The sequence below is a fragment of the Ptychodera flava genome, chromosome 21 (assembly GCF_041260155.1).
Source record: "Ptychodera flava strain L36383 chromosome 21, AS_Pfla_20210202, whole genome shotgun sequence".
NCBI classification, from domain to species: domain Eukaryota; kingdom Metazoa; phylum Hemichordata; class Enteropneusta; family Ptychoderidae; genus Ptychodera; species Ptychodera flava.
This window is the reverse complement of record NC_091948.1, coordinates 1,970,410-2,239,145: the sequence shown is the minus strand read 5'-3', so window position 1 is coordinate 2,239,145 and position 268,736 is coordinate 1,970,410. Positions and strand designations below refer to the sequence as shown.

The window sequence follows — 268,736 nt, the reverse complement described above, 5'->3', positions numbered from 1 at the left end:
ACATTAGAAAATGCAACATATGATGATACTGAAAGTTGCAGAACACGATGGCCAAGATATATATATCTAACTTGCTGTAAGCAATAGAAAAGAAATGCCACGGTTCTTCATCTTATTATATCAATAATTTTATTATTGCAAATTATTTACCGTTCACGATATATAGATGGTCTTCTTTCAAAGATGCAGCAAAACGGTTTTATTGAATGGTAGATTCTTTATACCTCCATCATGGTTAAATATGGCTATGACATGTAAACTTCAGATTGTAAACTGAATAGTTGGCAGAGTAATCGGTATTCTTGTGTGTTGGTGACAGTCTGTGCTTCAATGTCTCTCCAATAAGGTAAGGTTTTCCTAAATTATTGAATGGAAGAAAACTGGAAAACGACGGCCAGTTTAACCTACGCAGAGAAGCCTTTCGCTCCTTCTGTTGAGGTTACGCCGTCCAAATATGACCAAATCAAACACAAGAGGGCGCTCTCCAAATGTGGCACTTCCGTACTAGCATTTTTTGCATTCCAGATCCCAGTTTTCGTGCCTTCATCCTTCATTGCCACAAAGTTTTGCAAATATTTCATGTAAATATCGTCGTTACCAAACTGATGTTTTTCTCTGAGAGTTTATCTGTACTAGACCAGGAATGTCAAAACAGATCAGCAATTATTCCTGTAAAAATATGTTTGAAAAAAGATATTTTGATTGCAAAGAACATTAAACTGATATGTTGACTATCGAAGAATTTCTTATTGAATGCAGTTTGATAGTCACCCTAGTAAATTTCGACCTCATGAGGAACTGTTTGTGATATTTAGCTGAAACCATTTTTTTAATTCATGGAATATATAGCTATGAAAAATAACACTGCTACTGTGGGAACTCGCATCCAAATAAATCTGCGATTTACCTAGAGTCAACAAATGTGAAAAAAACATATGAACATGTTTCCCATGTTACCGTACAATGAAAAGTTTTCTCAAAAATGCTCTGAGCCATCATCCTTCTACAAATACATGCACCACTGTTTACTTAAAATTTTGTCATTTCTTTGTAATTTCCAGAGTTATATGTATTGGTGTTCAGCCTCGCCATGCAGAATCTGATGATCAAACCATAGGCATTTTGGTGCTTAAAATAATGCACTGAAATTGACTTAAAATGTTCAAAGTCCATTGCTTGGGGATTCCAGTACACTGTACTCAAAACTGAAGTCATACTGAAAAAAGAAAAGAATAGAAAAGAAAAATTAATTTGGTATTACACTTACAAAGTGACTGAAATGAATTATTCAACAAATAATTTCCAGTAAGTGAATACTTCCCCACATCTAATAATATGATGTTTGTGAAATATATTTGTGGTCTTCAAAATCCTGAGACTGAGATGCTTTGCAGAGCTTGAAATTAGCGGTAGTCCGGCGTCCACAGACTACCAGCTTTTCCCTTGGGCTACCAAAGTCCATGAAATGGTAGCCCACACGGACTACCAAAGCCTGGGACATGAAATGCTTGGCGTGCGATGTCCGTCACTTTGGGACGAGCTAAATGCAGTCAACATGCAGTTTCATTTGTTTGAAGCAATTATCCTTTTATCTGTGAAGAGTTTTTTCTGGTGACTATTACAATTTTCATTGTAATGTTGTTGTTTTCACAAGATGCAGAGCGTTTGATACTAGAATGTTGAGTTGCTTTCCCGTGTGCAGTCTTTGCATGCCAGTTCACACTATGCTGTTTGTTGGCAGCATACAAGACGTACTTGTGTCTAGTTTTGGGGTTTTGATGCTGAAATTTCACAAAACTGTCACTTCTGTATCAAGTGATCGTGTAATCTGTTTGATTTGAAATAGTAATAATAAAACACTGTGTCAGTTACGCTTGGCTGAGTTTCGCTGTCTTTTATTTATGGTTGTCGATCAGTATCAATGTATTACGTTCTGTATTGAGAGACTTGGGCGTAACAAGGCATACCAATTCATAAAGATCATGAGAATATTTTTTTCTGTATTTCTTTACTCAAGTAACAATTTCTTTGGATGTATAAGCCGATTTTGAAAGTGATAAAAAGTGTTAAAATGCACATAAATTAGCATAAATTAAGCATTCATGACACATAACATGGGGTTTCTCGAGTGGAAGCCCCTAGTTTTACTGCCACTTTGTGTTGCTGAACCGGGGGGCTTATACTGGGATGAGTACAGTATCACTAAACTAAAATATTCATGGACTACCAGCCATTGTCACTGGGCTACCAACTTCAGAAAATGGTAGCCCAAGTGGACTACCAGGGTAAAAAGTTAATTTCGAGCCCTGCTTTGTCACTACGAGGAAATACTAGAAGTTGTTGCATACGTAAAAAGTTGACAACATTTTACATTTGTAGTGATGAGGGCATAGCTCCCATAATTACACACCTGCATTTATCTACAGAATGTGGTGATTGATAGAGGATATAACTTCATATAAATTGACAAAATGTTAAAAACATCTTGTCTCCAACATAAAAACAAACAAACTGAGGCAAATATTTTAAATCTTTTTTCTGAGAGAATAAATACATCGAAGAAGGTGACACTGTAATAATATCAATGGAAATACAACTTATTAATCATTGGCACAAACAGCTGTTTTAGTTTGACAACAATGCATGTTGGGATATGTTCTGTCAGCAATGCATCACAACACACTGACTGTACTTACATGGTATCGACTCATGTCTGCTTGCATTGTACTTGGCATACTGACCGGAGCCATCACCTGAAAATGGATGAATAACAGCTCAACTTTGATACTGAAATCTTGTGAAAATGATTGTCATCTCAGAGAAAATGGACATTCCAAACGATATGATAGTAGAATTTAACATAAGTTATAGTGGATGGATGTGTATGTCGATCCCTGACTCAGTGTGTAGAGAAATGTGCATGATTAGCTAGTCACACAGGAAGATAATAATACCAAACATTATTGAGTAAAAATGCATTTTTGATTGTTTGATTTCAGATGACAAACAGCCCCTGTGTTTGGTAAAAGGAATCACAACAACAATACCACATCTAGTGAGATAAAAAAGCAAAGTACCGCTATTCTACCTTGGGAGTTAGTAATGCTTCTGATATTTTCATTTCCACACCATCTAAAGCAGAAAACAAATCCATTGATGAGGAAGGCTTTATCATGTGAGGTTCAGCAAAATACCCTGGTCCTGAAATTGACAATGGACTTATTACTTTCAGTACTCTAAATAAGTGACTAAGGTAGAAGTACACTACCCTATGGCAGACTATTTCTAGGCCCTAAGGTGGTGTTACAATTTGATAAATAATAAACAGTATGGTACGTCCGAACCTCACTTCTGTCTGAAGATTGCAGGATACATGAAACTTGAGTAACAGATATTATTACTTTGTACTTCAAGTACGTTGTGTTATTATATATATTATTTCAAGTACGTTGTGTTATTTTATATATATATATATATATATATATATATATATATATATATATATATATAATCACACATATTTATATTATGTATAGATGCATACATAAATACACACATACAAACACACGTATGTAGTTGCATTGTCAACGTTTATCAGTGCCACTTGTAAAAATTAATAAGTGATTATGTGATGTTATTGTTTGCAAGTTGAAGTATTATCTGGAAACACACGGCAGAAATATGTCGATTCAAAGTCTTTCCCCTCTTTGTAGATATAGTAACTATGATTCATCCTTGTCTTTTTGATTGCACAAAGATAGTCAACTTCAAGCGCTTGTAATATATTTGGTCAATTGCAATATTTATGCTCAACAACTACAAACCTGGTGAACTTGTTCCGTGTCCAGCATAGGTATGGTACGGTTTATTCATATCGCAGAAAATAAATTGCCCCTATATATATAAAGATGACATATCGACTGTATCTGTCCACCCTTTGACCTGCTGTCGATCTGTATCTGAACCCGGAAGTAGCATCATGACGAAACGCGGGTATGAGAATTATTCTCCTAACTGAGATTACAAAATTAGTCAGACACACAAATTAAACCGAAGTCAATGCAAAAATCTTTGACGCAGAAGTATGTCATATGTAAGACAATAATTTTGAAGCCGCCAAACAATTCTGAGCTCGCAGAAACAGGTGTCACAAGGTACGTAAATTATTGCGGTGTCCGATAAGGGAGTCGTCATTATTTACGGTCGGGGGAATGAAGAAATGTGGAGGTTTGGGGTGGGATGGGGTCACTCAAAAAATTGAAAACTTAAAGGGGCGGGGCGGAGTTGCTAAAAATGTGGACAGAAAGAAGAAGGTCCTCAATTTTTTGAGTGAAATAAATTGAAAAACCTCTCAGATTGCACCATTGCACGCATAAATTTCTCAAAAATTTTCGATGCAGGGGGGGGGGGGGCCTTCTCGTGCTCTCCCTCTTTGAGTGTTATAACAGTTTTCCTATAGATAAATTAATAAAGAAGGCAGTTCAACCAGTACTCCTTGTCTTCTAATGATCTTTATTTAAAAATACCGACGTTTCGACTGGTAAAAAGTAAACTGAGAGTAAAAACGAAATAAAATGAGAATTACAATACTTATGAAAACTGGAATTACAGTGAGTGAAAAACCACAACTGTAGTTGTAAGGAACGAAATTCAAAACCAGTAGTGATAAAAAAACAGTGAAAAGCGCATTGACTAAAAATTAAAGATCAATAAGCCTTTTGAAACAAGAAGGGTGGTTGAAACAAAGGTACGATGGAATGAAACTGACCTGGGTGCGGAAAGTGGAACTATACCAGCTGAAGTGGAGGGTCGGAATGAGCAAATTCATGGTGAAGGGACTCCTAAGACAGTAGTTAAAATACTAGTTAAAGAACAAACTGAAAACACCTCTCAGATTGCACCAGACTGTACCTTTGCACACATCAATTTCTCAAATTTTGCATAGGATCTCGGACAAAACTGAACCGCACCGTATTTAGGCTTTTCATTAGAAGTTGGCAGTGGGAGAATGGACACAAGAACAGCACAGATTTTCCATTCCTGCATATTCTTTGGTGTTCAATCTCTGGCAAACTGAGATTTTTTTTTTGTTTTGGGGGTTTTTTTAATACAAAATGTATTGTCATTGTTTGGTTGTTGAATATTGTGACTAAAACACTGATCATGCAAAAAATGTAACACAAATATCAGTGTTCAATGTCATTTTCAAACGATTTTACTGAGTACAAAAATAAGACAATTTTACTCTCAGCCTCTCACATGCTCTCCCGATGTACTTTCAAATTCTGCCCTGTCAGATATCTTATTGAAACCCCTGTCATGATACCCATCCAAATTAAACAATACTATATGGTAGGATACTTTTTATAGAGTGAGATTGTATATATGTATTATGTTGTCACTTTGAATTTCATTTTATTGGTTTCACCTTTCTCAACCGTCATGAGATAACCGATGATAATCTAGTAGCCTGGTACATCAGGATTTGAAAGGTCTTTCCTAGTGCTGTATTTTTGTAAATTTTACAAATACATGTATTGGTATTTAGCTTTCTAAGTGGGGAGGTCAGTCAAAATTTCTGAGTTAGAGAAGGAGTTACTCAAATTCATTATGGTTGGCAGGGGAGAGGGGATTACTCGAAATTTCGGAGTTTCCTATGAAATTCATTCGACCCCCAGGCCGTAAATAATGATGGCTCCCTAATATAAAGGTCACTTTACGTTTTGAGAAGTGCGCCACCTATGTTATGAGAACAGTTGTAAAGGACACGGTGATTACTGATCTGATCAGCGGAGATACGCTATCCCGCGCTATTAGCTTGATGCATCATTAAAAAACTGTCAGATCCCTAAACCTTTTATTGAGAATCCTCACGCGTTCTTTTATTCTCTTAAACTCGTCAAAGAAAGTTTTCAGCCTAACAAATTTTAGGTCCGGTTCAGTATGACGTCATCGTGTTAAATATAATATGCAGACTTGATACAAAATGGCTGCCAGTGAGGATGGCCATAGACGTATCTGTGAGAAATCTTGTATCGCTGCAGTCGTAATACTTATATAATTCTGACAGGACATTGGTTATTTTGAAAGGTAAGAAAACCAAATCGTTGAATTGTTTTGCTGGAAATGCGTAGCGAACCCTATGTAAAGAAAGACGATTGTTTGTACCGCGAGATGTCGTTCAGCCTCAGTGTTCAACGTAGTGGTAGCAAGCCGAGACGAGAGATATACAATATACACAGGGGCATTGCAACTTGTTTCGGATACATGTGGGGAAACGTGTCCACATTCCTGATCGATCTTAATTCAGAGCATGATTATGTGTAATTAATACGTTTAAGCTGATTATATTTAGAGGATGGAATGTGAATTTTGGTAACAAAATATGAAAATAAAATTTTGTCGTAGTGACGTAAGTGAACGTCTCACGTCACACACACAATTGTGGGCATGACACACATTCACGAGACTTGTCAAGTCATACATTCTTTGATCTCAATGCCCCAGATGTTCAATCTTTTCGGAGTTTGCGATAGGTTAATATTTTTGTGTAAGCGTATGCAGTTTGTTACATGTTAGCTGCTCATACAACTTCAACGCAGCTTGTAGGGAAAACGATGCGTCGGATGCGATGACAATGTTGGACATTTACAATTGCATGGGGGTAGGAGGAGAGTCGAACCATGCAGGGAGATAAAAAAGGGGTAAGACTGATGGGTAAGGGGATACAGGAATTTTGTTGGAATTTTTAGTAACCTGGCTTGGAGCCCATGCATACCATCACTTATTTTGTAGAGCCCCTAAGAAAAAGTTTTAGTTCACAACCAAAGTTGTGTCCACAAATCTTTAGTCGTCTCAAAAAAAGGGGGTCCAGACACTTCTAACCAAAACCAGTTCGCCCCACACAACTTCGTACCAAAGCCATTTCGCACCAAAACCATCTCGTCCCAAGTACTACCTCGTCCAACGCCACTTCGCCCCAAGTACCACTATACATGTAGTACCGTCAACTCGTCCTAAAACAACTATGCCACGACATATCATAACGTTCTTACCTGCAGGATATTTTTGCCACCACGAACCATTTATTGTTGCATGAAACCATAAACGGTAGAGTTAGAAAAAAAAGAAACATGCAAACTACTCAGTGCTACAGCTCGAGTGATGTGTGCGGAATTGCACGATGTCATTTACTCGAAATGTGTACAATTTCAAAATTTCAGTCCTGGGGTGATAGAAAGGTGATGAAAACTCCGATAGTATATTGGTTGGTTATTTTCAGCTTTACCAGTTGGCGACAAGTTTGGGGCAAAGTGGTTTGGGGCGACGTGACTTTTGGGGCGAAGTGGTTTTGGTACGAGGTTGTTTTGGTGCGAAGTGGTTTTGGTGCGAAATAGTGTGGAAGGAGATGGTATGATGCGAAGTGGTTTTGGTGCGAAGTGTCTGGGAACCAAAAAAAGACCCCCATGTCAAACCATAGGGTCTATGGTCAAACCATGAACATGATTTATCACTACCTTCGTGATCAAACAATGGTCATTTATTGTGCACATTAACTTCTGGTGTCTGACATGACCCCATTCTTAAGTCACTTATTTTGTAGAGCCCCTAAGAAAAAGTTTAAGTTCACAACCAAAGTTGTGTCCACAAATCTTTAGTCGTCTCAAAAAAAGACCCCCATGTCAAACCATAGGGTCTATGGTCAAACCATGAACATGATTTATCACTACCTTCGTGATCAAACAATGGTCATTCATTGTGCACATTAACTTCTGGTGTCTGACATGACCCCATTCTTAAGTCAATTCGACAGCATGATACTTGATAGTGTCCTTGGGTCATGTTCCATATTAAATATGTATTCAATCTCAGGGAATGTTCCCCATCCCATCATGCCATCAAAGCTTATGCAGGCAGAAAAAAGGCAGTATAAATCTATCACTGATTATTCTGCTTTTACACAATCTGTAGTGACCGCTACATACTACTTGTAATTGGCTAATTCAGTATTTGTTTTCAGACCTAAATGAACTTTGTGAGTTTGGCTAATTGTGTGAACATGGTTTCACCAACAATATCGGTGTAATTGAGTGCTTCTTCTTGTAGTACATAATAGTTGTAGTCTTTACAAGGCTAAATTGTGAATTTATAGATACAAGCTGTTTCTGAAATTTCTTATTCAGTGATATTCAAGGGACAAAGTCTGCCATTTTTAATGAATTGTGTTTGATACAGGATACTACTTATATTGTTTGACATGTTGAAAAGTTACTGAATGAATGGGTGACCATGCATATATTTGACCCCGGTTTTAGACACGATACATGAAACCAATGCGAAAAAGAAAAAATCTTCATGACCATTAATTCATTTTCGCGATGGTTTCATTTAATTTGTCTAAAACCAGGGTCAAATATATGCATGGTCACCCATTCATTCAGTATCTTTCAACATGTCAAACAATGTAAGTAGTATCTCGTATCAAACAAACTTCATGAAAAATGGCCGACTTTGTCCCTTTAAAGTTGTCTGTGTCAGGTGGATACATATAAGAGGCTTCAATGTGTTGATACTGGTTCCTGTTCATCAATTTAAATGTGAGGTAGGAAATATTAGGAAGACAAGAGACGTATTGAAGGTTGCAAGAACTTTAGAAAGAAGAGGCTCATGAACAGCTGAATTTGCTTTGTTTATTGTACCACACAATAGAATTGAACTAAATGATTAGTCCTTGTAAAATTTGCAAAATTAAAATTTTTCAAAACACCAATTGGATGACAGGTGCATTGATTCCAGGTTGAATGTGGCTGAAAGTGATACAGTGGAATTTGATCGAGTGTCCGGTTTGCCTTGCAGAGCTCGACGAGTCTACATGTTGCTTATCATTATAAAAGTTAACCTTTGCAACAAATTGAGTCTTCGTCTTTGGTTGGTGTTAGATTACAGCGCGAGGCAAACGTTTCCCATACACTGTCTCGTCACGATCACTGCAGTCGTTTCAGCATGTCACTCACAACAAGCATAACACTGCACTACATGCACATCACCAGTTTTCTTTTAGGTGTTTACTTTTAAATTGGGAACTTTATGAAGAAACAAGTAAATTCTTTTTACAAAAAAAAAAAACCACTTTTCTTCTCCTCTCGATGTCAGCAATCACGACAACAGTTCCTTCAGCATGCAGTCTGTAGCACTGCCAGTGCAGTCTACTCTATCAACAAGTTTGACAGGATACAAGTGACACTGAATATTGTCAACCAGAAAATGCTAAACACTTCTGCATGAAACTTTAATCCCGCTTTCTCTTTTGTCTCAGCTAAATGAAACTCTCTCACTTCTCTGAGCTACAAAATAGACTTGAAGAAAAGTGTTGATTTTGCACATGCAAGTGCAATTTAATCAACATGTTACATTTTGTGCCATTGAATAACACACCCAGTGTTTCTGAAATAATTCACTGTATTTTTGCACTTAATTTCCCGGACGGCATCATACACGGCAACGGGTTAGCATGGAAGGGACGGTGATATCTCTCTGCCTTCAAAATATTCCTTACCTTGCTGAAGAAATACAATGTTCTACTCAGTCCGGTTGATGTTGGGGACTTTCCTCGAGATATAGATCCGACACTCCAAAAATATGCCAGTGAGTTTTGTCTGGGTTGTATTTCCCAAATCAAAGTACACAAATGGCTGAAAGAAAACTTTGATGATATGCTATAGCTATAGTGCGGTGTCAAGCTTGTTGTGCATGAGTGGCATGCTGAAATGACTGTCATGATTGTAGACTAGACAGTGTATGGGAAACGTTCGCCGCGCGCGCTGTATAATCTAACATCAAAGACTCACTTTGTTGCAAATGTTTACTTTTCTAATGATAAGCAACATGTAGACTTGTCGAGCTCTGCAAGGCAAAACGGACACTCGATCAAATTCCACTGTATCAATATTCAAAAGAATGTGCCAGTCACAGTATCTCCTAGAAAGTCTTTGATTGGACAGATCATCCAAGTAGTGTCCATCAGTCATCTGAATACGGATGTTACGTTAAAATTATTTAAAGTGTACTGAACATTATGAGCTGTTTTTGAACTTGAATGTGTGAAAGTAAAGTTCTGGAGGTTTCTTGCCTGAAAACAGGTGGTCAGCTATCCTACTTGACTTTTCTACGCATGAGGACCACATGTAATTTTAATGAAACTTACATATTCAATGGGTTTATTTGGCATGAAAATTAATAACCTTGCGATATGCATGCTTAATCATTCTTTTTATTTATCTTTCCACAGTGATTATCTCAGTTCACATTGGACTCTCAGATATTGCCATAAACAGTGAACATTGTCTGATATGCAATGCCATAAGTAAGACATGGCGTATCCAAGGAAAGAGCTAGTAGAACGAAGCGTCAGTGGTGAGTGTAAAAAAAAATTGCATCTACAGAAATGTTTTCATACATATTCTAGGCAAGTCATGGAAATAACATTTCAGTTTAAAGCCGGGAGGGGGGAGGGGGGGGGGGGGGGGGTTCCAAACAATATCAACCAGTACCAGTTGTTGTTATACCATAAGCATGCCAGATATTAGATTTCTCACTCTTAGATACTCAGCTCACTGAAATGAAAGTTTTGTGATGTAGCAGTATGTTCCTATATTAAAACTTTACTGGAACAAGTGGGTATGTGTGTAGTAGGTGAGGAATTTGCTAGTATACAATTCTCAGATTAAGTGTGCTTGTCGTTGATCAGTTAGGTAGTTTGTCTATGCATCATGGTTCCCTTACACAAATTATATGAAGATCTGGTACGATATGGAATTGATATTAACTTTGGTACAATATAGACTCAGGATTAACCATTTACAAGAACCAATACTTTGACTTTAAAGGCCTGTGTTGTTGCCAGATGCTCTCATCAGAAAATTTACTAACTAGATTACAATATCAATGGAAAACAAAAGGCTATCATACCTCCATAATCTCCTTACACACTAGAGCAAAGGTGATCCCAGGGATTACCAAAAGTGCCTTTAACAAAAACACAAGCAGAAAAAACTGTGAAAAAAAACAAAGTCATGTTTGTCTAACTTCTGTAAGATGTAAGTCATGGAATTAATTTCGAATCATGTAACATGTTGCAAATACACTGACATTAGTCTTCAAATATGTCATATTTCTTTGTCATGGTCAGATCATATTACTATGAAATTATTATTAAAGGTAGTTAGCTGTAAATTTTGGTGAGTTTTTCTCTATTTTTGTTTTTAATGTTAACGACAATTCCTTTTTCTACTCCCGAAAGCAGGTTGAGATACACTAGTTGAGCTTGTCAACTCAGTCTGTACATGTACAGACTGTATTCTTATTGTTAAGATGGAAGGTTTGGATAAAAACGCAAATGTAAACACTGTATTTTATAGTATGAACAGTGTTAACAAGCTTACTAGTTGGTGCTACAACATGCCTGTTGAGTAGAACAAGAACTTGCCATCAAAACAAAACTAGTGAAAAAATCATGGAAAGTCACTGCTACTTGCCCTTGAAATGTGATTTTATTCTCATGAAAGAGAATGCTTGTGATTGATCCAAAGTGATTATTTAGAGTTTTTGTTCTTATTACTCTATACATTTATTATTTGAATTGATGGATTGATGAAATCCTTAGTGTACATATCATTTTTATCTTCAGTGCCGTACATAAATTACTTGGATGGTGTTGAATTCAAAGTAGGAGACAGGTTTAGGATGCCAACAAGAGTGTCACTGCCAGTCAACTATCACCAGAAAGATCCGTCTGACATCCTCAGTCGGGAGGTAAGGCTTGACTTGGAAATTCCTCTGTGCTCTCGCTGTCGCTGGTAATGTTCGTAAATTACGAACAAAAATGAAAATTTACGAAAAAAAATACATGCCCGATCGGCCATTTACGAACAATTTTGTTATTTTTGAAGCCTGATTTTCGGTCAAGATTATGAATTCCGGGGAAATACTGTCATATCTCGTCTTTCAAAAACTACTCTGCCCCTATCATCGGCGCATCGACAATGGTAATAGCTTTGGACTTTGACCTGTGCTAACATGAGCATGCGCGAAAAGGTTTCAAGATCCCCGGGTCGTGTACTCAGATACTGGTGTGTCATGCATTACGGTAGTTTCGAGATACCCAAACACTCACATGCTGTCATTACTTTCCGAATGGACGCGGGTGAAGCAGATCGAGGGAAGCGGGCAGTTACAAATGCTTCAGATAGATAGCATCCTCAGTTTGGAAAGAAAGTTGGGCATAAAAATGCCACCTGATATGAAAAAATTGGAAACAATGAAACCGCCGAGAAGAGATCAAGACAGTCAGCCAGAAAGACAGTCGAACTGCAGTCAGGACCGCGCATGTACTGCAAAGTGTTTGTCTGTGCATGGAGGTGGAAACGAGCCGGAAATCTTAGCCGGAAATCTTAGTTGTCATAGATTTGTCATTTGACGATCTGCAGATTGAATTTTTTCAGTGAACTTGCCAATTTTAATAGGTTTCCTTCAAAATATTTTACAAGAAACTGTCTCAGCAAATGTTATGAATACTGATAGTTTTCTTTGATGATCCAAAGACAATGCTGTGCACAGTCCCAAGACGAAAACGTTCATCCAGACAAAAAATAAATGACGATCATCTGCAGCGTTTTAAAAGTATAACTGTCTCTAAGAAAACATTAGCAGGATCACCAGTCTCAGTTTGCGTACTTAAATTTGCTGTTATAATGAGACAAAATTTGTGCGAAACCACAGACTGCCAAATGTTCTGATCAGTGGTTGTTTTAAAAGAATTTTAGAGATGAACATGGCATAATGACTGCAGCTACCAAGAGGCACCACCTAACATCTATGGATGACATGCATACTTTCAAAGTAACAGAGCTTTCCAAATATGAAAAACAGGGGAGAGATTTTCTAGCATCTAAAACTTGTGCAAACACTGATAATATTAATGACCACTTCATATATTAATATATATAATCATCAAGCACTGACTACACACACAAAGGGAGTTACGATTTGTGTCACAATATACTTGAAAATGTTATGTTGTGTAATAAAGATCGATTAATTGAATAACATTCATGGGCCGGTTGACCAAAATGACACACTTTATTGAAACAAGGAAGAAATTTCAATGTTACAAGCACTCATGACCCATGATGTACTGTGTTATTTAATGGATCTTTTGAAAATGTGTATCAAAATATGAGTGTTCATTGTCAAAAAAAACTAAAAAGGAATTTTTCACTATCCTTTGTCTAAAATGAAATCATACATCATTTCTATACCCTTAACATCATTTGTTGAGTACCAGAAGTGCTTGTTGAAAATAAGCGGGCTCAGCATTACATAATTTGTGCTTACTGATTTATTTTGAACCAAATTCGTAAATTTACTAACAATTTTGAAAGGCCAGGGAGAGCACAGTTCCTACACGTATGCAAGTCAGTGGAGTGATTCTTGAACTAGGTTCCTGTTCTTGTGTGAGCACTCTGTGACCAGGTGTTTGGATCACTGGTCCACTTTCCATCAGCCATGGAAACAAAGTTACCATTGTTGTATCGGTGTGTGTGTGTGTCATGTGTTTATGAAGACACCCACACATACAACTCTGCTTGAACAGTATCTAACATGGAAACTCCAAGCTGCAGTGAGCTTTACATTTTCCTATCCTTCAAAGCAGGTCCAACCTTACAGTAGAAAGCAAAGTACTTATCCAGAGTCAGATGGGTCAAAGTTGAAAGCTGTCCTTGGTCCTTTCACCTTTGATTTGAATGATTCATTGTGTAACTCACAAAACAGACCATTTCCATGCTTTTTTTAAGTAGTTTGTAATCCCACAAAAACCTGTGTAGCTGAAGTATACTATTGCCCTTTCTTGTCCTATGATATTTACTGACAGTAAAACATTTTGAATGTTGTACAACCTGTCTGATGATTTATATTTTATATCAGCCATTGGATGATTTATCACACAAATCTTAATACTGTTGCCATGTTTGTAAGTTGAGACAAAAGTTCACTTTGAAGTGGTCAGTTTTATGAAACTCATACTTGTAAGGTGTATGTGTACTGTATAGTACATGTATGGATCCACAATTTCAATTGGTAGTGACCTGTTGTCCTTGAAGTTATCCTATTGATTCATATGACTGTACATTCTCATTGCTAAGCTCAGGCTAAAGTTTCATAATTCACTTTGGGATTTCTCTCTCATCTGACATGTTCAGAAAAACAACGGACACCGCATATGCAGTTTGTGAGGCAGAGCAGTCAATTTAATTAAGTAATAGTTGTACAACTTTTATTTGTTAACAGTTACACTTTTGACGTGACAGTTTAATTGAACAATACATGGTGTCTGTTTGTGAATGATTATACAGTCACTGTAATGATGCTGAGCACATCCCAGATTTGCTGGTTTACTTTGTGACTACTGTCACTACATATGTAACACATACCAGCAACTTCTGAAGACATGCTGGTTTGGTTAGACTGCCAAATAGCTTAGTGCTTAAAATGACAGGTTACCAAAATGCCGTCTGGTTTGCTAATTGTTTGTCTGGTTTGCTAATTGTTTCTCGACATATAATTCATTCTTGAATGAGAGATTTTTCAAGCTTTCCCACCTGCTGTGTTAACAAAACTTGTCTTCGTTCTGAATTAATTAAGATTTTTGTCTTTCCTTTCCTTTATCAGAAAATTGTAGTGAAGATTATTTTGTAATCAGTCAATATTCACTACTTCATTTAAGATTACTGTATGGTAACTAACTTTAAAAGTTTCAAATGATCACAACTGAAAAGTAGGTAATATGTTTTCATCAGAAAATGAAAATACAGCATAAATTTTCATGTTATTGGTAGCTTCCAGTTGGCTGTTATCAACTTTTCAGCTTTTGCATGAGTGTGTTGCAATAAAACAATTTTAGTATAGTCAATATCTGAAGAGTCAATAATGTAGCACGTAGTCTGGAATCGTTTCAGTATCATGTACTCTCCTGAACAACGTATGGTGGGATAGCAGGAAAACATTAATTAAATACCATTGAACCTGTAAACATAACTACAGTATAAGAAACACTCTTTGATTCCTTTCACAAGGTGACATTTTTTGAACCCGATTGAAACCACCGTATTTGCTAAAACTGTTCCATTTTGTAGCGCTTGAAACAACGCATTTGTTTACAGTGGATAGCTTGGAAATAGTATAGGGGAAAATACATGTACATTCAGGCATTCATCTCCAGGTTCTTTGTAACTTCCGTCACAAAACTATTTACAGCAGGTACATTTTCAAGCCATTACTAAAAGGGAAAGTATTTACCAACGTACCCAAAAAAACATTCTGAGCTTAATGCAGGAAAATGTGCCCTCTTGTAACCCTGTGCCTGAAGAGATGTTGAACCATACCATTAATGCTGACAATACAGTGGGCCAACACGGGATGATTCAAAGATTAAACTGTCTGAACCCTTTGTTTCCATTGTCCAAGGAGCAAATGCAGCCACGCTTTTGAAACAGTGATGTTAGTCAAAAGACAGACACTAAAACTTAGGAAGTCAAAATATTCAAGCACACATGGTATATACAGTAATGTGTTGTGAATTTCCTTGCCTATAATAACGAGAAGCTTAACCTTTCAGGGATTTTTGTTTTCCTCTTGCAGTATGACTTTTCAGTAGAGAATGAAGTAATCAGATGGGCAGAGGAGCGTAGACGAGCAGAATCTGCCAGAGAAGCTGAGAAACAAGCCAGGCGGGAAGCACAGGCACACGTAGCATCACTAGGAGTCGCAAATTCTGCCGTTCAGGGTGATCTAGATGTTCTTGCAAGTGCAAATGATAGTCGTGTTCTGAGACCTCAGATTGCTCCGGTTGTTGCTAACATGAGCACAGAAGTCCTCCAACCAGTCCCAACAAGCCAAGCCAGTCAGGCACAGAACTATCCAAACGTCAGCAGGCCAAACACTATAGACATTACTGACTTTGAAGTGGTAGCCTCCGATCCGTTTGAGGCGACGGAACTGAAAAGCCTCAACGAGATGGAGGAATTGAGTCGTGTGCTGCAGAGTAGCTATCCCAATTCTGTTCAGACTGTGGTGAATGGAGTACAGACAAACCAGAATTCCAGTGCAGGAATGAACCATGGTGAACGGGCAGGACAGAATTCTGCAGCAGGAATGAGCCATGGTGTCCAGGCCAGCCAGAATTCCACAGTAGGAATGAACCACGATCATGTCACAGATAGTGCTGAATCTACAGTTTCAATCCAAGCATCCACTGGGCGAGTGTCCTTCACTCCGGATCGGATAAACAGCAATCCAGAAAATAACATTTCTCTCCCACATCCTGTTCCCAATGGACCTGTACCTAACTCTTCACCAATGAATACCAGAGTCAATGGACCGTCATCATCCTGTGATTATAATGTCGTCTCTAGACCAATGAGTCGCAATACCCCACTTCCTCCGATTCCCTCTGCAAGACCAGCATCAGTGAACTACGATGACTATAATTCTGTAAATGACTCTAGCCGGAGCACGTCCATGCCTAATATTGTGAGACAGGTAAACTTTTCCAGTGAACCTAATTATGCAAGCTTTCCAGACTCATTCCATACAGCCAATGATTTCACGGCAGTTCCAGCACGTGCAGCAACACCCCCACCTCCCTATCAGGAATCAACTGATTCGGTAAGACGATGCCCCTTGCAGTCAACCTACTTGTGGGATTTCTTCCTACAAGTAGGATGTTTGCAGGTTGAATTTGATAACCACCTAGGTTGCCATCATATCTACTTCCCTTCTCATTTGCAGTGCCAAACTCTTCTTGCTTTGTTGATACTGGTATCTCAACATTCTCTGAGTGTCATGAGATTAACACTGACTGTCTGAAGTGACATCATTTGTGTGTGAAAGATACTTCAAAATTTACCCATTATGTGTTATCTCTAATGCGTGAAATTAACATTATGCACATTTGTATTTATTTTTCTTGCAATCAACACATCTTTCTCACATCCCAAGAGTGTAATTAACAGTCTTTGGTGTGATAACTGAAAACCTTGTATAAAACCAAATCTTGTTCACTCTTGGCTGTTGGTATCGTTTGCCTGTTCACAAGCCAATATCAAAGAATTTGATAAATTCATCTGAAATCAGAAAAGGTAAATTTAAAATAAAAAAATTATTTCCCAGTTTAAAAATACCAGTATCCTCTGCCCTTGAAAACAGATTGGTACACCAATGTGAACTTGGGTGATGTGAGTCAGCCAGTCTTGTTGTGTGCCATTTTGTACTCTATGCCACTTTGCTCCATTGTGTTTCAATAGAGATTTCAGATCTGCACCATATGACATTTGCATAGAAAAATGTAGCCAACTTCCAAATGGTTGTTTACTCTGTGCACTCTGTCATGAATAAGCTTGCTAAATACTTTCTCGCCATCATTCAATTTTGGTTAAACGCGCAAGACATTGCAACCGTGTTTGTAATGTGATCTAGGACATCAAATTGATCCACGATTTCCAGAAATCTGTTGGAACGCTTAATTTTTGAACTATTTTATGCAATGGATATAAATCAATTTACAAAATGCTCTACCGTGATTTTGCAATATCTTTTCTTTTCTGTACATTACTTATGACTGTTGTTTTGCAGTGCACTTTCTACCTTTGAGTTTTGAGTTTCTATCTTTGCTGTTGTTCTGAATATCAAACTATCACTTATCACTGATGATATTTCTCTCAAATCGGAACATGTGATGGCAACTGCTTGAACACAGTTTCAAAACATTCCTCTTGCCCCCTCCCTCCCCAAGAAGTGCACAAAACTACCATGCACTAATCTATCTTAATTAAAGCAAAATAGGCATAGAATAACAAATGTTGTGAGTGTAGGAACAAAAGTTAAGAATGGCTGCAATTCAAGATTTACTGATACCTTGAGATGGAAAGCTGTTTGTGAAAATGTCACTGTATGCCTATCTGAAATCAGTTTGAAGTTGCAATGGGACTCTGTACTAGGAGAAAAATATTTTTTATGAAACTGAGGAATGGGAGTGGAATGATAAATAAGTAATTGTGTTTTTAGATATTTCATAACAAAATAGTATGTATATCGATATGTTGTACCGGTACATCTGATTAAATTACGAAGGGTAAGTTTGCACAACATGATTGTCAGTATCTCTTTTCAACTATGTAGTGACTTTAGTTGGTTTATTGGGAAAGAGAGACAGGAGTAAGGGAGGGATGAAAATGAGACATATATTAATTTTGAGAAAATGGGTCCTAGATCATTGCTGCTTTTTACCAACTCAGTAGGTTGGTGTAGGGTACATGTAGGTGGGAAAGGGTTTTCTTTTATGTGTAAATCGACCAGAGCTTGACCACCATCCCACAGTGTTTATGCTAAAATTTTTGAAGATATGTAAATGATGTTGGAACTCTGGTACCATTTCTGTTGTCCTCTATAACTGTATTGCTATTCTCAGGGGAAGCTTGGTAACATGACTTGGGAACCCTGGGAAATTTACCAAGGTACTGTGGGTACCAGCATTAACGGAAAACACTGTGTCATCACTTCATCTCCATGGTTGCCATGGCCACATTCATTTAAACATGTACATGTAATAACAGTTGTCACATTATACCTCAGTTGTATCTTACTTTCCTGGTCTAGTGTTTGTCACAACCTTACAAAACACACCAAGCATTGCGTGTATACAATCAGAAACAGTCCATCAGTATCTTGTGCATGTATATAGTGATTCTTTGCCCTTTCAATAGTTTGTTTGAGAGGAAGATTATCCTCTACTTGTAAGAAATTTTGAAACACCTAAGAATGATGAAGTACAGTTGATTACTTCCATTACTATATTGCTAAACTGAAATATTGTCAAGAGAAATCACCATCTGCATTGCCATTAGGCTGTTATTGGTTCATAAATTTCCAAGATTTTTTGTAGACACATTGGACATTATATGATTGTAGTCATGAAGGTAACATCTAATATGTAATGATTACTTAACTCTACCAGGGCCACAACTTTATCAATTCTCATGTTCTCTGACATGAAAACTTTGCATAATGTATTTTTCCAATACGTCAATTTCCCAGTACAGTTGAAAAGAAATGTTTATATAATCTTGACACAGATGAATGAGAGCAAAACCCAACGCTTGAATCCGCAATGCTATTCAAATGTAGAACTTGACTAGAAGTGAAAGCTATCAGAGTTTAATTTCTTAATTATTGACACAAATAGCACTTCCTGACCAAATTTTTATTATACGAATAATTTGTCAATTATATTACCATGTCTATGTGAATATGGTGACATTGAGAAGGAAGTTAAACCAAATTCATTTTAAATAACATACATTTGAATTATAATAGTCTCTCAATAGATTCACACCTTTACCACCATCACCGAATCAAAACTACCTCCGCCCTATTGGAGATCCACCAGCCTACACAGAGACAGACAGTAGATTACCCAATCCGTACAATGTGATGCCCCTCAAGGAAAAACAGTTTATTGATGGAATCACTGGTATGGGTTTCCCCCAAGACAGAACAGCCAGAGCTGTTCAAAGACTTGGTGAAGACGATAAACAGGTAAGGAGAGTGTTCTTATCAACTCTTTATATAACATTTTTTAATGCGCATATTAATGTCCAGGTGTATTGCCCATGTTAATTTGCATGTTAATGTCCAGGTGTATTCCACATGTTAATTTGCATGTTAATGTTCAGGTATACCGCACTGGTAAATCACTTGCATAGTTTCTTTGGGTGAAGACAGGATCAATATTTATTTTGGGGATGTTCTGGGACCTTAACAATGTAGACTTTTTGGATTTTGAAGTGTGTATTGCCAATTTGACAAAGTAACCCTCCTTATTTTACATTTGTATTCTTCATGATGTCTTCAACAGATTCACTTTGTAAGGTCAGTTTTTGATTGGAGATTTAATCAGCCTTTCTTGTCTTGCATTTCCTTGTTAATGACTCACATTTCAACCAAAACAAAGTTCAACGTCAAAGCAATGAAGAAAATACGGTTGAAATGCTCTCTTTAGAGCGTTTCTGTGAAATTGTTAAAACTGACAAGGAACAAACTCTCTTTATGACACTCTTCTCATATATGTCCAACATATTTGGGCATTCTCTCTTTCTATATGGCGTCAAACTGATAATATAAGGTCTTGACTTCACACATTTCCTACAGGTCATTGACACACTTTGTGCAATAGAAAAACTTGTAGGACAAGGCTATAGAGAGGAGCGAGTTGAAATGGCGTTGAATTACTCCGATGATGAACAACAGGTAACTGTCTACAAAACAGTTTTATTTCATTCAAGTGTTATTTCAGAAAGATAACATAGTAAAGTAAGCAGTTTTCAGAACATACATGATGTCGTGTATTCATGTTTCTCAGCACAATCTTTGACAAGTGACTGTTCTGTACATTGTCCAAAGTTACACTGTGTTATACAGTATTTGTGTACCAGACAACCAAACATGAGAATCAACCACACGGTTTCCTTTCAAGATAATATGAACAGGTTAATTTAAGATGAGTTCTTGCCACAGCGTGCATTTCCAACCTTTAGTTCATCATGATTTTGGCATAAGGTACTGTTTACGTATTCCAACACAAAAAAATTAATTCTCTGTTCCAAGCATGTGTTTGACTTTGTGGTATATCTTCACCACCTATGAAAGTATATTTGCTGCACAGACAGTAGACCATTACAAGTTACTCCTGACCAGTGTCAGTGTATCAAAATTACAATGAAAAAGATCAACAGAAGTATACTTTACTGATGCAAGTTTTCATCCATTTAAGGTAGAATGCGCCTCTGGGACAGATATTCTGACTCTTGAATTTATACATTTGTTTTCTCATCAACCAATTGTTTGGCCTCATTTTGTAGCACTTGGAGAAAGAAAAACTTTCACCGTATGATCAGTTTTTCCAAAATCGAAAATTTAATTTTCTGGGATGGAGGCCAGTTTGAATTTCAAATATTGCAAAACGTTGGGTGATTTGTTTTGCTAGTTCCAAACTTTGCACTGTGACCTCTGGCTTTTATCGTTGATCTGGTAAGAGAATGGTTGAAAGTGTTATTTAGGAGAGTTTTAGCTAAAGTTTAAGTCTTTGACTTGTACTCTGTGTTTTTTCTTTCACCTTGCAGGCTGTTGAATTCTTAAAGCTGATGAGACAATTTGAGGAGCTTGGCTTTAAACAAGATGACATCACTAGACAACTAATTTTACATGGAAATAATCAAGAGAAAGTGCTAGACGGTTTGACAGCATAACCTTCATGAGAGACTCAAAATAGAGAATCTTATCTTGTAATATAATGTAAATTATACTTTCAAGCTAAAAATTTACTACAGACTCAGTTTTTACAAACATTACCTAATATATACAGCTGTAAATTTTTTCAGAGGCTGTAGGGTCAAAGAGATAGTCTCTGAAAAAAAATTGTTGGTGTCTCTTTGTGTTTTTTAATGGTAACAATACCAACTATTGTAACATTTGATGGGATTATTGTAATGTCACCCAGTGTCACAGATATGGAAGTTATGAGCTACTGCTGTCTGTTTGATGACAGGTAATTATTCGGGAGGGTTTGGTTCACAGAAGGTGCTTTCATATCCTCACATAGCCAATTTGATAACAGACCACTGTACTCTCAGCTGTCTCCAGATTGTGTGTTGAGTCAGGTTTTGTTTTGCTTAATTTGTCATGTTTTCTCAAAAAATACAGATTCACCATTCATTTTTGTTGTAAAAGAAATACTGTTGAATGGCAAGGTTTTTCAAAGTTTTGTTTAAAAGGGGCTTGACAGTCCAATTCTGTAGATTGCAATATCAAAGTAGCCAAGATGATATTGTCAACAAAATTCGTACAAGAACCTACATATTAAATCAATAGTGATACCATACTTTCAGTGGATAAACCTTATTGCTTTTGGATTTACCATTGCATAAATCCTTTTGAGGGAAAAAATAAACAAATATCACTGTGGTTACTGTGTTGCATGGCCAATCCATGTTGAAATTTGGATTTGCTCATCCCCACATCCATCATGAAATGTACCACAGAGAAAGAGAAATGTACTGCCTAGTAAATATTCAGATTGAAAACTTTTACCGTTTTAAAAAGTAGTCCGGTAACATTATGTTATTGGTAGTTATCCATGTGTACTTATTTTCGTTAAAAGGATTTTTGTTTGGCACAGGTGGATATGAAAATTCAGTAAGTACATGTATATCTTCATGTTTGTAAAAGAAGCATTAAACATTTGTTTGTAAGTATGGTAATGGGTAGCAGAACAGAAGAGTTTCTTTTACACCTAACGGTGAGTCCATTCACACAAGAAATATTTACAGTATTGCTATTTTCCCTTCACAATTTTTAAAAATATATTGCAGACATTTGCGTAGTTTTTTTTAAATAACACAGATGCTTATGCTTCTACAGGTTTTCACTGCATCATAGGCATCTTGCATGATCAACAATATGGAAGATGATCTTGTGAAGATAGGGCATAGCGCCCTCAAACCTGCTCGAGGCAAAATCTTTTGTCTTCAGGAAATGTACTATGACAGGAATATACAGTACAAATGTGTATTTTCTTTTGTCCAGAAGACTCATCTAGATGATGTTATTTAGAATTAAGTATTAATTGTTTAGTGTGATTGTACTGGATATTTGTTCTTAAAACATCTGATTTGTATACATCCTTACGTTTTTGTTTACAGAGTTCAAGGAACAGGCACCCAATACGTTAAGATTTACAAACTTATGATTTGACAGTATTTCTACCTGCTTTTGTATTGTCCACAGCAGTCTATCCAAGCAGAGCTCTCTCCAGTTGCCATGATATAAATCAGTTTGATAAATTCTAGGTTATCATGATCAGTCACACAAAAGCAGGTTTGTACAGGGTTAGTCATTTCTTGTTTCAGAAATACTGACAACAGACGCTATAGGTTTTTAGCCAGCTGTGCTCAGTCAGCTGCCAATTCTTGAAGGCATTGTAAGCCAAGAGATCAGGAACAAAATAGAACACAACAATTTGCAAAGGTAGTCAACCAGTACCATGGAATTTACAAGCCCACAATGTAGTTATCATATTTGCCAATCGTGGCAGCCCTTATAGCCTATAGTTTGGAACTGTACTCTGTCGCTAGCAAAGGTCATCTCACAGCCTGCCACTCTTAAGGTAAAGGGCGACGAATTCGGACGCGCACACGCTTTAGAACGTTTCTGCGCAGATTTAACTCCAGCCTGTCGCAAATGGGTTACTTCGTAGCGCATGTATTTAACATCACCTGTCATTGTTGAAATTGCGCTTTTACCTAATTTTTTGACCCAGTCTCTTAGAAATACATGTGATCTATAAACTTGTCATATTTTGACCCCCTAGGAAGCTGGTTTTTATTCAATATGAGCGAAAAATTAACATTTCTCTCCCATTTACATGGCGCATATTACCCATTCACCTGGAGATATTGTAAAAAATAGCGTGGTGACACCCTTTTATTAAAAGTGTAAACTAAATGGTATTATGTCAGGATTTTATTCGCCAAGTTTGGTCAAAATGACACCATTCAAAGCGACAGGAAGAAAGTTGGAAAATTATGTAGTGATATAATTCGATATCGTCATTTTGTAATCGATACTTATGTAAAAATTTCTTTATAAACATCATGAAAACTATACATTCGATAGATATGGATCTTAAGTCTTGGAATTTATTAAAATTAACTCATTTGCTAAGCTTTTTATAATTGCTTTCTTTAGTTTAAGTGAATTATATCATTTTTATTTATTTCTAACGACGCCATTTTAACGTCCGTTTCCATGGAAACGAGCGTGGTGACCCCCATTTTTTATTGTATTTTTGCACTTGCACAACTTCCAAGAATATTTGTGCAAAGTTTCAAGAAAATGACACCACAACTTAATTTTGACGTAATTCGTAGTACTTCACCTTAAGGTGAAGTACTACGAATTACGTCAAAATTAAGCTGTGGTGTCATTTTCTTGAAACTTTGCACAAATATTCTAGGAAGTTGTGCAAGTGCAAAAATGAAATAAAAAATGGGGGTCACCACGCTTGTTTCCATGGAAACGGACGTTAAAATGGCGTCGTTATAAATAAATAAAAATGATATAATTCACTTAAACTAAACTAAGCAATTATAAAACGCTTAGCAAATGAGTTAATTTTAATAAAAACCAAGACTTAAGATCCATGTCTATCGAATGTATACTTTTCATGATGTATGTGAAGAAATTTTAACATAAATATCGATTACAAAATGACGATATCGAAATTATATCACTACATAATTTTCGAACTTTCTTCCTGTCGCTTTGAATGGTGTCATTCTGACCAAACTTGGCGAATAAACTCCTGACATAATACCATTTAGTTTACACTTTTAATAAAAGGGTGTCACCACGCTACTTTTTACAATATCTCCAGGTGAATGGGTAATTTGCGCCATATAAATGGGAGAGAAATGTTAATTTTTCGCTCATATTGAATAAAAACCAGCTTCCTAGGGGGTCAAAATATGACAAGGTTATAGGTCACGTGTATTTCTAAGACACTGGGTCAAAAAATTAGGTAAAAGCGCAATTTCAACAATGACAGGTGATGTTAAATACATGCGCTACAAAATAACTCATTTGCGGCAGGCTGGAGTTAAATCTGCGCAGAAACGTTCTAAAGCGTGTGCGCGTCCGAATTCGTCGCCCTTTACCTTAAGAAGCCAACATTTGTAAAGGAGATACGCAAGAAGTCATAGAATTGAAATCTCTCACTGGTAAAATTTCATACAAAGAAATCTTCACTTGGCACATTTTATGTGAAGAAATCTGACACATTTGAAAAATGTGGATTTGACAGCAAGATGGACTTTGATGCCAAATCAGCACCACTAGGAAATGACTGTTAAAAGTGGGTACATCACGTGAAATAAGACTTCTTGATTTGATAATAACATTCCAAACTTTGGAATTTAGACTAAATGCATGGAGTTTCCAGGATGTCGGATCTTGAATGTATCATGAAAGTAAAACTTATGACCTCCCATACAAATTTTCTTTTTATTGAAAAATAGTCAGCAGCAATCACAAAGGATTGCATATTATCGCTTTGTCTGGAAACGCTTTAAATTGGTCAGTTTCTCCCTGTATTGGTAGAGAATTGACAACTGACAAAAAATGTGTGTAAAATGAGGGATATTTTGACCAGTCCCAGTAATTCACTAATGCCTGATTTCTGTATATTTATAAAATGTGGCATTAAAGTATGCATATAAAAAAATTACCAGTGTCTTGTCATATAGGTGCTCCAAACAACATAACTTCATTCTCCTGAGCTGGAGTTTTTTTCCTGCTCAACAAACATACACAGCTGTTGTCATATAGAGGCCTATCATTTAAGGTAGAATGCACCTCGGGGGACAGACATTCAGACTCTCAAATTTCTACAAATCTTTTCTGATCCACCACTTGTGGGGGCTCATTTTAAAACTCTTGGAAAAAGAAAAACTTTTACCGGCTTATTTTTCCGAAAATCTAAAATTTTATTTTTACCCCATAGAGTTCACACAGGGATGGTGGCCATTTTGAATTTCAAATACCGCAAAATGTTAATTTGTAACGCTAGTTCCAAACTTTGCATGGTGACCCCAGATTTTTATTGTCCATTTGGTAAGAGAATGGTTGAAAGTGAGGAAAGTTTGAGCAAAAGTTTAAGTCTTTCACTTTCGAGGCGCATACTACTGTAAAGTGATACAGAATTTGAGAACCGTTGTTCAACAATGATCAGGTTGCTTTCCAAAAGTACTACTGGAGTGTACCAATGAATGCTTGTTTTAGTGACTCCTTTGGTTTTGACAAGTTCTGATATGTGGATGCAGACTTTCCCTGTGTAAACATGAAACTAGACATGATTACACAACAAATACAGATGATGTGTCATTGCATTGCATCTAGCAGTACAACGGGTTGAACAACCTCATTGTGCGGCACACAGTCCATGTAGCCGACAATGAGATGCAAATGATATGCGATTAAGGTCTCCTCGACTAACTTTCAGCTGGTTGCTCACTTTCTACTATTTTTATAGTATTTTATACAAAGGCACAGACTTATTCTACCTTCAACTTAAAACTGATAGTGATTTTGTAGCTCATTCTTTACTATTTTTCATAGTTTTTGGTACCCGCTAACAGACACTTCATGTTCGTGCCGGCTACATGGACGATCTGCCCATTGTGCTTGGGCTTGCATCTAGCAGTACAACGGGTTGAACAACCAAGTCCTCTTTAATGAATGAAACACAGATGGCACTGGCAAACCAACCAAGGTTTGTGTACCTGTACAAGTTGTGAAAAAATGAAAAAACTACAGGTTTACAACTGGAAAATCACATTTTATTATTAATATTACTTTATCATTATTTCCATCAATGTTTCAACATTTTCTCAGGTCCTTCATGACATTCAATTCATAAATAAAATTATTAATTTCTTCACAGACTGTCAACAGAAAAAAGCACATGAAAACTATAAAAAGTCACCTTTTTAGTCAATATTTATAAACCCTTATTTAATAGCAGATAGGAAAATATAACATTATAAATTAAAGTGTATTTACAAAGAGTGTGGGCATGTTAGTTGAAGAAAGACAAGACCATACAGACAGACATTTTCACAACACAATCTTAATGGCTACTCTTTGTGACAGTAAACAGTGCAATCCCAGAGTAAAGTAAGGCCTGTGTGGCTATTGGTTGTATGGCCATTAAAGTTCTGAGAAAGATTGCTGAGATGAGGTGTATGCACTCCACACACTATGTAGACCTATTCTGATACAACTGAAATCAAAATGCGCTGCATATGTCTGTGGTCTCCTTTCAATTATAGGAAATGAACACATAACACCAAGGACTGTCATATTTCATGGTAATAGGAAAAAGTCTTTCAGTTTATACCCTGACTATGAAGATGACTATTCACATGGAAAGTTATTCTGAGAAATTTGCAATAGACTTGCTCTACACATCGCACTGATTTCCTTTCATACAGAGCCAAGTGTGATTTCTGACAATATCTGCCAATACATTTCATGAACAACAGCTACCAATGTATTTCATAGACATCATAACACAGTTCGAATACCGAAAATATACTCAATAATTCGTTATGCACTATCGTCATAAATCTGTCACTGAATTTGACAATTCTACAAACCAACGCTCACTTCAAGTAAATTACCTTAAAACTCGTTCATAACTACCTATTACACAGACTTGGTTCTATTGCAAACTTGACACGTGGAAACTGAAATTTATTTTCCAGAAGTGCTGTTTTTTCTGTCATCAAGTAATTGTGTAAATTGTAGACCAGTGGAGTAATTAGTTGAGGTGGGGACTGAAGTTGTTGGACGTTTTGCCACTTTCATGGTGATATTTTGATAATCTGATTATCAAATACATTTGCAACACACATAAAATAGCCACTGAAGTCTCTGTACAACCAATTGAACTGTGTGCCATGCAACATAGCCAATACAGCCACAGTGAGGTAATCACACAGCGAAATAGCCAACATGGCTTTAGTGAGATAATCACACAGGAAAAACCCATACAACAAAAAAAACTTTTGAAAACTTTCACCCAGTTTTCTGAGCTGCATACAGCTCTTGCAGACAAAAGTATTTGATTTAATTCTGTGTTTAAGTGAAGTGAACAGTGGACAGATAGATTTGACAAACTAACAAACTCAATCACCATCCGATATATACACAAAAATCGCAGCATATCAGTCCGAGTGTTTCACATCACTCAGTAAGTCCAATGGTGCTTATGAAATTAATCCTGTGCACACACTTGCTTTACATTCCTAGTAATGTTTAATATTTACATAGAAAACATGACGTATTCTGGGAATACCATGTACCATTCCAGACTGTGTTGTGAAAACATCCGTACATCTACACCCATTAATTACACAGTACATTAAATAATAAATTTCATGAATAATTACAATATTTATAGACTTTTACAAGGAGCCTATTTACATAGTGATTGTACAAATTAACATTTTTCTCCTTTCAGAAATGGAAAAAATAAAAGTTGATTGTGAGGGAAGCCTTGATCATTGTCATTGGAAATTTAACAATGTCACAGAAATTCTACATTTATTCTTGTCCCACTTTTATAAAAAGTGCTCTTATCTATGATCTCAAGTCTCTTGATAAACTATATCTGGATGTTTGGTAGAATTGATAGGGCAAACAGATGCCAAAATAAAAGCTCTTTGGCCATTAGGGTGCCTATACATACCCATTCACCACCATAACATGGTACGGTCCTATTGTTTACAATGGTGTGGTTGAATCTATACATATTCAAATGGTATGAAAGGGTGAACTGCCAGGGTCAGAAGGTCAGATTTCATACAATGCTTGGTTCTTCATGAGTCTATCGAAGTAAAAGATATCACATAGAAAATCTTCAATTTTACAAAAAGCTTTGATCAGAAAAATATACTAAGACATTACTAAGCCTTCTGTCCCTAGATATTTATTTGTCCAAGTTCAACCATGTCATTTTGGGAATAGGATCAGACACATGAATGGTGATGATAGGATTTCACTATTCATGGATGGACTTAGTTTCTCTGACAAAATCAGTTGATCACCAGTACATGTACATTCAAATGCACTATACAGCATCTACTTCTATGCAGCCCTGTAAGTTGTGATATGTAGTCTACTGTATGAGAGGTCAAAGTTCAAGACTTCAGAAGGGTTCTTCAAGATGCACACCTTGGAGGAAGGCAAATATAAAAGAATTCTACAGAGACAAGTTTTAGATATTTCATGCCTTTGTGTGAATGTAAACCTGTCTAGAAAAGTAAGATTTGTACAAACTATAGCCACACATTATTTGTGTGAATTCAGTGTGGTTAACAAGAATGGACATTAAATAAAGAAAAGTCTCTATTGAGTGACACCGTGATCTAAATAAAACTATAACCTCTAAAAATAGTCATGGGTGAAGACAACAAAAATAATACAGATAACAATATGATACTTGAGCTGTTTTACTTGGTACAAGACCTGAAACCAGACAGGTGTGTTGCCAAAATAAATCTTCAGAAAGTCCAAACACTTCTAATACACATCATCATTATTAACACTTTACACTGGTAACACTCAATTGTAAAACGTTAATCTCATCACCTTGATGGATGCAGTACACTTCATTAGTTTCAAATCAGAATTGTGAAAAAAAACGTTGTTTTTTTTAAATTTACCTCAGTTGGCTTTTGCCATGTATCTTGGAATGTTCAGTAACTGCAAAAAATGTCCTTTCAAAAATAAAGAGAGTTTATAGAAGTAACAGGGTCTACAGTTACTACAGTGGATTTGCAATAAATAGCTCAATATAAATAGCAAGGATTTACAAAATATTTAACTTTTGAGTTAAATTATTATAAAACAAAAAAATGATTTTGAAAATTACACCACTGACTTACAGGAATTCATTCTTTAATGGTATGTACAATATGTAAATAAATGAAATGAATGATGATTTCGATTTAATTACAAACTAAGATTCATAAACACCTGCTGAATTTCATTTGAGATCTCAATTCCATGTCAAAGGTCAGAACTAACCAATGAAAACAAGGGACATGTTTATACATTCTGAATGATGGAATGAGGCCTACAGTCTCAGAAAAGGCCATACAATTACTTTACAGGTACAGGAATTTGAAAACAACTAATTATTGAAAATTACTCTGAAAACTTTTTGGGGCTTTCTCCAGAAAGCAATGACTTATACATCCATCTCAGAAAAAAAAAAAACCTTCAAATTCATAAATTAGAGATAATTTATATTTGGCACATTGCCAGGTACTTGAGAGTAAATTTGATCACAAAGTCTTATTTTTAAAAGACTGATATTACACATTATTTTCTTAGAAAAATATGAGTAGGCAAAGGAAATTAGCTGCCTCTAGCTTCAAAAGACAAATATTATATATGTTAATGTTGGAGATAGTAGTAGCTTACAGGATGGAAAGTTTACCTAAATAAAAAGATATTTCAGCCAAAACAGAAAATGTTAGTATTAAGCTCTCTAATGTTTGCTGCAAGCATGGTATGGTGTTTTATTTAATCAACTTCTTCTATAGAGTTAGTCATGGTAGCAAAACAGATGTTAAATTTTAATTAAAACTTGTCTTGAAAAATTATCTTTGGCGGACATAAATGATGAGATTATTAAAGGCGAAAAAGGAAGAGGACATTGGCATAGCTCTGTGCTCTGTGTTCCTATTAAGGAGTGTGGACACCTGGTATAGGAAGCATTGCCAATTGGAATGTACCAACGAGTCTGCTGTTATAGGGGTGTGCAGCTCACACACGGAATGTTCAGCTCTTTCTTGGAGTTGTACTTTGAGAGAAGGATTCCAGTTGAGATCTCAAGGTTTCTATGCATCGAATCTTGCTGTAGAGTAAATCATCAAGTTTCTCAACAAAGTAGGTGAAATCCTGCAACAACAGAAAAGGTACACGTTTTCTAGCAAAATTTCAAGACACTGGGGAAGTTTTGTTCAAATACTGACTGGCATTTACATAGACAAAAGAGCTACCAGTAGATGTGGTAAATTCATATTCATAGGAAAAACATACTGTTACTATTACTTGCTGTGAAAAATTATCTGACATATAATGCCTTCAAAGATGACATGCTAATGAACTTATCTGTGATTGAGAGAGTGATGTGGAACATACTTAATTTTGTATTACACAGTGGAGATAATTGGTTCAGAATGGGTGAAGTGAGGTTCATAATGGACAGTTTCTCTGGGAACAGAACAGGTGTAGGTTTTAAGTCTGTTTAATGTGAACTTGCTACATTGGACCAGACTAATACTAACTTTGTACAGGACAAAAGGGGTTTCAGGTGTGACATAAAATTCAATCAGGCTAAAATCACAAGTGTGGCAGCCTAGGACATCAGTGTGTAGTCCTAGTTGGGGCAAGGGCTCTCTCTTATTTTCCTATACAAATCATGGTGGGCAGAAGTCAAAAGCAGTTACCATGGTAATTGTGTCAACCCTAGGCAATATTCTGAAATCAAATGATGAGTTGTGGACATGGATCAAGAGGATTTATTGTGGCTTGGCCAGGTCCTTGAGGAAGCTTATGTGTTTGAACAAGACTTACCCTGTCTCCATCTTTGACCTCCTGTATCAGCTTGTACTCTTTCTCACTCAGTTGACCCATCTCTATGATCTGTTCTTCATGAGCTGATAACATCAGATCTCTGTGGGGTCAAAGGTGAACAAAAATGAAATTGATATTTTAGAAAAGAAAAAGTTTCTTCTTAACATTCACAGAACTTCAATTTGCAGATCCCATCCTTGTAATACCAGATAAAAGTATCAGACACAAAGGGGAGTACTTGAAGGATGGTGAGATTATATTTTGTAAATTGTCAATTTTCTGAAACTATTTTTGAACTGACCGGGGTCGTCATGTACAAACTTTAAACTTTAATCTGATCTGTGAAGCAAAACTGTTACTGCTTTGATTTGAAGAGACTGTCACGGTGAAACGTATGGGAACGTTAAATCTGGACACTCGCCAAATATGGACAGTTTTGCAAGTTAAGATGTCTGAAATTGAATGGAACCTCAATGAATGTATTCAGAATTAACACAGACACTTGGAGTATTCCTAATGGTGCAAACAATAGATAGGTTTAACTCTTCATTTCTGCAATTTGTCATGAAAGAGCATCCGACCAATATTCAGAATTTTAAAATAATATACATCACATGTATAGTACGAGGAGTGAAGATTAGACATTTTGTAGAAAAGAATTATCAAGCATACAAGAAACATGAATCATTCCCAGTCCACTGGTATTCTTTTAGTGAACACATCATTCAGTAACTTACTTTGCCCTCTCTAATGCAGAATTCTTCTTGGACATGAACACTGGTCTGTTGCTTGATGTTTGCTCTGTCTCTCTATAAGGAGATTCTATCTCTACAGAGTTCATCAGAGACTGTGAGGTGTCCAGCCCCATGATGAAAGCCTCATTCTGTGGCCTTATTGATGATGTGGCCAGTGCTTGGCTTATTTCTTTCCTGAGCTCATCCTGTGGAAAGCTGCATGCCAGTGTGTATTCCTTCCTGACCGGTGCAAAGTAGGCGTTCTTCTCACCTTGCACTGTGCTGCTACCATTCACTGCATTGGAAGACTTTAAGGGCAATGTTACAACGGGCCTTGTCTTTGGAACTTTATCAGCTGAATTTTGTACAGCAGGTACCTTGGGTCTAGGCTGTACCAAAGTGAAAGCTGACTTCCTTGAAGGCGTCAAGATATCACTGCCTGCAGGTGATACGTCCTTCTCCTCATTAAGGCATCTGGGATTTGATGTCTGGCTGCCTGAAGTACACGACTCTGCATCATCGACCTCCACACCAACAGCTCCCTCTTCAGGCTTCTTGGCAGTCTCACTCAAATGAGACTGTGTCTCATCAGATCTTGGAGATTCCTGCGGGGGATTGTCCTTTCTCGGACTCAGTTTTATAATGTTAGTCTTGGAAGACTACTATTCAGGGGAGGGGACACGTCGGAAGCAGTGATCGCCTGTGGCTGGTAGCTCTCATCCGTGTCAGGTTTCCGAGGTGAAGCAAAAGTTGAAGTGGAGACTGTTGTGGTGATGGTTGTAATGGTGGTGGTTGTGACTGGCATTGACATGTTCACTGCCATGGGCACTTGATGAGGTACAGCCACGGCCAGATTGAGAGGAACTCTGTCAACGGTGTTGTTTGAATTCACAATTGGCTGAGTGGCAAGAACTTCAACTGGTCTGTCAGAAGTGGCATTCTCCAGCTGCCTGTCCGTGTAACTGGCAGCAGATATTGTGGAATTTTCATCAGACTTTGGCATGTCATGATGTACTCGAGGTGAAATGTATTCTGAAGTGGAACTGACAGGATTAACAACACTGGAATATCAGCAACAGGACTAGTGCTGACTGAGGTTTGAGTCCCTGCAACAGTTTCAGAATCTGGTTCAGGAGTGTACTTCAGCTGGGTCGGCATAAAGCATTCTTGGAAATCTGTAGGTACAATGACACCACTTGGAGAAGTTTTCTTACTAGGCGTCCCCTGCTTCTGTTTCTCTGCTGATTTGGTCTGAGAAAGACTTTTCAAGAAATCTCTGGGTGAGGGCAAGCCTTCAATCTCTCTTGCCATACTGTTACCAATAGTGGCATCAGCCACCCATCTTTTTCTGGACTTCTTGGAGACTTTCACTTTGCCCACATCATTTGAATGATAACCGTTCATATTAGCAGCTGCTGTTTCTCTGAGAGAGTACCCATTTACTTCATGAACACCATTCTCTTCAACATCTGGTTTTTCAGGGGCTCTTAAATCACATACAGGCCTTGTGCTGGTGGCTGCCATGTTGTCACTGTCTTCTTGAGGCCTCAGTGTAATGCTTTGATCAGTCTGGAAAATTCTTTGATCAGTCAATGGATCAATCTGCAATTCATCTGGATGTTCTGCTTGCTGGTATGAATTGTCCCCACTACTACCACTCTTGATCCAGGACTGATCCAAAATCCTGTCAAGTTCCTTGATAATCTCACTGGTGTTATCCGTGCTGGTGCTGTCCGAATCCGTCTCGGAAATCTCCCCTTCGTCAGCTTCCTCCGGAGAAGAGTCCATCAGCAGATTCCTGACACTACTGGAATCATTGCGTACAACCCAGAACTCTTTGGACTTCCTGAGAGCACCATCCGATTTCAAGTTATCTACACTCAATCTAACGCTAGCTTCACTCTTTGCTGGACTGCCAGGACTGGTCTGGGCTGTGGTCCCTGATCTCCTAGGGCTAGAGACAAATCTCGGATTGTCAAATTCCCAGTTCGTCTCAGAGAAATTTCTTGTCGATACGGGAGTACTGAAATAATCACTGGACGGCTTGCTTGGAGAGTATTTCACAACCTTTATATCTCCACTGTCTCCTCCAACAACTCTAACTTCACCTCTCTCAATACTTATTCTAGAACTCCCTATATTTCCTCTTGGGCTTCCAACACCGTTATAGATACTTCTGGGACTTCCCACACTGTTATGGATACCTCTTGGACTTCCCACAGTGTTATGGATATGTAAGTTTCTATTATCCTCCTCAGGACTTGAATATTTCCTGTTTGTTTTCCTACTGTCCCTGGAGGCTCTAAGCTTTGGCACAGAATATGGCTTGTAGTTGCAGCCTCTGATCTGACTGACTTCCCAGCTTGTAGATTCTCTGCTCAGAGGTGAAGGTTTTGGTTTTCTCTTTGGAGTGGATGTGTTTGAAGGACTGAAGATGCTGGGTGCTCTAGGTAAATGAGTAGCACTATTTGGACTACCACTGGATGACGACACTGAATCTTTCTTCAATTCTTTGACTCTGAAACAAATAATAAACCAAACATTTATTTCTTGATCAGTGACTGTAAAGTCTGCAGTATTCAAAATTGCATGGCTCTGCAATGGTATGCAGAAACAAACAATAGTGACATTTCTAAATGTCACTCACAATTGTTGAAGTGACAAATGTTGCACTTTACATGAGCACAGACCGTCACCACTCCCAATAAAATACTGACATATTATCCTCAAGATCCTTGTTTCAAATAAATAACTGTTAACTGTTTTCTTATTCACTAACTAGTAATAATTGATACATTTAACTCAATAACTGATAAATTACATAAACTTTACTTTATGCTGAAGAATAAATATTTGCCTCTGCTGTCAAATCATAGCACTTATTACTATATGTACTCGGAATTCAGTTTCATAAATATTTTTTACCTAAGTATCAAAGTGATCAAGGTAGAATGTGCCTTGAGGACTGATATTCAAACTCTCAAAAGTTTTACAATACTTTTTCGGTCTACCACTTGTTTGGGCTCATTTTGTAGCTCATGGAGTGACTAAACTTTTCACCAGCTTATTTTGTGAAAATTGAAATTTTATTTTCCCAATAGATTGAAAACGGGGATGGCAGCCATTTTGAATTTCTATTGTCAAGAAATATAAGGCAATTTGTTTCTCTTGTACTAAACTTTGCAGAGTTACCCCTGATTTTATTCTTGATTTTGAAAATGAATATTAAAGTTTCCCAATGGAAAGCTTGAACCAAAGTTTAAGTCTTTCAATATTGAGGCATGAATTCCATCGAGCACATAAATATCTAAAGCAATGCAAACATGAATAGATGAGTCAGAGCCAAATTTTCTTCAGCTTTCACTCTAAGCAATGACATATTCAAACGCTAATGTTGCATATGGTGTGTGCGATGGGTTTAGTCTAAATTAGCACTCTAAGTCATATAAACAACATATGTATTTCAAGTGACAACAGAAAGTACTGCATGTCAACAATGAAATATGATCATTTCATCCCACCCAGGGTGTGGTTGGTCAAATCCCATTGTTTTCCATCATAGGATTGGGCCTTCATATTGAAAAATAGGGGTGGAAGAGTTCGAGTGTAAACAACATATGTATTTCAAGTGACAACAGAAAGTACTGCATGTCAACAATGAAATATGATGATTTCATCCCACCCAGGGTGTGGTTGATCAAATCCCATTGTTTTCCACCATAGGATTGGGCCTTCATATTGGAAAATAGGGGTGGAAGAGTTCGAGTGTACTGTTGCTTACCTGTTTGCATATCTGAGTGTGTTCAAGGTGTGTTCACTTGCATTGGAGTTTGGTGAGATGTTGGCAATCATACAGGTACGGGAGTTGCCTAGGAAGGATTCTTTCAAGATGTGTGTTAGTTTACTCTGCCTGAACGGTGTATGTCTCTGTTCTTGGTCAATGGCTCGGATACATTCCTTCAGCTGAAATCAAGTGGAAAAAACACACATAAGTTCTATAATGAGTCTGTACGCCCACAGTCCTTGGTTGACATGTGATATCTTCTAGAAAACAGACAGTGGCACTGATGCTTGGTGGGTTTGATTACACAGTGTGTGCAGGTAACTTGTAAGAAGTGACATTTAAGTGGCCATAATCTTTTCTCAGTTGTAATAAGAAACTCTACACCATACCAGTAAACTCAAATTTCTAATTTGAAAGCAATGTACTGAAATTGAGCTGTAGATTCATTTCTCTACAAGGATCTGGTAAATATATATATTGAAAAATAATTTTATATTACATATATATTATATTTTATTCAGAAAAATTTAAACCTCGGCAAAGGTGTTCAAACTAATCCTGACTGTATCAATAAAGAATTTAGTGGATTAAATATGAATGTACTTCCTGATGGAGGGTTTTGTAAGGTAAAATTCCAGATGTTTGAACTGTTTGGGTACACCTTGATTAGCTTGCCTATATCCTGTATATCCAGGTCACTGCACCTCAAAGCTGATTGTGATCATTGACAATGTTATTAGTTTACTTAAGCAAATGAAGCCACATTACATTGTTTTAAAATAGTCCACTAAACGTCAGAGACTATCACTTGGTTGACGTACATTTACAGTTACTTTTAGTTGTTGATCCAGACTTTTAGAATCACTTAGCCAAAACAACAACTTTTTTTTTTGTACAGTGATACAATCATGGAATAACTATAGTAATTACTTGGCTACGGAATTACAAATGACCACTGGTGGCCATAATTGGACAAGGCTGAAGTCTGATAAATTCTTGTTGATCACAGATCAGCATTACAGACATAACACTGACCCTGCTCTGGCCATACACATAGAGAAAACCATACAGTGTAAGAACATACCTGATGTAAATCTAGCTTGGAAGGAACTTACAAGTCTTGGCAATGATGGTTATAGTGAAGAGTTAGGTTTTCCACGGTCAGAGTAACCATGGGTTTTCAAAGGATGTACTCAGGACAAGCTTAGAAATAACTGACCACATGTAACTGATAGCCTTGCTGGATTTGTCCATTTATAGGGAGGGGTGATATCATCGGGAGGGACAGCACCGTTATTGTACTGTGGCTATACGTATGTAAGGGAACTCAACAAGACTCAACAACACCAGTTGTTTCTAGATGTAAAATAAAAATATTTCAGATGGGCTATATATCTTGTGAGGGATCACACTTGAAACAATCCAAAGCATCTGTACCAAGGAAGTGGTTTAGCCTAGAATCCTTGTGAGCTATTGGGAGGGGATGAAAAGAAATGAATGACTTCACCTGACTGATGAATAGAGTAAACACTGTGCATGTAGGGCTTCATTGTCTGGATGTACTGGCAGTTCAAAGGGGATTACAGATCAGACTGATTACTGTAATTTCAAGTGAATGACAGCATTCAGTCTGAGATACTACTCAAGACACGAATGAAACGGATCAATAAATTGTATCAAAAACCAAGACTGTTTTGCACTTTATAATAAGCTTGAGATAATTCTGAGGGTTTTATAGAATTTTTTAAGCACTTGAGCACTGCATCGTACCGAGACAAGGCATGGTTTTCCTTGAACCATATCATTGAGTTTGTTGTTTCAATGTCAAACACCATTGAAAGATCACTGTCAGAAAAACATCAAGGGCTAGTTTGAGAAAGTTAGCTGGAAAGATCATGACCTTGTATAAAGTGACTGCCTTTTAGGCAAGAGGACTCAGAGTAGTTTTTTCCATTGATGTAAGGACAATCATTTTCTTTAGTTGAGGGTTTGAATGCTACAGTTATCAAGTCAGTGACACTGTCATATGGCAGTATCCTGCATTTACCATTCAACATGACAAGATACCAACTACATCCTTTCATTTACACAGATAGTTCACTGTTGTTTCACAATTATCAAATGGTCCCTATCAACTCAAAAGTAAAGAAATTTTTATCACACCTATGGATGTAATGCTTGACTATTTCAACCTGGCTATTATCTGTACAAAGTCTATACCTGCATCATTTTTGGTTTCTGATGATAATATAACAGTAGATATGGAATGAAATCTGGTAATTACGTTTCCAATAGGAAATTATACATGTTTCCGACATGCCATATTGAAAATGAGGAAGACACATCATATGTGCAAATATGGTACCTTTTTTGACCTTTCACCTCCATGGTAATGGCCCAAACAAAATGTTGTCAATGGTAGGAGAGTGTACCCGCATTTACATGGAACTGGAGGTGAACAGGCCAAGAGATCAAGGTTATGAGCAACAGGTCTGATTTCATGGTATCTATTGAACAGAAGGTTTGAATTACTTACAGCTAGGAGACTTGTGTTGATTTCAGCTCCTTCAATTCTGGTAATTCTATCTGGGTCATTGGTGTCTGCGGCTCTTTCACTGCCAGCCAGGTCAATGAATGAAAACCTACAGATGAGAAAACAGAAAACACAACAATAGTTACCATGTGTATCACTGTCAGAATGTCACTCACTTCAAAGTTTTGAACTGTTGTACTTGTCCTGAAACCAAAAAATAACGCCGTATCTTGGGAGTGCAGTGGGAATCACAAACAAAAATGACATCACATTTTGACGTATGAGAACACATGGTATTCATTCTTTGATACAAAATCATTAAAGGATTACTGAATCTGGCCTCAAACATCTGCTGTGCTGAAATGTAGAATGAAACACATGTGGGCAAGTTACTAAACCATTATAACTAAGTTGTGGTCACTGTTACCAGAACACTGGATCACTAAATAATCCTTCTGCTTGATATGATTTTTTTATGATTTTCTCCTTCCTTCCGCCAGTCTTGAAATGAAGGTGGTACATGCTTTGAAAGTGAAAGACTTAGCTTTTGCCCAAACTTTCTTCAACGAAACTTTCAACAATTGTCTTAACAAATCAAGAATAAAAATAAGGGGTCACCATGCACATTTTGGTCTCTAGAGAAACAAAGAACATTTACTGATATTTGAAATTCAAAATGGCCACCATCCATATGTTAACTCTATGGGGAAAAATAAATTTTTTGATATTCAAAATATTAAGATGGTAAAATTTTTTCTTACTCTAAGAGTTTTAAAATGAGTCCCTAGAAAAGAATTGTAAACATTTGAGAGTCTGAATATTTGTCCCTAATGCATATTCTACCTTAAATATAGAAATGTCTCAAACTCATTGTTGTCTACATCTTCAGCCCTACAGCTGTGACACAACACTCAGGACATATGTAAACTGATTACTATGGTTGCTACAACTACAACTAGTTAAAGTTCTTTCACTCAAATTCTCTCACAAACACAGAAAATTCTGCCTTTACCTGTATTTCCTATACTACCTGCCATCAACACTTACACCATGAAGCCACCACTGATAAGTATGGTGGCATGGCTGACAGAAGAAACACTATCCAGTATCTCAACTATTTCCAGTGGTTGAAATTACATGTTCAATTACCCAAGTCAACAAACCAGTGGTTTATATTATGTTTTCCTCTCTCCTTTCAACAAAACTGGTAAACCAGGCTCATGAATACAATGTGTTCAGTGAAATGTAAAAAGCTAATGATTGGACAACAGATGTCTTGAAAGAAACCTAACAAGTTATTGTTTACAGTCACTACAAAAGCTGTGATACATTATATCAGAAATGCCAAAGTGTGTTGCCAGTCTCATGTTAAGGTATAGAACAAACGATTCATCAAAAAAGCAACGTAAAAATTTCAATGTTACCTTTAACACTCAGTATCAAAGCCACCAAAAAACATCTGAGAAGAATTTGAGAGATAGCACACTTCCAAATTTCGGAAAACATTTTTAAATCAAGAATGAAATAAAAGAAACTTTATAAAGAACCAACCTTAACATGTTCTGCCAAAAGCTAACTGGCTGACTTACAATGGAGTGACCAAAACAAATGTTTGGTCGTCATAAATAAGGTTTGTCCTTAAATGACCCGATTGTGGGTATTACAGAAGAGTAGCTAAACATTAGTGCTGAGTGTACCTGGAGACACAGCTATTGAAGGATGTGATGGGATGTACTATGACTGAGTCAGTGTGTGTAATCAATCAAAGATTAGAGGCTTGAATGCCATGATGTGGGTGTGTACCAAATGTGAGAATTACCCTATAGTTTAAGTCAACATTAATAAAGAAATAATAGGTAATGATAGATTTACTAGCTTTTTACAGAAAGATAGATGCATTTTTCAAGTTTTGTTTTGTAATGATGAGGGCGCGTGAGTGTTTTCACTCTAAGCTAACTTGACATGTCGATGACTCAAAAATTATTCCATATACCATATTACTGTTATTTTTGTAAGGCTGACACAAAGAAATTTCTTGAAATTCCTTAATGTCTCATAACAGAGTGCTGGAAAAGGGTATCATATGGACATATACGACACCAAGATAAGTGGGATAAGTATCTTAGAATAGCCTCAAGTTCAACATCTTGATTGGGAAAAGAGGGGTACTGTTGTTATGTATACTGTCAAGCATTCATTCTGTTACAAAATTACACTATTTAATATGAAACATGAATGAAACACTTCAAAAGTTTACTGATCAAACTTTGAACAAGGGGAAAGTTGTTGCTCTCTTTTGTCATAAACAGACAATTTGAAGAACGTTCAAGATCATCGATTATCTTATGTATTATTATTATTTCCATAGAGTAGCATACCGATTGTTACACTCTTAAATAAATCTCATCTGTTACATGTGTGGAAAAAGTAACTTACAGTTTGTCTTAATCTATCTACGGAAAAGTTCAATCAATATCTTTCTATTCCATTAAAGGTAAGTTCATGTTTTGATAAATATAATTCATAACTATCTGTGTATGGATTAGATGCATTACTTTAACATTGGTAATTGGAGCTCTCTATACATGTAGCTCTAGTATTAAATATTTATATTGCATGTTTTGATAGCTATTTTGACCCAGTCTTTGAAAGCTGTTCATGTTGCTGGTAAGGAAGAAACAAAGTGTTTGTCAGCTGGGTATGTAGAATCAGGTATACATGCACCCTAAATGTACTGGTAAAGCGCTTAAGTAGCCCCTCCCTATTAATGTGCACACAGATGATAAAGATATCTGTGTTGCTACCTAAGTCATTTCAGACTCACAGGTGTTTCTGTAACAGACTGACAAACTATACTGCATTGCTCCAATTTTAAATAACCTTAAATTGACACAAGGTTTGTAGGAGGACATGAGTGCATGCACAGTGGCATTGACATGAGAAGTGCTGGTACTTATTTAATGAGACTGGACCAGCATGCCTACATTCTGAGGCAATGCTGACAGAAAACCTTGATAGAAATCATGGTAGTTATAAACGCATTCTACTTGTAACTACTGTAGATTAAAGGACAGCTACACATTGTCCACAGGGAATTCCAGATTTCAAAACTTTACATGCATGGAAACAAGAATAGCCTCTGTAGGACATAGCGGACATATGCTGAATAATTCTAACGATAAGACAGATTGACTTAATACTGCCCTCTATGGATCTATCCATCATGTGTGGAGATGAAACAAAGAGTAAGCCATGCAACCATTGGCTGACAAGCTGCCTGGCATATAAAGTAAACACTTGTACAGAGGATGCGGACAATAATGCAAGAGTGATAAAAGAACAAATGTGATAGGCATAAATGATGGTGAAATTGAGACTGCTTTCGTGTGGTTTTGTCAGACTAAGAGCCTATAAAGAATGTCAAGCTGGTAGACTGACTCGGTATCTCTGAAATAAAATTTCTTACAGACATTTTATACCTAGAAGTTGCCATTCGCTACTCATTACCAGTACCAAAAATACCTCAGAAAATATAATCACATTTATGACTGAAGTTTGACAATGCAATATTGTAGTATACAGTAGCTGGGCCTGTCTCTCATGGAGAAAAAATTTTAAATTTCATCACTTTATTAACATTATTATATACTAGTATATTAAGCATTATCCTATGCCATCAAAAAGTCACATGTATCGGTAGTTTGTCGTTGCATCATTGAGAATAAGGATGTGAAATGTTATTAACTTTATTAAGTCTAAAGACAATCCATGGGGCCCCCAGATGTGGAAAGCAAATTTCAGTATAGTTGGTAAACGTGGCAGTCTATACGACCAAAACAACACCATCAAAGTGACCATCTGTTGGCTTTCTACGCAACCTGTGCCACTATAGGGGTTCAAAAATAGTATCAAAGACTACAGCTGTGAACTGGTCATTCAAAACAAATGACAAAAAAATAGCTTTCCAAAGATACTTGAAAAGGAGAGCGTTTTCAGAAAATGTCACAGGGACTTTCAAACTGGCATACACAGTGCCATTTGGTTATTCTGTCGATACAGAAATTGTATAGTTCTTTGAATAAAGAAATTTTACAATGACTATAGATGGATGAACAATATTGCATTGGAGACCTACCAGTATTTGAGCATTACATTTCAAACCTACAACTCTTCCCTAAGGAGGAAACAGTACGACTGGAAAATTAGTTATGTTGCTGATGTAACATGAACGACACCACATTTTGTCCTAACTTGGTATCTCACCTTCCAACTTTCCTCTTGGAGTTTTCTTTGAGTTGTACTTGCAATATGGCATGAGATCTTGAAGAATCTGCATTGACACCAGAGCTGCCTGTACTTCTAACCTGGTTACCAAACTCAATGGCCTAGCAGAAAAAAAAAAGAAATAAAAGTCAAATTAAAGTAAATTAAGTTCATGACATATCCATACATGTATGTGATGTACATTTGCAAATCAACCATTTACAGTCAATGAGGTTTAATAAGCCCAAACACACATTTACTCCTCAACATACAGAATCACTAATTCAATCAATTAGCTTGCATAAACTGCATATTATCATCTGTATTTCAGGTAAATATAACCCACCAAACTTTTTACCGACAAGACTGTATAAATGACATGATACATTATCAGCCGTCAGAGCCATATTACATAGTATCTGAGTGTAATTAATCAAAATATTGTGACACTTATCAGTGACTTATGGGAATGCATTTCTCTGTCTTTCTGTATCTCCACGCAATCTGTGGAGTTATCTGAAGTCTGGATCTTTGAATGACCTGAGCCAGGCCACTATTCCGTTATTCAAAGTTACAACGATATGATATCTCGATCATCCATGAGAATGTTACAGGAAAGTTTGCAGAAGTTAATGATAACATTCTGGGCATAGCAAACAGATCGTTGGTGTACTTTGGATTGTCCATTAACTGACTATGTTATTGACATTATCAGAATGAGTCCGTTGTTGACAAGGCACAGGCCATGAGGTAAAAGGTATAAACAGGTTTTGCAGGTTTGAATCATTCATTTCATGAAGCAACACTACAAAATATACCACACTATAGCTCAATAATCCCGGAAGTCACACCACTTTAAAAGTCATTAAGCGTGGGCCGGTATAAAAAGAAAAAAAACAACTAAAAAAGTTTACTGACTGACAAAATATCTTCTGATGCCAGGGCGCAGCTCATATGCATGACATCCAACTATTGGGTTCTTTTGACACGGACAGAATTCCAGTCTGTCCAACACAGGGCCACATAGCCTAGCCACTGACAAAAAAATCATACCCCCTTGAGGTAACAGTCTATAGAAAGATGAAAATGGTGCTTTGAATACCTGTTCATACTGTAGAGATCTGTATTCAGAAGACATGAAGCTGGACATTTTGTAGAGTATGGTATCCCCTAATGTAAACATTACTATTTGCATGTCCAGTCTTGTCTACAACGGCCAACTCTGTGAGATACACACCATATGCATCTCACTGTGGCTGCCTTTGGAAATCATGCCAGGGTCTCTTATTAATGGGTATGCCATCAAATATATTGTTTAAAATCTCGGATTCTTTAACAATGTTGATAATTTATTCATTATGAATTTCAAGTGCATAGTTAGTTAATTTCTATGGTACATTTCCTGATTCAGCTGTTATGAGAGAAATTTCCATCTGACAATTCTGGTCAATCGTGTGAGGTTTTTTGTATGAGAAATCTAAAATAAAACCAAAAAGTTGACAAAAAATTTAATTCTTCTCTCTTCTGAAAGAAATTTGAAATTCTTCTGAAAGAAGAAATCAAGTAGAACAGATGTATTTGTCTGAGTTTAGTGTATTCTCTTGGTTTGGAAATTCCAATGTGTGATACACAGTGTTGGCTTTGTTGAGCCAACTGGACAAGTTTCCACATTATCAGAGTTGTTCATGTCAATCAAGTTATCAAGTTGTATATATACTTTTGGAGGCAATTATACTCAATGTGTCCAGACAGGCTCTTCTGGTAGCTTGGTTACAAACGGGACGCTAAGTTTTAAATATAACTCTGCCTACAGAGTGAGACTGGCTGGTCATTTCAGATAGACATGTTGTTCTATTCTAGTTCATTTATTTATGCTAATGGAAGGGCATATATGTGTTAATCTACCTAACATGGGTTATATTTTCACAGCATTACACAGTTTCATTGTAAAAGGCAAGACACAAGTATCTTTTATAAACTGGCAGACCAAACATATTACTGATGAATAGACTCTTAATAAAGCAAAATGATTTTATAAATGTGATCTGAATATTAGATTTTGCTTTTATCACAATCAACTCCGTAATTTAATTAGGATGGGAAACACTTTTAATTCTCCTTTTCAAAGACTGTGTTGATGACAGTGTGAAAATTACTAGGATCTTAGCAAAGAGAGGAATCTAGACTAAAAAGGAACTTGTCACCAAAACAAATTTCCTGGGACCTTTTCATCGGCATCACATGAACATTAATTGTCACAATGGTGCAGAGCATTAATTTCTACTCTACAATATTGCTCAATTGCCGACAACTTTTTCAGTAACCATGAAACATTATCTCAAATAATTTAATGGGATGCTTAATGTTTCTATAAAAAGAAAGTCCTTAACCATATGAAAAGCTGATAATTAACGATTAGTTGCTTTTGTGTTATGTTAAAATTTATCCTTGCAACAAATGTGTTGAAGATTGAGTCAAATTTATTGATTAGCACATCCTTGAAATAAAGTGTGAATTTTGTTTCCTATTGTCATGGTATATGACTTTGACCGTGAAGACTATGGTCAAATTTGCCTTACCAAGAAGATGTCTCTGAGATCAATTAAGTTATTGATTAAAAGTTCTGAAAAGAAACCTTGGAAACTGATGTGAACTTTTGTCAACATATTTGATGTGTTAGCAAAACACACTACACAATGTATACAAACACATAAACAGACATAAACATACACATATACCCAATCTATGACATACATACATGTGTACACACACACACACACAAACACACACAAAAACATATATACATTACATACATACATAGATACATACAATACTGGTACATACATACATACATACACCTAATCTATGACATACAAACATACATACAAACACACACATACGGTACATACATCATGAAGTAAGTAATTTTTTAAGAAATCTTGGATTTAACTCACTTCCATGAGTGCGGCCACATTACCAATTTGAAACTCTTTAATACCAGCTATACAGACATTATTCTTGCCATCCTCCCGGGCATGTAACCTGATAAAATAAAGAGAGACAGTGGGCAAGGTCAGTGTATTAGTGTTTTACTCCACTCTGTTTTATACCAAAACATGAAACACTGTTATGAAGCTTGCACACAATGGAAAAAATCCCCTGGGTTCTCAAGAGAAGCATTATTGGAAAACAATAGGTGAAATGCAAAACCTGGCAACTTTCTATTTCTGAATCTTGTGAAGTTTGTTGGTAGAGAGGGATTATCAGATCCATGGTAAAAGCATATATACAACCACCTGTTGGATTCTAACAACCACTTCTCTGGCTTGATCTATGCAAAAACTGTTATTGTGTCTAACTACAGGGGAAAATTAGTAAAACTTGGAAACAGAAAATATTAAATTTGGTAAAAAATGGTCTAACCAAGGCTAGCATAGCCCATGCCACAACTGCTATTGGTTACTACTATGCCACAACTGCTATTAGTTACTACTATATGTGGGTATGTCAAGTTGAACAGATGGGTTTTGTTTTGTACCACTTTGAAAATGTGCCACTTGAAGTAAATCATCCAGTACATTATGAAGAGGAACTTGGGCAATGAAGATGATATATTGACTGGCAATGAAGATGATATATTGACTGGCAATGAAGATGATATATTGACTGTGTCTGAATCACACATACCTTGTGGAACGGTAAGTCTACATATTTATGCAAGTGTTTGAGGTAAACATGACTGCCCGTGTCATCTTGGTGGCTATGTCAAGATGGAAATGTGATTTGTTGTGCCAACACAAAATTTACATCACTTACTATTAGATATGGTCTCTTATCAGCAAGGTAAATTTGAAGTGCCTTGGAGTCAAACAAGACATCGATATACCAGTTGAAAAAATAAACTTCTGTTTTTGCACAAAGTTTGGTTTGTTATACTAGAATACAGTAAAAATTCACTTGAACTATTTACACAAAATACTAAAGTGGCTGTCAGGTTTAGAAAATAAGACAGAAGTATGTATTTTTACTATAGTTTACATCATCAGTATGGACTTAAAACTTGAATGACAATGAATTGATTTGGAATGACAGACCGATGTGTAACTTTGGTTGTGACTCGCTGAGCGGTGCAATAGGAGGTCATTCTAATCAATTGACCTTCTCAATGGAAGATTGACCTTTGATAGAAGTGCCAATATCTTGGCATTGAAACAAAGCCAAATTTTTCACTCCTATCAATGACAAGTCTATGTACAAATCCATTATATTTTTGGATATTTGAGCTGGCAAATATTTTATTTAAATTGAATTGGTAATACCCTTGTACATAGATAATGCCATGCAAAACAATCTATCTGTTGTCTATTGTTTAATTTAATAAATAAACAGCGAGACAAATGATACTACAAACTTAATTTTTAAATATAGCAATTCTTTTCTTTTATTCATTACTAAACAAGTTTGACAAAGTTTTGTTTTCTGGTGTTGAAGTCTCATTCCCAGCTCCCAGCATGTGACTTAGCGCTTAGCATACAGGTATTCTTACTAGAAAATATGGACTCATGCCAAAAATGTGGTCACTTTAGTAAAATGATTGAAAGTTTAATACATTTCTACATTTCAGCTTATTTTTTGGTCCTAACATCATCAAGACTAGGCTGGCAAATGTTATGAGTGACATTCAAAATATTCAAAAATGACCTCCACTGGAGAACTTTCAATTCATTCTTGTTAGAGGAAATAAAAACCTACCCGTCACAAGGGAAAAGCTTCATGACCACGAAATTGATTTTAATGACTGTTCAATGTCAAGACCGAATATAGAAATGACATTGCTGAAAATTAACACGTTGACAAAGTAGGTATGGTAATTTCCAGAGAAAGACCTCCCATCCTTTTTGGTAAAATTTCATTTGTTTTAATTGAAAGAAGAAATAGACAAGAGCAATGGAAAAGTTGATCATATTACAGAAACCTACTCAGCAATAGAGATGAGATACATTTTATCAAAACAGATTATGAAAGGATCAATTAGGACTAATCTCCAAATCATAGACAAACTGTCAGCAAACATGACAACAGCTAACAGGATCACCACAACTAGCATTTTGGCCTGCTGGACAACGGACACAAACAAATGTCACTGAGAGGTTGAACAACTGCCAAAAAAAGGTATGACTCACTGCTACATAAAATCATGATGGGAGGTCCTGGACTGAATAAAAATAAGTTCACAGAAGCAAACTTTTTAATTTGCAGACACTGCAAAAATAAGAAAATTCGGGCATATTGCAACATTAAAGGATTCTGAGTAAATAGATATGAATTAAGCCAAGTAAAATGTGAACTATCAGATTATAGATAAAGTCAGAGATATCAATTTAGTGTTTTGTTTGCAATTCTTTATTGTTAGGAAGATTATATCTGGCTCTTGAATGTGTTCTTTTCATAAACTAGCTGGCATGGTGCCTAAGCGGTGTGTTTACACGTACACCACAAAGAAACAAGCCTTTACATTTTACAGTCATTATTTGAAAATGCCTTACCATGACTTTTGAACTGCATTAACTTGACTACTGAATTAAATATAAAAAAAAATGTTGAAAATTATGCTATTCCTAAAGACTTTGTAAGCAATCACATAAATCTTGTATGAAAAAAACAAAGGGCTGACTTAAGTTGTAGAAATGTAACAATTTGCTTCATGGTACAAATTTTCCAATTATCACATTAAACCCTATTGAGGCAGACAGCATATTAATAAGCTCACAGCAGGAGACCTGTGGCACTGTAGCCTCAGGGGGCTCTCATATATAAGATTAACTTAAACTTTAGGAAATAAATCTCATCATTAAATTTTGATTCTCAAAGCTAGGACATGAGAATCATAAAACAATGTACTAACGGTAGGATATATTTTGTGATTGATTGTGCAAACAAAGATCAGTTTTCTTCTTTGCGATATTAAGGATGAAAGCTCAGTATTATATGGATGCTCACATCATCCATCAAAATACATTCACACAGCAATTAATGTCCACATAACAAATGCATAGAGCTTTCAAAGCAATATGCGACACATATTAGACAGTATATTTTGGCTAGTTATGTGGCCCAGTGGGAAAACAGCAGCTCTAGTGAGAGTCATATCTCAAATATGATTAGTTGATGGATCTCATAGTATCATATTCAGCAGATACGTGATATAAATAAAGAGAGTGTTTTCATTGACAAATGGTCATTATCACTATTGAGTGCAACAGGTGTTGGTTTTTAGACAAATACATATTTCACATATATGGATGAGTATAGCGGCACATGATCTGAGGGTCTTTTCATGGCTGAATGCACACATGTGCATGGTTGATATACTGGCAATGCATTAATAAAAGCTGTTAGCAGCATCCTCCCACACCATCCCCACTATCCATTGCAGTTACAATGTCTTTCCTTGAGAATCTGAAGGTCCTTTGGAAAATGTTGCCATTGGTTCCCACAATGCCACTGTTGCAATGCCCCACATTACGGTAGATGGAAAAGAGAAAATATACTGTGCAATAGGACTAGAATATTTCAAAATAAGTGAAAAAGTCTTGCACAAGATGTTTCTTCAATGTATTTAAACAAAACTGTAACTACCTACGGTACATTTAGGCACTGACTCTCACAAAACTAAGATATCCATGAATGGACCCTTAAAATCTCCAAAGAAGTTTTTTCCCATGCAGATAAATTAATTATATATGTACAGGAGATGACTTGATAATGTTTCAGATGCTTACATTTAGATGGACTTTATCAGACTCACCTTTTCCTTCCATTCAACAAATCAAACAACTGTCCGCAGTAAATCTCAAAATAGCTGATCCACACTGACAGGTTGCGTCCATGATAGCCAGAGTGAAGGATGGAAAAGATATCTTTTGCGGCCAGAAGGTAGAGTCCCTGGACTTTGTCATTGCCAAGCATGGTGTGAGTCTTGCCAGCACCGGTCTGGCCATATGCAAAGCAGGTAGCTTTGCCTCTGTTAGTTGAGAAATGCCAGTAAAAACTCATTAGTGAATTTTCATTTCAAAAGAAATCAATTCATATTGCAATACACGTTTATATCAAATTCAAGTGAAAATTAACATTTTTGCCAGTGTACAATTTTTTCTGTGACAAATGATTTAATCATACAAAGGAGACAGAAATTACAGCACAGAATATTACAGAGTAAGGATCAAGATGAGTACATGCTTGTAGACACTTTAATTGAATTAATCTGTTGATAATAAATATCACATTAGACTTCTTAAATACATTATTTTGCAAACTCAGCACCAAATTAAAATTGACAAAATGTAACAATGACATTAACAATTCTGATTTGTGTGTATTTCTACACAGTACCAATATCATGCTAACTTCTGTAAGCAACTTTCATTACAAATTTTTTGCACAGATCAAACATGGAACAATTAAAGCTGCTTAATGGATGTTTTGCTTAGCAACGTTGTCATCATTATGTTCTGTGGTCTGTCAAAATGGCAAATACTAAAATGTTTATGATCATTCAGTTAGATTTCACATCAAAGTCGATTGGTTTGATGGAATTGTCAATTCTATCAAACTTATCTGCTTGCATCTGAAGCCGCTTCCTCATACTTGTTAAAATTTAATGCACTTATCGGATCGTCGGAGTAGGTCTTTTGTTCCGCAATAATTGACGGTAAATGAAATTTGAACGTGTGTACTTTTATGTCTGCTAGATTTCACACTGTAGCTGAGATGCTGTATGGTTAAAACTTAAGGTCAATATTATTCAGCATTTAAAAAGGAAATTTTACAACAATCCCTCTGTACTCTTATTCACGCACAACACATTTTCATGTTCTGTGAAGGAGACTTAATTATGCACATCACAAATTTGTTTGCTACGACTGAAGTGGAGAACGAGTAACCACAGTACTGCTTCAAGGCTGGTTAGCATTTGCCCAGGGAGTTGACAAAGTGCCAGAAATTGACAATGACAGTACAACCGACAAACAAGTTTGAATTTCATCATCACCAAAATTACGATTATTTATTACAATATACCCCTACAAAGAAAAACGACGACCGCCACAACTGTCGGTCAAGATATAGGAAGCTTGCAAAGGTTTTATGTTGTCCGTCCCTTTCTCTCTGTCACCTGTAATGACATGCAATAGATAGCTAATTGTCTTTGGGGGGACATTTTAAGTTTAGTATGTAGTGTGTTTGATATCAAAAGATTAGGCAAGGTTTGGAAATGGTCCAAAACTCTATCATCGGAAAACCTCAGCTTTCCACAGAAGGAGAGTTAAACTTACAGCAGAATTGTAGGGTGATTTTTCCTGATGGATAACTTTCTTAGGGTAGTTGGGATTTGACAATTGTTACAGGGTTTTTGACTGGTGCAGACAATGAAGTCATGACAATAGAGGGTATTGAATGAGTACAAACACAGTTGGGACACATTCTACTACTTCTGATGTGAATAAAGTGGGACTTACAATAGTTGCAGTACTTGAAGGCTGCCAAAAGTGAGCAAAGATAATTTTCAAATGAGACAATTTCACAAAATCTATCAACAGCAAAGTTACTTTTTATGGATTTACAAGATCAATATTAGTCTCTTGTGAGGTGTGTATTTTTCTTTCAATCATGGCAGTGAAAGCTAAACTTTGCTCCCTTTAATTAATTTCAAAATATTACTTGTGGTATTTAGTGTCAACATTTTTGAATAACCATATCACTGCAATCAAGCATATATATTTTCAAGGGCTTATAAAGCAGATGAGGTTTTATTATGCTTACCCTTTGAAAACACTGTTGACCAATGGTTTGGCTGTTCTCTCATAGATTTGCTCATTGCTTTGGTTTTCATCAAAAACCTCGTCAAAATAGAACTCATGCTGAAATGATAGTAGAATAGAAAAGCATTGAATCCATGGATGGACTTTGATCTCACATATGGAATAAAGGTGTACATAGATATCTTCTCAAAACAACATACCCTCATATTGTGAAAAAGTTTCTCAAAATAACAACTCTCCAATGTACATGTATGTATATAAAAATTCAGCTTCTATGTAACTTGAACAGGCTGGGTGACACGTCATTGTAAAAACACATTATTTTGCCCAAAAATTAATTTTCCTTAAAAAAATGCTGCATGTAAAATTAACATTATCATCAAATTTTAAAAAATACAAGTTCAGTGATATGTCGACCAGATATCATGCAGTACTCACCTGTTGTATAAATCGTGTTAAATCCACTGAAGTTTTTTGTTCATTCAAGACAATTTTCCTGGGATGTTCGACATCTATGACATCTGCCTCTTTATTTCGCTTTTCCTTTTTGTTCATTGGTCGTTTTCTAACACACACTTGGATTCTGTCTACTGGCATTGCACTTGTATTCAGCAAGTTAACATGAGTTGCATAGCTGCTTGCAGCAGGAGCTGTTCTCGGAGCTGCACTTGGCACTCCGTAGTTGTACTCCAGTCCGGCATAATTGATTACTTCAGCTGTCCGATCTCTCAGTTTTGGTCGGTGGTTGTCCTGGTTAGGCTCCATGGTTTCCGAGTCTGATAGTGAGCGACGGAGGGTATGCCTCCGTGTTTGTGATCTGCTTTTCTGGAGGCTGGGTCCCTGAGTTTCAACAAAGACTATTTCAGGCTTATTGTCTACTTTGTCCGGCATTCTGGAGCTCATAACATTGTTGTTATTTGTTTTGATATATTTCCTGGTGATGACGCTATTGTTCAGGGAATCATTCTGGTTGGCACTTGTGGTGTACGCTTGATGTAAATCATCCACAGAGGACTCGGATTCTGGTGAGCTTCTGTTTGACAATCTGGGTGTCCCTTCATCTTGGCAACTTTCACAGTTACGCCGACACTTCTTACCGTTGTTTTGCACACTCTTTATAATTTGTATGAGTTGGAAAAGTCTCTTTCTATCATACATATCATCAATACCATAATTTGAATACTCTTGCATTGTCAGTGATGTAAGGCCCTCAGATCTAGTAATACCGTTGGCCTCAAAATTTTGATAGTACTGTTCCAACTTCGCTTCCCGCAGGCATTCATACAAACAATTGGCCATTTTAATTTTTTTTCACTATACAAAATAAATTAAACACTGGGTTAGGGATGCTTTACAAAACAATAAAAAAAGCCTGCCAACAACGGTGAGTGATGATTTTTTGACGGCTTCCAAGTTTACTGAGGTTGAAAGAGAAAGTTGTCCCAACTGTCATTGGATGACAAGTCCATACATGACACCCATTCATGTGTATTGTCATGGGTTCCGTTTTTCACATCTGCAATTAAAATAATCGAAATCAAACAATGTGCACTTCTCATCAAACAAATAACAAAGGCAAAAAGGATGTATTGATCAAAACAATGTAGATATTTAATCCCTATCAAGTTTTCTGAGAACGCCAACAAACTGATTTGATGCAACTCTGCATAATATGCATGAAGATATTGCATTGACTATTCAACATAAATTCAATAGATGCATATTGACTGATTGCTGATCAAAAGGAGAAAAATAAAACCATTTCAGTGTAATTTATAGAATACTTACAATACAACAAATAATTGAGTGCTTGGACAATGTAGCATTTCTGTAAAATCTGCATATATTGACTGCATTACAAATAGGGATATTTATCCTCACACTTGGTCACCATGCATGCTGACACACTATATAATGTACATTGAAATACTAAATGAACGAATAACGATTCCAAACAAGACATGATTGCTGTGAAAAATACTGCTTCTATATACTGTATGATGCTTTTCAGCTGATTATTGCTATATTTCTCAAGCAGATGTCAATAACTCATTCAGTCAAGATCATGTCACAAAATACTGCATGACCTTTCCACTTTGCGTATAACACTATTCGCTAATATACAGAATAACGTCACAGACAAATAAAATTGATAAGCTTGTCCACTGCAGTAGCACCTATTTATGACATAAAATTTGTTTTGAAACATATCAATAAAATTTCAATGACATAGTAATTACATACAGCAATAGTAAACTGGAATGACCTACCTCGACGTAATTTTCACTGCATCTATGTCAAATTTACAGAGATATTTTTGAACAGAAAATAATATGCAGCAAAATTTAAGCTAAACGTGCTCAGAAATAGCCTAAGTAAACACATTTTAAAGTGCCAACTGAAATGTCAAATTAAAATGCGTGTAATTGCCAGTCATATTTAGATTATACTACATACACTGCACATGGCAGTTGTAGTAAGTGAGCTGCGTGACCCCCTTTGTCTGATTAAATATCCATGTGATCATTGATATTAAAATTATATGCACCACTGATGGTATAGTGTTGGGCCAGGCTGCCTCATTTGAATATCTATTGTTATCAGGCCCTGTCATTCAAAACGTGCCACTACCAGGCAATATCTTTGTATGGATAAAAAATGACACACAGTTCATTACTGTGTAATTAGCATAACAATAGTAAACCAAGGTGGAGTGCAATTTGAATATTGATTTATGGACAAATTTATAAATACAGTATGTACTTTTACTAAAATGGATATTTGAAACCAGTTTGAGGTATCTACTTATTGTCATATTCAAAATTTAAAGACAAAACCAGACATTTGTCACAGTTAGAGCAACTTTCCACCTTTCAAGGGAAAGCATGGTCAACTCTTGTCACTGCTGTTTCTATGGACTGAAATTGCCTTGCTGCTAGGTCTGTTTTTCAAATATTTAAAATATTTTCTAATCATAAAGTATTGGTATCATGGTATAATTAATTACTAAGTTAGTATTTTAATCCAGAATAATCATGTCTAAACATTAACTTGCTTTACATAGACATGATAGCTGTAAATTGACTACAATTTGTAGTTCAATACTTCGGAAAGGTTTGTTTTAAAAGAAACAATTTATCATTCAAAATAGATATTAACAAACATTTATTCAAATTTAACATGTCAGTCATCACTTCAGTATGCATCATAAATAATAACAAAATTCCAATTAAATATTCGAAACCCTGACGTCATGAAATAACCCCTGCTATACATTGTATGGCCAGGCTAATGTGCAGCGTCTCGTAAGCTGTTATCCAATTGGTTGGCTGAATCTTATCATTATAATTGAATGCTACAAATAGACTCCCTAAGTTGCTGTGAATAGTGACAATCTACCAATAACTTTCAAAGCACGCTGCACATTAGCAGCTTGGCCATGGCCAGAAGAAAAAATATCTTCACATGTATTTGCTACTTATTCCAAACAATTATATTAAAACCTATACATTAGACATAATCTTAATATCAGAAAAATACTATGAGCAGGAAAAAGACTGTGCAACTTGCATTGAAAAGCTATTAAATGTAACAATCAAGCTATATGGACTAGCTATGCTATTAAGGGAGCCTTCACTAATTACAGGAGAGGTGGGCCAGGGGAATTGGGGGGAGGGTCACTTTTTAGAAAACAGTTCAAGGGGGAGGGTCACTTTTTATAAACCTATCTTAGGGGGAGGGTCACTTTGGACAGAAGCTGATTTTATGGCTAAAACTTTGATTGTCTGTGTGATATTTCCTGAATAGGAAATCACCAACATACGTACCGGTACACACTATAGACCGCCATGCATAGTGAATTGACATTTCGGTGAAATTCCAAAATCAAATTTCTTACACAACCATTGACTTGTAACCACTCTAGTCTAATCAAGAACAATAATCTTAATAATCAAGCATACATAAATGCACAGATTTATCTAATTTTGTACTAAAGAAAATTATTCATAGTTTCATCATAGACCCCAATGCAAAGTGAATCGACATTTTGGTGAAATTCCAAAATCAAATTTCTTGCACAACCATGGACTTGTAACCACGCTAGTCTAATCAAGAACAATAATGTGAATAATCAAGCATACATAAATGCACAGATTTATCTGAAAAAAAATTATTCATAGTTTCATCATAGACCTCTATGCATAGTGAGTCAACATTTCAGTGAAATTCCAAAATCAAATTTCTTGCACAATCATGGACTTGTAACCACTCTAGTCTAATCAAGAAAATTAATATCAATAATCAAGAGTAAACAAATGCAAAGATTTACCTATTTTTGTATTGGAAAAAAGTATTCATAATTTCATCATAGACACCATGGATAGTGAACCAACTTTTTAGATGAAATTCAGAAATCAATTTCTTGTACACAAATGCACATTTTACTTCCCTATTCAAGCAAAGTACATTTAAATACATTATCAAACATATATAATATACAGATATAACATGTTTTGTGGGGGTAAATTGTCAATAATTTGCCTGATAGACTCTATGTATTATGATTTGATATTTTTGGATGAAGCACTAAATCAGACACATCTAGCCTTCTTATAGTTGCACAAAATATGTTGACCCTCCCTCAAATGTATGAAATACCATACGTCTTCAAAAATTCTTGCGTGATAAATTGCGACTGTCCCTCCAAAAAACACCAGCCCTCCCCTCTGTAATTTGTCCCTAACATAACAATTGAACCAATTGTTATGTAAATTAGCTGATACTGTTTTAGTTATTCCTGGGGAGAATACCGCAGTGGTTGGGGGGAGGGTCAAGCTTTAGAATGTTGGACAAGGGGGAGGGTCACATTTTAGACAGGAGGATAGGGGGGAGGGTCACATTTTACAGTACAGGTGTGCGCGAAATTCCCCCGGCCCAACCCCCTGTAATTACTGAAGGCTCCCTAACCAAACCTTTTTGAAAATGTATTTTAATATCCTATGCATATCCATGGAACGTACTTTAAAATTGCTTCATGTTTGAAATGTCCTTCTCCATTAGGTATGATTGATTTGTGTGGCTGGTATTTTATGTCTAATTTATTTACACGTAGCTCTCATCTCCAACAATATTTCAAGTGTAATTCTAATTTACAAAAACCCATAGAAGTTAGATTTATAAAAGGACCTAAAAATATTTTGCATGAATTGCGAATGTAAACAACAAAAAGTTAAATGGTAGACTCATTTTACTTTTCTCTTCACACAATGACTACGGCTGTGTTAAACAACTTTAAAGCAATGCATTAAGTGTATGTCGAAAAAAAATTGTGTTTCTGTTAAAAGACCCTTGGGAAATAGGATAGGTCAGTTGGAAAAACAAATTTAATTTCGAACTTTATTTCAGTGTGACTGATCAAAAAACAACAAAATTTGGCAAATTTATCATGATTTTGAAAATGAGAAAAAAATTAAGGTTGGAGGGTTTTAAATAGCATTGGCTGGGTTAAAGGAAATGTTCACATATGTTTTTATTTGGCTTTATAGCAGACACAAGTGATAGAAGGATTCCATGTGTAATAAATTACTACTTCATAATAAATGAGGTGTTTGGTCAGCCTGTCCGGGCCCCAAACCAAATATCAGACACCTGGATGGAATTCCATTGGTCTTCACAAACTGGATACTATACCAAACTATACAACAATTGATTTGTGACGATGATTAGTCCCACTTTAAAAGGTACAACACACATATTATTTGTAAGTGAAATATTAGAACACAAAATACACGTTTTCAGCAACATTACACCATTTCGATGTAAATTGAGATCACGTTCCTAGCATAAAATAAGTTGTAACTCACATGTAAGACTCTCTCTCTGGTCCTAAAATCGTAAAAATATATGAAGGTGATAAACTAACAAAGGAAATGTCCTTTTCATTTTGTTTTAATTTTACAGAGAGGGAACTTTTGGAACCGACAATTGGAGTGATATATATTTCATTGATCTGTCGGTAAATAGTAGGCTTTGGGACGATTTAAAAATCTTTTGTGACCATAATCTCATCGACATTTGACTAGCAGCTGGAAGATTTGTGAAATTAAATGCAGCATGTTTACGGTATTTAATTTTAGTGGGCATGACGGACTACGGGAACAGGAACAGCTAACAGCTGTCAAAATGCAAAATATTTAGCACTCCGTTTTGAATAAAATAGACCTACCTAAACCGGTATGGTCACTTTGCATACCCTGGTCGTTGAGATTGTGCCAACGGTCGGCAAAAGCGTCCGCTTAATACTTTTCTCTGCCCTCACGACCGCAACATATCGCCATGCATGCACTTGCCGTGTTTTCATCGGATGGGATCTCATAAAAGTGTTTATATGTTTTCCCACAGAACTAGCGGTCGTTTCTCCTGTGAAACGACCTCCCATCGGTTGAGTCTCCGCTTACTTCGATGCCGTTTTAGATTCAACAATACACACCCAGACAATGCACTACAACTGTTTTCTACAGTGAAGCATGTCATAACACGCTGGTTTGTAAACAGCGCTGGAGTAGACCGATGTTGCCTCAACAACGACCCGACATGCACCGCAGAAAATTAAATGTTCTAATACTCGTTTTACCAATGGTACCTTTACCTTAAATCTGCTTCCCTTCGAACGTATTAAATATTTCCGTCTGAAGTCTGACTAAGCGCTTGCCATTCATATTTCCACTACATGCATGACAACAATCTACAACCAAAACATGCATTTCATGAGCATGCCAAAGTTTCCACGCGAGCTTGGTAGACCAAAATCGCTCTGACACTTAAATATTATTCTCTACGTTTCTTTGGGGTAAACTACGCTGGTAAGGCTCTCAGTGTTCAGATATAAAATACTCACTTCACTTCCAACTAATAAAGAGCTGAAATGACTACTCACCACCTTCTCCTCAAATATTATCCCCGTCACAGTAAAGTGATACCTTTTCACACCTCAGCCATTTTAAAACTCGCGCCTGGCAACATGTATCGTATCCAGATACACTTGTAAGGTTTCATTTGATTGGATAAGTATTTCTTTGACCTTTAACCTCCGTCGAGCTATAGTTTCGGTCTCTCGGCGAATGAGAGCGGAGCAGGAGGGAAGAATGACTCCAAGGTTACATTCATGTCTTCTATCGTTCAAGCCTGTACAGGTACACCTTGCGTGTTTTGATAAATTTGAAAACTTTAAATGCCACTAGTGTGATTACTAATTGTGACCGGTAGCTAGGAAGAGACAAATGACGGGCTGTGTGAGAGACACAGTTTCAGAGTGCTTAAGGCTGCATTCACCAACACATCGGGGAGGGGATTGGCAGAGGGGTGGGGGAGGTTTGAAATTATCGAGGATATATTGGGGGCATTTGAAGGGATTTTGGGACTTAAAGGGGGCTCGAAACGAAACTCTCCCTGGTTGATACGAAGTATGTGTTTGGTTGTCTCTTAAATTAAATGTCACAAAAAAAGTTGTATGGGGAAAATACATACTCTGTTGTGTATTTATTGTTTAGAATACAGGTACTTTCTTTCTCACACCATTAGCATTAACCCAGATCACATGGAACTGCTTCAGCGTCTATGTGTCACCGGAAACTTTCATTAAAATTGAATTAAAGTCAGGACTAGAATTTATTTGTCATCAAAAACAATCATTACGGTCTTCATACATATTTTGCCGAAGAGAATATTTGTTATAGGCCTTAGGGAGCCGTCATTATTTACGGCCTGGGAGTCGGAGGAATGTAAAGGAGGGGTCACTCAAAAAATTGAAAACTTCAAAGGGGTTGCTCAAAATGTGGAGAGAAAGAAGGCTGGTTGCTCAATTTTTGGTGCGAAATAAGTTGAAACACCTCTCACATTGCACCATTGCACACATCAATTTCTCAAAATTTTCGATGCGGGAGGGGGCACCCCTCTCTTGCTTTCTCCCTTTGGGTGTTCTTACAGTTTTACAAGGAAGAGAAAAATTGAAAACACCTCTCAGATTGCACCAGACTGCACCACTGTACACATCAATTTCTCAAAATTTTCGATACAAAAGAGGGGGGACTCGGGAGTAGAAGAACAAGAAATTGCAGTTGATACACATAACAAAACGTACAAATTTCATCAGTTGAAAAGTGTTTACTTTTCTTGTACCTCTTCTTTGTACTAATTTAAGATGTTATTTCTTAAAATCAACTGAATTTTGTGTTCCATTACTGCATTATAACCCCAAGCTGTCGTTAGGAACACCCTTGAGCTATGTATGTACAATATCTTTTGATGCAAACATGTTCAAAATCTTTTTATAGGCGAGTTATCAAAAAGATTTTAATGCATGTCTTATTAAATCTGAGAAGAAAACTTTTTTACTTTACAGAAGCCAATAAAGTATTGAACATTAATCATACATTATCATTATCATGTGTCATGTTTGTTGTCTGATTATGGGTCTCGGTGGATATTAGGACTGTAATTCCTCACTTCCGAAGTTTATGTGCAGACATTTTCTCTTTTCTAAAGGCAATGTGAAACTCATTTTTTTGTACAGAGTTCACAAATCTTTTGTATGATATAAAAGCTGGGTAGTTTCTTTTTACAACGACGTATTTCAACAAAATCGCAAATGAAACAGATCTAATGTTAATGTGTCAAAATTACAGTGCAACTTTTCGGAAAAAAAACAAAATCGGTCATTTATATTAAAAGATCATCATAAAAGGCATTCAGGATGCATTCTTCTCCTTCAAGTCTTACAAGGCTTGAAAACTTTGTGATAAATCCCCAGCTTTGTTCATCTTCGTATAAGTGAAATATAATGTATTCATCCATGAGGAAAGATAACATTTTAATCGCATAACATAGGACTGAAGGGAAACTTTAATCCCATCAAGAGTAACTGAATTTCGAATATTCCAAACTGTGTATTTTACAAAGGAAGTAATACAGTAAATAATGTCAGATGTTGCGTTATTATCATTTTCGATTCCTGCAATTGCTTATCTTTTGATATTGATATTGTTATCAAAGTTGTGTTATCTGACAAAGAAAGATATACATTTCAGATTTCTTTTACATATTTACGATCAAATATGATGTGTTCTAGTGTTTCTTCTTGGCCACAAATATGGCATTTCCCATCACTTAAATTAAAAGTTTTTGCGGAGCTTCCTGTGACTAGGCCTCTATGGAAAATCCTGAATTGCTAACAATTCCTGTTGAATTAAGACGACTGAATAACGTAGCTTTGTAATATAAATTTTTACTATTACCCAAACGGGATACGAACCCACACACTCACGGCAACATCGCCTAGCTGCTAGGCCTCACACAAAACCAGTCGGCCACTGCTTCCAACCCAAAAGAGTTGGTCAGTGTGAGTGATAGATTCTCAGCCCATTTTTGACCGATGTGACCTTCAACTGCATGCCATTTCTTATCGACCAATAAAGTGACTTGGTTTTGACATCACGTTTTTTAGACCATAATTCTCTAAGTCTAATGTATCATAGTTTTCTTCATTTTGGATGTTTGAAATGATGATTTGTTTCCAGGAATCTGGAATAGAATCGAGGAGTGTTTCATGCTCTGTCTTAATTTCCTCTTGCACATGTCTATTTGTACCTCATCTAATTTTTGTAATTATTTCCCATTGTTCAAGCCAGTCATTTCTGTTATCATTTCAGATGACTTTAAGCCTTAAAATTCCACTTTTTGACCATTTTTCATAAAAGAGGATACTTCCTTCATTCTTTATATCGTCATTGTACCACAGAACTAACCTAAAAAGATTGTGTTTCGATGTTTGTAAATTAACACTTGTAAGTCTAAGTGACTTCCAGGTATACAACATATTCCCATATACCATTGGAATTCCGTTGTTATTGACTTTGAAATTTAGATGAAGATAGTGATAATCTCTATTCAGTTTATTGTCAAAATTCGCAATGAAATACTTTGATATGCTGACCCATTTAGGGGTCCCTTTATCTGGATTTTTCTCAAACAACTTCGTAAGCATTCATTTTTTCTTCAATGTCGACAACTTTTTTTGACACAGTCATCATATCTTTGAATGAAAATTCCCCCTTTCATAACTTCTCGTTTGCCTCTCCAAATAAAAGTTCCATAATTTACTATTTGCTTCATTAATTCTTTCCTTAGGTATGTGATGAAGTGATGCCAGGTACCATAATTTGATGTAGCCAGCATATTCTTTATCTACTATTGCCCTACCTTTAAAGGACAGATTTCTAGTATTCCAAATCTTAAGACAGTTCGTAATTAAATTTCTCTATCACTGTTTTCCAGTTTTACTGTTTCCAAACCCAACTCCCAAGATCTGTAAAACCTTCAAGTTGTTTAAAAAAATCGACCCCTTCCACTGAATCGGTGCGGTTTTTAAAACTCCCAGCTCATAAACCTTTGGATTTCATCTTGTTCAGCTTCGCACTTGTTGCTTTCTCATATTTGTTAAACACTTTCAACGACTGTGTAATGCTTTCTACGTATCATCTGTATAACTCTTAATTTTTTCTTCTTGTTTGTCTGGCAGTATGAAACCTGTTATTTTGTCATCTTTACGAATATTTTCGGCTAGCACTTCTGCTGCCATAATATACAGTAGGCACCCTTGTCTCACACCCTTATGAAGTTTAATACTACAGGAAAGAAAGCCACTTAGCCGTAAGACGACTTTCGTAAGACGGGGAGCGTAGAGAGCGCCTTCGAGCGACGGATCTTCCAGGCTAGTTGCCTCCATGCATCTTCAAAGTTTACAGCTTGGTGGCGGCTTAGTGTTATGACGAAGGCATTCCGCCACTTGCGCCTATGGAGGCGCCCTACACTGAGAATCCTTCATGCGAGAGGTAATCATGGCAGCTGAATTACGAGCCGCCGGTCTGATCATTTTCCGAAGATTTAGTGGACATATAGAATATTTATTGATGCAGACATCGTACGGTGAGCACCACTGGACGCCGCCTAAAGGTTGGTCTCATTACAGTATTGTGAAACTATCCGACGGTCCGGGTAGTCGTCATTCTGGTCATGAAAGTCCGTCCACACGTCCATAGTTTACAGTGACACTCAGAGGTACATGCAGTACAGTAGGTTGAGATTCACGTAGGTACTGTAGCCCCGAGCACAGGTGCCTGGAATTGCCCGTCGCGTCACCCGTGTGGTGTACAAAGAGTATATACCACACTGGCAGTGCCCGGCACCCTGACTCAAGCATCTGAAGCATATTCGATCACAGCGTTCAATCACAAAACGTGAGCACAGGGCCCGCGATCTCTGGTGATGATGATTAAATTATTTACAAAATGAAGAAAAATAAAAATATATTTTGACTCAGTAAATTTGTTGTTGTTGTTGTTATTATTGTTATTATTATGATTATTGTTGTTGTTGATGATAGTGTTTGCAGAAAAGAACAAAGTATGCACATGTGCTGCCAAATTCAAATAGGCTGTATTGAATTTTGCAGTTCATGTGTATAATTAGGCTGTATTGAATTTTGCAGTTCATGAGTATAATTAAAATTAGGCTGTATTGAATTTTGCAGCGCATACTTAGTTCTTTTCTGTGAATACTATCAACAACAACAATAAGAATAAAACAACAAGACAACGATAGATTTACTGAGTCCAAACCTATTTTTAATTTTTCTTAATTTTCTAAATATTCAATCATCATCATCATCATCCGGGTCCTGTGAATGTGAGTGCATGTCTCAATGCATGTATGGCCAAAGCATGTAAGATGCGTCATTGCAAAATGCCAAATGTGCAGTGTAACTGTATGAAGAAAGATACAGGATAGGGTCAAAGTTAGTCTGGCAGAGACCCTGCGATTCGCGTTCTTCCCAGTGTCAGTCAGTTGGAACACGCGCGCGCCCTTCAGAGACGCGACGCGAATCCCAGGGTCTGGACGTTCTTGCAAGCGACCGGTCGGATTTCTGCCTGATCCGGGTACTTTATAGAACCCCCACACATCTGTTAATCAAAACAACAACGACACGTACCATAGCCAAATAAAATTAAAAATGAAAAATAAAACCATACCGCGTATATAGGTTTACTAGCTACTAGTACAAATTCTCTCCGCCCAGTTAGATAGGTGTTTCTTTTGAAGTCACAACCCTTATGAATATTCATATACTTGCAAGAACCGTCAGTCGCTGTGTCTGGCAGCGCGTGCTCACAGCTGCACAGCGTCGCCTTCGAATGCAGGCCCAACTTTGGCGCGCACAAAACAAGGCACAGCGACTGTGGAGAGTCTAGGTCAAAGTCACAGTCGCTTATGGTTCGATCACAGGGTATTGCAATATTACAAGATTTTATAGGGGGGCCTCATTGGCCTTATAATTTGTTAGGAGCTCATAAGGTAAGAGACAGAACATTGGTGATCAGTAGAACAAATTTAATGAAGTGGATTAGGGAGGGTAATCAACATATATAGATTGTTTTCTCTGAAATACTACACAGAGATAGAGAGGGTAATAGGTACAGACATGACACGGGTAAAGGCTTGTATGATAAAAAAGTTTAATTCATGACGTTTATGCTCATAAATCCCAGACAAATATTACCTGCAATTCCCTATGGTTTGATACAGGGTGATAGCCGCTGTGGTATGCATCAGAAATGTAAACCTATATTTCTAATGCATACCACAGCGGGCATCACCACGATCACTGTGTATCGAATCACAATCAAGCGGTGACATTTGCCAATGCCAAATACAGGACACCTGTATCCTGTGCTTCCTAATTTGTGAAGTGATCATTACGGTATATAGCTTTACTGGGGAAGAACCATTGTTTTTGATGAGGGGTGTCTTCTCCTGCGGAAGGGTGTCTCCTCCTGCCGAAGAGAATGTAAAGTACAGATATCTAAAATACTTCCTCTAAAGTAAGCTGAAGAACAGAGATTGACAAGAGAAGCACTGTCAAATCACCAGAATGACAGTCTCCAGTCTGGGCAAACCATTTGGTCATTCATTGACCTCAGACCAATAAAATTGCTCACTTTTGCCTGACTGATCACACCCTTTGCTCATGTTCTTCAGGTCATGTTGATCCAGGGGAGTCTGACCGAGAAACAGCTTTGAGAGAAACGCAGGAAGAAGCGGGCCTGACTGAAAACAATTTCAAACTGATGGAATCCTTCCAGAAAATTTTGAATTACAAGGTCAAGGGTCAACCAAAGACAGTGATCTACTGGTTGGCTGAGTTGATTGACAGGGACTCACAGGTTAAAATGAGTGATGAACACCAGGATTACAAATGGTTGTCTTTGGACGAAGCATGTGTACTTGCTAAATACCAGGACCTACAGACTGCTCTGAAAGATGCACACAGCTATATAAACAGTCAGCTTTAGTACTTGCCCATTGTTTACTGAAGTACTACCAGTTGTGCATATGTCCACTTGTTTTGAAATGAATAAAGTTCAAAACTCTTACCTGCTAAGTTTATCTGTAAATATCAGGTCAAGTTGGTTAAAACATGGACTCCGAGGTAGAAAGTGAGAAATCAGTGCGGCATTACATCTTATGTTGCATTTTAACGAAAACTTGAACATTTGACAGCCTCTTAAAACAGAGACACTGTGAACATGATTTTTAGCTACTATAGACTATAGTCTATAGAAGCTATTGGGATGGGTATCCGTCCGGCATCCGTCGTCAGTCTGTATGTATGTATGTATGTATGTATGTATGTATGTATGTCCGTTTGTGAGGCGTCCGTCCACTCAAATATCTTGAGAACCGCAGTACTTACTGATTTGATATTTGTTGTGTAGATGAAAAATATGATTTTGAGAAACTTTTTTTCAATTTTTTGATATTGTTGAAAATAGGCAAATTAATGCCAAAAAAGGCATTTTTGGTAAAAAATCTTCTTCTTCATAACCGCTGGTCAGACAGCTTTGTTATTTGGTATACAGGTCCCTAGGGATAACCCAACTGAGATTTGTTCAAATTGTGATGAAATATGCAAATGTGTATTTTTAAGGAATTTTTTTATCATTTTTGGTCAAAATTTGACTTACATTGTATGTAATTCTTGTACTGTATAAACCCTATCAATTCACCCAGAAAAAAATAATTAATATGATTTTAAATAATTGAATTAATTAGGAAATCATCAAAGCCAAAATAATTTTACTGTAGAATTATCAGAAAGCTAAACTTTTTTTGACAGTTCATAGTGAAATGCTTACCATCTTGGAGGATTAAAACATGTAAAGGCAACTTTCCTGAATCCCAACTTTGACATATTCTGAACCGTCATTTATTGTGCCCTGTATGTTATCTAAAAGAAATTGCTCATAATAGTTTGTCATGATAGGGTGGTCAAATAAATAGAGACAGAGAAAGTTCTAATTTCCATTTATGGTTGACTTGGTAAGGATAAAACAAAATTACCTTTTGAGGAAAAAAATAGAGTGGTCAATTAAGAGAGTGGTCAAAGTGATAGGGTTTTTATGGTAAAGCTGGGCTGTAAGATTCCTCATGTGCTATTTATAGCAATTATGCAATCTGTGTAAACAGTGCAATGAAAGTGTAACATGATTCCTTATAATGCTTTCGATGACCTTGAACTTCTTAAGTTTCAAACATTTGTCTCTTCAGTGTGCTTTCTCTGAGTACGTAGTCTCAACTTATTCAACAGAACTTACTTACAATGTTGATTTGAAAGTTAAAATGTGCTTGGTTAATAGGATGAAAATACTGATAAATGATAACCAGTTTAAGATTCTTTATATCCACCTTCTTCATCAATACATGTGTCACAAAAGGTTATTCTCTACATAACACAGCAGAGCTCTGTCAACTGTTGAGTCGCTTGTTTTTTCAAAACTGCTGGTCAGACAGCTTTAATATTTGGTTTACAAGTCCCTAGGATGACATTAGTGAGATAATTTCATACAGTCAGGAAATACTTAATTTTATTTCCTATAGTAGCTTCAGGGACTTTGGCCTTATGTTTATTAATTAAACCTGCTATAAACAAACAAAGCCATTAAGTCTGTGAGAATATGGATTGGTTGTGGCTAAATACCACTTTCTATTGACTTGGTAGATAAAAAAGTTATAGAAGTGGCAGGATAAGGTTCTAAAAATAATTAGAAGTGTATTTGTAGTGGAAAGCTATGGCATCACATTGGCACAATAAATAAATACACTCTTTTCCAGTACTTGATGTTTCATATCTAGATAAACCATGGTGCAGTAATGCAGATCCTCAATGCATGTGCATCATTGAATATTGATTGATCACCATAGTAAACACCTATTGCCTGGTCATGAGGGCTATAGCGCCCGTCTATTACCCTGAGAGGCCGTGTGTTACAAGAAACACATCGCTTTTACCCGAAGCCGTAGGCCGAGGGGTATAGCGATGTGTTTCTGGTAACACACGGCCACGAGGGGTAATGAACAGGCACTATAGCCCGAATAAAGACCAGGTTATAGGTGTTTTATAACACACCATTTGACATATGTTATAGTTTTTGGCTACTATAGACTATAGTCTATAGAAGCTATTGGGATGGGTATCCGTCCGGCGTCAGTCTGTATGTATGTATGTATGTATGTATGTATGTATGTATGTATGTATGTATGTCCGTTTGTGAGGCGTCCGTCCACTCATATATCTTGAGAACCGCAGTACTTACTGATTTGATATTTGTTGTGAGGATGAAAAATATGATTTTGAGAAAGTTTTTTTTAATTTTTTAGCTCCCATAGCCATATGTATATATGGCAATGGAAGCTATTCTTATAGGCTAGGGAAATGTCTGTATGTATGTATGTCTGTATGTCTGTGTGTCTGTATGTCTGTATGTCTGTATGTCTGTATGTCTGTCCGTCAACATCAAAAACTCCAAAACCGCTGCACATTTCATCTTGATATTTGGTGTGTACATGGATGATGGGCTGTAGATGAGATTTTGTTCAAATGAAGTTGTCATTGCCAAAAATATGCAAATTAGTGCCAAAAAAAGGCGTTTTTGGTAAAAAATCTTCTTCTTCATAACCGCTGGTCAGACAGCTTTGATATTTGGTATACAGATCCCTAGGGATAACCCAACTTGGATTTGTTCAAATTGTGATGAAATATGCAAATCTGTATTTTTAAGGAATTTTTTGTCATTTTTGGTCAAAAATTTATTTCATCAAATCGCTCGTCTGACAGCTTTGATATTTGGTAAACAGGTTCCTACAGATAAACTTATATGATATATAGAATATATGATGAAATCTGCAATTTTGTATTTTTGGTGCAATTTTGCCGTTTTTGGTCAAAAATGTGTTTCTCAAAAACTACTTGTCTGATGCCTTTGATATTTGGTATACAGGTTCCTAGGGGTTCTCTTAGTGTGATATAGTGAAATTTGATGAAATCTTCAATTTTTGTATTTTTGAGTCGATTTTTGCCGTTTTTGGTCAAAATAATTGTTTTTCAAAAGTTAGTCATGTGATAGCTTTGATATTTGGTATACATTTTATACATAATTATGATGAAATCATCAATTTTGTATTTTTGCAGCTAATTTTGCCATTTTAGGTCAGGCCATCCTGCAATGAGCTATCAAAGATCTCAACCTTCTTCATCAATACATGTCACGAAAAGTTGCTCTCTACATAACACAGCAGAGCTCTGTCGACTATTGGGTCGCTTGTTTTTTTCAAAACCGCTGGTCAGACAGCTTTAATATTTGGCTAACAGGTCCCTAGGATGACCTTAGTGAGATGATTTCATACAGTCAGGAAATACTTAATTTTGTATCCATGTCTATAGTAGCTTCAGGGACATTGGCCCTATGTTCAAGATAATGCGGTGATTCAGTAAGCATTTGAAATGGTAAACTGTATTTGGTGTTGAAATGCTGTAAAAATAATGAGAAAACATAGCTGAGGTGATTTCAGCAGGTTTGGTTTCCAACAAATATATTCAAAGTTTTTTTCAATGTTAAAGAGTGATGGAGGGGGGGGGGGGGGCTTGGCAGATTTTGAAAAAAATCCAAACAAATGTCAATAAAAAAATCAGCCACAGAAGGTTTGTCAAAAAGAAAAGGTGGAATAGTGGGAAAAAAGAATGTACAATGTATCGGATAAAAAAGATTGTTCCTCATCAATCTTCCAGACAACCCCCTTTTATCAAATGGTACACCCCTGATGTATTTTTGTGTGCAATTAACCATGCAGTGTATTTTAGTTTAAGATGTCAATCAAGTTAGGTAAGGATTTGAAAGGAATAGTCAAGTTCACCACAGTTAAATTTCTTAACTTTATCTCTTGTGTCATCATCCTTGTGTAATTGGTTAAGTTTGTATGTTGCTCCAGATGTGGATGTACCAGCTGTTCTGGAAGAAAACAATGTTTACTTTTCCCTGTAGGGTTTCTGAGTTGATGATTATATGTTGAAATCTCTCCATGTATCTGGTGCATGGGCAAAATGTAAATACTGGTTGCATGTTATGTATTTCAGTCTATGTCAAATATTGTAAATGAAAAATCATGAACAGTTGCTGTGTGCTTGTAAAAGATAACATGTTTGTCAATACATATTAAAACTGCCTTGCAGTTTGATTGTCTTAAAATTATCACAGAAGTAGAAAACGAAAAGAACTAATCAAATTGCTGTAACATATTCACCCCCAGTGTCTGTAGGCCTATACTTAACTATTTTATCATTACATTCAGCTTTTTGTTATATCTTTATCACTCTTCATGGGCCAAGGCACACTTGGGGTCAATGTCATCACTCTGTGCCAGTCTGTGAATGTCAGTCTGTCTGTATGTGTATGTCCATGTTTCATACAATTGTTGGTTTGTTTTGATAACTGTATGGGAGCGAACAGTGATTATTGTCACTTTTTTTTAATTTTTTGATATTGTTGAAAATAGGCAAATTAATGCCAAAAAAGGTGTTTTTGGTAAAAAATCTTCTTCATAACCGCTGGTCAGACAGCTTTGTTATTTGGTATACAGGTCCCTAGGGATAACCCAACTTAGATTTGTTCAAATTGTGATGAAATATGCAAATGTGTATTTTTAAGGATTTTTTTGTCATTTTTGGTCAAAATTTGACTTACATTGTATGGAATTCTTGTACTGTATAAACCCTATCAATTCACCCAGAAAAAAATAATTAATATGATTTTAAATAATTGAATTAATTAGGAAATCATCAAAGCCAAAATAATTTTAGTGTGGAATTATCAGAAAGTTCAACTTTTTTTGACAGTTCATAGTGAAATGCTTACCATCTTTGAGGATGAAAACATGTAAAGGCAACTTTCCTGAATCCCAACTTTGATATATTCTGAACCACCATTTATGTTATCTAAAAGAAATTGCTCATAATAGTTTGTCATGATAGGGTGGTCAAATAAATAGAGATAGAGAAAGTTCTAATTTCCATTTATGGTTGACTTGGTAAGGATAAAATAAGATTACTTTTTGAGGAAAAAAACAGAGTGGTCAAAGTGATGGGGTTTTTATGGTAAAGCTTGGCTGTAAGATTCCTCATGTGCTATAATATGCAATCTGTGTAAACAGTGCAATGAAAGTGTAACATGATTCCTTATAATGCTTTTGATGACCTTGAACTTCTTAAGTTTCAAACATTTGTCTCTTCAGTGTGCTCTCTCTGAGTACGTACAGTCTCAACTTATTCAACAGAACTTACTTACAATGTTAATTTGGAAGTTAAAATGTGCTTGGTTAATAGGATGAAAATAATATATTAAAAGATAACCAGCTCAAGATTCTTTATAACCTGACAGATATGCTGTTTTTTATGACGTAAATCTTGATTTAAGCAAGTCTTGTTTACTTTAATTAGAATGTAATTAACTCTCGTTTATTTGCTATTATAGACTAATATAGTCTGATGAAATATGCAAATCTGTATTTTTACGGAATTTTTTCCATTTTTGGTCAGGCCATCCTGAAATGAGCTATCAAAGATATCCACCTTCTTCATCAATACATGTGTCACAAAAGGTTATTCTCTACATAACACAGCAGAGCTCTGTCAACTGTTGAGTCGCTTGTTTTTTCAAAACTGCTGGTCAGACAGCTTTAATATTTGGTTTACATGTCCCTAGGATGACCTTAGTGAGATAATTTCATACAGTCAGGAAATACTTAATTTTGTATCCATGTCTATAGTAGCTTCAGGGACTTTGGCCCTATGTTTAATGTGTTTTGATATTTTGCACCGCAACAATCCATTGTGACAAGTTTACTGTGCGATGTTTCCACAGCGCTTACAGTTATATGTGGTACCACTTTCTTTCAAAAAAATATTCTAAGCATACCTAGCAACAATCCTTGGTTGCACTTGAATCTCTTTTGACGATGAGCTGTTTGAGTCCTACGCTGTTGGAATGTTCGAAAATGTTGGAAAATCTGTTTAAGAAAGAAGCTCGTCGCTCCTCCCAGATGCACATCACGTTCTATATAGTCACCTGACATTGTTGCAAAGTTTCAGACGACACTACGGTCATTTGACCGGGCACTTTTTCAAATTTGGTCTGAACTATTTCCCTAGGGAAATAGCTTTTAAAAAAATACCCTCTAACATCACTTTCATCGATTTAATAGGGACTAGACGTATCTATTTTCTTGTCACGTGACGTATTCTGGGGAATCGCGACACGGAACGAGCATAGGGTGTGTTATAACATGTCCTAATGTTTGCCCTTACAATGTTTGAATATTAGGAAAACATATCAGCATTTCCTTAACATTATATTCCATATATCTGTAACTGGAAAAAATAAACGATGTTCCAGAACAAGGAATGTCACATGTTACAATAATAGCAACTCATTATATTGCAACTTGTTAAAGGGCCAATAGTTTTGTCCAATTTATTGCTGGAGGTTAGTCCATACTGACAGACCATTAGGGGAAGGCTGCATTAACTTGCATGGTACCTGAAACCCGAGTTCTTGCCTGACCAACTCGGGTGACAAACAGAAGACTTTTAATCCCCAAGGTGTGAATGTTCCATTGTTATGTTTATCTAATCCAGCTGGTGCCATTGTAGTGCCATTGTAGGAAAGGCAGGTCTGTGAAATTGATCCTCTAGGGAAGTCGGGTATTCCTAAGTTAATGGAGCTTTCCCGTAATGATATCAGACTGTTTATGAATGTGCACGTTGTGTGAGGGAAAAGTGACCTAACATATATGTAGCTTAAAGGTAAATAATTGAAATCACAAACATTGAATAACTCTGCCTTCTAAACCACACACTGGGTGATATGGATTGGTAGCGCTATCATTTAGTTTGCATTTGAAAGTTGCAGTGTCTGTGTTTCAAAAACACAAAATAGTGTATTTCACATTTATGAACAAAAAACAAGACTGCCAAACTGCCCAGTATTGTATTAACTTAATCTGTCTGGTTGAAGATTTTCCACAGTATAAATACATCTTTGTTTTCTGAATTAGGGAATATGATTGGTGCGCATTGGAGGGATGCTGTCTTTTCATTGGTTGTTGGTATTCTAATCAATCATGCAGGGCTTGAGAGTATAGAAAATACAGCAATTGCTGGCTTCATAAATAGAAATTGAAGCTTACCATAGTTTGAAACCCCCCAAAAGCTGGAACCACTGTTTTGTGGTAAGACAAGATAATGAACAATGTTTCGTTTAAAATTATGCCAAAGAAAAACAATTTGAATTGACAATGACTCACAAAATATTGTCAAAATTTAATGTCTTGCTTTACTTGGTTTAAACAGACTGTTTTCGTACAGTTTACAAATAATAAAGTGGCTGCTACAGAAACTCACGTAGAGATACAACAATACAGTTTCATACAATGTTTAATATAAATAAACCTTTGTATACAAACTTGGATAAGCAGTGTGTCAAGCATAAAGTAAATATTTACAAGTCAACATACATTGTTCTCTGTACACATTGATATAATTTACAGAACGCATACTTGGATGTCTCCTCTTTTACTATTGGTTTGTAAGTCCGCTGCTTTTCTACTGATTGGTGTATGGTATGTTTAACTGTATATTGACAGAACTTACAGTTATGGGGTAGGTCAAAAGCATAAAAAGTTGTTAAAAGATAATAATTTCCACAAGTCCACATATCTTTGATGCAAAAACCAAGTATTTCAAATTTACAGACAGTAACTGATGATTGCTTTTGATATCTGGTAAAAGTTTCCGGTGTATCACAATAATTATTTCCCATGAGTATATGGTATAACTTGGTGTTAGGCCGGCATACTACCCTTCCCCAATACAATTCCCACAATGGTAAAACTTTCCAGTAAATGCGTGAATTAAAGAATGACACTTAAGGTAGTATGTATCCATTGACAGATATTCACTCTCAAATTTTTTCCAATACTTTTCTGATCTACCAAGGCTCATTTTCAAGTTCTGCAATAGGAGTTCATACTGTTGGGCAGGTGATATGCAAATGATACAGAATTGATGAATTTCATTCCATAGGTAGATGATGTCAAAACTTGCAAACTCTTGGGTCCTCCTCTCAAAGGATACACTGAAATCAGAAAGGAATAACAAAATATGATTACATCAAAATCTTTGCTCTGGGAGAAAGTCACAGGATCAGCAATCAAATCACAATTTCTTGGTTTCTTTTTCAGTCATTAAAAATACTTGGGAAACTACATGTGATTTCATAAAATTATTTTCAAAAACGTTAACAAAATGTGCAGCAAAGTTACAGTACAGTTTTCTAAGGATTTTGCTTCACATCGATTTCATTCAAGTATGGCTTTGTGCAACAAGTACAAGACACCACAACACCACAAAATCGTTTCTGGTTATAAAAGTTGATGCAATCTCAACATTCAGACACATGACTCTAACACAGTTTGCTAGAGCATTCATGAAATAAAGTATTTTTGAGGATAGTGTGTAAAAGTCACCGGTTCCTACCTTTTTCTTCTTCGTACAATAACAGCATGCCCTGAAAAAAGACAGATGAAGTTTTATCTTTGTACAATGCAAACTAACATTGGATGCAGAGTTTAGTAGATTTGCATACAGTAGCATATTCTTCTGTAGACATGTTGCAGATTTTAATGCCATACAACAAGATAATTAAGTATCCCTTGCAAAAGCAGTGGATTAGCTTGGCTGGATGTTGCATTGCAAGATTCTAAATATTTACTTCAAATTCAACACTAGGAAATGACTGAGATACATATGGCTGTGGCCAGCTTACCATGTTGGATGGTGATTCATAATGTAGGGAACAGTTTTGTGTTCCTTATGACAGCTCTCCATGCAAGATTTGCACACCCCTGTGGATAAAAAGGACATCAAATTATCTAGTGATAAACTTTGAACACCCATATATGGGTAAGTCATACCATTGCAAACAGCAGGGTTTAATTAGCAATTATGATGATAAGACCATATATAGTAACCATGGGAGTATAAACAAACATGTTCATATCCCTGAGTTGCACATAACAGGTTGGAATAGTATTATCAACAGCTGATAGTCACCTTTTTCCCTAGTTATGGGTATTAAACTGAATTTGCAAAAGAAGATCAAAGAATTTCCTACAGGATAAATATCATGAGAAACTTGTTTTCTTACGATAAATATCCATAAAATTCAATACATATATCTACAACCCAGCACAACAAAAGTGGGCTTTGCAATTTGTAAACTTCTGTTCAAAACCCTCCAACTTACAATTAAATTTACAGTCATGACAAGTGAAGTAGTCAACAATTTGTTCAGTACCAGCTTCAAACACTCTTGCAAAACACTGCTTTGGCAGATCACTGAAAGATGAAAAACAATGAATTGTCACTGGCTTTACCATGATAAAGACATGTACAAAGCCTTCATAGCAGACATACAACCAGTATATAATATTACTATTTAATCTTTTCAGCTGTATTTGTATTGCTGTAGGATTGATTATGCATCATGGTAATTTGACTGGCAGAAATACCAATATTTGGTTGAGATAGCTGTTGCAACCTTTGAGAACATAGCCTTTCCGATGACAGATGTTACTGTACACAGAGTACACCAGACTGATACAGATGCGTACCTTTTACATTTGACCTGTCCAATGATGACAATTTCACTGCCAGGTTTTGCACCAAACTCCAGTACTGGTTTACTGTCTCTGAGTAGCAATACAACATCAGTATGCACTGCATTGTGGTGGACGACATCCTTGGCAAGCTGATGGGTTTCATAAAGACTCCGTTTTGCAAAGGGACTGTGAAGCAAAACAAGGAATAAATGAACCTATAATTTATTATTTTTAAAATATAATATAACCACAGTCCTAATTTAACATACGCAGGTCTTTAAATGTGATTTTGTGTACTGCAAGAATCTTACCTCCCTTTTTAAGTCAGAAATTTCTTATTGGAGAGTATGTGTGTTACAGTGTATGACATACAAAAGAGTATCCAGCTTGACATAATTTTGTATGTGTATGCAAAACACACAATGAATTTATCTGTAGGTTCCATTCTAACAGTGCTCTAGCATTGATGAAAGGATGAAATAACAGTAGAAACTGCATTGGCAAGTATCCTTATTTCATGCAAAAAATGCAACAAGTCACCAAAGAAACCTCAGATTGAGCAATTTAAGAACAAGATTGCACTTTGAACTGTTCACAGCCACAGTCGCTATCCTTTGTTTTTTAACCCTTTCACCACCATGGATTCATCCAAACCCATTGTTATGAATGGTCATAGTGGACCTCAATACAGGAAATTAGGGGGTGTCATCCCTATCGGGGATAAACAGGTTAAGTTTCAATTTCTTTTGCAGCTTTGGTCAGAATTCATTTTTACATTGTACTTTCTGTTCATGTTGTTGTCAGGCTTCTTTGGCTTATTTTCTCCAGAATAGAGTAACTCACCCAACCAACATAAACTGAACATCCTCTGCAAAGTCTACAATAGGGTCTTCTTTTGCTTCCATGAGGCATTTCAACATTTCTTGGATTTCTACGGTGCTGAAAAGAAAATACCAAAGAGCACCATACAATGGAACATAACTAACAGAGCTACATTCGTACACTTAATAAAATCTGATCATAAAATCAATTCCCTGCTTATTCCTCAAAATAGAGACAGATTAAATAAACAAGATACATAAGAACTGCCTCTGTACAACCAAGTACAACTTTACCTGAAAAATTATACATTGCCTGTGGCTGTATGTACTACAGGTATGCTGTTGTGTCAAGAATGTTGAAAATAGCCAGCAGCTGGCCAAAAACTTTCTGTCGGCCAACTTTACCAGCTGTCACGGAAAATACACTTTAATAAATAATCAGGGACATTTTGCACAAATTTGATGTGCCCACATACTACTTGAAACCGCCTATACTTTATTTGTGCCAACTGTAATCAAAATTGTGTACATTCCTGTTATGTGATTATAAACCAGGTGCGTGAACAACACATGCATTCATTGCTGAGACATCAAATGTTAACACGGGAATCTGTGTACAATAGGATCTGATATGGTGTCATACTGATTTGCTTACCTGTCATTGGGTTTCAGTTTGACATCTGGTAAACTTATTTCTTTATCAAGGAGGACTAGAGTCACGTTGACTGGTAAAATGGCTGGTGTTGGAAGCATCTCACTTAGATACCTGTCATATGCATCTGATACCATATTGGAACATTTCTGAAACTCACCAAGTAAGGTGTCTTTCTGTTCTTCAAACTTGGCTTTTAATGCTGTAAGTTGTTGTTCTAGCTCTGAGGGGATAATTTTGTGAACAGTAATTTCTTTGTACCTGGAATCTTTTAAACTACCTCGAATTTCCTCACATACCGTTCAACATATATTTGCTTTTGGATAGTTTCCGCAGCAAGATTTGTAGACATTTGCTCCAATTCATCAGATTATTTGAACTATCATTTGCATATTTCAAAATAAGGGAACACATATAAAAAACTTTCGCATGTGAAGTGAGAGTACTTACTGTGATGAGATGAGAATATTCAAAATTGAAATAAGAAAATCATAATAGTTTATCGTGCAGGACCTTAAAATATCTGCTTAGAAAAGTGTATACTGCTGTTTCAACAGATCAGACAAGACATTCACCTTTGTGATTCTAAAACACATGCAAGACAATTGAAACTAGACTGCAGGCCACTGGAGTATGCGGAGACTGAATTGTGGCCTGAGAAATAATGAATTTGCTTACTTCTGTTAAACCACATAGTGGATGGCAGAGTTACACCTTACTTTACACATAACATGGTAGGAAGGAAGGCAACAGCAAGGAACTATCATTACAAACCTGTGCCAGCTGATCCATTCCTCTGTAACTCATCAACTTTATTTTTCATGTCACTTTCAATGCATTGTAATTGCTGTCTACACTGTCTTTTCATCTGTTGATAGTAGTTTTCATGAGCTGCTAACCCTTCCTTGAGATGCTCTGAAGACATACACAAATATTATTAAAAATACCGCAATTATACGGTGTCGCTCAAATTTGATCAGAATTGGTATATACCAGTATGGGTTACCAATGATCAACAATAAATGTTGTTTCTATCTGTTCAGTGGAGGAAAATTCTATTTTGATGTTATGACAATGATTTCTGCACAGTACAACCAGAAAAACAACAAGAAATATTTAACCCTTTCACCACAATGGTTTGTCCCAAATCCATTGTTTTCTCTGGTAAAGTTGGACCTGTATACAGGGAACTGGGGGTGAAAGGGTTAAACCAGAAAAACAAGAATGACAAAAGTAATTAAGGTCTGAAACTTTAGGTACTGCAGGTCAACTTTAGCAACATGCATAGCAGAAACAAGCCCCTCTTAGTTTGAGTATAGACGGTCCCCCCCCCCCTCTACTGTCTATGGTTTCATCAGGTCTGTTAATATGTAACAGTTCATAAACAATGACAGGAAATGATTCAAGATCAGTGGAGTTGGCCTGTTTCTTACTGGCCTGCACATTTGCAGGATTTCACTTTTTCTTACCTCATTTGCACATTTTTGACACTGATGTGTTCATTTGAACAAATTCACATCTCAACCCCTGCATCTACCTGTACGCCAAATACTGAGATGGTAGCTTTGGCAGTATGGGAGCCTTTGTGTGTGACGGACATACATCCGCACATACATACCCACAAATATACAGACATACAGACGCCACCGACTCATCATATAAGCTATTTTTGGTATTTATATACAAGACCAAATATGAGCTAAAAACTGATACTGAACTCTGAATTTTAAAAATACCGCAATTATACGGTGTCGCTCAAATTTGATCAGAATTGGTATATACCAGTATGGGTACCAAAGATCAACAATAAATGTTGTTTCCATCTGTTCAGTGCAGGAAAATTCTATGTTGATGTTATGACAATGATTTCTGCACAGTAAAACCAGAAAAACAACAAGAAATATTTAAACCAGAAAAACAAGAATGACAAAAGTAATTAAGGTCTGAAACTTTAGGTACTGGAGGTCAACTTTAGCAACATGCATAGCAGAAAGGCAGCTAGCCCCTCTTAGTTTGACCATAGACGGTCTTCCTCCCCTCTACTGTCTATGGTTATAGCAGGTCTGTTAATATGTAACAGTTCATAAACAATGACAGGAAATGACTAAAGTCAGTGGAGTTAGCCTGTTTTAAGTCACTGGCATGCCATCACTCCTGCACATTTGCAGGATTTCCCTTTTTCTAACCTCATTTGCACATTTTTGACACTGACGTGTTCATTTGAACAAATTCACATCTCAACCCATGCATCTACCTGTACACCAAATACTGAGATTGTAGCTTTGGCGGTATGGGAGCCTTTGCGTGTGACAGACATACATCCGCACATACATACCCACAAATATACAGACATACAGACGCCACCGACTCATCATATAAGCTCTTTTTGGTATTTATATACAAGACCAAATATGAGCTAATAAAACCACAAATCATGCAGACAAAAGTTTACAAAATTGTGTGGATATCAGAAATTTTAAGACTGATGTTATCATCTTTGGTTCTGATTGATTTATTTTTCATACGAAGATCATATTTGTTCATTACAAATGATGTATTATGACCACATATGAAGCCAATAAAAAGAATACTCTTCCAGTGAGTGTTTTCACAGTAACACATTTTTCAAAAAAGTTAGAAACAATAACAGTTAAAAGATCATATATGAACAAGAACACCAAACAAAACATTTTAAAAATTACATTTGATCAGACATAAGTAATAATCTGGCGAATACCATTTTCCTGTCGTTGATAACAAAGATTAATTGGACAAATGATTTCAGTGATACATGCTTCTATCTGAAAACATTCTGTCTGTCTGTCTGTCTGTCTGTCTCTCTCTCTCTCTCTCTCTCTCTCTCTCTCAGCATTCAACATAACACTTGACAAGTGCTCGGGGGCCTTATTACAGACCAAGTCAACTTGGTAGTACTTACTTTTCAATACTTCCTCCACAGGAGAATGAGTTGAACTTCCTTGATCTGAAGTGACTGTACTTACAGCTGAAGATGAATTCAAATATTAATGAGTGCCCTAGAATATTTTAATAATATTCTGTCCACGAAGAAAAACATCTACAATGTTCAAGATTCTTTAAAACTAATTGATAAGCCAAAAGCAGAATGCTGAGTCATAGTAACATGTTTTGCCACAATAGTTCAGTTATACCTCTGCCCTTTCCTACCATGACACGGTATCTATAAGATTACAAGTATGTACTGTATGAAGTAAACTGGATGCTTACCTGCATTTATAAGTGTCTGAAAATAATTCTCTTCTGCCATGCTTTTCTCATTCTTGATGATTTGAATAAGCAGATTAAACTGATGATCATGGACAAGTTCTTTGACTGACGCAATGTCAGCATTACAACAGGGGCATTTATGCCTGGACATAGAGGAGAAATAGAGTCAATGTGGTTTTGGTAATGCATTATAAGGCACTTGATAATGAGTATTGGAAGCCTCTGAGTAATCTGAAATAGAAGACACTGTCGGAGGAAAAATTAAAAGTTACAACAAGTCTTTACATAATTTTCACTACCTGCTTTGATACAAGATATATCAGCTGATAGCTACAGACAGTTGACAGCTGCGTGTGCTATTTTGGCCTTTAAATTTGGTCTGCTAGAAGCAAGAATTCAAAACAAACAAAAGTTCAAGTTACAGGACCGTGGGCGCACTATAAAGGGATTACTGATAACACAGCCATTTACATACTCTGGGTGGGAGTTTTTGAATTCTCATAGCATCACTTTGACCGTATGAGAAATTTGAATAATCATGATCAGTACTTACGTGACATATGCAAAGTGGGGGTCAAATGGTCGTACAGGGAACACATTTTGAAACATATGCGTTCTCCAACAAAGAGCGGAACATTTTTTCAGTTTATTTTCAACTCAAGTTTAGTCGCTATATATTCACAGACATCATATGCAAGATTCAATTACAATGAATCCCTGAAACATGTCAAAATTATGGAATTCTGGGACCAAACACGGCACGTCTGATCTGTAGCGTGGCTTTTTTACATTTGCATAGATTTACGATAATCTAGCTTTTATTAGGGGAAGTTCCTGTTTAAGCATTCTGCTGTTGGAATTAATATCGATGATGCACTGAAACTGTACATAACTGCATCCACTATACCATGTTCATGTACTTGCTAATGCTTGCTAAATGCACAAACCAACCAGTATCCAATTATCAGTATTAAAGATACAACAACTTTCCACACAGTGCATTTCCAATTTAATATCCATGATAAAATGCTACATTGTATAGCATTCTGTCATTCATTATCACTACGCACATTTGAACTCAAATTTTGGGAAAGGTCTTTGATTCAATCCACTTAGTGTTTGCTAAAATGACAACTGAATATGAGATTGTAATCTGTAAACAATGTCATTGTTCTTTGATATTTTTGTTGTCAACATACTATGATGTCATTCATCACTACCTAATATGGCAATGTGAGATAGTCTGGTTAATATTTTCATTGTTTAAGAGACCATGCATTACCACCATAATAATACCACATCTCTGAGGTATCAGCATTATTATATCTTCAGAATTTTGTTGATCAAGCCCCTAACATCTGTTTTTCATCTGTATCAATGCTTACCTTCTATTGACACATTCTTTGATACACTCTTTGCAGTATCTGTGTCCGCATCGAGTCATGTAGGTGTCATTTAGCACTGACATACATATCGGACAGGTCAAGTTCTCTAACAAGGCCTTTACCTAAAAAGATTAGGAACATGTACAAAAGTATAAAATAAATGTAAATGCCAACCATATACCATACAGGTAAATATAACAACATAAAAATTACTTACAGTATATAAACTCTGCGAATGTACTGTATAAACACCTTGCTATAAATATTGCGGAGTTGACGACACATCATTGAAATGCCTCCCGTTGGCTGTTATGCCTGAGCACAGTCCCTCTATCCACATAGAGGGACTGTGGTCTGAGCATAGAGGTAGAAAGAAATTCTTTCTACCTCCATGGTCTGAGGGGGTCTCTCAGACCTGAACAAGGTCTTTCAATGCTATAAAATGTAGCACCATCATCATCAGTACAACCATGTTTTCCACACATGGGTAATGTGATGGGCTGCGACTATCAGGGGAAGCAAGTCAGGCTATTCATGAATAAAACTCTTCACTATTTCTTTTGCTTTTATCAACAATCTGGGAACAGGTAGGTAGGCAGTTTTTTCATGGCTGATGGGGAAATTTCATTCTTATGGTCACTTGAAGACAGGCGTGTGATTTAAATGTGTTCTGGAGTTTGCCAGAAAGGAGGGAAATTTAAAGTATGTGGCAAAGAGATGGCGATTGGAACTTCTATAAAAGGAGAGGGCAGTGCAGTTGGGAGTTTTTTTACTGGATATGGGAAGAGGGCAGGTTTCTATGGGATGCCGTGGGGGAGTGGAAAACTACATAGAGCTGGGAATTTTTAAAATTGTACTGGGAAAGCAGTTGTAAACAGTTATTATTTTCCCTGCAAATCTGATGTTGTTCAAACTATGGTAGAATAACATATTTATGTGTCAAAACCTCTAGTTATATTTTTTTTCCATTAATTATCAGTCGGTTTGCTGCATGCCCCTAGTCTAGACTGTGGTTGAATCATACATCTAAAACAGCTCTACAGAGATTGATGAATTTTCTGGCATATGCAGCCAAATTGCACGCAGGTGAGAGCATTTTTCATTGTAAGTCTAAGCGCCACTATGCATTGGCTTTTTGGTGCCGAACTAATTTGATAGATAGATAGATAGATAGATAGATAGATAGATAGAGAGAGAGAGAGAGAGAGATTGATAGATAGATGCATATCCGCATTAGGTATTATGTTGAGAGTACAGAAACAGACCTTGCATCCTGGTAATTTTTACAAATGTGAACTGAAGCAACGTTCAACCTAGTTGCATCCTGTTCCTTGGGGTGGCACATCGTTTCTGTTTTTGCTCGATCCACTGTGCCCCGAAACAGATCCAAAAACATTCAGTCGATGGTTTATCATAAATTTGACAAGTGGTGTCACATTGAAACTTTCTGTCGAGCTTTCATTTTTCCTTGTCCTCAATTTTGAAACACAGTAATGGGCGGGAAAGGCAATGTGCACACAAAACTTGTGGAGCTGCTGCGGATAAAACTGTTGGCAGTCCAAGAGGCCCAAATCAAGTACTTCTCTACTACCGCCATGATACAACTCTCTGAGACACCTCAGACCTCCATGCTTAAAAACGACGGGAGACATTTCGATGATGTGTCGTCAACTCCGCAATATTTACACACAGTGATTTTATACTGATTTACGACCTTTACAACGTACCGGAATCTTTAGAGGGAGTTCTTCGCTTTCCATTCCGTAGAAATGTGCGCTGTTATGCTTAGAGAGTTACATGTATGTTATGGGCATACGATCTCTCAAACATGATCATGTCCAGACGACAGACGACCGTCTCGACCATCCTGTGTTTATAACTTGTGCTATTTTTAGATTTCGCGTCATAATACTAGCGCCCTCTACATGTATACATACATATCAACCAACACGCAGGTTTCAAGTTTGGAAGTCTTGGTCGGATACAACATCAGTCGTGACACAGGTTATCGTAACGTTGCTTGGATAGTCGTTCGAGACGCGGGCGGCCGCAGGTCGCCGTTTACTTGGAAAAACGGCGACCTGCGGCCGCCCGCCTCGAACGACTATCCAAGCAATATTACCTGTGGTCATGACAACAGAAAAATGCAGAGGTACACAAAAATGGACATACAGAAAAATTCCCACAAAACTCAGCTGACAAATTACAAAAACACGAAAAACGACATCACAACGATCACTGATCAGAAGAGCGCATCGCCAACATCGATATCAAAAAGGAAAATGCATACAGGGCCTACTTTCACAGTTTTCTTTGTAAGGGAGCGTTCAGTTTTTACAGCCTGGGGGGGGCGGCAAAATCTTGTCGCCGGTGTTTAAAACAATATAGACCCCCCTGCATTTTTCGTGAAAAAAGATGACCCCCCCTTTGTCAGACGAAAAAAATGATGACCCCCCCCCCCCCCCCCCCCCCGCTGGAAAAATAACCAAAACCCATATGTCAAATTTACCCGCATGGTTTGGATTTGAACTACGGTACGCGGCGCGCTTTATTCGTGTAGCTGAGATGCCAGTGCACAAACTTCTCAGCCACATCCATTGACACGTCTGTTAATTAGGACGACTGTAAGGCAATTTTTAACTTCATTTCCATAGACAACTTGTGTCCATGGACATTGTATAGAGTAAACTTTATTGGAGTGGTTCGCCAAAGGCAGCCCTCCGGTTAAAGGTCTGATGAAATGGTCCCATTCGTGTGACTGAATATCTTCCAGCGGGTCAATACTATTACACTCGCAACAGAATTGCAACCTAAAAGTACGCGCAAGTGTTAATTTTTTTGATATTTCTATGCGCGGCTTTCATGGGGTCATTTTGCGACACTCAGGTCACGCCCATAGCGGGGATAATGGTTGGCCGTCTGTGACGTCACTGGTGTGTTCATTTACATCGAATAGCGGTCCAACGCCGCCTTATCTCTGCCCGGTATCCGCTAACAAAACACTGTTCGCGCTGCCCATTTGCCACGTTCGCCAATGCGAATCGAAATCCGAAGTGGCCAAAAAAAAATCGATCCTAATTCGCCACAGCGGCGAAACTGAATTTTGTTTAAAAAATATGGTAAATAAAGAAAAAACGTGGGTTTTTTAGTCTTTTGTTTAATCTGCGCTTCTCTCTCGGCGATTCGCAAAACTGTGTCTACTTCCGTATTATTGTGTTCTTTCCGTCGTACGTATTTGCAATCGTGCCAAGTCTCGCGAGAGATTTGACGTCATTTAGTCTAGTGTACAGCATGCATAAATGGCTCTCGCGAGAATTGAAACTAAGACACACGCAATCGAGCCCTCGACATAAATTTGACGTCATTTTGTCTAGTGTACAGCGGGCATAGGAACGCTCGCCTCGCGAGAATTGAAACTTTTGCTATACATAGCAGACATACGCATTTTAATCGAGGCAACAAGGTTCGGTGTTGCAGTTGATTTACATTGCGGTCTAGATGTTCTGTGTTGTGGATTTTCATCACGGTCTTCAACATTCCATGTTGCGGTCGATTTGCATCGCGGTCCTCGTGGTCCGGTATTCCCCGTTGTTCTTCAATTTAATTGCCGTCCCAACGACGCGTTCCATGTTGCTGTCGATTTGTATCAAGGAGGACTCTACCTCCATGATTGGTATCGCGATCTCTACGTTCCGTGTTGTTGTTCGTTTTAATGGTAGTCTCAACATTCAGTGTTGCTGTTCATGCAGCTAATTTGCATCGTGGTCTCAACCTTCCGTGTTGTGGTTGTACTTGTAGTGCATTTTAATCACGGTCCCATTTACATTTAAGTTACTGTCGATTTGCATTGCGGTCTCGACGTTCCGTGTTGTAGACAAGTGCATTTTAATGGCAGTCACAACGTTCAGTGTTGGTGTTCATGCTGTTGATTTGCATCGCGGTCCCAACCTTCTGTGTAGCGAGTAGCGAGGCAGGCTCAGCCGAGGGACCGTGGCCGATCGTACAAACCAGCAGAGACAAGCACATCCTATGGTTCAAACACTCAACACTTGACGGGAACTTAAAATAATTTACAGTTGAGCCGTTCATGTTCTTGCCGCTGTCACAGCCACCAAAAGAACAACGTTCTCCCATAGTGAATGAGGACACTATCCTGATCATGTAAGCGGAAACCCTAGAAGTTACCCCCCGTAGGGAGCTTACGGAGGTGTGAAATACTTTAATTCCCGTTATGAGATACGGCGTCGGGCAAACTTCGGAAAGCCGAAAAAAGTCGACTGGAGAGGCTCGGGGGACACGCCCACATTGCATTTTTCTTTTGCCATATTTCATAATCCCGCGCGATAAACGAAAAAAGAAATGAACGTAACTGTTTTATAGACCATCAACTGTATTTCTGTGATTTTGCAACATGGGCATTTCACCAGACCTTTAAGAGGGTCTTTGGCCATTACATAAAGTCAACTTTATTCTAGTGGGCCACCAAATGTGGCCAGCCTGTAAAGAGGGTGATCATGGCTATTGCATAAAGTAAACTTTACTGGACAGGGCTGCTGAAGGCATGCAGCCGTTAAGATTGCCATGGGGTATTACATTAAGTCAATTTATTGTAGTGGGCTGCCGCAGGCGACCCACCGGTAAAGAGGGTCGATCATGGCCATCGCATGAAGTAAACCTAATTGGAGTGGGCCGCCAAAGGCGTCTGCCCGTTAAAAGGGTCATGGGTAATACATAATGTATAATTATTGTAGTGGGCCGCCAAAGGCAGCCCGCCGGTAAAGAGGGTCGATCATGGCCATGGCATAAAGTGAACTTTATTGTTGGTATTATGTTTTTGAAAATGTGGTGACCCCCTCCCCCTTTCCTACCAGTGAAAAAGCTATGACCCCCCCCTTCGCGGATTCCAAAATTAAGATACCCCCCCCCCCCCCGGATTTTGCCGGGGCCCCCCCGGCCATAAAAACTGAACGGTCCCTAAATTGTAAAGTTGGTTCGGGAGTCATTTTTATCAGCAAGATATCTCACAAAATGGTTATCCCGCCTGAAATATAAAGCAACTTGACTACATTTGCATATTCCCAAAAACGCAACTAACCGTTTTACAAAATTAGCTTTGAGACCATGATATGACATGATTAAGCCGTTTATGAGTGTTATGTATTTTGTTTCGAATTTACAGAAATAGTTGAGGACTTTGGAAATTTCTCTCAATTCCTTTCCACGGTAATCTGTAACTAGTTGTTTAAAATGGAAAAGAAAAACCGATCAAATAAGTTAAATTTTGTTCTCTGGCATCTCAACCGTGTAATGTGTCTGTGGTCATAGGTAATGGGTGGAGCTCATAAGCTTATAAATATGGATACAAATCATATTAAAACTTCTACACATTTTTTTCTCAATTTTCTCAATTTGACAACTCCAGTAGCCGTACGAAAGCCGACTAGCGACTGAAGAGACGGTTTATTGCACGACGGCAGAATAATGCATATCCTACAGGTGCTTGGAGTTGCCAGTGTAGTGTACATAGCTATGTTTACTACACTGGTGTAGTGTACATAGCTATGTTTACTACACTGACAGCTCCAGGCACCTGTGCGCCGGCCAAAGCTTCGCGTGCCGAAACACTGAAAAGGTCATAAATAGAGTGTACTTTTGCAGAGAGTTGTAATGAGTCAAGTAATGACAGTGCCCTTGTAGCGTTTCTTATGACATTACGTTTGAAACATTAACAACTACAACACAACAGTTATTTTCGTTGAATTTTATTGGTCAACAACAACAACAACAACAACAACAACATGACTAATAAACATGAATACAAACAACAACCAGATTTCTGGGTTGCCTGTGATTCAACATGTGCTGGCCCGTAATGTAGTAACCTTACCATATTGTCTACAAAATTAATGTACAGAATTTTGATTAATCAATTTATAATGTCACAATTTTACGGGGTGCGATTTTGAAAAATACCGGCCCTCCCTCCCTTTAATTTCTCTCAAGTTCCTTTCTGCATATGCCCCTTGTTGTAGAATTCGTCAACACACATTCGCTGGTCACCAGTTCATGCATTTAGAAGGCGCTGTTGAAGCCCGAATGTTGATTTATCCACGAAAATGAATAGGTGAATTAAATTGGAGTGAAAATTCACCTATTTCTTGCTTAACCTGCTGATCGTGAATCGTGAAATTTGGCACGCGGCCCGCGGTGCTTGAATTAGGATTACCCCCTTTCGTGCAACCCGCGAACTTTTCTTAAACAGTAGTGGCCTATTACATGTAATACTAATAAGCTTTTCGTTGGTTTCAATTATTTGACCATTGTTTGATAATTTCTCCGCGATATGTGATGTCCAAATCCTCTTATCATTATATCGTTTTGTGAATCCATTATTTCAACATTTTAGTCTTTAATTTAGTACTTCACAGACAGACTTTTTTGTGGCATAATCTTTGAACAAACTGCAAAAAAAGCGGTCAAGTGTTGGCGTGGGTGAATAATGTATCTAAATTCTAGAATTGTGAATAAAGACGTAATTGGAGATAACCCACAACCGCCGGACCGCCCGACCTATTGGGAGATGCAGTCGCATTTCAAGGCTATATCTATTCGGAAAACTTTGTGCGTGGTTTTAGACATACACTGCAGGGTGCCATTTACAGAACAAAGCGTGTATAATCGAGCAAATTGATTTACGAGAGGCGATTTCAGCGTAAAGTGAAAGGATTGTTTACAAGAAGGCGAAGTTCGGCCGACACTGTTGGTGAAAGTGATCCAACTGCCATTTTTTCCAGCAGCAGCTATACATACTTTACGCACTTGCCTTCATATTCTAATAGGTTCTTGCTGAACAGTAATTTCAAAGTCCATTTCCGGGTTTTATGCATAAGTACGTCAGCTTTACATATGATATATCAGGCCTGTTAAATGTAAATCCCCGGGTGTGAGTCTAGGTATACTAGATTGCATAAAGTATTCTTAAAGTCGAGGTTGGTATGACGTTGGCTTGCCCAACGACTTACAACTTGTCAATGCAACGCAAATGAACATTTCAATTTTTCATCCTGGTATTTCAATAATGTTATCTGTTATTTCTGTTAGTAAGCTTACTGCAAGCAGTTGATGTATAGGAAATGACGTGGAACGAAATATTGGAAAATTATTGAGTTGATTTCCCTAGATTTCACTTTAAAAGACACGTTCATAACGAGACTACGGTAGCCAAAACGCTAGCACACTCCAGACCAGGTCCTCTCGCACTCAAAAACGCACGCATGCAGGCTGAAGCGGGAAGTGGCACCTCCACGATGTTGATTGACTGGTTCTTAGACAATCTGATTGGTTCTACGGTCATATTATGACCCGAGTTGACCTTTAGAGTCATACGAAACCACGAACAAACGAAATAGATCACTTCCGCTTCCGAGTTATACGAGTGCTTTCGAGGTTTCAAATGCGAGTGACATGACAAACAACTATCGTTGATGGAAAGCCGTAGAAGAATGTTTTTCGTTCACCAAATATGTCGGAAAACTTCGTGATAAGGATTGTCAACCCTCAAGGAGAAGACGTCGATTGGACGGTGCAGAATTTTGATTTATCTTTCCAGAATGTTTTGGTGAGTGCCCGTGTGAAGTTGCAGACGATGTGTATTTTTTGCAACTTTTTATGAGAGAACCCGTCACGCGGTTAATTCATGCCGCTGCCAGCCTGATTCGACGCATTTTTTTTCTCAGTGAATTCGATGTAGCGTTAATGATAGCACAAATAATTTGTAACAAAATGTCAACGGGCCACCATGGTGCAATACCATTCCACTTTATTGTTGCATTTCGACTTTAAACAAGCTTGTACAAACTTGTGGATCATGTTTCTGTCCGTTGTAAACAAAATTGTCACAAAATCGTATGACCAGGTCATAAAGATTGCAACACCAGAGACTGCACCGCCCAGTGAGTAATGCTACAAGTCCATACAGCTGCAGCTTGGAGAACTGCTGCAATACAATTAAGGCATAGAGCCCTTTATGAGTAAGAGGGAAATGCCATACACCCTATGACCATCATCGAAAAGTAATCAGCAGGTGGAATGGGAGGGGGAGTGGGCGTGTCCTATCTCAGTAACATCAGTGGCCTTTCCCCCTTTCCAAGATGACGTCCAAGTGGTGTGTCCACACTAGAAGTCCTTCACACCTTCCAGGCCATTTGTTTTCTGTACTTTGTATACAGATGTAGTACTCTCCTTTTGTTTGGTCCACACAGCCCCTGTGCTCTCGCTGTCGCTCGTAACTTTCGTAAATTACGAACAAAAATGAAAATTTACGAAAAAAAATGAATGCCCGATCGGCCATTTACGAACGATTTTGTTATTTTTGAAGCCTGATTTTCGGTCAAGATTGTGAATTCCGGGGAAATACTGGCATATCTCGTCTTTCAAAACCTACGCTGCCCCTATCATCAGCGCATCGACACATGGCGAGAGCTGGCTTTGGACTTTGACCTGTAATAACATGAGCATGCGCGAAAAGGTTTCAAGATCCCCGGGTCTTGTAATCTCATAGTGGTGTGTCATGCATTACCACCCCATTACGGTAGTTTCGAGACACCCAAACACTCACATGCTGTCAACTCTCCGAGTGGACTGTTGAAGCGGATCGAGGGAAGCGGGCAGTTACAAATACTTTGGATTGATAGTATCCAGTTGGGAAAGAAAGTTGGGCATAAAAACGGCAACTGATATGAAAAAATACGAAACAATGAAACCGCCGAGCTAGAAGAGATCAAGAACAGTCAGCCTGAAAGACAGTCGAACTACAGCAGAACTGCAGTCCGGGCCGCGCATGGTTGAACATGTACTGCACAGTGTTTTTCTGTGCATGGAGGCGGAAGCGAGCCGGAAATCTTAGATGTCATAGATTTGTCATTTGACGATCTGCAAATTGAATTTTTCAGTCAGCTTGCCAATTTTAATAGGTTTCCTTCAAAATATTTTACAAGAAACTGTCCCAGCAAATGTTATGAATACTGATGGTTTTCTATGATCCAGAGAAAATGCTGTGCACAGTCCCATGACCAAAAAGTTTATCCAGACAAAAAAATAAATGACGATCATCTGCAGCGTTTTAAAAGTATAAGTGTCTCTAAGAAAACATTAGCAGGATCACCAGTCTCAGTTTGCGTACTTAAATTTGATTGAGATGAGACAAAATTTGTGCGAAACCACAGACTGCCAAATGTTCTGATCAGTGGTTGTTTAAAAAGAATTTTAGAGATGAACATGGCATAATGACTGCAGCTATAGAGGCACCACCTAGTACCTATGGGATGACATGCATACTTTAAAAGTAACAGAGCTTTCCAAATATGAAAAACAGGGGACAGATTTTCTAGCATCTAAAACTTGTGCAAACACTGATAATTTGATAATATTAATGACCGCTTCATAAATTAATATATATAATCATCAACCACTGACTACACACACAAAGGGAGTTATGATTTGTGTCACAATATACTTGAACATGTTATGTTGTGTACTAAAGATAGAGTAATTGAATAACATTCATTGGCCGTTGACCAAAATTACACACTTTATTGAGACAAGGAAGAAATTTCAATGTTACAAGCATTCATGACCCATGATGTATTGTGTTATTCAATAATCTTTTGAAAATGCGTATCAAAATATGAGTTTTCATTGTCAAAAAAACTAAAAAGGGATTTTTCATTTTCTTTTGTCTTTAATGAAATCATTCATCATTTCTATCCCCTTAAAATCATCTATTGAGTACCGGAAGTGCTTGTTGAAAGTTGGTGGGTTCAGAATAACATAATTTGTGCTTACTAATATTTTTTGAACCCAATTCGTAAATTTACTAACAATTTCGAAAGGCCAGGGAGAGCACAGAGCCCCCTCCCCTCCTCCCCCCTGTGTCCAGTCCAGATAAGGCTCTGCCATGCAGTGTTATGTTAATGTAAAGTAGGGTTATACAGTACATACAAGGTAAATGGCTTGAAGACAAGCTGTATAATATCAAAATGCAGCCCAAGCAAGCAGTATATTAGCTGCAGTACTGCTGTCTGGCCCACAAACCCAGGCAAAACCTCAAGCTACAAGCATTATATATAAATTAGAAATATTTTACAATTGCGCTCACTTCCTTATGACATTACAGTAAGAAGTGTAAAGGGTTACAGATAAGGATTTTACATAGGCTGTTTTTGTCTAACTATACTTTATGTTTATGAATCCCTGTGCAATCCGCACCAAGTGTCTTCCATTCTTTGGAAAAGGAAACATAAAGAATGTTTTTAGAACATAATAGTAGAAGATAACTTGATTTTTGGCTGACTGATAACTGTTGTAATGTAGGAGTGGTTTTCTTTAAAGAGCTGTCATGTTTTCTGACAAACTCAAATATTGATGTAACTCTGTTGGTTTACAATAGAGTCTTTAGCAGGTGTGATGTTACCTGCAGGGTATAGGTGTCTTATCTGAAGTTTTGATGACTAACCATGCTCACACCCATCAGAAGAAAGAATCTACTGTCAGCAATTTCTCTATTCCGGTTTCTCAAAGGGCCAGTAATTCTTACTTTGGATGATTTTTTTCACTGTTTTTGTTTTTAATATCAACCATAATTTCTTGTTCTACTCCCCAAAGCATGGTGAGATGCAGGATATTAAGCTTGTCAACTCACCCTATGTGTGTCTAAACTGCATTGTTATTGTTGACAAATGAATTCTGGTCAGGACTAGAATTCAAATGTAAAGAATAACAGTTCATTTTACATATATAGACACTGTTATGAGAACCAAAATAGTATGTATTTCAACATTCTTGTGGGAGTAGAATAAGAACTTGCTATTAATATACAAAACAAAACTAGTGAAAAATCACCAAAAGTTTGCATTACTGGTAGTCCATGGGCTGGAGGGGCCCGCACCGTGCCCCCCCCCATAAACCTACTACATGGGTATTTTTTTGTTCTTTGGGATCTGCTGAACTAGAAAAAAGATGTTAACATTGGATATTTTGGGATGCACTACCTGTCTGCACTGGTTTTTGATTTGTATGTACCGCAAAAAATGGCGAAAAATGGGTAGGGGTAAGGGGTACTATATCCTCCCCTAAATTGAGTAAACTAGCATGAAATAGCACAAACTTACATTTTTGGAAAGCTCAGATACTGCTCTTTCTGAGGAATACCAACTTTAGCAAAATTAATTTGTGTACATAGAATAGGACGACTTTAAAATGAATTTTTTTGACAATTTTGAAATTTTTTACCCAAAATACCATGTAACAATTGTGATCTACTTTTTATTAAGCAAAATTTTCACAACTTTTTGTGTTTAAATTATTCATTCCGACATATTAAACAAGAAAAAAAGTGTTAACATCAGATATTTAACTATACACTACTTCTCTGGCGTCAATTTTGAATTGCGTGTATCTGTATGGGGTGTGCAAAAGCTAGGGGTAGGGGTACAACATTCTTTCCTTGATGAAGTAAACTGGCATGAAATGCCATATACCTTATAGTTTTAGAAAGCTTAGATACTGGCCTTTCTAAAATGCATAAGTTTTTAGTAAAAAAATATGACGTCATAGAATTGGATAACTTTAAATCGATTTTTTCTGGTAATTCAGCAATTTTAACCGGAGAAAATACGATAACTATTGTTTCCTCCCAATGAAGCAAATCAAACAGATTTATGGATGTTATTTACTAATTGCAATGTGCTGAAGAAGAAAATAAATGTCAAAATTGGGTATTTACAATCCATTATTGTCCCTGCTCACTCAAATTGCAAGTTTTGCTACATTGGTATATCGTGAATGGGCATTTTATTGTTATGCAATGAACTAATGCACAGCCTTAAAAAGAAGATTTTAAAACGCACACACATAGTCATATTGCCATTTTCTCCTTAAAGTAAATAGATTGTTGATGACTGTCTATTTTTATAATTTACTTTTTAAATATTTTCTATGAAATAATTTTGATAAGACGTATTTGGAAAATTGTGTATGCCTCCTTGTCTTACTTATACAGCAAGCATTACTAACAATCTATTAGGCCGTGGGCTAGAGGGGGCGTCTACGTGCACCTCCCCCCCCCAACCGCACAGGATAACAAACCTGTATTTTTCAGAAGCCTTGGGATCCCTAGAATAAGAAATAGGATTTTAACAGACAAAATATAGGGACTCAATAGCTGTTACGGTCATGTTTTGAAGGGTGCCGCAAAATCACGATTTTGTGACCCACATGGATTTTTGTCAAACCTGTCTTCATGTACGTCATCTGCTGAGCTTACTGTTTAACATGACCTGGCTTATGGGTATCATTAGAAAGGTGATGTATTCTTCTTGATAATGTTATATAGCAATATGCAATATCTTCTATAGTTTTTATGAAATAGGGCCATAATTTACCCCATACCCCAAAGTTTATGTCGCAAATTACTGTCGAAACTAATCTAAATTCTACCAATTATTTACCTAGACATAATACAAAGGGTAATGCTGTGTATTAACTTTGTGTATTTGCTACAGGTACATGTTAGAAACCTGAAATAAACTTTTGACAGAAAAAATATTGGGATCCTGTAGCTGTAACAGTCATATTTTGAAGGTTCCGCAAATCACAGTATTACTGAATCACATTCGTTTTTGTTAAACCTGTCTTCTTGTAAGTCTTCTGCTGAGCTTATTTTGAACATAAAGAGGCATATGCGATATCATTTGAAAGTTAATTACTTTTCTTCAAAATGATATATTGCAATATGCAATATCTTCTATAGTTTTCATGAAATGAGACCAAAACTTACCCCATACCCCAAAGTTTTATGTCACAAGTTACAGTCAAAACTAATGTCAAATTCTACCAATTATTTTCCTAGACACTTTACAAAAGGCAATGCTTTGTGTAAAATATATTTTATTTGGTACAAGGACATGTCAAAATATGAGTTAGACTTTTAACAGACAAAATATTGGGGTTGAATGACTGTTACTTGCATGTTTTGAAGGGTACCGTGAAGGCAGAGTATTACCGATTCGCATATGTTTTTGTAAATGTGTCGTCTTGTAAGTCATCTGCTGAGCTTACTTCTTACCATAACCTAACTTATGGGCTGCAATTAGAAAGACAATTTATTGGCTTTAAAATGACATATTGCAATATACAATATCTTCTATAGTTTTCATGAATGAGACCAAAACTTACCCCATACCTCAAAGTTTTATGTCGTAAATTACTGTCAAAACTAATCTTAAATTCTACCAATTATTTACCTAGACATTATACAAAAGGCAATGCTTTGTATCAATTGTTTTATTTGATACAGGTACATGTTAGAAACTTGAAATAAACTTTTAACACAAAAATATCCGGATGCTGTAGCTGTAACAGTTATATTTTGAATGGTACTGCAAAATCACAGTATTGCCAACTCGCATACATTTTCGTTAAACCTGTCTTCTTTAAGTCGTCTACTGAGCTTATTTTTATTATAACGTGGCAAGTTGGGCATCATTAGAAAGTTAATTTACTCTTCTTTAAAATGATATATTGCAATATGCAATATCTTGTACAGTTTTCATGAAATAGCACCACAACTTACCCACACCCCAAAGTTTTATGTTCCAAATTACAGTCAAAACTCATCTCAATTCTGCCAACTATTTACCGGGACATAATACAAAGGGCAATAATTGTATTAAATTTAGTTTATTTGCTACAGGTTCATGTTAGAAACTTGAAACGAACTTTTAACAGAAAAAATATTGTGATGCTGTAGCTGTAACAGTAATATTTTGAAGGGTACCACAAAATCATGGTATTGCCAACTCGCATACATTTTTGTTTAACCTGTCTTATTGTAAGTCATCTGCTGAGCTTTTTTTTAAACATAAGTTGGCTATTGGGATATCATTAAAAAGGTTTTTTTCCTTTGATATAACATATTGTTATATACAATATCTTCTTTAGTGTTCAGGAAATAAGACCAAAACTTACCTCATACCCCTAAGTTTATATTGCAAATTACTGTCACTACTGATTTCAAATTCTACCAAGCTTTTACCTAGACATATTACAAAAGACAGTGATTTGTATGAAATTTGTTTTATTTGCTACATAGACATGTCACAAATATGAGATAGACTTTTAACAGACAAAATACTGGGATTGAATGGTTGCTGCTGTCATGTTTTGAAGGGTACCGTAAAGTCACAGTCTTGCCCTCTCGTATGTGTTTTTGTTAAATGTGTTATCTTGTAAGTCATCTGATGAGCTTACTTTTTACTCTAACCTATCTTATGGGCTATCATTGGAAAGACAATTTTTGCCAGAAAGCGACCGACATATTGTAATATGCAATATCTTCAATAGTTTTCATGAAATAGGACCAACACTTACCCATATCCCAAATTCGCAAACTGCAAAGTTTAGAACAGATGTAGTTTGCAAATCAAACTAAGGGCTGGGGTGATGAATGTTTGCTATTTCATTACAACTTAAGATGGTATTACAATATTACAATGCATATTACAATATGTCAGTCGCTTTCTGGCAAAAAATTATATCAAAGGAAAAAAAACTTTTAATGATACCCGAATAGCCAACTTATGTTAAAAAATAAGCTCAGCAGATGACTTACAATAAGACAGGTTAAACAAAAATGTATGCGAGTTGGCAATACCATGATTTTGTGGTACCCTTCAAAATTTACTGTTACAGCTACAGCATCACAATATTTTTTCTGTTAAAAGTTCGTTTCAAGTTTCTAACATGAACCTGTACCAAATAAACTAAATTTAATACAAATTATTGCCCTTTGTATTATGTTCCGGTAAATAGTTGGCAGAATTTGAGATGAGTTTTGACTGTAATTTGGAACATAAAACTTTAGGGTGTGGGGTAAGTTGTGGTGCTATTTCATGAAAACTGTAAAAGATATTGCATATTGCAATATATCATTTTAAAGAAGAGTAAATTAACTTTCTAATGATGCCCAACTTGCCACGTTATAATAAAAAATAAGCTCAGTAGACGACTTAAAGAAGACAGGTTTAACGAAAATGTATGCGAGTTGACAATACTGTGATTATGCAGTACCATTCAAAATATGACTGTTACAGCTACAGCATCCCGATATTTTTTGTGTTAAAAGTTTATTTCAAGTTTCTAACATGTACCTGTAGCAAATAACACAAAGTTAATACACAGCATTACCCTTTGTATTATGTCTAGGTAAATAATTGGTAGAATTTAGATTAGTTTTGACAGTAATTTGCAACATAAACTTTGGGGTATGGGGTAAATTATGGCCCTATTTCATAAAAACTATAGAAGATATTGCATATTGCTATATAACATTATCAAGAAGAATACATCACCTTTCTAATGATACCCATAAGCCAGGTCATGTTAAACAGTAAGCTCAGCAGATGACGTACATGAAGACAGGTTTGACAAAAATCCATGTGGGTCACAAAATCGTGATTTTGCGGTACCCTTCAAAACATGACCGTAACAGCTATTGAGTCCCTATATTTTGTCTGTTAAAATCCTATTTCTTATTCTAGGGATCCCAAGGCTTCTGAAAAATACAGGTTTGTTATCCTGTGCGGTTGGGGGGGGGGGAGGTGCACGTAGACGCCCCCTCTAGCCCACGGCCTAATAGATTGTTAGTAATGCTTGCTGTATAAGTAAGACAAGGAGGCATACACAATTTTCCAAATACGTCTTATCAAAATTATTTCATAGAAAATATTTAAAAGTAAATTATAAAAATAGACAGTCATCAACAATCTATTTACTTTAAGGAGAAAATGGCAATATGACTATGTGTGTGCGTTTTAAAATCTTCTTTTTAAGGCTGTGCATTAGTTCATTGCATAACAATAAAATGCCCATTCACGATATACCAATGTAGCAAAACTTGCAATTTGAGTGAGCAGGGACAATAATGGATTGTAAATACCCAATTTTGACATTTATTTTCTTCTTCAGCACATTGCAATTAGTAAATAACATCCATAAATCTGTTTGATTTGCTTCATTGGGAGGAAACAATAGTTATCGTATTTTCTTCCGGTTAAAATTGCTGAATTACCAGAAAAAATCGATTTAAAGTTATCCAATTCTATGACGTCATATTTTTTTACTAAAAACTTATGCATTTTAGAAAGGCCAGTATCTAAGCTTTCTAAAACTATAAGGTATATGGCATTTCATGCCAGTTTACTTCATCAAGGAAAGAATGTTGTACCCCTACCCCTAGCTTTTGCACACCCCATACAGATACACGCAATTCAAAATTGACGCCAGAGAAGTAGTGTATAGTTAAATATCTGATGTTAACACTTTTTTTCTTGTTTAATATGTCGGAATGAATAATTTAAAACAAAAAGTTGTGAAAATTTTGCTTAATAAAAAGTAGATCACAATTGTTACATGGTATTTTGGGTAAAAAATTTCAAAATTGTCAAAAAAATTCATTTTAAAGTCGTCCTATTCTATGTACACAAATTAATTTTGCTAAAGTTGGTATTCCTCAGAAAGAGCAGTATCTGAGCTTTCCAAAAATGTAAAGTTTGTGCTATTTCATGCTAGTTTACTCAATTTAGGGGAGGATATAGTACCCCTTACCCCTACCCATTTTTCGCCATTTTTTGCGGTACATACAAATCAAAAACCAGTGCAGACAGGTAGTGCATCCCAAAATATCCAATGTTAACATCTTTTTTCTAGTTCAGCAGATCCCAAAGAACAAAAAAATACCCATGTAGTAGGTTATGGGGGGGGTGCACGGTGGGCCCCTCCAGCCCACGGACTATGGCCCTTTACCATTTGTTCTTCTTGAATAAAATCTAATGAATTGCCAAAACTCATCCAAATGTTTTGATTCACCAATCTTCAACTTTTACCTGTGTTTGTTAGCAGAAACTAGGGCTGTTGGATAACAGTGAGATCAATCAGACTGAGACCAAAACAGTTGGAATTCTGATTCATTGAATTGTTGAGTCACTTTGTAAGAAATAGACATGACGTAACCTTGAAATCAGGCTACAACAGTACAACATAGCAACTATTGCAATACTCTCCATAGCTGTAGAAGGTGATCATTTCAACACAATTTGCCATATTAGAATAAACTTGAATTCCAAATTGAAAAATGTAAGGTGTGGTTGAGAAGTTTGTAACTTTGTTCATTTTCATGTCCACAGGAAGTGATGTCACAAGTTTTTCCTGATGCTACAATCACAGCATTTGACTGTAAGTATGTAGATGATTTTATAGGCTGTAATTTTTATAGTCCCATAATTATAAATTGAAGTAAGGAGCCAAGAGAAAACATGTTATTCAAACCTCAAAGGACCTAAAGTATTTGTAATGTCAGTCTTTACGGTAATGGTCATGTTTACTTGTTTGTGTGCCAAAAATATTGACAAGGTATAGGTATTTGTGTAATGGTTAAGCTTTGAGTGTTTCAGTTTATGTATTAACCAATGTCATGTGAACAGGCAGGAAAGTTAATAGAAACAGCATCATTACCTCCACTATAGAAATCTTGATAGAAATCATTTGTCACATCATTTTATGTTCCTTATCCCTATCATCTAAACCAAAGAACTTTTTAGTATACAGGTATGTGTCCACATACCCTGCATTGTGTTTGATTCTTTCAAGTTTTGTATGATTAGGTTGAAGTCATATGAAATTTTTGCAAGATATCTTTGAACAACTTTTGCTGCATCAACCACCTGTTGCAAAAACAAAGTCATTTAATTTTAATACTATAGTAAACGTTCCTCAATATCAAAGATCATTGCTTGTACCATTTTTTTTAAGCGTACTATATGATTTCACAAATATTGGATGAATGGAAAGCTGAGAATTAAACTTCTGTGGGCATTGCTTGTTCCAACTTCTGTGGAGCATTGCTTGTTCCAACTTTGTGTTTCAGCAACTTTGATTTTGAGTCTTGTTGTTCATATCGTTGTGTTCAAAAGTGTTACATTTCTTGGACAATGTAAACATAGCAATCATTTATTGTATCATTGTCCAAAGCATAGGCTGCCACATGTAAGGTTTCTGTTGGTGTATCTAACGTTAGGATTACATTGATGTAACTTTGAACTTGAATTATAGCGCTTGATGTCAACAAAGCAGCTCATAATTCGTCCAGGTTTGTACCATTTCCGGAAGAGTAATTGTTGATTACTGTCATTTTTCATCCTTTTCTCAAATGCCTCCAATTCGATTATTGAATATTCAATTTCCAGATGAGGATGAAGATGGCGACTTCATCACAGTCAGAAGTGATGAAGAAATGGGAACAATGTTTTCTCATGTAAGTTTTGATAGTTTGTTTATTGTCATTTGTCTCCTTCTCAATGTTTGTATGTTGAAACTGAAAATGCACTTGTTGATATGATAGCTTAAAAACACTTTTTAATGTACCTATTCCTTGATACTGTGTCACCATATCTGAAAATTTCAAGCACTTGTGATCATTTTTTCAGGATATAATACTAGGATCTAAATTTTAATGTATTATTAAGTTAGGACATGCCTCTAAACTTAATAAATTATCAAATTTTCCTTTAGGAATCTTTCAATCAAACTCTGGAAAATCAAGAATAAAAATCGAGGGTCACCATGCTCATGATGCAAATTTTTGTGCCAGAGAAACAAATTACCCAACATTCACTGATATTTGAAATTCAAAATGGCTGCCATCCCCATGTTAAGTCTGGGGAAAATTAATCAAATTTTTGATTTTCACAAAACTAGAATAAAGAAAACTTTCTTTACTCAAAGACCTTGTAGCAATTGTCTGAATATTTGTCCCTGAGGCACATTCTGCCTCAATAAAAGAGAACAGCTACATGCAGCAGTACAATGTTAATGCTCATAAACATTCCCATGAATCAATACTAGCACCATTAATTCACTCTGAACATGAATCTGCAGTCGGTTGCAATGAACAGGATGTATTTTCCAGTATCCAAAGTATGATTTTTTAACTGATTAACCATGAAGTTGTTTTAATGAAAATGAAACTAAATCTTTGTTTGTTTGTCTATTTGTTTGTTCACCTCTTTGTTTCACATTTTGAAACAAGTACTTTGATCTGATAGCTGAGTATGGAAACAGTGGCATGGCAATCCAGCCATTGTGTGTCTATCCTAAAGTACCCAAGCCAGCTGGCAAAAGGAATATACACGGATTAACTGTAAGTATTTTATAAATACAATGACGTTACTAGTCAATCTTAAATACAGAATATAAAGTAAGGGATTGTTGATGAAATACTTAGGCCGATTTAGGAAGTAAAATGTGTTTGGATGGTTGCTGGGGATGAATTCACATTTCTGTATTAGCTAAGAAAAGTTGAAAGACTACTGAATATTTTTTTCTGAATAGAGTATACTTCCTAATCAATTATCAAGGACATTTTCCAGGGACCCCACAGTGGTGATCATAACTGAAAAGATATGGTTTTGCATGATATGTAGTTAGCATCAGCATCATTTGGATGATTCAGTTTGAATTCAACACAGACTGGTTGTACTTACTGCAACACATTTTACCGTTTCAAGCTATATAGAATATGTTTTTCAAATTGATAGTTGTGCAACTCTTCACATTTGTCCTGTCATCTGTCAAGTTTTCCATGTAAACTTTAAGGAATTTCAACAACTTTTATTTGTCTCTCATATTGTTTCTTTTATATTTCAGGTGAAAACTAAAGCCAGCTCTGCCCCTGCTCCACAACCCATGCAAGCCCAAGCTGTGTGAGTTTAAGTCACCTCTTTAGTCAATTCTTCACGTCTTCCACATTTATTTGGATTAATCATACTCTATCAAATATTCTGATTTAAGTAAAATGAATGTCTCTGGTCTTTGTAGATGTTGAGATCATTCCATTCCACAGAGCAGGGTTTTAAAAACTTTAAGGTACTGCCAGGTTCAACTCTCATTAAGTACATACTGCTTCATAAAATTGATTTAACATCATCACCAATATGAGATGATCATGTGTTTGTCATGTGTTTGTCATGTGTTTGTCATTTCTCTTCACCAGAAATAGACAAGAAACAGACATCAAAGATATTTTAGGAAGTGGACAGGTAAGAGACAAATTACAGAGTTCTTTAAATGGTATGAGTTTTAATGATACTGATCATGTTACTTTGAATGGAAAATCTGTTCAAGGTCTTGTTTCATTCCTTAGTCAGTGACAGTTTTCTATCCCTATCTCTGTTTACAATGGTTTGATCTTATTGTCTTGACTTGTTTGATTCAGGTTACTTACTGGGAAATGGGGAAAGGATTACTTAATAATCCAGTGTGAAAGTTGTACAGACTGGATGATGTAGGAGAACATCTTTGAAATCGCATAAGAAGGATTGTCTTTCTTGTATCATTTGTGATGAAATACGATGTTTTCCTTTGAGAAGAATAAATTCCTGATTCTTATAAGTAAACCGATCAGCATGGTTGTTTTTCACTTGTCTAAGTGTTAGGTAATCTTGATGCAAGTTTGAAATTACAGTTTGAAAGCAAGTAGTTAAAAAGCTTTTCATCCTGCAGGGGTGTGATACATCTCATCTGGCCTCAGAAAACAGTGAAAGCTATGTGCAATACAATGCAGTAATAGTTGAAATTAATTGTGTGAATTGTGCATACATTAAAGTAGTAGAATGGACTGATCATATTTGTACATGATATTTCATTTTAAGTTTGAAATTTCCATTGTTTTGTCCTCAGATCTCTCCGTCCGATATCCAATATTTAGAAGTACTTGGCAATGGCCATAGTGGAACAGTGTACAAGTAAGTAGACTGCCATCACACAATATCTGTTACATGTATTGCATGCAATAGTTCTGCCTTGCTGGTCAATGTATGAATTGAGAACACACCTGTAGCTCCGATTTTAGGATTTCAGGGTAACCTTTGTGTTCCTTTTTCACAGACATGGATCCAACCATACCATTGCATATAATGGGTTTGTTACATTTCTGTTCACTTATGTTGGCCAGCAATTTTGGAATGAAAATTTTCTTCAAAGACAGGGGTATGCTCTCTATAAATTCTTCCCATTGCCGGAGTGCCTACAAATTAAAATTGTTATATTAATTTGAAAAAAATTCTGAACAATCTACCATAGTACACTAGAGTTTTTTATGATCTTTGTTTCATGTAAAGGTTTTCTGAAACCTTTCATAACCAAGTGCGGCACTTTGCTGTATTCAGTCTTAGGAGTATCTGCTGCTATTTCAATGATATACGCCCTCATAAGTTGGCTTTGGAAATTGTTTTGTTTTACCATGACTCCTGATTTCTTTCTGGTTCATTCTAAAAAATCTCATTAGTGTCCATAGAATTAAATCATGCAAAATTAACTTGTTTGTTCAGCAAATAACAAGAATGCTTTCTTTTTTATAGTGGTGATACACGGGGGAAAAAAGATATATTTTGACGTTATTGCACTTTAGTTCTTGTGATACATTTTTAGCTCCCATAGCCATATGTATATATGGCAATGGAATCTATTCTTATAGGCTAGGGAAATGTCTGTATGTCTGTATGTCTGTATGTCTGTCCGTCAACATCAAAAACTCCAAAACCGCTGTACATTTCATCTTGATATTTGGTGTGTACATGGATGATGGGCTGTAGATGAGATTTTGTTCAAATGAAGTTGTCATTGCCAAAAATATGCAAATTAAGTGAAAAAATGTAAAAACAGTCAAAATTGAAAAACTCAATAACCACTGAGCAGATTACATGAAAAATTAGCATGTAAGTACTTTGGGCTGACATGAAATGATTGTGCACATCTTGGGTCAGTATCTTGGACTTGCTATTTTTCATGAATTTTTTTGTAATTTTCTCCCATTTTTGGTCAAAAAATCTCCTGCTCTGAAACCACAAGTCCGATTGATTTGAAACTTGGTATGGAAGTGCATAGGAGTGACCTTTCCCAAATTTGGGCAAATCGTGGTGAAATTTGCATATTTTTAGTTTACACGTCCATAGACTCCCATGTATAAGGCAGATCTCCATAGACTCCCATGTATAAGGCCACGAAAAATAAAAATTTAGTTTCTCATCGTATTCATATTGCGAAAAGGATGCAGTGACACAATTTTTAGTCCCCACGGATGAAGTCCAGTGAGCTTATAGATTGGGTCATGTCCGTCTGTTCAGTCCATCCGTGAGTCCATCCGTTCACGCAGATATCTCGGATATTTTGACAAAATGTCATGTGACCTTGATGACCTTTGATCTAAAATATACATATTTGTCCATAACTCAGTAACCACAAGTGCTACCACCCTTCATATATGGTATGATGGGACAGCTTATGACGCCACATATTGTACCTCATTAATTATGCACATATCTAATTTTGAGCGAGCCAATAGAGCTAGAGGTCTGATTTTCGGTAGGGATAACTTAGCAAAACAATTTTTTGACAAAATGTCACGTGACCTCGGTGACCTTTGACCTCAAATATACATATTTTTCCATAACTCGGTAACCACAAGTGCTACACCCTTCATGTTTGGTATGATTGGACACCTTATGACGCCACATACTGTACCTCAATAATTATGGACGCCACATACTGTACCTCAATAATTATGCGCATATCTCATTCTGAGCGAGCCAATAGAGCTGGATGTCTGATTTTTGGTATATAGGGATAACTATAGGAGAGAAATTTTTTGACCAATGTCATGTGACCTCGATGACCTTTTACCTAAATATATGTTTATGTCAATAAATAAGTAACCACAAGTGCTATGTCCTTTGTATTAAGTAGGATGGGAGACCTTATGACAACACACGCTTTACCTCATTAATTATGTACACATCTAATTCTGGGCAAGCGAATAGAGCTAGAGATCTGATTTTTTGGCATATAGGGATTAATTAGCAATATAATTTTTTTTCCAAAATGTCATGTGACCTCGATGACCTTTGACCTTGATTATACATATATATGCATATTTCAGTAACCACAAGTTCTATACCCTCCAATTTTGATAGGATATTAGACCTTAAGATGTCACATCTTGTACCTCATTTATAATGCGCATATGTATTTCTTGGCTGGCCAATACTGCTAGAGGTCTGATCTTTTTTTCCCGATTTAGAACCATAACTTAGACATGCCTCATGTGTTTCAAATTGGGAACAACAACATAGACCTATGTGCCCATAGATCTCAACATATACACTCCAGTGATACTTCTTAATGACCACATTTTCCTGCCCCATCAAGACTAATACTCCTATTACAAGTGGGGACTATGTCATTGTAAATGACTTGTTGAGTTAATGGTTGTATCACAGTATTCGATATATCTAATTCTGTATTTTTTCCATTTTATATTCTGAATAATTACATTAAACATATTTCACTGTCTCCAGTACATTTCATTTAAGTATTTTCACTTCATGCACTTTATCCCTTTCACACATGTTCAAATATCTGACCAGAGAACAAGACTAAATAGTCCAGGATGGGAGCTACAGTGTCATTGACGCATTTTTAATGTTTCCTAAATGATTGCAAACTGATGAGCCAATCACTGTCAGAGCTCTCCTCAAACCTGTTTTGACACAAAACAAATAACTACATGAGATGATCAGGTTTTTGTTAATGCAAGAAATGACAACATCAAAGTGTTTTCATTCAGTACCTGAATGCATTAGATGAATATATCTGAGAAGTCAGCTGACAAATGGTGGTAACTTCTAAAAAAATATGAAAGTAAAAAAAAAATATGACAACATATTACAAGGTTATTCTCTTTCAATTTATTCAAGTGTACATTTACATGCTTGTTTACCCATGTATAGAATTCTAACGATACTGGATGACACTGTACAACATTTGTCATGATATTCATCAGTTGTTCATTTCTCACTCTCTCTCTCTCAGGACTCTCCATTCACCGACCAATAAAATCATGGCAGTCAAAGTAAGTCAAACTCTGTCATTTTCTTTAAAAAAACAACCATTTGAAGCAGTTCATCGATTATTTGTTGCAGATTAATATACAAATGTTTGTACACCACAGCACAAAGTAAGATGTGTATTATATCATATGATTGCATCGTCTACAGTGAACAACACACCAGAGTATCATTCATTTTCTTCAAGGGACAAATTTATTGTCACGGTTTTGTCTTTGTTGTAAATAACCTTTTCAAATTCTACCCTTAATTTTAACAAGAATGCACCTTTGGGATCGATGTAACAAACTCTCAAATTTTTACAATACTTTACAAGTCTACTGCTTGTTGGAGCTCATTTATAAGCTCTTCTAGTGAATCAAGTTTTCACCAACTTATTTTTGTTAAAATTGAACATTTTATTTTTCCCCATTGAGTTATCTGAGGGATGACATCGTTTGACTTTCAAATATTGGTAAATTTAAGGTATTTTGTTTCCAAAATTTACACTGTCATCAACAATTTTTATTTTTGATTTTGAAAGAGAAGTGTTGAAAGTTTCCTTGAGGAAAATTTGAGCAAAAGTGTAAGACTTTCAATTTTGAGGTGCATGCATATTACGTTTACCTTTAACGACATTGATTATGCATAACACGAATGACAAATTCAACTTCATTATACAGTGTATGTGAAGGTTTGTAGTTTTGCCGAGCATCCATAAGTCAATGAACATAAATTTCTGTTGGCTACTAGCAATTACATTATCCCTGTATTCACCTATTCAGTCTGTAAGCTAAGCTGAAGCTGTGTTTTATCAAGCACTGTCAATATATTTCAAAGTTGTGACCAATATAACTGAATTCTGAAATAAATTGTCCAAACAAGTGACTTGAAACGAGCATTCGTATTTCTGACTATAAAATGAAATGTACAGATTTCAAGCCAGTGAGTCTTTATAACTGTTTGGAGAATATTGTTTGTTTTTCAAGTCCTGATTGATCCACTTTGAAGTCCCCCTTTTCCATGTTCTCTATCCATGGCATAGATTTCCAATGAGTGCATGATATTAATTCAAACTCAATATCATAAGACTCGCCTTCATCACATTTGCTTTTTTAACATTTCAAAAATAATCAATAAATTTCCATCCCTGGAAGGAATTACAATTTTGGCCAGTAGGATTTTCACTGCCAATTTAGAACCTGTCACTTTCAGTTTTGCAGTTGGTTTGTGTGCGGTAGACCCAGCATATGTAAAATAGGTTTTGGACGGTAATTTCTTTGAACCAGAGTAACTGAGCTAATATGTCATGTCTGTGCATGAAAATCAAAAGCACTCTCTGAGACCATTGGTAAATTATGGTATTTTCTGATTAATTCAAAGACATTTCCCACAAGGCTCATATCTTGATACTGACAGTCTTGTGTTAACGATAACTCATAAACGTATGTATTTATGACATCAGGGAAACTTCTTTATGATTTGAAGGCTCTGTCTTTCCCTGTTATAAAGTTTAAAATGCAAAAATACTGCAGAACAGGGAATTTGATTAAAACAAAGTGCCAAGTCATCCAAACTTCCTGGTTGGCTATTAGCATTGATAATTTAATTATGTCAGCAAAATTAGATCATTGGAATTCGGCAACAATTGCACAAACAGTAACCTTGATTAGCAAATACTTTGTCGCTAATGATAAACTCACGGGACAGGATAAAGATGCCATTCATTTAGTCTCAGTTTCAGAAATCATTCCACTCAACTTGACACCAATAATTGCCAAGAGTATTAAGAGCAATTAAAACATCACACACAACAGAGTGTTAAACTTCACAACAATCTTATCTGAGAATTAAGTGCAATTAAAACATCACACACAACAGAGTGTTAAACTTCACAACAATCTTATCTGAGATCAAATGTCTCATTGACAGGTCATTCCACTTGACATCACTCCAGAAATACAGAAGAGGATTTTGTCAGAACTGCAGATTCTCTATAAGGTAAAAACTCATGACTTTTTAGTATCAAATTTATCATATATGGTTTTTCCCTAAATTTTCCACTTTGTTGTTGTTGGTTTTAAAATATATTCTCTACAACAAACTGTAAAGTAAATGTTTTTATAGAAACAAAGATATTCACAAGATTAGCGTTAAACAGAAGCAGGCTAATTTCAGTGATTGTTGGAACAAAAAGTTAATTAAGCATATTATCTCAGGTAGATAATCCTCTTTGAGTGGGATATCAAAGGCAGTGTTAAAGCAGGCATAATGAATAGGTGCATTGTTTCTTCAGCATGTCAATAGAGAATAAACAGAGGAAGTTGTTTTCCAGGCAAATGTTCATTGAAAATAAATTCATTTGAGTCAATTTCATCCTGTTTTCATGCCACTATGTGCTTCAAAAGAGAATTCTAAAAAGAGAAAAAATATACAACAAAAGAACACATCTTTCAAAAGAAATGTGCGACAGTAGGACATCAAATGAAAAAAACAAAACAGAATCACAGCAGGTATGGAAAGAATCATTCTATGACATGAAAACAATTGAATGATTTTTGTCTTGTTGAAATATTGTGCTTTCCAAGGGATGATCATGTCGAGTTGAAATGTTTTCATGACAACACAATACAGAAATTACTGCAAATCGCAGTGGCTAGGATGTGTTAAAGTTTCCCTGATTGTAACAAATATCAGACTCACTTCCAGCTTGGAGCAGCCATCAAATAAAAATTCACAACCTGGCTGATATACACTGTATGTGAATTGTACACTGGCACTCACACATGATATCAACACGCATTAAACATGACCTGCAACTCATAAACCACAATTAGCGTGCAGTGAAGGTAGTGAAAGGGCGATTTTTCTGATAGCTGCCACTCTCAGCCAAGTTCAATGTGACTGATAATTATGGCAATTTTGAATACACTTGAAAATATCCTGATTTGTTGTAATTTCTGTAGTGTAACAGTAAATTCTTGAATTTGTATATCTTGTTGTGTATATTAACAGAAAACAATATACCAATTTGGGAAAAGTTCAAACATCAATCAAGAGTTTATTCAACATAAGCTTAATTATATAACAAGTTCACAAAGTCCACTAAATTGACAACAGTACTCTCAGCAAAGAATCAAAGTACAGAATAGATCATAAAATGAACACTTATTCTCAACTGGTTTCAAGAACATCACAAGAACCTTTATAGTGGAAATCCTTTACTTCTGACAACTTTGATGAGTGTAAACCATCTTGTTTTCCACAATATTCTTTCAAAGTGTCCAACTGCCAAGAAGTTTATACAAAGCGTCTTTTCGGCTGCTTACTTTTTATGCAAATATTTCTATGTGAAACAGCGCCGAGTTGAAAGATTGTGCGTTACAAATAGCACTGACAATACAATGACAGGTAGTGTCACACCTATAGCTATACACATATTACAGTTTATACAAGTTGAAAAGATGACAAGGAGTCAAATCTGGCTTTTCACAAATGAACATTCACCTCTATGTCTGTCTGAATAATTTAAAGTACTGGAAACTCACCAATGTGTGCTGCAAGCATTGTATGAGGATGATTGGACAATATGGATGCAGAATGAAAATTGACTATCAGTGCAGCCCTGTAAATACAATGCACACAGGTCCCTGTTCTGAATCAGCGATTTAATAAACAAGTAATTTCATATCAAGGTAAAGCCAGTTCTCAGGCTCAGCTCCCAGAGTTTTGCTTTTCAAATGTGAATTTGTGTAACAACCTGTCTCCTCAGAGAAAAGGTTTAGTGGCCAGATCTATTCAACTTTCTGTTAAACACCTGTGATTGGTTTAGCCCTTTGTCGCTTTTAGGTTGTAGTTGAAAACTGTGAACATGGAACAGGATGATGCAAGTAGCCTCTCAGTACTGTGTACCATTTCATACATCACCAATCCAGACAATTTCTGACCTACCTACATTTTGCATATTAAATGTAAACCAGGTTGTAAGACAATGGATACTGGCATAGAAAAGATCCCACAACACATAAGAAGCTGCACCAGATATTTCAAAATACCAGACTCTGTGTGTTTTTCTTCATTAATGGTTTCCTTCAATGTTAGACAGTGATTTTGTGCTTTGAACATGGAAGTGGGGAACCCTGACTGAGCCAAATGATGAGGTAAAGTTGTTTTCACTGGCAGTGATAAAAAAGTACATCAAAAGTGATTTTTTTGCTTTCATGTTTTTTCCATCAGCGTGTCAGAAATTGTCCATCGTCGGTTGTCAAAGGCAACAAAAATTCATGTACAGTACAAAACTCACGACTCTTAGAAAGGAAAAATGGTACAAACACAGACATGTAGAGAGCATAAAAGTACATGTTCACATCTATATTTACATGTTATTGCTAGAATTACACACAATGTTGTAAAAAGTTGACATTTACATATATACTGAAGTAACATATTGAAACAGTCATGAGTAAAATGTCACAAAAAAGGCAAAATTGCTATCAGACAAATTTTTGTTCTGTTTTTCTGGTTCTGTAAATGTCCAAACTGCTGTCCTCATCATTACTTATCAGTGTCTTACTGTAAAATGTGCCTTGATGCTTCCATGGCAATCAGGACATTTGCTTACCCAGGATTGATGTAAAAAGATTTCCCATTTAGAGCATCCTATACCCTAAAACAATTTGCTCATTAGCAATATGCGTACTGTAAGGGTTTTGTCCCCTGTCACCAATTACGGATAGGCAGGCCCAACTGCAGTATTAAGAGAAATGGATCAAGCCAAATTAACTTGCAGCAAAGCAATTAGGAATACAGACTTTGTTAAGATGTTACAAAGTGTGGAGTGTACAGAGACTGTGATAAGCATTGGAAACTCATTCTTCTTTTTCTTCTGCATGAAAATAATTAGATATGTTTTTCTTTTTTTGTTGGACTATAGAATATTACACAGATTTGTGTTTCTCAATGACATGAAGGACCAGTGGTTCCACAAATACACTGCCTATATGGATAACTGATTTCCCGTACGAACACAAAGATATTCCCTCGACACAAAGCACCATCCCTTCAAAAAATTGTCTCTCCCCGGCTGCATTTTGGTTCTCTCCCGGAAGAAGGCTACTCCCACGTAGCCATGCCTCAAAGATAATTGCTCCAATATATAACAGTTGCCAACTCAAAGATGGCTGTTCCCAGAAGAGACAGCTATGCCAGAATTAACAAGTTAACCTTTACTGTTGCCTCCAAAGAATTACCCCTTTGAAACTCTATATTCTGCCTCCTGTTACAGCTACAGGTACATCAGTGTGTTATAATAGCTGTTTTGCATAAAAGATCAAACAGAATGAAACTATTATGGCTATTAGTGAGATTTGTTTTGAATAGATGACATACTGTTTGTTTGAGATTCATTCCCTGAAATCTTGATGTACGATTTCAACATCAGATTCACCTTCAGACCCTAAACTTTGGCTGAAGGGAAAATATTAAACATAGAATGCAAAACCCACAATTATTTAGGTTATGTCTACCCACAGATCCCCCAATAAGTCTATAGTCTACCTTAATGCAAATGAGCTGATTTCTCTTTCCATTCCTCTTAAAACTTTTCTTTGTGTCAGAACGTGAAGATAGCACGTTTTATTGTTAAAAGGCATTGATTTTCTTCAAACAGAGAGTCTCTTAGAGAGAATTGGCAAAGTGATGGCAATGTGGTTTCTGTCATTGCTGTTACATGAATATTCACCATTCTCAATCTGTAGAAACAACTCTCAGTGACCATGAAAATGGTCCGTTTTTCCCACCCACTACGGTACTCAAAAAAATTCATGTAATTGATTTTATCGCAAATTGCCAATGAGAATTCCATCAAATCTTCGGTGAGATATGCCGCAACTCCAGACAGATCAAACAATGAAATGGCATCACCATGGAAACAATCAGTCTGTCATAAAATCAGATGAATATTGAAGTACAACGTGCACTTTAGATAAGTTGTTGGTGATAGTTTAGGTGTAATTTACTCCGGCATCTAGACAGTAGGATGCACTTCTTTGGGTCTGTGTGGCCTAGAAGTTCGGTTAATTGATCCCTGGAATAGGTATACACGCATCGAGGAATGCACAATATTATGTTGGTTTGTTAACAGGTTTTTGTATGACATTGCAGGCAAAAATGGTCAAAGAATGACAGCATTAATGAGTATTACACTTAGGCATAGTTTCTTTTACACAACGGGGAAAAGAACCCCAAAATTTCTGAGTTACACACACCACTTTTTTATGGCAATTACTTTGCAAGTTATGTTTTTGCTTCTTGCTTTCCTATCGGGATCAAGCTGAATGTGGAATAGATTTTTGTAAAGCAATGCAATTATAATATCTCGTGACTCAGTCTGACATGAAATTTGCAACTTATATTGACATTACCCTCCCTTTTATGATATTAGAAATTTGTGATGTAAACTGTCTAGCCGACGTGCAAATGTATCAATGCACAAGCATTGAATAGTCGTACTGTGAATGCTGAACTAGTTTGTGTGAACACAAGGCTGTGAATAATGATGCCAATAGAATACATTCAAATATTTGCGTAACATATAAAGTCTCCAGTGAATATACTGAAGCACAGACCATTCTTATAATTGCTTCAGAGGCATTTTTACATGTTTCAAAATCAGTGTCTCAACTATAAATCTAACTACAAATTTTTAGACTTTCTGCCTTATCTTATTGGTCAAAAACTATTTGTCGAAAAGAGCATAAACCTGTACATACAAATGGCATACATAAATTATATCACATAAATATTTTTTGTTGAAAAAAATTATTCAGAAGGGTTACTACAGTTTAAAGGTATTTCTGTGCAGGATTAACAATAACAAGTCATCGTTGATGACACAGTCCCCACTTACTAATAATGGGTACTTTGATTACATGTCCTCAGAGAGGATAGAGTCCTCTTCATTAATTAGGTCTGTGATAAAAATACTTTGATACAGATGGCGCTCAATGGCCAAATTGGTTCCATGGTGATGAAAACATAAAACCAATGTAGGCCACCATCCTAAAGTTCATAAAATGAGTCAACTAGGAATTAATCAACAGGATGTTGCAAAACATTTTTGCATACATTCTAACACTTAACAGATTATCACTGGTACCATATTTCATAAAGTTTGATGCAGTATTTACAACACTATGAGATCAACATCTGTATCAAGTTTCATCACATTTGACGTTGTATTAATTTGTGGCTATATCACCCTAATTAGGAAAGTTCATTACTTATGCACTACAAATTATTAAACTGACACTGATAAATGTCTTTTTCAATGTAAAGCAATGTGAGCTTAACATCGGTTAACATCTGTATAAAGTTTCATGAATTTGATGCAGTACATATTTCTTGACATATCAGCCTACTTACGAAACTTCAATAATTGACATGTTACTGCTACATGACGTGAAACAAATTGACGAGCATATGTATGAAATAGGTCAATGTCAACTTTGAATGATACTGGTGGAAATATGTCTGAGTTATGGCTCTGTACATGAAACATCGTAATAAAATGGCTGCCTAGCAACCATATTGGATCGTATCACATAAAAAATCGACGTACATATGTATGACATAGGTCAATGTCCTTGTACCAACTTTGAATAAAATCAGTTGAGATATGCCTGAGTTATGCCTCTGTATATGAAAAAAATCGTAACAAAATGACCACACAGCAGCCATATTGGATCGTATCACAAAACAAATTGACGTGCATATCTATGACATTGGTCAATGTCCTTGTACCAACTTTGAATAAAATCGGTTGAGATATGCCTGAGTTATGCCTCTATATGAAAAAATTGTAATAAAATGGCCGCCTAGCGGCCATATTGGATTGTATCACAAAACAAATCGACGTGCATATCTATGAAATTGGTCAATGTCCTTGTAGCAATGTTGAATAAAATCGGTTGAAACATGTCTGAGTTGTGGCTCTGTACATGAAAAAATCATAATAAAATGGCCGCCTGGCGGCCATATTGGATCGTATCACAAAAAAAATTGACGTGCATATCTATGACATTGGTCAATGTCCTTGTACCAACTTTGAATAAAATCAGTTGAAACATGTCTGAGTTATGGCTCTGTACATGAAAAAATCGTAATAAAATGGCCGCCTGGCGGCCATATTGGATTGTATCACAAAGAAAATTGACTTGCATATCTATGACATTGGTCAATGTCCTTGTACCAACTTTGAATAAATTGGTTGAAACATGTCTGAGTTATGGCTCTGTACATGAAAAAATCGTAATAAAATGGCCGCCTGGCGGCCATATTGGATCGTATCCCAAAACAATCGACGTGCATCTGTATGACATATGAAGTAATCCTTGTACCAAGTTTGAATGAAATCGCTTCTTGCATCTCTGAGATATCTGTGTGAACGGACGGACGCACGCACACACGCACGCACGCACGCACGCACGCACCGCACGGACATGACCAAACCTATAAGTCCCCCCGGACGGTGTCCGTGGGGACTAAAACTATCAGCAATGTTTTATTGTTAATTTTCTTGATAATTGGTAATTCTAAAACTGGCAACAATTTTTGTGGAATTACTTTGAAGACATTGTGAATTCATCTGCTTGTCTTATTTCTGATGCAGAAGGAAAAGTGGTTCATTCATCTTTAGTCAGATTTAACACAGTGAGGCAGGGAAACAACTTCTCTCTTTATGTTGAAAAAGTTGATGGTTATTAAATTTTTCCACACATTTGAATAAATTTTTTTCATTATAATCTCTATTTTTTTCTGTTTTATGTGTTACCACTTTGTATACTCAAATTGACTCATGAAGTACAGCATTTGTAAAGATATTAGAATTTAATATCAGCTGTCAGTTATTATTGACATCGTGGGTTATAAAGTACAAGAAAAATGCAAAAGTAATATTTTATAACATATCCTTGGTCAAAATCTCAGTGCACTATGTCCACGACATCAATGGAAGTGTACACACTCTGGGATTCCTAATGAAAGTTTTTGCAATTTTGTTTGCGATAAATGGAAAATGTAGGTTATATTTTGATTAGCATTTTAAAAACATCTCACCAAGAAACCAATTACAAATTTTTGATTTCATCTGCGATGGTGAAGGATCCTTACTACTGTTAAATTCTTAAGAAAATTAACAATTTGCATGTCATACAAGTATGTTGTATGTATTCAACTTAACCCAACAACAGCTTGTTTAGCATGATCGTAAAACCTTAATTTTCACCAAAAGGATTTGGGTTCATATCAGGAAACTTAGAGGTATACTCTCACCTGTTCCAATTTTGCCACATGTACCATGAAAAGAGAAAATCTAACCAATCACAGATTTTAAGCGGGTGGCTGCTTTTTAAAAACAGCGCCCTCACATGGGTATTTTGAATACCAAGGAACGCCCCTTTGACCATATATGGGCATATTTAGATTACAGGTGACTGTATACCTTTAAAATCCAAAACTGATGCAAACATACATGACAAAAATGCTTACAGCATGATAGATTACACTTGCTGTGAGTTGGGTTGCGTCATTTCGCACCATACTGTCTCTGAGTTTTGGTTTTTCTGTTAATGTTGAACTACCTTTGAGTTTTTGTTCTTCAGAAATTGTTGATCTAATTTTGAGTTGTGGTTCGTCAGTTATGTCGGTCATAGTTGAGCTGTCTTGATGTCTAGGCATGTCACTTGTCGTTGAAGTATCCTCATGTCTGAGTGTGCCACTGAAAGTTGAAATGTCGGTGTTTGCTGTCTCTGTACTGTAAAGTAACGTCGCGTTGTCAGGTTGGAAGTCTCTGGCCTGGATAACGTGTCACAAAGGTACAGTCTGCTCAGCAAATAGCAGGAAGCCAGAAAATGATGTCAGTTTCTCTGTGTTGCTTGTGAGTGAATGTCTGCTGCCCAGTTTCAGCCATACTTGATCCCCGACTATTAGCTGCAGGACCGCACTGTTGCTGTACGATTCCCTGGTTGTGTTGCCTGCATCACCGTGAACAGAGACCTGACGCTCATTGTTCTTGACAAGGAGGACCTGTGTGTCCCTGTTGTGAGCAATGTGAAAGATGAAGTAGTATGTCCCGTTAATGGCGCAGGTGAAGCGTCCCGTGGTGCCATCAAAATGACCTCCGACGTTGGTGATCATGGTGTCAAAGGTCACATCTTTGCCCCTGTCGGCGTGGCCTGTAAGGTCTGAAGTGCGTACTGCTGTAAATGCTGATTTGGGCTGATTTAACACAGATGTTGGAACTTTGACCGCTGGTGCTGACCAACTAGCTGCACTTACTGTTCCCATTCCTGTCAAGCCCGGCTCTCCTTTCTGTCCGTTGAGCCCGCTTTGCCCAGGTGGACCTAAGTTACCAGGGGGTCCCATTGGACCAGGTAAACCAGGTGCACCAGGTGGACCCTGTGGACCAGGAGAACCCTGAGCCCCAGGTGAGCCTTGAACTCCACCATCTCCCTTTTCACCCTTTGATCCCTGCACTCCCAGTGAACCCGGCAAACCAGGTGTTCCAGGAACACCAGGTGTTCCATTCTCTCCCGGCATTCCAAATGCCCCTTGAACACCCTGCAGCCCCGGAGGACCTATCATTCCCATGTCGCCTTTCTCACAGCATGGCAAGCATTGGTCCCGTTTCCGTTTTTTAGGTCGCGTCAGTTCGTCCTCACACTTGACGTTCACAGTCAGGACCATAATCAGCAGTGAGATCAGGAGCAACGAAAGCCAAGACATCCTTCAAGTGACTGTTATTGATTCTGTCAAATGAACAGAAAGAAAGCGAAGTTACTTCCATGGAATCATAGTTAAAGTTTCACCAGACCAAGTATTAGGATACTGTCATTGCAGAAGATTTTTCATTCAGTTTGGAAAATAATGGTGCACAACATCAGGAGAAATCACAAAAAGGTTTCCACCAGTGCAGTGAGTTTGTGATGGCCACGACACTTAACCATTTCTGAAGATATGTAAATGCATGTAGTCATACTGAAATGCACAACCAGAAGAACACTGTTTTTTGGAAAAACTTATCATGATCATATGTATTAAATATCAGATATTAAACAGTAACATCACTTTGACTGATACAGTCCATATGGCAGCAAATAGAATTGAAGTGGAACACAGTGCCCCAGTACACCTGTAAAATGGTGGTAGGTGTCTATCAGCAGGGTTTCAGAGTAACACACATGTCAACTTGTTTGTCTGATATCTGACACCTTGCTCAATAGTGGTGGCCGTCTGTATTCAAATAACCATGTTGGTATAACCACTTCTGGTGTAGTTTGTCAGGTTCCTTTGTTGGTGACTATTGAGCTGCCATGTAGGGTTTCACGTTTTCCCGCCAAAATTTGATAGCTGTGCAGGCGGATTTTGTGAATTTTTGTATGCTTTTTACAGATTATATGGCGACGCAAAAGGTTTTTTCAAAGCAGGCATTGAATTTTCCTTTTATGTGGGAACGAGCAAAGTGTTTTTCTGCTTAAATCTTGATGAAAACTTTTGGGTTGAGCTTTGCCAACTTTATTGTCAACAGTCTCTGGCATTGATTCTACAGCATAAAGGTGAAAGGAGGTTCCAAAGAGATAAACATGAAAGTCAGGGCATGTAAATATGCTTTGTCTGACGTAACAAAGTGTCCACAGTGTTCAGCAAACAGGCAGCAGGGAGTACATGCAGATTATGCAAATGGAAAGTTAGCACAGATTTACTCACTAAGCTGTATGTGGTGCAAATAAAATTTTCTTTACTGTCGACTCTGAGCATTTTTGTTACCACATATAGACTAGCCCTTGTTGCTTTGCTTTCCTTAGCAACATATGGCTGACCAATCGTGTTCACCCCACAATCAACGGAATAGCGAAGCACTATTATATAATAGTCTGCTGCAGTTTATTCCCACGATTATCTGGAAGGCAAGTCTTTCTAGCTATACCGGTATATAGCATCCTCATTTAGCTAATTTCACTACGTGTTTAAATTCACTAATTTAAATGTTGCTAATTTGAACTTTTCCCCATATTTACTTTGGTCAAGATGTCTTTTCTAAATCTGCTGAGTGCAATGAAAATCCAAAATCGGTAAAAAGGCATGCAGCTAATTCGAAGTGTTTTATAGCACTGTGTTTTGATATTTATATCCCACAGACTTTGAGCAAGTCTATACTACATGTAGCCTTGACACTTTGAAATCACGGTGTTTTCTTTCATGCCCAAAATTCTGTTGAAAATAAAACCATGTTAGCACATCCTGTTTCATTCAGTCTTGTCAATTGAAAGTTGAAGTGACGTGCTTATTAATTTTCTGCTGTCTCAGAACAAAAAACCTGTGTCATACAAATTCCGACAAAATATTTTTACAGTGTTTATTTCATGATTATAGAGCGACCTTTGATCTCAAAGTACTTGAGAAGTTTTCACAAGATTTTTTACTGGTATGGTTTGTGGGTATTCATTGGCCAGTCACAAAACAGTTTACAGCCAATGAAGCTGGTAATTTGACCTGTAGGTCAAGGAACATCCTCAGGACAGCACTCTTGTGGTGTCCTGGGAATAAACATTTACTTCAACCAACCTTGTCGGCATTTATTATCTTTTTCATAAACATAAAAAGTTTCAAAATCTGATTACATATGGTGCAAATGACGTATTTGATATATTAATTAAAATTATGGTGATCCTTGTGTGCTTACTAATGTAAAGTTAACATTTCATTATGTAACAATATGTGATATAAAAACAAGTGGACATGTTCTTATTACATACCAGTAGAGAAAAAATGAGCCAATTTTGTATACTTTTATCAAAGCTTTATTTTTAAAATTGTTTTCATCACATTGTTTTGTTACTTTGATGTAACTTTTTCTCACAGTTTTTGTTTAATTAGATGTGAACTAAATGATGAAAACAAAAGTGAAATCAAAAGACTTTAATGTAGATATGATTTGTAGTTCTCATCTTTTCATTTGATAATGCTTCACTTAACAAAAGCATTGTTGTTTTAATCAAGCCTTCCGAAAGTCTCTGGAATATGGTATTGTTCTTACATGGGAAGTGTTGCTCCATAAAAAAATACAGGGAAATATGAGGGAAGCAGTTACAGATGACCTAAACTGGATTTTCTTCGTAATTGGAAAAATTGGACTCCCAAAAGCTTCATTGTCAAAAGAGCCTAATTTTGAAATTCCATTGTCTGTATGACACAGGTCCCTAATATACATGATAATCACATTGATAGGATTTTACTTTTCATCGTCCATGGATTTGAACTCAAAGAATAAATTTGCACTTGGCAGGGAGTCTTTTGTTTGGTGATTGATATTGGATTTCACTAGACCTGATGTGTTACCTCGGTTACAGCTGAGATAAATTCAACCACAGTGCAATTTCGTTCTGTGAAATGATTTCTTTTGTAAAAATGACCTTGTGTGAGTGTTCATATGTAAAATTCTTGGATAAATTGAATATGTTAATCAAATGAAAAATTTACAAAAGTATTCTTAATCTTTTCCATTTAGTCTTATATCAAACCCTCTTGTGTCGATGTGTTTTTACAAAACTTGCAAAGAAATATTTCAGAAATATTACAATGTAAGGAAAGATGACTTATGCAATGATAAGGAAAATGACAGTGATTACAATCATAAGTCAAGTGAGGTGTATAAAATAGGGTAAGATGTGTACATGTATTTCTATACAATGTATTCGGAAAGTTAGGAACGCATGATAATCTAATCATTTATCTTGTGTATTCACGTTTTCCTGTAACTCTTGTGTGATTGCATAGAAAATGATGATAATTTTGATTTTAGTTTGTCCTCTACGGGTATGTTCATATGCAGTAACTGCTGTTGCATCCGTTAAAGGGACAGAGTTGCTCTCTTTTCAGCTTTTTTTCCATGAATTTTGTATTGATATGAAAGGTCAAAAACAGTGACTTTGTCCCTTTAAATGTGTCCAGACGTCAAAACCATATGTTTTTATACTTGACCAAATACTTGAAAAAATATACCAATTTAAAGTACGCTTTTGTAAAAAGTTGTTTTTTGTGACATTTCTGAAGGAGTGTGCTGGCATGTCTTACAAAATGCAGGGTGAAAGACTCTACAATCTCTTTGCAATAAATCACACAGAACTTATCAAGATGCATCTCTGTCACAGCAATGCTGAAAACGACCAGAAAAGGAGTGAACCAACCGTCCTGCCATTAATTGCAACCAGAAAAGAGATGAAAAGCAGATAAAAATGTGAGCATGGGCGCCAGTTGTATTTGATGTACCGTCCATCGGCAGACTTTGATATTTCCTTTGATGTTTTTTCCCAAGGTTTTCAAAAGTGGATCTAAAAATGGCAAGCTTCACTGATTACCATCTGAAGTCGCGTGTTATTGGCACAGTGTGATCAATTTTTTTTTCCGTTTATTTCCCCGGCATTTCCACACTGTGATGACTGGTCTAAATGTGTAACTGCTTATCAAACAGCTGGTGATTGCCCTAAGTCATTGATCAATATCGACCGTGCACAAAAACTCAGTAGGCGGTAGATTTCCTTTTGTTCCAATTTCGCGGGAGAGATTTCTTTGACACCATACAGATCACACAAATTACCCATTCTGCAGCAGTCAGTAATGCTGAATGTGTAAATGCATTTTTGTTGTCCAAAAAAAGTAGAAATATTAAGCATAGAATTCACATCCTTTCATATTTGGTAAAAATGTTTTTCTTTTTATCACAAGAAGTACAATAACTTTATATTCCCATGTCAAATAAACCCATTGTCCCATTTAAGTTTCTCTGTATCCAAAAAAATGTGGAAAAATTACTTGTTTACAAAATCCCCAACTTGAGAGGGTTAGTATTTCCAAATGGGTTATTTCATAAAGAATACTTTCATATAGTAAATTACCCTAAGATCAGTTCTCCCGAAAAACATTCAAACTTTCACATTATTGGTTCTGCCAGATACAAGACAATCATCTGATCAATGCAGTGATAGAGTGATTTCACATCCATGTTACTTGCAGACACACTAATGTAGATTTTAGTCTCCTTTTTCAAACAAAGTCATTGTCTCATATCGGTCATCAAATCACAGGTTCAGTTTTCTTTCCACACTGATAAGGTCATCTTTTAGCAGTGAACAAGCATTAAAACATTGTAAAGTGGAGACAAAATTAATGGGTATGCATTTAAATATTGATCACTAACAGCTTTGTACCTTCCTACAGTACACATTACTCTAATGTTGGTCAAATGATGATGAAAGATTCCTCCGTTTCTTGCAAGGCTGGCTGTGTTGTACATTAACATTATTATTTCCATTTTTCGATGCTTGAAGCTATTGGTACATTTTATTATAATGGTATTGGTATATTTAAACAGGCTATTTTTCACCCAATGAAAATAATCTAACTGGGAAACAAATTTTCCTTTTAGAAATTAAAGGAAAGTCCTTTGGTATTGTGAATACTGCAATGACATACTTGGTATTCTCTCTCTCTCTCTCTCTCTCTCTCTCTCTCTCTCTCTCTCTCTCTCTCTCTCACACACGCATGTACTCAACTATTAATATTATTTAGCTGTGTAACTCTTCAGTCTTTTCATGTAAAGGCTTGCAGGAACAGAATGCCAAACTGCCAAAATTTGTGTATGCAATTGTAATTTGCACAATAACAAACCATCTATCTTTGAGAATCTGAGGCAGTACGCAAGAACACATTCCATAGATCTGATCAAATGCCAGATGTTTTGCCAATTAGCAGTGGCTTTAGAGCCAGGAATTGTGTGGTTCCCATTTGCTACCTACTTTAATGTCAACAAATCCCCCGTAACATGCCAAAAGAATCTTGATGTGCATGTGTGATGGAAATGATCAAATTCTTCTTAAGTAAAGCAATGTGCTTGGGAAATCTGCTATATCCATCGACACTCAGAAACAAATGGTCAAATAGAATTGGAAACAGATCTCCTGAGAGTTGGTGAACATTACATTGTTTTCAAGTCAATTACCTCTTTCACACCGTGTACATATCAATGTGTGCCAAATATTTACTCAAAAATTCACCATTAGTGGTTTTTACTGCGTGCTGGATACTCTGAGTAGACTTTAAAGCTGATTTTATGAATACAGTGAGCCATCTTCACTGAAGTAACCGAAACTACTGTGAATCTTGCCTTGTGGTAGATATATGAAGTAATGTAAGTTTGTAAATTTTGTCATTGACTTCTTTGACACTTTTGACATAATTGATATGAGACTGATTGATGCACGTATGCATTTGTCAATATTTATCAAAATCTATCAAAATCAAGTTTAAAAGTACAATCTGGTTCATTTCAGTCGATGACCATCAACATCTGCATTGTTATCTTTGATAAGATCATATTATAGTTATTACCATATCACCGATCTCATCCCATCGGTGTCATTGTCGTAAAACCAAGTTCAGTTTCAGGATATATCTGTAGCATGTTTGAAGTGCTGTCACATTCATCTCCATAAATTTTAGGAAATCTAATCAGATGCGCAGTGTTTGATATATGTTACCATAGCAATGCCTGACCCTTAGCTTCCAGGGTTTCCAGCTGATTGCATCAACACTTTTTCAGTACTTTTAGCAGATTAATCATATTTTAATCAGTGCAATAAATCTGCATGTTTGCAAATTTTCAGAAAATTCTTTTCTGGTCTACTGCTTGTGGGGCTCATTATGAAGCTTGTGGAGCAAATTCAGTTTTCACTTTCTTACCCTCAGTGATGGCTGCCATTTTGAATTCCAAACATCTGTTACTATAAATGTTAGGTAATTTGTTTCTCAGTACTAAATGTTTTCCTGTGATCCTTGATTTTTATTCTTTCTATGATAAGAGAATGGTGGAAAGTTGTGTTGAGGAACGTTTGAGCAAATGTTTCAGTCTTTCAATTTCAAGACGCGTAACACCTTAATAGACTTTCAGCTCTTCTTTTGTTGTTCACCATAATTTCACCATAAATTCACTCAAAAATGATGAAAATTTAGTGGTGAAAAATGTTTCATGTTGTCTACAGCAAATATGCAAGAATGTTTCTACTCCGGAATAAAAAGGACGCGATGCGTACGACGTTCTACATACTTCAGTACGCCCAAATAATCACGTGATGCCGGTACAAACAAACCCACATGTGTACTGAACGCGTATGGAAATACACGTACGTCTATGCGCGTTTGCGCACATGGCTTTGTTTGTACCGTGGTCGATTCGAATTCCGGGTTTGGCCTATTTGTTTCCAGATGGTAATCATACTCTTACATTTCATTCAATGCCACATATGTCTGTGTTACTTGCAGACTACAACATCTTGGAAAACCATAAACAACTCGTCTGAGCCATCTAACAGATTGAAATGTGTGCTATTCTGTTCCCAGTGAGGCACTTGAACAAATTGGATATCTTGTAACAGTTTGCCAGAGCAAATTGATGTCATGTCGTCCAGCAAATTGATGTCATTCAGATCCTTCTGAAATATTGGGGGGCAAAGATGATTGTGATTTGGCACGGCCCTTGAAGCATTTAGTGCCATGCTGCTTTCATTATGATTCTACTGAACACAGAGAATGAGAAATGTACAGTGGCCATTACAGTCACTCCAGAAAACTACAAGAGGCCTGCCTTCTGACTCCTATCATGTGTGGTATTATCCTGTCCAAATGGTTCAAAATATGGACATGACAGAGTTTTGTCACCAATGAATGCAGTATGTCTTTGAAAATGATTAATTACTGATGAAGTTTTATTATCTTTCCAAGCAAACACATTCCTGACCTTCCTACACCAAAGCTAACTTCTTTTGTATTGGTCAATACATCTGACCAATGTTTCATTTCTAAAATCAAAGAGTATCAACAGTCATAATGCTTCTCCGTAGGTTGTAAAAAAACCCCCACTTTTCCATATTAAATGCACCGGGATGGAGAACAAAGTCAGATTTGTTTATGTCTCGACAGTTTAGCCAGTCTTCATGGTTTCTTGCACCAATTGGCAACCATGAAAGGGCACATTTTCTCAAAAAAAAAAAATATTCATGCAACTTGTTTTAGAGTATTTTGCTGTTTACTTTATTTTTGTTCATCAGAAAGACAGAAGAGTGAATCATGAGCCCTTTCTTACTATCAATCTTTTAAAAATATTTTTGTCAGTCCAGGTAGAAATCATTAAGTCAATTAAAGGGAAGATCATTCAGTCAGGTGGATCAAAATTTCAGAAATCAAGAGATATTCATGTTTTGTAACCCAAACAGGAAAAACCCAAACAAACAGACAGACAAGTATTGGTGTGTTTTAAGACTCCAAGCGTTTGCGTTTAAGGAGTCCTAATGCTTTTGCCAAAAAGTTAAGGAAGCTTTTTCAAGGCAGAGCTAATCTTATTAGCTGAGAATGTCTAAGCCACTAGGGTCAATCATGTCAACTTGCATCAAAGCTGTCCTTGATTGGTGATTGCAATAGTTCGATTAGATTCTAAAAGTCTGCATGCAGCTAAAAAATGAATCAAGTTCCCTCTTTTGTGGACTCCAATTCTATTGGAACTCCAACTGAGGGTTGTTGCTGTGATTAAATGCAATGTACTTAATGTCCAGGTAGATATTCTATATATAGCACCATCTAAACGTAATGGAATGTCAAGATTTTGGATGAAAGCAGCTATTTTGATATCTTACTCGGTCATTTTTCAATAATTTATTAGGGAAATGTGACCATTTTGCCAGGCTTGTTGGCACTTCATCAAATTTAGATGCTATGCCCCATTATTATTGTCAGAACATCTGTAAAATATTTCATCTGGTTGTTGTTATTCCCATGGAAATACAGACACTTAAGTCATAAATTAGCAGTGCTTATGTTTCCAGCAAACACCTGTTTTAGGGAAAAATTTCCCTTCAGCTGATTAGCCATTGGTCAACTTCCTCAAGGAAAATTGTATGTTGACATATGATGCATCAATGATCATTCTGAATTCAAAATCTACTTAGACGTACATGTACAGTTGTAATTTCACTGGCACAGTATGTGAACAATTCAAAATATTACAAAATAGCAATTTAATATCCGCATCATGATTGAAAGAACTACAAAACAGCAAGAAAGAATAGTTTATTATATGAAAATATGTACAGAAAATCAGCCTGTTGAAACTTCAGTCCATCAAACATTTTAGGAAATTCATATGGAATAGAGCAAAGCAAGTTTCTTTCTCAGAATTGTATATTATGGACTAGTGAAAATGTACCAGATGTTCTGTAGCAGGTACATTTGAACAGGTAACAAATTTTTATACCTCCATTTAATGAAACTGTTAATATCAATAGTAGCAATTTATCAAACCCATGAAATAAATTAGCAAAGACATGTAAGTTTTAAACTTGACTGCAGCACTGTTAGGTGTCAGTTGATAACAATACTGCATTTAAGATAATATTTAAGCTGTATATGCCAGTGCATAATATTCAGCTCCACATACTTGTTTACATTTTCTAGCAGTTTTATTCAATTTTAAGTTTATTCATAATCAGAAAATTTCTGAAGACAGGATGGAGTATAAAACATCAAAGCAAAGCAGCTGGACTGTAAAGTAAGTCTTTCTGTGACACAAGTATACCGTAGGTTATAAAAGTCCTATATCAATATTAGAATAATTGTTGTTTAAATTTTCATAGAGAGACTTTAATTTGGAATTTCTTATGAATGAAGCTTTCAAGCCTTCATTCTTTAGAGCACATGAAATTCTGATGTAGGGACAAGTATGTCTTGTTTTTGTCCTGATTTCACAAAGTGTACCTGGATACGTCACTTTATCAGATATTGTTCCATACTACGTTTTTCTGTATAAGTCTACAAACATACCCACATCATACTTGTCATTTAACATGTAGAAAATATTAACATAGGACAAGATCAGCAGAAGAAATTTACATCCACAGATTAGAATAAGATCTTATGTTACGTCCCAAAAGATGGGTTGATCTTCAGGTCATCCTCTGGAAGTTTGGAAAATATAAGCAACAGTTTTTATGACAGTAATCACTCTAGAGAGAATTTCTTTTGTGTAAAAATCTTAATTTTGACCCAACTAGAGGCCAGATGATTAACTTGAATGTGGAACTGACAGCAAGACTTATAGATCAGGGGCAAAGTAGAACACAAATTCATTTTATTGAGGGGCAGAGATTTGACAGCGTATTGCGCATAATAGTTTGCTAATTCAGTTAATGGAACAGTAACAAGCCAGGTCATAATGTGAGTGGAAAGATGAAAGTTCCTGAAAGCATGGAAAGCTAGGGCTATTGTCAAGAACCATTGAATCAAAATTTAATTGTAATACAGTTTTTGCGAGATTTCAATTCCTGATAAAGACTTTTCCAATGGTACTAACTGCGGGCTTGGTTTAGAAATGACTTCTTAAAGGTTGTTATGTCTTATTCTTTTATCTTTCTGGTTAGGAATTGTGATATTGTTAGTTGTACATGGTTGTTCCACATAGCCAGTATAGTCATAAAGACTTCAGTTAAAAACATACTTCTTTTTGACACTTTATGCAAATTCTGACATAAAATCTACTTTGCTCATTAAGTTTGATGCCCTTTACACACTGCTTTTACCAGTTAAATTTATTTGGTCTGGAATGATTTTTGAACATTCTTATGAACTCATTAACAACCTTAGGTCCAACTACAGGGTATGTTGCAAGACATGGAATGACATATTTTAGAATACTTCGAAGATTACAAATTTTCACAGGAAATTTCAAATAATCACTTATCAGACCCACCTTACAAAATTAATGAGATCAGCATTCAATACTGTTCAATCATTTTAATCTGAACAGTTAGTCCTGGTACATGGTCAATTGTCCTGAGGTGATTTTTTGAAAAATGATTGATGAGCGTACACGTAGTTTGGATTAGAACACAGTAAACCAAGTTTTCATCTCTAAGGGGCTTGTGTGGAGGGTATGAAATTTCCATCTTAAACATCTGGTATAGGTGAACATTTAAATTTTATGGAAAAAGATGTAAAAAAATCATGGAATAGTTGTCAAATTGAAGAATATAATAACGTCATAAATAATAATTAAGTCAGTAGTTTGAGTTTGACTTGTAATTTCATTTGTTTGTCAAGACTCTCCATCCAAAATCTTATGATTTAGTGCCTCAAGTAAATACAAATACAAAATGTTCAGTGTGGTGTGAGAAAAACTATCACCAGATTCGCTTTTTTGAAAGTTCAGTTTATGTCAAAAATTGCTGCATGATTTCAGTAAAGTAACAGGATGTACAAATCTTGAAGCATCATTCCTGGTGTGAAATTACTTTCTTTAAACTGTAGACGTACATTTTCATAGCAAAGCGAGTCAGTTTGAGAGTTGTATTTCAGTTACTCTATAAAAACTGGACAGACAAAAAACAGAAAACAACCAAGTGGTTTGCAGTATTAAAATAGATCACAAAGTTTGGTAAGCTATTAAAAGACAGCAGAGAAAGTAATGCCTGAAAAAGCCTTACTTTTTCCCCTTGTTAAGTTAAAATTGTCATCTCAATGATAATTCGTGCAAGTTAAGGTTCTGAAATAGCCTTATGAACTTTTCAGAAAGACCAGAGCTTCCTTGTGACATTATATTGGTTATGTTTGTTTCCCGACAGGCTTGAACACACACACACTGTGTCAAAGGTGACTTGTTTTGACTCTGATGACATCCAATGTCAGCGTTTCCTCCCACTCAATTGTGTACTGACAGTATAACATAGTAGGGTAACTGATTCTTCTTACTCTATGGTTAACTCTTTTTAGAAATTCTCCATGCACCCAGCTAATACCCTGAACAGAAAATGTGTGCCTTTTCAGCGTGACTTCTGACAAACAAACCCATGACCCTGTGTGCTAATTCGGCCAACCGTTGGTGACGGTGAATTGGACTGTCTCTTTGAGTACCGGGATTTTGAGTACCGGTGCAATCACTGGAGATAATCGGCGTGTTAAGCCCCTCTCCAAAGGACATGAATGTATGTTAGTATCATGGGGTCAGTTTCATGGATGACTGGAATTGACACAAAGTATCATGAGTTTCCTACTTTCCATATAATTCCCATTTACAGTTTGCTGAAACTTGTGCTGTGATTTGCATCATCAGAAAAACTGAATACAGTTATTAGTAAGTCAGCTTGATTTGAAAAATAGGCAGATTCATCACAGGGAAATTTGTCAAACGAGCTTTGTAGAGTAGAAAATACACATTTTCATACACACTAAATGAGAAAATATTATTGATATTGTCAACTGAAGTTGCTCTGAGGAATGACTCCAAGGTTAACACCCAGCTACCTTATTGAAAACAACTGGATTCAACTAAAATGTTATTGTGAATGGGTAAAAGCTTGAAAATTGTAAATGGATCCCTTGTTTGTGCAAAATTTAAAGCAATGGTTGTGTCAAGTACTGGGGGGAATTCCTTTGGACATTTCAGAAGTGTTACAATGTATTTAAATGTCAGTGTAAACGTAAAATATGAGTTAAAAAGACCTTCAAAATATAAACAACGTACCGGTACCAGTGTCTAAAATGTTATAAGGAACTTCAACTTTTACTGCTAAAGAATTAAATCTGCAACAGCAAGAAATAAATGGCAAGTTTTCACTATTACTAAATTTTTTATGATACTAAAAGGTACGAGACTTCCTCTGTTAAAAATTTTGCATTCTCTGATGGAACACAAACAGATGGCACCCTGGATGAGCCAAGGCCACAGCCATCATCAGTACAAACACACCTTAACAAAAAAATTGCCAATCTGAAAAAAGACTCAAGGTAAAGAAAAAGCTACACTAGTAGAAGTTTAATGTTGCTGTGCACGATCTCATTACTAGACCCCAAGTGAATTACCCTCCATCAGGGCTTTCTAATGATACTGTCAATTTTCCCTTGGTGTAGCGGCTTTCAGTGAACTGTCACGCACAGTATTGTGTGTCGGTGTCATCACAGAGAACTCTGTTGTAGTCTTTCAATCCGTAATGCTTGAAAACCATCATGTTCATGTACACTACCTATGCTAGCTTGATATAGATCAGGATATAGAAATGTTCAGTTACAAATCGAAAACAGCGTTCCATACAGGATACTTCTGGTCACTTAAAAGTGCTTCTAAATAACATTTTGAACTTTTGTATATGCTTTTTTGTTAATCCAGTATAGAGCTGCCATGTTTCTCACCAAGAAGTCCTTCAAAAAGATAGCAGTTTAGAATGAAATACACCAAGTTACTGATATTGGTCAAGATAATCACAATGAGAACAAATTTCATACTGCAGAATAAAGAACCTTGCTACAGCATTCACATAAATACATTAAATTTTTAAACTCTTGCATAAATAGACATGCAAATATTAATACATCCCCACATATCTCCATAATTGCAGACCAATACTAATTTTTTGTCAAGGACCCACCTCATACAGTTTCTGAACTACAAAAACACGGCTGCTTACCTTTCAATGTCGCACAGCAAATTATCATAAAAGTGCATTGTGGGATACATATGTACAGCTGCCTATTAAATCCAAAAATATTGCACCAGTGTGTCATTAATATTCTTCATTTTAAAAAAAACTTTAAATAATGGTTGACATCTGTGCTGGCAGACAAAGTGTCACAACTAAATATTTCATATATTAGTGGTCTGGAGCTCATTTCGAGCCAGGACTGTTCAATGAAATGAAAGTTTGAAAGCAATGAAATGCTTCACGATATGCAGGACTTGAATTGAAATGTCCAAGGCAGAATGAATAACAATGTACCTACTCAGAAATTGAAAAGAATTTTGAGTGAACCTTCATTTCAATTATATTACATTTATAAACAATGAATAGCAAATCTCTGAACTTAATAACCCCAAGATATCTCAGAGAATTCATACAACTGATGAAACCAAGATGTTGATGAAATTAACCAAAATTCATTTCCAAATCCTGAGGGAACAAATAATCTTAGCACAGCAATACAAAAGTAATTTTGGACAGACAGTTTATGATACAAAAGATCCAGAAGCCTGAAATAACATGACGAAGATTTGTTTTGTCACAGTCTTCCTGTCAGGGTTAGCATCTGATATCAAGTATAAAGGGCTTGATAATCATTATGTAGCTTCACTGGACGAGAAAATGAAACCGTCAATATGCATGTGACAAGGTCAGATTTCAACGTTTGAATTTGAACCTCTGTATAGTGGTCTGCTGTTAATATCAAATAAGGCATTCTTTTGAAGAACATAAGTGCTGGAAGTTGTGTGCATCCAGACCACCTTGTTAGTGACTTGGTATTCATGAGAGAGAGAGAGTGGTTGATAAGCAGGGGAGGTGCATCCTTTGTTGGTGTGGATCGATTCTCACTGATAAAGTCATTACAGCATCTCGCCAGAACCATCAAGCTAATACATAGGCTGTTTGCAATTGAAGCGCAGAAGGAGAAGATAAAAAAGAAATCGATTCTTCTCAAGGACGTTCAGAAGTTTTTATACCCAATGGTTGTAACCTTAGTGTGATATGCACAATGGCTGCAACTCAGCCAAAGTTACAAACACAAAGAAGAGAGTTTCCAGAGACATCAATAAAAAAACAAAAGGAAGGCCTACACTTATTTAATTTCTCTGGTTTTTTGGCTTTTTATTGTAGTGGATTTTAAGCTCTAAGTTTCTCACTTTAACAACAATTGTCATACTGGTATATTTCTGTTGAAACAAAACTAGTCGTTTAACGCCTAAATCCCTCTTTAGCTCACTGTTTTCATAAACAAATATTACATCCGCAACTTTAAAAACAAGACAAAGTCTGCTGAAACTGAGAGAGTGCTTGAAAGCTGTTAAGAGATATTTTCATTAGAGATACCCTTTGTAGTGAAACCACTTATCTCTTAAGTAGTTTCTAGAGTGTTTCTGTGTTTTTTTGACATTCCATTCTACTTTACATTAGCAGTGCTTTAATAGTCTTCTGTGCAGATGCAATGGCTGGTCTCTCCCCCTCTCTCTCTCTCTCTCTCTCTCTCTCTCTCTCTCTCTCTCTCTCTCTCTCTCTCTCTCTCACATATGGCGCTCTCTCTCTCTCTCCCTCTCTCTCTTCTCTCTCTCTCTCTCTCTCTCACACACACACACACACACACACACACACAGGCATACACACAAACATATGGTTGAGAACTTGAATCATGTTATTTTACAGTAAATAATTTTCACAAAATGAAACAATTGAATTGTTAAATTTTGGATGAAAAAGACACATCTGTACAGTAAATGTGTTTCTCAAGCTTTAATGCTTTCTGTTCCTTTCTGTTTTACCTGTGTGTGCTGCTTAAACTTTACCTATGCTTTCAACAGGGGCAAAATTCGGTGCCATGAATTTGATCAAGGGCCTATAGAATGACTTTAATAAACAGAGCGTGTGTAAGTCCTTGTGTCCTCAAAACCATTCTGAACCATCTGGCGTAAATGTCTTTGAAGCCGCCATGGGATCCGGTAATGTCAATGCATTCCATAAAATAGCTCAATTCTGAGGATTTCAAAAGCACGGCAACAACCAGTAATTGGGCCAATTTTGTCATGGTAGATTGGTTATTTTTCGTTGTCGAAATTACTTCATGTTCTTATTTAAGCTAGGGATCCTTGTAGAGCTCTTGCAAGGCACACCTCATTGGATTTAGAGGATTTGATTGATATGAGCTGAAATCTGCAGTAATGCCTGTTACACACCTGAGAACATCACAACCCTGCTTGAATTATAGAAGCCGTCTCCCTTTCTGCCTTTGCGATCTGTCAAAGTAAAGGTTTTTTGGTTTTGAGAATATTACGCTGTAGAACTGTGAAAGTAAAGGCATATCAATAGCAAAACTCCTCTTTAGACGGCGTTTTCTTGTCTAAATAAAGTTTTGCTTACATGTGTACCGTGTGTAAAACTCTGTATTTTTATTATGCTTCTCATCAGCAAAAGAGAAACAAATTGATACAGGTTGTAGAAACTGCAACTCACTGAATACACGTACATATACAGTATACTCAAACATTTTTTCTGTTGATGTGAAAAGATACTAGCGTAGTGGGGTGTAAAAGTCACTTCTAGAATGAACTCACTTACACTCTATTTGAGTAGCATGTTTGGAGATCTTTAGGTTGTGGAATTTGGCGACAAATGAGCAAGTATTTTTGGTGGGCAAACAAGTGGTACTCAACCATGACCTTCCGATACACACTCTTGAGTATGGTACACTCAGTAAGGTATTGCTTCACTCATCCGTGCTACCCGTACCAGTGCTCATTGCAAACAATAGTCCACAATCACATCAATGACATTTCCATCAAAAACAAGGCTTGGGTATAAACAAGGTTTGAGTATTCACCTATCTATATGATCTTTGATTTGATTTTATGCTCTTGGGAAGATCGGAAACTTACATTATACTCAGTTCTCAGCGAGCTGAAAGATGTTAGAAAAATTTGAATTACACTGTATTTGGCAAAGTGAAACGCATGCATTTTCACACAGTGTTCTTGTAGTCTTGCTCTGGTATACATGTGCACGCACTCCCGTCATTTTATCTCTACCTGATCAGAAGCAGCGATAACATTTTGATAGTAAAGATATCGTCAACAACTGAATTGTACCTCTGCTCTACTACTCTGTAACAACAGCAACTGTATATCGGAATCTTCAATTACACATCTGATGTTTGTTTTCAGTTCTTCAAGTATATTCATCCTAAACTATAGGAATATTTGACCAATGTAAGGAAATCTTCATTTAATCAACAGTAATGGGATTTAGAAATTCACATTTTGATAGAAAATATACAGCAAAGGTGGGTGGCAAAATTCAAGTGGCACTCAGACAATGTTTGTGGACACTTCACAGTGGCAGCCAGTGCATGTCAATGATTACCTGAACTCATGTCAGAGAAAACCAGCAAAGTTTGATGAAAATAGCCAAATAAGAGATAACAAAATCACATTTATATTGATTTCACATGTGTACAGACCAATTTTTGTACTCCATCAGACAACAAGTGGACAAATGCTGTCATATGCTTGGTAGAGTTCTCTAAACAGAAATGACCGCGGATAAAACCTGACAAAAAAGCATAAACTTCTGTCTTGAATAAGCATAGTTGCTACACATGTCATGATATATTTGTACGGGGTCAAAACAGTTACCCTGAAGTCTTCCGTACTACATGGCAAAGGCAAAGGTTGCCGGAAGTTCTGAGTCCCAGCTCGTAATTCACAGTGCTAATGGTATTATTAGGATTTGCCTAAATCCTGGATTCCTAAGCCCTGTCAGCAGACCGTAATTTGTGCAATGTGCATGTAACTGGAACAAATCTCCCGGCAAACAAGTCTTTTTCGTAAAATGCAACAGACCCTTTGATTTTCGTTCAGCCGTGTCAAAGTTATCATAACATGCCATTTTTCACATACCATTCCAAGCTAACAATTTCTCCTTTTTTGTCATACAGGAGTTCTACAGCAATTTTCTCTCTGGTTATCCATTTCTTCAAATTTTTTTTCCACAACAAAACTTGAATATGTAAATGTTATTTAAATTCAAAAGATGTTATTTTAATTAGTTATAAATAAGTCAGCAAAATGCAAAAAAGTTGTTCTTGATCCAATATTTACAATGGGTATGTGGTATTACAGCTTCTATGTTACTTGGCATATAGCTGACAATTTTGCTTTGCAAGCTTTTGTTTACAAACTTAATACCCAGTGATGGCTTGACTAGTCATCGTTCAGCAACAAAAACATTTGCCAATGAAAAGTCAGGACGCCCCAGATTCAACTTTTCCAAGATCCAAACTTCCAAAGTTATATGTAGGAGTTCACATACAAGAAATATAATTCAATTTGAACAGAGTGTTCATAGTTTAAATAGAAGAAGACTGTTTGATTCATATGCTGTAATTTTAATCTATACATGTAGAACTTTTCATTCAATGCATTTGGTATTTGCAAACAGTTCTACTCTGATATTAAAAATTGATGATGTACGGTAAGTAAAAGTATAATTTATTTAATTTTCTACCAGTGCTTTTCTTGTTCCTTGCATGAGAATTTCTGTTAGTGTTTGCTGTCAGGATATAGACAGTTGCTAGCAACAAACCTTGCGTTGCCACCCTCATGACATCAGACAGCTCACAACGGAGTGAAAAATATGAAAGGTGAAATCTCAGTCAACATAAAGGACAGACAATTGTCACTTTTTAATGCTTTTTTGTTTCTCCACTTTAAAAGTAAATTTGCCCTGGATTCTCAAACTTACACAATACTCAATTGAAATGCTACTTTGGTAGACTTCATTTGATGCTTATCATCTTGGTGGTTTTGTTCTTGTGAATATAGAAAATTTTGTTTTTTTTCTCCCAAAAGTTATCATAGGGATAGTCACCATATTTAAAAGTTCAGGCAATTTACTTTTCTAGTACCTGCACCATGTAACTGTAGTTTCTCTAGAATATGCACAGTGACCCTAGCTTGTTGGTCTTGATTTTGAAAGAGAATGGTTAAAAATTGCTGAGGGAAAGTTTGAGCAAAAGTTTCAGTTCTATCAGTTTTGAAACACACTACCATAATCAAGCATGATCGCAAACCTGTGAAAACATTTGCCTTTTGTATTTTGACTTAGAAAGCTAGCTGTTGAATAGAGCAAGGGTCTTTAAGCTGGTTCCATCAGTCAATGCGATGTCTCTGTTACAGGCAAAGCAATCAGTTACAAATTAAGGCTCATTGTGAACTAGCAAAATTACAGTGCATTAAAAGAAACCGCAATTGCTGTGTTGCTTTTCTGTAAAAACACCATGCTGAAGTCCCCCCTCCACGTCTAGAACAATGAAGCTGAGCCATGTCTTCTGTCAAATCAACTTTGAATTCATCTGTTCTTAGTCCCATTGACCAGATTTGTACCGTCTCTTTGTCAAGCATTCAGTGATTCTCATGAACATTGTCTAAAATAACAGTGTGGCTAAAACCCTTGGAAAAAAATGCCTAATCCTGTAATTTGTCACAGTGAATTTAACAGGATATTATTAACAGGCTTTTTTTACACATTATAGCTTTCCAACTTAAATAACACCGCTTTAGAAAGATTCAAAAGCACTGGTAACTGGAGGCAGATAAACTGTCACATGTCTTTTACAACTGTCATGCATATAAATCTAAATTTTTAAAATATTTTTATGTGATTTGTGAATGTTGCATCAGTGAAAAATTCTGCTGAGCTTACCGGCGTCAAGTAGCTCCTGTTGTAGAAGTAGCTGGTAAAAGTAGCGTAGATTTAAAGTGAGTGCACGTCCAGAGTGGTTCCGTACAGGAAAGATTGACGATGCTTGTTTGCGTGTTTCTCCGTTGACAGGCTGTCGCCGCTACCGGGGCTGTGTGTTCACTAACCGCAGAGCACAATAAACAAGTACTTCAAGCCAGAGCAATGATTAATGTGAAAGAAATCACTTAAGTACCATAATGCCCTCTGATCCAAGCGTACAATGAGAGACACCCCCCAAAAAAAATCCAGGGAAGATTTTTCTGTCGTTCAGCAGATACCAAATTGGGACCTGGAATTCAACGAGTTTTGAAGTGTTGATTGATATTAATCAGATCAGCGTCTTATCCCGTCTGTTGCCGTAGTATCAATTGGTAACAGGCTTACAGGCAGCTGTTGAAGTGTATGCTCTATGCTGAAATACAAATCACAGACTGAATGGTTTGCCTGAGATGTTAGAATGTGGACTGTATGGTAAACAGCTTTACCCTCCCCTGATTGGACATTGTTGCCAATTGCTATTCAGCTTTTTTATTTTCCATGGCAATAAGAAAGTACCAAGCATGAATGCACTGGGAACCCCACCGACCTTTGACCCCAAATCTTGCTATTTTCATTGAACTACGCTGTTTCTGTTTGGACAGAGATAATGATATGTTTTACAGTCGCTTTCATTTCCCCAACTCCAATCTCCAACCATCCCCTCCAAAAAATTCAGCGATGTTTTCTGAATCGCAGGAGTCAAATAAATTAAACAGACAATCTAGAATTATACTGATTTATGTCCAATCCAGTAAAAGTATGCGATTCTGTCGTCTGAAAAAGGAGAGAGGTAGAGTGTGGTATTAAGTCTGAGTTATGACAGACCCCATGGATTGTTCTGACCACTTTCTTACATTCACATGTGATGTCGTAGGAATAAGTGGGTAATTTGAATATTAATAGAAAAACGACAGAGAGCGACAAACAGTCATTCAAGGAGGTTCTGTGTATTATTTAAAGGTTGTAATACCAAGGTGCAGATTTCACAAAGCTAACTGTTACCTGTGTGTCAATCAGGAGGCTAAACGGTACATTCAGCAGCGACTGACTTTGTGAAAACACCGGCAACAATGGACTAGGTGGCAGGATCAAAACACACATGGTGCACGCAAAAAATAGAAAACAACACAAAAAGATCTGTGAAGTGTATCGTCTTATAGCTTTAATTGTTGAATAGAGCATTGTCAGAGCCAGGTCTGTTCTCTGTTGTGTGTTCCTTTTGTGGTCTTTTGTGTCGATGACAGAACAGTGTACAACACTTGGTGAAGAGGGAAAATCACTGCATGCTTTGACTGTTTCTGAAAGATCTAGAATATGTTATGGTCTTAGGGGGCTTATTCAAATTCAAAGACAATTTTTTTACAGAGTGAGTGTTTTGAAACATTGCATTTCATTTTCCTTCACTAAATAGGATAGGTTTAAACTGATATACAGCTACTTTCCAGAAATGTAAAAAATCAGAATTATATTTCTCACTAAAGAACAAAATTTTTGCTTTTACATGTTTTACTTCATTCAGAGTTTCTCTTTCTGAAAATATTACATCTTCATACTTGATTTTTCAACCTTGACATTGAACTTGAATTACCTGTGGTCCATTTACGTCCAGAACATTTAGAATTGATAAGAAATTCAAAAGATGGAAACAGACTTTTTCTTTTTGAAAACTTCATCTCATTTAGTATCTGTATATGGTTGTGTGACTTCTGACCTTCATACCTTTTGAAATTATCTCTATTCCAATTTGGAGAGGATTTCAAGAGAGGATTGTCTTGTGTTTATGAGCTTATTCCTATGGAGATTTCCTTGAGAAATCCACCGGATTTTCGGGCGAAAACAAACCACAGCCGCTAATTTTGCCTGGTCTATGTTGTGGTTTTTGCTGGTTTCACCTCATTAATGACATATTTGTTTTGATGGCCATAAATTTACCAAGGTTCACTTGGTGTAGTGTAAAGTCAGCTTACCACCCTCCCACGATCAACATTTGCTCTCTTGATCACCAGTTCTTTCTTCCCTGGCCTTGCCACAGTAATTTGCTATGAGTGGATTTCCACCCGCAGGCTGCTGTTTTTATTGCACTGAGAAAATCTTTTGAAAGCAATGGTAGACATAAAACCATGGTACCGGTAGGTTTGATGTTTAAGGTGAAGAGAGTTTAGGGTTGCACCCAAGAACGCCAGTCTATGAACTGGTTCTGAATAAAAAAACTAGACAAAGAAGATAAAGGCATTCATGTTTGTAGGAATGAAGTATTGAAAATAGCAAGTAAATGTTTATTTATACATTTGCGTTTTTAGGAAAGGTATGATAGAAACAGCGCAAAGTACATTTCTGTTTTATGGTCTCATGAAGTGAAATCATGGTATATTTTAATGTTACAAGATGCAATAGTGGATTGTACCTGAAACTTCATACACAGTGCGAAAAGCCCTTCATTATAATATTAGGCCTTACCAGTACAATAGCCATGTATGTTGGGTCATGTATGTTGTTTACTTGGTTCAGGTTTTTTCACAAATATGCAATGATTTGTGTGTGAATGAAAATAACTTTTTGTTGAAAGCGAGTGAGTTAGTCAAAAGGAAGAAAGGGAAACCTCAGCTTGTGATAAGTTAGATACAAACATACACCATAGGAATTTTCACAACCGCAAATAATTTTCCTGTGAAACTAAATTTTATGCATACATGTATAATTTGTTATGTTACATCTCCAGAGAGAAAAAAATTGCTCTGGGAATTTTCAAAAAAATAATTGGTTGGTGTACTTTTGTATTAAAATACAACAACAATGAAATGTTTAGTCTAATAAAATTATTGCGTGTCCTAATTTCATTAATTAGGAACAGGCTTATTTGCCGTCGGCTTTCCTATAGTATTCCGGACTCCTAGACTTTTCCAAATTTCTTTTTTCACTGTATTGTCTGTTACTGCTAGGGAGCTAAATGAAATAAATGCAGCTTTTTTACCAAGAGAAACACTGAATACATCCTGGGGTGAAATTTTCCCCAAAATAATTTAGATTGCAATGGTGCCACACTGGTGCATTTTTATTAGATTTTGCCGTCTGATTTTCCACTTACCATTATTCTCCTTTCTTTTCTTTTCTTTCAGTGTAATTTTCCTGTCATTATTGGATTTTTTGGTGCTTTTTTCGCAGAAAACAAAATTTCAATATGTACAGAATATATGGATGGTAAGTCAGAATTGTAATGTTTTTGTTTCTTTTTCTATAGTGGGATTTCTTTGACGTTGGACTTCAAACGTAAACAACAAAATTAAACAATATACATCTGTTTTGCTATTCAATTCAGCTATTTTGTCATTCACTGGTTTTTCCACAATTTCCTTCATATTGACAGAAAAGGCTGTTGAACTTCCAGGGTGATTAAATACATCAATACGTTTACATCTGCATTTTTATTTGATCTAAGTTATAAAATTGATGGCGGTAATTTTCTGAGGCAATTAAGCCTGAGTGTGGATTCTGACAAGAACACAGCGCAATTGATGTTTGTGCCGTGCTAGTGTCTTGACCTCTTCTGATTGGTTCAAAGATGTCATGTGATGCTACCAGACTACAGTAGTGAATTCTCAAAATGTATAGTGTGCTTCGACTCAAAACCATTATATCTTGTGCACCTTTGCTTTTTTCTCTGAATTCTCCATTCAGCATAGCTGTCTGGCAAAACTGCTTTTCTGGACAACTGAGACGATTATTACAGTTTTGTTTCAAATATTTATTTTGTTATTCTAACAGCAAAAAGTCATGTTATGATCAGAAAATCCCAAAAGTATATACATTAACACTTATTGCATTTCATATGTACACAACAATTCATCTGAACACCCTGTCCAAGCCATCCATGCTCTTAACTGAAGTATACTTTTGAATAATAGTTAATAAGTAGTTTTGACAATTTTGTGGAAAGTTTCAATTTAATTGAATGCTGTTTCAGTAGGAATTGTTTAACATTATTCAAAACTTATCTGTCTGTGTTAAAATCATTCAGATACTTCTTGAGGTCACAACATTAGCGTTGCTGAATTAGCCTACTTGCATATTACAACAACTTAGAGTGTTGAATGTGTAGACTGGTTCATTCATTCTATCTGTGCTGGGTTTTAGCTTTCTGGATGAACATCATGCAAATGAACTGGGTTACTCAGTACTCATGATCATGAACAGCTAACCAGATGAACACTCCTTGTGGTAGAAATCATAGTTTATCTGAGGGTGCCTTTCAGAGTGAATGAATACAAACATACCCCCTAAGATAATGTTGAATAGTACCACAGCTTGGTATGGGCCCAGAGTGTCTCAGTCTTGTCTCTGGAAGTACCAAATTGCCTGTCTGACAGTAATGATAATGCACCAATCATAACAAATTAGTATGCTTTCAGACCAAAGAAAGAATATGCTGGAAATGTTTTATGTCAGGTCAAAAATACTGACCAGATACTTTTTCAAATTATAGAGGAGAAATCAACCATTTCTTTATGTTTACAACAGGGGGATCATTGGAACTGTACGGCTGTATACCAGAACAAGTCTTAGGAAGGATAGCAGTTTCTGTGAGTAGACTTAATCAACAGTACTTGCTGAGAATATTTTAACGAATGATGAAAATGTCAGTTCTTGTTCACTGATTAATATCACAGGATAATGAAAGTTACATTTTCAATTTAAAAAATACTTGCACGTAGTAGTAAAAGATTGTGATGAGATGTTTCATTTTTCTGGAATACCTAGTTCATAGTGAACTAAGTATCAACAATTATTATCTCATTCTTTCATTCATATTCAGAAATAATTAGAAACTTATTGATCTCTCTGTGTTTCACTGACAGATTGTGAAAGGCCTTAACTACTTATGGAGTTTGAAAATTATGCATAGAGGTGAGTCTTCATGTAAAACAAAATTTTAAAAATCTTATCCCTGTGCATCTCAGAGAGAAATTTATGTTCTAATCTTAGCTCTTTAAAATATAAACTGACACTTGGCCCTTTCATATTTCAGAGTCACAACCATTTGTACAACTGTGTGTATGTTACATTTAATAGTGCATGCCAGTCGTAATTTTTCTCAGACAAGGTATGCTTGAATGCAGATTCTAAATATATGGAGCAATTTTCTGTCAAGGCAAAAATGTTTGGCGTGAAAATCACAATAAATCTTTCAGGCAGGAGAGTTTGTGGTTATATTCAGATTTCAAAGGGAATCAAGAACCAAGAAATCATACCGTGTGATATTTCACCAAATTCCTTTCTTCAGAATTTCACAGAAAATCTTTCAGAGGACACGCACTTCTTTATTGGTTTGATGAATAGAAGTACATCTGATCATCATTTGCCGAGTCTAACAGCTGTCATTAGCTTGACATTGATAAACAGAGATACAGATCTGAAAACGAACTTGCGTCTTATCACCTATTCTCTCTGAAGACAAATCAGTTCATAAATCTGCCAAGTGTCGGTGTCAGTTGATTTATTTATGTCTTCTAACAAGTCTGAATGGTTTGACTGTACATGAAGAATGCACACCAAAAAAAATCCTCACTTCATATTAACTCAATTTCAGACGTGAAGCCGTCAAATATTTTAGTCAGCACAAAAGGGGAAGTTAAACTATGTGACTTCGGTGTCAGTGCACAGCTTATCAACTCAATTACACAGACCTATGTTGGAACAAATGCCTACATGGCGGTGAGTGATACCAATGTTTGAATTCTTGTCATAATCTGAATCTGAACTTGACTCGGGAAACAAATCCCTGGATGTGCAGATACTGCATCACATACATACCGTATGTCATAAGACAAATCATGTAAATTGTTTTATATCAGTTTTGACATCAATGGTCATTGGTAACATGCCTGCATATAACAACCTCTAGATTTTTTCAAAGTTTAAATACATTAGAGTAGTTTGTAATTGCTGAGAGTGAATTTGATATCTAATATGTGGTAGTTGAAAATCGGTGCCTCCAGAATACAAGAGTGGTAGCACAAGTTTCTTACAGATTATATAAAGGCCTTTGTTGTATCCATTGAATCAACAGCTCATAAAATTAGATCTGAAATTATGGTATGATAACAAGAATAGATTGTTTATGAGATACATGTATGATATTGTTCGATAATGTTGTGAATTGCATCGTATGCCAAATCAACTTTTGATCCGACCTTTCATTCTCACTACTACAGCCAGAGAGAGTCCTTGGTGACCAATATGGCGTTCCTTCAGACGTCTGGAGTCTAGGAGTCAGCCTCCTGGAGGTAAGAAGCTATGAACAAACACACAGATATGAATACACAGATTGATGTTGCTATGCAGCTGGCACCATCTCAAAGATAATTTGCAAGTACAGAAAACATTCAGTGACTTTCTAAGATGTATGCCAGTTACATCTGAAAAACCATATCAGTCATGATGTCGAGTATTACCAGTTTTTAATTTGGGCAAATAATTAGAAATTTGACCAGAAAATAAATTAGTATTACATTTATTCATCCTGGAAAAGACCTACACAATGGTATTGGGTATTTTCTGTAATGATAATTATCTTTTTTGTTTAATAACATTCCACACACAAGATAATTTGATTACTTTTGGTTAACTTGCACTTGCTTAGTACAATCAGCAAAAAAGTAATAAATTCATGATCAGTGAGTTGAAAACAATTTCCAGAGCACAAATTGACTGAATGTCATTAAATGAATTTTGCAATAATTCCTTCAATAATACTGTAGTTCCTTTTTCAGTACACACACTGACACAAACACAAATGTCAATTTCATTTAAATCAAGCTCGTTTGTGTTTTTTTTTTTATAAAAGTGTATGACGCAGATGAATTTTGGTAAAAATGCCATGCTACTTTGAAGGCAAATAAGCTTAACAGACTGTTTCTTGCCATAATGGCAGGAGTTCATTGAAAAAATATAACATCATTGCGGTGACCTATGATATTTGATGCTTTGCGTTTGAAAATCCCATGATACTACCAAGGTTTTCACTCTTTGGAAACAGTAAAGAAAACACGGACAAAAAATAATCAATAGGATTTCAACCTTCCATAACGAACCCAGCATTATTTATTTGCCTCACCTACAAACCAACTCACATGAGGAAAATTTATCTTTTAGAAAAATGAAAAGATTTATAGAATTACTCGTATAAGACCTTCACTTATGAATAAAAGTCACAGAATGAATTGAAAGCAGTAGCGTTCAGTGTCATTTTTATTTGCACAGTCTTTCCAATATTTATGGGAAATTTAACAATATTTTACAGGGTTTCTTTTTAATATTCTTCCTGCAGATTGCTCAGGGCAGGTTTCCGTATCCAGTGAGTATCAGTCTAATTAAAAGTTGAAATCTCTCAAATAGTTTACACTGCAGAATACATCTCGGAACTGATATTCAAAATCTCAATTGAAAGTTTCCTGAAAGTTCCGATTTACAGAGAATTATTCATGAATGCTTCATGTTTGTGGAAGTAACCATACTAGACTCAGGGATGTCATGCTCTTCAATTGCTGTTAAGGCACAAAACTTTCCCAAATGAAACTTTCAACCTTTCTCTTACTAAATCAACAATAAATATCAAGGGTCACCATGCAAAGTTTGGGATTTGTGAAACAAATTACTCAACATTTGGAGATTTGAAATTCATAATGGCCGCCATTCCTGTGTTAACTCTATGGGGAAAAGTAAAATTTTGGATTTTCAAAAAAACTTTAGACAGTTACAGTTTTCCATTCTCCAAGAGCTTTAAAATGAGCCCCCACAAGTGTTATATCAAAAAAGAATTGTAGAAATTTGAATGTTGGACGATCTGCTCCTGAAGCGCGTCCAACTTTAAAGAAACTGGAATGTTGATAAACTACACCAGGCAAAAGGCAAGAGAAAAATTGGATAACCAAAATTTGCTCTTTTCTTGCAAAAATATAAAGTAATAATTTTTTTTTCTACTTGATTTTTAATCATACAATTTGTGAGTATAAATATTGGTAAAGTTATGTTATCATAGTATTACATTTATTTGAGGTGTACAAACACAACTGACAGTATCAGTTATATGAAAAAATATGAAAAAACATTGCAAAATAACTCTAAAATTTTGATATACTCACAGCAATAATTGCAGTGAGTTTCTGTGCGAGAATTGTCTCACTGACAACCAAAAGATCTGAGAGTGTGGCATTGAGTGCAAGCTTCACAAACACGAAAGAAAATTTTCATTCATTCAAGAAAAGATCAAATTAAGGAAAACTGAAAAGAAATGTTATAGTTTTAATAGCAAAGAATAATTATCTTCTTCTGCCTGGCTAAACTGTTGAAGGACTTTATGTTGGCCTTTATATCCTCCCCCCAAAAAAACTTGACAATCATGTTGATCATGGATTTACACTAAAGCAATGTACAGGTAATCTGGGAATTTTGAACCATACGTGTTGACTTAGATTACGTTGAGTAGTGTGGTGAATTTCCATTTTTAAATATTTAATCACACTTTAATCAAAGCTCTCCCACCTCAATGAATTCTGTTTGCATTTTATCAAAGCTGTTGTCATGTCTTTGCATTCAATGAAATGATTTATAACCACTCCATGTTGCATTTATCTCACGCATGTATCAATAAATTTGAGATAACAAATTGTGGTCTGTCCACAGATTGTGGTTTAGTGATTCTCTGGAGATAACAGGGCATCCTACAATGTGTAAAATCATGAGCATCTGTGAAAGAATGTCCAAAAAATTACAGGTTTTGTTATCCTTGGTCTCGGACAGAAATGATATCATGACATGGGTTTATAATTCAAATGTTTTTTAATTTGCAAGATCTGATTATAAACATGAAAATGACAAAAAAACAGGAACAGTTGCCTGCATGCAACGATAATTCTGACACACAGCAAATTAATGACAATAACTTCATTGTTTAGAATTGTAAAATGATGGCATTTTATTCCACAAATATTAATATATTCTGTCTTGGAAGGCATGACATCGTCTTTTTATATTAAATTTTTGTTGGAATGAACATGAAGGCTGACACAGCTATTCAAGCTAGACACACACAAGGCATAGAAACAAAACCTTATTTTTCCTGATGAGAGCATCTACAGTTTTCACATGCAAAGTGCATATAGTATAACATCATGACAATTGCAAGTTTTGCATTCTATAACTTAGATGGTAATTCTGAGGAATCAAAAATAGATAATGGAAAAACATGCAACCTCTGAAGCACTGTAAAATCTTTGACAGTAATGTGGAAGAAAATTCCATCTTATCTCTGATGACTTTTTCAGCATTAAAAGTGTCATGTAGTTCACTTCAGGCTAAGCTGATGGATTGACCTAACCATGCCACTTCTTGAATTATTGTATTTGGGAACATGAAAGCTATCTTTCTGTCACACAACATTCTCAGTATCACCATGGTAACACCCATCAAAACTTCAACTCCAAGCCACTCAAGTAATTACATCAAGACTGAAAATTATTCTGCAATTTTCATTACCTTTCACATTCCTACTGAACATTACAAAGTGGCAAAGAATTTAATTGATCTTATATGTTTTTTATTACCCAAAATTAGCTTCTCTGCGCTCTTTTTAAATTCCAACTAAGAGCTCTTTCAGGATAAGCCAAGCAAAGTGACCTTTGTATTTTTTTTGTTAATGACAGCAAGACTTTCATATATTGACAGCGAGCTGACACCCTAACACACTGTTATTTTGAGTGAAGAAAATAGAAAATCAAAATGAAGTTAAGGGGTTTGCTATGATGCCCGGTGCTTCACTCAGCAAGCGTGATATATCTATACCAGGGATAGAAATACTTTTTATTTCTCGTGGCAAAAGTTTGCCACCAGATATAAAATCAGGTGGCAATTATGAAAAATCTGGTGGCAGTTTAACACATCATGTGATCGGTATAATACAACATTTTGTCATTGCCACATACTCATTCTAATGAATAAATTCTTGAAAATATGGTGAGTACACGTCACAAAAAATCAACCATACTGCAGGCCTCGAAAAAATTTTTTCAAACTTACTAACCGTGGGACACGTGAATTTCATTTTTACTTGCCCGAGAGGAAAAATTACTTGCCCTAACTTTCTAATAACTGTACTAGTAATTTAATGTAACAGAGAGCAAGAGTTTGGCCATATGAAGTGAATTCAAAGAGGGAAAAAACAGATTCAAACATGAACTACATTCTTGTTAAAATGAAGGACTATTACCAAATCTGAAATGTCACAGAAGAAATGTGAGAATACTTTAGTTTTTTTCTGTAGATTTGGCCATCTAGAAAACATCTTTGAATTTGGAATTTTTCCACAACCTAATCCAAATTAAAATCTTTGCATAAGAGTAATAAGATTGTGTGATTTACAATGTGCATGGCTGGCTGCTGCTCTTTATTATCAAGCTGAGATCACAAACAACTGCTCTGCTAGTGTTTATCTGCCAATGCATACACACACATGTACATCTGCAACCCTTTACCTGTTTACATGTTTACTCACTGAGCACAGCCGTCTTTCAAAGTTTTTTTTGATAAATGTATTCGTCAAGAGAGCAGATTCAAGTTTCGTTTTCGTTACTCTTCAGTGCAGATTTGTTTTCTGTAAGTGAGAGCCGATCCCTAACAACCAAGGTCATGTAATTTGAAACTGTCTGCATCTCACGCAATACGTAGCTGCAATGACTGGACTTAGCCCGTTTCGACTATGATGTAAACTTGTACTTTTTCAACTGGGGGTTGATTTACGTTGAACAGTAAGCATTGCCGAGATCCATGGCTTCGAATAAGTTTACATTCATTACCAAGCACATGGTGCAATTACACTATCGCGTGAAGCCGATCGACTGTCGTACGACTCATACGACTCATGTATATACACTGCACAAAGAGAATGGCAACCACTGTCAAGATCATACCACTTTACGGCACACATACAAAACAGTGAGTTCACTCCGTGTCGTCGGAGAGAACATGTCGCAAAACTCTATTTTTACGACTTTTTGTGTTTTACAACAGCAAGAACGATTATTTTGCGATGTCGGGCAGATTTTCAAGGGTTTTCAGAAAAAACTTCTGAGAGTTGAAGGACTTACAATGATTGTAGGCGTGTACAGACCTCGTGAAATACGTTTTCAAGCTTGAATTGTCCAAAGCTTAGTTAATTCAACCGCTGGTGCACTTGCCCGTCGGACGGGAAGCATATTGATTTTACTTGCCCGAACGCAAAATTCACTAGCCACGGGCGTCGGGCGATAGGAATTTTTGAGCCCTGTACTGGCTAATGAATTGCAAGTATTTATTGTTATTTAATTCATGTAGGCTGCAGTTTGGCTTTGTTTTCAAAATGTCACAACATGCTTTTATCTTGTGCCGTATGACTGCATATGCGGCTATCACAGAGGGCAACAACATGTCAAGTGTATAAAGCTGCTGTCATCGATATGGAGATTAGCCAATCACAAGTTTGGATTCACGCTGTGTTTTCATACATGCCAAAATGTCGCAATTAGTTGGGTTTTTTTTGGCTAATGAGTTTTTCCGCCGTCAGACAACGCGTGTTCCTTCAGTGTTCCTTCATTCAAGCCGTAGGATCGATGACATGATGACCCAAAATTTAGTGGCAGAAAAATACCACCAGAAAAAAATTTTGGTGGCAGATTGACAGTTTTTGGTGGCAAATGCCACCATTGCCACCGATTATTTCGATCACTGTATACTCACACTGTGTGATGTCTTTTTGTTTTTTATTTCTTCCCAGACAACACCCAGAGAACAAGAATTATCAGTAAGGAAATGTTTGCTATGAAATCTCTCTGTCCAAAGTAGAAGTTCAATTTACATGCCTATCTGGCCCACCCCCATTTCCAAATGTATTGATCCAATTCCTCCATATAAGCAATTGAATTGGATCACAGTATAGCTGCATAAGGGTAGCACAAGGAAAGGAGATGGACTCTGATAATATTGGGCTGTAAAATAATCCAAGCTATGAGTCAGGAGGATAACAAGTGCCCAGAAAATAAAAAAATAAGATTGTGCAGTTTAACATTTTTAGAGAAAGGTTACAAATTATGAAAAATATGATAATTCATATTTAATGGGTTTAAATTTCAACATTATGAAAAGAGTTTGGAGAAAGTATTTTCCTGTGAACAAAATACATATCAAACACACTCTATGTGATTTGCAATATCCGTATGTTTACGTTGAAATAAAGCGTTTGTGTTTATAAGAAATACGGACTCAAAATGCCCTTGCCAGCAACCTTAACCTAGTATCTGGGCAGTAATAAATCTTTGATTTTGACAGTGTTTACATTTGATTAATTTGGTTAGACCGGTTTTCACATATTATGTTCTAACTTACATTTGATGTGATTAATACTATAAAGTATGGTGATAATGTAATAAAATAGTTAACTAACCATAAACCGTTCAAAATGTATACAAAGTCACAATTTTAAGCAACCAAGAATTTACAAGTGTTGCATATTTCATGACTGAAATGCATGATTACATTTTGATGTACATTTATAAGTGATCACTTCCTTTCTATGTGTCCTTGTACAATATACATTGATATTACAAAAACATGTTTTTTTCATATGCATCAATGGTTTCTGTTCCTTTCAGGCAATAGATCTTCTACAATGTATAGTCCATGAGGTAAGATATGATTTAGTTAATAATCTATGTCAGTGTTAAGTGTCCATACACTCAATCTCATGGCTTAGTTTATTACTCTGGCTATCAGGAATAATGAAAGAATGCTCCCCATGATGGGAGGGGACACCCTGTGATGAGGAGGGGGAGGTAATACCTGCAATGGCTGGGATTATAACAAGCAGATTAGAGGTATGGAAATAGATCAAAATCAGAAGGGTATATGTGTATCACCCTTTTATTTGATCATTTATTCATATGTCTATGTGTGGGCTTTGTTAGGGGACTGGAATTAAGTGATGAAATACATTGCAGTTGTAGAGAACAGGGAAAATTTAGGATATTGAATACATGTCACTCTGACTTTGTTTATCATTTCAGAATCCGCCCAGATTGCCTAGAAGTCACTTTTCCGAACAATTTGCCGACTTTGTGGAACATTGGTAGGTGACATACTGTATGCTGTACATGGGTGAAGTGTGTGTGTTAGGTTGAGTGATGATATGCAGAAACTGCCCATGTGGCACTGCACTGTGCTGTTCAGAGTTACAAATCATAGAAAAATACTTACAGTACCAGTGCAGAAGGCAAGATGTTACAATGTTAGATGATTAAAACAAACAGTTCAGATTCAACATTTCATTGATGATTGTCAGAATAATTTTATTGAAATTAAATGCAGTACATTGTCCTAACTGAATCATCAGTCAAAGACTGTTTGTAAATGAAAAATCTTTAGCATGGTACCAACCATGCACATTGAAATACTCCCAAAGCGATGTATCACGCAGCATATGATAAACCATTTGCAATTTGTTGCCTGTGAACTATGACCCATGACCCTTCTTACTTTGACCCTGTCCTAATCGTGTATTATTGGTTTTATCCATCACTGACCATAACACATCAAGAGCAGTTCACAGAGGGTTTAATCCTATGTAATGGATTACAACATTTTAATGACGAAATAGCCTTCCAAATTATTGAATAACAAGTCAGTTTATCCAGTATGAAGCTGAAAATGGATGTCCTGTATACACATAATGTCATCAGGGAGATAAAATTTGGGTGTTTGCAATCTGTGATCTTAATGTAAAAATCTTGAAATGCTACACTTCATCATATTTAAACTTTAGGTGTATTTTCTGTTAGTTTTGTTCCATTTGTAAAAAAAGTTTTCATCTCTCAAATCATATTGTAATGCAGTGACTTCAACATGTAAACACACCCTCTGTGTGTGTGATAAACAATATTATTGTTGACGACTTTAGCCTGGACTGGAATTCATTTGTCAACAATAACATTGCGTACATGCATTGTACACAATGCATGGTTTTTGCAAATCTAATACTGAGTATTTCAACATTTGTCGTTAAGTAAAAAAAAAAGACGATGTGTGTTTGTAGTAAATGTGGTGAAAACATCAAATGTTACAGCTGTAGACCCTTTAAAGAATGATTAAAGACAAAAATACTCTCTTTGATATTGCAGCATGCAGAAAACACCAAACAACAGACCAAAACCACAAATGCTGATGGAACACTCTTTTATTCGAATGTATGATGATGGGAATCAGCAAATTATCGCACAATGGGTGTGTGGAAAATTACACGAAATACAGCAGCGGAAATTAATAGAACAACAGCAGATGACATGAAGACATAGAGTCCAGCATCCACGTATTCATTTAACAACAGTGCTTGATGTGATTGTATGAACCAAATATCAAATTGCAGTGAATGTGATCTTTCAGAACACAACTGCCCGCACGTTGACAGGGGAGCCTGTCTGCAGATGTGGATCGATAGATGTAGCCATCACTGACTCTAGGGGGCGCTGTCCTCCAGCGTGCATTATTTTCAATGCAGCAGTCGTATTATTAAAGTGCATGTTAGAGGGACTGTGCTAAGTGGGACACCTGACACAAAGTTTAGTTTAAAAAAATGTTTCTCAGCTCTTTCTCAGAGAGAAATATCAAAATCATGATATCTACTGTACAAACAGTACAGAAAGAAATTCCGGTGACGTCTTTTGATTTTCAAATTGTAGATAAGCCCTTACACTCTGGATAAAAGAGCCACATGCTGGCTTTTTGTCCGAAGTTGGAGAAAAATTTACATGGTATTTACTCTGGTGGTGATTATTTCTTTTTTAAACGTAATATAGAAATTTTGTTTAGTTCATGGATAGTGTACATTACTTTTAGATTAGATATTTATTTTTCAATAGTTACACCTTTAGAATAGAGTAGCCATGAATCTGTGCCCTCCTGCTTGATGCTTTCTGGCAACCATCCAACATCAAGAGACAGGCGTGTTAAAGAACAATATCCAATCACGAAGTGTTATGAAACACACTGAAAAGATGCACAACTTTGTTTTTGTCGATGTCTTAGTTGAGTCACTTCAATGTTTTTCCATGTTATGGATGTATTTGCAAGTAATAATATCTGCAGGTACAACATTGTCCCTAATTGGGATGCATTATTGCCTTACTAAGGACACTAGCAATGTCACAGAGTAATATATACTGCTCCTGTTAGAGAAATTAGGAATTGTTACCCAACATACAGAATTTCCAATTTCATATTTACTTGCCATGCCTTATCTGCGAAGAATACAGTAAACTTTACAAAGCCTGAAATCCACTTTACTTTCAAAACACCAAATCTTTAGAAATTCTGTTAAAAAGACATCACTTCCATGAGTATAAACAGATGAGCTATTCAGATTCACTTAACAAGACAAACAGATAGACGGATACAAAATTATCATGAACTTGATAATGAGATACTGAAGGTCTAATCACAGATTTGTAGAGTGTATTCATAAAGATGAGCCTGGCTTTTTGCACAATGAAATTAAAAAAAAATTAGAAGGAGACCAATTGCATGATCATATAGTCCTTTAATTTTTTCTTATGATAGTCTCCATGTGAATACTAGTGTATACAATTCTACATCCATATACTAGTAGCTCACTGTGCAGGCTGCCCAAGGCAGCCACAAACAGCACACTAATACACATATGTCACTGCAGAGTATGATAAGGATTTTTTCCATGACCATATAGTTGCTGCCATTGCAATCCCACAATGCTTGTGAGTGCATCATCAAATGTCACAGCCTAAACTTCTATATTTTTTACTTTGATCAACATTTGCAAGCCGTAATAAAATTACCAAGATAACTTTAAAATTACAAAACAAAAGATATCAATATTTTTTGAGATAGTAACCATGGTGACTCGCATCAAGGGTCACTGTCCTTGTGCAGTGTATGCTGGGTAGCTAAGCTCTACCAGCTGCCATGGCTCTATGCATAGCCAGCATGGCTGTGGGAGCAAGAAATGTTGCTTTGCCAGGCCTCCATGATGCTACCAGACTGGTAACATCATACGTGGGCCTTTTGAAGTGCAGAGTGTCTCATGCCTGTGCGAGGCCATTAACACCTCTGATAAAGAAGATTACCAAAATAATATTTTCAGAAAAAAATATCTAGTATGAACAATGAACTGTCACTTTCAATGGAAATTACATAACATTTCCAAGCTCAGCATGAGCATATAGGCTCAGCCCAATGTGATATGATGTGGTTGTGGATGATATGTTTTGTTGTGGGTGTAAAAGTACATTTGTTTGTGAGTGCGTCTGTGTATGTGTCTGTGGGTGTGGGTGTGATGCTTTCAACACACTGAAGACTTATCTTCACAGTGAATCTGACTCATCCCTAGTTCATCAGGTTATCACTATGAACAAATAAACCACTGTGTATGCCATGCCAGGCTGGTATGCTGTGAAGTGTGTACTAGTCACTCATTTTCTGGTTTGAAAGGACTTGTATCACAGCAAAGTCATTTACTTTATCATTCATTCTACAGTGTATCACAATAGACTTTTAGATTTATCATAACATGGGATGGCATTCTCTAACCATCATGTGTAATTGTGTTGCTCACTTCTCTCATTGTTGATGTAAGGCTGAAAAATTCAAATTCACATTTGTTGCGTGGAAGGTCAAACTTCCATCCAATAAATTGACTAAAGTCAGCATTTGTAACAGCAAACCAAGTGCCATGTTATCTGCAAGTTGAGGAGGACAGGGAATCAACTAAATTATCAAAACATGCTAAGACCCCTTTTTTCCTGCAGGGTTATTCAAGAAAGAAATACTTCATGTGAAATCGACCACGGTAACACATCAAAGATTTCCAATTTAGACTTTATATTTGTTTGTTTTTTTAAATATTCTAGAAAATTGACTATGTCCCAAGCGTATTTCGAACATTTCTGCATGTAAGTTAATGAAACATGCTAAAGTGCGCCATCAACGGCAAGTCGACAAACTTAACGATCGCTCTCCTGTTTTCCTTGCAAGAAAATGTTGCAGGAGAGAAATTGAACCGAAGGTTATGCAGCCTGACAATCCTCAAAAGTCAAATTATGGCACTTTTGATTACTGTTATAATTGAGAATAAATGGATGATTGGATTGGATTGGATTAGATTTGAAATGGGAAATGTAACTCCTTCAGATTTTCCGAAAATATTCTACTTTCCTTCGACTATGATTGTTAATATTTGATGAACTCTACCCACAAATTGCGCATTTCACAGTGACAGTAATTTCTATATCATCAGATCGTTCTTACATTAGTCTAAAATCAAGAATACGTCTCGGATTCTGAGAATCCCAGGCATAGCAAGTTTACAGGAAAGTATCAAGTTGGCAGAAAAATTGAACATGGCTAGAATCGAGGCTACACTTCCATCAGTTCGTACTATCAGAAACTGCACATCTGCATACAGCCCTTCATGTAAATGTTATGAACAGAACATTATTACGGCCTGATTTGTGCCTCAAATTGATCCAAAGCATTCTTGATTTCAGTTTTGCGAGAGAGTACAAGCAAAAGAATTTTTTAAACGTACGTCACTCTATAGGGAAAAATTGCGAGACTAGAGAGCGAGAAAATGACGCTTTCTCGCAATCAGTGAGAATCTGTTCTTATTCCAACCGCTGTCGGTGAGAAAATTTTAATCTCCACTGGAGATTGGTGAGAAATGCACTCCTTGGCGAGAATCAAGTGTGAGAACAAATCTCACCGGTGAGAATGGAAATTCTCACCAAGTACAGTGAGAATTGAAATTCACTGGCGAGAATCATCAAGACGCGCCGTTCATTGGCGAGAATCAGCAAGACTCCCCGTTCATTGGCAAGAACATAGACTCTCGAGAAATTCTCGAGAGTCTATGGCAAGAATCAGAATTTCAATTCTCACTGTACTTGGTAAGAATTTGTTCTCACACTTGATTCTCGCCAAGGAGTGCATTTTTCACCAATCTCCAGTGGAGATTAAAATTTTCTCACTGACAACGGTGAGAATAAGAACAGATTCTCACTGATTGCGAGAAAGCGTCATTTTCTCGCTCTAGTCTCGCAATTTTTCCCTATAGTGCGTACACAATTGATATTCGCATACTCATCAGTCATCAACATTGGACACCATATCTCTCATAAAGGCCTATATGCCTCTGGTCTTTCATTTTTTTCGTTATTCGATATCTGATGCATCACCGAAACGTCTGTGAAAGCAGGTATTTCTTGGGCAAATTGATGATACTGAACGTCCATCGTGTAGGCAAGATGGACAACGGGGCCCTAGGACTCAATTGTCTGCCAGTCAAGATTACCAGGATGTACCTTTGGTATTTGTTTCCTAGCCATTTCGTCGACTTGCAAGCTGTGACAAGTATGGAATCAACCTGAAATTAGTTACAGGGATAGGTTTGATCGAACAGTGTTTTTCCGAAGTTCGTCTTTCCATGGTGTAGGTTGAAACAGATCAGAAAAGTCATTGACCAAACCAACTATGACGCAAATGCACCATTGGATATTAAATGTCGGACATGCAAACCAGGGCAGTTCCAACTCAGACGAAAGACCTACAACCACTTACAAATTAACATCAATACGGTTTCGTCATTATACACAATTCAAACTCACAAAGGGTTAATCATCTGCCCCTGGGTGTTCAAAAACGGAAGAGGTGAACATGATCGTGGAGTATTTGTAGTCTCTTATACATTACAACACGCATCACCTATGTATGCACTCATTCCTGAAAGTTGAGGCAACGATAATAGGGTTGTATATCAGGCAGGGAAGAAACTTTGTTTAAGTGAAAATATTTTAGGACACGTACTCATTAACCAAGAGCACGCCTTGTAAACTTTGCGAGTTTACATACCCTTATAGTACTAAATTTAAAAAGGATTTGTCTTTAAATTTCAGTTATTTTCCCATTCAAACTTTCCAGAAGGCAGATATTCCTGCCGCGTACAATGGCAATAGATTGTTTTCATTTTCCCACTTTGACAGAATATCCTCGAGTCAGTCCCTCCTCACCCATAATCGAATGAATCTCCCTGCAATCAACCTTACTCATTTACCAAGAATTCAAGGGCTGCAGCTGCCACAAGCATTCACGGCTGACATGATACATTGTTTATACATGTCACATTCCAGTGAGATCCCACGGTGGAAAATACAGTTGAGTGTCATCCTCCATAACAGTGTCCAGAGTAAAAACAACCCTGGGATCTTCCGGTTTGTATTCAGCCCTTTGCATCTTCATCGGTCGGTGCAGTCCGTTCCTAAGAGAGTGCGAAGACATCTACAAGTCTCTGACGGGCAAAAGTTTACTTTTGACGAATCACAGGTATAGTCTTACCTCTTACTTGATTGTAATTATTTTTTCGTAAGTGTTCGATTCAGTTCTCTGTGATAAACTATTAAAGTTTGTAGGCAGATGGGCCCCGAACGGATGGCTTTTGTAAGTACAGTTTTACCAGTTTTTTGTTCCATGTGGCAAGTGCAGTCCCGGTCCAGTCAAAGTTGTGTGAAACTGAACGCATACAGGCTGCGGCTAATCTTCTGCGGTCTGTATTGGTGAACCACATTCTATTTCAACATTAGGGAATGGATACTGATACTGTGACAGAAAATCTAGAGGGTACATGTAATAAACAATTTCCAAAAATTATGGATGGAGATTTATCGATGATTCCTTTCCTTCTCCTGCTATAATTAAAAAACTATTTTATGGTAACTATTTTAGGCGTGCGGGAAAGGTGAACGAGTGACATTGTACATCATTGTGGATTATCAATGATCGATATGATGGAGTGTATCTACTCAACCTGAACTTTGACACTAGGTTGAGACGTTAGACTTTTCTCACACGCTAAAATGTTTATCGTTCCACTAATTTGCAAACATTTTCAACAGACTTTTCAAATACACGTCATTATTTTGTCGGAAACTGGCGACATTCAGATAGCGGAAATCTATGCTGCACAGTCCACCTTTATGCTCCATGGCAATGTGTGCCCTTGGGATAGGGGTCACTGTTCTTGAAAACGCGAACGATCTACGTCAACATACGACGACATTTCAAGTATGTACTGAGTGATGTACGTCAACGTACGACGACATTTCAAATATGTACTGAGTGATGTATCAATTGCCTTTAGCGCGTGGTACTGCCATAACCTCGTCGGCTTACTGCCATACCACCTCTCTTCTTCTATCCGAGATGGAAGGCTGCACAACGAAGTTTATTGAAAATGCTCTCTCTGTCCTTATACTATAGCCTGCATGTTCTGGTATTTTCAAACCAAAGCATGCAGTCACCGCTTCATCTTATTTGAGAGCGAGGACGCACCAACACGATAAAAGCAAGTTTTGACTTGAATAGATTCTAACAGAGAACATACATTATAATGTATGGAATCGATGAGATCAGTTACTGTCTTTTACAAACTTGTGTTGATTTTTCTAGACAGATAAAACTTACTTTGCGAGAGATATTTTTATTCGTAGAACTTTAATGTGAGCACTCAAATATATGACGAGTTAAACTCGTTGTAACCTCGATTCAATGACATGGCTCCAGATTGTTCACCCAATATTTTTATGATTTAAGGTCAATGGCCGTACACACATTTAGACCACACGAAGGGCATTCTCAGCAATGTGAGCAGGTGCACTGGCATAGAGAAACTGTGGCCAGTAGCGTTTCATTTTTACAAATCAATCCTGGGAGAGTATCACGTTTTAAAAACTGTCCAGTCGAAGGCCACGGTTTACACTATGGTATGATCAAATTGTCCCAGCCAACACTTCATAGAAAATTAAAACTTCCTTTATATTTTAACCTTGCCCTCTGCCACTGAAATAACTGACGATAAAAAAGTCAGTATTGCTTAGTCTTGACCTATTTGTCAATGCTGTTCAACTTGACACAGGCAATTTCAAGTGTTATGCACGTAATTAAGTATTTCCTTATTTTGCGTAATATCACAGAGTAACATACAGACAGAGTGGCAACACTTGCATGCCTTTTGTTCCATGGTCGTCTCGGTAGACTATTGGCTTTTCATATTAAAATGAGCTTAAAAGGTGTTAAACTTTTTGGAGCCTTGGTTTGTGGTGATAATTACACGAGATTATGCGAAACATACGACGAGATGGCATCGTACTGCCAGTCGCGTAGCAACCATAGTTACTTTGTGAGCTCTCAGGCCAGAAACACTGCTTCAAGCCAATCAAAACATAACACGCCAGCAGTTTCATAAACATGTCCTTCCTTAACGCACGTGTAAAAGACGGTATGACTGACCGTAAACCATTGAGTAAAACCAGACAGTATCGATAAAAGACTTTCAAATTTGGTTCAAACACACTCATTATATATTCATAAAAATATGAGAGGAATTTTTAAAACGGTAAAACCCACTTTCCTGAAGCTCAAAACTCTCCCATTTTCGCCAGCACATCAATTCCGATCAGCACCACACGACAACAACAACACAAGCTTTGTCGAACATACTTTCGCTTAACAATTAGTGAAAATCCGAAAATTACCGAAGGGTGCATGGTCGGCACTCTTCGGAAAAGAGAGCCAAGAGCTTCGTGAGGCGAGGCAAACATGGATTGCTTACGTAACCGCTTCACGCCTTAAACAATAGCTGTTGCCACTCTGTACATGATATTACTCTGTGGTAATATCCACGGGACTCAACCTTAGGAACAAAGTTTAGACAAGTATCAAAGCAACATACAAGGAAGAAAACTACTGAGATTATTATACTTTGGAGTGATAAGTTGTTCTGTTAATTAACGAATAATGAAATTTGAATTGATTTGAACACATTTTGATTTTGTGTTACTTCAACCTGATAAGCTATTGTCATGTCTTCTCTATACTCTCATTCTAATAAATGAATTACGTTCCACTCCATTCATTCAATGATGGATCAGCCAGAAGTGGCAGCTTTAGATTATTAATTGTTTTCATGCAAAGTCTAACAAAGACCAGAGTTTATCAAAGCTAGAATGGCAGACAAGTTTTAAAGACGAATAAACATTTTTACATTTTACTTTTTTCCGATAGAATGCAGCAATGAATATTTAAAATATAATAAACTGAGACGCCTACTAAATGCTAAGAAAGCTACTTTCAACGTTTGCAGTGAGCGTCAGATTTAAATCACCGATGGCCCAAAGTAGTTACGCGATTTTCAAAATACTTTGCATCAGCATCTTCGAGGAACCAGTGTCATCTCTGTGCTTCTTCTATGATTCTCGTAATTAGTCCATCTGGAAGGTGATTTCGCATTAGGAATTTATTTACATTCTATACATCTGTAGTCGCCAATTTCAATTAACAGTCTCGATATAAGTTTTCTTGTAATTATTCCTCCTGACGTAGTGGTTCGGCGTGTAACGATGGACAGGTCTAAGATGGGACAACCACAGAAGACAACAAATCGATGTCTGTTTATCGTTCTCGTCACGGTGATGTCATTTGTCATCTCTGCGTACGGAAAGCGTAAAGTTTGTGTACCGTTGGTCATTCCACAGTGCCAGGAGCTTGGAAAGTACAACGAAACAATCAGTCCTGGTGTTTGGTATGGTTATCAAGAGTGGTATGAAGTTCAACTTCTGTCTCATCTGATTGATGTTGGATGTTCACCATACACATTACTATTACTCTGTTCAGCGTACGAGCCACCGTGCAGTCTTCGTTTTGAAGATGACACACCTATTCCGCCATGTCGCCCTCTGTGCCAGGCTGTAAAAGCGGGATGTGATCCTTTTTTTGTAGAAAATGGCGTACTTTGGCCGCCACGGCTTGACTGTAAATGGTTCCCAGAAAGTCCACTGGAGGGGCCTTGTATCGAATTCGGTATAGAAAACTTCAGCGACACAACGGAATCACAAAACAATGACGTCACTTCGCTACCAACTGAAAGAAGAGAGCCTACAGATCAAAACGCGCCCTGGCATGAATCATCACCAACCCCAACCTTGCACTACGAAATTAACGAAAAAGTCTGTGACTGTCAGTGCGAGTGCACGTCACAACCATGAACATATACATACTCATGCTAAATCAAAGAGAAACAGAATGGTACGTCCGAGATATTGGCCGAAGGATTCCAGAGTTGAAATCCAAGGTGGAGGATTTATCAAGGGTCGTCGTTTTCTTTAAAAAATTGCAGATTTCTTTGGTAGTAGTCATTACACGTTGATAAGGAGTATGATTTGATAGAAAATTCATTGTTGCGTCATACACAATCGAGAAACATCTCTACACCTTCTTTTACTCTGCATTATGACAAGCTGAAGGGAAAGGAAAAAAAACTGCGTAAAAATCATGAAAAAAAAAACATTTTGCAATTCTCCACTTTAAATATACTGCAGACTTCTTTTATAGTATCGACGGCAGAATCTCAAAACGCAAAGATACGTTCTAAACCACTGCTACACGTAATTGAACAAAGATGGACAAGTTCTTTCAGGAAATAAACTGAAGTCAAATTAGCCTTCGTTTTACTGTACGTTTCATTCTGTTCGCTTAGTTGACAATTACTTATTAGTGAAATGTTTGAGGCGAGAGAAATTTGCATACCCCTCGATCTTGACACCCCTCTAAAGAAATATTGTGGTGCATCCCTGCGATATGTTAGATTCTGGGTCAAACATGCATGATAGGCCTGTGTGTTGACAATGGCAGCAGTTGACCAAGGGTAATTGACGTGCTTTGAATTGACAGACATATGTGATTTGTCCATCACATACACATGGACCACAATCTCGTGCCACTGAAGTGTTAATGCATTTGTCGAAGAGCAATGAATGATAGCAGTATGACTCATCCGTGGCCGTCCGTTGTGACATGAGGTGTCCCATCAAGATGACGAACATGAACAGACGTAGACCAAGCGTAAGTCATACGTTAGTAAGCGTTAAAGGAAGTATCACATAGCATCCACACCACCCGATGCGTACATGGAAATCTTTCATTAGCTCTTGGTTGTATCCTTTTTCGATTTCGGGGTTCCTATCAGAGGTAGAATGTCTTTGTCCCGGTCAATGGTCTTCAAAATCGGACGTAAAGAGAATGATTGCTTTAAGAAATTTTATGAGGGGCAAGGTTTTGAGGGGAATTTTTGGTTCTTTTAAATTTTCCTTGTTGTAGGTATTTTAACTTGTAAAATTTTGGAGGGCGTTCTTTGACCACTTCCTCAATTTGCATAGTTCAAGTGTTTTTTTTGCTCCTGTCATAATGATTTAGTTTTTGACTTAGTCCAAATCGATGAATTTTTTTTAAAATTAATTAATTTCTTTTCAATGGGTTCTTACGTCATGTTAAAATGTTTGTTATGACCAGTAGAGTGCTATCTCCTGAATGGATCTGCTCAGTGTGATTGAACGTAATAATTATTCAGTGAGTTCGAAGTTTATCGAAAGTTTTATTTGCCCTTATAGCTAGAATACCCCTGTATATTTCTACCGAAGCAGACAGTTGACGGTTTATCTCATTTGAGAAGTGACATGAACTGATGAAAAGTAAAACATTACTCTCTAGCTTTTGGCTTGAATCGATTCTCACATATACTGCATATACTGCATGATAATGATAGAATCGATTTTATCGAATTTTCTAGACTAATAAAACTTAATTTTTGGAGGCATTTAATTCTGAGAACTCTAATGTGATATGAAGCTTTGGCTATGTCAGTATCGTTAATCTCTGCAGTGAATCGTACGCTACTTGTTATCGTCGGGAGTTATAAAAGCGTGCTTTGCAAGAAGGTCGACATTGTCTTTGACGTCATGGAGTTTACTGATTTGCTCAAACTGATGACATACACTCAATGACATAGCTCAAAACAGTTCAGTCGATATTTTATGATGTAAGGTCAATGACCGCACACAGCTACAAATTACAATTAGGGAACTCATATATACGAGTAGGTATAGGGGCCAGAGAGATAATTTTGGGACAGGTAGCAGGTCATTTTGACGAATCTCCCTGGGAACATCACACTTAAAAACCCTGTCAGTTGGAGGGCCACATTTTACATAATGGAATATTTGAATTGCCTCCGGTCCAACCTTTCATTGAAAATTAAAACTTCCTTTACAGTTTAACCTTGTCCTCTGTCATTGAAATATCTGACGATAAACAGGTCCGTATTACTTGGTCTTGACCCTTTTGTCAATGTTGTTCAACTTGATCCCGGTAAATTCAAGTTTTGTTATGCATGTTATTGAGAATTTCCTTAGACAGTCTTAAACACCAGGCCTCGACGCTCTAAGGAACAACCTTTGGACAAGTGTCAAACCTTTATAACAGAGAAAAAACTACTTAGTTTTAGTTTGGAGTCATAACCTAATCTAATAAATGACGAATAATTATGAATGATATGTAACATTTGAATTGATCTAAACACAGTTTGATTTCATGGTAGTTTAACCTGTTGATATTTTTTCCGTAAGAAACTTCACCGAACCACTGTAATCTAGGCCTTTTCTCCATGATCCGATTAATTAAAGCCCCAAAAGCGGCAACTGTGTAATAAACCGATCTCAAAATATCCTCAGTTTTCCGAGAACTTTCTCTGAATAAGACCCATTAGAGACTGAAAAAGTGTGTAACACTGTTGTAAGTGTGGAAAGTGGTATGTAATTTCAAACGTTTCCACATTATTGTAGATTTTCCGCCATTTTCAAAACTAACCATATGACAGAGAAAGTAAAGATTACAACAACAAAATGTTGGCCATCATGCATGGTGCATTCAAGCACAGAGTAATATCATAGACAGAGTGGCAACAGCTATTGTTTAAGGCGTGAAGCGGTTACGTAAGCAATCCATGTTTGCCTCGCCTCACGAAGCTCTTGGCTCTCTTTTCCGAAGAGTGCCGACCATGCACCCTTCGGTAATTTTCGGATTTTCACCAATTGTTAAGCGAAAGTATGTTCGACAAAGCTTGTGTTGTTGTTGTCGTGTGGTGCTGATCGGAATTGATGTGCTGGCGAAAACGCGAGTGTTTTGAGCTTCAGGAAAGTGGGTTTTACCGTTTTAAAAATTCCTCTCATATTTTTATGAATATATAATGAGTGTGTTTGAACCAAATTTGAAAGTCTTTTATCGATACTGTCTGGTTTTACTCAATGGTTTACGGTCAGTCACACCGTCTTTTACGCGTGCGCCAAGAAAGGACATGTTTATGAAACTGCTGGCGTGTTATGTTTTGATTGGCGTGAGGCAGTGTTTCTGGCCTGAGAGCTCACAAAGTAACTATGGTTGCTACGCGACTGGCAGTACGATGCCATCTCGTCTTATGTTTCGCATAATCTCGTGTAATTATCAACCACAAACCAAGCCTCCAAAAAGTTTAACACCTTTGAAGCTCATTTTAATACCGAGACGACCATGGAACAAAAGGCATGCAAGTGTTGCCACTCTGTCCATGATATTACTCTGTGGTTCAGTGTACGAGCCACCGTGCAGTCTCTTTTCTGAGGACAAAACACCCATTCCGCCATGTCGCCCTCTATGTCAAGCGGTAAAGGCGGCGTGTGACCCACTTTTTGTTGAATATGGGGCAGCGTGGCCGGAAAGACTGGACTGTCAAAATTTCCCAGAAAGTCCGCTAGAAGCACCTTGTATCGAATTCGACATAGAAAATTTCAGCTTCACGACGGGATCACAAAACAACGACGTCACTTCGCTACCAACGGAAAGAAGAGAGCCTACAGATCAAAACGCTCCCTGGCATGAATTAGCACCAACCCCAACCTTGCACAACGAAATTAACGAAAAAACCTGTGACTGTCAGTGCGAGTGCACATCACAACCATGAACTTATAAGAATTCACGTTGTATCAAAAGTAACGATTTGGTATACTGGAGATAAGGGATGAAGTCCTTGAGAATTTGTAAACCTATGATGGACTACCGAATGTAATGATTTTTTTTATTTTACAATTTGCATAATATTATTTTCAGTAACAGTTAGTAGTTATGAAATATGATGAGAATATGTAATTCTGCCATCTTCCCTTATGAGATACATAGCATAGACAGACATACTTTCCATTTCGTACAGTTATGACAAATTAAAGCGAAGTCAGTGTAAAAAACTACGATGAATGCGTGTCTACGTCTTTAATACACCTCTCCACTTTTAAGACCTAAGAATCAAACTTCATTTTTACCATCGGCGGCAAGAGTTCAAGAACATTGCATTCCAGACCATTGTTTCACGTAATTTGTCACTGGCAAATTCTTTCCGAACATACAGTTAAATACTTTTTCACCTTCCTTTGTCCAGTTCGTTTTATTCTCTTCGCGTATACTCAGAATCTTTGAAGGCGAGAGAAATTTGAATACCCTAAACCTTGCCTCCCTTCCTGGGATCTAATGGTGCATCCCTGTAGATTGCTAGTCAAATAGATTTGACAGGCCTGTATGCAGGCACAACGGTAGTCAGCAAGGTTAATTGACGTAGTTTGAATTAACGGACATGTTATATACGAAGTGTTCATCACAGACACATGGACCACAATCTCTGCCGCCCTGAATTGGTGATGCATTTGTTTTGAAAAAGCGATTGACTAGAGCTGTATGAATCATCCATCAGTCTTGACCCAAACATGTCCATATGATAGACCGAAACAAACTACGCATAATTGCTTTATATGAGACGTCAGTGTGTGCATGTTCTCAGACACGCTTAGCGTTACAGGGGGTGTCACCCCGGGGTGTCACATGTACATGTGGATACATGACGTCCACGTCACCAAATGTGAATGATGGAAAGCTTTTGCAAGGTTTTCATTGTTTATTTTTCCAGTGATCAATAAGCACTGTTTCATTTCAAAACCATATGAACATGTAAGTGACAAGATCTTACTGTCACTGACCGCAATGAAAGCATCTGAGTGCGTATTCTTCTTTGAATGGGCATCTCTTCTAGGAATTGGCATTTGAAATTAAAATATCAGAGGTCCTAGTCAAGGTTCTCTTAAAAATTAAAAAAGTTCCTGTAGGCAACTTTAAAAGAACCACGATCCTGGTAATCTCTTCTGTTTTAATCATAAGCTTATGGTATATCTTTCGGCTTGGTCCAAATCCATGGACTTGGCAATAGATTATTATGCTCATATGAAACTGTTGTGGTACGATGGTGAAATGCCAGCTCCGGATTTGAGCCTGCGCAGTAGGACGAACTGATAATTGTTGGTTTCACCCTAATTCTAACACAACTCTGTTTTATCATGTCCTTTCCAACCATACAATTTGTTGCAAGTTTTGATGCATTTTCTAGAACTCGTTCTGTTTTAAAAGTGCTGTTTCTTGTTCTTCTCCCAAAATGATATCAACTTTTCAACACAGCCCGTGTGTGTATTGTAGAATGTTATTGTTGAGAACTAAACTTTCGTCCGGTGTGGAATTCATTGTCAATAATGATATTCCTTATCGCGTTGTGTTTGCATTGTTAACGCTGTATTTCAGGGAGAATATAGACCAATTGTACTGGTTTTTTGAACAAACATAAGATAGATATCGTTTTCGTGTCTCCAACATGATGTATCACTGACTTAGCCCATGTCCAGTGTAATTTGTAAAAAGACTATAATTGAGACAGATAAAGCCTCGTTTCTTTTAACTTGATGTTAAAAGCACTGTAAAGCGACTAAAGGAATTATTGCTTCTTTATTTTCCTCTTTAAGGCGATGTCTTCATCTAGGGTAAGCAGGCCTGGAATATTGATGAACTCTGCGAAACCAACATGTCACATTTTGGTGGTGCTGATCACTCTGTTCGTCGTCACGGCGTCAGGAGACATCGTTCGTCGGTGCGAGCCGTTAACTGTGGCTCTGTGTCAAGGACTGGGCTACTCCGAAGCGTTGTTTCCGAATCTTCTGAATCAAACCTCACAAGATGAAGCAGGGCAGGTTGTCGATCAGTTTTTGCCTCTGACTAAACTTCCCTGTTCGCCTCATCTCAAACCCTTCCTCTGCCATGTCTACGCTCCACCGTGTACAGCAACTGAACGACCAATTCCGCCATGTCGTTCGCTGTGCAGGGCAGCAAGGAATGGTTGCCGCGCTCTACTGAACAAATCCGGCTTGACCTGGCCAGATGTGGTGAATTGTCGACAATTTCCAATTGGCGGGCGATGCGTAGGTTCCGATATCCAAGATCCCGAAGAGACCTTGGAGCCAGCGAATAGTGACATCACTAAGGCGGCAGAAAAAGCATCGATGCGTGAATCGTTGAAAACTCCACCTGTTTTAAGCGAGGACACCAAGAAAGAAACATGTGACTGTCAATGTACGTGCAGAGCACGTCCATAAGTTTTTGTCAATCAAACAATATCACAGTCAAATTTTGAAATATCCTATAAATTTCCGGATCTTTTACACAATATTTAGAATACTAGATTTTCCAAAAACATGATTGGAACTATTAAATTTGGGGTAACTTGATAAGCGAAGTAATGCGGGTTTAGTTTGCAAATGTAAACTCATCTGCTTTTCTTTTCTTGCAATAAACTTGTTTCTATGAGTAATTTGTAATATTGCAACTTTCAGCTATGGGGCACCTAACATATTTGAGAATTTTTGACAATTTAAAGATCTAATTTTCCCAAATTAGTCACAATCGTGTTATAGGTGATTTGTGCCAAATTTCTTTAAATACTGGTTTTTGTAAAAGTGTGTATTCTCCAGAGTTTACGAATAAAACGATAACGAAATGAAAACGCCCGTTTGTGTGTGTGGTTTTTTTTAATTTGATCTTAGACCATTACATTCTCAGCTGGGAGATTTTGTGATTATGATAGGTTCTGCAGATTAACAATAACGTACCAAAACGGCCTCGTTTTCACTGAATTTCGATTTTATCGGCTCGGACGGAATCGCGGAAGATCATCAGATTATCAAGTGGTAGGATGTAGTCTAGTATGGAAGATGTCGATTTTCGCACTTAAAATGCAAATTACCACAGACCTGGCAACCAAGGAAATTACGAAGTTTGCTATACTATGTTGTCACGATAGTTAGTGCGCCCTCTTTAACACTTTTTTTACCTTCCTGTAGACTTACGCTGTCAACTGAGTGCATATTGTTTTGTATGTTTGTGGTCACGGTATTAGTTTGGCTTTCCGTTGTATAAGCTTATTCTTTTAAGTTTTAATTCCATAACTACCCCGCTCTCTGAGTCGAATAACTTGAACTAGTAAGCGTTTGCAACTTAGAATTGGCCGACTGCAAATAGAACCCATTACAAGGAGATCAAACGACGTCAAAGTTCATTGTGTACCGATATCGGTAGAGATATTTTACATATATGTATTTACGATTTTATTCAAATTTCCATTCCTTCAATAGATTTAAACTTCCTAACCCCTGCCAACCATACGAAACGATGTCCCGTCTTTTAGAATAACAAGAGACGCAACAATCGGACGATCAAATGCTTAATCCGACTCAACCCACATAATAGTATGTAGTGGATCTGATGTCGCCAATGAAAGTTGAAGAAATTTGTATATAAAAAACTGCCTTATTAGAGATGACATAAAATCGCCACGAATCCCCGTCACTGTTTTGTTTTGCTCAGAAACCAGTCTTATTTTGGCCACCTGGAGATTTCTTTGCTTTAAGGAGACCTAGATTGACTTCAGTAAATGTACATGCGTTCTAAAAAGGTGGTTATTGTTGACAGGTCACGTATGTGACGTTGTTTGCTGTAACACTTACGAAGAGGAAGACATTTTTCGCTTCTAAGAAGATCGTGATGGATCGGTTGCTATGTAGTCGAACGGCTCTTACACTCACAACCAAATCATTGCATACGATATCTAGTTCAAGGTCAATGGAACTTTTCAAACTTACTCAGGTCAAATAGAGTATAGTACGCCAAAATGGCCCAACAGCTAAAGCTATAAAAGCCTTTTCTTTTGTTGTATAACATTTTAAGGGTCGACAGTGGGGCTAAAAGAAAAATAAAGCCGGGGAACTTTCACCCCGGGTTCATCCGCAGACAATGTGGCCTATTCTACCTACTTTCACAGTCTCTAACTGTACCTTCACACCGATGTTATTGTTCGGAGACTAGTTAACCTCCACAAGACGCCATGTCGGAGATTGAAACCGTAGAAAGCATCGGGGATGATGAAAATCCGACGCAGCGTCCTTCGTTGGGCCCCGTCAGTGACACGCCGACGTCCACACTTGAAGTGGAGGCGGTGGTGATTGAAAACCCGCTGAATGAGCAGCCGAGTAAGAAAGGCAGACGAGATTTACACGAAGGAGAAAGTAGAAAAGGCATTTCTCGCAAGAAGACAGAAGTTGCTGCAGTCCAGTCGGTTGAAATGGAGGGCGTAGTTATCGACAATCCCAGACACAAACCCGGTAAGGTAGCAGTAAAAACGTGGTAAAGACTGCAGGTTGAGATTTAACCAAGCTTGTCAAAAACATTCAACCACCTGTTGATATCATCAAATTGCAAAGCCGCCATCTTTAATAAATTTAACAGCATGTGATTGATTACTCGGCGCTCTTGTTCTCACCGAAAGAGAATCCATTGGCCACTTTGCCAAATACCCTACTTTCCCGCCGGCGCACGTACCATAATTTTTGACTCTTCATGTCACGAAGTTGGCAGTATTAAAGTAGTCTTCGAGACACATACTCGACGATAATGCAGTTTAATGAACTTTTGCCAAAACTCTAAGCCTCAAGGACATATTTTCGGACACTAAGAGCTTTACGATGCTAAGTTGACTGCTGCTTATGTGAACTCACTTTGAAGCCTGCGGGCTAAGTTAAGTTTTCTCCGTCTTGTTCTCAGTAAGAATCAAATATTTAATCTCCCCGTAGAGTGAACACATGGCAGCCCTTTTGAAGTTAAATATTGGGAAAGTTTTGGTAATTTATTTCTCTAATCCAAAACATTTGCACGTTGATTCTTGAATTTTATTCTTAACCATGAAAAGAAAATAATTTGCATAAAAAGTTTAGATCGCCCTGTTGCAAGACACGCATTACCTTGCATTGTCTTCTGATTGGTATGAAGGTCAATGATTGGTATGAAGGTCAACTTTCCGTCTTTCAGAATAATCAATATACAATTGCATTAAAACTTGTGTTAGACTACCGTGACGACTAAATCAGTTGAATGGTCGTATTTTGTTCAAATTTTGACAAGAACGGCAAAAAATCTAATCCATGGACACGTTTTTTGAATAAACTCGAAAATTGGCTTAACTCAAGCGTTCACAAACGGTATGGTACGACGCATAAAGTGCAGAGTCTACACTTCAGCAAGACGATATGCTCTGATGGTATGAAAAGCCATTGTTGTAGTCTTCAATACAAATCTATGGGCGTTCCCCGTTATATGTTATTTCCTAGCGTATCATCCGAATTGTCTTCGACTCAAAGTACGCAATAGAGTCAACCAAGCAACTTGATTTATTCAGGCAAGAATAACTACTGCCGTGACTTTATTTCAATATAGTGTTTGCACATAAAACAATTATCTCGTATGATAACTTAGCGCATAACCTCTTACGATCTTAATAAAGATATTTTTCAGCAAATTTTTGCATACCTCTCTTTCGATGTGTTTCAAGAAGCCGAAAATTTAAAATTTACAAAATAAGTCCATAGGCTTTGTCTCTTTACCTCCGTATGTGTCGCCAACTCAGTGTGCAATCTGGTGTACATGGGACTGAACAAACTACAACGACACTGAAATGAATTCTCGATTGTGCTAAGCATGTAGAATAGCCGATGACCTTACTTTTTACCTGGTATAGTTTTATCATCGGCCAACAAATGGCCCCTTTATTTATTCATTTGACTTTATCGCAGGTTTGAAACGACCTCGAAAACAACGGCGGGAAGTCGTCGGACAGAAAAGGGATTCGAAAGTGGTGGCCGAATTCGATGGGAAGAACGTAAATTTTGTCAAGAGTAAAGTGGAAAATACCGAGGTAAGCTAAGCTTAATGTGAAGATATCACACCCTTAAAACTTGTCTGAAGTCTTGTCTTTGCTGAAGTGTCGACTATCGCAAACCCACTTTCACAAAATGTGAAATACATGACTTCAAAAGAAGAAAGAGAAAATCGAAACTCATGTTATCTTGATCTACTTTTATCAGACAAATTGGAGTAGACATCTGCATGACTTGGTAAATGACAGAGATGTAGAACAATTGGAACAGGCTTTGAGATGCAAACCTAAGTTTGAACATGGTAAGCTCACTACTCTAATGTTATCATTAGCTAAAATATTGGAAAGTTTGTCGATTATATCAACTTTCATTCCTCTCCAAGAACACCTATAAATTGAGATAACATGTACGCTGAGGAAGGCGCCATCCTATGGCGTAGACAGTCACCACGTTTGGTTCGATGTGCGTACTTTTGCGGACTCAAACATAATGAATTATTAGTCGTGAAGATCCGAGCTCTCGAAATGGGCTCAACTCTCAATAGATGTTTTTGCATACAACATGATATAACAGCATCGCTTAATTTCATACGTTATTCAATGAACCTTACTTAAACACGATTGGAACTAATTTGAGAAAATTGGATGGTGAGGTAATGTCGGCAAATGTAAGCTCATCTGCTTTCCTTTTTAAGTTACATACTTGTTTTTATGAGTAACTTGTAATATTGCGACATTCAGCTATATGGCACCTAACACTTTTGAGAAATTTGAAAAATATTAAGATCCAATTATCCCAAATTAGTTCAAATCATGTAGCAATGCCCTAACTCTAGCTTTTAGGTCCGTGCATGTTTTGACTCACTAAAAATCTGTGAAGATCACACGTTCATTGAGAAAAGGATTTACCTTTGAATATCAGTCTTCAATATTTTGGTTGGAAGTCAAAAATATGTATAAAATATTGTGCTTTTATTTACCCAGATATCAGCAGTGATGTTGACGATGAGGGACGGACTCTGCTACAGCGTGCCGTGCGTAGTGGAAGTGTCAAGGCCGTCGAGATCTTGATCCGTTACGGTGCCGACGCTGCTAAACCGCTGGTCAACACCAACGAAAACTTATTGCACGAAGCCGTGCGTTCTGGAAATGTCAAAATCATGCATGTATGTTGTTATACAGCGATTTTTTCGCACGACTAGCACTGATAAATTTATATCTGGGTTGCATTAGAAGAACCATTAAGGTTCCAAGACAAGAAATTGACCTTTTTAAGCTAACAATTCTCTAGTGGTAAATAAGCTCAGAACCCCCGTAAATTATATATTTTTGAAAAACCTAGATATAGGGGAACATTTTGGTTACCATAGTGACACCATTGTTTACATAACTATCACATGACAGGTAATTTACATAACCTTTCAAAAATCGGTTTTCCCTATGTTTTGCTTCAATACTTAGAGATATGTGGCTGAAATTTGTGTGAGTGCAAGCTGTTCTAAAGATCTTCAAAAAGTGTCTCAGAATTTTTTTGAACCGTCTTAAACAATTTTTATGTCAGAAAAACTTCCAAAGCGGTGAATTTAACCTCAGTTGATTTCTTTAAAATTGTTCTCAAAAAACCCATAAAACTAGGCAAGATATAAAAAATCTGAGACACAATGTTGAAGAACGTTGTGACAGCTTGCACTCCAGCAAGTTTGAGTCAAACATTTTGAAGTATTGAGACAAAACATAGGGAAAACCGATTTTTGAAAGGTTATGCAAATTACCTGTCACGTGATAGTTATTTAAACAACGGTGACACTGTGGTTACCAAAATGTTCCCCTATATCTAGGCTTTAGAAAATGTATAATTTACGGGGATTCTGAGCTTATTAACCACCAGAGAATTGTTAGATTAAAAAGTCAATTTCTTGTCTTGGTTATTTTCGCACCCAATTACCTTTGGGTAAGCGCTCTGAGAATTCTCTTCAAATTCTTTATGTTGTTCAAATCACATCCAGACGTTCTGAATTCCATTTACCAACTAATGTAACGTCGCCACGCTATACTATTGCGGCAAATTACATTTCTTGACTCGAGAAGTTTCGTCAACGAATAGAAATTAACTATTCCGATTTTATTTTTGTTTCTGTCCAAGTTGATATTGAAATGCTCCGATGTCGATGTGAACTTGAAAGGCGTTGACGACAGGTCGCCACTTCATCTCGCCATCACCATGACGACTAACATGGACATCATAGAAGAGATGGTAAAATATCGTGGTTTCACTAATTTGAATATGGCCTGATCGAACATCGCTTTGCTTCTTGAATGTGGCTTTCGCAATGCATATTTTAAGATAAGATATTATATCATCAGCTATTTCAATTCAGATCATTGCAGTCGCTATACATCGACAGGTCCGCATCAAATTTCGTTCAAAGAAATTCCGTAGTTTTCATTTCGTTTAAAATTCTCTTATGTCACCTCTATGAATTCTTCATCCGGTCCTTCGTTGGCGCTTATTTTTTCATTCGCAAAACTCGATCAAAGCCTTTCCTGTTTTCAAGAAACAATGAATAGTGCAGGAAAACGGGAAAACGGCATTATATGTATGTGAACACTCATGATTAATAATTTTAAATGATTCACAAGACAAAATACTTCAAAAGAAGGACTGTAATTTGCTCACAACGGTGACTTTATCGATATCATCAGCTGATACACATTAATGAGATTATTTATTTATTTATTTATTTATTTATTTATTTACTTATTCATGTTGATTCAGGTTGAACATGGTGCAAATGTCAACGCCAAGGACATTAACGGAAGGACGCCGGTCATTCTAGCTACAGAACACTGTCCTCCTGCCTATCTGCGGGATTTCCTGTGAGTGCTACAACTTTATATTCGTTGTAACCTTACCTTGCAATGAAGCCGCTGCTGTTTCTATGTAAATTCATGAAACTGTAATAATAGGGCGTCGACTTCGGAAATCGGAAATAGTTTTCTCTCCCTCTCCACCCTTGTAAAATCAAAATGTCAACGAGAGGACATCATTGATATGGCGTTCAAGCTTTGACAGCACTGCATAGATTAGAATCCGTGGCATTTTTAGGCCAACCGAATTTGAATGTCGAAATCGAAGAAGAAATTCTGAAATATTGTCATATTTCTTTCCGTGATTGTCGTTTTTAGAGTTGGCATTTCCAACATCGGATTTTACATGTAACGCCGTGCATTACGCGGCCAGCTTATATTTGATGATGATATTAGAGAACGAAACGCGTATTAGCTCGAAATCCAGCACATATGCAATGTACGCACGAAACAAGTGAGAAGATGTAAAGACCATCGCTTTGCAATATGCTAGGAATAAATCGAATATCGAAATTTGGTGTAGAACAGGAAGTTAATTCATTTGTCAATGTTTCATTTGTAAAGGCGGAGCCTTCTTTTAAAAGGGCGCGAAGCCGTGATTGCGTTCACTGTGTAAGTGGGCACCATAGGCAACAGGCGAGCACACGCTCCAGAAAATGCCACTTTTTGTTTTTTTTGCTGCAACAGGGCAGAAAACTACCGAGCAATCAGCGCGAAGCTGCTACCGATCAAAATCTGTGGTTATAGCCTATTCAAATTCTAACACAACTGGAAGACGATTTTTTTAGGAAATTCTAGCGTTGGTGTTGGGGAATCAATGACCGTTGGCGATATGAATGGACCGTCAATCAAACGCTAACCTTGTATAAACTCTATTTGCAGGATTAGCAAAAGGAGCCAAAAGGTTGAGATCAATTTGTGTAATTAATGGTATAGAAATCAAACATCATACTGGCCAAGTGTTTGACAGGGAGGAGAACTCCACTATTGCGAGAACCTGGAATTGAAAATTGCGGCTTTAATGTTGACCTTAACCTGGTGTCACAAGTCGGACGGCTATGCCAAACATAATAAGTTTTACAGTAAATGAAAGTTTCAGTCAGGCATATTTAATTACAAACGAGTTAACCCTGCTTTGTTTCCGAAACAGACGGCACATGGTCACCATGCCCCCCCCCCCCCCCCATCCCAATAGAGCTGTTTATTGAGTTGCGTTTGCCAGAGTGGACGAAGTTTCAGGGTAACTACTTTTCGGCTAGATGCGTTCCTTATTCAGAATAAAATAATTGATCGGGTTGATAAAGACGTAATTAATTTTCAGTGCTCTACAGCACCAATATCGAAAATCGCATATCCGAAATAAGGGGCAGTGTATCAAATTGCAATATTCGATTTTTTTGCACGCATAAGACAGAACACGTCGCACAAGAGCAACTACTTCATGCGCAATATTGCTAGTCAACACTCGTAAACATCAATTTGAAGCCGATTCCACACAAATGTTTTTCTCTTTCCAAACTAGAAAAATGTCTGGCCACAAAATGTATCGCGCACCTCGCGCAATTTAAATTTGCTAATACGTTCACAAAATCGCAGCGGTTTATGTAATATTAGCTTGTAAAAGTCATTTCCTTGGGTCTGAAATCTGTGACAAAATGCAATTTCGACATAATTTATCATGTCTTTCTCTGATTTCCACATCGAAATATGGTTGGCCTAATAATGCCACGGATTGATTATACTCTCTGTGACTCAACCATATCTCACATCAATATAAGGAAGTTACGAGACATTTTATAACAAAATTACTGAAAACAAGATGTGCGAGATCTAGTTGCGAGAAATTCCCGGTGCACTTACGAGATACTTAAGCATTTTCTGGACAAGTTTAATTTTAACATGCCTTTCAAGTTGCAATTTCTGAACTAACACAAACTCTGTGCCATAACAGAAAAGCATGACAGTTCAAGTTAGTTTTTGCAATATCACAACATCTGTCGTACATATTGATGGACAGGACTTCCAATCAAATACACGAAGTAACGAAATAGCTTTGGAAAATCAGTTTTGAAAAACGGATATTTCTTTCAGGGATCGCTTTCCCGACGTGAATGTAAATGAGACAGACGACTTTGGATACTCTCCCATTTTGATAGCAGCGTCGCAAGGGAACGGACGGAAACTTGAAATCTTGCTGAAGTTTGACGCCGACATGACAGAACGCGACCATGAAGGTAGAACAGTGATACACAAAGTCGTGGGAAATAGAGATGCGTTAAATATTTTATTAAAGGTAAGGGATCTTGTATATAATGTTATACAACTTTAACTCTGTATTCTGCATTTTCTTTCTCTATGTTAACCTGTGAACTCTCTCTCTCTCTCTCTCTCTCTCTCTCTCTCTCTCTCTCTCTCTCTCTCTCTCTCTCTCTCTCTCTCTCTCTCTCTCTCTCTCTCTCTCTGACCACCTGCACTCTGACCAGAAAACATTCCTAAACAAGGCCGACCTTCATCTAATGGGAAATTTTAGTCGATAACAATTTGAATGGAAAGCAAATAGTTGATATAGTGTCAAGGAGCATTTCACACATCCAATAATGCGAGGACCAGTTATGATAAATAAAGGAAGGAATATTGGAATAGGAGACAACTGTAGGTGGAATTTTATTTCCCTTATATTGTATTTTAAGCTTAATTATTTTCCTCCGATTTGTACACAATTCATAAATGTACCAAACAGCTTCTCGATAAGTAAACGCGTACATTCTTGTTTACTCTCAAGAGAGAAGAATCGGCGAGTTTGATTGACGTGACAGATAGTCATGGCTTGACAGCACTCCACCAAGCGGCTCAGAAACATCCACAGGTCAGTTTTATTACATTATTACAAGAACATGACAGGTTCTTAAAGACAGGACTTGTCACACTACCCTTGTCTTTATATTAGTTTTCCAAAATCCACGTTAATAACATCCGATGATTGGAACATACGTATTGGGAACATGCATTGGACTGTTGGCCATTCATTTATATGGTACCTTGTTTTACATTGATACTCTGACACGGAAACCAAATACTTTGATATTTTTAGAACTACTTTTTAGTACTTCTTTTGCAGAGTGTGTCTTTGCTGCTTATGAAGAAATTTAATCCAAATGCAAGGAATAAAAGAGAAGAAACACCCCTGCACATCGCTGCTAGGTGAGATCTCTGACGTAAAATAAATTAGCCAAGTTAACATGAACTGTAGCGCCGCCAACGTAGCACAACCAGAATGGCAACAGGACATCCAGACCGAGAAATATTTCTTTTATGAATAAATGGGTTTTCAGATTTTTAGCAGTGCTTGGCATTCGAGAAGGAACTAATTGACAACAATAAGGAATATGTAACATGTAAATGTATTGGTATTTTTCAGAGGGTTTCCCGATATTAGGCTAAGTATAAAACGTCTGGTTGTATGACGAAGAGTTCTGTAGATAAACATTAAACTAACAAGTAATCATTAATTAATAATTTGGTATGCACCTCGAAACTGAAAGATTCTCTTTAAAGATCGAAGAGAAAAAGATCAGGTGTCCCTTTGTAAATTTTGGTACAAGAGTAAAAATAGCTAAACTTGACCAATGTTTCAAATTCAAAAGGGTTGTTATCGTTATGTTAATAACAGTTTGGGAATAATAAATTTCCGATTTCTACTGAAACAAGATTGTGAGAACTTCCGCTATTCGATAAGCTTCAAAATAAGGCCATACAATCAGCCTATCAACAAAGAAGTGTAAAAAATTGTCACCTAGGTGCATTCAACAATAAAGTTTAAAAAGTCACAAAAAGTAATTTCCCCTATATGATTTGTTTAACTCTGCCAGGAACGGCTACATGACGGCCGTGAAACAGCTTGCCGACTACGACAAAACGGGCGAAATCGTCAACGCTTCAGATCACAAGCAGAGAACGCCGTTGCATATTGCTTCATACTACAACCATGTCGATGTCATTACTTTCTTGTTCGAGCGCAACGCTGTCGTAACTAGGTATGTAGACTGACCCTCGTCGTCGTAACTAGGTATGTGGACTGGCCCTATAGTCGCTTGACTTTTCTCGGACGTACCCTCTACTGTCTATGGGCGTACGCAGCAGTTACCGGCTGGCTAAGCCAATCAGGGTCATCACATTCACGTCACAATCTATGTGAAAGTCTGCTGGACTATGCTATATTGCTGTTTGGATATTTATATATGCAAAAAGATTACCAGTAGCTCTACGAGGTATGGTAAACCGCGATGATGTGAAAAGGTTATACTATTTGTTTTCCAATTATTACAACTTTTGGACAGAAATAATCTGGAAGGGGTTAGTACTTCTACAGCATTATCGAATTTATCGAATTCTACTCTCTAATCTCGTATGATCGTGTATGCTAAATTAGCTATGATACCAATGTTGGTCTCATAGTTCCGACATATTTCGCCAGCAATGTCACAGTCAGAAACTATTAAACGTCACGGTTCGCATGTTGGTTGTGTTTTCTGACTACTTTCCCCGTGAGGTCTCTAGTTTCCAAGATTATCATAAACGATCATTATTAATTTTCCGTAGCGATGCAGACGGGTGCTATCCGGTCCACGTAGCAGCCAGGAACGGTTCATTCGATGCTTTAAGAGCGTTACTGAAGAAGAATCCGATGTGGATTGATGTAAGAGACGAAAAAATAAAGGTCAGTTGGAACTTCTCCGACCCCTTTCAACGCAAAGTTTACATCAGTCATATACTGCTATGGAACAGAGCATTTCTTAGTAAACGTTTTTATCATCTTTGAAACGGAATTAACTAAACTAAACCAATCTAAACCAACACTAATTAACACTAAACTAAACTATGCTTTTGGAAATTGGTTCGTTTCAGAACACCCCTCTCCATCACGCAGCTCACAGCGGGCAGTCAAAAGTCGTCAAAATGTTTCTCATTCTGGACGCTTCTATCAAGGAAAACAAGGACCATAAGAATTGCCTAGATGTAGCAATCGACAGAGGGCACGAGGGTATTGCCATGGAGATCGCGTCAAGTGCACAGTAAGATCAATTTTGTGTTGCCAATCTCTCTCTCTCTCTCTCTCTCTCTCTCTCTCTCTCTCTCTCAATATGGATAGCATCTTCTTAATCAAATCATTGCAATACCTTCTGCGTTGAATTTGATCGGAATATATTTCTTTTTAATCCTTTCTCGTCTACATAGGTGGGACAAGTGTCTACGGAAGAAAACAAACCCGCAGTTAGCGACTCTGATATCTAAATGGCCCAACGTTGCCAGGGTAAGACCATTCAACATGTTCATAATATGTCTTTATAACTATTCAAGGCCTATTCCGAAGATGGCATTGAAATGCGACACTTGTATGTGTTCTTGCATTTTTTAAGAACACCGTTCTCAGAAAAGGAAGCATTTTCGCCTTCTTTCGTGCTAGTTTTTGTCTCGATCGACAGCTCTATCAAGTCATAGTCGTCTACAATGGTAACAAATACATATCCAGGTGGTGTCAACCATATCATCTTAAGATATGATACTGACGCTCACGAAAAGATGTAATTCAGTCTTACTTGTTCTCTCTATAACAGAAATTTCTCAACAGAATGAAAAAGGCAGAGAAAGCCGCTGACGAAGTAAAGGTCAGTGGGGTCATTGTTCCCGCTTTTTGTGTGTGTGCAATAGTTACTCGTAAAATTTTCATCTGTGTGCTTTAGCGAATTTAAAGGACTGCAAGTTTGCTCATCAATAGGTCTAGATTGGAAAAGCTAGGATATACTATAATTTTTAGAACATTCAAATATGACTTTATAGAACTGCACATTATGTCGGCATTCTCCTCTTTGCTTTCTATTGCAGCTCGTCGTGTATGACTTTGGTTACTTAAAAATCCCACCTAGTTTGAGAGAAAGACAGACTCCGCTGCAGGTAACCATACACATTGAACCTTGGACGAACTTTGACCCCACCGTGAGCTTGATTCGCTCATATTGTCATAGTTTGTATCATCGCGTTGCACTTGCTTAAATTGTTTATTGTTTTTCCCTATAATGTATATAGATGATTTATTGTGCATCAAAACATGGAAAACCAGTAATCGAGAGTTGATTTTATAATAGTCTTGCAGTCTCATGACAAACGGGCTATATTTTATATTTTTGAAGCCAATGACGAGGATACAACATAAATCTCATAAAGCAATTTTTTCTGCATATTTCAAACATTCACACAATCATTGATTTTGATAATACCTCTTTTAAAATTTACACTACGCCCCTGTATTCACACTGCAGCCCAGTGAACACTGTGATATGTTTTCAAAGTGTAGCACATCAGCTTATTGTTTGCTGTCGCTATGCAGCTCATTTGTGTAAAATCAGGCAAAAAACCAACTAAATATTATTCTTTGTTTTGCAGGCTATTTACAAACAAAAGCAATGTCTGAAACACGACGTGATTGCAAAATATCTCCTTTCTTGCTGGTAAGTTCTCAATAATTAACGAATATTATCCATTCACACATCTTGAAGTGGAAACTACACTGAACAGTCAAAGTTAAAATATGTAGAATAAGATACGTGATAGTTTTATGAAAGATAAGATGAAACATCAATGATTTGTTATTACGTGGATGTTTGGAAATTCCATTGTTTTCACATTACCTATTCCATCATCAGTACAGTCACCATCATTCACATTGCTGAACTCGTTGCCGCCATTGTCATCACTGCTAGCTGCAGTAAAAAGCCATCGATGTTGTCGCAAAAGTTAACGGTACTTTCATCGTGACTTCTTTGGCAGGTACAAGTTTGGAGCTAAACTATTTTTCACCGGACTGTTCTTCAACATCGTGTACGTGATAATGACGTGCGTCGTTGTTTGGCTGGAATTCCTGAATAACCCCTTGCCGACCAATATGACGTCACAACAGATAGAAACAAATGTAAGGGTTCTCTTAATTGTTCGCTTCAGCTTCTACATGAGTATATAGCTGAAGGATTATTCAGCAAAAACGCTCCCAGAGATCAAAGCCCTGTTGTAAAAATACCACATACACAACATCAAACTTAAAAAAAATTGCCAAAGTTGTTTTTCCTCTAGGTATTGCGCAAATGGTAATCATGGAATTTGCAATTCTCGAAATCATCTTGCACAATCATGAAATGCCCATAAAGAGATCATCATGTAAGACAATAAGAGTTGCATGACGAGTGCATCCTGTGAGGTCAATTAATTTATTTAACATCCAGAACGACCGAGTTTCTCGTTCTTTGACTTTGTTAGGGGCTGTGACACTGATTAACCCGGCCGTTTCCGTTTTGTTCGTTCAGGAATCTATTTCAATACTTGAGAAGGTGTTCGGTGTCATCCTCATGATGATCGCAGGTATAGACATCACTGCAATAGTCTATGCCTTGGTCATGCAGGTAAGCCGGTCAGACTCTGATTACAGTTGATCTAGACTTGTGGCGTTATTATTGATACCAAGACACAGATTTTACAACGATGAGAAATAACACACCACAAAAAAGGGTGATGCTACCATATTAATCCATTTCATATACCACATATACCACATCACACTTATCACCATACGATTCCCTGCCTATACCACGCATAATGTCATCATTTCAGAACTACTGTCATGAAACTGCATCATATCCTTGCAATTATTCTCCGCTCCGTGTTTTCATTCAGAGACTAGACGCCATTGACCTTCGGTTGTTTTTGGAGACGCTACAAGATGTCACTACAGTTTTATTCGTAGTGTCACTATATGTCAAAGCTGTGATGTCAGCATTTCTGGTTTCCATGGGAATCGTTGCCATCTTGGCAGCCTGGTTGGTGCTTCTCTTACAAATACAAAGGTGATTATTCGGTTCATTCAGATTAGTGTTTAATGTCTTATCTACAATTAACACGATTGGAACTAAGTGGATGTTGAAATAATGTTGATTTAATCTTCAAATGTAATCTCATCTACTTTTCTTTTTAAGTTACACATTTTTTATGAGTAATTTCTAATATTGCAACATTCAGCTATAGGGCACCAATCACTTTTGAAAAATTTGAAAAATATGAACATTCAATTATCCCACATTAGTTCCAATCTTGTTAATTATATTATAGCTTTGTCAACACCTGTGAAATATTTGATGCCATACCCTCAGATTATTACTGATAATGTATCCGATTATCCATCATTGTGACTCAAGATATTTTCTACATCTAATTCACTTGCATCGCCAAAACTATAAAATAATAGCAACAATGTACCCCTCCCGGCCCATAATTGACTCAAGCAAACTGCACTTCATAATGTACTCGGTTCCGCCTTGTACATTATGGAGAGCAAAGTTTGCTTTCGTCCATTATGGGCCGGGCAGGGGGTACATTATTTCGTTTTTCATACCGTTCATGTTTATTGAGTCCGAAACTAGTGGAAACAAGTTTCATGGAGACATGTCGGCTAAAGAATGTTAACCTATAATCTGATCGGGCATTACATCGCATGTTATTAGTACAAGACTAAAAATCCGAGTGTGCTCATTAAGGTAGACTGCGCATCGGGATCAGATTTTAGACTTCTTATCTGATCTTGCACTTGTGGAGGCACATATTGGTGTATGTTAGTTAATTTATTTCTCTAGTGCCAAACCTTGCACTGTGATCCCTGACTGTTCTTGTTTATAGGAAAGAGAATGGCTGAAAGTTTCATTAAGGAAAGTTTAGCAAAAGTTTAAATCTTTAGCTTTCGCGGCGCATACCTTAATTTTTATACTTGTCCAATTTATCCTTTTCTCGACAACTCTCTCTCTCTCTCTCTCTCTCTCTCTCTCTCTCTCTCTCTCTCTCTCTCTCTCTCTCTCTCTCTCTCTCTCCAGATTACCAATTTTTGGAATTTATGCCATCATGGGAAAGCGATACGTAAGAACTTTACTCAAAACAAGTCCACTTCTGCTGTTTCCAGTCATCGGCTTAGGTTTCGCGTTTTACATTCTCCTTTCGTCAGAGGTGTGTATCGCTTCTCGCTTTCTTGCAATTACTTATACTCTAACTGTCACTCTTTTCGCTGCAGAATCGGTATTTCAGAATTGTATTTCTTTGAGTAACCCGCATTCGAGAGCATAATTGTTATGCTGATGATTCAGTTTGGAGATGACAATTACAAAGACTTTAGGCTGGCGTTGCATTTAACCAACTAAATGTCATTTGCAACACTTCCTTAATCGCGCAAATTCAAAGAGAGGTCATGTTACAATGGTTATTATTGATTGTATCTGCAGGATGCCTTTGAATCAGTCCCCCGTTCGGTCTTAACCGTCGGGGTGATGATGTTCCGGGAGGTTTACTATGAAGGCAATTTCCTCCACGGATCTGACACTGTCGTCTATACAATGATTGTCGTCGTTTTCATAGTTTTCATTCTACTCACCATTGTCATCAGTAATATTGTGGTAAGTGCAAATACTGTAGATGATCTGCTACATTACGACGTCAACTGCTCTATTTCGAAAACGAAAAATAGTTCAGTTTGTCGAATATTTAGGCCCTACTTGTAAATTACGGATCGAAAATAATGACATGTAAAGAGATTCTGAATAATACAAAAAGAAATGTAAAAAGAAATAGATGTAAAATAGCCATAGAAGTAAATATAATCATATATAGTTTTATATATTTACATATTTCCACCTACACAATACCACATGGAACTGTATGACTTTTCCCCTGTGAAAATATGATGGCAATACGTTATCCAACAAAGTAAACGCCGTGTGACTTCTCCGTCTAGCATTTACCTTTTCGACTTTGCAGAATAACGTTCTTTGCAGCTGACATTTAAAAGCAGCTTTAGTTTTCGTCCTCTTGCTCGCGGTAGATTGTTCATATCAACTTTTACTTTGATCTGCCTGTAAAACCTTATTTTCAACTTATGGCAATTCTTAACTTACTCCCCTAGAAAAGTATGCAAACAGATAGATGACTCAATCTTTATCAATACATCTGATAAATGTATTCGTCGTTACACATCAAAAATCTTAAAGGTTTAATATTGTGTTGTCTCCGATTAAAACTTTGTAGTAACATGTCTTGAAAAATGTATTTTATTTTCAATATTAATAATCTTACCACAGATTGCCCTAGCAGTAAACGATGTGTTACGTACTCAACATGATCAACAACAACAGCTGACGTTACTTCAGGTATGTATTCTTCGTACACTAATCTACGACCTTTGTCCGTTCCACAGTAACGTTCAGATTTGGTCATCAAGATAAAATATCTGCAATAGGACAGGCATGGGCTCGTCACAGAGCATCGTAGGTAGCGTGGCCGAGTGGTCTAAGGCGCTGGTTTAAGGCACCAGTCATTTCGATGGCGTGGGTTCGAATCCCACCGCTGCCAATAAAATTTTGCAAATTTCAAAGTGTTCACAATAGCGCCACTACTCCCCCGTGCACCATGTAGGTTTTGCTGTCCGCAGTCTTTGCTTCAAAGTCAAACAACTCTGCTTAACCTTTGTGTCGTTTCTGTGAACAATATATTTTTCTATGAGGTGTATGCATTGATGCGTACTTTTATTCCATTCCCACAATGCCATGCCAATATCTACATATCGAAATTACTGTACAAGCCTCCTATATTTACTGTGAGTGATTTTTCCGTTTTATATGGTGCTTATTGCTTACAGATTAGATTGCAGTTTCAGTTAGAACGCAGTTTGCTCTACAAAGTCATCCAGCCAATCTCGCGGGCGTTCACTCGCCAATCACGTGGCATAGGACACGACGAGAGTTCCTTATACCCAGAGAGCGAACTCGAAAACAAGTCAGTTTCCTGGTTTCAATGGGTAAGGGCCGAACTGTATCTATAACTACAGGAAAAGAAGCAATCCCAGAAGTGCTGAGACAAATTATAGTAACAAGACGTAAATTTCAATGTCTTTGACTGTAATAAAATAACTGAAAGATTTGTAAATTCTAAAGCGACAACGGCTGTAACTTTTGATAATATTTTAAATATTTTTGTTTTATGAAACAAAGACATTTTCTTTTTCTTCTCCCGGTAGTATGATTTACTACAGTATTGGCCTTCTTGGCAAAATGTATCGTGTACAATTGCAGTGTTCGCGTTAAAAAATGAATGCTAGTCCGGACTTAAATCAATTATGTCAACAATAACATTGGGCCACGGTCCCTCTGTGATAAAGGGACCGTGATTGGGCAATAACATTGGGCCAGGGATCCTATGTGATAGAGGGACCGTGATTGGGCAATAACATTGGGCCAGGGTCCCTCTGTGATAGAGGGACCGTGATTGGGCATTACATTCACCCATACTGTGCTGACAAGCTGAACTCTAAGCATTTCGACACGATATTTGAAGTAGACCATCAAAAAACTGCATTTAACAAATTTAACGATAATTGTAGAAAATACATCGAAATTCACAAGTAATGTGAAGTTTGGTGATCAGAAAACAGATTCTAACGATTTGTACAATCCTATTTTTCAACAGTGTTTTAAAGGCAGTTCTCCCTCTGCAGAAAGTGAGCGAGAGACAGAGTTAAGAGAAGAAATTTTCAGTTTGAAACAAGAGATGATATCACAGAAATTTCAGTAAGTAAATTCTAACTATATCAACAAAGCGGAGAGATGACGTACAATATTACCTCACGCATGCATCCAAGATGTTTCGAATCTGTGGTGAACTGAGAGACTTCTGATAGCCTTTGTAAATCCGCTGATTAGTTTGGCCACAGTTACCGTTTTTTTTTAATATTTAAATGCAGTGAATGGAATTTGTCCATAATATTTATCCAGCTTATTTACTCTCGACTGCAATGTTCATGACAATAATACACGGTCTACGTATCGCCAGGACTGTTATGTACCAAAGGGTATTTCAAAAGCTGATCAACGTAGATTCACATCTGAGGATCTAAAGTATGGAACGCCTTACCTACAGATATCAAACAACTTAGTCTTTATACCTTCAAATGTAACCTAAAAGACTATATCAGAAGGAATGTTTCCCTGTAGTTTCTCTCTTCTGACACGTATTTCTGTGATCTGTAGCTATTTCAATTTTTTTCTGAATAAGCCCCGATGAAAATTACTGTAAAGTAACTCGGCCGGTCGATGAAAGTGTAAAATAAAATAAGACCTTTTATTGCCCTAGAACAAATAAGATCATTTCGTGTTACTGCCCTCGTGACGACTCATGTATCCAAAATGTTCCTATTCATATAAAGTCGAAGTTCAACATCTGACGCATTAATAAATATTTAAATTGATTTGAACACTCAAGGGCCGATTTTAGTCGTCATTCATGATGGGATATAGATTGAAAACAGGGCAGTGTTCGGGAAATGTGTCACAATTTGTTTTGCCAATGGGTCTGTTATGGTATGAAATGGTTGAAGTAGTTTTTGCAACAAATACGAACTCATTTTTTTCCAATTAGGAATCATTTCTACATAATACAGTGTATACAGGAGGGTGTTACATCTGCTACGGTTTGATGAAATATTGCTAAATTAAAAAATAGACAGAACTTAAGATTGTGATACTTCGCAAAGCAAATATTTTAAAGTTAACGTATTTCAGACACTACTAAACCATAGACAGTCGAATGTCTATGACTAAACTAACTTATATTATTCATAAACGCGTTTCTTCCCTTTCCCTTGCAGTCTTTCAGAGATGCTGGCCATCCTTCGTCGTCAATCGGCCAACCAACCTTCAACACCGAAGTTCAGTTTTGCGGAATGGCCGCAGTCCAAGAACACGTCATCAGCGTGACCTAGTCCAGACTTGAATCTCGGGTTTGGTATCTTTGGTGGCTCCAAACTGTAACTGACGATGTATTCTAAATAAGTTGATGTCGCACCACGATATCGTGTTTCTCATAAACAAATACTAGAAGTAATCCGGATTCGTTATAGAATTTACCTACATATAGACATTATGTTATAAATTTACTCAACCTATTAAAATGAGTCAAATATGGTAGCGTCATTCTGTATAAAAGATTGGTGCAATATCGCTTGAGAACAGTTTAGGCTACATCCCTTCACGGGTCGATTCACTGCAACTTAAAACTAGTTCCTTTGAATCAAAACATAAAAACATTTTATATAACGACTTATATATTTATGTTCTGCACTATGTAGATATTTTTACGTGTAAATATGTCCCACCAATAAAGCAATAAAATTATTTTATCGTTTTGAATGCCTTGTTAATCGCGATTCGTCACTTGATGTTTTTCTCATGGAACAGTTACTAATCAGCTGCAAGTCCTTGCACGTGTTATGTTCTATACTGGATCACAGATACATGGAACTGTACCGCGTTCATCTTACTGACTTTACTCTATGTTATCAGGATGGTAGCCCCTTAACCCTTAACCCGCAGGACATTTTCCGACCACCGGTCGGGGCTAGGGTTTTGGTTAGTGTCTGGTCGATTAATGTCCAGGAGTGACTGTCCCAGAATCCACTCTGAACAGCGCTGGCCAAAGCTGATTGTTTCGCTCATCGAACTACTATCTTTTCATACCATAAATGAAAATCATACTTGACAGATCTTTAAACGAGTCTGTTGTCTACTTCACGGTCTTTGAAAAGGTCATAGCCTCGGCTTAGAGTGTTCAAGTTAAAATCTATTGATATTTAACTTTTCAATATAATCCAACTTTTCTTACTTCCACGGACAAGGAACATGCGACTTCTTGTAACAAAACGAATTGTAGTGTAGCAAAATCCTTACAACCTGCTACAAATAGCTTCACTGTGATCAAAGTCATAGATCATATAGTACGCCTGTTTACTCTTTGTAGACCAAAACTCTTTGACGGTTGAATTCGGCATATGTGTTCCCAGGACGGATCAAAGTAGACGCACAAACTCTACTATATTAAAGTATATGACAGATCAAAAGTCTACATCATTGAAGAAAACCAATGTGAATGCGACAATGATGGAATGAAGGAAAGGCTTGTTTTAAAGTATTTTTTCCGATTCCGATCAAAATCAACACAAACTGTTCAATATACTGTACTGATTTCAGTGGGACGGTAAAAAAGTGGTTCTAGAATCAAAATAATGGTCAAAAGTCTACATTTTATCAACATTTTCTTGGTCAAAAGTCTATAAGGGGGTCAAAACCGCGGCAAATACAATGTATGTGGGTACCCTTTGGATGGCATTGCCCCCAGTTGCAATAGCTGTACCATGTTACCATATGTATATTACTATAAATCTCTTCTGTATAGTTGACTTTAACGCTCATTGGCAGTACTGCTCCGGTCAAGCATATTGCCTCTACGTATAGAAACGTAACGGCCCGAAGATAAAGACTAATAAAGAGAGGAATCAACGAATGATAGAGTGTGTGTTTTGAGATCAAAACGATGTTGAAAATAAAACCCATTCCTGTTTTCATTGCTGTCTTTATTATGATATTCGGAAAACGTATAAAACTATCTAGTAATTACAAATCCGGCGATTATTCATGATTAGGAAAGTTTATCGAAAATGCTTACTGAAAGAGAAAAGACACCTTATACACAAAGATCTTAGTATACTGTTATCTCACACGCTGAATAGTATTTTATCCAGCACACCGTAAATGTTTGTGTACATGAGATGACAGATAACTCTATTAGGCTGTTAGGGCTTCCGTTCGAATGTCATAATATTAAAACCAAAACAGTATTCCTACTATACTACTACTTGACAAATTTGGTCTTCATTTCAATAACGTACAACCTCTCAGTTGTGAAGGTTCATATCTTCGTACGCATGGTCAAACGCATGAATACGAACTAGTCTTGTAGATGCAATTTTAAGCAACAAAGCCTTTGCCGTGTATGCATGGTCAGCACAGGTATTGGACAATAATGGCGGAGGATGGTGAAGACAATGGAAAGTTGCTTACACTTTCGAAAACAATGAGTCCATGATATGCCATGAAAACTTCACCTTATCTACAGATCCATACAACTATTATAGTAATATTGTGGCATCTTGAAAGGGTAAAGAGGACGGCAGATCATGATAATAAGAGACCAAAAATAAATCGATGGAATCCGATCAAATAGTACGAATATTAAGAAATAAAAAAAGGCATTTTTTATATGATAGCATCTGGCGCCGTGGCTTAGCTGGTTAAAGCGCCTGTCTAGTAAACAGGAGATCCTGGGTTCAAATCCCAGCGGTGCCTATTTTGATAGAAGTATTGACATCCACATTTTACGCCGTGTAATGCCGTTATCAAAACTCAAAATCCCTTTACTTTAGTATACAGAAGCATCTGCAGTATAGAAGGTAATCTCTCGTCACCGCAGCAGACTGTCATGGCAAAAAACGAAAAAAGAAGTGTATCCTTTTAAAAACTTTATTTGATGTGAAGCATATATTTTATGGATATGTTAAAATGTCATAACATAAATTTTATCAACCGTGGTTCAAAGGTAAGGTAGCACAAAGTTGTTTTATCTCTTATTGAAAAAGGAAAAAACATTTAAATTATGAATGACATAAACGTATGTTTCTTCGGAGCTCCTCCTCATATTACAACAACATTGTTAGTAATAGTACCACATCTCTCAAATACTGATCGAAAACCTGTCCCCAGCAGTCCACGCTTTTGCAGTCTCCATGTCGCGTCTCTATGTCGCACATACTTTCTGTAAAAAAAGAGAAAGCTTTAAATTGAATATGAAGTGTCGTTTCCCCGATATCTTACGGTCCAACCTGCACTGATTTAAACGCTGTGTGAATTTAGAAATGAATTTGCAAGCTTACATCTCTGAAACTCAAAATCATCCCTTCTAACTTGTTTCTCTTGCTAGGACACTGGCGCACGTTTCCAAGCGTTCAACAAATTTATTCTAGGGACCGAACCCCTTTGTATTGTTTTGACAACCAGGGAGGATAGAAAAGGGCGGTGATAAGTCATGATATCTCGCTCATATCAGGTATGTATTTTACTTTAGAAAAAAAAAATTGTGCCGGGTGGTTCGTAGAAAGGTAGCGTGGCCGAGTGGTCTAAGGCGCTGTTTTAAGGCACCAGTCATTTCGATGACGTGGGTTCGAATCCCACGCTGCCAGTAAGATTTTGGGCATCTGAGGTCGTTACTTTTATCTTGCGACCTTGTAAATACACTCAACTTGTTTTGAGCCAAGGGGAACATACAATACTTGTTTTCTTGAAAAAAGAAATTCAGCTTTTTTATATAGCCTGCAGAATAACAATGGAGTCTTTTTACGTCTTAGAATATATTTTAGAACCTAACTTTGCAAAAAGGTCGAAGGTATTGACAAGATGATGTCATAAGGAAACGTTTAGTCGAAATATTTTCGTGAAGATTCACTCAAGCTCATGATAACTTGGCCGATAGGAAGTTTTTCGATTCTTTTATGATCAAATGTATGAGAGGGCAGTGACGACAACGCATTAGTCAATGCTCAGAGTAAGAGCTTCATTCGCTGCACATCTCCATATATTCCATGCATCTTTGAGTCAAGAGAGTGTAATGAAGAACAAAATGATGTAAAATGTCACAAAAGTTACAATTATTACCCCTTTGAATACTTTACGTATGGTGATATATAAGCCAAGGTAAAATAATACGCTATGTTACAGCACAATCAGTACTATCCTGAGAAACATGCGTATTATTCGGTGTAAAAATCGTCCTAAGACAAGCATCGATTCATACTATAGGAAGACGGGCCCAGCTTTCTTCAGTTGTGCCACATATGATGTCGCTGTCTCTTTGATCGTTGTATATTTCCAAGCTGTACAAGTTTTTTCATGAATAACCATGTATGTGACCTGGAGTAAAATGTTTGCTTCTTTTACTTTTCTAGTTCATGACATATTAATGTTTTTTCTAAGATTCTTTTCAAGACAAATGTAGGTAGGCCTATGAGTGAAATAAATGTACATGTTAATGAAAAATCAAATAATTTTTTGACACCGAATACACACTATCATTGGATACCATATATTGCGAATGAGGAGAAATCTCTATATGATTTGAACAATTTTTATTTTCCTCTGTAGAAGCAGCAACATGTTAACACCACGTTTACTAGCATTCTTAACAGATAAACAACTTCAAACAATGGAGACCATACTTGACTACTTGACCGCAACGACACTCAGATGTAAACAATTGCTATGGAAACTTCACAAGAATGCCCGTTGGATACATAAATCATTTGCAGTTAGAATACCTGAAAATTGGTACTGCTGGTGATTAAAAAATGAGAAATTAAAAAAAAGAAGTTTATCGCCTGTACATCTGGCGCCGTGGCTTAGCTGGTTAAAGCGCCTGTCTAGTAAACAGGAGATCCTGGGTTCAAATCCCAGCGGTGCCTATTTTGATACAATTGCAAGTTTTCGAGTATGGCACGATTTCTTGTACTGTCTCGACAGATGTTTCTCTGGTGATGATCTCCAACATGAAGATTAAAATGTTCCTGTTCCTTATCTGTTTGATTACCGGAAGGCAGCTAGCTAGCTAGCCAAACGGTGCGAAGTTGTCATTTTGAAATGTGTCTCAGTAATTTTCCTGCTTTTTAATTAACAGCTAAGATGTTCTTCTCGTGTTAATAGAAACGTGACCGTTACTATTTTGTTAGTGAAATGGCGAAATGAAAAGCGACATTCATTCTGTGACATTCATTCATTCGTTCGAAAAAAAATACTTTGGAAAGTTTGTTTGCAAAGTTTGTTACCAATTTCTTCATCGAAAACAGGGCGTTGGTCATAAACTTTGGCAAGCCGCACTATTTGATGAATTGATCGTCAGCTTTGTGAACAGAAAACGGTGCCGATGTCATTTAACGAAAGTTGCCGCTACTTTTTAGGAAACTCGAGATGACTTGTGATGAATTCCAGGGCATTTATACTCTTTGTGAAATGATATTTGTACATTAACCCGTGAAAATTTGTTTTAGCAAGTTATTATTTTAATGTTTAATGTTATTATTTTTAATGTTCCGACTTTGAGAATACAGCCATCAGATGAAACAACTGTTCTTGAAAAATTTTGAACTTGACGTCAAGTAACACCAGATGACTGTAACTTTCAGGAAATCAGGAAGTTGAAAAACACACAAATGATTAAGAAACAGAAAACCCCTAAAAAAACCTTAAAAACCGTAACTGAAGTGATTGAATATGAAATGTTGTTGGAGGACTGAGTATTTGTTTTTTTTTTCAAACTACCGGGGACCAGTCCACTTGCTCACTTCTATATATTTTGCATTTGATTACTACTGCACAAGATGGAGGACCCCCGGGATATCTGGCAATTTTGAAAAAGAATTTTATTCCTTTGATGTTGTGAGCTAAGTACCGGTACATTTATTTGCTATAGTTGGTGACAATTTGCTGATGTCTTAAGTACAAGTTTATACAATTATCAGATTATAATGAACCAAGGTTTCCTCATAAAAATATATCTGATTTGTTATCCTTCGCGATATCAGCAGGTCAGGTAGCGTGGCCGAGTGGTCTAAGGCGCTGGTTTAAGGCACCAGTCATTTCGATGGCGTGGGTCCGAATCCCACCGCTGCCACTATTTTCTTTTATAAGTATCAAATTTTACAGAGTAAAACGGACAGACCATCCACACATTATGAAATGTATGCTGCCAGCATGATATCATTAGTCAGAAACGGGCTGTTAGGTGATATGGTCTCGGATAATGTTACTGCTAATCAAACATGAAACCGAGTATTTGTTCTTCCGTAAGTGATCTGCCTTTTGGCACTGTCTTCCACTACTAAGTTTTGAAGAAATGTAATAAAAATGCAGCTGAGATACTTCATACATGATAGTCATATAATCATGTTTTTATTTTGTATGTCTTATTCTTTCAGACAAATGTGTTGGTGTTTCTCCATTTCATATCACCATCATAAACAACAACAACAACAGCAACCGTAGCAACCTTCCCAATCGATTTGTAATGTTGATGCCATTTCTCGCAATACCACTTTTTCAATCAACCGGTTCTGAAATGGTCGTATTTTTCTTGCATTGAAAGTCTAAAATGTTAGCTGCCACTTTACACAGCTTGCACCCCTTGTGTGTACATAAGACGGAATGTAACGCTCGGCCCTGTACTCAATACCTCCCTAGTATTTACATCTACGGAAACCGATAAGCAACCATCAAAATTATAACAACAACAACCAGATTGCTGAGGTCCCAGTGGTTGTATCAATATCTTCAGACAAGTTGTTGTCTAAAGCTAAATATGTTTCTATAAAAGATGAAAAAAATGTTACACTGTGGAATATCAAGCAAACTGTCATCGACGTAAATCGGTCTCAACGAAAATTCAATGTGTGAAGATATGTCCCAGTCTGATAATACCTCTCCAACCATTTCACGTAAGTAAAACTTCAAACTGACCTGTAGTTTTTGCACTTCATCCGCGAAAGTAAATTTGAGCCTGGCATAATCCGGGTGTCACGGCTGCGATCCTCAATACCGAAATAGTTACTCAAACAAAACGATGTTATTCAACGTTATAACGATATTAGTCAACTTTACGAAAAGTAATTTAGGTTCAGGCCTGGTCATAATGCGATGATTACGAAGCGTCTTTGAGTCAAGAGAGTGAGTCTGAGTGCAATGGAGAGAAAATAATGTAAAATGTCACAAAAGTTACAATTATTATCCCTTTGAATACTTTACGTATGGCGATATAAGCCAAGGCAAAATGATACGCTAAGTTACAGCACAATCAGTACTATCCTGAGAAACATGCGTATTTATTCATTGTAAAAATCACCCTCGGAGAAGCATCGATTCATACTATAGGAAGACGGGCCCAGCTTTCTTCAGTTGTGCCACATATGATGTCGCTGTCTCTTTGATCATTGTATATTTCCAAGTTGTACAAGTTTTTTCATGAATAACCATGTATGTGACCTGGAGTAAAATGTTTGGTTCTTTTACTTTTCTAGTTCATGACATATTATTGTTTTAAGATTCTTTTCAAGACAACTGTAGGTATGAGTGAAATGTAAATGTAGCCTACATGTTAATGAACAATCAAATGATTTTATGACATCGAATACACTCTGTCATTGGATACCAGATATTACGACTGAGGAGAAATCTCTGTGTTATTTGAACAGTTTTATTTCCTCTATAGAAGCAGCAAAATGTTAACACTATGTTTAGCATTTTTAACATATAAACAACTTCAAACAAAAGAGACCATACTTGACTACTTGAATGCAACAACACCTATATGTAAACAATTGCTATGAAAATTTCACAAGAATGCCCGTTCGACACTTTAATCACTTGCAATTAAAATACCTGAAAATTGGTACTTCTGGTGATAAAAAAATAAGAAATTAAAAAAAAAGAATTTTTATATGACTGTACATCTGGCGCCGTGGCTTAGCTGGTTAAAGCGCCTGTCTAGTAAACAGGAGATCCTGGGTTCAAATCCCAGCGGTGCCTATTTTGATACAATTGCAAGTTTTCGAGTATGGCACGATTTCTTGTACTGTCTCGACAGATGTTTCTCTGGTGATGATCTCCAACATGAAGATTAAAATGTTCCTGTTCCTTATCTGTTTGATAACCGGAAGGCAGCTACCTCGCCAAACGGTGCGAAGTTGTCATTTTGAATGTGTCTCAGTAATTTTGTTAACAGAAACGTGATTGTTACTTTTCTGTTGGTGGAATGGCAAAATGGAAAGCGACATTCATTCTGTGTAATTCGTTCGAAAAAAAATACTTTGGAAAGTTGCTTGCAAAGTTTGTACCAATTTCTTCATCGAAAACAGGGCGTTGGTCATAAACTTTGGCAAGCCGCACTATTTGATGAATTGATCGTCAGCTTTGTGAACAGAAAACGGTGCCGATGTCATTTAACGAAAGTTGCCGCTACTTTTTAGGAAACTCGAGATGACTTGTGATGAATTCCAGGGCATTTATACTCTTTGTGAAATGATATTTGTACATTAACCCGTGGAAAATTTGTTTTAGCAAGTTATTATTGTCCTGATTTCATATCCGACTTTTGAGAATACAGCCATCAGATGAAACAACTGTTCTTGAAACATTGTGAACTTGACGTAAAGTAACATCGGATGTAACTTTCAGGAAATCGAAAAACACACAAATGATTAAGAAACAGAAAACCCCTAAAAAAACCTTAAAAACCGTAACTGAAGTGATTGAATATGAAATGTTGTTGAAGGACTGAGTATTTGTTTTTTTTTTCAAACTACCGGGGACCAGTCCACTTGCTCACTTCTATATATTTTGCATTTGATTACTACTGCACAAGATGGAGGACCCCCGGGATATCTGACAACTTTGAAAAAGGATTATATTCCTGTGATGTTGTGAGCTAAGTACATTTTTTTGCTATAGTTGATGACAATTTGCTGATGTCTTAAGTACAATTATCAGATTATAATGAACCAAGGTTTCCTCATAAAAATATATCTGATTTGTTATCCTTCGCGATATCAGCAGGTCAGGTAGCGTGGCCGAGTGGTCTAAGGCGCTGGTTTAAGGCACCAGTCATTTCGATGGCGTGGGTTCGAATCCCACCGCTGCCAGTAAATTCTTTTAAGTCTAAAGTTTTACAGAGTAAAACGTGCAGACCATCCATTCATTATGATATGTATGTTGCCTGCATGGTATGATATCAATTGTCAGAAATGGGTTTTAAGGTGCTATGGTATCGTGTACTTGTTTTATGTTCTAATACTTCCCACAACTGCAGTGATTTAATCTGAAATTTTGTTGTCATTGTATGCCTACAAATGTTACTGCTAATCAAAAACGAAATCAAGTATTTGTTCTTGCATAAGTGATCTGCCTTCTGGCACTTCTGTTCCACTGCGAAGTTTTGAAGCACTGTAATAAAAATGCAGCCGAGTGTTTTATATGATATTCACATATTGTTTTATTTTTTTATATGTTACTCTTTCAGATGAATTTATTCATGCTCCTTCATTTCATATCACCATCATCACTACCACCACCACCAACAACAACAACCACAACCTTCCCTATGGATTTGCAATGTTGATGCTATCTCACTAATACCACTTTTTTCAATCAACCGGTCATGAAAATGTCGTGATTTTCTTGCCTTGACTGCCAGTTTGCTCAACTTGCACCCCTTCATATGGGAAGGTACGTAACGCTCGGCCCTGTACTCAATACTTCCCAAGAATTTACAACTATGGAAACTCGATAAAAAACGAACAAAATTAAACAAAACAACAACAACAACAACGAGACTGCTGAGGTCCCTGTGGTTGTATCAATATATCTTCAGACAGGTCTTTATGAGGATAAATATCATTTTTTTATCTTATCTTATCTTATTCTATAATAGACCAATAAAATGTTACACTGTGGAATATAGAGCAAATGGTCATCGACGTACATCGGTCTCATTAAAACGTCTTCCATTCAACGTGTGAGGATTTATCCCAGTCTGATAATGCTTCTATAACCATTTCACGTGCGTAAAACTGACCTGTAGTTTTTACACATCCTTGGCGAAAGTAAATTTGAATCTTGTGTAACCTGGGTGTCATGGCGACGTTTATACTTACGCGGTATTCTCTTGCTGTCGCCTCTCAAGAGAATACCGCGTAAGTATAAATGTCGCCGTGCTCTACATCTGATTTTAAAGGTATACTGTCACCTGTTCCAATTTTGCCACAGTTACCATGGAAAGAGAAAATCTAACCAATCACAGATTTTAAGCAGGTGGCCGCTTTTTAAAAACAACGCCCTCACATAGGCATTTTGAATACCAAGGAACGCCTCTTTGACCATATATGGGCATATTTAGATTACAAGTGACTGTATATCTTTAATCAGATTGGTTCATGACATATCAATGCTTTTCTAACTTTTTCTGCAAGATAGTAGTAGACATGAGTGAAATATAAAGGTACATGTTGATGAACAATCAGATAATTTTATGACATTTAATACGCCCTATCATTGGAACCAGATATTGCGACAGAGGAGAAATCTCTGTGCGTTTTCGAATGATTTTATGTGTGTAGCAAATGCTGAATGACAATTATCTGAAGTAGTTTTCCACCACAAAAAAGAGCGTGATTTAAACAAATCTTAAGGGACTTATGTAGTAAATTTCAAAGAAATTGGACAAGCCCTTTCAGAGAATACAGACTTTTTGACCATGAATGGCATAAATTGCCCTAAAAAGACAAATATTGAAATTTCACCACATCTATGCACATCCAATCAATTTTGACATGCTGCTACAGAGAAATAGATGTTTTGATCAAAAAGGGCAACAATTGCTCTAAAAACACAAATATGCAAATTTCACTATATTTTGCAAACAGCTTCTCAGCTTGTCAAAATCAATTGTAAATCATGAGATATGCATGATGTTTGGTGGAGTGAATGTAGGCATTTCACCACGCAGTAGAAAGGGAAGCCAGGAAACCAAAATAGTCAATTTTCAAAACTATAGGAAGCTACTGAGGAGCAAGAAGACCATATTTCAGAGGAAGATGTGTAATCTGAAAAAAATGCTCCCCAAGTGCCACCAAATAACACCATTTTAATCTCTATTTTTCAAAAGCTCCAACGGCAGGAGGGGGACACCCCCGTGACCGCTTGCACAGCCGCTTGTGGTGTGCACCACATCTTTGCCCTCTTTATCCTCAGACAGCGACGAACTTAAAAAAAATTATAAATCTGAAAATTGACTCTGAAAAAAAAATATTTGCATAGCTAATCTCAATTGTAAAAATTTTTTTTTAGAAATTTACAACAGTAAAAAAAAATTTCACAATTTCATTGTGACCACCCCCTCCCAAGATCTAATGGTCCATCCCTTAGACCGATTAGAATACATTTCTATTCCTAAAAATCGCACTTCTGCTGATAACCAAAAAGGAATGAACAAAAAGCAAGAGATTGTCAAACAAAGCCAATACACGTGTAATGAATATTATTATTGTTGACAAATGAATCCTTGTCAGGACTTGAACTCAACTTTAAACGATAACAATGGTGACTTTACAAATATAGGATGTGTTAATAAGCTAAGGTACCGGACAGAAATGACAGGGGGAGGCCAATGTTTTTGTGTGGGTCGTAATTTTTTGCGCAAGTATTTTTGAAGGTTCATGAAATTTCATGCATGCCTTTTTGGGAGGGTCACAATTTTTGGCAATTATCAGAAGGCAAGGTGCAGCTATATCTGTACTTTTACATATGTTTGATAATTCATGTAAATGTTCTTTGCTTGAAGTGGGAGGTAAAAGTGCATGTGAGTACACGAAATTTGAATTTTGGATTTCACCGAAAATATAAATTCAGTATACACGTGATTCTATGAGAAAAGTATGAATAATTTTTTTCGCAATATGAAATAAGCAATATCTGTGTATTTATAGATGTTGGATAATTGACATAAATGTACTTGATTATAGTAAGGATGTTTCAAATGATTATGTGTACAAGAAATTTGATTTTACAATTTAACCGAAAATCATACATGGTTGATCCATTATACATGGTTGTCTATGAGAAAACTTTGAACAAATGTTTCCAATGTATAACTAGCAATATCTGTGCATATACATAAACTGAATAATTGACATAAATGTACTTGATTAGAAGAGGTGATTACAAGTGCGTATGTGTACAAGAAATTTGATTTTAGAATTTCACTGAAAATGTTGATTCACTATACATGGCAGTATTGTTGTGAAGTTTCTTTAAACAGCTCATTCAGTCTTTGCATCCATCATAAACTTAGCAATGTAAAATGTGACCCTCCACATAGACTAAGTTTGCAAAATGAGACCCTCCCCCTAGGGCAAGTTTGTGAAACTTGACCCTCCCCATTCCTCCGGCCTACCCCTCTCTTCATAACCGAATGCTCCCTTTACACTATGTTGAGCATTTCTAATAGATTAGCAACTTAAAACAATCGTACATATACTTGACTGCAATGACATTTTATATACATATTGCTATGAAACGTTTACAACAATACCTGTTCGAAAGACAGATCATTGGCAGTTAGAATACATTAATTACCTAAAAATCGGTACTACTGACGATAACAAAAAAAGGAATGAATAAAAAGAAAGAAAGTTCGAATATATATCATCTGGAACCGTGTCTAGTAAACAGGAGATTCAAATCCTAGCGGTGCCTATTTTGTTACGATTGCAAATTTTCGAGTATGGCACGATTTCTTGCACTGTCTATATACATCGTCTCATGTTCCTTCTCTGTTTGATTACGGGATAGCAGCTAGCTCGCCAAACGGTGTGAAGTTGTCATTTTGAAACGTTTCTCGGTAATGTTTTACTCCTTTTAATTAGTATCTAGATATATAATGTTCTTCTTGCGTTATAAGAAACGTGGCCGAATTTTCTGTTCGTGGAATGGCGAAATGGAAAGTGACATCAATTCTCTATAATTCGCTTCGGAAAAGCACTCTGGAAAGATTGTTTTTGATTTCTTCATCGAAAAAAAAGCATGGGTCATAAACCATGGCAAGTGCACTATTTGATGCGTCGGCTTTAAAACGATGCCAATGGCATAAACAAAACTCCTCGCCCTTTGCGGAAAACCAGGAATGTTTCATAATGGTGTCCAGAGCGTTTATACTCTTTGTGAAATTATTCACAGATGAATATCACCATGGAAAATTTATTTCAGCAAATTATTACTTTGAGTGTCTTAATTTCATATCCGACTTTTGAAAAACACCATCAGATGAAACAACTGTTCTTGAAACATTTTGGGACCCCCTACCCAAAAAAGAAACAGAGCAAAAACAAAATAAAAAGTCCTACCACGGGGCAGGTGCCGCCAACTGGTACATTTAATCAATTTCACAAAATAATCACAAAACATGTTTTGAAGGCTGATATACCGATTTTACTTATTTTTGACCTTGACCTAAAATTGGAGGGGAAAGTAGAGCTGTTCGTAAATGTCCACTGACATTCATTAAGCATTTTTACTTCAGCCAATACCTAATTTGCAAATCTCATGAACTTTCCTAATAAGGGATATATACCTGGATAAACTTAATCAAAGTTGGCGAAACATGCTATGTACATTGATGATACTAGGGTAAAACAATATTGAAAGCCATTAAGCATTTTAAATTCAGCTAATCACTAATTTGCATATTGAACAAACTTTTCCAATTAGTTATATATATCTTGATTGGCATGATCAAAATTGATGAAACTTGCTATGTATATTTGAGATACGCTGATATAAAAATCATTAAAGTTGTTTTAGCAGGTTAAGATAAAATTATTACTAATTTGCATATTTAAATAACTTTCCTAGTTAGGGATATGTATCTGAATTCATTGGATCAAAGTTGATAATACTTGTGTTGGTCATTGAAGATACTGAGATAAAACATTATTGAAAGTCAGTTTGCATTGTTACTTCAGCTAACTACTTATTTGCATATTTAATGAATTTTCCTTATTAGGGATAGCTATATGGATTGGCTTAATCGAAGTTGACAAAACGTGCTATGTACATTGAAGATACGATGATCTAACATTACTGAAGTCATTTAGAATTTTTACTTCAGCTAATTACTAATTTGCATATTCAACGAACTTTCCTCATCAGATATATAAACAGTAAATCCTGTCTAAACCGAACCCTTCAGGGACTGAGAAAATTGTTTGGTTTGGAGAGGTGTTTGGTTTACAGAGGTCCCTTTAACATAGTGTTCTAATGGAATGGGACTTGGAAAAGGGTTCAGTTTAGACACATTTGCAGTTTCGACAGGGTTCGGTTTAGACAGGTTTCACAGTATCTTGATTGACATATGCAAAGTTGATGTAACTTGCTATGTATATTGTTGATATTACAAAAAGTCGGTTTAGATTTTTTAGACCATCTCATTACTAATTTGCATATTTAACAAACGTTTTTAATTAGGGATATATCTTGATTGACTTGATCAAAGTCGATGAAACTTGCTATGTACATTAAAGAAACTATAATAAAATATTCATGAAAGTTGTTTAGCATTATTACATCCGCAAGTTACTAATTGGCATATTTAACTAACTTTCCCAATTAAATGTGACTGGAAGGACTCTAAAAATGTTTATGGAACTTGCTATGTCTTTTGAGACAATTGTGTTGTATTAGAGATATTTCGCATTTTCATGTCAGCTAATTCATAATTTGCATATCTCATGAGCTTTCACAATTTGGCATATATAGCTTGAAGGACTTGACCAAGGCAATTATATTACTTAAAGTGATGATACAACTACAGCAGTCAAAGAAATTTAGTTTTTTTATTTCAGCTAATTACATAGTTATATACTTAATGACCTTGGAATCTGTGGTGATTATTGTTCATGATGTTGATCATAACACTGTCAATGAAGTTACAAAAATGTGGCAAAAGTTTAAATTCACAGACAACAGCTGAACACGTGAGCATTTTCAGTTCATATCTGGTTCTATCGTATTGTATGCCTAAGATGAAGTTTTGCATGTCAAACTAGTCGAGAGAGTGATTTTTCCTGTAAATAAATAAATAAATAAATAAAAACTGACATTTAAGGGAGTACCTTTGAACTCAAACGAGTCAAAGGCTACACTTGTCAAATCAAAACACAAATAAATTGCTGTACTTGTAGCAAATCTCCATTTATTAATAAAATGCCCTCTTTAAAATTGTAAAATATGTCATATGCTCATTTTCAAAATTCATAAATGAAAAACTTCACAAATGTCGAAATATCACTTCTAGCCTAAGCCTAGATATCCTATCACCAATGAACCTGTACTTCACTACATGTTCAGTCATCGTCTTGTCACTTGTTTGCTGACAATGGTTGCCTGTATTTTAAACACAGCAAAGTATTTAAATTTCACTGAATCGGATGCCTATTTACAGCATTACAATCTCTTTTCCTTAATACTTAGGTGTGATACACGGGAAGCTTTTATGTGAATCAGATGCCTATTTACAGCATTACAATCTCTTCTCCTTAATACTTAGGTGTGATACACGGGAAGCTTTTATGAACTATCAAGGAATTCTTCAATATATTCAGGTCCATTTGGTCAGTGTTGAGTAAAACTTATGTCCACCAACTTGCAATGAAATGGCTACTGTAGTAATGTAACACACATGAGTTTTGACCCTTGATGCCAGTATATATGTTCCCTTGGCAACAAGTTAGATCACCAAAGTCTTACTGGCTAGTCTCTTTTCATACTGGCCTTGCAATGAACCAATGTCATTCATAAAACTGTGGCAAATAGAAAGAAAACAGGCCTTTACACTGAATTATTTTATACCTTTTCATCCATGCATCCACTGAGGACAGCATTTATTGTACATGTTTGAACTTGCCAAACTACCTAGTTGGTAATCATACACTCTGCTATCAGCAAGAATGGAGAAGCTTTTCAAATGGTGTCCAGAAGACGTACCTCATAAGCGACTTATTTTGGGAGAATTTTAATGGCTTAAACTTCACAACATCAAGCTTAATTCATTAAGTACACCAGTTGTACCTACTTGTAAGAAATGAAGTCAAAGTGGTCTAAACACACGTCACTCACTGCTTAAGTTCAAATGCAATGATTTTGCTGTCGCCAGGAACTGGTAAGTTATAGATTTTCTGCACCTCAACAAAACAGATAATATTCACTGGAAATAGATTGTAACTTCTGCACGTTTTCAGAAAATTCACTTGGTCATTCGCAGTAACTTAAACTTTATGACAACCGATACCCAAGTTGACCTACATACTACACATACTGTGAATACATACAGGATCTTTGACAGAATTTTCTGGCATTCAAGTCAGGGAATTAACTCAGGCTGTAGTATCGACACACACAAAGACTGAACTCTTGCCAAAACGTTTACCATCTTGCAAACATATTCACTATCCACAAATTTAAGAGATATTGCGTAGATTGTCTGATCAACATCAATGCAGTTGATAACTTTCTTGACACCACTTCTACGCAAACTTTTCATGATGCTGAAAAATATTGCAATCAGAGTCACCAAATAATGCAGATAAAATCTTGAGTTTGAAGATTTGTGTCTTTCCCTATCCTTATTGTGTGAGGGCCCTCAACATTCAAACCATACCCATTTACACACCCAGGATTCATGTCTCCACCAGAAAGATTGATAAGTTATTCGCAATTATCTCAATCAATGCTACGAAAACACAATGTTGAAGACCTCTCTGTAGTGATCAACAAAGTGAACTTCAAGTCCCTCTGTGATAAATGACGGCAAGTCAGAATAATCCTTTCTGTTTTCCTGTGGCAATATGATACAGTTTACTCCAACACGTCGGGCCTGTCACAGAAAAGAAAATGTCTGTTATATGAGTGTTTATCTATATTTGATGGTTATTTCTTTACTCAGTGACAGCAATGTAAAAGCCTATCCTGTCAACTTCATTATAACAAGTCATCGTAGATGACACAGTCCCCACTTGTTAATGGGTACTTTGATTACAAGTCCTCAGAGAGGATAGAGTCCTCTTCATGAATTTGGTCTGTGATGTCCTTTTACTAAGTTTGAATAAAATCGGTGAATAAAATCGGTTGAGACGTGCCCTGGTTTTGGCTAAGGACATGAAAAAATTGTAACAAAATGGCTGCCATGCAGCCATATTGGATCATATCATGAAACAAATTTACTTACATATGTATGACATAGGTTAATGTCCTTGTACCATCTTTGAATAAAATCGGTTGTGATATGCCTGAGTTATGGCTCTGTACATGAAAAAATCATAACAAAATGGCCACACAGCAGCCATATTGGATTGTATCACAAAACAAATTGACATGAATACACTGCGGGACGAACGTATGCCTGAATGTTTTGTATTCCGCGAAGCATATACTCTACCTGAGAGCGCTTTCGGCCGTTGCTAGTGACGACAGCGAACATTGTATCAATTTATTTTCAATAGAATATCGATCGAAATCTGTTGGCGTATGGGCTCATGTGTCGAGGTCAAATCATTAATATGTCCACATAACCTGTATATATTGACTTAGATAGCATAAAATCAACGTATCCGTTGGTTTCTTGTACTTAGATTGAATCGTCGACACTTTTTTACAGTTTTGGCATGCGTTCACATTTTGGCGCTCTTTGCAAGTTTGGCGCCATTGTGAGCTGAATATGACCTGCGAGTGAGCACGACAACAATGTATCAATTTCCGATAAAAGGATATCGATCGATAACGTTCACTGCACGATTACAGTGGAGAGTCTGCGCCCGTTCGCCTCCTTTCTGTGTTATTTTTCAAATATACTGGAATTTTCATCGTTGATTTTCGCCAAAATTTGGTATAAATTATAACAACATGACATGCAGTTGGTCTGTTAATCTTACGAGACGCATACGGATAAAAATGCGTCAATTTAAGGCCCGTATTCTGCATATGTACACGCCGTCAGCTCGCCAAATCATTGACGGCAACAGTATATTTCAGTGATCGGAATAAATAAAATTCAAATAAAACAATTTTCGTGAAGAAATTCAAAAATCTAAAACGATAGGAATTTTGTATATTAATCAAAGGATCACCATGTTAATTGTCATCATTATTCGTTCAAAATTGTGGAAATATAATCGATGAGAAGTGTGCAATCTGTTCGGTATATTACACACCATTGTTTTCTACGGGAAATCGAGCTTATTCGCCGCGTCGTAAAATGAAAAATATATCTGAAAAAAAAACCCATTGGTTTAACTTTTTCATTTCGCTGTAATTTCTTACGATATTTGAGATACCACATCTCATGAAGGTTTACTAAAACTCTATCGTTTTACTTTTTTGAGTTTCCCTCTTATTTTTATGAAATGACGAGTTAACGATCGTTTGGCTGTTGACTGTGTTTTCACCTATTTTTGCATATGAAAAATTATCACATATGTATTTTCATAATTCCTTCATGAAATTATTGCCAAAATATCATAATGGAAAGGTCAACATATGAGGAAATTGAATCTGCAACTCTTCCATCAATATTAAGCTGTGCAGCGTGGAAATTTGGCGAAATTTAATACATAGCGTCAAAGGCGGATTTGACTCACTGTACGCGTACACGACGTATGTGCGGCGAAAAAGTGACACGCTAATATGAAACAAAATGGGGGGCCTTTGGCCCCGCAGTGATATGTATGATATGAGTCAATCTCCTTGTACCAACTTTGAATAAATTTGCTTGATACATGTCTGAGTTATGGTTCTGTACATGAAAAAAACGTAACAAAATGGCCACACAGCAACCATATTGGATCGTTTCACAAAACAAATCAATGTGCATATATATTACATAGGTCGATGTCCTTGTACCAACTTTGAATAAAATCGGTTGAGATATGCCTGAGTTATGGCTCTGTACATGAAAAAATCGTAACAAAATGGCCGCCTGGCGGCCATATTGGATCGTATCACAAACCAAATTGACGTGCATGTCTATGACATTGGTCAATGTCCTTGTACCAACTTTGAATAAAATCGGTTGAAACATGTCTGAGTTATGGCTCTGTACATGAAAAAATCATAACAAAATGGCCGCCTGGCGGCCATATTGGATCGTATCACAAAACAAATCGACGTGCATATGTATGACATAGGTCAATGTCCTTGTACCAAATTTGAATAAAATCGGTTGAGATATGCCTGAGTTATGGCTCTGTACATGAAAAAATCGTAATAAAATGGCCACCTGGCGGCCATATTGGATCGTATCAAAAAACAAATCGACGTGCATATGTATGACATATGAAGCAATCTGTGTACCAAGTTTGAATGCAATCGCTCCAGGCGTATCTGAAATATCTGTGTGAACGGATGGACAGACGGACGCACGCACGGACGGACATGACCAAACCTATAAGTCCCCCCGGACGGTGTCCTTGGGGACTAACAAATGATACAATCAATGTACGTATCATAATTTGGTCACTTTAAAGTAAAACTAAAGACTAATAATAGGGGCTTTAAGAGACAAACAGAGTGAGATTTCATACTTTAAAGTGAATGAGAGGACTGACATATGAATCTGTGGGTAAAATCACAGTACGGAAGATTTGCCTTTCAGTGATGTTGATTGTCAATTGAGCCTAACACTGAGAGCCACAACATTTTGACCCTGGCCTTCATGAGGGATTATAGAGTTGACACTTCCATCTCTCATGCACACTTCAGAATTTATTCAAACCAAACATTTTTGACAGATTTTTAGAATCTGAACACATGTTTCTAGAAGTTACTAGTTTATGGCATGAGTCTGCTGCTTGTCCACTAATCGGATTTAATACAATGAGTGATCATTACAAGCAATAAAACAGGTACTAATCGTAAATTGTGCTGAGCTATATGGTAAGATGTCACTTACAGCAATTGTTTTCTCTTTAATTCCGCCAACTGGTAGAATTTTACCAGTCAGGGAGACCTCTCCAGTCATGGCAACATTCTGTCTGATTGGTTGATTCATAGCCAATGACAGCAGGGCAGTAACTATGGTACATCCGGCACTGGGACCATCCTTTGGCGTTGCTCCCTGTAACACGAGAGACACAAAAATTGACACCATCTTTTCCTTGCCATATCTTTTGTTTGTTCAAATTGATATAAATGGGGCTACAAAACTGAAACATAGGGCCAAAGTCCCTGAAGCTACTATAGACATGGGTACAAAATTAAATATTTCTTGACTGTATGAAATTATCTCACTTAGGTCATCCTAGGGACATGTAAACCAAATATTAAAGCTGTCTGACCAGCGGTTTTGAAAAAACAAGCGACTCAACAGTTGACAGAGCTCTGCTGTGTTATGTAGAGAATAACCTTTTGTGACACATGTATTGATGAAGAAGGTGGATATCTTTGATAGCTCATTTCAGGATGGCCTGACCAAAATGGAAAAAATTCTGTAAAAATACAGATTTGCATATTTCATCAGACTATATTAGTCTATAATAGCAAATAAACGAGAGTTAATTACATTCTAATTAAAGTAAACAAGACTTGCTTAAATCAAGATTTACGTCATAAAAAAACAGCATATCTGTCAGGTTATAAAGAATCTTGAGCTGGTTATCTTTTAATATCAGTATTTTCATCCTATTATTAACCAAGCACATTTTAACTTTCAAATTAACATTGTAAGTAAGTTCTGTTGAATAAGTTGAGACTGTACGTACTCAGAGAAAGCACACTGAAGAGACAAATGTTTGAAACTTAAGAAGTTCAAGGTCATCAAAAGCATTATAAGAAATCATGTTACACTTTCATTGCACTGTTTACACAGATTGCATAATTGCTATAAATAGCACATGAGGCAGCCCAGCTTTACCATAAAAACCCTATCACTTTGACCATGCACTCTTTTAATTGACCACTCTATTTTTTTCCTCAAAAAGTAATCTTATTTTATCCTTACCAAGTCAACCATAAATGGAAATTAGAACTTTCTCTATCTCTATTTATTTGACCACCCTATCATGACAAACTATTATGAGCAATTTCTTTGAGATAACATAAATGGTGGTTCAGAATATATCAAAGTTGGGATTCAGGAAAGTTGCCTTTACATGTTTTAATCCTCAATTCACTATGAACTGTCAAAAAAAGTTGAACTTTCTGATAATTCCACACTAAAATTATTTTGGCTTTGATGATTTCCTAATTAATTCAATTATTTAAAATCATATTAATTATTTTTTTCTGGGTGAATTGATAGGGTTTATACAGTACAAGAATTACATACAATGTAAGTCAAACTTGACCAAAAATGACAAAAAAATTCCTTAAAAATACACATTTGCATATTTCATCACAATTTGAACAAATCTAAGTTAGGTTATCCCTAGGGACCTGTATACCAAATAACAAAGCTGTCTGACCAGCGGTTATGAAGAAGAAGATTTTTACCAAAAACACCTTTTTTGGCATTAATTTGCATATTTTCAACAATATCAAAAAATTAAAAAAAATAGTTTCTCAAAATCATATTTTTCATCTACACAACAAATATCAAATCAGTAAGTACTGCGGTTCTCAAGATATCTGAGTGGACAGACGCCTCACAAACGGACATACATACATACATACATACATACATACATACATACATACATACAGACTGACGCCGGACGCCGGACGGATACCCATCCCAATAGCTTCTATAGACTATAGTCTATAGTAGAAAACTGAAAAAGCTTGCAGTCTAAATTTATTGTGAGGACCAAAAATAAGTGGCCTCTTAATTCTTTCATCATACATGATCCTCCAAGTATGGATAGTCCACATTTTTAACACATGCATGTACGTTCTTGACAAGACATACCTGACCACCAACACATTTTCAAATTGGAATCCACAATTAGCAAGGCTTGTATCTTCAATGAAATGCCATATAATTTAGTAGGACATTGAGTAGGATGGCAAATTGATATCTTTGAACATGCAGACAAATCTAAGTCTTTACTTCAGAATGGAATTAACTTAAAATCTGTCTGTTTCTCTAACCTGCCATCAGTTCAAGTGGCATGGAAATATCTACGAAACATTAAGGAAACTCCAGGATTGAAAGTTCAAAGTTGTGTCACTTGTTGCTTCCGAATGGGATTCATTTCAAATCTGGCTGCCCCTCTCACCTACTGACAGGTAGAGTGGTAAGGAGATATTTCTGAAACATAACATTATCAGACTGAATGTTTGGAGTATTGTCAATGTTTGCTTCAGAATGGGATTCATTTCAAATCTCACTGTGTGTCTTACCTCTGGTACATGTAGATGTATGTGATTTTGACTGAAGAACTGATTATCTGGATCATTCTGTAGAAGGAATGATTTGGCGAATGTTGCTGCTATTCGTGCACTTTCCTTCATGACGTCACCAAGTTGACCAGTCAGTTCCAGGGATCCCTCCTTGGATTCTGTATCTACTCTCTTGATGGCAGTTTCTATGTAAAGGGTTGAACCACCTGTTGGGGGAAGGGGAGGATAGAATGTGAGAAATGGAGGATAAAAACAGCTTTACACAGTAATAGTTGGTAACGTTTCCATTGAGTTACTTCAAACATGTTACTATTTACAAGTTGCACACGCTGTTGCTCAGTGATTGCATAAAGGTGCACACTTCTAGAACATTGTGAAAAGTAACCTGCGCTGCATATAAAATTTTGGCAAAAACTTTCAAACATTTATCATTGGCTTATAATTGTCTTAGGGGGCCCTCCTGTAGCTTTGTAAAGCAACTGGATCCTCTAGGATTATATTAATTTGTAAAATTCTTCAGTGTGGGCCTTATATTCATAAATTTTACATAATTATCTGTCGAGACTTACAAGACTATAAATTGGCCACTGTTCATGACAGACCTACCTGATAACAGGGGAATTATAGGATTTTTCTCAAATTTTGTATAGTCTTTGTCAGGAAAGGTTGTCGTGAACAAACTATCTTTGCCTGTACACAGAGGGACAGACTTAAAGGCTAATTCTTTTCCTGGGCATCACCCAGGCATTGTCAGCAGGTGTTGAAATTGGCCAAAAATTGTTCTGATGTATCATAAATACCATGTATTGATGTCAACCTTGAGACGTCTCATCGTGAAAACCACGTCACCTACCCATGGAGGTCCATGCTAGTCCCATGACAACACCAGGTGGAGTTGTTTCATACATCCTGTCGGTTGTGAACAATGGCTTTCCAACAAAGTCTTGTAAATTTTCATTCACCACTTCAATCTTTTCAGCTTCACCATTGACTATCTTATAGGCTGCTTTGCGGAATATCTGAAAATAAAAACACACACAATTTCTACATGTTACATTGATCATTTTAGACTGATAGACTCACATTATGTCATTTGTGCTGCATTTCACTTCTAATTTGATAGCAAAGGAGTATCTTTCATGATATGGATCGGCAATTGAGTGATTCTCAAATCTGGTTCCGTGCACGATACTGATAGACTATCAAATAAACAATATTCATTCAAAGAATATCTTCAAAGGTACACCATAACCCTTTGAGTGCTGTAGTTTTTCACACCAAAATTTAGTGCAATATTTTGCCAATTTTTGTGAATTTTTGTGAAATTGTTTTGATAATTTTGGACTAAATGGACATCACATTTCATTTGCTACAGTATTTTTATCAAAAATTTTGGTGAAAACTTGTAAAAGATTGACCAAGGTATATTTTATAAAGGTAAAAAATTGACTTTGGTGCTCAAAAGGTTGAACAGCTTCAAAACTTTCTATGTCTTTGTCAGTGATATAATAATGTAATCAGTCTAGGTTCTACTTTTCCTTTACGTTAACAATCCTGTATGTCATACTGCAATGGAGAAACATGGAGTCTTACTTTTTCAATATGTTTCTGTAGGTTTCTGACACCACTCTCTCGACAATAGGATTTGATTAGAGTATTCATTGCTTCTGTATCGATCATAAGCTGTTCTTCTTTCAACCCCGTTCCATTCCTGGCTTGGTGAACTAAATATTTCTGTGAAAAAAAAGCCATGAAATAGGTTGTTTTGTGTTGAACTGAGCGGAATGCAGCCAAACATAACATCTTATGCAAAACCAGCTATAAGCAAGTCATACATCACATCAGTGAGACACTGAGTTCAATGGTTGTATTAATGAGTCAATGTGTACAATCACATTCTCAATCTTCAGCCAATCTTCAAACTTTATCCAAGTACTGCAAGAATTCATTTCAAGAGTGCTTTGACAGCCTGCTCTGCTACTATTTCAAAAACACTTTGAAAGAACAATTCCATGTGGCAAAATTTTATTCATGGAGCCTAAATGGCTCTCACACCCAAAATTGGTAGAAATTAGAAATGTTAAGATCAGAATTCTCAATTCCCATTTGCTTTACCTGTGCAATATTAACTTTCTCCTCTGCCACATATCCTGATATATCAATCATTTCCATTCTGTCTCGGAGTGGTTCTGGAATTGTCTCCGTAATATTGGCTGTACATATAAACAACACCTGTGGATATGGAACACAACATGACAGGGTAAGCTTTGCTTCATCAAACAGTGTTTTTATGATAAAAGTAGCAAAACAGTGGATTATTCCATTCCATAAAAGATCGCATCAAAATGGTTTGGTCTAAAGCCATTGTGTACAATGGTGACTATTCAGACATGTGTACAGGAAATGAAGATGGAAGTATTATGTTAACATGCATTTTGTATATGTTGGTGTCACCACTAACAGATATCAAACTTTCTATATTGTCCATCAATACTTACTCTTTTCAATTATGTTAGGGCATTTTTGATGTTACATTGAACATAAACCGCAATAAATGTTTTCTATTACAATCACATTTCTGTGCATAATCAATACTATATACAAGTTTAAGATATTTGAGATGTCCTTATTTTTAACACCTGCAGTAATTTCCCTGTAATTGTCACTGAGACCCTTGATACATGATAAAAGAAGATGCATGATATCGTCATAACTTAGATGCAATAAGAAGGGCATGATAATTAAAGAGCCAGTAATGCTAACTTTTGATAATTTTTTCACCATTTTTGTTTTGAATGTGAACCATAATTTTCTTGTTCTACTCCACAAGGCATGTTGATATACACAGTGTTCAGCTTGTCAACTCTGCCCATACGTGTGTAAACTGCATTGTTATTGTTGAAAAGTGACTTCTGGTCCAGACTAGAATTCAAGTGTAACAATACACTGCATTATAGACATATGGACGCTAAGTTGACAAGCTAAGTAGAGGGTGTTTCAACATGCTTTTATGAGAAGAATAAGGTGTGATTGATATAAAAAATAATAATTATGAAAAAATCATCAAAAGTTAGCATCAATGGTCTTTTAATGTATGATGTAAGAAGGGACAGGCGGACAGATAGGTTCTTCTGGGTAATGTCTTGAACTACAGTCCTTGGTTGCATACCTTAGAAAGATCAATTGGAACATCCAGATAATGATCTAGGAAATTTGCATTCTGTTCTGGATCTAGTAATTCTAATAACGCTGAAGATGGGTCACCTTGATAGCCTTTTCCTATCTTGTCAACCTGTGGCAATGAAATACAAATAAAAATAAGTCATTGACAATGACATAGTCCCCACTTGTAATAGGAGTATTAGTCTTGATGGGGCAGGGAAATGTGGTCATTAAGAAGTATCACTGGAGTGTATATGTTGAGATCTATAGGCACATAGGTCTATGTCGTTGTTCCCAATTGAAACACATGAGGCATGTCTAAGTTGTGGTTCTAAATCGGGAAAAAAGATCAGACCTCAAACTGTATTGGCCAGCCCAGAAATACATATGCACATAATAATGAGGTACAAGATGTGACATCTTAAGGTCTAATATCCTATCAAAGGACATAGCACTTGTGGCTACGTATTTATCAACATAAATGTATATTTCAGGTCAAAGGTCATCAAGGTCACATGACATTTGGTCAAAAAAAATCTATCCTATAGTTATCCCTATATACCAAAACTCAGACATCCAGCTCTATGGGCTTGCTCAGATTTAGATATGCGCATAATTAATGAGGTACAATATGTGGCGTCATAAGCTGTCCCATTATACCATATACGAGGGGTGTAGCACTTGTGGTTACTGAGTTATGGACAAATATATATATTGAGGTCAAAGGTCACCAAGGTCACATGACATTTTGTCAAAATATCTGAGATATCTGCGTGAACGGATGGACTCACGGACGGACATGACCCAATCTATAAGCTCCCTGGACTTCATCCGTGGGGACTAAAAACTGTGTCACTGCATCCTTTTTGCAATATGAATACGATGAGAAACTAAATTTTTATTTTTCTTGGCCTTATACATGGGAGTCTATGGACTGCCTTATACATGGTAGTCTATGGACACTGCCTTATACATGGTAGTCTATGGACACTGCCTTATACATGGGAGTCTATGGAGGTGAAAACTAAAAAGTCCTCTAACACGGCCAAATTTGATCGCGTTGTGAAACAAATCGACGTGCATCTGTATGGGGTAGGGTACTATCCTTGTGCAAAGTTTGAAAGAAATTGACCTGGGCATGTCTGAGATATCTGCGTGAACGGACGGACGGACGTACGCACGCACGCACCCATGCACGCACACATGCTTGCACGCACGGACATGATCAAACCTATAAGTCCCCCCGGACGGTGTCCGTGGGGACTAATAAGTAACACATAATGCCTGGCATTTCTTGAACTCTTCCAATGTACTGATACAGAGATCATAGATGTAATTCTTACTGCAAACACTGAATTACACTGACTTCATGAAAACTGACATGACACAGTTGAAAGACTTTGCTATCAACATCTCGCTTTCTGTTAAATCCAAGAATGAGACAGTTATGGCTATTGAAGTTATGACAAGTATCATGTCAGTTTTAACGATAAAAAGACATTGCTGAACATTTATTATATCTGCACTACATTGAAAACAATTCAATTTGGTACTGGTAACTCTGATGCTGAAGTGTCCAAGATACTAAGATGCTGGGACAATAAAAGTTATCAATATTTAAAACTCAGTTGCAATAAAAAGCACTTACCTCATCTATCAAAACTAGAGGGTTTTCTGTTTTTGTTTTCTTCAAACACTGTATCATCTTCCCAGGCATGGCACCAACATATGTACGTCTGTATGTCACAATAAATACATCTATGAATATGATGATCATGTAGCCGTGAGGAATGCTATATGACATTAACTCTCGGCTAGCTGAAGGTTATTTTTTAAGTGCTTCTGAGAAACAAGACAGAGTAGACATTGCTTGGATGATTTGGACGATGGAGATGGAGAATTTTGTGAAATGAAAGGGCTGCGACCAAAGCAGTGTGGTTTCAACAACATGTTGCAAAATCATGTAAGAAGACCTCTTGTTTCCATAGTTACTCACTTCACAATCTCTTTGACATGTGCACCAGCATGCTACATGTGGTTTTTTACACCATCATGTCTGTCTGAGTTGAGTTGCAAGAGATATATATACTGTGTGATCACATAGTATCCATGAGTTGTGCTTGTCGCCCTTTGTGTACAAAGTATCTCTCTTACCTATGTCCTTTTATTTCAGCAACATCTGTCATTCCGCCAACACTAAATCTAAAATACTACAAACAGAAATGACAAGAAAGAGTTAAAAAGAAAGTAAAGGTCATAATACAGTACTGCTTAATATTGTGGCTTAGCAGAAAAATCAAGTCGTGGACATTCTTTGTAATATGCTGGTAGTTGTTTGTCATCTACATGGCTGAATTACACAATAAACTTTGATAAGAAATAAAATATTAATTTCTCCATATATGTATATTAGACAAAACATTTACAATGTATACATTCATGAGAAGAATTTATCCTCTAGAGTAATTGAAGTTAATTGACAGTCACTGTTAAAACATTAAGTGCATAGGTTCCAATTTTACAGAATCTCTTGAAGTTTATTCTCAACAGGTACAACAAGAATTCTTAGCTTACCTCTCTATTCAATGCTCTAGCAATGGATCTAGCTATACTGGTTTTACCAACACCAGGTGGTCCATAAAAACATATAATTTTACCCTGAGTTGAGCCTTTCAGTTGGCTAACGGCAATGAATTCCTGCAATGCAATGGAATGCAGTCTCAACGTTAACTTACTGCCTAACTTTATCATCACAATAACTGCATAAGACTTTCCCATAAAGAGAATCTACAGAGACTGTTGAAAACTTTCAGATAACCAGTGACTTAAAACCTGCTACTTGGCTATTTTCAAGTCAACAGATTTACAAAAGCACACTTTCTGGTGTTATGGATTGGGTCATTCTTTCTTCCTGGAATGTTGAGAACACTGAGTGTAAAATCGTATTCTCCAGAAATGTTTGATATAATGTATGCACATTCATCAATCATATTTTCCAACAATGCACCTTGGTAGTATGAATGTAAACTTTACCAGGATTCTTTTCTTGACATCATCCATCCCATAATGATCTTCTTCAAGAACCTCTCGTGCTCTTTTCAAGTCTAGATTTTCTTCACTGTGGACTCCCCATGGCAACGTGGTTAACCAATCTAAATAATTCCTTGTTACACTGTTTGGAAAAGAGAGAAAAAACATAATGACATGGACAGTCACATATCAAACATACAGGAGTACTAAATTGAAAACTGCTTGTGCTCCAGAAAAGTGCATTCTGGGAGTTCTGCATTTCATCAATTATCTTTGAATTCCAGGATATGAAAATGCATGTTGCAGATATAATGCAGTAAACAGTCAAACAATGATAATTTTTTTTTGTCATATTCAGCTAAGTTTATGACTAATAACAAATAACATTATCAAATTTGTTGGTGAGATTTCTGAAAATATTTGGCAGAAAGCCAACTTTTGAAGTAATTCCTACTTGCACAATGGAAACTCTGGCTATACCTGAATTCTGATGAATGGTTGTCGAGGAAACCAAGTTTGTTCATTTCTTCATCAATGACTTCTTTGATAGCCTCAGGTACAACTTTGTCCTGCAAGAATGAAATGATACGTGTATGAATGAAAGAAAACTCTACTGTGGAGTATCTTTTGATTTCTTATGTTGAGCATTTCAAGGCATGTTTTACCAATATGAAAGCTCTTTTGACTTCTACATATAATATTACTATAAACAGCCAGTGCAATGATTAAGATATGATGTACATGAATACACTGTGCACTTCTGCTTAACATTTATGGCCCATCAGATTTGAAGCAGTTACAGGTATGTGTTCTTTTGAAAGAAGATTCTACTTTAACATCAAATATCAAAATTTTCAAATCTTGGTCTTTATTTGTATGATCTCCAGCAATGCGGTTTCATATCTGACCATGTTCAGTCCATACACTCAAAGTCACTTAAAAATTGACAACTTAAAAGGACTTTTTCAGCAATTTTGAACTACTTTATGAGGTACAAAATATCATTTTCAAAATACTGTTTTAAATATATTTTTATTATTTATCATTTCACATATCATTTTTAAAGCGCAGTGGTCGTCGCGCTGCGCGTGCGTGATTTTTTTGTTGATAAACATAAATTTTTGTAAACATAAGTCTTCTCAACTTCAATAGGAGTGAGATGGGAGCAGTCCCCCACTTTGTTAAGGCCTTTGTAAGACTCAACATCATGCAATAGTAAAATATTAAGATCGGAAACGAACTTCAGTGGTGTATTTCTATCTATAAACTCGTGTAGAGCTACGAACATTGGGACACTACACTCAGCACGTATGTCGCTGAGTTTACTGCACGCAGACACAGTGAACAAAAAGCTTTGATCGCGCGCGATCACGCTGGTTGTACACAATGCTGTGTACAATACAGTGAAAATACATAACTAAAATGATCAACATTGCCTATATATGTAGACCAGCAACAAGCACAATGCCTAACACAAAAGTTACACTCAAGACCATGATCGGCAAGCCAGAGCAGGACACGGGAGATGTTGTTGGGAGACGGTCACCGCGTTGACGTATACACGGATATAGAGAATCCGGTCCCACAAGGTACCGGCCCGCGACGACTTGGCCCACAACCAACTGTTACTTCTCCTAGTATTACGTGGTAAGAAATACTAAAATGACAGAAAACAACAGACAAAACGAGCGGGTTTTCGCGGCATTTGGCAGGAAATTGCACGGCTACACCGTGCATAGACATATCGAGAGATCCTGTGCCCTGGTCCTGTGCACGGTCAGGGCAGTGATCCAACCGCTAGCTGGTGTAGACCTAGCGGTGCTGGGCAAACTTCGTTGTTGTACCTCCTGATTGCCGGGTAGGTCTGAATCCTCTTTCAAGTGAGATAACCCCCACATAACAAGAAGACCTATGAAAGGTCCTTCGCTTGACTTGATACATGTACTCGGAATTCTCGTTTGCACCCCAAACGGGGTAAACATTGTAGTTGAGTTGGATTCTCCACAGCCGAGTGTAGCGCGTCATATACCCGGTTTGACACGGACGTTCATACAGACCACGGAACGGAACAGATGCAGAGATGCTTCTTGCTGCAGCGGGCATTGCTCTGCGAGCTGTAGATTTCTGTAGTTTGGGTTGTTGTCTTTGTACTCCTGTCGGGCCTCTTGAAATGAAAGCTCTCGTCCTTGCTAGCGATGTCGAAAACTAGAGCTCGGTCGTTGATAGTCTGTTGGCGTATACATGCGTACATGCGTACGTCTAGCTCTATGGCTCGAGCGATAACAGTAGCCGAGCCCCATTCAACTGATTCAAGAAAATCATGAGCAAATGTGATCTCAATCCAGCGTGCAATTATTGTTCAATATTCAGCAGATATTCAACTAAGATTAATTGACCTTTTATTGCGTGTTACATTTGGTTAGTTGGTACGCTTGTGACAGATCAGCCGCCATTTTAACAAGCGGCAATATCGCAAACATTACAATCAAGCCGTAACATGTGCGGCGTTCTTGGATTTGTTTACAACAGAGGGGGACCCCCTCAGGAGGATGCGCAGCGCGACGACCACTGCGCTTTAAATCACAACTGATTATCTTGTCATTTTTGAAAATTTCCAGTGCATTATCAATTTCCAGGACTCCATTTTGAAGGACTTTTCCGGAAGTTCAAGGATTTTCCAGGAGTGCGGGGGTGTCAAAAATCAACACAAATTATATCAGAGTTATAATATAGACTTTACCAATACCTTGAGTCTCTCTCTGAATTTCTCTTCAATCGCGTCCTTGTCTTCCTTTTCCAGACCTAATTCTTTCTTGATGATCTTGAGCTGCTCTTGTAGCATGTATTTTCTGTGAGTAGACTTAACTTTGTCTTCTACCTACAGTAGATAGTAAACAAATTGGATGTTTTGTTATGTTTATTAATTTACTTAAAGACAAAGCTGTAAAAAATCTGCCCCTTTTGGCTGCATTTACCACAGTAAGCCATTAGTCCTTGTCAACAAAACAGCAGAACTGCAGTGAATATTGTTTAAATATTTTGTTGCATAAGATTAAATGCTACGTTACAAAGCTAGGAATAGATTCTGAAGTGCTTGCCATCAGTGACATAAATTTAACTTAAAAAATCACATTGAGGGTCTTGTTCAACTTGAAAGTAACTTGATGTTCACACTTTCTATGCTTTATGTGTGTCAGTCTCTATAGAAACTGGTTTATTGACGATTGGAAGAGATTTATTTCTGTCTGTATTCGCAGTCAGTAAGCTAAATTTTTGTCTTTGATTGTTTAAGCTTCAAAATTCTGAGATCCCTGTTGGTATCAATGACAAAGAGACGCAGAGAAAACTGATATGAAGTTGTGCATGAAGTCATCCATATGTTCATTTCTCAAAGTGTACTTGCCTCTTTGCCAAGTCTTTGTTGTAGTTTACCAAGTTCATATTCTTTCTTCAACAAAGCCAAAGCAAGCCGGAGTCTTTTGGGTATCTGTTACAGAAAGGAATGCAGAGTCATTCAAAATTTCATCAATGTGGCCTTATTCCTGGTAAATGATATGGTTGGCCAAGTCCCATTGAGTCATCTTTCCATCAATCTACTTTAATTTGTACATATAATATTTACAGTGTATTGACTTTTTGAACCTTGAAATAGATGAAAATCTCAGTTTCTCTTCAAAGAACACAAAGATTCCGATACCGACAATGGTTAATGCTACATTAAGTAATAATTTAAGATTTTGAATCACACTTGCGACTACATTCCACAAAACTGATGAAAAATTTTACGTTGTAATAACAAGCCTTTTAGATCATCTACACACTGTGTGTTTTTTAAATACACACTGAATTTTTGATTTACCAAGAATTTTTCTCTGCTGAAATGATATAATAAATCATTTAATAAATGATACCATTAGGAATGCAAGCACTGAAAAGAATATCTGATAATTGCAATCTACTTACATCCATTTCTTCCAAGACTTCTTGCAGTTCTTGAGAATCTGCTCCTGTCAAAGCAGCCCCTGTTGATCAAATATCAATTCATCAATTTGACAGACTGCCAGATTCAGTCATGTATGGTTGCTTGGCCATCTCTGACACTGACTGTGACACAAGGTGCAGCGTAGGTTACAGAGGTTAACTCAAAGAAATGAAATAACTCCCACAACTGACATATCAGGCTTCTCAAACATGCACAATGAAGTTCAGCCTATTTTAATCATTATCAAATTGGGTCATATAATAAAATTTACTATATGACCCAATTTGATAATGATTAAGTTAGGCTGTTATCATCAACTTGAGTGGACAGTCTTCTTACTCAATATGCTGTCAATAAACTCCATTATACAATTTGACTGGTTGTAACAGTATTTCATTTTTGATTGAGATCTGAGTTTGTCCACTACTCACACATGGTTGAATCTTTCAGTCTAACCAAAGCTATGTTATAAAACTTCCTTGAACTTGTTTAGCATGGACACATGCCATGTAGAAATCAATATTGTTTTCAAAAGCATCATTCATTCATAATACTGACAGGTGATCGACAAGTTGTAAGTATGTCTCATGAATTCTTCAAGATTTGGACATTGGAATGCTCTATCATTTTACAACAGGCACTCCATCAGTTTGCATTTCAGTCATTTTACAACAAAGATTGAAAGTTCCAAAGGTGGAAAGAATACTGACCAAGGTCACTCAGATACACAGGATTGTCAATAACCCTCTGTCCGGCTTGAATCATGGCAGCAACAGATTCCCTGGAGAACAGTGGTGGCAAACGGAAAAGAGAAGAGAACTGAGGTTTGACTCATGATTTCAAAATACATCACCACGAAGGCTAGATAACATAGAACTACAGTCATGCCATTAGACATCTATCCGCTGGTTAATGGAAAAAGAACATGCACTGAATATACCCATCTGAGTTTGATCTTGGAAATTTAGTTGCCTTTAACATGCAGGCAATGCATGTTAACACTAAATGTTGTTAATCAATGCTAATTGGCAGCACACATGATGTCTTTATTCTAAGTTTACATTTATTTCAAGATATAGTTCAAGTGGGACATTTTACCACTTCGTCATGTCTGTATTCAAGATTGTGCAATCAGTTTGATTTGAAATAGTGATGTAGAATAGAATTTGAATGTAAAATATTGTCACTTAGGCTGGTAAAAAAGTTATGCCATCTTTTGGCTGTTTTTCTATCAGCATCACTTGTAGCATGCCAGAGAATGAGATCTTTAAAATAATAAGTCAAATCTTGTAAATATATTATTTTGTCTTTTACAATTTCTTAAGATGTAAATAGAATTTTGGAAGTAATTAAAAGTTCAAATGGTATTCAATAATCCTGCACAAATTAGAGTAAATTAAACATGTGTGGCAGTAATACAGTGTTCAGTGTTCTCCACAAATGAAAATTAAAGGCGGGCGGGCTAATTAGCATATGTATTTGCATAATATTTGCATACAATTTACATATCACCAGGGCTATTCACAAGGCACTCCAGTGATGAGATATACTTCTGACATTCTCAATATTTTTCTCCATTCAGCAGTGATTAATGGCAAGCTATACAATTTATTTTTACATTTAAATCCTGTCTATTTACTTTAAATAAATAATAAAACATCAAAAGTGAAAAAAACCACATTGAACTAATACAAACAATACACAATTTAGTAAATATATTGCACAATACCAACATGAAAATTCAAAAGTAGGCCTACATGAGAAGTAATCAGTGTTCGAAATAATCGGTGGCAAATGGTGACACGTTTTCATGTGACCCTCTGTTACTATATGTTTGTCTGTAGCCGGATTGGTAAAGCCATGAACGTCTTTTTTTTACGTCCATGACAAGTTGACACGGGACTGAATAATGCACTAAGTTACAATGCGGAGTCAGCGGAGCATGCCTGCAGAGAAACATACGTTGACTTTAAAACTCAATTCATAATAAAGGGAGGCCCGAAAAAAATGATACCAAGTATTTCCAGAGAAAGATTTGAAATTTCATCGACTCTTAGTTCGGCAAACGTACAAAACTTCGACAACTGCGCGGCGTAGGCTGCCATGCATGTTTGTGTGGAGCACGCTGGCGCACTTGATCTCGATCACACGCGACCTTTGAACTATACAGTAGGCCTACAGAACCGTATGTACGGTACATAGCTGCTGTATTCGGATGATCACACGAATGGTGATTTAGCTCGTGCAGTTTCTTTTTACTTCATTTCATTAAAACGGTCACGGATTTTGAAACTTGATCAAACGCAACTGCTTCTCAAAGTCAATCGAATGAATCCATGCAAGTTACGAATGCGTGACAGGAAATGACACACATGGCTTCAACGTCATGTGGACGTACACGGATCTCAAAATGGCTAACTTGGCTCGGATACGCAACGACCTGAGCACGCGAAGTACCATACTTTTTTGCATCTGATATTTGTCTCAACCAATCGTACGATTTTAGCCAGATCTGATCGAAATCACTTTTCCTGACCTTCGGATCCTTACAAGTACGAGACATTGGCGGCAATGGCAGTTGACAATAGCATAGATGCTTTGACTGAGTGTCCGCTGGCAAAAATGCAACACCGAGCCTTCGAGTGTACCGTGTCCGTTGTATGAAATGGACGGTGTCTGTACGGTACGGTCGGCAGCTTAACACATTTTTGAATTGAAGTCTTAGCCAGTGTTTATCGGCACTACGGCCGTTTCACACTTGAAAAGCTTGCTGAAATAAGAGCGTGACAAAATCGCCGCTGAGAAACATAGGTCTTCAACCACATTTACTAAAGAGTATCGGCGCCGGCGGATATGAAACAGGATCGGGCGAAAAAATTAAGGATCGGGGCCGTCGGGGCCTGGGGAGAACATTGAGGATTGCATGCAGTCGCAAAACAAACCGACAGATGTGTGAACGGTCCCTCTTTATTACACGACGTTGTCAGTTGCTGTCATTTTTATTCAATAGGCTTTCAGATATTGTTCGGACAACTGACTGTGAAAACAGTTTAGGCGACAGAAAACAAAGGTGGGCGGGCGAGATTAAAGGCGGGGCGGGCGAGATTAAAGGTGGGCGGCGACAAAAAGAAGCCGGGCGCACCGCCCGTCAAAAACCCCTTGTGGAGAACACTGGTGTTGCTTGAGTGTAAGCCCCTCCCTTAGTGTAGCCGCAGTTTTTCGTGTTGCTGAACAAGAGTTATACTATGATGAGTACATTAAAACATTTCATCAGTGAGATAACGTCACTTACCTGTACAGTGGATTCAAAGCTATGATGTCACGAATAGTTTTCACAACCTCTGCAGTCAATGCCTGTTATGAAGTATCAAATTGATTATTGTAGTTGTACTCACAATACATGTGTGCATATCAAAAAACCTGAAATAATGTGACTCCCTGTGTTTTGGTTCTTTGAAACTTTGGTGCAAATGTGTTTGGGTACATAATGTATACATTTCATGAAATTTTTGGTGCAAATGTGTTTGGGTACACAATGTATACATTTCACGAAATTTTAATGTCACAACTATTTTTGTACTATAAATATGAAGAGAAAGCATATATTGGTAAATTCAGGTTCAAACGCATCTGTGATCTGAACAGCTGAGGTTTAACAAAGGTTGCCTGCAGTGTATAGGCATTTAATTACGCCACACCGGTCACGGGACCATCTTACCTTCACTTCCTCTGTAGCCTTGTATTCATTGTGGGCAATGTTTTCAACGTCTGCAACAACAACACCTAACTCATCATCAGTTGGAGAGGGCTGCTCTGATGGGATGGGTGGCTCCGGAGCCAACATTTCCTCTGCAAGCTTCTGTTCATCTTCCTTAGTGGTCAGCGGTGATAAAACTTCTTTGCTGTCCAGAATATTGGTAATTCTTATTCTGACGACAAAATAAAGAAAAATTGACATTTTGGTGTTTCCTTTCATTGTAACCTTGGTACTGTAACACTTCTACCTCAATTTAGACTTGTTTAGATTGTGATCAAACCACAGTTTTGGCAATTGTACACTGTATCTGCTTCCTGCTTGCCAAATCACAACATATGAGACTAGAATTTATGTTTAGTTACCAGATCCATCTTTTGACCAGTCAAACAATAGAGAAGAAAGATATATTGCTAGTTTACCTTCGGTGACCCATGACAATCATACGCAACTTGTCTCCAAGGTCTTGCATTTCATGGATTTGTACAAATGTTCCGACATCGTAGATATCTTCTGACTTCTGAACTATTTCAGTCTCATTGCTGGAATACGAAATTGATTATCATCAATTTGAAACAAGTCATATGAAAAGATGCAAATTATGGTGCAAATTCTAAATCAATCAAAAGATGAAATGAGGAGAAAGAAATTCAAACAGTGAGAAAATAACTGGAGGTGACAGATGAGTTACCTGTCATCTTTTTTGAGGAAAACTCCAGCATAGGGCTGTGCAAGTTGTACTCTTCTTTTGATGAGGTCAACCAATGACTTGTCACTGATCTACAGAGCAAAATAAGCATATGTTATGGTATTACAAATACACATTGACATACATGTAAGTAAAATACTGAACCTGACAAAGGGATTTATTTGCATATCTCTACAGTTTAAAGCCCCAATAGCTGCGAATGTGTATTAACCGATCTCAAAATATCCTCAGTTTTCCAAGTTTTCTTTGAATAAAGAGCCATTACAGACTCAAAAAGTGTATAACACTGTCATAAGTGTTGAAAGTTGCATATAAATTCAAATGTTTTACTATTATTTTAGATTTCCCGCCATTTTCAACAAAATGCTGGCCATCGTGTGTTGTCCATTCAGGTAAATGGCATCATGCTGGTTTCTGGTATGATCATGATTTGTATGAGCAGAAAATAGTGTTTGTTGTACTTTTCTGTGAGGGCGCCATTTTATGAGTTTGGTACCTGTTTATAATTCAGCCTGTTGAAACGTGTAGGCATGGTCCAAATCAGCGAGCAGTGATACTTCCAATCTATACACATCCTTCATTTAGCACATTTACATGAACCAACTTTACTTTGAAGATAAAATCATGAAAATAGTGCATAAAATTTGCAGCTATTGGGGCTTTTATCAAATTGACATAGATGTGGTCACATAACTGTGTTTGTTTCACTTTTCGACGTCAATTTCAAAGGCAATTACATGTACAGTGTAACAGTGATGATAGCAGGAGAAGAACGCAGGTAATTTGCAAATACTTAAAGCACTTACAAGTAGTCCTTAAAGGTATCACTGTATACCAAAATACCTTAACATAGAATTGTCTCTTGTTAATCAACACGTGACTACTTTTTATTCATTTTCCATTGTTTGTCTGTAAGAACCTATATCAGCATTCAAACAACAACAACAGCTGTGGCGATAGAAAAAGGATAATTATAATCATAACATTTAAGGTCATTGCACATTACATTATATGATTTTTATGTCATGGTGATGATTTTAGTGATAATAATCATTTAAGTATGGTGATAATGACGATTATTATTATATTATTATTATTATTATTATTATTATTATTATTATTATCGACCTACCTCAACCATTTTAATGAATTTAGGGAACAATGGATTACGACTGACTGCTATAATTGGGACAGGTGTGAAAGCCTCAGGGACAGTCATTGCAGTCAGCGATGTCATCATTGGTGGCGGTGTGGGAGGCATGTAAGGTGGTGGCTTCTCATCGCCACTCTCGCCTCCGTCACTCCCTCCATCTCCATCTCCATCTCCATCTCCGCCGCCTTCTCCGGATCCTGCACTGCTGCCTCTGCCGTCGGCTGCCCCGCCTTCCCCGACCTGATCGCCCGCTCCATCACCCCCACTACTGCTACCACTTCCCCACCCTCCCCAATTCCATTTACTGAACAGGGAATAGTTGTCGGTGAAATCTACTGAACTGGTTAATCCGGAACGATTGACATCAGAAGACGATTTCACAAGCTTGATGGCGTCAGTTTCTGACGTTGAATTCAACGAGTTCCAGTTACACAACAAACCTGCGTGCAGACCACGTTTAGATCTTAACGGGTTCGTTTGACTAGCGTAGCTCCGAACTGCACCAATAGTGCAACCTTTACCTGAGTGCAGACATAGACGTCCGATGTCACCATTGATTTCTGATAAAACTTTTGATTGAGAACGTCCATGTATCCAAAGTACCCGTTTAATATTCCGAAAACCGACCAGACGTAATTTCGTCATGTAGGTCGCCATTTTGGATAGTTCTCGATTTTTCTTTGGCATTATGGGAAATTGGAGACCTACGTTCAAATTAGTATTCTGCTTCCGTTGTCAAAGTACAACTTCTGCCCCTTATATACCGATAAATGTGATGAAATTTTAAATAAATTTTGATTGAAAGCCTCATGAATAATTTGGTAATGATCTTTTGGTAATGAGAAACAACCGACTGTGACCCTTGTTTCAGGTCACCAACATTGATTTGCTACATAGCTAGGGAGTCTTGATCGCCATTTCTAGCAGGCACCGTACAGCATCTGTGAGCGAAAATGATGGCCAAACAGAAAGTCCCGATGCCATTGCCAAAAAGGCCCGAACCTCCCAACCTTGAGGAAATGTTGGAAGATATAGGGAAGGCAAAAGACGATGATGTTGTTTTCACAATGTTCACAGCCGGGTCAAGTTCACCGAGTAGTAAGTTGCCACAGACCGTGGAGGTAGCTGAAACTTCTACCTCTCGTAGTCTTGAAACATCGAATAATGTTTTGCCATCATCACCCGATCTTATCTTTATGAATGGCCATTGTTCGTACAGATCACCCTCTGACTATATTCTTGTCTGAAAATTTAAGCCAAATCATAGAATGTAGTCGCTGACAAATGCCAGTCTAGTCTGGCTGGTTTGGACTACATGGGACAATGCACACATCACAGTCCATCAAGGCAGCTTTGACACATTGAACATAATTTTAAGAGTAGCCTTAGCAGGAATAGCACACGTCACGTGTTTTACAGATTGAACATAACTACTGGGAAATACATAGAAATAACACCGATGTGCCTGTATAATAATTGAGTGGTTATTAACAAGAAACTTTCCTTTTAAATCCTCAGCGCCATCACCAACCAAGACCGTAGGAATTATGAGTGAATCCTATGAAGAAATATCACCAAAACAATCACCTGTTGACATGGCAACAAGTGGTGATGATGTCACCACAGATATTGATGCAATCTACCAGAAGGCAAAGACCTACATAGAAACCAACAGATATCTTCAGAACGCCAACGCAAACCTTAGCAAACAGTATGAAGAACTGCAAAACATGGGACAGCATTTAACAAAATCAATTGAGCAGTTGAGGCAAGAAACATCAAAAATTAAACATTGACAGCCATGGCTTACAGAATTTCATTCTGGACACAAGAGGTGATATTCCATGGTTAGAACAAAGCCTGACTCTGGCTTTTATGCAAATATGAAGAGCTACATGTCAAATAGATGTATCTTTGCAGGTATATATCAGTACTTGATGTACAGTCAGTTCATAAAGAAACATTCTGAAGAACATTTTCAGATGGACAAAGGCTAACCTATGTAATTGAATATGGAAATAGATAATATGTATGTGTACAAAACAGTGCACACAGTGAGATTATCATAGTCATGTCATAATACCAATGTAAATAGGAAATTTTTACACTCATTGAATAGTAGGATAAAGATAGAAAACTAAACAGCGAAGATCCAAAATATTAGTCGAGAATTTATTGAAATTCCTGGTTCTGCATTTAGTTTCTAGACTACATAACATGAGATCTGAAGTGAATGTACAGGAACAGTGGCTTCCTTTCACCTCTGTAGAGTTTATTTCTTCTGGCAGCATAGCAGAACTCGTACATTAAAGACAGGCTACTTCCCTCTGTCACACTGTTATTGTCATGTCCAATTTTCCTGTTGGAAAACATTGACAATCTTGTCTTCACATGAAGATTTTCTTAGAACATTTATCAGATACAGAACTTTTCAGATATGACCTTCCTGCATTGATGCAATGATAGGTCATCAAGCATGGTGTACCTTCCAAACCAATATGACATGCCACTGACAATACAGAAGTGCTCCTTGATGGGAAAACTTGTCATTACATTTATTGATCTTTGCCTTATGTATTTAAATCAATGAATAAAACACAAGCCCAATATTTATCACGAATACCAAAGTATTTATGTTTTGCAATGTCTTCACAAGGCATGAGTTCTGTGTGGATTTTTCTTCACGTGTTCTTGTCCTTTGTAATTTTATCCTTTTAAAAATTCAAGTTTTGCATGTTCACCTATGGAAACTATTAGAAGAATTTAAAGAAATGGTACCATCAGTGGATAACATTTAGAATGATTTAAAATTTGTATTTTATGTGTGGAACTTGCGATTGACTGTTTTATATGCAGTGTTAGGCTATGTAATAGCTTTGGGGAGTAAGAGAGGGGGGTTGATATTATGGTAGAAAATAAAAACTTTCCTCGCTGAATTACCGTATTACGATAATCTTAGTATGTACACTAAAAACCCTTGGATCCTACATAACAAAACGAAGAAATAATATGAAGACTTACTAATGCAGTCAGAAATATATATAAAATTAATGGTTTAGTTGTACCATGTGACCCAGATCTGTACACGTCATTTTAATTACTTATCAACATCGATACAAATGGAAGTGTCTCTCCGGGCGAGTCACATTGGTTTTCTACATTTCGTGAGAGAGGGCGCTCTTCAAATCTGGCTTCGCACCAGCCCTGCATCATCGATTTGAACGGTAACTTAAACACCTTGTCGTGAAACCGGAAATTTCTGTGTTTAAACATACATTTTGAAAGCACTGTTAAGCTTACTAGTAGACATAGACTATGCAAATAATTTGTACGGGAATATTGTTATCCTCCGATAGATGTAAAATTTCCAACCACTAAAGCTCCCGCTCTTTACCTACGGTCTATTGATCGATTCGTTGTCTACAAAAACACGAAAGTCTGTCTGGTCTTAGGAAAGACATATCCCTAATTAGTAAGAAAAAACATACCAAGGAGTTAAGGTCTTGGCAGAGACGGATCACTTTTGCCAGAAACACGATTAGCCAGAAACACACTTTGACATGAATATTCATAGCAGCAGCAATATATTGTTAAAGGGACATAAGCTGTAACTTGTGGCAAGTTTTTCAGTATTCTGTTTCTGTATATCAACTACCGTGTTTGACCCTAATCCATTTGTCATGCTGAAATTTCGACTATTCTTTTTGTCAACACAGCTTGTATGTGTGTAGTGATCATTATTTATTATTTACAAATGAATTCTAGTCCGGACTTGAATACAATTTTCAACAATAACGATGTAGATTATACTCATTTAGGTTGTGTTGATATGCTAAATACTTGGTATTAAATTACGGTTTAGGGATTCAATGCAGAAAGTGTAGGGAAACCACAAAACAAAAGTTCTGAAAAATAGCCAAATGCAAAAGATACAACTGTCAATCTCAACCAAAATTCCACCATCTGCGTAACATGCGATGTGTACCCCATGTAGATTCACTCCAGTCTAGTCTCCTGATGAATCTCGCGACTCACGAATCAACGTTATAGAGATGAAATTGTAAAATCAATTCTCCAGCGACCCTTAGGCCTATATAAACATAGATAGGCTAAATCATAAATTTCTTAGATAAATATATATAAGATAAATATATGTATATAGGTTTTTTCAAATTTATTTAACTGTTTTGGTTTTTCATTCTTTATTGACTTAGACTAAAAGTTTCGTAGGCCTATATGCTGCCATTTTATCGAGCTGCAGGTTAACTTTCTTACGTGGATGTCCTGTGTTGTATATAAATTTAAAACGCATTCATGAAATTATCTTGTTGTACGGCACATTTTATTTTTGGGTGGATATGACATTTTCAAAATACAAAAGCCTCAGCCTCATCGAAGGTGTCTGCCTTTTCTACGAAATTTATTTCGGGGAACAGACGATGTTTATTGAACCGTCACGGTCCTAAAAAGTGTAGTATGAAAATGAAGCGAGTTGGAGAACTGAATAAAAACAACACGAAAGTTACGTTATCAAAATTAAAGCGGAACCAGGCTTTTCTTGTCACTACAGTCGATAGTCATGAAGAAGCGACAGTGGTCGAAGAAAAAATTCTACTGACGGAACAGTGTACTTTTTGGTTCATTTCCGTCTTAATCATCGTGTGACTGTAGCTGTCGGCGGAAGTGTGATGTCATCTACATCGCCCGTATCTCCCTTTTTACAGTCTGTCCCATAATTCTCCGCGACAATGTTGATAAACAATATGGCGGGGTGCTGCTGAGTGTCAACTGCTGGCTCCGTTCGTCAAAAAACGTAAGCCTCACCCACGGTCCACTTGCGGCACAACACTCGTCATCGTGCCCCTCAAACGACAGAATGCCGCAATTTTGTGCAAATAGTCGTAGTACTTTTAAATATGAACATCGGTAATACCCCTTTCCAGGATTTTTTTTAACGCCAAGGGCCTGCTGAACTTCCTGTGTTTTCACCGTTTGATTCACGTCACATATCCACTTCCGTTTCAACTTTTATTTCGAAGCCCAGTATAATTGTTACATGCCTGCTAGGTCGGGGTAACAGATAATCACCAACACGAAGAGATACGCGAAGACACCAGGTAAATGTATGATCTGTATGTTTTGCCCAAGGTTTGACTTTTTGTTGAAACCGGTTTAATATTGAAATCCTATTGACGTCACTTCTTTCATCTTTCTTTCATCTGGCTTTGTTCACATTCTGCATTTCCGTTCAGTGTTTCTTGCAGTTGTTCGACGCTAGAATCTCGGCCTGTATTGCTAAAATGTCGGACTTTCTCCGCGTTTTCTTCGTTAGGTTCACTTGTATGTGAAACTTTCAACACCTTCAAGGTGCGTTTAAAGGGGCAGTCCTCGATCCCTAGTTCTCGCATTTGTAGTTGTTGACATTGACTGTTTATATGTGATTTTGGTTCTTTGTTCTCCTTTAAAAAGTGTGCACAGTTAGTCAATTTGCTCAGAGATAAAGCTGATAAAAAACTTACCCCTTTAAATTGAAACTCTTTTCGCTGTGCGGCTCTCTGCTGTGAACTGAACATGTATTTGACGAGTCTGTGAGTATAAGAGCGTGGAGGTAGCCCCCATGGTGAGAGTGAAGGAATGTTGTCAACGTTTCTGAAAGCCAGCTTCGGATTTTTAAGCACTGATGCTTCTGTCTTGGACAGAGTCAACTAACATGTCCTATTAAAACTTTGACATTATTACAGAATTCTTGAAGGGCGGTTAATAATTCTACACTGATCGTACAGGGACAATAAGCTTACAGTCCTATGGTATAACTTATGCATATATTTGACCATCCTGTGTGACTCCTTATAAGAATTGCATGTTGGTATAGCATATAACACTACGAATAATATATACTTGCAAAAAAAAAAAATTGAGTGAAATACACTGTGTTGGGTGCAGCGCCCCCTTACACATGGAAAAGATATCCTAGTTTTTGACTTTTCATGTTTCTATATAGGATACTGTGATGTTCACAGCTTTCTTCAATGACAAGTTCCCTGTTCATAGGCTACCATAGACGGCAACTTGCATGCTTTCAGGTGTATAACTTTTTCTTCGCAGACTTGACACTGTGTGGAAAACAAATCAGATGAAAGGAGGACTTCTTTCACAGGACTGGACTGTGCAGTATGTCAGTTGAGAACTCTGACAAAATGGATCTTGCCATGGAAATTGATGATAGCCAGTATGTTTTAGAGGGAGACCAGAAACGTTGGAAGTGTAGACTCTGTCCAAAATCTTACACAACCAAACACAACTTAGTCACGCACATGCTGAGTCACTCTGGTATCAAGCCGTATGAGTGTCCAGAATGCGGCAAACAGTTCAAGCAGCTTAGCCATCTCAATATTCACAAACTGACCCATGAAGGAGTGAAACCACACAAGTGCCATGTGTGTGGCCGGGGCTTCACCCAGGTCAGTCATTTGAAGAGACACATGCTCCAGCATAGCAGTGATAGACCCTTTACATGCAAGTTGTGCGGCCGAGGTTTTGCCTATCCAAGTGAACTGACAGCACATGAAATCAGGCACGACAAAGCAAAGGACAATACATGTGTAGAATGTGGTAAAGACTTCTTGACCCTTAATCAGTTGAAAAGACACCTCACAAGTCACAGAGACCCAAGCCTACATCGATGTGAAGAGTGTAATCGGACATTTGCCTATCCTAGTCAGCTGCAGCAACACGTTATGAAGCACAAGGATATCCGTCCTTACATGTGCACAGAGTGCGGAATGGAATTTATGCAACCCCACCATTTACGACAACATGAATTCACACACAGGGGTGTTAAGCCACACAAGTGCCCAACCTGTGGACGTGAGTTCTCTCTGCACGCCAACATGAAGCGCCATTTACTGATCCACAGCAATGTCCGCTCTCACATTTGTGAGGTCTGTAGCAGGTCGTTTACTCAAAAACAGACCCTGAAGGCGCACATGGTTGTTCACAGTGAAGTGAAGCCGTTCAAGTGTTCCATCTGCGACAAGGAGTTCAGCCGCTATCACAACTTGGTTGGCCATATGCATTTGCACAAAAACAGCAAACCTTTCAAATGTACCGAATGTCCAAGCGAATTCACACTGAAAGGAAATTTGACCCGACATATGAAAGTCAAACATGGTATGTATGATAGCCAGTTTGAGAGTGTACTTGATGAGGATACCACATCACTTGAGGAAACAGTAAAACAAACAAACATGTCCACTGAAGAGGTGACCTCAGAGTCACTGTCAGACAATAATCCTGTTGACAATGAATCCCCCAAGATAGATGATGAGTCAGAGAAATCCATCGGCATGGATACTGCAGAGCAGCCCATTGCCATGGATACTGGAGAGACATCAAGAGTGAGGAAGAGTGATGCGTTGAGGATTGAGACAGAAGAAACAGCGGAGCAGAGCTTGGAACAGAGTTTGAAATACCTGTCAGAATTATCTGGTCAGAATATCACCATGGCAAATTTCAAAAATTGTCTCTACCAAGGAGCATCTGTTGAAAGCAGCGACTCCTCCGACTCAGAAAGAAATGGTGCCACATGTAGCATCCAGAGTGATGAATCAACATCATTGGATAGTGATGATGTGTCAGTCACCAGAGATTCATCATCTCCTTGCAAGAATGAAGGTGATTCTGAAGAACGAGTCAGTCGGTACTTCAGAGTAAAAGATGACTGTGCAAACTCCCTGCCAAATAACAGCTCTCACAAACCTCACAGGAGGAGCAAGTCAACCAAGAAAGGCACAGGCAAATTACATGATATTATTGCCAAGCTTGGTGCTTCAAAAACACACAACTTTAACTCTACTTCCGATACAGACACTGAATAATTCTATTGTAGATATTATGATATGAAGACACAATCATCCCAGCTGGAATCACACTTCAAATAACATAGCTGATTTATGAACAGACCTTATTTAAATTCTGTATAAACAGACTTGTATTGGCAAATTACCTCAATTTTTTACAAAAGTTTTTAAATATCATATCTGCTTTAATTGATAGAAAGCCAATCTCTCAATTTGTAATGCCTTTACGGTCTTTGGTTTGACTTACACCTGGAGAACTGAAAAATAATGACTGAAAAGCTTAACCACGATTACACTAACCGTGTAATTGTGTCGTGTCAGTTGTTTCCTGTAATTACTTGGGTCTGTACCAAATGTTAGCACATCATAGAATTTAGATTAAAGTAGCAATTATTTGTCATGTGTAGGTAGACTCACATGCATGTTTTTTTTTGTAATGACATGCTACAACTAACCTCCAGTGACTTTCACATTGTAGTTCTTGTTCCGCTCACTACGATCTGCTACTTACATTAGAAGAGTAAAGGTAGCTACTGCAAGCATTGTGAAAATTGTCTCATGGAAATCTCAAGTTATTTTCCTATTGATGTGATGGGCGTATTTGATAAGTTTTAAGTTACAACAATTCACTTGTTTGGAAATATATCAGAATTTATCGTCATGAATAAGTTTCAACCAATTTCAAGCTAATACAAACATGTATCAGAGCATATGCAAAAATTTTATATAATACTATTAGATATCATCATCAAACTAAAAATGTTTATGTTCATCTTGTCCATTAAGTTCAACATTGATCAGTGAAGTTACATACCAAGTAGCACATCGCAAAATTGAAAAATCATTGCCTTTCATTGGCCTTTACAAAATCAGGAGCCAATCTGATCACATTTATGTCTCTTGAAAGTGATATCACAGAATTCAAATTATTAAGTTTACGTTTATTCAAGAATATGTACCATATGCAGGAAATATTGATTTTGGAATTTTGGTAAGTAAACAATAATTGTATTCATGGACATACAGACACACAGGAACTGACTTTAGATCCTGTAATGTCCATTTAGTTCAGCAACTCTTTAAAGGATATGAAGTATTTAGTGGTCAGTGCAAAATACACATGTATAATACCAGAGCTTCCACCAAACATGTACCTGAAATTATGGATTGGGAATCAATGTCAATTTCATACAGCAAACGAGAAATTTGTAATTTTGTTAAAATTTGAACAAATTGATCACCATATCTCAAAAACCCAAAGCATTTTCATGTCAATGTGTATAGCTGTACCGTTCAGGGTAGTGTTGAAAATTGTCCAAAAATTCACAACTGAAATTGATCAATTACAAAGATTTAGAAATGCATCAAAAACCTTAAAATTTTGAAAGAACATAGAAAAGATCAAAACATTCCAAATACATGTCTAACCCTGCTGATGACAACAAGCATGGATACTTTGACCCTTTGGTATCAACTTAATGCTTCACAGATGAAACATTTGCTTTCAATGTAAAAATTGAAGCCCTTACATACATTGCTATAAATATAATGGTAATTTCCTGTATTTCCTGAAACACTACACCAATCTTTGCAGTCTGACACAAGATATTAGGGCATATGTTACTTTGTAGTCGCAACTTTACAAAAGTTACACTCGTTCTGGTCACAATTGTAATGAAACTTGATTTCAGAGGGTATATGAAAATACCAATTTATCATTACGTACACTCTTATCTTTATGTTTACAATGTCACTATGCTGCTTGAATGTTTTTCAACAGAATTAAACAGCATATATGACAGTTTATTATGTCTGATTTGGTTTTAATGTTTTATCTGGAGAAAAATATTTATTTACATTATTTATTGTCACAATTTTGATGTTCTCAATTTTTTTGTTACTGAGCATTAAAAAGTTTTGCCCAGGATTCTTGTTGCCAATCGAGTTATTCTGATCAAATCACCCTTTCCAGTCTGTATACCCTTTGAAGACTGGAAAAGGATAACTTTTCCCTTTTGAGTCAGGCCATAGTTTCTTAACTGTGGTTTGTTTGTGCATGTGAAGACCAGCCCTAAGAAGGCTGGACTCATAGTTCACAACTTACAAATTGGCATAAGTATAAAAGGTGCAGTTGCTCCACAGAACTATGGGAGGGACCACTTAGGAAACTTGATCGTTTTCAAAAGGTATATTGGACCTGTATCCTTTGGGTATGACAGTATAAAATGGAAAGAGTCACATCACATATATGGCAAGTCATTGTCAATGACATAGTCCCCACTTGGTTGATAATTTTGGAAACAATCGATGGAAATGATGGTCATATTGGATTGTATCACAAAACAAACCGACTTGCATATTGTGTATGATGCAGGGAATTATCCCCGTACCCAGTTCGAAAGAAATCGCTCCAGGCATCTCTGAGAAATTGTGTGAACTGATGCACCGACACAACCAAATCTATAACTCCAAAAGGACTTTGTCAGTGGGTACTAAAAAGGTACAGACAGCCTGTTGAAAATAACTGTTTTGAAATAGAGACTATATGGGCAATTTTGTTTGGCCCTTGGACTCTACAGGTAATCATGTATGAAATTATTCATTGATGAGGATTTATAGACCATGTGATGGGGAGATGGTAACTTGGCTGCATCTGATCACTGATTACTCGTTAATATTTGAAACAGAAACATCAAAAATACAGAAAAAATAATGATTTTATTAGATTTGGGAATGGGCAGTGGACAACCGGTACTGGTGATACATTGAGATAGCTGTTCTGTTTGTATGTGTTTAGCTGAGAGTTGTGAGGTGGTCTACTATCACATCCAAGGTCATTATGGCAGACTTATGTGGCTGAGGACACAAAATAATAGAAGAAATTGAAGCTGACAAGTTTACGAAGAATATTCGTATAAAAAAGATAGAGGTGTTGACATCATGAAGTTGATTATGCATGTTCATGTACGTGTGTATTTTGTTACATAAGCCACGACTGTATCTATTTATTTATTTATTTATTTATTTGCTGCATCCCTTTTAGATCAGGGGCTCACTAAATAAAACATTAGGAGCTGCAAAACACTGATGAACAATAAATTTCAAGTACAGAGAGAAGAAGAAGAAAAAAACAAAACACAAAAAAACAAACAAAACACAGCAACAATAATAAACATAGGGCCAAAGTCCCTTAAGCTACTATAGACATGGATACAAATTAAGTATTTCCTGACTGTATGAAATTATCTCACTTAAGAGGTCAACCTAGGGACATGTAAACCAAATATTAAAGCTGTCTGACCAGCGGTTTTGAAAAAACAAGCGACTCAACAGTTGACAGCGCTCTGCTGTGTTATGTAGAGAATAACCTTTTGTGACACATGTATGTCTTTGATAGCTCATTTCAGGATGGCCTGACCAAAAATGGAAAAAAATTCTGTAAAAATACAGATTTGCATATTTCATCAGACTATATTAGTCTATAACAGCAAATAAACGAGAGTTAATTACATTCTAATTAAAGTAAACAAGACTTGCTTAAATCAAGATTCACGTCATAAAAAAACAGCATATCTTTCAGGTTATAAAGAATCTTGAGCTTGTTATCTTTTAATATCAGTATTTTCATCCTACTAACCAAGCACATTTTAACTTTCAAATTAACATTGTAAGTAAGTTCTGTTGAATAAGTTGAGACTGTACGTACTCAGAGAAAGCACACTGAAGAGACAAATGTTTGAAACTTAAGAAGTTCAAGGTCATCAAAAGCATTATAAGGAATCATGTTACACTTTCATTGCACTGTTTACACAGATTGCATAATTGCTATAAATAGCACGAGGAATCTTACAGCCAAGCTTTACCATAAAAACCCTATCACTTTGACCACTCTTTTAATTGACCACTCTATTTTTTTCCTCAAAAAGTAATCTTATTTTATCCTTACCAAGTCAACCTTAAATGGAAATTAGAACTTTCTCTATCTCTATTTATTTGACCACCCTATCATGACAAACTATTATGAGCAATTTCTTTTAGATAACATAAATGGTGGTTCAGAATATATCAAAGTTGGGATTCAGGAAAGTTGCCTTTACATGTTTTAATCCTCAATTCACGATGAACTGTCAAAAAAGTTGAACTTTCTGATAATTCCACACTAAAATTATTTTGGCTTTGATGATTTCCTAATTAATTCAATTATTTAAATTATATTAATTATTTTTTTCTGGGTGAATTAATAGGATTTATACAGTACAAGAATTACATACAATGTAAGTCAAATTTTGACCAAAAATGACAAAAAAATTCCTTAAAAATACACCTTTGCATATTTCATCACAATTGAACAAATCTAAGTTGGGTTATCCCGAGGGACCTGTATACCAAATAACAAAGCTGTCTGACCAGCGGTTATGAAGAAGAAGATTTTTTACCAAAAACACCTTTTTTGGCATTAATTTGCCTATTTTCAACAATATCAAAAAATTAAAAAAAATAGTTTCTCAAAATCATATTTTTCATCTACTCAACAAATATCAAATCAGTAAGTACTGCGGTTCTAAAGATATTTGAGTGGACGGACGCCTCACAAACGGACATACATACATACATACATACAGACTGACGACGGACGGATACCCATCCCAATAGCTTCTATAGACTATAGTCTATAATAGCTAAAAAAAACTAGAATGCTAACAGCTAGTTCAAAAAATTCATTCTCTTGTCTATAGCTTCGACTAAGAATTGTTTAAAAATAATATCAATTTTGTAGCTTAATTCAGGGTTGTAGTTTTCAGTTGAATCTCCTAAATACAAACAAATCAACCCTTTTCTTTCAATGAAATCTTTATATAAATTCATTTCTTTGTCATTCAAGAGAATTTCTTGTCTTAGCCATTAATTTATTTCTTTCAGTTGAGAAGTGTTGACATTTAAACAAGAAGTGATCTAATGTCTCATCTTCTTTACCACAACATGGACAGGTATAATCATCCTCTCCATTTTCCCATCGTCTCGTTTCACATTTTAACCCCAGAGTACATGACCTTGCTTTGAACTTTAATTGGGCACCTTTAAATTCATTCATAGTTTTCAAATATGATTCACATTTTAATTTCTTTTTAAATTTTTGGTAATGAGCTAAGGTGGATTTTTTGGTTGTGTTGTCTCTCCATGTCTTTTCATCATCATCTAAAATGATTTCTTTAATGCTTTTGTCTGTGAGGTTGTGGATAGTTGTGATATTTAAATTCGTTTGTATATTGCTGACAGATTTTGGCCAGTTCCAAGGCAACTTCTCATTCGGTCCTGCCTGTGAATTAATTAAACACATGTGATTAAAAATTTGTTTGGTCCATCTGGAGTTGACCATATCATGTAATCTTTTGTAATATTTCAGTTTCATGATATTTAGTTTACTTCTCATTGTATTCCAGCCAAGGTCACCAAGTACTGCTTCATTAGCAGTGTGTCTGCAGGCCTTTAAAATAAATTTGCCAACCAACCAAGAAATTCTGTATTGGAATATTATAAGTTCACATGTTTTTTATTTCAAAACTTTCATGATCAGTGTCACAATGATGATCCTGGCAATTTTGCAATGCTGGTGTGTGTGTGTGTTTGTGACAAATTTATATCAACAGCGCAAAGTGCTCAAAAAAGAATCCTGAGTAAAAAGTATACCTTTGGAACCTTTCCACATGTACAACTGAGTTTATTTTCACAAATGAATGAGAAATGATTACAACTTCAGAGGTGAGGAGAGTACATGGATTTTAAATGTCAGCAAGGAAATGCTGCACTGTGATTTACATGTAATAACTTCACAGTTTGTGAATAAACAAACACTATACATTATTATCAGCAGCTCTGATTTTCAAAGAATAGTGTTTTGTTTTTTGAGGTGGTTGTGGATAGTGGTTACCTCTGCCAACAGAAACACAGACAAATTCTGTCTTGAAACAAGTCTTTATTACAGTTGCTTGTGGTTGTATCCTTTGGCATATTTATAGTTTTATTCAGAATATCGACAATATCAAAATACAAATTTTGATATTCCTATCACAAAAACTGCAAAAAGTCTTGTCAAATTTTTGGACATAAATGTTTTTTTTTGCATACTAATCATGTCACTCTGATGTTATCACAAATCAGCCCTATTCATCATCATAAAAGTTAGTAATTCACCTTAAACAATGATGCTTGCCCAAAGTATTTATGCATCTATTTGGGATTGCCTTTTGCAACTGCTGCATCACCAGAGTAGTCTATGATCAGTACCTATGGCACATTTTTCAAAACTGAAATTTCCCAGTCTTTCTTGGAAATCATCACAAAAGCTGTCCCCTCTTCGAATGATGAAAGGTCATCCTTTGACAGGTCTTTCATATTTCCATGTTACAGAGTTGTAAAATGCAAGGCAAAATTACAGAATATCAAAATCAAATATTTGTCTAAAATTCTGTACATTTTATGAAGTTTTTAAGATGATCATAACTATCTAACCTTCATATTCTACAAATAAAGCTATGATCTTAAAAGTCTTTCATATTTATTGGATCAGTGAAGTCAAGAATCCTTGGTAACCACCGTAAATTTTCATAAAGTTTTAATGATAAGCTTTGAAATGATACCAAGGTATTGCTATTCTCAAATTAGTATTTCCCTGTATTCACTGTCTGATAACCAGAAACATTGCAACAAAAAAACAAATGGCAGTATAGGAAGAAAAAAGTACAATAGCTTTATATTTCAGTTTTTTGTCAGTGATCTTTGTGAAACATATTTGTTCAAAACTTGCATAACACCATGATTTCACTAGATACCTGATGTGAAGTAATGACATGCCATCACTGGTATGCTGTCACTATTTGTACACATTACACCCTGACTCAATGAGAGCACCTTGCTCTATAACAATACCTTTTTTCCCGGTAAAAATAAAAATTTACTGGCTTCTCGTTACTGTAATTACCATTATTTGGTGTCAATAGCACCATCTTGTTTTGAGTTTGAGTAACTACTTTGTAAAGTTGTTGTCTAAACCACAGTGTTCAAAAAGTACCATCTTGATCAGCTGTTCAAGTTCGTACCAAAAAACATGCACCCTTGAGTCCATAGTACATGTAAATATTTTACTTTTTGTACGGACGTGTTTCAAAACTTTTGTCCCAGCTTTATCAACACCATTTATTGAACATCACTATCGCGAGAACCTACAGAATGACTGTGGTATAAATGGTTAAAATTTTCGTCAAGACAACAAAAATAGAAATTTACCAAAAACAAAATACAGCACTGAACACATTGCACAACAGTCATTTTTGCCTGACTTATGCTGGGAGCGGGAATTTCAAATGAAAAATAATTATTCTTCAGAGATTCAGTTTTCACAGGAAGCTACTATTGTGTAAAGTTTCAATGAAGAACAGACAGCATTATCAACTGTGTGCACATCCAACAACTCCAAATATCAAGTTAAAGTCTACATTAGAGACTTCAAGAAGTTTAGACGAGAATGAAAATAAATTTTCCTGTTGAAGGTATCACTGGCAGTATGAACATCCCAAATCTCAATATCCGGCCAGATTTCCATCCAGAGACTTTTGGGAAACTTTCAGTGAAGTTGGAACATCTGAATCTGATGTTTAGTCTACATTTGATGCCTGTACAGTGGGTGATTTCTGGGACTTTCTAGCTGAACCTTTATGTTTCTCCAAGCGGCCATTGTTTGTAAGTTTCAGTATTTCATAAATGTCAAGTGCCTCCCCTGTAAGATTAATAGCGTAAAAATAATAATCAGGAGAGTTACTATCAAAAATACATCATTACTGAGAGACTAGAATGACAGTGCTGGTTTGATGACTAGTATTGATACTTCAAATACCCTTGTGTATCTTACAAAACATTTCAGTTTCATGAGTAAATTGTACAGATACATACATTTGTATCTGGGACACACTGCATCTAATTTTTAAAAAAAGGAAAGAAAGAAAAAAAAGGAGATTGCCTAGCTCACCTGGTGGGATTCCATATCCCCTAGTCAGTCCATGTGGATTTGATGGAGTTTTGCAATCCATATGGGATTCTTTTCTCAGTACTGTGTCAATATCGACGGCACTGAAAAATGCTACTGACTGAAAACAGACAAAAATAACTGCACTGAAAAAGTATGAAAACCCAACGGAATGATCGGAAATTATTCATGCACAACATAATAATCACATTTGATAATGCTAAAGCTGAGTGTGGATTTGAATATACTCTTAAATGGAATATCTGGCAAATTTTAAGATGGATCAGGTACAATACCAATAACAATGAAATATTGCATTTGTATGTCTAAATACACACTTTTCACATACTTTGAGTGAATGCAAATTATGTACATGTGAATATCTGTGTGTTGTCTCACCTGGGGTAGGTCATGCATACCAACTTTGTATGCAAACATACACCTGGTTAACAGATTAGCAATCTGAAGAGCCATTGCAGCTCTGTATTTGTCATCACTGTTGACCAGATATCGGACTTCATCATGGATGCTGATGGAGAATCGACCATCAATGTTGTACTTGTCCAGTAGCCACTTCATAGCAACCAGCATCAGATGGAGGTAGTCCACTGCTGAACTCTGCACCACCCAGTTGACACGACTGGTCAGAAACTGTAAGAATTGATTTTCAATTCAATTCAATTCAATTACTTTATTATCCACAATAAATGTAGAAATTTGCCTTCAGGCTCATCATATACAAATTAAAATAGTACAACTAGCAAGAGCATTCTATAAAAGGGACGCTATTACACATTGAAATGCTTAAAAACACACACAAGGTAGCGACATAGATACAAAATTTGAAACACAGACAGGAACAACAAAGGACCATTGTTGAGACAATGTCAATGAAGCAGTGTGCTTAACATGTATATGAGTTACAAATGATGCGGCACAAGACCAGTAATTTGTAACTCACAAAGTCTGGGTAAAGACCTTTGAGTATTGATACCTGCATTGGTGCTTGGATTTGAAATAATTTTGCAGAGGTAGTTGTCTGCTTCAATCAAAATGTTGACAGTTATGAAAGATGGCTGCAGCAATCTGTGGCAATATTCTTCAATATCAGTCATGTGATCTAGACATGTGACCCACAACATTGTTGTTACCAAGTGACGGGCATAGTGCAGTGCATGCAGTACGTGCACATTGCCTGTCAGCAGGAAATTTGAATTCACACATGACCGATATGACATCATTTGATAGAAAAGAATACAGAGTTATAACACTCATAAAAATCGTAGCGATGAGCATAAATTTCTGCAAAAATACTGCTTATTTTCTTCACTGACTCAAAATTTCAATGGATTTGCCCACATTAAAAATTAATCAGTCGATACTCAAGCTGATATTGATCTTACACCTGCCAAGAGGTGTGCCACTGAATGTTTTAAAATAGGAAAATTTAGCTCAAAGCAACTGTGGGGACCTATTTATAACATTAATCATATAAAAAAATGATGAAAGTATGCAAAAGAATGAACAACATTGGTTAAATGTTACAATTTTGAAAAGAGTACAGTGGTACTGTTCTAGTAGCATATTTTCATGTCAAAAAAATAAAAATCCATAAATCAAGGATGAAATCAAGTGATGTCAATGCATCATATGATGAAATGGAAAAAACCTTGTTATACTGTCACTAAGTTTGATAGAGCAGCCATAAACTCCTTGGCATACATGTACATTGCCTTTATGGTAGATACCAGAAATTACATCAGAGTTTTTTGATATGTTGTGTATTGAAGTGGCAGTGAAGATAGTGTTGGTGGCCACTCTTTAAAATGCGCCAATTGTTATACCGGTAATTGACTTTTCAATTTAATAATGAAAAATTTACAAACATAATATACACTTGGGACTTCATGCTTACCAGGTATTTGATCAAATTTTTGTATTAAGATACTAACAGCAGAAAAGGCAGGCTGGTACACTGGTTGATGAAAAGTATTGGCACTAGATAATTAACATTAAAGACATCAAGGTTCACTTGATTTGGTGCTGATTGTGGCATTAGATGTTGCACAAAAAATCTCATTTTGAACATTGCATACCTCAGTGCTCACTGACTGTGGTTCCAGCGCTCGACTGATTCTGCATTCCAATACTGGTGTAGTGGGTTCTTCAGATAGGGCTATGCTTTCCAACTTGTTGAACATCTCAGATTCACTGCAAAGATAGAAATCACCAACAACATTGGTTGCCAAGGACAACTACAGACACTGAAGTACAGTCACAAAATATACCAACTAATTTAAGAGAACTATATTGTGGTCCCCGCTAGGAATACTTGCTAAATTATAGAACATAAATTAAGCAATTGAACCGATTTCTCTATTGTAATTTTTCCATGTGGTTTTTTTTGAGTGAATGTAAGTTTACATTTCTAGCGAAATAAACTGAATGAAAGAATGTTGAAGGTGGTATGCAACTTCACTTTACTTGGTGCTTCCGTGAGTCATTTTAGACCAAAAAATGGAAAAAGTTTTGATTCTCACAGAGGAGTGCATCAATCTACACTAGCCTCATAAGTCTTTGTTGTGTGTTTGCTTGACAGAAATTATCAGTGCATTTACAACTGCAGCATGACAGAAAATGTTAATATCTGTATGATTGCTATGAATTTATCATTGTAATATTGTGGCATGTAAATATTCGTGCTTTTCTTATTTTTATTTTTAAAACTGCATCACTGCAAGAGACTAGGAAACAAACATATACCAAACAACATGAACTGACACTTGAAATTCAAAATGGCCACCATCCCTGTGTTAACTTTATGAGGAAAATAAAATTTTGTATTTTCATAAAAGCAAGCCACTAAAAACTTTATGTACTTCATAAGCTTCAAAATGACCCCCCCCCCCCCCCCCCCCCCCCCCCCCCCCCCCCCCCCCCCCCCCCCCCTGCCCAACCCCCCCCACAAGTGGTAGAACAAAAATGTATTGAAAAAGTTTGAAAGTCTGAATACCTACGCCAAGGTTCATTCTACCTTAAAGGCTGAGCCTCCCTTTAAATGGACGCGAAGCTATGCCGGCGCTTATTGTGTAAGTGGACTCCAAACAGGCAACACGCGGGCACACTCTCCAGAAAATGCATCACTTTTTAGTTTTGCCCGGCCGCAAAAATGCAGACAGACTGCCAAGCGGTCAGCGTAAAGCTGCTGCCAATCAAACTCTGTGGTTATATTCAAAGTCTAATGCGACTGGAAGACAATTTTGTAGGAAATTCGAGCGTTGGTAGTGGGGAAACAATGACCATTGGCGATTTGAACCGACCATCAATCAAACGCCAAACGCTTGTATAAACTCTGTTTGCAGGATTAGCAAAAGGTTTAGATCAGTTTGTGTAATTAATGTTATAGAAATCAAACATCGTACTGGCCAAGTGTTTGACTAAGAGGAGAACTTCACTAATGCGAGAACCTGGGATTGAAAAGTGCGGCTTTAAAATGCATGTAGCATTTTACACTGTATTGAGAGCTGAGATTCGGCAGCAGTGGACACCTGTCTATTAACACATCTTTTGCATATTGTTCAAAGCAGACTTTAAAAAGACCTATGGACTAATCTTATTTCTAGTTGACACTATGCAAGCATGTTGTCAACAGTCTGTGACCCCATATAACTTTAATTCTAGGTCAAACATTAACTTTTACAGCTGGTAAATAATTGACTGTAGTACAGTTGTGCAGGGTTTTGTCAGATCGTAAAACAGTCGATAACCTGAATGATTTTTACAGCAGTCTGTTAAACATGGCTGCTGCTTCTAGGGACGTTTCAGAACTGGACAAGGTACTGAATAAGCTTGGTGAAGACTTCCTTGCATGTGCCCTCTGTCTGGAACAGTTCAAGACACCGAAAATACTGCCATGCATTCATTCTTTCTGTGAACCATGTCTGACAGCTCTTGTGAAGAAAGAAGGTAAGCTGAAATGCCCAACCTGTGGCATGCTGTGTAAGCTTTCCGAGGGTGGAGTGGCTCAGCTGAAAGCTAACTTCTTTATTAACTCACTGGTGGAGCTTTACAACAAACAGCGGCCTACAGACGATGACAAAAAGCCAGCAGTGTGTAATGGATGTGAAGTAAACGAAGGCACACATTGGTGTATCGACTGTGGTACACACTTGTGCACATTTTGCTACAAGTCACACACAAGATTTCTACCGGGTCATAAAGTCATGACACTTGAGGGATATCAGGAAGCCATATCTTCTAATCTGTTGCTACAACAAAAGATATATTGTAATAGCCACCCTGACAACTTGGTGAGGTTGTACTGTGAGACATGCAAAGTAGTAGTATGCACAGACTGTGCTATAATAAAACACCGCAGTATGGAACACATCCACAGGGACCTGCAAGAGGCAGCTGATGAGTATGCCAAACAACTGATGGACCTTGCCAGTCAGATGAGAGACACAGAGAAGGCAGTAGAAAGATGTGAGTCAGCTGCAAAACTGAACAAAGAGAAACTGGCTGCGAAGTGTCAGAAGGAAGAAGTGAAAGTGAAAAAGAGGACAGCTGAGGTTATTCAGAGCGCACAAAGGGAAGAGAAACGATTGATAGAGAAGTTGAAAGAAGAATATGCACAGAGACTGAAGCGTGAGGACGTTGAAATAGATGACTGGGAAATGAAACATGGTAACATATCGAGTTTGTGTGATTACCTAGAAGCCCTGGTGCATCATGGGACAGCTGCTCAGATGATGTCAATCAAGCAGGACATTGTTGATCATGTCAAACTATTGATCTCTATGAAGACAGATGTAACCTATGAAACTGATCTGCCCGAGTTTTATTCTGCTAAGCAGTATGTTGAAATAGGAAGTATTAGATTGCCTACAAAGATTGGGAAACTGGAAGAACCATTATTAACAGAGCTCATCACTTATGATGAAAATTCAATGGAAATTGAAAAAACTATGTATACATGTCAATCTGGTATATTCCAAATCAGATCACTTCCTCAGGAGACTGGTAATTCTTCTCTGGGTAAAGAAAACATGCCTATCCGTGATTCAGTTTCTGAATATGGAGGAAAACGCTTGATAAAGGTCATCGGAGGCAGAGGTGATGGGGAAGGGCAGTTCAATTTTCCAACTGGAGTCAGCACAAATAGACATGGAGATATTGTCACGGCTGATACTGGGAACAACAGAGTACAAATCACTGACAGGGATGGAAATTGTAAACTAAACTTTACATTCACCGAGTTTGACAAGCCTTTCAGACCAAGGGATGTAGCAGTATTAGCCGATGACAAATACATCATGACAGACAGAGACAATCAACAGGTAGTTGTCAGTGATGAGAATGGGTCACTGCTTGGGTGCTTTGGGAAAGAAGTGAAGAACCCTATGGGTGTTGCTGTCAGTCCAGTGGACGGCAGTGTTTATGTGAGTGACTGGGATGGGTGGACAAGTACTTCCTCTAACAAAAAGGGCCACTGCATCAAGAAATACACTGCAGAATTTCAGTATGTTAAATCTTTTGGTAGCTATGGCAGAAAACAGGGAAAGTTCAATGGCCCCTATTACTTGGCAATTAATAAATCTGGAACATTATTTGTATCAGATACAAACAATTATCGTATCCAAGCATTTACTGCAGAGGGTGAGTTCATGTATGAATTTGGGGACTTTGGTCAGGGTGAAGGCAAACTCTACTGGCCGACAGGAGTGGTACTTGATGAAGCAGGATATTTGTATGTAAGTGACCAGAAAAATAGGAATGTACAGAAATTTGATGCATTGGGAAACTTTGTCTGCCGCATTGACAGACCTGAGGATGCTTTAGATCAACCACTTGATCTGGCTGTGATGGATGATATGAGAGTGGTGGTTGCTGACTTCAACAATCATTGCCTCAAAGTCTTAAAGAATGAGTGTGAGTGATTGTATTCCTGTGAATGATTGGTCTAAGATGAAGTTAACAATTATGAATATCATGATATGGCAATGTACAATACTTTGTATGCACCACAGAAAATTTTTTAAAGTTACAAACCAAGTTGTCATGAGAAGGATTCCTGGCATTTAGTTTGAAACCTCGATGAAAATGGAATGATGATGATGGAATCCTACATTGATAGTTAAATGTACGTGCAATTGCCTGATTATTTTTATATTGGATAATCCCTTTGTATTGTTCATCAGGGTACTCATATCATAACACTGAAGGGAGTGAGAAATTGCTAGCTTTTAAGAAAAAGACTGTGTGCTTGTTGCAGATACTTGACTTAGAAATACATTTTGATGTATGCATTTCCACAAATGACATGTAATGGTTGTCGAATATTATAGAAATAACGGACGACGCGCTGACCATTAACGTTTATTTATGGGCAAGGGCGAGAGGAAAGCCAAAAATTAATGGGCGAGGCTTGCTGAGCCCGTTAATTTGGCTTTCCTCTCGCCCGCGCCCATAAATAAACGTTAATGGTCAGCACGGAGTCTGTTATTTCCATTATATTATCAACAAACCCCGAAAAACTATCAAAATTAAGAAAAATTTCCCGTGCGAACGACAACGGGGCCCCAGAACCTGTTGGTGAGTCGTGCACACTGCAAAAATTTTGCAAATCCGGAGATTTTTTTTTGAAAAAAGTGTCTAAACTTGGCTCACAAGTGCTCCATTTTATTTTGTGATTGATTATGATCTTTGTTCAAATCACAATTTTCGTTTTAGCCGTAAAGTTAATATTTATTAGGTATTCCAAGTGAAAATTTTAAAATCACTAAATTGCTTTTTTAATGCAATTTCCAAAGAGTGCTTGGAAAATGATGAAAAATGCTTTTTATCTGGTCAAAATCGGTTCAGTCATTCAAAAGTTATGAAGATTTTTGTGTATGTAAAACCTCGCGGCCGAAGGTCATAGTATTGAAAAAAGTTAAAATTGCTGAAATTATATATTTTAATGGGCTTGTTTTCCCTGAAATACATGACTCTGTAACAAATATGTTGCTAAAGTATTTAAAAGTAACTTCTTTTTACAAAATAATTAAATCTTTGACCAAAGGAAATTTACTCTTTGACGTAAACGCATCCAAATATGACAGTTTGTCTGATTCTGCATCGCGGAAAATTTACAAAATGACTGAAAAATACAAATTTTGGCAGATTTACAGTCATTCTGATGCAAAATTATTGGTGAACTTACAAAGCATTGTTAATCTATATGCACTACTACTGTAGTGTAATTAAAAAAAAGGAAAGTTCACGCAGGAAATGTAATTAGATAGTCAGAAATGTAGAATGAAATTTGACTTAACTGCAAAATGTGCCTTTGCCGGACAACCAAAAATAGGGTAAAATATGAAAATTAGCCATGTTTGTCAAAGTCTAGTCAAGAACATTGACATTTAAAAAGTACAAACAAAGCCTATCAGCAAAGAAAAACAATTTTTCAACAAGTTTCAAATAGATATATGGTAAACTTTCTTCCCAGATCATTGTAATTTTGACCAAAAATGTCACTTTTGTACAAAAAATGACATTCACATTGGCCTTGGGTGATAAAATATGAAAAGTTACCATGTACAAATGTATACGCAAAGTCTGAGCGAATATTTCATAGTGTCAGACCATCTTTTCTGGGTTTTTATCTGTAGAAAACCCTTTGTTATGAGTACCAATGAACATTCAGCAACAAAACTACTCTAAATGATGAAAAAATGTGACAGAAAAACCCATTTATGCAAATTTCTTCCTTTGGATGAGTGCTGGTGGGGTATACATATGTAGATATGCTGAGAACCTGCATGTCATGGCATGGTTAGTTAATCACTGGCTATGAAAATTTAAAGTTTTGAAATGTTTATGAAGTTCATATCAAAATTTTGATGAAGGAATATCTACTTTCGCAAAAATAACCTACACCAAATGTTGCCATGGCGACCATTCTTTTAATTAAATTATCAGTTATCAACAAATTCCTTTGTATGCCAAGACAGCTCATCTCAGAACTGCCACTGGACATACTTATATACACAATGATTTTGCAACACCTGAAAATTAAATGATCTTCAACAGCTCTGATTTACATTTTCATAATTTCCTAAACATGCATTTTTTGTTTTTTTATTAACGCCTCAATTATATAATTTGATATTACTGTACCATTAGAATATGTGAGGTTTTAATCTTACCATGATCCACAATATTTTTTGGTTGTTGGAAAAAATCAAATTGAAAGTAAATGGAATTTGAAACTGTTGTGAAGTAATCTTCAATTGCAGATACTACAACAGAAGAGTTCAGCACTGCCAAGATAGGAGTATAGCACACTGAATTTTAAACTTCAGAGTAATGAAAATGACTGAACTGTGTCACAATAAAGTTTCTTTATTAAATCAATCGTTTCATTTTTTCCTAAGATTGTAGAGACTAAGGATCGAGGAATTAGTAACTTTCAACCAGGAAAAAATACCAATATGTAGAAAGGATCAAAGAAATCAACTTATCTTTTTCTTTACCTATTACAAAACCAGAAAGTAACACATAATTCTCATTTAAGTGATTGGGGCTACATGTAGTTTCATTCTTGTCGATGTTTGATAATGGAAAGGAACACAAAAAATAACTATAACTTAAACAATCATTATAAAAATATTTACGAATTAATCTCAAAAGCAACAAAATTCCAAGCATAACATTACACTATGGTTCAGAATGTTCATTTACAAAATCACTCAAAAAGTTCTTTGAAAAGGATTGTATTTTGACAGCCGTACCGGCAGCTACTCACTAAAGACTGCAGAAAAAGAGTACTAAATATCGTTGTTTTTCAGGTCAACAAGTGATTGAATAAAAAAAAAATGTCATGAAACGGTAAAACAACAACTGATAAATAAGTAACATTTCTAAAGAGTAACTAGAAACGCCTAGCTGAGAGAAAATTTCATCCCGTTTCACAGAAACTGACTGCGTTTTCGAGCGCCGCAGCTATGAATGGCAGATCTGGGGAATCCCCGCGAAAATCGCTCACACTCCTCCAAAATGATGATTGTTCGCTTTTGAGCTGCATGATTCAGCTTGTCAAAAATATTTTTATTTTGTAGATAATTAATTAAATTTCTTATTTTTTTATTTCGTTTGTTAATTAAAAGTCATTTTAATGTTTTTAGAGGCTTTAAAAAATTCAAAACTCGCTAAAAAAGCGACTATTTGGCCAAAATTCAAACGAAAAACATGAAAATAAAGGTCGAATCATGGGCTATCTATCTATGAATACTTTCAGTCTCTATACGCTTGGGCTCAAATGCGATAGTACGCTGTGTATACACAGGCTCAGTGGTCTAAAAATAGCGCGTTGAAAACATGGCCGCTGCTCTCGCCGATGCACGATTTTGCATCGAAATTTTTCATCATTTTCGTTCGTATGACTTTGATACTCCAGGAAACGATTGAGAAGAAAGGGGTAACTTGAAGTATTGAGGTATTTGCTGATAATTTGCCAAATCAAACGAGAAAAAAAAATGCTTCGAAAATTCCCACACGCTTAGACACTGAGCGTTTTCAGAAGCCGTAGCATGTTCGTGTGGTATACCTATATTTATGCTACCGGTATTATTCATATTCACGGGCATGAAAACAAACCATTACTGTGTATTTGTGGGCAGTCACGTGGTTCAGCTTGACCAATTAAAACGCGATGGACAGGGCATGGTAATATAATAGAAAATACTAGCCATGCTGATGACAGCTATGAACACTAAAATTGACCAATGAAAAAATACATTTTTGCCATATTTCAAAGGTCTCTTTTCCCGAGAGGATACAGGAGAAGGTCAAATTTACATTTAAAACTCAGTGACACTTGCTAGCATAGGCCCTTCTCGGACTCTGTGATGGGTCATCATGCTTGAAAATGATATTTCCAAATCTGGAGGGCCTGTATCATTCACAAAATATGATTAATATATGTTGGAACTTGTATTGTAATTAACTAGTTTACCATAAGTTTCAAATTTGGATCACCATAAAACAAAAAGTTACCATATGTTATTGGTTTTATCATACAGTTTAATAACATCCTTGAACAAGCGACCTAGCGGCCGATATAGCTCCGCTGTGTTTATGTACAGAATAACTATTTTTGACACATGTTGATGAAGAAGGTGGAAATCTTTGATAACTCAATGCAGTGGCCAGAAAAAAGTGGCTAAAATTTTTTGACCAAAAATGAGAAAAATTGCCCTAAAATTCAAAATTGCAGATGTCATCATTATTTCAATAAATATCATTTAGTTCATCTATGGAAACCTGTATACCAAATTTCAAAGCTATCAGATAAGTAGTTTTGGAAATACACATTTTTTGTCCAAAAATGGCAAAAATTGCCCAAAAATACAAAATTACAGATTTCATCAGAAATTCAAAATATATTACGTAGCTTATCTGTAGAAACCTGTGTACCAAATTTCAAAGCTGTTAGACCAGTACTTTATGAGAAACACATTTTTTGACCAAAAATGGCAAAAATTGCCCCAAAATTACAAAATTGCAGATTTCATCATTATTTCCATAAATATCATTTACTTCATCTGTAGGAACCTGTATACTAAATTTCAAAGCTATCAGATGAGTAGTTTTGGAAATACACATTTTTTGACCAAAAATGGCAAAAATTGCCCCAAAAATACAAAATTACAGATTTCATCAGAAATTCAATATATATTACTTAGTTCGTCTATAGAAACCTGTATACCAAATTTCAAAACTATCAGACCAGTACTTTTTGAGAAATACATTTTTTGACCAAAAATGGCAAAAATTGCCTTAAAAATGCAAATTTGCATATTTCTGCACAATTTGAACAAATCTGAAATAGATCATCCCTAGGGACATATGTACCAAATATAAAAGCTATCTGACCAGTAGTTTGAAGAAGAAGATTTTTAAAGATTTTTTTACCAAAAATGACAAAAATTGCCTTACAAATACAAATATGCAAATTTCACCATCATTTTTACAAATCTGGTTTCAGTCACCCTAAGCAAACTGCATATCAAATTTCAAAGCAATCGGACAAGCGGTTTAGAGAAGAAGATTTTTTTACCAAAAACACCAAAAAATGCCCAAAAATACAAATATGCAAATTTCACCATGATTTGAACAAACTGAAGTGAGGTCACCCCAAGTGAACTGCATATAAAATTTCAAAGCAATTGGACTTGTGGTTTTAGAGGAGAAGGCAATTGTTGACGGACGACGACGGACGACGGACGCCGGACGACGCCGGATAATCAACCTATTTGATAAGCTCCGCGTCGCTGACAGCGGAGCTAAAAAGCCAATGATTGAAAGAGCAAATGATAACATGTCCGTCACGTGTGGAAATAATCACAATTATACATGTGCCATATGTAACAAACTGACATTTTTTCTCCAGCTATACAACCAGAACTTTGTCATTTATTTTCATGTGGGAGTCTCTACAGTTGTTTTTCCAAATAAAGAAGGTAGTAAAAAAAGATGTTTCTTGTAGTGTAGGTATGTAGGAGTATATAATTTATCATGCACTACATTTTTTATAGTTAAATGCAGAGTTTTGATGTTTTTGAGATTGTTATCTATCAGTTTCATTAAGTATGAAAATTGATACCATCTTTCACTTTGTCTTTTAGAGAGTGTAAATTTTGATGAAAGACATACCAGAAAAAATCTTTTGATCAATAGCTACAGTAATGTGATAAATTTTTTCAGTACTCTTTGTTAGTTGATTTAACCTACTGTAGGATTGTAGTTCTATATGTCAAACCACCAGTTGTGTAATCTTTGAACTTGAATTAGGTCAAATGTTTTCAGTTTGTTATACTGTATTTGGGTGAAATGCAAAATATTTCAGAGATTCATCTTTTTGAGGAGAAATATCACTTGAACATGTTCTAAAGTTTTGTGAGTGGCTTTGAAATGTAACTTCTTTGCCTTCCTTATGTAAACAAGGTTTATTCAATCAATCATTTGTTTGACAAATCAAAGTCACTATTATATAATTACCATACAGGTTTAGGTTATGTATAACTTTGTAGGGTTACATTGAGGAGCCTCAAAGTTGGTACGTTTATTACAATAGTCATGACACAGGACATGAAACTCAATCTTCACAGAATGAAATTGTAGGCTGCATATAGAAACAAATGCTGACATGTTTGTGCCATTCAACAACCTCTTGATGCTGAGAACCTTGCATTTACAACTGTTACACAACTTGAATTTCAGAACAATTCATGTGTGTTACAATTTTTTAATAATCTTTCTTCTTTACTAGTGAGTAATTCATGGTAGGTGGTATTGAAATTGCAGTATTTTCTCCCTCTGTATGGTAGAAAATCAATTTGACATTACCTGCCAATTTTCCATTCTTTGGTTTCTGTTAAACTGATGCTGTTAAGATCAATCATTTCAATCAGGTTGATGTTGTCACTGAAATTGAGCAAAAATGGCCAGAAATAACTTCCACTTGATATCAATTTTTGAAATTAACCCTTTGAGTGCTGTAATTTTTCCCATCCACATTTTCGTGTTACATTCTATCAATTTTTATGAATTTTTTGCAATTTTTTGATTACTTTAGACCAAATGGACATCAGACTTCATTGGCTAGTTTTTTATCAAAATTTTGGCAAAAATCTGAAAAAAAATTGACTGGGGTATGTTTTAAAAATACAACAAATATTGACTTCGGCACTCAAAGGGATAAAAATCCACGGATATGATGCTATTACACAGGAAAACACTTGGTGATCTGAGAATGGAATCAAACAAGAATGATTATTCTTGCAACATCTGTAAAATTCTGTAAGTATACTTGAGAAGTGTCCACGGCATGTGTTGTATGACTCAATTCAATACCTATAATGAAGCAATATAAACAAATCACATAAATTCATACAAAGCTTCACTAGTTGTGTAGTGATTCTGTTGACACAGTGTCAATATGAGTTTCATGTGGAAAAACTTTACTAAGATATGCTATAAATGATATAAATGATATGAATGCATGAATGACAGCTACTGTAATTGTGCATACCTTGTGTCTCATCTTGGTGGGAACACCACTGTCACAAACGGAAAGATTTATTTCCACACAATAAAACCATACATACCTGATATCGTCTCTTGACGCACAGTCTAACATTGCTCGGAGTTGTCGTCTTATTTTCTTCAGTTCTTCCAATGTCACCCATCTGGGTTGTTTTGTTCTGTTCAGAACCTTCTTGATCACCTCTCTAACATCTTGTCTCAACTTGTACCTCAGAAATAAAACGTTTAGCAATGTCAGTATTGGAATCCCCTTTTGCCTGTTCACCGCATCCACTCATAGAGGGTCCAAAATCACCATTGATAACAATGGCTTTGGACCAGACCATGGAGGCAAAAGGGTTAAATATCTATAAAAGGAATGTTCTGACCTTTACAACCCCTCCCCTGTACTTGGGTCAAGTAACACTATTGAAAATAGTGAGACTGTGGAGGCGAGGATTGGGTTGGCAATAAAGAATGTGTATTCAAGACTTCATCCCACAGAAACAATATTTCAAGAAAAACATACATGTAATTTTTCTTTTTCTTAATTCTGTGCGGACTATACATGTGCAAAAAATGCTCCCAAACGAGTCTTTCTGGATCGTTTTATTTTCTGTGATGGCAAAGTGTGTTAATTAATTTTTCCTCTGAGAGATGGATCATCTTTCTACTTTGTGTGTAAGTTCAGAATGTCTCCCTTATCTCTGTTACAAGCAGAGATATAAAAAGTGAACCGAATGAACTTATTCTTTTCTTTCACAAAAACATCCTGAATATTAATATCCAAACAGAACATCATATTTGATCACCAGTTTGTAGATTTCTGAATCAATACAGTTGTAACAGTGACTCAGAATACTGAATAATTCTGAAAGTATCATGCATATCAATGTCTCGGCTTACTTTTTCACTCCTTTTGTTGCTTTGTACATAGTGAGGGCTTTCTGTTTGGCTTCTTCCGGCGACATTCTGTGGTTGAATTGCATCAATAACCTGACAGCAAACGGTTGACCAGCACCATAGATTCTACCATAGTTGAACACCTTGTGAATAAGAAACAGAACTAGTTACTAGATTACCTACTTAGGTAGATTGAAGGAAACTTCAAGTATACACATATTGCTTAGCTATGAGGGTAACAGCATACATTGACTGAGAGTCACATATTACCCTAAGCCTTCTGGTTCAAGAAAATGACTGTTTTGGGGAGACTCTAGCCCAATGAAATACAAATATATGCTATGTCTGAATATGGCAAGTCAATCAATATGTGCTTTGTAATACACCTTTTACAACTTTCTCACTGAAACATCAACAAGTTCCTCTGCTATCACTCCTCTAGCTTGCATTTTAGCATTCTAGAAAACCACGCATGCATAGACAACTTTCAAACTAACCAAGGCAACAGTTGTTCTGAACCATAACTGGTCAGCAGTTTTGAAAACTATTGGTAGCAGGCTTTTTGCATGTATCAGGGCTAAAATGATGCATACCATGTGATCGTAAACAGTGAATCACAACAGAGAATTTGAATGAGGAGTGTTACAATAGTTTCTTATTCACCCGCCTACTAGACTTTGCCTGACGATGTTGTATTGTCAGTCATTGAATGGCACAAGACTTCAACCAATCACATCATGAGGACAATCAATATGTACTTATAATTGTCATGAGAGAGCCATGCAATGTCAACATGCATATTGATAAACCATGGTGTCAGCAGAATGGTACAAACAAATTGGATGAGAAATCCAACTTTAACCGTTCTTTGCCACAAAAACTGTCCCCATTCCAAGTTATGAATCAAGTTCATTATTGAAGGATCAATGTCAAAATGTTGATGATCAGTATGCTTATTTTTGGGTGAAACATTGAGATAGGTTTTATAATATATAATAATATGCACACCTTAGCTTGGTCCCTGCTTATATTGATAGTGTCAGCAGTCTTACTGTGCAGGTCTGTACGATCTGACTTGTTGCCTTGCAGAGTCATCCAACCAAAAGCTGTACAGCCTGTGAAAGAGTGGAAACGATAAAATCAATGTTTTGAAGGCTACAACAGTGAGATGAATTTGTCAACATGGAAATAACACAGACTACTTTGTTGAGGTTGTGTTGGTTTGAAGTATGATTGGCTTATACTGTAGAGACAATAAGGATGGCTTCATAACATTGTCAGAGAATGACTTCATGGCCAGCAAATACATGTCAGGACCTGAAGAAGAATTACCGAACTGGGTTAAAACCTCAGACGCTGCATCTTTTCCCACTATTTTCATAATTTTTGTTCCAAACTTAAATGGAGTAGTACTCATTGAAAGATATGTCTGCTTGTTACTACAGTTGTACCAGAAATATATGGGCAATTTGAAGGTATAATGATACATGTATCTTTGGAGACATTTGGAAATACTGACCTAGCGGCCAATGTAAAGCTTCACTTAAAAATTTGGAATTTATATGTCCTGAGAAAGTAAAACAACATAAATATGCTAAACTGAGTTTGGTAACCATTCATCGATACTACACTACAGTTTATTGTTTTGGAAACTATCTTGTAATAACAACCTGTAAGTTCTGATATGCAATGATGAGGGCGTTATTCAAATGGTAGTCTACAGTCAGTCCTGGGTGGGCATGTCATCACAAGCACACCTTATAGTGCTATAAAGGTGTAATGAAAGGGAAGTGAGCGAAATAATAAATAATGTTGGCTTGTTCAGGGAGCTTCCTACAGTAATAAAGAGACGGTAGTCCACAGGATGGCTAACTTTGAACCTGAATGTGACCTTGTGTGAGCCCAGTGTTCTTGCAGTATTGTTAACATTTCATGAATTTGTGATTCCATTTTGGAAAGTTTATTGAAGTTTTTGTAGCGTAATATCTTTCTGTTGTGGGAAGGAATCACCAAGCTTGAAGATGTATAATCAATTGTTGTCCATGCATTGGAAAAAAATATTCACATGCATAACTAAACAAATACACATCTTGTTTTTCAGTATGGACTTTTGCATGGCAGTTTTCAGTGTTCTGTTAAGTGAGACAAACTGGTAAAAGTATGTTCATGAGAGATCATGAACTTGTGACTGAAAAACTATCTTCTATAAAGCAAAGGTTTTCTGTATTCAAGGAGCAAATATTACATTTGAAGAGAAAGATGACTTGACATCAAACACATGGACCTGAAATGTTATGCCTTAATTGATTACCATGGAAACCAGCAAATTTAGCATCGCCAAGAAGTGATGCAATCCAGAGTTCTTGGGAATCCACATCAGCTCCAACAAAATGATAGCCAGGGGGTGCCTGCACCATTGCTTTCAATTCACTGCCAACTCTATCAGCCTGAACCAAATTAAAAACAATATATCTTGGCATTAGTGGAAAATCACTTAGTGGAAAGGTGTTTAAAAATATAACCACAAAAATGGTACTTGGGTTCTAAAACATGTACCTATGTTTAGTGTTGAAATATAAAAATTACACTTGATATGAGTATATGCGTTTGAACTTGAATTTCTTATAGTTTTGGAGACGTCTTGGACACAAAGGAGACATTTAACAAATTAAAATTAGTTAACAAAGGGATTAATTTTCATATATTGGTTGGCATTTATAAAATACATGTAATTATTGCCATATACACCGAACAAGTCACACTCAGAGCATGGTGTCTCACCCTTGCATTACTGGCTGTCAGCCATGTTTGTTCCACTGCCCTCCTGGTGACAGTACCAGCAGTTATGACTCTGGGTATGATAGCACCATAGGAATTCTCCTCATCATATTCTGTGTGTCTGGATACAGTGTTAGGAAGATCACTCTTCTCAAGCCACACTACCAGCTGAGAACTATAGATAGAAAAAATAATTGCAAAATAAATGATATTATGATCTCAAATGATAAAAAGCTATTCATATATAAAAATAAATTTTTTGTGAGAAATTTTTGGCAAAACTTGCACAAATTATGCAGACAGAAATGTGGAAAGTGGCAGTTTTGGTATCAATTATTTATTTAGATGACTGGGACGTTTTAAAGTTTACCTAAAATTACAAGAATTATCAGCAACTATCACCCACGTAAAGGCAGCCACTATACACAAAACGGCTTCACAGCACAGCTCGCATACACTGTATTTATCAGTAACTTGTGTTCATAAAACTTTAAATATCCAAGCTGTCACAGCTGTGAATTTCTGTACCCCAGTATTAATATGTGTACTTTACATGAAACCATGTAAACTCAAACTTTGGCAATTTGAATTATAGTTTACCTGATTCTGTCCTGGGAGTTTCTCCAGAATGATATCATCTTATTGATTTCAAGTATTCTATTAGCCTGGGCTCCACCATATGAACTTAATGTTCCATCTTCCATCTTGGCAAGGAAATCCTTTGCAAGTGGATTACCAACATTTTTGTGTGCACCATCCTGGAAACATTCCAATTAATGTTACAGGACAATGGATTACATGTTTTTTTTTCACCATAATCAAATTCCAAAGATACATGATTTTTCATATATAACTGAACAATGTCACATAGTCTGACCACTATTATATCATACCAGTATAATGATGGCGCAAATACAGCGATCTGATTGGTCAAGACGTGAAAAGAACTGTGGTGTACTTGTGATATACCACGACTGGCACGTGCGTGAACTCTCGGCAAGAGCAAAAATCCTTTTTTGACATTCCACGCCAGAATTTCAAAATACTGTTGTGATATAATAGCAATAAATCACACCCAATGACGGTGTACTACTCGGTTTTGACCAGTTCATTTCATATATCCACTCGCTATCACTCTTGCATATATGTCGTGAACTGGTCAAAATCTCATGGTATACCATCGCTGGGTGTGCTTTATTGCTTAATTACTAGTATAAGCTATTTGAATATCTCACAGAGTAATTTCTTTTTCACAGATTACTGATTCTACCTGCCATTAACTGGGCACTTGAAAGTAGATTTGCTCATTCCAAATTCCTTTTCAAACCTGCCCTGCATAGTTTTTATTTAGACACTCACTTTGTGCGGCATTTTGAAGAACCAACAACCTGGTATGTTGATGTCATTGTGTGGTCCATTTCCAACATGCCAAGATGGAGCATCATTGTCTCCATGAAGTCTCCTCTGCTTCTCAGACATCTTCAACGTCTGTGAGTGAAATAGACACCACATGTATAACATTGCTTATATGCCTACCCCATTTCACAAATCATTGCAAGGGATATTACTGCAGAGGTTCTATGCTACTGGTGGTGACGATCAAAGCGACTTTGGTAATCCCACCTATATGGCCTTAATTACCATACACCGCAACTAGCATGAACTGGTCAGGGGGCTGAAATCTATCGCATATTCACTTTTCTTGGTAAATAACATTAGTGGTCTGGTGAGATCACACCAGTAGATTCGCATAGTGACATCCGTGTAGAGCAATGAGATTATGGTACTGTACTGTATCAGCATGTAAACAGATATCCATATTTGGATGTAATGTTTTTACAGGATAGTAATAAACAACATGTACACACAATGCTGTAAATACCAGTAATATTGGCTCAGAATCATTGTATGCAATTAACAATGTCTGATTGTACGACAAATGATATTAACCTCTTGAACCTTGTTTTGACTGTATATCTCAATGTGATGTTAAAGGTTACTAGTGAGTCAAAGTTCAAAGGTTATGTAACAGCTGACACAATAACAAAAACTGAAAACTGACATAAAATTTGAAATTTACTGAGCAATGCCTTTAAATTACTCATTAAAATACAGCTGTATACACAGAATCTAATTATATTCCACTGAGAATATAGTGAGGCAATGAAAAACTTTCCCCATACGCAAATTGACATTTTTATGATAAACAAATACTTTTACAAATACTGGGCACTCAAACTGACGATTAAGAATTTGTCCTTCAATGGAGAAATGTGGACAATTACCACAACTGTATCGAGATTTACTCAAGTGATAAAAATTTGTACACACATTACCTTTGTCATCTGCCATATTTTTTCACTCTCACCATTTCCATTGCCATTGCCAAGTTTCTCAATTTGTGCAAAGATTTCATCTTCAGTCAAATCTAGGTCCTCTCTGAGATCACTTGCCTCTAATAGTGAAAGTTCTGCCTTGTTCCTTGACTTGCCAACTGACCTGAGTAACTTTCTAAGTGCTCTATTAAAAGATATGGAAAAGGACATGGATCTGTATGTAGAACTTTGAACATTCTCTATGGTACTTGGTCTTCGATAACATGGTTTTGTGTGATTTACTGATATTAGATTGACATCTCATCTTTGGGCTTATCCATAGGCCGTTTGTAGATTGTTTATAAAATTTTATTCTGTCATAGATATTCAATGGATGGTCTATGGTCTTACACAGAAACACAAAATGGTGTAAGCACAAAATGTGTGAAATTTCACAGATTTGTCAATTGGACAAGAATTCTACTGATATTACACATTCATGAAATACCATTATGTCAGGTCTAGATCATGAAAAATACCATCATGGTGTTTTTTTCTTATTTTTATCACTAAACTAGTTCAGTAGCTTAACCTTTGTAGCTTTCTTATGGAAAAGAGCATAATTCTATTTGTTTGCATGAATGGCCCTGAAAAATTGGGGACATCTAAGTAGGCTGTGTTTTTTTATCCTGTCAATGCAATGTTGTGCACATGCTTGGAATTCATGTCTCAAAACCACAGCCAAGGTGCAGGATAATGCAAATGCTATACCTTTCTTCACTTGTCAGATTACAACTTCTCTAGATGTACATGCTTCAGTCATACATGTAACTTTGATTGGCTATCCCCTACATATACTCAGAATGTAAAGCTGTGCTGTGCACCAGCTGCTATTATTATGCTACAGACTGACGATAATTATCCAGTACCTACCTCAATGGAAAATCAACCTTCTTCTCTTTACTCTTGTCTGTATCTGCCAGGCTACAATCTTCAATTGCAATCTCGTGCTCCAGTTCATCCACTTTCTTGTCAATCTTCTTCGGTAAATTGCTGGTCCTGCCAGGCACAAGGTAACCCCACCCATGTTTGGCATCGTAATGCAGTGGATACCCATCCCATGTTAGCCTGAGCAGTTTTGGCGTGACTCTGATTTGCGAACTGATAAGGCTTGGTCCCGGTCTCCATTCAGGGTTGTCTCTGGATTTGGGACACAGCTCTCTGTACCAGCTGACACAATGAGAAAACAAATACCAGAAGGATGATACATGCAACAGTTCTCAAATTTTGTAGGGTGTGGCCAGATGCACTGATCCATGTTTGGAACACACACACACATATATTATATATACACACACACACACAGGTATATACATATATGTATGGCACACATCTGAAGAACTGGCCACATTTTCCTTGAAAGGGTCAGTAGCTTATAACTTTTGATGTTCTTCCACTGATTTTTTTGTATCCAAGTTTGTTGTAAGTTCATATTTTACTTTAACAACTATTCAGCTTATAGACACAGCCTCTATACAAAGTTAAATTTACTGTCATCATTTCCATTTGAATTCTATTCAGAACTAGAATTCAGTTGTAAACAATAACCATCTAGTCTACACATGTTCAGACTTGAGTTGACAAAATGAGTACTGTGTATCTCAACATGGTTTGGTATGTAGATCAAGAAACTGTAGTTGAAATTAAAACAGAAATAGTGAAAAAATCATCAACAATTACTGCTACTGGCCCTCTAATATTAGAAATCAGTGCTGGTTTTAAGATGACTTTCATGAGGCATAAATAAGAATATAGCTCTCAGATAACGGGGACTTGTACCTACTTATCATGGTATGTTATAGTGGGTTTAGTGAATAAAAATCATGTTCAGAATATCTCTGTTTTCAGAGGCCTTGAAATGTTCAAGTCTTTGTGAAATGTGGGACATGATATGCCTCACTAATTTTAACAAACTTGAGCTGATAACGACCTATGACCTAGAAGTGTGTACTGCTGTAAGTCTGCACAACTTACTTTGGATAACCAGCCATATGTTGTCTTTTCTTATAAAGCAACTCACTGGTTGCAAGTATCCTGCTGATGCGATCTTCTTCCGTCTCCTCTTGCACATCACCATGTTTTGTTTTCACTTTGCCACTCAAGGCAGTGGAAGAGAAAGTTTTATAAGACTTGCCCTTAAATGGCAGGCTCTGTATGCTGGAAATTCCTTGTAAGGAAGCATCATCCATTTCCCCTGAGTTTACTGAACTGTGCGAGAATGATCGCTTTTGCATATCCATGTTTAGTGGATCATTAGAAAGTTTAGCACCTACAGCAGCGAATGGATTCTCATCATTGATATTGTTTGTCATGCATTCATCTGTATCTTCAGCTTTTACAGAGGACTTCCTGTTTTTCTTAGTGGTGGTCCTCTTTTTCCCATTTGAGTTGTTTTCTTTGGACTTTCGAAATTTCAAATCGACCGATGACCAATCAAGTTCCCACAGCCAAGGATCTTCTTTGAATCTGAAACATGCAATTTGTGAATAAACGTGTACAAAATGCCAAAAAGTAAAAAATATTGACCTCTTTCTTGTTATACTTGAATCATAGAAAATGACTTGTGAGAGACATGTCTGCTTCTTTATCAAACTACATTTCCCTAAACTTTCAGAAAATACTGATGATTAGGAAACCGGTTTCAATATCAGCAATCTATGGTTATGTAAGGCAGTAATCCATATTGTTACATGGCCTCATATATTGAATGTTACGTGCCGCATAGGATTCAATGATAACTTGTTGAAGACATAGTGGGCCTCATAGTCATCATTTGATTGGAAGTGACCTGGAACTATTTTTAACTTGACATCTTCGGTTTAAAATAATCAAATTACATGTACATGTATTACACGGGAAATTCAGCTTTTACAGAATTATATGTAAAACATTTGATAAACAACATAACAGTGATTAAAATAGATACATGTGTAGTTCTATTTTTGAATGGATTATTGTCTATCACGGAAACAAAGCTTATAATTGTCATTTGCAGACAAACCCAAAAATGTAGAGTGAAAGCTATGTAAGAGAGGCATGCAATAAAGATATTATAGCCCAAACATGGGACTATTTACCCTTGAGGCAGGGGACAATTTGCCCAACACCTGGAGGGCAAATTGTCTCCTGCCCTTGGGCACATACATACACATAGTCCCTTGTTTGGCTTACAATGTGTACAGTGGCACTCCTTGCTTGCGTTGTAAGTATAGTTTGTTATCATGAAGAAATAGTTGTTCTGGTGAATCAACGGTGTTTCTATGATGACACTACAGTTGGCAGAAATTTAGGACAGGCTCTTTCATAAAATTTGTGGGAATTCAACTTGGTTTGTCCCAAGTGTATGTCATAACTTTAGAAAAATGGATCCTTACTACAGTATCAACTTCCCTAAGACACTCTGCTACCACATTACTGATTCCCTTTTTTGAGTGAAGGTAAATTAATGCTTTTTTTAACCGAGCTAAATTTTGTTGAATATGTCACATGCTAATTATATCACTGACGGTGTATGAGATTTAAATTAAAAACAACTGCCCACATTAGGGCTTGCTTTGGCATTTTGAAAATAAACCTCCATATTCATGGTACTGATATGACTGATACAGAATATGTGATACATCAAACCAAACACAATGTATGGAAAAAAGTTTGATTTCTGCTTTCATCATAATTTCAACTAAATTCCATTTGTTAACTCTGAACAAAAATCCCTGTCAATGAAAGCATTAACATTATACTTAATCTCCAACAAACCATTTTATGAGAGTATTCAGTTGCTGTTTCCTGAAAATGTATCATTTCCATTGTCAGACACATTACACTATGGCAACACATATCATAACAGACCCTCTAGGGCAAAAAGAAGAGACGTTGTCATTTGTCATCCTTTACACATTGATGTAGACTACAGGAAGCCACATCACCATTTTCCTTCCATACTCACTTGATAAAATAAAATACACAAAGTGACAGTATGCATCTACATGGCATAAATATGATTATATCATACCAGTATATTGATGGTACAAATACAGCTATCTGATTGGTTGAGACACGAAAAGAACCAAGGTTTATTTGCGATATACCAAGACTGGCATACGCATGAGCTCTCAGAAAGAGCAAAAAAAAATTTTGTTTTGATGTTCCATGCCAGAATTTCAATACACTGTTATGGCATAATAGCAATAAATCACACCCAGCGATGGTATACCACTCAGTTTTTGACCAGTTCACTTCATATATGCACTTGTTATCGCTTGTGCGTATATGTCGTGAACTGGTCAAAATCCCGTGGTATACTGTTGCCGAGTGGACTAGATGTACAACCTACTCAGTCCTAAACAGTGAACTTAATTGTCATCATTTTGCAGTATGTAAGAATTATAGATGCGTGTAAACATTCCAACTTGATATTTTCATGTCTGAGTAGTGTAACTGTATGTGCTCATTGACAAATAACAGAGTATAAAATCTGTGTTACTGCACCATTTATGTGACAGACATTGTGCTGAGAAACAAACATAAGATGTTTCTAGCCAAACATACCTATCATTGTGAAGCAAATGACACGCATCATTGGCCAGCTGCATTAGAGTTTGTTTCATTTCCTTCTGTAAGTCTTCGTAAGTACCCTGGGAATCTCGCAGGTAGCGTTCCCAGTTTTCATTGACAGGCAAGTAGGCTTGACCCATTTCCAGCATGGCAGCAAAAGTCACTGGATGGGGAAACCTGAGAAGTACAATATATGAATCATACCTGTGCATTTGGAACATTATACTAGGGTGTATCATGATTTGGGAATAGCGCCCTCTCTTGGCTGTAGCAACATATGCATGTCATTCTTGAATACAGCAGATTCTTGAACTCTACTTAAAATGTAAACACTCATAATTTTCTTTTATTTAGCTAAAATTTTTAATTTTTTCTTTAAATGTTTTGATATTGATATTTTCATTTACCATTTTTGAAAAAATACAGTCAGTCATGTTTGGAGTTTCACTACAAGTCCACTACCACAAATCAACTTTTGCTGAGAAACTTCAAACTATTACACAGTTCACAGGCTTTAAGTAACTTCATTCAACTTTGTTTAACATTACACATCCCCTGTGTTACAAGGTCCTTAAACTCAAATCTACTCAAAATTCAAAGACTTCTTCAGCAATTTTCAGGGACTTTTTTTTTCAAGAAAACAGTATCATTTTTACGATATATCATTTTTATGGATCATTTTACATGTCACTTTATGACCTCATGACCTAATCATCTCATGATTTTTGAAAATTGTGGTTGACTATCAGTTTTCCAGAACTTTCCAGAATTCAATTTCATTTTGAATGACTTTTCCAGGACTTTCCAGGAGGCTTAATATTCAAGAACTTTCAAGGAGTGTGCAGACACTGTATGTAGTTATATGTTCAACCAATTCTTTCATCCCTATTTTTCAGCATACAGGAAAATCTGGAAAATGGAAAACAGTATCAAAGCTTGGTGATAAATTTGTCTATGGACAGAAACATTGACAAATGTCAACAAAAATATAGATAAATCTTATTTATATGATACAAATAGTTTATCTGAAGTATGCTGGTGTGTCAGCACTATTTTTGTCTTCTGATATCAGTACTTTTCAGATAACACTTTTATAATACATCAGCACTTTTCAGATAACACTTTTAAAATCTTTCAGATAACACTTTTTAAAATTTTCAAACTGAGTAAACTAAGTCTTTGTTTTACTTCAACCAGGTGTTCTTTGTCATCAGTTCACTCACAAAATATTCCTTATCAGTTAGACTATTGATTACCTTTCAAAGAATAGCGGTAGAATTTTCAGAAATATGTCATGAGTTGCCTTCACATCTTTTGCACAATAGCTCATCAGATCCTGAAATGCAGTAAAAATGAACACAGATGTCAAAAAAAATTTCATTGCTTGAGTTTCAAACTAGCTACCCTGCCCTCCTAAGCAAACAATAAATTGGCACAGTTTACATATCATTATCATTTATAATCTTTTACCTATCTTATCATATAGCATACTCTAACTTCAGACAGCTTTGGTTTCTTCTGGACATACTTTACGATTTGTAACCGGTCGGTCCTTGGAAATTGCACTCAAAACCTGTCATTACATTGACATAAAAATGAGGAAACAATTTTAAATATCTAATAAGTCCTACATTAGTATGATAAAAGACACTGTCTATAGAGAGGTACGAGAGCCTGCAACCTTAACCGGATATATACCGGTATACATGTCTACACTTCTTGTCTATCAGACCCTGTTACTAATTCACAGCATGGGTGGCCAAAGTTCACCCTCAATTACAGTCATGACAGCTAAAGGTTAATATATGTATTGGATATATGGCTGTATTAAACATTTCTTGAAAATCACACATGTATGTGCAACTTCAAAATCGTTTACTGGACCACATTAATGTGATTCCAGTCTGATATTGTAACTTCTATGGAACAGTTTTTCACAAAAAAGCTAATTCTGTAGTTGATGAATGCATAAATCAAAGGATCTCTTTCTACTCTACCTGAAAATTCTCCCTGATGTCTTGCATACTTCCAGTCACAAATATTTCCCTCTCTGCTTTATCTAAAGGCTTTCCTCCACAGTAAAGAGAATGCACATCTCCAAGGTTATTAGGACTACTGACGTTGATCCAGTCAGTCACCTGACAAAGTGAATCAGAAAAGTCATATTGAGTGCACTTTTGAAATGTCTGTGCCTTCTGTGATACATGTGTGGTGACAAGACTGCATAGATATGAACTTCACTTGTGAAATTTTGATCACCAAATTTTGTCCCCAAAGCTCACCACATGCCACACTACAATGTTCACATACATCCTGCTCCTTGAGAAACAGTCTACCGGTACAACACCCAAATGGATTACCTGCCTTGGATGTAAAGTGTTGGTACTTAAATTTTCATGGATAATGGGCCAACGTTATTTATTGCTTGCCTGAAGCTTTCTGAAATAAGTATCTTTCACAACTGTAAGGGCCACTTTTTGCTTTGTTTCTGGGTTTGAATTACACCTCATGTTGGGGCCAATTTTAAAGCTCTCAGTATAAGAAATATTTCAATGTCTTAGTTTTACAAAAATTGAAATTCTTTTTCCGATACAGTTAACATAGGGCCATTTAGAATTTCAAATATTGGTAAATGTTAGGTAATTTGTTACTCTTGTACCAAAATTTGCACAGTTACCACTGATTTTTATTCTTGATTTGGTGAGAAAATGATTGAAAGTTTCACCAGGGAAGTTTAAGCAAACGTTTAAGGCTTTGATTGTCGAGGCACATACTATCTAGTGTTATGTTTTGATACAATGTTTTCATCAACCAGGAAAGAGTTAATTCTGCACATTGCCTCTAAAATGTACACAATCTTCTTTTTTAAATCAGGCTGACTTACTGGTGGCCCTGCAATTCTCTGATGACTCTTCTTGATGTGCTCTTGAACTTCTTGGTTGCCGAGGTTTTTGTTCTTCCGGTGGTAGGTCCATAGAACCCTTTGGAAGCTAGTCAACCCAGAGATGGCCATGTGCAGACTCATGGTGTCCAGGAATCGTGTCTTTGGTCCCTGGAAACAAAAATGAGCCACCAGGATTCATAGTTCAGTGTTATAATGACAAGTTTGAGATCTGAAACTCACCGTGATGTATAAAAATTCTCATTTGGATGGGGTAGATTTATTTAACTGTGTTTATTCAAACAGAATTTTTGGACCAGATCTTTCAATATTATCCCCTTCCCCTAAATATTTTAAGAAACTACAGTATATTGGTGTCGCTGCAGGTAAAATAGGTGACACAAAGACATCCCATACACATTAATGTCATACATAGTAATGTAAAGTGATACATTTTTAAGAAAGTAATATTCTCTTTTTTACACATGAGACAATGTGATACCTTTCTTTTCTCCACCTTACCCAATCCATGACTGATATTTGAAAAGAAATGTTTGATTCGAGGTAGTTGATGCAATGTGACTATATGTCCTGACTTCATCAGTGTGCTAATAATCTGATGCCAAGATAACGCAAATCATATCCTTTCTTTCATGTGTATAAAAGACACTACATCACATCAATGGGATATTTAACTTTCAGGCATATTGTCACAGGCAGTTTGAAGAACAGATGATTTTATCGAAGACAGAAACTTTAATCACTGCTATGAACTAAGGTGAAATTGGTGCATACCTTCATAAGATACTGCTCCTTCACAAAAGACCTGTCAAAGCTGACGTTATGACCAATGACTAGCCTTGACAACCACTCTCCATTCACTGGCTTGTTGGAGTTGCCAACTGTTTCAAGAGGTATCAAGTCCTTTGTATTCTGTTTTTGAGCCCATGAGAACCTGTCTTCCAGAAGCCTTTCACTGCACCATGAGTACCTATTTGGCAAAAAGTCACTTAATCATTCTTTTAGTCTTTTGCAAATACTAAATACGGGGAAAAAACCAACGAAATGAACAACGTTATTCTTGTAACTTTATAACTATTGATGACATGTTATAAAACACTGATTTTTTCTGTATGACAAAATTTCAAAGTTAAAGAACTACATGATTTCTGCACTTTCATCAGAATATGACAATTTTTAATGTTGTTTGAACAAAAGCCTGTATTTTTACTTTGTAAAGCACAGTGCCACCTTTTAGTACACTGCCTACCAGGGCTTCAATTTTGAAATACTGGTGGACTGGTACCATGGGTGGGGTGGGGGTGTTTGTAACCTATTAGAACTAGGTTTAAATGGACAAGCTGTTATGTGTACATACCAAGCATTTGGTGACACTGCAACGGCAAGAGTTGGAAAATTTCCTTCACTGAGGCAGACTTCAACATCAAAGATCAGTGCCCGATCTTCAGGAAAATTGACTGATGTTGTTGTACCATCAGAATCATATTTTGTCCATCCTTGTTTCCGCACCCATTCACTTGGCATTGCAGGCAGTTTAGTTTGCACAAGCTGTTTAGCAAGGTCAAGGTATTCCTGACTTTGCTGCTTGGCCAGAATCCTGAAATGCTCATCAATGTTGTTGCCATACAACTCAGGAAGCTTGAAATCAACTTCTGAAAGAACAGAACTTTGCTTTCCCCACAAGTTATGCTTTTCTAAATGTTTAATGCTCTTTTTCACCTTCTTCTCTTGGGCCTTTGAATCTTCGGCAATGTTATCCTGGAATATCTGTTTCCACAGAGGTTTGGACAGCATCTGGATATTAATTGGGTTAAAGCGAGGCTGGATAGAGTCTGTTGTATTTCCACTGCCACCTTCTACATCTGTCAAATCAGGCCCTTTTTGTTTGCCCTGTGCTTTCTTCTTTTTTGGATCATTTTTTTCTGTTTTTAAAGTTGCTCCGTATTTCCTTGTCAACAACAAGTGATTCAGACTGGCTGTTGCTTGCTTCTGGACTTTGCATATTTCATGAGGTGCCAGCTTATACAGGGACTGGATACAGGCCATTTTTCATAACTTGGGTTGTCCACATTCTGAAGTTCATGCAACCTGTAAAGAGACTGTAAGCAAGGATTGTCAGCGGCCTTGAAGTTACATTTTAACTTAATTTCATGATTATTTAGGCAATGCTTTCCTTTAATTAAAGTGAGGAGGTTCATCAGAACTCTGCCCAAAGGTTGCCAGGGACCCCTATGGCCGTTGTTAACACTGTATCTACGGTAGGTTGGCAATTTATGAAAGTTAAAATATATTTTTTGACTTTGAATATTGCAAAATTTCAATGTTGCAGCTATGTTGATGTGATGCATCTAAATATAATGCATGAAATGCATTGTTTGTAAACAAGAAAGTCGCACATGCATAGTTCCGATGACCCCTCTCTCTTTAAATTTGGTATTAAGTGAATATTCATACCTGGCTGTCCAAGGTATTGTTCATTGCTGAGCAGTAATCTAATACACACAACAACACTTTAGAAACATTGCATAATAAATGGTATTCTTTGCACTATGTTCTAATCTTGAAATTTCAAAGAAATTATATTACAGCACTTTCTTTCTTTACATATAATTTACTTGGATTTATAGTATAATACCACAATAAGAGGTAATTTAGCTTGTCTCTGCACTTCTGCAATTGTACACTTTGCACACTTGCATTTTGGCAATCAACATGCCTGTCGTCTCTACCAAACAGCTGTTAAATGCTGAAGATGGACTGGACTACTGGAAGGCGGGTCAGCTGCACCCTAAGAAGAATCACATTGTGGTTGAATTACATTTCATCTCATTCAATTGCATTGGATACCATATGATACCACTGCATGAACCGTTACTGGACGGAATGAATCTTTGTGTGATTGCGTCACAGAGACACAAACAAAATATATTTGGCCTGTTACCACAGCGACGAGCTATTTCATTAGTCAGAGCTCATCTGTTTCAAGTACTTTTTATGACTGGACTAGTAGTTTTTTACCTTGATTCAGATAGAAACTCAAAAGTTGATTACTACGTAGGCTGTTTTAAATTTTGGCACAGAAAGTGATAGCTTTTTTAACTTCTAGCGTGCTGATTGAATGGATCTGTTCTAACAATGATCAAATTACTCTTTCTACCTGTACAGGAACATATTCTGCAGAATCAAAGGACTGTCCAAGTTAAGCTCAAGAAGGCACATTTAGTTTGCTTGATTGGCCCAATTGTTTCTTATGGATGAAAGGTTGCACTAACCTGGGCCATTTAAACCCCTGATTTAATCTTACTGACACAGTGTGAAACTGAGTAATAGCATGGGCAAACAGCCATACAGATATTGTCAGAATGTTGCCTTGCCTTTGATTGTACATGGATTAATGTTGGTGCAGCTGAAAATCTTATATTTACTTGTTCTACCATTGTATCATATTATGAAATAATGCCCATGGAAGATATCAGCTTTTGGTCTGAATAGTTATGGTGGCAACTGCACATAATCCTGTATATTATTGACATTAGTTCAGGGTTTAACTCCTTGTAACAAGGATAAAGATTGAGAGATGTCAGATGCATATGGTCATCATTCTGCCATACATATCTCTCATGTTTTTAGTGTAAATGAGGCAATCTAGTTATGTGTTTTGTTATTGTTGTTGGTTTTCTATTTCATTTAAGTGTTGTTGTTATTTCCAAACTATTCCACTGTAGGTTGTTCAGTTGCTTGTTTTTCTGTTAATACTATGATTAAATTTTCAGTTTTGTTTTCAGGAAAGAAAAACCCAGTGTTTGTTCTAGTGCTTTATGGTGCAACATTGTTCCATGGAGGTAGAAAAGACTAGGTGATATTGATTGCATCTTCATCATTTCACTGTCACTCTTATCAATAGCGCTGATCGCAAATGACGTCACTGTTCTCTCTCATTAATATGCATAAATAAACATTTGTCCGCATTTTCCGCATAAACGACGAAAATAAAACCTGCGAGTGTTAGAAAGGCTATTTAGCGTCACACTTATTCGTATGAATTGATGACTGAGACTACAAGCTGCAACAACAGCCGCGCATACAACGACAAAATTTGTCCGAATTTCAGCATGTTTGTCCGAAAGTCGCGCGCGTGCAGCTATATTTAGTAACAAACCCGAAATCGCGATCAATGCTATGGGGTTGAGCAGCATTAACTTCAATCCATACTATCCCTTGGTATGCCATACATGACACACCTGAGCCCTGCACTTAGGCCCCTAAATTGTCAGTTTTCCATACTCCTATAATAAAATAACTGTGTGTTGAGACTGAAAAACACCAGAGGTAAAACCTTAAAAAAAAGAGTTCCATTTACACATGAAGGTAGATGCGAGACCTATCTCCATGAATAACATACATAGCACAACTAAAAGGAATGGTTTGTTATCGAATCTGCAGAGATTTATATTGACAGATCACAATCCTGTCACCGTGTACAGATCAATACTATAGTATGATGCTTGCTGTGTTGATTGAATAGTCTATGGAAGGTCTCGGATCGAAGTGTGAGGCTGAAGGTTCAACCTCGGTAGTAGTGTAAAGAAAAGCCTTACACTACCATACTACCTAAGTTCGGTCTTCCCCCCCCCCCCCCCCCGGGTTTCAGCCTCACAGTCACACTTCGATCCCCAGCCTTCGATCGACTATCCAGTCCAAGGCACCTCTGGTCTGGTGACTGAAGCTCAAAACGCGCCCCAGACGAAGTATTCGTATGGAACCTGCGTACCTATCACGGACTTCACATGTTTAGCTGTGGGTCCATGGCTTTGGTGTTTTCAGACAGGATTCCTGCATTTTACGGGCTAATTTTGACTTCTACGACCTATGGTGAAGGGAGTTAAAAGTCGTAGCTATGGACCCACAGCTATCCTTATGAACGATGGTACGCATTGAACTCAGTTACGTCGCAATATACTGCAAAACAGCCCAACGAAAGCCGTCGACCCAAATCAGGCCTCGACAGTACTGAAGCTACCAACGGAGGTGCTTGTACTCTAGCGTATTTTGTGCTCAGCACTGCTTATATTTACGATGTGAGGATGCAATGACAGCTCCTCTCATGAGTTACATATGACAAGGAGGCACCTACCACACATACGCTTATTTACAGTGAGACGCAAGTTTGTAGTCCGCTGGCAATGGCTGGTTTGTAAGTGGCGCGATATGTTATAGCGCCCCCAATTGCAGACAATCTTGGACTCAATTTCTGATTAGTATTGTACTCAATTCAGGTTTCGGATTTAAAGTTGAGGGAATGAAAACGAGCTCTTAAGTTACCCGGATGTTAAACACTGAAGGCCCACAATTTGTAATGTTTTCATGGAAATCTTTTCAGTTGCGTACTTTATAGAGATTTTTTTATCTTTTTCGTTGTACTTATGTACAATTCTCGCAGTATTTTAAAAAGATATTAACATTCTCTGTCGTGCATAGTGCATTGTGATTTTTCATGTAATTTCAAGCAAACATGAAAAAAACTGACATCCCCTGATCAAGGTTGATGAATGCAAGATGAGAAGATCAACCCCTCTTTCTTTAGTTCTCTGATGAAGCACTTGCATAAACTGTTAAGTGGGAGCAAAATGCAGCTGGT

General features: G+C 36.7%; 12 protein-coding genes, 1 long non-coding RNA gene and 6 other non-coding genes across 25 annotated transcripts; 13 read left to right on the top strand and 6 right to left on the bottom strand.

Annotated features, from left to right (window-relative positions):
- Positions 1-5,735: 5,735 nt before the first annotated feature.
- Positions 5,736-22,370, top strand: LOC139121078 (ubiquitin-associated protein 1-like). Of its 2 annotated transcripts, none has more exons than XM_070685701.1 (7): positions 5,736-6,090; positions 10,289-10,413; positions 11,687-11,811; positions 15,697-16,722; positions 19,429-19,650; positions 20,263-20,361; positions 21,234-22,370. In XM_070685701.1, exons 2-7 carry the CDS (start codon positions 10,371-10,373, stop codon positions 21,357-21,359), a joined length of 1,641 nt encoding a protein of 546 aa, XP_070541802.1. In that variant the 5' UTR covers positions 5,736-6,090; positions 10,289-10,370; the 3' UTR covers positions 21,360-22,370. The 2 variants fall into 2 exon arrangements, with proteins under 2 accessions (XP_070541802.1, XP_070541803.1); XM_070685702.1 differs by having other exon boundaries at positions 5,957-6,090; positions 15,697-16,596.
- A 5,595-nt stretch (positions 22,371-27,965) lies between these two features.
- On the bottom strand, positions 27,966-32,871 carry LOC139122166 (uncharacterized). Its single transcript, XM_070687585.1, has 4 exons — positions 32,749-32,871; positions 32,052-32,707; positions 31,315-31,414; positions 27,966-30,636 (listed from the first exon to the last, which is right to left on the bottom strand). Exons 1-4 carry the CDS (start codon positions 32,869-32,871, stop codon positions 30,517-30,519), a joined length of 999 nt encoding a protein of 332 aa, XP_070543686.1. The 3' UTR covers positions 27,966-30,516.
- LOC139121077 (kinesin-like protein KIF24) lies at positions 32,701-58,482 on the bottom strand. Of its 4 annotated transcripts, none has more exons than XM_070685697.1 (9): positions 58,385-58,482; positions 51,886-52,963; positions 51,449-51,546; positions 49,437-49,652; positions 45,583-45,670; positions 42,629-42,750; positions 38,369-38,474; positions 35,830-36,011; positions 32,701-34,566 (listed from the first exon to the last, which is right to left on the bottom strand). In XM_070685697.1, the coding sequence occupies exons 2-9, from the start codon at positions 52,744-52,746 to the stop codon at positions 32,937-32,939; spliced, it is 3,303 nt and encodes a 1,100-aa protein (XP_070541798.1). In that variant the 5' UTR covers positions 52,747-52,963; positions 58,385-58,482; the 3' UTR covers positions 32,701-32,936. The 4 variants fall into 4 exon arrangements, with proteins under 4 accessions (XP_070541798.1, XP_070541797.1, XP_070541801.1 ...); XM_070685696.1 differs by lacking the exon at positions 58,385-58,482 and adding an exon at positions 57,674-57,945; XM_070685700.1 differs by lacking the exon at positions 58,385-58,482 and adding an exon at positions 57,701-57,945.
- Positions 58,483-62,329: 3,847 nt separating this feature from the next.
- Positions 62,330-64,934, top strand: LOC139121076 (bis(5'-nucleosyl)-tetraphosphatase [asymmetrical]-like). Its single transcript, XM_070685695.1, has 2 exons — positions 62,330-62,457; positions 64,540-64,934. The coding sequence occupies exons 1-2, from the start codon at positions 62,343-62,345 to the stop codon at positions 64,851-64,853; spliced, it is 429 nt and encodes a 142-aa protein (XP_070541796.1). The 5' UTR covers positions 62,330-62,342; the 3' UTR covers positions 64,854-64,934.
- A 7,373-nt stretch (positions 64,935-72,307) lies between these two features.
- LOC139121074 (E3 ubiquitin-protein ligase TRIM17-like) lies at positions 72,308-82,546 on the bottom strand. The gene is made up of 12 exons (XM_070685694.1): positions 82,382-82,546; positions 80,655-80,776; positions 79,270-79,412; positions 78,962-79,027; positions 76,798-76,938; positions 76,027-76,246; positions 75,394-75,489; positions 74,563-74,736; positions 74,196-74,287; positions 73,716-73,794; positions 73,427-73,457; positions 72,308-73,025 (listed from the first exon to the last, which is right to left on the bottom strand). Exons 1-12 carry the CDS (start codon positions 82,412-82,414, stop codon positions 73,014-73,016), a joined length of 1,209 nt encoding a protein of 402 aa, XP_070541795.1. The 5' UTR covers positions 82,415-82,546; the 3' UTR covers positions 72,308-73,013.
- A 5,506-nt stretch (positions 82,547-88,052) lies between these two features.
- LOC139121072 (dual specificity mitogen-activated protein kinase kinase 5-like) lies at positions 88,053-149,647 on the top strand. 2 transcript variants are annotated; one of them, XM_070685691.1, is made up of 19 exons: positions 88,054-88,272; positions 97,895-97,943; positions 98,954-99,021; positions 99,796-99,906; positions 100,413-100,468; positions 100,759-100,804; positions 101,445-101,509; positions 104,634-104,673; positions 106,580-106,648; positions 137,175-137,256; positions 138,574-138,635; positions 138,912-138,960; positions 139,643-139,767; positions 140,268-140,339; positions 141,383-141,409; positions 145,862-145,888; positions 146,736-146,768; positions 147,147-147,208; positions 148,257-149,647. In XM_070685691.1, the coding sequence occupies exons 1-19, from the start codon at positions 88,177-88,179 to the stop codon at positions 148,420-148,422; spliced, it is 1,305 nt and encodes a 434-aa protein (XP_070541792.1). In that variant the 5' UTR covers positions 88,054-88,176; the 3' UTR covers positions 148,423-149,647. The 2 variants fall into 2 exon arrangements, with proteins under 2 accessions (XP_070541793.1, XP_070541792.1); XM_070685692.1 differs by lacking the exon at positions 141,383-141,409 and having other exon boundaries at positions 88,053-88,272.
- Positions 113,469-134,452, bottom strand: LOC139121073 (complement C1q subcomponent subunit C-like). Its single transcript, XM_070685693.1, has 2 exons — positions 133,981-134,452; positions 113,469-115,452 (listed from the first exon to the last, which is right to left on the bottom strand). The coding sequence occupies exon 2, from the start codon at positions 115,427-115,429 to the stop codon at positions 114,512-114,514; it is 918 nt and encodes a 305-aa protein (XP_070541794.1). The 5' UTR covers positions 115,430-115,452; positions 133,981-134,452; the 3' UTR covers positions 113,469-114,511.
- A 3,518-nt stretch (positions 149,648-153,165) lies between the features above and the next one.
- LOC139121070 (uncharacterized) lies at positions 153,166-163,891 on the top strand. Its single transcript, XR_011549217.1, has 2 exons — positions 153,166-153,483; positions 162,858-163,891. It is a non-coding gene; the product is annotated as an uncharacterized lncRNA (long non-coding RNA).
- Positions 163,892-165,194: 1,303 nt separating this feature from the next.
- On the top strand, positions 165,195-183,210 carry LOC139121069 (transient receptor potential cation channel subfamily A member 1-like). The gene is made up of 25 exons (XM_070685690.1): positions 165,195-165,545; positions 167,010-167,131; positions 167,301-167,394; positions 168,077-168,258; positions 169,236-169,346; positions 169,869-169,969; positions 172,052-172,253; positions 172,743-172,826; positions 173,079-173,161; positions 173,830-173,994; positions 174,560-174,677; positions 174,866-175,032; positions 175,196-175,271; positions 175,576-175,626; positions 175,844-175,912; positions 176,402-176,466; positions 176,786-176,927; positions 177,316-177,411; positions 177,683-177,852; positions 178,870-178,999; positions 179,272-179,442; positions 180,124-180,192; positions 180,681-180,839; positions 181,508-181,608; positions 182,685-183,210. Exons 1-25 carry the CDS (start codon positions 165,269-165,271, stop codon positions 182,791-182,793), a joined length of 3,114 nt encoding a protein of 1,037 aa, XP_070541791.1. The 5' UTR covers positions 165,195-165,268; the 3' UTR covers positions 182,794-183,210.
- Trnal-aag (transfer RNA leucine (anticodon AAG)) lies at positions 180,313-180,394 on the top strand. Its single transcript has one exon. It is a non-coding gene; the product is annotated as a tRNA-Leu (tRNA).
- Positions 183,211-185,143: 1,933 nt separating the features above from the next.
- Trnat-agu (transfer RNA threonine (anticodon AGU)) lies at positions 185,144-185,217 on the top strand. The gene has a single exon. It is a non-coding gene; the product is annotated as a tRNA-Thr (tRNA).
- A 2,091-nt stretch (positions 185,218-187,308) lies between these two features.
- Positions 187,309-187,382, top strand: Trnat-agu (transfer RNA threonine (anticodon AGU)). The gene has a single exon. It is a non-coding gene; the product is annotated as a tRNA-Thr (tRNA).
- Positions 187,383-188,505: 1,123 nt separating this feature from the next.
- Positions 188,506-188,587, top strand: Trnal-aag (transfer RNA leucine (anticodon AAG)). Its single transcript has one exon. It is a non-coding gene; the product is annotated as a tRNA-Leu (tRNA).
- A 1,833-nt stretch (positions 188,588-190,420) lies between these two features.
- Positions 190,421-190,494, top strand: Trnat-agu (transfer RNA threonine (anticodon AGU)). Its single transcript has one exon. It is a non-coding gene; the product is annotated as a tRNA-Thr (tRNA).
- Positions 190,495-191,524: 1,030 nt separating this feature from the next.
- Positions 191,525-191,606, top strand: Trnal-aag (transfer RNA leucine (anticodon AAG)). The gene has a single exon. It is a non-coding gene; the product is annotated as a tRNA-Leu (tRNA).
- Positions 191,607-197,690: 6,084 nt separating this feature from the next.
- LOC139121068 (lon protease homolog, mitochondrial-like) lies at positions 197,691-221,320 on the bottom strand. The gene is made up of 21 exons (XM_070685689.1): positions 220,616-221,320; positions 219,466-219,554; positions 219,197-219,316; positions 218,739-218,949; positions 218,313-218,374; positions 215,731-215,801; positions 215,002-215,060; positions 214,442-214,525; positions 213,785-213,916; positions 211,519-211,607; positions 211,042-211,180; positions 210,583-210,705; positions 210,163-210,218; positions 209,657-209,744; positions 208,016-208,138; positions 206,962-207,078; positions 206,440-206,580; positions 205,700-205,865; positions 204,847-205,052; positions 202,460-202,624; positions 197,691-199,390 (listed from the first exon to the last, which is right to left on the bottom strand). Exons 1-21 carry the CDS (start codon positions 221,291-221,293, stop codon positions 199,247-199,249), a joined length of 3,063 nt encoding a protein of 1,020 aa, XP_070541790.1. The 5' UTR covers positions 221,294-221,320; the 3' UTR covers positions 197,691-199,246.
- A 215-nt stretch (positions 221,321-221,535) lies between these two features.
- LOC139121067 (UPF0449 protein C19orf25 homolog) lies at positions 221,536-223,572 on the top strand. Its single transcript, XM_070685688.1, has 2 exons — positions 221,536-221,734; positions 222,155-223,572. Exons 1-2 carry the CDS (start codon positions 221,590-221,592, stop codon positions 222,430-222,432), a joined length of 423 nt encoding a protein of 140 aa, XP_070541789.1. The 5' UTR covers positions 221,536-221,589; the 3' UTR covers positions 222,433-223,572.
- A 1,798-nt stretch (positions 223,573-225,370) lies between these two features.
- Positions 225,371-230,420, top strand: LOC139121066 (zinc finger protein 366-like). 2 transcript variants are annotated; one of them, XM_070685686.1, is made up of 2 exons: positions 225,371-225,449; positions 226,742-230,420. In XM_070685686.1, the coding sequence occupies exon 2, from the start codon at positions 226,810-226,812 to the stop codon at positions 228,511-228,513; it is 1,704 nt and encodes a 567-aa protein (XP_070541787.1). In that variant the 5' UTR covers positions 225,371-225,449; positions 226,742-226,809; the 3' UTR covers positions 228,514-230,420. The 2 variants fall into 2 exon arrangements, with proteins under 2 accessions (XP_070541787.1, XP_070541786.1); XM_070685685.1 differs by having other exon boundaries at positions 225,371-225,753.
- Positions 230,421-234,180: 3,760 nt separating this feature from the next.
- Positions 234,181-268,252, bottom strand: LOC139121065 (DNA polymerase subunit gamma-1-like). Its single transcript, XM_070685684.1, has 22 exons — positions 268,233-268,252; positions 264,456-265,197; positions 263,873-264,068; positions 263,081-263,248; positions 262,194-262,334; positions 261,453-261,532; positions 260,191-260,373; positions 257,617-258,108; positions 256,516-256,812; positions 255,604-255,787; positions 254,627-254,755; positions 253,868-254,025; positions 253,271-253,442; positions 252,801-252,936; positions 251,498-251,604; positions 250,493-250,632; positions 249,670-249,816; positions 248,909-248,986; positions 238,612-238,726; positions 236,915-237,166; positions 236,519-236,636; positions 234,181-236,269 (listed from the first exon to the last, which is right to left on the bottom strand). The coding sequence occupies exons 2-22, from the start codon at positions 265,142-265,144 to the stop codon at positions 236,148-236,150; spliced, it is 4,104 nt and encodes a 1,367-aa protein (XP_070541785.1). The 5' UTR covers positions 265,145-265,197; positions 268,233-268,252; the 3' UTR covers positions 234,181-236,147.
- Between the last annotated feature and the right edge of the window lie 484 nt (positions 268,253-268,736).

What these genes read in the sequence shown, in the direction of transcription:
- LOC139121067 (XM_070685688.1), top strand. Translation starts at nt 221,590, where the DNA reads ATGATGGCCAAACAGAAAGTCCCGATGCCATTGCCAAAAAGGCCCGAA. An exon ending in CGGGTCAAGTTCACCGAGTA is followed by an intron (nt 221,735 to 222,154) that starts GTAAGTTGCCAC and finishes TTAAATCCTCAG; the next exon opens with CGCCATCACCAACCAAGACC.
- LOC139121078 (XM_070685701.1), top strand. Translation starts at nt 10,371, where the DNA reads ATGGCGTATCCAAGGAAAGAGCTAGTAGAACGAAGCGTCAGTG. An exon ending in ATCAGGAATCAACTGATTCG is followed by an intron (nt 16,723 to 19,428) that starts GTAAGACGATGC and finishes GAATTATAATAG; the next exon opens with TCTCTCAATAGATTCACACC. An exon ending in ACTCCGATGATGAACAACAG is followed by an intron (nt 20,362 to 21,233) that starts GTAACTGTCTAC and finishes TTCACCTTGCAG; the next exon opens with GCTGTTGAATTCTTAAAGCT.
- LOC139121069 (XM_070685690.1), top strand. Translation starts at nt 165,269, where the DNA reads ATGTCGGAGATTGAAACCGTAGAAAGCATCGGGGATGATGAAAATCCG. An exon ending in GAAATGTCAAAATCATGCAT is followed by an intron (nt 168,259 to 169,235) that starts GTATGTTGTTAT and finishes TTTCTGTCCAAG; the next exon opens with TTGATATTGAAATGCTCCGA. An exon ending in GAGATCGCGTCAAGTGCACA is followed by an intron (nt 175,033 to 175,195) that starts GTAAGATCAATT and finishes TCGTCTACATAG; the next exon opens with GTGGGACAAGTGTCTACGGA.
- LOC139121066 (XM_070685686.1), top strand. Translation starts at nt 226,810, where the DNA reads ATGTCAGTTGAGAACTCTGACAAAATGGATCTTGCCATGGAAATTGAT.
- LOC139121072 (XM_070685691.1), top strand. Translation starts at nt 88,177, where the DNA reads ATGTCGGAAAACTTCGTGATAAGGATTGTCAACCCTCAAGGAGAAGAC. An exon ending in AACTGCAGATTCTCTATAAG is followed by an intron (nt 106,649 to 137,174) that starts GTAAAAACTCAT and finishes CTTTTCTTTCAG; the next exon opens with TGTAATTTTCCTGTCATTAT. An exon ending in GAACAAATGCCTACATGGCG is followed by an intron (nt 139,768 to 140,267) that starts GTGAGTGATACC and finishes TCACTACTACAG; the next exon opens with CCAGAGAGAGTCCTTGGTGA.
- LOC139121073 (XM_070685693.1), bottom strand. Translation starts at nt 115,429, where the DNA reads ATGTCTTGGCTTTCGTTGCTCCTGATCTCACTGCTGATTATGGTCCTG.
- LOC139122166 (XM_070687585.1), bottom strand. Translation starts at nt 32,871, where the DNA reads ATGGCAGTGAACATGTCAATGCCAGTCACAACCACCACCATTACAACC. An exon ending in ATGAGAGCTACCAGCCACAG is followed by an intron (nt 32,708 to 32,748) that starts GCGATCACTGCT and finishes CCTGAATAGTAG; the next exon opens with TCTTCCAAGACTAACATTAT. An exon ending in TCTGCATTAGAGAGGGCAAA is followed by an intron (nt 31,415 to 32,051) that starts GTAAGTTACTGA and finishes TTGACCCCACAG; the next exon opens with AGATCTGATGTTATCAGCTC.
- LOC139121077 (XM_070685697.1), bottom strand. Translation starts at nt 52,746, where the DNA reads ATGGCCAATTGTTTGTATGAATGCCTGCGGGAAGCGAAGTTGGAACAG. An exon ending in TAACACGATTTATACAACAG is followed by an intron (nt 51,547 to 51,885) that starts GTGAGTACTGCA and finishes CTATCATTTCAG; the next exon opens with CATGAGTTCTATTTTGACGA. An exon ending in TTGTTGAATGGAAGGAAAAG is followed by an intron (nt 45,671 to 49,436) that starts GTGAGTCTGATA and finishes TTATTTTATCAG; the next exon opens with GTTACATGCCCGGGAGGATG.
- LOC139121065 (XM_070685684.1), bottom strand. Translation starts at nt 265,144, where the DNA reads ATGGCCTGTATCCAGTCCCTGTATAAGCTGGCACCTCATGAAATATGC. An exon ending in AGGAGCAGTATCTTATGAAG is followed by an intron (nt 263,249 to 263,872) that starts GTATGCACCAAT and finishes TTTTGTTTCCAG; the next exon opens with GGACCAAAGACACGATTCCT. An exon ending in TAAGCAGGGACCAAGCTAAG is followed by an intron (nt 250,633 to 251,497) that starts GTGTGCATATTA and finishes CTTATTCACAAG; the next exon opens with GTGTTCAACTATGGTAGAAT.
- LOC139121076 (XM_070685695.1), top strand. Translation starts at nt 62,343, where the DNA reads ATGGCAGCTGAATTACGAGCCGCCGGTCTGATCATTTTCCGAAGATTT. An exon ending in CCACTGGACGCCGCCTAAAG is followed by an intron (nt 62,458 to 64,539) that starts GTTGGTCTCATT and finishes CATGTTCTTCAG; the next exon opens with GTCATGTTGATCCAGGGGAG.
- LOC139121068 (XM_070685689.1), bottom strand. Translation starts at nt 221,293, where the DNA reads ATGGCGACCTACATGACGAAATTACGTCTGGTCGGTTTTCGGAATATT. An exon ending in ATTGTCATGGGTCACCGAAG is followed by an intron (nt 218,950 to 219,196) that starts GTAAACTAGCAA and finishes TTTTGTCGTCAG; the next exon opens with AATAAGAATTACCAATATTC. An exon ending in GCTTTGAATCCACTGTACAG is followed by an intron (nt 215,802 to 218,312) that starts GTAAGTGACGTT and finishes ACTGTTCTCCAG; the next exon opens with GGAATCTGTTGCTGCCATGA.
- LOC139121074 (XM_070685694.1), bottom strand. Translation starts at nt 82,414, where the DNA reads ATGGAAAGCGAAGAACTCCCTCTAAAGATTCCG. An exon ending in GAATGGATCAGCTGGCACAG is followed by an intron (nt 76,247 to 76,797) that starts GTTTGTAATGAT and finishes TTATCCCCTCAG; the next exon opens with AGCTAGAACAACAACTTACA. An exon ending in ATGAATCACCATCCAACATG is followed by an intron (nt 73,458 to 73,715) that starts GTAAGCTGGCCA and finishes GTCTTTTTTCAG; the next exon opens with GGCATGCTGTTATTGTACGA.